Source organism: Pseudophryne corroboree, chromosome 7 (genome assembly GCF_028390025.1).
Source record: "Pseudophryne corroboree isolate aPseCor3 chromosome 7, aPseCor3.hap2, whole genome shotgun sequence".
NCBI lineage: Eukaryota > Metazoa > Chordata > Amphibia > Anura > Myobatrachidae > Pseudophryne > Pseudophryne corroboree.
In genome coordinates, this window is record NC_086450.1 from 66,632,730 (window position 1) to 66,921,087 (window position 288,358).

The window sequence follows — 288,358 nt, forward strand, 5'->3', positions numbered from 1 at the left end:
ATGCAGACGCTCACAACACTATACCTTTATGTTAAACCTTATACCGATGAAACACACAGAATACCTTAATGTGAGTACAGGGTGTAAATGCAACCTTGTGTAACCTGACTAACTACAAAGCTGATTGAGCGTCACCGACGCTCAAGTGAACACTTAACACTATAGTAAATACACTGATACTGGTTTAGGTTTCCAAAGCCTATTAACTGTATTATATCTAATATACTTGTAAAAGGGGATAACAGTACATATGATACGCTACAATATAACAGAGACCTCCTAACCACAGAACTAAACAATAAATACAATAAGACAATACTGCGCTGACCTAAATGAAATACAATACCATACTATAATACTATAAGGTATTTAAGAGAAAAGAGGAGAGAGAGAGATAGAGAGAGAGAGAGAGAGAAATTGGCTCGCAGAAAGACAATGATTATGGAGAGAACTTACGCACAAAGGGTATGATCGCCAGCGCCTCGATATCCAGCTCCCGATTATCAGCAGATAACCGTTGATGAGAGAGTGAGTTTGGATATGGTCGGCCTGCCTATTTATGCCCCACACACAATGCAATCTCCTAGTCCCTACAATCCCATTGTCCATTGGCCGAAGGAATTCGGCCCTGCATCATAACAAAAGGTCATAGGGTGATTCATACAGGTGGGCTGTGACGATTTCCAACAGCTCAGGTGGGTGGGAAACTGGGTTTCCCGCCGCATACCTGAGTATGTGTAAATCATAGAAATGGACATAAACTTCTTATGTCCATAACTATTCGCACGAGCGATTAATACGCTCCAAACCAACACCGGAATATTGCTAATTAAATACTCTTCCGATGGGTACCAAACACTGCAATATGATTCCTGTTAGACCCTTCATACGATGCAAAGAGGGATTCCTCAGCTCTGGGACATTGTACTTTAACCAAACTTACAGAAACTATCAAAGGGATCATGATCTATAAACTACATTAATTGTGAACATTTGTAACTAATGAGTCGCACGCTACGATCACATAAACTCTACCGTAAATGCGCATACTGCGCGTGCGAGTGCACGCTATTGCGGGTATGCGCTTCCACGGGAGAGCATACGCATGCGCAGCACGGACCAGTGTGCGGTGCAAATATGGCAACGTGCATTGAGACATTTTTCTGACTTTGACAGTCCACCCTTTGGCAGTCAATAATAACTGCCACAAAACATTTAAGGAGAAAAATGTAAGTCAGGGGTTAATTGATTTCCATGGTTGGGTAGGGGAGGAGAGAGGAGAAGGTGTGAAGAGGGTATGACCTAGTGAGAAAGCAGAAGCATGTGTGTATGAGTCCATGTTTGGAGGGTCATGTATCATCGTGCCGTACGTGTGGTAAATCAAGCTTCGAGGTATTGCGAAGTATACATTTGAATTCCTTCTTATCCTGTGGTACAGGTCTGTGGATGGGCTGTCAAACTTTACCGAGCTCATTTCGGCTGTAGTTGTAACAAAATGGGGATGCACATTTTAGTTGATGATACATGAATGGGGGAGGTATGTGGTTGCTGATATCTGTGCCTGAATTCCCTATCGTCTATGTGTGTCATTACCTGAGGGTTGTAGAGATGAAGATAGAGAACACTTATGGAAAATGCAATGGTATTCTATGTCAGGGAAATGTACATTTGTCGATTGAGGTCTTGATTGGTGTCGGTTGATTGGAGTCTTCTTCTTTGTGCTTTTGCTCATAAATCGTGAGTAAAGCAAACAACGTCCATGGATTTACAAAAAATGTTGGGCTAGCGTGATTTTGAAGTTCCTAGGGAAACTGGGGTACCCATGGCATTGTCCATCAAAATCTTGTATATCAGGTCGTCTGCTCTTCTTCTTTCCATCTTTCCGTTGTCGGCCCCTTGGCTCATCAAATCCTTCGTCTACGTGGGTCTTTGTACCTCGGAGGAAAACATAGAAATGGGTGAAAGACGGACCGTATACTCATTACATCATTACGTCATGGTTTCTAGCATTGGGTCATAAATCAAATCCAGGTTAATTACAGTTTCCTCACTCCTCAAGCTCATCACTTTCGTACTTTGTTTACACCTCATCAAAGCCTGCCCGCATCTAAATATCAATCCAAACGATATAACGACACCCAAAATACACAGTAGAAACTTTCCAACATCCATTATGACTCCTTGAGCCCACTCTCCCAAACCGGAGAACCAATTTCGCGGGTTCAACCATGACACCCAACCAGTCAGCTCATTACCTACAGCAGCAAGGGTGAGATTGTGTTTTCGACGAAATTCCCACTTTAATTGCAGAATATCATCCATCTTTTGGTCTATGACCTCTACCGGATCCTCGGTGCTATTGGTGATATACGTGCAACACTTTATGCCGTACTGTGTTGCCAATGTAACACAATATCCGCCTGTTACTGCTGTAAGATAATTAAGAACCATCCTATGCTGAACTAGTTCTGTTTTGTAAGCTTGAAGTTCTCTTCCAGTGTATCTAAACGTGTCATCATACATTTCAGTGATATTATCTAACAAATTGGCGAGTGCGGAAATGTATCTATAATTCATCACTCCTCGAGCGGTACGAGTGAAATCTAACGCTACCAGAACCTGAATCCCGGTGGATTCATGGATAAGATCAGAGGCCGGATGCTCTAACCTTTCTGACAGTTGTCTTTTAACTCGGTGTTCGTAATGGGTGTGAGTATAAGGAGCTTGGGCACCACGGTGTATGTCCTTCATTTTGTCATGTGTTACAGTCATCACTTCAGGCAATACTTTTCCAATATAACACAATCCTTCAGAGTTTGGGGCAAGCCACTTGTACGCCTTTCTCCCGCATATGAAATATGCATCATCGGGGAGAACATATGGGACGGAGAAGGACATGACCATGTTACAAACCTTCCAGGTGAAATCTCCTGACCCTAATTCTTCCATCTGCCTAATGCACGTATCGGTTTGTACGATATGTGCACAGTATCCTGGTGATACCTCTCCAACTCTAGTAATCCTATTTCCTAAGGTATATCGATACCGGAAAGATTTTCCTCTACTGGCTATGTGGCGTACGAGCTCTGTATCTGTAGGCATTCTATCTGCTCTGTGTGAAAAGGTCATGGTAAGGTTGCTCCATGACACTTCCCAATTTCCCGGTTTTCTGGGATTGGAGATGTTAAAACATATGAGGGACCTATCCACATGGTATTGGTGGAGCTTCAAACTAGGAGGGCTGGAGATGTTAAACCTCCGGTCCACCGGTCTCCCACCACTTAGCTCAAGTACCTCCCCTAACGTTAAAGGAAATGGTACTAGCCCTGATTTACTGTGACCCTGAGGTACTTGAGAGCATACCCAACAATCTGTTTGGTTTAACACGTTACCCACTAAGGAGTGATAGTCACTCAATGGATGCCGGTCTATATGGATATTAAAACTAGATTGGCATTTCTTTATGCATCCATCTTCAACCAGATTATCACAGAGCCTACAGATACAATTTTCCTCAGCTAACAATCCATCACAATTTCTTCTATCGGATCGTTTTCTGATACTCGCCTTTGCTTGTTGGATTGGTTGATCTTGGAAAACTACGCCTCCATCATCATAATCGGAACCCATTCCAGAACCTCTCTCGACCTCTATGGTACTCTCGCCGGAATAGACTGCTCTGGTCAACATCATGGTCAACATCAAAATCCGGATCACAGTCTCTTTGGGCAAGTCCATCTTTGAGGAGGAAATGGAGAAGATTGAGAAGGGGGAAACAGAAATTTTAAGGGAGAGGGGATGGGAAGTGGAGAAAACAATAAAAGGGAGAGGGGAGTCGACAGCTGCTTTCGGTCTTCAAGGCTCAGGTGCCGCCTCAGTCCTCCTGGAACAGACACTCTAGTGATACAACCTCTACCGTCTGTTCCTTATCACGGGACTTCTCTGGATCAGCAACCTTCTTGCAGTGGGATGAATGGACCCAAGTCTCTCTCTCAGCAACCTTCAATGCTGTGGTGCTAGTCAATAAGACCTGGTATGGTCCTTCCCATCTATCAATAAGACAACCTGAGCGTAGAAAATTTCGTATCATTACATAATCCCCAGGTTCAATGTCATGACAATTACTATCTGGTAAATCAGGAATCACCAACTTCAGATTATCATTTTGATTCCTCAACTGTTTACTCATGTTAATCAAGTACTTTACAGTTACTTCATTGTTACATTTCAAATCATCCTGAGGGTTAATCATGACATGCGGTTGTCGACCAAACAAGATTTCAAAAGGGGACAGATTAAGAGGGGACCTGGGAGTGGTTCTGATGCTATACAAAACAATGGGTAAAGCTTCTGGCCACGTCAATCCTGTCTCTGCCATTACTTTACTCAATTTATTTTTAATAGTGCTGTTCACTCTTTCGACCTTCGCACTCGCCTGTGGACGGTACGGAGTGTGCAGCTTGCTATCAATTCCCATCAACTTACACATTCCTTGGAAGACATCACCTGTAAAATGGGTACCCCTATCGCTTTCAATGATTCTAGGGATACCATATCTACATACAAATTCCTGCACAATTTTCTTAGCTGTAAACATAGCGGTATTTGTAGCTGCTGGAAAAGCTTCGACCCAATTTGAGAAAACATCTATACAGACAAGTACATACTTTAAATTTCTACATGGGGGCAATTGAATGAAGTCAATTTGTATTACTTGGAAAGGGCCGCCGGCAGGTGGGATATGGGATGGTTCTGTAGGTATTGCCTTTCCAATATTCTTTCTCAGACAGGTAAGGCATGACATTGCTCTTTTACTAGCATGAGAGGAGAATCCTGGGGCGCACCAGTATGCTCTTACCAATTTGCACATCCCCTCCTTGCCTAGATGAGTCAGCCCGTGAGCTGCTTCAGCCAGACACGGAAGGTATGCCCTGGGGGCCACTGGTTTACCATGTCCATCCGTCCAGAGCCCTGAGGACTCCTGGCCATATCCCTTTGCCTTCCAGACTGCTCTCTCCTGAGTGGAACACAAATTCTGCATTTCACACAACTTTCGTGTGTTGATGGTATTAAATACCATCAGTTGTGTGGTGTCTGTCCGTATGGGGGTAGCAGCTGCAAGCTTTGCAGCTTCGTCTGCTCGGCTGTTACCAAGGGATACTGGGTCTTGACTATATGTATGTGCTTTACATTTGATAACAGCCACTCTGTCGGGTTCCTGTATCGCTGTTAGAAGCCTTTTTATATGAGCTGCATGCGCTATCGGTGTGCCAGCTGCCGTCATGAAATTTCTGAGCCGCCATAGGGCTCCGAAATCATGGACTACCCCGAACGCGTATCTGGAATCGGTGTAGATATTGGCTGACTTTCCCTTAGCCAATTCACATGCTCTGGTTAGGGCGACCAGTTCAGCAACCTGGGCTGAGTGAGGTGGGCCTAGCGGTTCCGCTTCTATGGTGTCTTGGTCATCTACGACTGCGTATCCAGTACACAAGTCTCCCGAGTCTGACTGTCTGTGACAACTACCGTCCGTGTAGAACGTGAGTTCTGCATCTTCTAGTGGATTGTCACTGATGTCAGGCCTTGCGGTAAAATTTTGGGTCAAATATTCCATACAATCATGTGTATCTTCCTTTGCATTAAATCCTCCTTCCCCATCACTCTCACCTCCCACCCTTTGTGCCTGTCCAGGCACACCTGGGAGAAATGTTGCAGGGTTTAATGCACTGCATCTCCTTATGGTGATGTTTACGGGGGCCATTAATGCCAATTCCCATCTCGTAAACCTTGCTGATGAGACGTGTCTGGTTTAGGCAGAATTCAATAAGGCAGATACCGCATGCGGTGTATGGATTGTGAGGTTGTGGCCTAGCACGACATCTTCGCTTTTTGTCACTAGCAATGCTATCGCTGCAACGCTACGCAAGCATGTGGGGAGGGACCGCGCTACCGTATCTAGCTGAGCGCTGTAGTATGCAACTGGCCTGCTGGCATCACCGTGTTTTTGTGTTAGTACACCTGCTGCGCACCCAGCACTTTCTGTTCCGTATAGTTCAAAGGGTTTCCCATAGTCTGGCATACCTAGTGCAGGTGCCTGCGTTAGACACTGTTTGAGTCTCTCAAATGCTGTTTCAGATTCGTCTGTATGCGAAATCCGATCAGGTTTGTTTGAGGAGACCATTTCCTGCAAAGGTAGTGCCAATATGGAAAACCCTGGGATCCAATTACGGCAATACCCACACATTCCTAAAAACGTCCTGATCTGTTGCTGGGTTTGTGGCAGTGTCATGTCTCTAATGGCTTGGATTCTATCAGCGGTCAAGTGTCTCAGTCCTTGTGTTAGACAGTGTCCCAAATATTTTACCTTAGTCTGGCATAATTGCAACTTGTCTTTGGAAACCTTGTGACCTGTGTCTGAAAGATGAAACAGGAGCTGTTTCGTATCCTTCAGGGAAGCTTCCAGTGAATCTGAACACAGCAGTAAATCATCCACATACTGTATCAATACTGATCCACTTTCCGGTTGGAAAGACTGTAAACAATCATGCAAAGCCTGAGAAAATATACTTGGACTATCTATGAAACCTTGGGGTAACCGAGTCCACGTGTATTGGACTCCTCTGTATGTGAATGCAAACAAATATTGGCTGTCAGGGTGCAGAGGTACCGAAAAGAAAGCGGAGCAGAGGTCAATAACAGTGAAAAATTTGGCAGTGGGAGGAATTTGCATTAGGATGACAGCTGGATTAGGCACTACGGGGAACTGACTCTCAACTATTTTGTTAATCCCCCTTAGATCCTGCACTAGCCTGTAACCCCTCCCCCCACTCTTTTTAACAGGGAAAATGGGACTATTTGCTGTGCTGGACGTTCTTACTAGAATGCCCTGTTGTAGCAAGCGCTCTATTACGGGAAAAACTCCTAACTCCACCTCTGGCTTCAGAGGATACTGTGGGATTTTTGGAGCTATCCTACCATCTTTTACTTGTACTATTACTGGAGCTACGTTTGCCATTAATCCAGTGTCCTGTCCATCTTTTGTCCAAAGTGACTCTGGTATCTGAGATGTCATCTCTTCTACCTGGGATGGGTTCCTATTTGTCATCATGGTGTGTGACATTAATTTTGATGGGGAGTCTAACATGTCTCGTACTTCCTGAGCGTGATTCTCAGGGATGTCCAAGAATACACCTTCAGGAGTACAATAAATGACGCAACCCATTTTACATAGTAAGTCTCTTCCCAGGAGATTAGTTGGTGCAGATGCAGCCAGCAAAAAGGAATGCTTGGTATGCAAAGGCCCTATTGTAATCTCGGCTGGTTTGCTAACAGGGTAGTGCTGGACTACTCCTGTTACTCCCATGGCTGGAATTGTCCTACCAGTGGTTCTCATGCCCACTGTCGAATTTATCACTGACTTGGCCGCCCCTGTGTCTACAAGAAAGTTTAAAGTTTTACCAGCTACATTGATTGCAATTTCTGGTTCGTTTCCAAGACTAGCAATCAACTTAACTGGCTGCAGATTACAGGTATGGCCACACCCCTATTGGGTATGCTGACCTCCCTGAATCCCGCTGGCAGCAACTACTTGTGAAGGAGTTAGCTGGGAACTACCAGAGGCATGCCAGTCTCTGTTTGGGGGATATCTTTTTGTTTCCCCTGTATGTGGCTCAAAACTCCGCCTCTGTGGACCCTGCTCCCAATGTCGTGTGTTGTGTTGTTGTCTAGGGGGTTGAAAAGACCTTTGTACATTCTTTGTTCTACATTCTCGTGCAAAGTGTCCCGGTCTGTTACAAGAAAAACATGTTATTACACTTGCCTTACCCACAGGATTCGGTGGTACATACGCAGGCTGCCTTGTGGTCAGCGCCTGTATACTTACGGACATCAACTTATCACTTTGCGATTCCCTGTGCCTAGTGATGTTTCTGTCGTGATCAATAGCAGCCTCTCTCAAGCCGGACACTGACAGACCTCGCCAGCACGGTTGCGTGGTCTGAACCCTAGTCTTTAATGTTTCCTTTAAACCATCCATCAGTACAGATACTGCTACTTCCCGATGGTTTGGGTTGGTCTTAATGTCTTCTATACCAGTGTACTTTGCCATTTCTAATAGTGCCCGGTGAAAATATTCTGTTGCCGTTTCGGACTCCTTTTGCTTAATGGAAAATATTTTATTCCATTTAACAACGGCTGGGAAATACTCTTTTAGCTGTAAATTTATCCTTTTTACATTATCCTTGTTGTACACGTCTGTAAGCGGTACATCTTTATCCAATGCACAATCAGCTAAAAACTGAGTTGCATCAACATTGGAAGGTAAACAAGCTCTTAGCAGTATCTGCCAATCCTTGTTGTTGGGTTCTACCGTGTTACCTAAATCCCTGATGTATTTTTGGCTAGCAACTAAATCCTTCCTGGGGTCAGGAAATTCGGACACTATTGTTCTTAATTCCATTCTGGAAAATGGAGTGTACATGGCAATGTTCCTTATGGGAGTGGCTCCAGAGACATCTGTTTTTCCATTGGGGACTGCTATTACCCTTACAGGAGCAATTCTAACAGCCTCTTCCTGTGTAGATTCTACAGCTTGTTGTGGTACAATTGTTTCAGTGTAGTGCATGGTGCCGTACTTACCCGTTGACACGACCTCACCTATCCCTCCGCTAGGGGCTTTCACTAATCTCGTGGGTGTCGCTGTGCCTACTGTGGTCTCTGCTATGGTGGCTGCAAGAGAGAGAGCTGAAATTGTTGCTGAATCGTCTTCTTGATCACACTCCTGAGGAAGGTTCAAAACAGGGTACATCTTGCACGGGTTAATACTTGCATTAGTTATTTGGTTAACATCATTAACATTTACAGTGTTACTAAGAGTTTGTGTTTTACAACCCAGTGCGTTTCTCTCCGCAATCAACTTTTCTCCTGCAATGTATGGTGGGGGAGGAGCTGTGGCAATCAACTTCCTGACTGCCCCAGATCCTGCCGCCAGAGCCAAACCTCTCTGTATCTCACCTTCCTGGTGCCATAACTGTAAATAATCATGATGCTGAATTCGTCTCTTTGCTGATTTTACGAGACATATCCTCCTCCTTAAATTTTGTAACACTTCTGGACTGAAGCTACCTATTCTTGGGAATTTGTCCCTGTCTTGTACAGTCATTCTCTCCCATTCATCACATAAAGATTCGGTGTGAATTCCATATTTTTCACACATTACATATCGTGCCGACCCAACTGGTCGGTTCACAGAATCAACCTGAACCAGGGTTGATCGCCCCCTACCTGAGCAACTGGCCCCCATAGTCTGCAGGTGTTGCTTAGTCCTCCTTGGATCTCTGTATCAAGGTTTTCAGCAAGCCTTTTCAGACAACCAAATTACTCCACAGTAGGCCGGCGGTGGCGGTTTACCGAGTACCCCACTCACTCGCCCACCTCGACCAATACGACCTGATCACACCGACGTGGTGCTGGCGTACTCGATACAGGGCCCCTATGGAACCTTCAGTTTACTGGAACATATGAGGGTTACCCGCAGGACACTTACTCTTTCCAGTAAAGGTGGGGTTGTTAGATAGTTCCTGAGTGACCAGCGAACTTCCCTTCCAAAAATAAAAAATTACACAAATCACGTCAGAATGTACAAATAGCGTTTGTGACCACTTTACTCTAATGGTATTAGGTCAGATTACTAACTACTGCACACAATTACGTGTGGTCCAATCGTTCAGTACACGAGCACTACTTGTCATGTACTGAAAGACCAATGGAATCGATGTTTCCGGCCGCGATTCCTTCAGCAAGAGCTTATGGCCTATATGGGTTCTGCACCAACACCCCAGGCGTTGTGCCACTGGACTTTTATAGCGGACCTTTTTACCTTATGACCTCCTGGTCTTGTTACCTTTTGACCTCCTGGTCTTGTTACCTTTACCTTATGGTCCGCTATACTCTAATGCTCAAATATTATTTAACCAGGGATGCCTCCCTGGCCACCGTATATGTCACTTACACGTATGTCCCTTGACGAGTACCCGGCTTTCCTTTTGGTTCCACCTTAAAGTTATATAAACTTTTGTATACAAAACACACTCACTCAACACATGTACACTTTGTTTCTATATCTATTTCTGCGCAGAAATTGTCTTCAGGCCAAGAGTGTTACCAATTAGGAGCAGGATCTGTTAAACTAAATTTCAGATTTTCTAAAAACAGATTTGCGTTATTTACCGCTTCGCGTTATCTACCGCTGTGCGTTAATTATCGCCTTGCGCTAATTATCGCTTTGCGCTAATTCAACTTTTTCGTGACTTGAGCTACGTGAGCGTAACCGGACGCTACGTTGCGTAATGAACGCTGCGTGCGTCTGCCTTTGGATTGCGTACGCTAGTCTTTGTTAGCGACACGTGTACGCAATGCAAAGGATCCACCGTAACACAATATATTTTTATCAATGTAAATGATCCCTGATCATCTACCGCAATCCACACTGACTGCCTTGTATCTCAGACAAACCGTGTGTTTGTTCTATACTTTAACTATCACCTCTACTATGAAATAACAGCAAATCTCTTTTTAGCACTTTCTATCAACTATAAAATTTGGCAAACAGGAATAGTGATATACGAAAAAATGAAATACACAAGTGAAAAGAAATGCAGGTATGTATGCGTACGCAAGACAAAAGAAAAATAAACAGTTTTAAAAAAGACACAAGCGTTTTGTTCTTACTTCCGGTTACCGGGTTCCTTCAGCACTCTTTATCTAAGCGAAGCAGACGCTTATCCCGTCAGCAACTGCGAGACAACCTCCCACCCTTTTGCTGGGGGATAATGTCTGCTGATCTACCTAGTGCAGATGTGAAAAGGACCGGACGAGCCCGCAATTGACAATGCTAAATTCCTTTGTCGTATAAACAACCCTTTATGAAGCTAAGAACACTGTACGCTGTTTACTTAAGAAGTACCGTAATGGTACGCTAGTTGCGTAACGATCGCTCAGCCGTAGGCGAGACGCTCAGGCGTCACGTTCGCTCACGGCCCAGGGATCACAGGACACGTTATTGGTTATGTCTAGGGGAAAGATTCGCTGTAACGTAGCGTACGCTAGAGACCACGAGGAGGTCACCAGCGATGCAGACGCTCACAACACTATACCTTTATGTTAAACCTTATACCGATGAAACACACAGAATACCTTAATGTGAGTACAGGGTGTAAATGCAACCTTGTGTAACCTGACTAACTACAAAGCTGATTGAGCGTCACCGACGCTCAAGTGAACACTTAACACTATAGTAAATACACTGATACTGGTTTAGGTTTCCAAAGCCTATTAACTGTATTATATCTAATATACTTGTAAAAGGGGATAACAGTACATATGATACGCTACAATATAACAGAGACCTCCTAACCACAGAACTAAACAATAAATACAATAAGACAATACTACGCTGACCTAAATGAAATACAATACCATACTATAATACTATAAGGTATTTAAGAGAAAAGAGGAGAGAGAGAGATAGAGAGAGAGAGAGAGAGAAATTGGCTCGCAGAAAGACAATGATTATGGAGAGAACTTACGCACAAAGGGTATGATCGCCAGCGCCTCGATATCCAGCTCCCGATTATCAGCAGATAACCGTTGATGAGAGAGTGAGTTTGGATATGGTCGGCCTGCCTATTTATGCCCCACACACAATGCAATCTCCTAGTCCCTACAATCCCATTGTCCATTGGCCGAAGGAATTCGGCCCTGCATCATAACAAAAGGTCATAGGGTGATTCATACAGGTGGGCTGTGACGATTTCCAACAGCTCAGGTGGGTGGGAAACTGGGTTTCCCGCCGCATACCTGAGTATGTGTAAATCATAGAAATGGACATAAACTTCTTATGTCCATAACTATTCGCACGAGCGATTAATACGCTCCAAACCAACACCGGAATATTGCTAATTAAATACTCTTCCGATGGGTACCAAACACTGCAATATGATTCCTGTTAGACCCTTCATACGATGCAAAGAGGGATTCCTCAGCTCTGGGACATTGTACTTTAACCAAACTTACAGAAACTATCAAAGGGATCATGATCTATAAACTACATTAATTGTGAACATTTGTAACTAATGAGTCGCACGCTACGATCACATAAACTCTACCGTAAATGCGCATACTGCGCGTGCGAGTGCACGCTATTGCGGGTATGCGCTTCCACGGGAGAGCATACGCATGCGCAGCACGGACCAGTGTGCGGTGCAAATATGGCAACGTGCATTGAGACATTTTTCTGACTTTGACAGCATCTACAGCTATTGCCTGAGGGTCCCTTGACGTGGCGCAATACCTGTCGAGTTTTTCCCAACGGTTTATAATCATGTGGAAGACTTCTGGGTGAAGTCCTTACTCTCCCGGGTGGAGGTCGTGCTGAGGAAAACTGCTTCCCAGTTGTCCACTCCCGGAATGAAAACTGCTGACAGTGCTATCACATGGTTTTTCGCCCCGCGAAGAATCCTTGCAGCTTCTGCCATTGCCCTCCTGCTTCTTGTGGCACCCTGTCTGTTTACGTGGGTGACTGCCGTAATGTTGTCCGACTGGATCAACACCGGCTGACCTTGAAGCAGAGGTCTTGCTAAGCTTAGAGCATTGTAAATGGCCCTTAGCTTCAGGACATTTATGTGAAGTGATGTCTCCAGGCTTGACCATAAGCCCTGGATATTCCTTCCCTGTGTGACTGCTCCCCAGCCTCGCAGGCTGGCATCCGTGGCCACCAGGACCCAGTCCCGCATGCCGAATCTGCGGCCCTCTAGAAGATGAGCACTCTGCAACCACCACAGGAGGGATACCCATTGTCCCTGGTGACAGGGTTATCCGCTGAAGCATCTGAAGATGCGACCCGGACCATTTGTCCAGTAGGTTCCACTGGAAAGTCTTGCGTGGAATCTGCCGAATGGGATTGCTTCGTAGTAAGCCACCATTTTTACCCAGAACCCTTGTGCATTGATGCACTGAGACTTGGTTCGGTTTTTGGAGGTTCCTGACTAGCTCGGATAACTCCCTGGCTTTCTCCTCCGGGAGAAACACCTTCTTTCTGGACTGTGTCCAGGATCATCCCTAGGAACAGAAGACAAGTCGTCGGAACCAGCTGCGATTTTGGAATATTGAGAATCCAATCGTGCTGCCGCAACACTACCTGAGGTAGTGCTACACCGATCTCCAACTGTTCCCTGGATCTCACCCTTATCAGGGAATCGTCCAAGTAAAGGATAACTAAAATTCCCTTCCTTCGAAGGAATATCATCATTACGGTCATTACTTCAGTAAAGACCCGGGGTGCCGTGGACCATCCCTACGGCAGCGTCTGAACTGATAGTGACAGTTCTGTACCATAACCTGAGATACCCTTGGTGAGAAGGGTAAATTTTGACATGAAGGTAAGCATCCTTGATGTCCCGAGACATCATGTAGTCCCCTTCTTCCAGGTTTGCAATCACTGCTCTGAGTGACTCAATTTTGAATTTGAACCTCTGTATGTAAGTGTTCAAAGATTTTAGATTTTAGATTTTAAAATCGGTCTCACCGAGCCGTCTGGCTTCGGTACCACAATAGTGTGGAATAATACCCCGTTCCCTGTTGCAGGAGGGGTACCTTAATTATCACCTGCTGGGAATACAGCTTGTGAATGGCTTCCAAAACTGCCTCCCTGTCAGCGGGAGACGTCGGTAAAACAGACTTTTGGAAACGGCAAGGGGAATACGTCTCGAATTCCAATTTGTACCCCTGAAATATTACCTGAAGGATCCAGGGGTCTACTTGCGAGTGAGCCCACTGCGCACTGAAATTCATTGAGAACGGGCCCCCACCGTGCCTGAACTTGTAAAGCCCTAGCGTCATACTGAGAGCTTGGCAGAGGCGGAAAAGGGTTTCTGTTCCTGGGAACTGGCTGATCTCTGCAGCCATTTTCCTCTCCCTCTGTCACGAGCAGAAAAGAGGAACCCTTTTGTCCGCTTGCCAACCAGGACTGCGCCTGATAATACGGCGTCTTATTTTGAGAGGCGACCTGGGGTACATTCCCTTTTTTTTTAAGGCAATACTTCCAAATGCCGTTTGGAATCCGCATCACCTGACCACTTTACTGGTATAATTGGACAACGCACTTATACTTGATGCCAGTCGGCAAATATTCCGCTGTGCATCATGCATATATAGAAATGCATCTTTTAATTGCTCTATAGGCAATAATATACTGTCCTTATCTAGGATATCAAATTTCCAGTCAGGGAATCCGACCACGTCAACCCAGCACTGCACATCCAGGCTGAGGCGATTGCTGGTCGCAGTATAACACCAGTATGTGTGTAAATACATTTTAGGACACCCTCCTGCTTTCTATCAGCAGGATCCCTAAGGGCGGCCATCTCCAGAGAGGGTAGAGTCCTTGTTCTTACAAGCGTGTGAGCGCCTTATCCCCCCTAGGGGGTGTTTCCCAACGCACCCTAACCTCTGGCGGGAAAAGGTATACTGCCAATAACTTTTTAGAAATTATCAATTGTTATCGGGGGGAAACCCACGCATCATCACACACCTCATTTTATTTCTCAGATTCAGGAAAACTACAGGAAGTTTTTCCTCACCAAACATAATACCCCTTTTTTTGGTGGTATTTATATTATCAGAAGAGTGTAAACTTTTTCCATTGCCTCAATCATGCAATGTGTGGCCCTATTGGAAATCACGGTTGTCTCTTCACCGTCGACACAGGAGTCAGTATCCGTGTCGGCGTCTGTATCTGAGGTAACGGGCGCTTTAGAGCCCCTGTATGAGACATCTGGACATGCACAAGCTGAGTAGCCGGCTGTCTCATGTCAACCACTGTCTTTTATACAAAGCTGACACTGTCACGCAATTTCAACAGTACATCCACTCAGGTGTCGACCCCCCAGGGGGTGACAACACTATTACAGACACTCTACTCCGTCTCCTCATCATTTTTCTCCTTATACATGTCGACACAAACGTACCGACACACAGCACACACACAGGGAATGCTCTGATAGAGGACAGGACCCCACTAGCCCTTTGGGGAGACAGAGGGAGAGTTTGCCAGCACACACCAGAGCGCTATATATATACAGGGATAACCTTATATAAGTGTTTTTCCCTTTATAGCTGCTGTATTGTTTATACTGCGCCTAATTTGTGCCCCCCTCTCTTTTTTAACCCCTTTCTGTAGTGTAGTGACTGCAGGGGAGAGCCAGGGAGCTTCCCTCCAACTGAGCTGTGAGGGAAAATGGCGCCAGTGTGCTGAGGAGATAGGCTCCGCCCCTTTCTCGGCGTCCTTATCATCCGTTTTCTTGTATGTTTTGGCAGGGGTTAAATGCATCCATATAGCCCAGGAGTTATATGTGATGCATTTATTTTAGCCATAAAAGGTTTTCTATCGATTTATTGCGTCTCAGGGCGCTGCCCCCCCAGCGCCCTGCACCCTCAGTGACCGGAGTGTGAAGTGTGCTGAGAGCAATGGCGCACAGCTGCGGTGCTGTGCGCCTACCTTTATCTGAAGACAGGAAAGTCTTCTGCCGCCGATTTTTCCGGACCTCTTCGCTCTTCTGGCTCTGTAAGAGGGCCGGCGGCGCGGCTCCGGTGACCCATCCAGGCTGAACCTGTGATCGTCCCTCTGGAGCTAATGTCCAGTAGCCTAAGAAGCCCAATCCACTCTGCACGCAGGTGAGTTCGCTTCTTCTCCCCTTAGTCCCTCGATGCAGTGAGCCTGTTGCCAGCAGGTCTCACTGAAAATAATAAACCTAAACTAAAACTTTCACAAAGAGCTCAGGAGAGCCCCTAGTGTGCACCCTTCTCGTCGGGCACAGAAAATCTAACTGAGGCTTGGAGGAGGGTCATAGGGGGAGGAGCCAGTGCACACCAGGTGATCCTAAAGCTTTCTTTAGATGTGCCCTGTCTCCTGCGGAGCCGCTATTCCCCATGGTCCTTACGGAGTTCCCAGCATCCACTAGGACGTCAGAGAAAAGGGTTATAACAAATTTTGTGGGGGTCAAAAACGCCAATATTAGGCATTATTTATCACTGCTTCATACATTTCCTCCTATCTGCCAGGCTTGTAGCACCACTGCAGCAGCAGTGTCAGTGCATGTTCTCTGTCAGTGACTGACCTACTACAGCAGCCAGGAGGCGCAGTGCTATGGGAACGCACTGTCACACACACACTCATATATGATACCTCCAGTTAGGGTTGCGCGCCGCGCGCGCTTGCGCCCAGCACGTGGGGAGGGCGGGTCTTTACCCGCTCAATGAGAGTTCGGCGACTTACGTTGTAACCTATAAGCCGACAAGAAGGTGTGGCTACGAGCACGCCAGCCAGCAGGCGAGGGCGCGCTTGGTGGGAGTGTCAGCTCGCGTAGTGAATGAGTGACGTGTGGGGCTCTGCGTTCCGTCCTGTTACCAGGCAGATTCCTTACTCCCATCACACGCTCTCACACACCCGCTTTTCTTCTGCGCGCTCCCGGGCCGCTCCCAAGCGCGCTCCCGCAGCAGGCCGGTCCTGTGGGGATGGGAGCGGAGGTAGCAGCAGCAGGGAGAGTAGGAGAGGCCTGAGCGGCACCGGGCTGAGAGCAGCAGGCAGCACAGACTGAGGGACGGCCGGGCTTTGACACAGCGCGCATCGGGCACAGTGGTGGCTGTGAGCAGGGGGTATGCGGGGTGTGTGCCGGGAACGCTGGGGGAGAGCCGGCTGCCGCCGCCGCTGCTGTTAGGGCACCGGGATGGCGGAAAGAGGGGGGTATGCGATCCTGGAGGCTCTGCCCGTGGAGATCCGGGAGAGTCTTGCAGAGCTGGAGCTGGAGTTGTCCGAAGGTAAGCTGAGGAGAGGCTGGTGATGCAGCTATAAGTGTATATATCTATATATAGCTCACCTGTGTCTGTACAACTACAAGTCCCAGCGTGCTCTGATATCCTCTCTGTCTTGCAGGTCATGCTGGGACTTGTAGCTCTGCCAGGCAAAGCATTCCTGCATGTAATGTGACCATATGTCAGACGTGCACCAGTATGGACCCCACCATCCTATAATACAGCACCAGTATACAGACCCCACCGTCCTATACAGCACCAGTATGCAGACCCCACCGTCCTATACAGCACCAGTATGCAGACCCCACCGTCCTATACAGCACCAGTATGCAGACCCCACCGTCCTATACAGCACCAGTATGCAGACCCCACCGTCCTATACAGCACCAGTATGCAGACCCCACCGTCCTATACAGCACCAGTATGCAGACCCCACCGTCCTATACAGCACCAGTATGCAGACCCCACCGTCCTATACAGCACCAGTATGCAGACCCCACCGTCCTATACAGCACCAGTATGCAGACCCCACCGTCCTATACAGCACCAGTATGCAGACCCCACCGTCCTATACAGCACCAGTATGCAGACCCCACCGTCCTATACAGCACCAGTATGCAGACCCCACCGTCCTATACAGCACCAGTATGCAGACCCCACCGTCCTATACAGCACCAGTATGCAGACCCCACCGTCCTATACAGCACCAGTATGCAGACCCCACCGTCCTATACAGCACCAGTATGCAGACCCCACCGTCCTATACAGCACCAGTATGCAGACCCCACCGTCCTATACAGCACCAGTATGCAGACCCCACCGTCCTATACAGCACCAGTATGCAGACCCCACCGTCCTATACAGCACCAGTATGCAGACCCCACCGTCCTATACAGCACCAGTATGCAGACCCCACCGTCCTATACAGCACCAGTATGCAGACCCCACCGTCCTATACAGCACCAGTATGCAGACCCCACCGTCCTATACAGCACCAGTATGCAGACCCCACCGTCCTATACAGCACCAGTATGCAGACCCCACCGTCCTATACAGCACCAGTATGCAGACCCCACCGTCCTATACAGCACCAGTATGCAGACCCCACCGTCCTATACAGCACCAGTATGCAGACCCCACCGTCCTATACAGCACCAGTATGCAGACCCCACCGTCCTATACAGCACCAGTATGCAGACCCCACCGTCCTATACAGCACCAGTATGCAGACCCCACCGTCCTATACAGCACCAGTATGCAGACCCCACCGTCCTATACAGCACCAGTATGCAGACCCCACCGTCCTATACAGCACCAGTATGCAGACCCCACCGTCCTATACAGCACCAGTATGCAGACCCCACCGTCCTATACAGCACCAGTATGCAGACCCCACCGTCCTATACAGCACCAGTATGCAGACCCCACCGTCCTATACAGCACCAGTATGCAGACCCCACCGTCCTATACAGCACCAGTATGCAGACCCCACCGTCCTATACAGCACCAGTATGCAGACCCCACCGTCCTATACAGCACCAGTATGCAGACCCCACCGTCCTATACAGCACCAGTATGCAGACCCCACCGTCCTATACAGCACCAGTATGCAGACCCCACCGTCCTATACAGCACCAGTATGCAGACCCCACCGTCCTATACAGCACCAGTATGCAGACCCCACCGTCCTATACAGCACCAGTATGCAGACCCCACCGTCCTATACAGCACCAGTATGCAGACCCCACCGTCCTATACAGCACCAGTATGCAGACCCCACCGTCCTATACAGCACCAGTATGCAGACCCCACCGTCCTATACAGCACCAGTATGCAGACCCCACCGTCCTATACAGCACCAGTATGCAGACCCCACCGTCCTATACAGCACCAGTATGCAGACCCCACCGTCCTATACAGCACCAGTATGCAGACCCCACCGTCCTATACAGCACCAGTATGCAGACCCCACCGTCCTATACAGCACCAGTATGCAGACCCCACCGTCCTATACAGCACCAGTATGCAGACCCCACCGTCCTATACAGCACCAGTATGCAGACCCCACCGTCCTATACAGCACCAGTATGCAGACCCCACCGTCCTATACAGCACCAGTATGCAGACCCCACCGTCCTATACAGCACCAGTATGCAGACCCCACCGTCCTATACAGCACCAGTATGCAGACCCCACCGTCCTATACAGCACCAGTATGCAGACCCCACCGTCCTATACAGCACCAGTATGCAGACCCCACCGTCCTATACAGCACCAGTATGCAGACCCCACCGTCCTATACAGCACCAGTATGCAGACCCCACCGTCCTATACAGCACCAGTATGCAGACCCCACCGTCCTATACAGCACCAGTATGCAGACCCCACCGTCCTATACAGCACCAGTATGCAGACCCCACCGTCCTATACAGCACCAGTATGCAGACCCCACCGTCCTATACAGCACCAGTATGCAGACCCCACCGTCCTATACAGCACCAGTATGCAGACCCCACCGTCCTATACAGCACCAGTATGCAGACCCCACCGTCCTATACAGCACCAGTATGCAGACCCCACCGTCCTATACAGCACCAGTATGCAGACCCCACCGTCCTATACAGCACCAGTATGCAGACCCCACCGTCCTATACAGCACCAGTATGCAGACCCCACCGTCCTATACAGCACCAGTATGCAGACCCCACCGTCCTATACAGCACCAGTATGCAGACCCCACCGTCCTATACAGCACCAGTATGCAGACCCCACCGTCCTATACAGCACCAGTATGCAGACCCCACCGTCCTATACAGCACCAGTATGCAGACCCCACCGTCCTATACAGCACCAGTATGCAGACCCCACCGTCCTATACAGCACCAGTATGCAGACCCCACCGTCCTATACAGCACCAGTATGCAGACCCCACCGTCCTATACAGCACCAGTATGCAGACCCCACCGTCCTATACAGCACCAGTATGCAGACCCCACCGTCCTATACAGCACCAGTATGCAGACCCCACCGTCCTATACAGCACCAGTATGCAGACCCCACCGTCCTATACAGCACCAGTATGCAGACCCCACCGTCCTATACAGCACCAGTATGCAGACCCCACCGTCCTATACAGCACCAGTATGCAGACCCCACCGTCCTATACAGCACCAGTATGCAGACCCCACCGTCCTATACAGCACCAGTATGCAGACCCCACCGTCCTATACAGCACCAGTATGCAGACCCCACCGTCCTATACAGCACCAGTATGCAGACCCCACCGTCCTATACAGCACCAGTATGCAGACCCCACCGTCCTATACAGCACCAGTATGCAGACCCCACCGTCCTATACAGCACCAGTATGCAGACCCCACCGTCCTATACAGCACCAGTATGCAGACCCCACCGTCCTATACAGCACCAGTATGCAGACCCCACCGTCCTATACAGCACCAGTATGCAGACCCCACCGTCCTATACAGCACCAGTATGCAGACCCCACCGTCCTATACAGCACCAGTATGCAGACCCCACCGTCCTATACAGCACCAGTATGCAGACCCCACCGTCCTATACAGCACCAGTATGCAGACCCCACCGTCCCATACAGCACCAGTATGCAGACCCCACCGTCCCATACAGCACCAGTATGCAGACCCCACCGTCCCATACAGCACCAGTATGCAGACCCCACCGTCCCATACAGCACCAGTATGCAGACCCCACCGTCCCATACAGCACCAGTATGCAGACCCCACCGTCCCATACAGCACCAGTATGCAGACCCCACCGTCCCATACAGCACCAGTATGCAGACCCCACCGTCCCATACAGCACCAGTATGCAGACCCCACCGTCCCATACAGCACCAGTATGCAGACCCCACCGTCCCATACAGCACCAGTATGCAGACCCCACCGTCCCATACAGCACCAGTATGCAGACCCCACCGTCCCATACAGCACCAGTATGCAGACCCCACCGTCCCATACAGCATCAGTATACAGACATTTCTCTAACGTCCTAGTGGATGCTGGGGACTCCGTCAGGACCATGGGGAATAGCGGGCTCCGCAGGAGACAGGGCACATCTAAAAAAGCTTTTAGGTCACATGGTGCGTACTGGCTCCTCCCCCTATGACCCTCCTCCAAGCCTCAGTTAGGTTTTTGTGCCCGTCCGAGAGGGTCCAATCTAGGTGGCTCTCTTAAAGAGCTGTTTAGAAAAGTTTTTTTTTAGGTTTCAATCTCAGTGATTCCTGCTGGCAACAGGATCACTGCATCGAGGGACTTAGGGGAGAGATTTCCAACTCACCTGCGTGCAGGATGGATTGGAGTCTTAGGCTACTGGACACTTAGCTCCAGAGGGAGTCGGAACACAGGTCAGCCTGGGGTTCGTCCCGGAGCCGCGCCGCCGATCCCCCTTACAGACGCTGAAGAGACGGCAGAACGGAGGTCCGGAAAACAGGCGGCAGAAGACTCCACAGTCTTCATGAAGGTAGCGCACAGCACTGCAGCTGTGCGCCATTGTTGTCACACGGCTCACTGACTCAGTCACGGAGGATGCAGGGCGCTGCTGGGGGCGCCCTGGGCAGCAATATAATTACCTTTAGTGGCAAAATAAATACATCACATATACCCATTAAGGCTATATGTATGTATTTTGACCCAGGCCAGTTTCTTAAAAACCGGGAGAAAAATCCCGCCGAAAAAGGGGCGGAGCTTATTCTCCTCAGCACTCAGCGCCATTTTTCTGTTCAGCTCCGCTGGTGAGGAAGGCTCCCAGGACTCTCCCCTGCACTGCACTACAGAAACGGTAACAAAGAGAAGGGGGGCATAAATTGGCGATATTTATATATTAAGAGCGCATATATAGTAAACAACACCTTCTAGGGTTGTTTATATACATTTATAGCGCTTTTGGTGTGTGCTGGCAAACTCTCCCTCTGTCTCCCCAAAGGGCTAAGGGGTCCTGTCTTCGATTAGAGCATTCCCTGTGTGGCTGCTGTGTGTCGGTACGTGTGTGTCGACATGTATGAGGACGATGTTGGTGTGGAGGCAGAGCAATTGCCGATGATGGTAATGTCACCCCCTAGGGAGTCGACACCGGAATGGATGGCTTTAGTTATGGAATTACGTGATAATGTCAGCACACTACAAAAGTCAGTTGACGAAATAAGACGCCCGGCAAACCAGTTAGTACCGGTTCAGGCGTCTCAGACACCGTCAGGGGCTGTAAAACGTCCTTTACCTCAGTCAGTCGACACGGGTACCGACACAGATGAATCTAGTGTCGACGGTGAAGAAACAAACGTATTTTCCAATAGGGCCACACGTTATATGATCACGGCAATGAAGGAGGCGTTGCAGATCTCTGATACTGCTGGTACCTCAAAAAGGGGTATTATGTGGGGGGTGAAAAAACTACCTGTATTTTTCCCAGAATCAGAGGAATTGAATGATGTGTGTGATGAAGCGTGGGTTACCCCCGATAGAAAATTGCTAATTTCAAAGAAGTTATTGGCATTATACCCTTTCCCACCAGAGGTTAGGGCGCGCTGGGAAACACCCCCTAAGGTGGATAAGGCGCTCACACGTTTATCAAAGCAAGTGGCGTTGCCGTCTCCTGATACGGCCGCCCTCAAGGATCCAGCAGATAGGAGGCTGGAAACTACACTGAAGAGTATATACACACATACTGGTGTTATACTGCGACCGGCAATAGCCTCAGCCTGGATGTGCAGTGCTGGGGTAGTGTGGTTGGATTCTCTGACTGAAAATATTGAGACCCTGGATAGGGACAGTATTTTATTGACTCTAGAGCAATTAAAGGATGCTTTTCTTTATATGCGAGATGCTCAGAGGGATGTTTGTACTCTAGCATCAAGAGTAAGCGCGATGTCCATATCTGCCAGAAGAAGTTTATGGACGCGACAGTGGTCAGGTGATGCGGATTCCAAGAGGCATATGGAAGTATTGCCATATAAAGGAGAGGAATTGTTTGGGGTCGGTCTTTCGGACCTGGTGACCACGGCAACTGCCGGCAAATCCACCTTTTTACCTCAGACCCCTTCACAACAGAAAAAGACACCGTCTTTTCAGCCGCAGTCCTTTCGCTCCTATAAAAAGCGACCAAAAGGACAGTCTTATCTGCCGAGAGGCAGAGGAAAGGGTAAGAAAGGGCAGCACGCAGCCCCTGCCCAGGAACAGAAGCCCGCCCCGGCTTCTACAAAGCCATCAGCATGACGCTGGGGCTTTACAAGCGGACCCAGGAACGGTGGGGGGTCGACTCAAGATTTTCAGCAATCAATGGGCTCACTCACAAGTGGACCCGTGGGTCCTGCAGATAATATCTCAGGGTTACATGCTGGAGTTCGAAAGGTTTCCCCCTCGCCGGTTCCTAAAGTCTGCTTTACCAACGTCTCCCTCAGAAAGGACGTCGGTTTTGGAAGCCATTCACAAGCTGTATTCTCAGCAGGTGATAGTCAAGGTACCCCTCCTACAACAGGGAAAGGGGTATTATTCCACTCTATTTGTGGTACCGAAACCGGACGGTTCGGTAAGGCCTATTCTAAATCTGAAATCCTTGAACCTGTACATACAGAAATTCAAGTTCAAGATGGAGTCACTCAGGGCAGTGATAGCGAATCTGGAAGAAGGAGACTTCATGGTGTCCTTGGACATAAAAGATGCTTATCTACATGTCCCGATTTACCCCTCACACCAAGGGTATCTCAGGTTCGTGATACAAGACTGTCATTATCAGTTTCAAACGCTGCCGTTTGGTTTGTCCACGGCCCCTCGGGTCTTTACCAAGGTAATGACCGAAATGATGGTTCTTCTACGAAGAAAAGGCGTATTAATTATCCCTTACTTGGACGATCTCCTGATAAGGGCAAAGTCCAGAGAACAGCTGGAAGTCGGTGTGGCGCTAACACAAGTAGTGCTTCAGCAACACGGGTGGATTCTAAATCTTCCAAAATCTCAATTGACCCCGACAACGCATCTGCTGTTCCTGGGTATGATTCTGGACACGGTTCAGAAAAAGGTATTTCTCCCGGAAGAGAAAGCAAGGGAGTTATCCGAACTTGTCAGGAACCTCCTAAAACCAGGAACTGTGTCAGTACATCAATGCACAAGAGTCCTGGGAAAGATGGTGGCTTCGTACGAAGCGATTCCATTCGGCAGATTCCATGCACGGACATTTCAGTGGGATCTGCTGGACAAATGGTCCGGATCGCATCTGCACATGCATCAGCGGATAACACTGTCACCGAGAACAAGGTTGTCTCTCCTGTGGTGGTTGCAGACTGCCCATCTGTTAGTGGGCCGCAGATTCGGCATACAGGACTGGGTCCTGGTGACTACGGATGCCAGCCTACGAGGTTGGGGAGCAGTCACAAAGGGAAGAAACTTCCAGGGCGTGTGGTCAAACCTGGAGACGTCTCTTCACATAAATATACTGGAGCTAAGAGCGATCTACAATGCTCTAAGTCTGGCAAAACCGCTGCTTCAGGGTCAGCCGGTGTTGATCCAGTCCGACAACATCACGGCAGTCGCCCACGTAAACCGACAAGGCGGCACGAGAAGCAGGAGTGCAATGGCAGAAGCTGCAAGGATTCTGCGCTGGGCGGAGAATCATGTCATAGCACTGTCAGCAGTGTTCATCCCGGGAGTGGACAACTGGGAAGCAGATTTCCTCAGCAGACACGACCTTCACCCGGGAGAGTGGGGACTTCATCCAGAAGTTTTCCACATGATTGTGAACCGTTGGGAAAAACCAAAGGTGGACATGATGGCGTCTCGCCTCAACAAAAAATTGGACAGGTATTGCGCCAGGTCAAGAGACCCTCAGGCAATAGCTGTGGACGCTCTGGTAACACCGTGGGTGTACCAGTCAGTGTATGTGTTCCCTCCTCTGCCTCTCATACCAAAGGTACTGAGAATTATACGGAAAAGAGGAGTAAGAACGATACTGGTGGCTCCGGACTGGCCAAGAAGAACTTGGTATCCGGAACTTCAAGAGATGCTCACGGAGGATCCGTGGCCTCTACCTCTAAGAAGGGATCTGCTTCAGCAGGGACCTTGTATGTTCCAAGACTTACCGCGTCTGCGTTTGACGGCATGGCGGTTGAACGCCGGATTCTAAAAGGAAAGGGCATTCCAGAGGAAGTTATTCCTACCTTGATTAAGGCTAGAAAGGAAGTGACTGTACAACATTATCACCGCATTTGGCGAAAATATGTTGCGTGGTGTGAGGCCAAGAAGGCTCCAACGGAAGAATTTCAATTGGGTCGATTCTTACATTTCCTGCAAGCAGGATTGTCTATGGGCCTAAAATTGGGGTCCATTAAAGTTCAAATTTCGGCCTTATCAATTTTCTTCCAGAAGGAATTGGCGTCAGTGCCTGAAGTACAAACTTTTGTCAAAGGTGTACTACATATACAACCCCCAATAGTGCCTCCAGTGGCACCGTGGGATTTGAACGTGGTTCTAAATTTTCTCAAATCTCATTGGTTTGAGCCGTTAAAATCGGTAGAATTAAAATACCTTACATGGAAGGTAACCATGCTGTTGGCCCTGGCTTCTGCCAGGAGAGTTTCAGAGTTGGCAGCTTTGTCATACAAGAGCCCATATCTGATATTCCATTCGGACAGGGCAGAATTGAGGACACGTCCTCAATTTCTCCCTAAGGTGGTTTCGGCATTTCACTTAAACCAGCCTATTGTGGTGCCTGCGGCTACTAGCGACTTGGAGGACTCCAAGTTACTGGACGTTGTCAGAGCATTAAAAATATATATTTCAAGGACAGCTGGAGTCAGAAAAACTGACTCGTTGTTTACATTGTATGCACCCAACAAGATGGGTGCTCCTGCGTCTAAACAGACGATTGCACGTTGGATCTGTAGCACAATCCAACTTGCACATTCTGTGGCAGGCGTGCCACAGCCTAAATCTGTAAAGGCCCACTCCACAAGGAAGGTGGGCTCATCTTGGGCGGCTGCCCGAGGGGTCTCGGCATTACAATTTTGCCGAGCAGCTACGTGGTCAGGGGAGAACACGTTTGTAAAATTTTACAAATTTGATACTCTGGCTAAAGAGGACCTGGAGTTTTCTCATTCGGTGCTGCAGAGTCATCCGCACTCTCCCGCCCGTTTGGGAGCTTTGGTATAATCCCCATGGTCCTGACGGAGTCCCCAGCATCCACTAGGACGTTAGAGAAAATAAGAATTTACTTACCGATAATTCTATTTCTCATAGTCCGTAGTGGATGCTGGGCGCCCATCCCAAGTGCGGATTGTCTGCAATGCTTGTACATAGTTATTGTTACAAAATCGGGTTATTACTGTTGTTGTGAGCCATCTTTTCAGAGGCTACTTCGTTTTGTTATCATACTGTTAACTGGGTTCAGATCACAAGTTGTACGGTGTGATTGGTGTGGCTGGTATGAGTCTTACCCGGGATTCAAGATCCTTCCTTATTGTGTACGCTCGTCCGGGCACAGTACCTAACTGAGGCTTGGAGGAGGGTCATAGGGGGAGGAGCCAGTACGCACCATGTGACCTAAAAGCTTTTTTAGATGTGCCCTGTCTCCTGCGGAGCCCGCTATTCCCCATGGTCCTGACGGAGTCCCCAGCATCCACTACGGACTATGAGAAATAGAATTATCGGTAAGTAAATTCTTATTTTTTTATCCCATTCTATACAGTTATATACATATGATATAAATCCTCCAGCTGCAGTGCCCAGGCCTGGACTTCTCTGACATCTGTCACTCCATGTACCACTGGCCCAAAGATATCTGCATATGTCAAACTTTGCTTTATTGTATCCATCTCTCTCTGCTATAAGTTACACTGTTACCTGTCCACTGGTCTAACCTTGAAACATGCTACACTAGACATTTAAAGTGGTTTTACCCCCCCCAATAGTTTGTTTTTCTATGTGCTGGGGACATTATATTAATATTTGGCTATCCCCTCCCCTTGCTTAGTTCCCGCAATGGTGGGGTGAAGCTAGCATCCCAGATGGCACCACTACCTTACTACTTGCATGGTGTATACAGTATATTGCCCATCAAACAGTATACTGTATGGTAATGTTTAGTTCTGTCAGACCTTGTAGATTTATAGAGACCAGCTTCCAGGTAGTGACCCCCTCCCCCCATCTAGTGACGAAGGCAGGGTGATTGCAGCGCTGGTTGTGTAACATGGCTGCTGGAGATCGGGCCTCGCCATTAAGGTGTTTTATTGGTATGTGATAGGGTGAGTCTCCTACCATCAGCGTTGTGCAGACACTTGTGATGAATGAGCTCTCTCTCTATCACTACTAGACATGTGAGCTACTGTAATAATTACTGGTCTACTTCTGGCCCACAGATCTTGTACGTAAGATTGCTGTATTCTCTTTTTTTTTTTTGTCTTGGTATAATTGTCTTTATTCGCCGATATGCCACCGCGTGTTGCTACCTTTAGGGCTCATTGTGATGGCTGGTTTTGGAGTTTCTCATTTCATGTTCCAGGCAGTGGCACATGTAATCATATAATAGTGAGCAATTGATACTTCCCTCACGATTCTTCTGTCGTGGGACTTGGGGTCCATATATGGAAAAAAAAGGAATATTTCCAAAGATAGTGTAATACGTTCAGATTATCAAACAATTTTTTATTACAATCAAGCAGTAGAAAACATCAATAAAAACAGATATTTTTAAGATCAATGGTGTAGAATGGAGGTTTACCAGATTTTTGGTAGGGTAAGAGCCTTAAATAATGCCTTTAGGATGTATATCGCTGTGATAAACTTTGTAGAATTTACATCTCAATAAGGAATAGTAGAGGTGGGGATTTACCAGATTTCAATGCAGTATGGGCCTTTAGGATGTAATAATGAGGAGACACCGGCTCCGGAACCTGTCTCCACGGTCCAAAACCTCCGTCCATCTGGTAAGCCTTCCTCCAACAATAGCACTCCTGTCATACAATGCCGACGCATTTCAGGACCTCTCCCTTCCTCAAGGCAGTATGACAGGACTGAGAACGCTGCCCAAGGTGGGTCCTGATTGGCCACAGGTGCTGCGGGTTGACTGGGAGGTGTATGGCACCCAGCGCCTGAATCAGCAGCTAAAACTTTCCCCTCAGGTAAATCCGTGGTGCCAGCACGGCAGGATGCAGAAGCGTCCGCAGATTTCCCGCCCAATATGACCGTCTCCAGGAGGGACACAATGCTCTGCTCCTGGTCTTCCCTTTTGATTTATGATTCACCTAATTCATTGTGGTATTGGGGATACCTCTCTGACCAGTTTTGTTTGCTGCTTATCTATCTTGGCGCCCGGGCACTTTTCTGTTACTTCTGCTAGTGGCACATGTAAGTCTATAGGAAGACCAGACAGGGCCCCATTGTTTAGGATATGTAACGTGGAGCCGGACATATGCAAATAAACTTCTGCTGAAACTCTGGAGGTTACAGATTATTTATCCCTTTAGGGTGCGGACACACTAGGACGATGTTGCAAACGAAGTAGTGTCATCCGTGACGGAACCAGACAGCGGCAAGTGCACACATACTTGCTGGTGACTGGGGCTGCCATGCTGCATTTGACAGCATGGCTCTCATTTGTGATATCGCCCGTAGGTCCAACAAGCGATGTCGGAGATGACCCGCGGGAGTGCGCATCATGTGTTATATCGTCTGTCCAACCTGTAGCTCGCTAGCGCTTGTGAATCTACACGTCCCAGTATGCCCTGCCAAAGCTTTAGCACTCCCTAATAACACTGTAGCAGGGCATGCTGGGACTTGTAGTTCCATAACAGCAGGAGAGCCGCTGGTTGGCCAGGCCTGCATTAGACAATATCGGTCTGAGCTGGCCGATATCGGACGCGATATCGCTTAGTGTGTACGCACCCTTTATACCAGAGTTTCCCAAACTCCGCCATTACAGTCCAGGTGTTACTTGAGCACAGGTGACTTAATTAGTTCCTCAGTCAATTTGATTTAGCCATCCGGACTCAAGCATGGATATCCTTAAAACCTGGACTGTAATGGTGGCATTTGCGAAACACTGCTTTAAACTGTTTATACAGGGTGAGGCAAAAAACATCCCAGATTTTAAAGGTTAACAAAAAAGTGATGGGAAATGCTTTTCAGAATTGTAGTACTTAATCTAATAGTGCACGGAATACAGTTTATTTTCGATTGGTTCTGAATATATTATATCATCATTTCTTGGTATATAGCAGCCCTCAGTTCATTAATGGTTCTTGGTGGATGTGTGTAGACCTCGGCTCACAGATGGCCCCGCTGGAATTCCATGAAAATGCAGGAATTGTCCCGCCGAGTGATGCAAAACTTCAGAAATCGACTAGAAAAGTGCATCAAGAATGAAGATTGTCAGCCGGACGATACCATATTCAGAACCAATTCAAAATAAACTGTATTCCGTCAACCTCTAGATTATGAATAGCATTTGCTAACCTTTAACCTGGGAGTTGTTGTGTTTTTTTTTTTTTTTTCCTCACCATGTACAACGAATGGGTTTTATCCCCACTGTGTACTCCATGCTTCTGTAAGTCTAAAACTGTCTTTTAGGGGGGAATTAAAATGTTTGAAAAGTCGGTTGGGTGTCTGTTTTTTTTTTTAGCTGTCTATGAGATAGGAAAAAACCGACACCCAACTGACTTTTCAAACAATTGAATCTCCCCCTTAATATCCTATATGTACTTCGTACACTATAGGGAATGTTAATGCTGCATAAAGCAGTAACAATAAAGTAATAATACAAGTACTATTCATATGGCTTCCAATAAAATAGAGTTGGCTCAAAACGCACATCGGTACCATGCTAGGGATGGATATCGGAAGCCCACCATCGAATGAGGTCTGTGCTTCCGCCTTGTAAACTTCCTGTGCGGAGGTATCTAACCATCACATCAAAGGAATTGAATGCAAAATAAACACAGATAGTGTGATGGTGTGTGCATGCTGCTGAAGTTAGCTGTATTTAAAAATTGGATGCCATCAGTGCCGGCCTGCTCTGTTACCCTGTGTACATACACATGCTGTTTTACATACCGTTATCCCAGGTGGCCGATCACATTCCCATGACTTCCATCAACTGTTACTTTGTCCGTCTTCTCCTCTCTGTAGAGCTCAACAAACACTGGGTGTCTGGGGGTGACGTGGAAGTGGTCCACGGTGCCTAAGCCCTGGGGAGCACTGCGTGAATGAGGACACTTGTTCTCCGAGCACCCCTGCATCATGTTGCTTGTACATGGCAGCCTAGAGCTCTGTTATAAACACTGTTCTGACCGCCAACACTGGCTTCTCATGGATGCCCAGAATGCTGAGGCAATGGTCTGGCATTTTGGAGTGCCAAGGTCTGATCCAGCAGGTTCATGCTCCGCAGTGGCATGGAAGTAATCTGAGGGGGAACTGATGTGTGATGAATTCCCTTTCTGGTAAATGTTTGGACGCAGCAGTGGCTGAGGGGTTAATAATAAAGGGTGAGGGTGTTAATGACAGTATAGTAGGGAGTGTAAGTGATCGATACAGGGGATATTAATGACTGGGGTTTGGGGGGTTAAACAATGAAAGAGAGATATTGATAGTGAATTATGCAGAGGGGAGGATGGCGAGGGGGCAGTGCTGTATTGGAGTGGGTAGTCCTGATGCTTAGCAGACTGGTGAGTGGGTTTGTGGAGTGGAGAGCTGATTGGGGGGGGATTCAGGAGATGTGAGGACGAGCAATGAGGTGAGCATAGAGAAATGATATGATGTGAATGGAAAACAGTGATCTGTTTGCGATGGATCCGGTATGTGTTACCGGCAGACGCCGCAGGTTCTGTTCCCGCTCGGTTAGTGGCGTGGACCCACCAACCAAGTGGGAGAATAGAGCGCGTTCGGGATTTCCTCTGTCGACATTTCACCGGCTGTTGGGTTTCCGGCGTCGGTCTCCTGAATGCCGGGATCCCAACAGCCGGCATTTTAACTGCCTCCCGTTTGAGATCTGTGTGTATGTCTGCTAGTTATTAGTGTTTAATATGTGACTGCCAGGGACCACTTCCCCTGCACCAGTGTACAAGCAGGGAATTCTGTTCAACAGCATCAGTCTACATTAGTGATAAGCATCGGGGGCTGCACTGTGGGGCCCTATAACCTTCAAAGTGTCTTCCTAATAAGTTAGTCCATTTAATCAGTGAAAGAGATGCCCATTTGCAAAAACATCATTAAAAGATTGTTACAAAGTGTAACAAACATGTAACAAAGCAGCAAGGAGCTGGGGGGTGGCAAGTGAAGGCTGGGAGGTCTGCATGCAGCCCCAGTGGCGCCTGTGGCCGTGGCTGGTGTATGTCCTAGTGCGGCTTACAATATGTCCTGCACATACTTCATATGGATGTGTCCTCATACACTGGCACAAGGTCTTACGACTTAGCCGTGGAAAGGGCTCTGTCAATTAAAAGTTGCGTCATATTCGCCCCGTTGCAAACTGCAAAAAGCGACAAAAAAATTAACAACGTACACTGACCACTAGGGCTCAGGGTACTTGCTTATCTATATGCGACAAAGTTGTAAATCTGTGTGATCAGAGCGCAGTGGCTATTCCTCCCACTGCATTCCGTTATGCTTAATCTACTGCTGTGTACATTGGTATTTCTCGTTACACCCTAGTGCAGTGGTTTCCAAACTTTTTTGAATAACGGCGCCCTAGAATATCATAATTTCTCTATCGTCCTAGTGGATGCTGGGGTTCCTGAAAGGACCATGGGGGACAGCGGCTCCGCAGGAGACAGGGCACAAAAAGTAAAGCTTTTTCCGATCAGGTGGTGTGCACTGGCTCCTCCCCCCATGACCCTCCTCCAGACTCCAGTTAGATTTTTGTGCCCGGCCGAGAAGGGTGCAATCTAGGTGGCTCTCCTAAAGAGCTGCTTAGAGAAAGTTTAGCTAGGTTTTTTATTTTACAGTGATTCCTGCTGGCAACAGGATCACTGCAGCGAGGGACTGAGGGGAGAAGGAGTCAACTCACCTGCGTGCAGGATGGATTGGTTTCTTGGCTACTGGACATCAAGCTCCAGAGGGACGATCACAGGTACAGCCTGGATGGTCACCGGAGCCACGCCGCCGGCCCCCTTGCAGATGCTGAAATCAGAAGAGGTCCAGAATCGGCGGCTGAAGACTCCTGCAGTCTTCTAAAGGTAGCGCACAGCACTGCAGCTGTGCGCCATTTTCCTCTCAGCACACTTCACACGGCAGTCACTGAGGGTGCAGGGCGCTGGGAGGGGGGCGCCCTGGGAGGCAAATGAGTACCTATAAAGGCTAAAAATACCTCACATATAGCCCTAGAGGCTATATGGAGATATTTAACCCCTGCCTAATTTTTCTAAATAGCGGGAGACGAGCCTGCCGGAAAAGGGGCGGGGCCTATCTCCTCAGCACACGGCGCCATTTCCTCTCACAGCTCCGCTGGTCAGGACGGCTCCCAAGTCTCTCCCCTGCACTGCACTACAGAAACAGGGTAAAACAGAGAGGGGGGGGCACATTTATGGCGATATTTTGATATAACAAAGCAGCTATAAGGGAGCACTTATTATAAGGCTATCCCTGATATATATATAGCGCTTTTGGTGTGTGCTGGCAAACTCTCCCTCTGTCTCCCCAAAGGGCTAGTGGGTCCTGTCTTCGTTAGGAGCATTCCCTGTGTGTCTGCTGTGTGTCGGTACGTGTGTGTCGACATGTATGAGGACGATATTGGTGTGGAGGCGGAGCAATTGCCAAATATGAGGATGTCACCCCCTAGGGAGTCGACACCAGAATGGATGCCTTTATTTATGGAACTACGGGATAGTGTCAACACGCTAAAGCAGTCGTTTGACGACATGAGACGGCCGGACAATCAATTAGTGCCTGTCCAGGCGACTCAAACACCGTCAGGGGCTGTGAAACGCCCTTTGCCTCAGTCGGTCGACACAGACCCAGACACAGGCGATGACTCCAGTGGTGACGGTAACGAATCAACCGTATTTTCCAGTAGGGCCACACGTTATATGATTTTGGCAATGAAGGAGGCGTTACATTTAGCTGATACTACAGGTACCACTAAACAGGGTATTATGTGGGGTATGAAAAAACTACCTATAGTTTTTCCTGAATCAGAAGAACTAAATGACGTGTGTAATGAAGCGTGGGTTGCCCCTGATAAAAAGCTGATAATTTCAAAGAAATTATTGGCATTATACCCTTTCCCGCCAGAGGTTAGGGAGCGCTGGGAAACACCTCCTAGGGTGGACAAGGCGCTAACACGCTTATCTAAACAAGTGGCGTTACCCTCTCCTGAGACGGCCGCACTTAAAGATCCATCAGATAGGAGGATGGAAAATATCCAAAAAAGTATATACACACATGCAGGTGTTATACTACGACCAGCTGTAGCGACTGCCTGGATGGGCAGTGCGGGGGTAGTTTGGTCAGAATCCCTGATTGAAAATATTGATACCCTGGACAGGGACAATATTTTACTGTCGTTAGAACAAATAAAGGATGCATTTCTTTATATGCGTGATGCACAGAGGGATATATGCACACTGGCATCACGGGTAAGTGCTATGTCCATTTCGGCCAGAAGAGCTTTATGGACGCAACAGTGGACAGGCGATGCGGATTCAAAACGGCATATGGAAGTTTTGCCGTATAAAGGGGAGGAGTTATTTGGAGTCGGTCTATCAGATTTGGTGGCCACGGCTACAGCCGGGAAATCCACCTTTCTACCTCAAGTCACTCCCCAACAGAAAAAGGCACCGACTTTTCAACCGCAGCCCTTTCGTTCCTTTAAAAATAAGAGAGCAAAGGGCTATTCATATCTGCCACGAGGCAAAGGTCGAGGGAAGAGACAGCAACACGCAGCTCCTTCCCAGGATCAGAAGCCCTCCCCGGCTTCTACAAAAGCCTCAGCATGACGCTGGGGCTTCTCAAGCGGACTCGGGGACGGTGGGGGGTCGTCTCAAAAATTACAGCGCGCAGTGGGCTCACTCGCAAGTAGATCCCTGGATCCTGCAGATAATATCTCAGGGATACAGGTTGGAATTAGAGACAGATCCACCTCGCCGTTTCCTGAAGTCTGCTTTACCAACGTCCCCCTCCGAAAGGGAGACGGTTTTGGAAGCCATTCACAAGCTGTACTCTCAGCAGGTGATAGTCAAGGTACCTCTTCTGCAACAAGGGAAGGGGTATTATTCCACTCTTTTTGTGGTACCGAAGCCGGATGGCTCGGTAAGGCCTATTCTAAATCTGAAGTCCTTGAACCTGTACATAAAGAAGTTCAAGTTCAAAATGGAGTCACTCAGAGCAGTGATAGCGAACCTGGAAGAGGGGGACTTTATGGTATCCTTGGACATCAAGGATGCGTATCTCCACGTTCCAATTTACCCCTCACACCAGGGGTACCTCAGGTTCGTTGTACAAAACTGTCACTATCAGTTTCAGACGCTGCCGTTCGGATTGTCCACGGCACCTCGGATCTTTACAAAGGTAATGGCCGAGATGATGATTCTTCTTCGAAGAAAAGGCGTATTAATTATCCCATACTTGGACGATCTCCTAATAAGGGCGAGGTCCAGAGAACAGCTAGAGATGGGATTAGCACTGTCTCAAGAAGTGCTAAAACAGCACGGGTGGATTCTGAATATTCCAAAATCCCAGTTAATGCCGACAACTCGTCTGCTGTTCCTAGGGATGATTCTGGACACGGTTCAGAAAAAGGTTTTTCTCCCGGAGGAAAAAGCCAAGGACTTATCCGAGCTTGTCAGGAACCTCCTAAAACCAGGAAAGGTGTCTGTACATCAATGCACAAGAGTCCTGGGAAAAATGGTGGCTTCTTACGAAGCAATTCCATTCGGCAGATTCCACGCAAGAATTTTCCAAAGGGATCTGTTGAACAAATGGTCAGGGTCGCATCTTCAGATGCACCTGCGGATAACCCTGTCTCCAAGGACAAGGGTGTCTCTTCTGTGGTGGTTGCAGAGTGCTCATCTATTGGAGGGCCGCAGATTCGGCATACAGGATTGGATCCTGGTGACCACGGACGCCAGCCTGAGAGGCTGGGGAGCAGTCACACAAGGAAGAAACTTCCAGGGAGTATGGACGAGCCTGGAAACGTCTCTTCACATAAACATTCTGGATCTAAGAGCAATATACAATGCTCTAAGCCAGGCAGAACCTCTGCTTCAGGGAAAACCGGTGTTGATCCAGTCGGACAACATCACGGCAGTCGCCCATGTGAACAGACAGGGCGGCACAAGAAGCAGGAGTGCAATGGCAGAAGCTGCAAGGATTCTTCGCTGGGCAGAGAATCATGTGATAGCACTGTCAGCAGTGTTCATCCCGGGAGTGGACAACTGGGAAGCAGACTTCCTCAGCAGACACGATCTTCACCCGGGAGAGTGGGGACTTCATCCAGAAGTCTTCCACATGCTGGTAACCCGTTGGGAAAGACCAATGGTGGACATGATGGCGTCTCGCCTCAACAAAAAACTGGACAGGTATTGCGCCAGGTCAAGAGATCCGCAGGCAATAGCTGTGGACGCGCTGGTAACGCCTTGGGTGTACCAGTCGGTGTATGTGTTTCCTCCTCTGCCTCTCATACCAAAAGTATTGAGAATTATACGGCAAAGAGGCGTAAGAACGATACTAGTGGTTCCGGATTGGCCAAGAAGGACTTGGTACCCGGAACTTCAAGAGATGATCACGGAAGATCCGTGGCCTCTACCTCTAAGGAGGGACTTGCTTCAGCAGGGTCCCTGTCTGTTTCAAGACTTACCGCGGCTGCGTTTGACGGCATGGCGGTTGAACGCCGGATCCTAAAGGAAAAAGGCATGCCGGAAGAAGTCATTCCTACTTTGATTAAAGCAAGGAAGGAAGTAACCGTGCAACATTATCACCGAATTTGGCGAAAATATGTTGCGTGGTGCGAAGATCGGAGTGCTCCGACGGAGGAATTTCAACTGGGTCGATTCCTACATTTCCTGCAATCAGGATTGTCAATGGGTCTCAAATTGGGATCTATTAAGGTTCAAATTTCGGCCCTGTCGATTTTCTTTCAAAAAGAATTGGCTTCAGTCCCTGAAGTCCAGACCTTTGTTAAGGGAGTGCTGCATATACAGCCTCCTGTGGTGCCTCCAGTGGCACCGTGGGATCTCAATGTGGTTTTGGATTTCCTAAAATCTCATTGGTTTGAACCACTAAAAAAGGTGGATTTGAAATATCTCACATGGAAAGTGACCATGCTTCTAGCCCTGGCTTCTGCCAGGAGAGTGTCAGAATTGGCAGCTTTATCTTACAAAAGCCCATATCTGATTTTCCATTCGGACAGGGCAGAACTGCGGACTCGTCCGCATTTTCTCCCTAAGGTGGTGTCAGCATTTCATCTGAACCAGCCTATTGTGCCTGCGGCTACAAGTGACTTGGAGGACTCCAAGTTACTGGACGTTGTCAGAGCATTAAAAATATATATTGCAAGGACAGCTGGAGTCAGAAAATCTGACTCGTTGTTTATATTGTATGCACCCAACAAGATGGGTGCTCCGGCGTCTAAGCAGACGATTGCTCGTTGGATCTGTAGCACAATCCAACTTGCACATTCTGTGGCAGGCCTGCCACAGCCTAAATCTGTAAAGGCCCACTCCACAAGGAAGGTGGGCTCATCTTGGGCGGCTGCCCGAGGGGTCTCGGCATTACAACTTTGCCGAGCAGCTACGTGGTCAGGGGAGAACACGTTTGTAAAATTTTACAAATTTGATACTCTGGCTAAGGAGGACCTGGAGTTCTCTCATTCGGTGCTGCAGAGTCATCCGCACTCTCCCGCCCGTTTGGGAGCTTTGGTATAATCCCCATGGTCCTTTCAGGAACCCCAGCATCCACTAGGACGATAGAGAAAATAAGATTTTACTTACCGATAAATCTATTTCTCGGAGTCCGTAGTGGATGCTGGGCGCCCGTCCCAAGTGCGGATTATCTGCATAAATTGTACATAGTTATTGTTAACTAATTCGGGTTATTGTTGAAGGAAGCCATCTTTCAGAGGCTCCGCTGTTATCATACTGTTAACTGGGTTTAGATCACAAGTTGTACGGTGTGATTGGTGTGGCTGGTATGAGTCTTACCCGGGATTCAAAATCCTCCCTTATTGTGTACGCTCGTCCGGGCACGGTACCTAACTGGAGTCTGGAGGAGGGTCATGGGGGGAGGAGCCAGTGCACACCACCTGATCGGAAAAAGCTTTACTTTTTGTGCCCTGTCTCCTGCGGAGCCGCTGTCCCCCATGGTCCTTTCAGGAACCCCAGCATCCACTACGGACTCCGAGAAATAGATTTATCGGTAAGTAAAATCTTATTTTTTTTTCACGGCAACCCAAGGCCAAAAATTTCTTATTGAGAAATTTAGAAAGAAATATTACATTAAGTAGATTGCGTTTATATGTCATCCTTAGGGTCAGTTATGTGGTGAGGGACAAGATTTGCTTCTGTTTGGCCACATATTTTATGACTGGCAGCCACCAGCACTGGTTTTGCCTATTATATTGACCAGGAATAATTTGAATTGGTCCTGGACCACCAACCCAGGGCACCCCTGCAAGTGTCCCGAGGCACCCCAGGGAGCCACGGCACACAGTTTGGGAACCTCTGCCCTAGTGACTTAGGTACTTTAAGTGACTTAGTATGCAGCAATGATGTGAATAAGATGAAGTATTTATGCCCTTATTTACCAATGAGTGATGCATTTCACCAGCCAATCCGCTCCTAACTGTCAAACGCAACCTGTGATTTGTAAGTTAGGAGCTGATTGTCTGGTGAAATGTATCACTCATTGTTAAATAAGGGCATTAGTGACAAGTTGGCTGCCATAACCCTGTTGGATTATCACTGTCGCACCATATGGCGAAGAGATGCTACTTACATGAGGGCTTATCTGTACATGATTAGCGTGAATCCCAGTAACTGTCTAATCGGGAACATATTGGAGTAGAGTACACGTTAGATGCTATTCTGTACTGGATACAGTCCTAAAAGTAGTTGTGAAGTTCTCATATTCTATTTTAAGCTTCTAAAGCCTACAAGAAAGTAATGACTGTGTATTTGCCTTTCGATCATTTCAGGGCATTTAAAAAAATAAATAAAATCAAGAACTCTGATATTACAGGTGTCTTTTATAAGGAGTGTGAACTCCAAACGGTATCCGGACTCCAGGTCGACAACAAAAAGGTCGACACACCTTAGGTCGACGTCAATTGGTCGACACACCTTAGGTCGTCATGGACAAAGGGTCGACATGAGTTTTTCACAATTTTTTTCTTTTTTTGGAACCTTTTCATACTTAATGATCCAAGTGGACTACGATTGGAACGGTAATCTAAGCAGAGCGGAGCGAAGGCACCATGCCCGAAGCATGGCGAGCGAAGCGGTGCACTAATTGGGGTTCCCGGTCACTCTACGCAGAAAACGACACCAAAAAAACCATTAAAAAAACTCATGTCGACCTTTTTCCATGTCGACTTTGTTCATGTCGACCTTTTGTCCATGTCGACCTAAGGTGTGTCAACCTATTGGCCTTGACCTAATGTGTGTCGACCTTTTTGTTGTCGACCTGGAGTCCCAGACTCACTCCAAACAGCATCATCTATATATGTTTATGTGAAATTGGCAGGAGACAATTATACACTGCTGGTTACTAGCTGACTTTTGTAAAATCATCTGTTGCATCTGGACATGATAGAATACAATGGAAGATGCTGCCCAGCAGTTACAGAATGCATCTTGTGATCCATACCCCTCCTGGATCCAGCAGTTCTCTGCTTTATGCTCCAGCATGCTGTAGTCAGCAGTGTAAGGAAGTCATTTTAACATCTTTATGTATCGTCTAGCGAGATTTGTAAGGATCACTTTGTCTTGGTTAAGGGCGACCATGTAAGGTGGCATCACTAGCAATAGCTAATGCTGAATGTGGGCAGTCAACACTTGTAACGTGAGCCTAAATCTAATCTAACTCTTACCCTATGAATGCATATCGCCACATATGCTTTATCTGTGCATCTTTCATGGTATGTGAGCTTCTGACGTATTGCTTAGAGAAGACCAGTTACATAAATATACACCAATGCAGGAAAAGATGCACTATTTGTTCACTTAGTTTTGCGGAGTTAGTGCGACACCGGTAGTATTTTACAGCAGCTTGTAGTCACACATAATTGTTTGTGACGCCATAGAGCTACGTGCAAAAATGTGCAAATTCGTTCTGAGAGTGGGCCGCTAGGGGCGCATGATGCGGCGCTGCAACACAACTCGCACCCATTGTCTGCAGTTGGGTTCCTCCCTGTGTGCTTTAATCACAGGTTAAATACAGGAACAGCAACATCGTCATTATAAGACCTAGAAATCGAAATACTAAAGAATCAGAGCCGTAAGTAAATCTGGACATAAATTGTGCTTTTCCAATAAAACAATTCTGCTTATTCACATGATTTATTAAATAAGAATGCAGTATAGAGGGTTTGGAATGTTATGTTTAAATGTTGTTGTTTTTTTTACCTGGGTCCCTCTGTTATCTAATGTCATTCTTCTATAGGTTACCACTGCTTAGCTAAAAATAAAGGAACATGCTCCGAAACACTCTAGCACGCCAAGCACCACAATACGTGAGAAATAAGCAAGGATATAACATAAAGAGGTACAGAGCAAGCTAAAAGCACCAGTATTCTTGAAGAAATAGTGATACCATAGAACTGGTGACATCTATTATGTATTTGGTATCGCATGTTATTTAAGCCTCCGGTCTCCCCCTTGTGAACTTCCAAGTGAAGCCAATTGAATGGTCCTAGGGGATGATCACTGATAGTGCTGCTGTAGAATTGTAAGCTGTGCAGTCAGATTGTCTATACCAACAGTTAAAACACCAAAATGTAGACTGTTATGTTGTTGGCATAGTTAAAATGTCATCCTTAATGTCGACACCTGGAAAATAACGACATGGGCGGAATGTCAACATATGAAATGTTGACTTTGTCAAAATATCCCCTTTCTCTGACGTCCTAAGTGGATGCTGGGGACTCCGTCAGGACCATGGGGAATAGCGGCTCCGCAGGAGACAGGGCACAAAAGTAAAAGCTTTAGGATCAGGTGGTGTGCACTGGCTCCTCCCCCTATGACCCTCCTCCAAGCCTCAGTTAGATTTTTGTGCCCGGCCGAGAAGGGTGCAATCTAGGTGGCTCTCCTAAAGAGCTGCTTAGAGTAAAAGTTTTGTTAGGTTTTTTATTTTCAGTGAGTCCTGCTGGCAACAGGCTCACTGCAACGAGGGACTTAGGGGAGAGAAGTGAACTCACCTGCGTGCAGGATGGATTGGCTTCTTTGGCTACTGGACACCATTAGCTCCAGAGGGAGTCGGAACACAGGTCTCACCCTGGGGTTCGTCCCGGAGCCGCGCCGCCGACCCCCTTGCAGATGCCGAAAAGTGAAGAGGTCCAGAAACCGGCGGCAGAAGACTTTTCAGTCTTCATAAGGTAGCGCACAGCACTGCAGCTGTGCGCCATTGTTGTCAGCACACTTCATAGCAGCGGTCACTGAGGGTGCAGGGCGCTGGGGGGTGCGCCCTGGGCAGCAATGATAGTACCTTATTCTGGCTAAAAATACATCACATATAGCCCCTGGGGGCTATATGGATGTATTTAACCCCTGCCAGGTCTCAGAAAAACGGGAGAAGAAGCCCACCGAAAAGGGGGCGGGGCCTATTCTCCTCAGCACACAGCGCCATTTTCCCTCACAGAAATGCTGGTGGGAAGGCTCCCAGGCTCTCCCCTGCACTGCACTACAGAAACAGGGTTAAAACAGAGAGGGGGGGCACTTATTTGGCGATATGACTATATATATTAAAATGCTATAAGGGAAAAACACTTATATAAAGGTTGTCCCTGTATAATTATAGCGTTTTTGGTGTGTGCTGGCAAACTCTCCCTCTGTCTCCCCAAAGGGCTAGTGGGGTCCTGTCCTCTATCAGAGCATTCCCTGTGTGTGTGCTGTGTGTCGGTACGTGTGTGTCGACATGTATGAGGACGATGTTGGTGAGGAGGCGGAGCAATTGCCTGTAATGGTGATGTCACTCTCTAGGGAGTCGACACCGGAATGGATGGCTTATTTAAGGAATTACGTGATAATGTCAACACGCTGCAAGGTCGGTTGACGACATGAGACGGCCGGCAAACCAATTAGTACCTGTCCAGGCGTCTCAAACACCGTCAGGGGCGTTAAAACGTCCTTTTACCTCAGTCGGTCGACACAGACACGGACACTGACTCCAGTGTCGACGGTGAAGAAACAAACGTATTTTCCTTTAGGGCCACACGTTACTTGTTAAGGGCAATGAAGGAGATGTTACATATTTCTGATACTACAAGTACCACAAAAAAGGGTATTATGTGGAGTGTGAAAAAAACTACATGTGGTTTTTCCTGAATCAGATAAATTAAATGAAGTGTGTGATGATGCGTGGGTTTCCCCCGATAGAAAATTATTGGCGGTATACCCTTTCCCGCCAGAAGTTATGGCGCGTTGGGAAACACCCCTTAGGGTGGATAAGGCGCTCACACGCTTATCAAAACAAGTGGCGTTACCGTCTCCAGATACGGCCGCCCTCAAGGAGCCAACTGATAGGAGGCTGGAAAATATCCTAAAAAGTATATACACACATACTGGTGTTATACTGCGACCAGCGATCGCCTCAGCCTGGATGGGCAGCGCTGGGGTGGCTTGGTCGGATTCCCTGACTGGAAATATTGATACCCTTGACAGGGACAGTATTTTATTGACTATAGAGCATTTAAAGGATGCATTTCTATATATGCGAGATGCACAGAGGGATATTTGCACTCTGGCATCAAGAGTAAGTGCGATGTCCATATCTGCCAGAAGATGTTTATGGACACGACAGTGGTCAGGTGATGCAGATTCCAAACGGCACATGGAAGTATTGCCGTATAAAGGGGAGGAGTTATTTGGGGTCGGTCCATCGGACCTGGTGGCCACGGCAACAGCTGGAAAATCCACCTTTTTTACCCCAAGTCACATCTCAGCAGAAAAAGACATCGTCTTTTCAGCCTCAGTCCTTTCGTCCCCATAAGGGCAAGCGGGCAAAAGGCCAGTCATATCTGCCCAGGGATAGAGGTAAGGGAAGAAGACTGCAGCAGGCAGCCCATTCCCAGGAACAGAAGCCTTCCACCGCTTCTGCCAAGTCCTCAGCATGACGCTGGGGCCGTACAAACAGGTGCGGTGGGGGGTCGTCTCAAGAGTTTCAGCACGCAGTGGGCTCACTCGCAAGTGGACCCCTGGATCCTACAAGTAGTATCCCAGGGGTACAGATTGGAAATTCGAGACGTCTCCCCCTCGCAGGTTCCTGAAGTTTGCTTTACCAACGTCTCCCTCCGACAGGGAGGCAGTATTGGAAACAATTCACAAGCTGTATTCCCAGCAGGTGATAATCAAAGTACCCCTCCTACAACAAGGAAAGGGGTATTATTCCACACTATATTGTGGTACTGAAGCCAGACGGCTCGGTGAGACCTATTCTAAATCTGAAATATTTGAACACTTACATACAAAGGTTCAAATCAAGATGGAGTCACTCAGAGCAGTGATAGCGAACCAGGAAGAAGGGGACTATATGGTGTCCCTGGACATCAAGGATGCTTACTTCCATGTCCCAATTTGCCCTTCTCACCAAGGGTACCTCAGGTTCGTGGTACAAAACTGTCACTATCAGTTTCAGACGCTGCCGTTTGGATTGTCCACGGCACCCCGGGTCTTTACCAAGGTAATGGCCGAAATGATGATTCTTCTTCAAAGAAAAGGCGTCTTAATTATCCCTTACTTGGACGATCTCCTGATAAGGGCAAGGTCCAGAGAACAGTTGGAGGTCGGAGTAGCACTATCTCAAGTAGTTCTACGACAGCACGGGTGGATTCTAAATATTCCAAAATCGCAGCTGTCTCCGACGACACGTCTGCTGTTCCTAGGGATGATTCTGGACACAGTCCAGAAAAAGGTGTTTCTCCCGGAGGAGAAAGCCAGGGAGTTATCCGAGCTAGTCAGGAACCTCCTAAAACCAGGAAAAGTGTCAGTGCATCATTGCACAAGGGTCCTGGGAAAAATGGTGGCTAATTACGAAGCGATTCCATTCGGCAGATTTCACGCAAGAACTTTTCAGTGGGATCTGCTGGAAATATGGTCCGGATCGCATCTTCAGATGCATCAGCGGATAACCCTGTCTCCAAGGACAAGGGTGTCTCTTCTGTGGTGGCTGCAGAGTGCTCATCTACTAAAGGGCCACAGATTCGGCATTCAGGACTGGGTCCTGGTGACCACGGATGCCAGCCTGAAAGGCTGGGGAGCAGTCACACAAGGAAAAAATTTCCAGGGAGTGTGATCAAGTCTGGAGACTTCTCTACACATAAATATACTGGAGCTAAGAGCAATTTACAATGCTCTAAGCTTAGCAAGACCTCTGCTTCAAGGTCAGCCGGTATTGATCCAGTGGGACAACATCACGGCAGTCGCCCACGTAAACAGGCAGGGCGGCACAAGAAGCAGGAGGACAATGGCAGAAACTGCAAGGATTCTTCGCTGGGCGGAAAATCATGTGATAGCACTGTCAGCAGTGTTCATTCCGGGAGTGGACAACTGGGAAGCAGACTTCCTCAGCACGACCTCCACCCGGGAGAGTGGGGACTTCATCGGGAAGTCTTCCACATGATTGTGAACCGTTGGGAAAGACCAAAGGTGGACATGATGGCGTCCCGCCTGAACAAAAAACTGGACAGGTATTGCGCCAGGTCAAGAGACCCTCAGGCAATAGCTGTGGACGTTCTGGTAACACCGTGGGTGTACCAGTCGGTGTATGTGTTCCCTCCTCTGCTTCTCATACCTAAGGTACTGAGAATTATAAGACGTAGAGGAGTAAGAACTATACTCGTGGCTCCGGATTGGCCAAGAAGGACTTGGTACCCGGAACTTCAAGAGATGCTCACAGAGGACTCATGGCCTCTGCCGCTAAGAAGGGACTTGCTTCAGCAAGTACCATGTCTGTTCCAAGACTTACCGCGGCTGCGTTTGACGGCATGGCGGTTGAACGCCGGATCCTAAGGGAAAAAGGCATTCCGGAAGAGGTCATTCCTACCCTGGTCAAAGCCAGGAAGGAGGTGACCGCACAACATTATCACCACATGTGGCGAAAATATGTTGCGTGGTGTGAGGCCAGGAAGGCCCCACGAAGAAATTTCAACTCGGTCGATTCCTGCATTTCCTGCAAACAGGAGTGTCTATGGGCCTCAAATTGGGGTCCATTAAGGTTCAAATTTCGGCCCTGTCGATTTTCTTCCAGAAAGACTTGGCTTCAGTTCCTGAAGTTCAGAAGTTTGTCAAGGGAGTACTGCATATACAACCCCCTTTTGTGCCTCCAGTGGCACTGTGGGATCTCAACGTAGTTCTGGGATTCTTCAAATCACATTGGTTTAAACCGCTCAAATCTGTGGATTTGAAATATCTCACATGGAAAGTGACCATGATGTTGGCCCTGGCCTCGGCCAGGCGAGTGTCAGAATTGGCGGCATTGTCTCACAAAAGCCCATATCTGATTGTCCATTCGGACAGGGCAGAGCTGCGGACTCGTCCCCAGTTTCTCCCTAAGGTGGTGTCAGCGTTTCACCTGAACCAGCTTATTGTGGTACCTGCGGCTACTAGGGACTTGGAGGACTCCAAGTTGCTAGATGTTGTCAGGGCCCTGAAAATATAGGTTTCCAGGACGGCTGGAGTCAGGAAAACTGACTTGCTGTTATCCTGTATGCACCCAACAAACTGGGTGCTCTTGCTTCTAAGCAGACTATTGCTAGTTGGATGTGTAATACAATTCAGCTTGCACATTCTGTGGCAGGCCTGCCACAGCCAAAATATGTAAATGCCCATTCCACAAGGAAGGTGGGCTCATCTTGGGCGGCTGCCCGAGGGGTCTCGGCTTTACAACTTTGCCGAGCAGCTACTTGGTCAGGGGCAAACACGTTTGCTAAATTCTACAAATTTGATACCCTGGCTAAGGAGGACCTGGAGTTCTCTCATTCGGTGCTGCAGAGTCATCCGCACTCTCCCGCCCGTTTGGGAGCTTTGGTATAATCCCCATGGTCCTTTCAGGAACCCCAGCATCCACTAGGACGATAGAGAAAATAAGAATTTACTTACCGATAATTCTATTTCTCGGAGTCCGTAGTGGATGCTGGGCGCCCATCCCAAGTGCGGATTATCTGCAATACTTGTACATAGTTACAAAAATCGGGTTATTATTGTTGTGAGCCATCTTTTCAGAGGCTCCGCTGTTATCATACTGTTAACTGGGTTTAGATCACAAGTTGTACGGTGTGATTGGTGTGGCTGGTATGAGTCTTACCCGGGATTCAAAATTCCTCCCTTATTGTGTACGCTCGTCCGGGCACAGTACCTAACTGGCTTGGAGGAGGGTCATAGGGGGAGGAGCCAGTGCACACCACATGATCGGAAAGCTTTACTTTTGTGCCCTGTCTCCTGCGGAGCCGCTATTCCCCATGGTCCTTTCAGGAACCCCAGCATCCACTACGGACTCCGAGAAATAGAATTATCGGTAAGTAAATTCTTATTATTATTGTTGTGAGCCATCTTTTCAGAGGCTCCGCTGTTATCATGCTGTTAACTGGGTTCAGATCACAGTTTGTACAGTGTGATTGGTGTGGCTGGTATGAGTCTTACCCGGGATTCAAAATCCTTCCTTATTGTGTACGCTCGTCCGGGCACAGTATCCTAACTGAGGCTTGGAGGAGGGTCATAGGGGGAGGAGCCAGTGCACACCACCTGATCCTAAAGCTTTTACTTTTGTGCCCTGTCTCCTGCGGAGCCGCTATTCCCCATGGTCCTGACGGAGTCCCCAGCATCCACTACGGACTACGAGAAATAGAATTATCGGTAAGTAAATTCTTATTTTTTCACAGTTTAAATGTGTAGTCGGCAGGTTTGCTGTCCATACCGTTGATTTCAGGCACTTAGTGAGTCATTAACAATAATTGAAGATCTCCGCAGCCATCAATCAAATGAGAGTCTCAGGGAGGCAAGAATCCAAATCATTACTTTGCCTGTTCCTCCCAAAAGCTAATGTGTGACATGTAAAAACGTGATTGCTAGTATTTGGTATTGTTTCAGTGCAGCTTGGAAAATGAAAGCAAATGTGGCCAACACCGCTCCTTTCATGCTGCAAGGGGGCATCAGAACCACTAACTTGGATGCCACCTATTGGAGGACAACTCTTTGTTTTCACCTGATTGGGGCACAGTATGCAACTAGTTCTCAGAAATTGGTCAGCGGGAAAAATGATAAAATGTGGCTAAACGCCCACTTAATTGCTTGAATTGATCTCCGCTCCTTATCTTGCATAACATCTATAAATGTTTCACATTGTATTCACATACTTTCATTCCAGCTGCGGCTAACAGTGCAAGGTGGACACGCAGTAAGGGGGAACTCCCAACCCTGACCTGCAAGGTCTAAACCAGCCTTTGTCTGCTGAATGACTCTCTTCGCTACATGTCATTTAGGTTTTAGTCAAACACCCACACTACTCTCCTGGCACCTGCACCAACATGCCGACCTGTGTGCATTACAGCTAACTTGTGTGTGAACCCTATAATCCTTCTATTCTTCACTCGGGAAAGCATTTCTATTCTCATGTAACAATTTGTATTAACTTAAGTGCATTTCATGTCATCCGGTACAGAAGTTGGTTACTCACAAATGCTGGGGTGGGAAGGGGGTTGTGTGTGAATTATATACATCCTCTCAAACATTTAGCCAAACTTCAGTTTATGAAGTTCAAGAATGAATTTTCCAAAAATCTTATTTCTCTTATGTCCTAGAGGATACTGGGATCCACATTAGTACCATGGGGTATAGACGGGTCCACTAGGAGCCATGGGCACTTTAAGAATTTGATAGTGTGGGCTGGCTCCGCCCTCTATGCCCCTCCTACCAGACTCTGTTTAGAAAATGTGCCCGGAGGAGCCGGTCACGCTTAGGGAAGCTCCTGAAGAGTTTTCTATTTTGCTGTTTGTTGATTTCAGACAGCACTGTTTGGCAACAGCCTGTCTGTTTCATGGGACTTGAAGGGGGGGGGGACCAACATCCTTTAGAAATAATGGACCCGTACCCCGCTGACAGGACACTGGGCTCCTAAGGGTCCTATTCGCAAGCCCCACCACGGCGAGCGTACAGACCCGCAGCACGCCGCCACCCCTAACAGAGCCAGAAGACGGAAGAATGGTGAGTAGTAGACGGCCGGTGTCCTGGTTAGCGGGTCACCGGCTTCAATGGCGGCATAAAGGTATGGAGCGCAGTGCTGACATGCGGTGTGTGTCTCGCTGTGAGGATCGTGCTGAGCCACTAATGAAATACCCACACTGGCAAACTAGCTAACAGGGGTTCTAACCCACTGTTAAGCAACAAACATACCTCAGCCAGTATAAAAAAACCAGGAAGACGCGTGCCATTACCGGGGCGGGGCTTCACTATGAGCGGATCCAGCAGCTCACCAGCACCATCTGCAGCTCTACACAGACAGACTGGCAGGGAAGCGCAGTCCCTCCACAAGGACTCCAGCTTGCCTCAGCGGTACCAGGGGTCATAGCAAAGGGGGGGGGTGGGGGAGCAGTATTAGAATACTCAGCCTTTATTACAAATGCTTAGTTTACGACCCAGCTACAAGCTAATTAGATATAAGGGCGCTGTGGGGCTAGCTCCATCATACATTCTCTCCCTAGGGGGCTCTGTGTGGGTTAACTGTGCTTTTAACCTATTCATCACGGTTTGTGTGTGTTCTTTTTACATTTACTATGTCAAGGGAGTGTGTTTCATGCAGAGCAGAGTGTTTCTCTCAATCTGTGGGCTCACTGCTGTGTACTCTGGATAGTACACATTCTCAGGCTAGTGGATCTGAACCTGTATGGTTAGATTCATTAAAAGGGATGATTTCAAATAAATTATCCCAAAATGAGGAGACGCAGTCTGTTGATGACCTGATGAATAGAGATTCAGTGGTCATTCCGGCGTCTCAGACCCCTGCCATTTGTCCACAGAAGCGTACCCTAGCCCAAATCATGCAGGCTGATACCGATGATGATGATGTATCAGACCCAGAGGAGGGAGAGGTGGACTTGGTAGGGGGGAATGCTGCTTTGTCACAGGGAATACAGGCCCTGATAGAAGCTATTAGAGACGTCCTGCACATCCCTGATAAGGTATCAGAGGACGAGGAGGAATCTCTTATTGTAATGTGAAAAATAAATCCTCATCTACTTGACCTGCATCTAAAGAATTAAATTCCCTATTTGAAGGAACTTGGGTAAATCCTGACAAGAAGTTTCAGGTCCCAAAACGGTTACTCACATCCTTCCCGTTTCCTCAGGATGATAGGAAAAAATGGGAAAACCCACCGATAGTTGACGCATCGGTCTCCAGGCCGTCTCGTAAGATAGTTTTACCTGTTCCTGGGGCAGCTTCCTTGAAGGATGCTGCAGACCGCATGATTGAGACCACTCTCAAATCTCTGTACACAGCTGCGGGGGTGTCCCAGAGACCCACTATAGCTTGTGCATGGATCTCTAGGGCCATTGCAAAATGGTCAGGTAATCTAATTGACGGGTTAGATTCCTTATCCAGGGGGGGAGATAATTTTACTCCTACAACATATACAGGATTCTGCTAACTTTATGGTGGAGGCCATAAAGGATATTGGTTTACTCAATTCACGCAGCACTGCCATGGCAGTGTCAGCACGCAGGGGCTTATGGCTATGCCAGTGGACTGCGGACGTGGATTTCAGGAAAGGCGTGGAAAGCCTACCTTTCACAGGTAAAGCCCTTTTTGGAGAGGAACTGGATACATGGATATCCAAGGCTACGGCAGGTATGTCTACATACCTTCCTTCCGCAGCTCCCCCGGCTAGAAAATCCTACACTGCTCCAACTCTGCAGTCCTTTCGGATAGCGAAGTTTAAAATCAAAACCAAAGGTTCTTCTACGGCCTTTAAAGGCAATAGAGGTAAACCCAGAAACTGCAGGTTTACAGGAACAGAACCCCGGTGCTGCTTCCTCTATGCCTTCAGCTTGACGGTGGACTGCACTGCCTGGAAGACAGGCAGGAGCCCGTTTGAGACTCTTTAGTCGCATATGGGCAACGTCATGCCAGGATCCCTGGGTCAAAGATCTTATAGCCCAGGGCTACAGGCTGGAGTTTCGGAACTCCCACCTCACACTCTCTTCAAATCAGTCTTACCAGCTTCTAAAGAAGCAAGTATGACTTTACAGGAAGCAATTCTAAAACTGGTACAGATTCAGGTAATTTTTCCAGTTCCACTTCAGCTACAAGGTCAGGGTTATTATTCCAACCTGTTTGTAGTTTCGAAACCGGACGGTTCGGTAAGGCCCATTTTAAATATCAAGTCGTTGAAGCCGTACTTACGGGTGTTCAAGTTCAAGATGGAGTCTCTGAGAGTGGAGATGTCAGGTCTAGAGTAAGTGGAATTCTTGGTGTCTCTGGATATCAAGGATGCGTACCTTCATATTCCGATTAGGCTGCCTCATGAAGCTTATCTAAGATTTGCCTTAAAGGACTGTCACTACCAGTTCCAGGCCCTGCCATTTGACCTCTTTACGGCACTGAGGGTGTTCACCAAGGTAATGGCAGAGATGATGTATCTCCTCCGCAAACAGGGAGTGAACATAATACCATACCTGGGCGATCTGCTGATAAAAGCACCATCCAGGGAGAGGTTGTTAGACAACATTGCCCTCTCAACCAGACTGCTCCAGGATCACGGATGGATTCTGAACTTACCAAAATCTCATCTGGAACCAACACCGATGCTTCCGTTCCTCTGGATGATACTGTATACGGAGGCACAGAAGGTGTTCCTTCTGTTGGAAAAGGCATTGGTGATCCAGTCGATGGTTGGGATGTCCTAAGACAAACCCGGATATCGGTGCATCTATGCATTCGCCTTCTGGGGAAGATGGTGGCAGCTTACGAGGCACTGCAGTACGGAAGGTTTCACGCAAGGCCCTTCCAGCTGGATCTGTTGGACAAATGGTCCGGATCGCATCTTCACATGCACCAGAGGATCAGTCTGTCGCCAAAAACCAGGATTTCTCTTCTGTGGTGGCTTCAGACTTCTCACCTGACCGAAGGCCGGAGGTTCGGGATTCAGAATTGTATTCTGCTAACCAAAGACGCAAGCCTCAGAGGTTGGGGAGTAGCCACCCAGGGGGAACACTTCCAAGGAAGATGGTCAAGTCTGGAAGCCATTCTTCCAATCAACATTCTGGAACTAAGGGCCATATACAACGCCCTTCTACAGGCATCGCATCTTCTTCAAGATCAAGCCATTCGGGTTCAGTCGGACAATGTGACAGCAGTAACATACATAAACCGACAGGGCGGAATGAAGAGCAGAGCAGCAATGTCAGAGGTGACAAGGATTCTCCTCTGGGCAGAAAGACATGCTGTGGCGTTGTTCGCTATCTACATTCCGGGAGTAGATAACTGGGAAGCGGACTTCCTCAGCAAACACGACCTCCACCCAGGAGAGTAGGGCCTTCACCCGGAGGTGTTCTGGTGCTTGTCGCGTCGGTGGGTAATTCCACAAATTGACATGATGTCCTCTCGTCTCAACAAGAAGCTCAAACTGTATTGTTCCGGGTCGAGGGACCCACAACCAGTGGCGGTGGACGCTCTGGTGATTCCATGGGTCTACCAGATGGTGTACGTGTTTCCACCACTCCCATTGATCCCAAAGATTCTCAAAAGAATAAAAAGGGAAAAGGTTCAAGCAATTCTCATTGCTCCGGACTGGCCAAGGTGGGCCTGGTATGTGATCTACTGGAGATGCTCCTAGAGGACCCGTGGCCTCTACCTCTTCGCGAGGACCTTCTCCAACAGGGGCTGTTCGTCTATCAAGACTTACCACGGCTACGTTTGACGGCATGGAGGTTGAGCGTCAAATTCTAGCCCGGAAAGGGATCCCGGACAGGGTTATTCCAACCCTGATACAAGCCAGAAAGGGGGTAACGTCTAACATTACCACCGTATTTGAAAAAAAAAAAAAAAAGCTCTTGGTGTGAGAACAGGAAATTTCCTGCGGTGGAAATTCAGCTGGGACGTGTTCTCCTTTTTCTGCAGTCAGGTGTGGATGTGGGCCTACGTTTGGGCTCCATAAAAGTTCAGATTTTGGCCTTAACCATTTTCTTCCAGAAACAATTGGATTCTCTCCCTGAGATTCAGAAATTTTTATAGGGGGTTCTGCACATCCAACCGCCCTTTGTTCCGCCTACGGCACCTTGGGATCTCACCATGGTGTTGCAGTTCCTGCAATCGGAATGGTTTGAGCATTTACAGGACATAGACGTCAAGCTTCTTACGTGGAAGGCCGGTCTGCTATTGTCCTTGGCTTCTGCAAGGCGTGTGTCGGAGCAGGGGGCGTTGTCTCACAAAAGCCCCTATTTGATTTTTCATGAAGACGGGGCTGGACTCGTCAGCAATTTCTTCCAAAGGTGGTGACTGCGTTTCATATCAACCAACTTATTGTGGTTTCGGTGGTTACCGACACCTCTGCTACTTCAAAGTCCTTGGATGTGATGAGGGCTTTGAAGATCTATGTGAAGTGGACAGCTCGTCACAGAAAATCTGACTCTCTGTTCTCTATGATCCCAATAAAATTGGGTGTCCTGCTTCAAAGCAGACAATTGCACGCTGGATCAGGCTTACTATCCAGCATGCTTATTCCACGGCAGGTTTGCCGTGCCCAAAATCTGTACGTGCCCACTCTTCTAGGTCGGTGGGTTCTTCCTGGGCGGCTGCCCGGGGTATCTCTGCTTTACAGCTCTGCCGAGCAGCTACTTGGTCAGGATCGAACACGTTTGCTAAGTTCTACAAGTTCAATACTTTGGCCTCTTCAGTTTGGTCAATCAGTTCTGCAGGAACCTCAGCACTCTCCCACCCGGTTTGGGAGCTTTGGTACATCCCCATGGTACTAATGTGGACCCTAGTATCCTCTAGGACGTAAGAGAAAATAGGATTTTAATTACCTGCCGGTAAATACTTTTCTCGTAGTCCGTAGAGGATACTAGGCGTCCGCCCAGTGCTTCGTTTCTTCCTGCACTGTTACTTGGTTAAGTATTGTTGGTTCAGCGGTTGCTGTTCCTGGTTTAAAGCTTTGTTAGCTTGGCTTTCCATTAGTTTGTGTGTGCTGGTTCGGAATCTCACCACTATCCTTTTATATCCTTCTCTCAAAGTATGTCCGTCTCCTCGGGCACAGTTTCCTAGACTGAATCTGGTAGGAGGGGCATAGAGGGATGAGCCAGCCCACACTATCAAGTTCTTAAAGTGCCCATGTCTCCTAGTGGACCAGTCTATACCCCATGGTACTTATGTGGACCCCAGTATCCTCTACGGACTACTAGAAAAGGATTTTCCGGTAGGTAATAAAAATCCTATTTTTTGTTTCTGTGTGATATAACACTGTAGCTATTTTGAGTTGAAGAGGAGTTCCTTTCATCCAAATTCAACTGTTCCATTGGCTCCCACGAGTATCTGATAGTAGTGGATGTAAATGCTGTAGAAATATGGGGGCGCTTGCTGCTGTGTGCGATTCAAAAAACATCTTATCACAATTGTTATTTAAAAATATAGGTGCCTGGGGCCATCATACTGGAAGGAGTACTTCTCTAATAGGTAGGTTTTATTGTAGCCCAAGTCCTTTCCAGCCCTGTGTGAGCCTTTGTGAGAATCTCTGATTCCAGTGAATCAGTTTTTACTTGTGTTCTGAGGTTAGGGTTACGCTGCGTGGAGGGGGGTGGTGTGGGTTAGGGGTAGAGTTAAAATACCGGAATCAATCAAAATTCTGAACATCCGCATGCCACTGTCGGTTTTCTGTCTGACGGGATTATCTAATAACCGTATCTTATATAGCGCAGCATATTCTGCTGCACTTTAGAATTGGAACAACAGTAATAGAGCAAAACTGGGTAATACAGTCATAGAGGTAGGAAGGCCCTGCTCGCAAGCTTACAATCTATAGGGAAATAGGCATTGATACAAAAGTCAACCATACAAACAAAAAAAGAGGAAGTACTCTCTTGCTGCGCCTGTGTTTATCTGTAAACTAATCAGTCTCAAATAAGATAAACCTGGAACTGATGGTGTGGAAACACGTTCGCCACTATAAGGAGATATGCGAAACTCCTATAAAATTTAACCAGATGCAAAGAAATTAATAGAGGCGCTCATGCAATCCACACACCATGTTTTCACAGTTTCAAAAAGCAACTAAAGAATCAATTAAATAAATAAAGGGTATATATATTTTTATTTTTCACAATAATTGATAAAATACCTTCTAATATAGATAATTATTAATAATAACTCTCTGAATTACCACATGCATATGTTTATAGGTATATAAAATTACATAAATTGTCTAAGCTATAACCATTATTATGTATAGTATTCAAACTTCCACTGAACTAGACAATTTAAAAGTTCACAATGTAACAGTGTGTTACAGTCCTTTAGACACACTGTTGCTAAAATTTGGATATAGTTCCAGGATTATGCCATTAATCCATATTGAAGCTCAGGTCTTAAACGTGCAGCCACTGTGACATATCCTGGAACTATATCCAAATTTTAGCAACAGTGTGTCTAAAGGACACTAACACACTGTTACATTGTGAACTTTTAAATTATCTAGTTCAGTGGAAGTTTGAATACTATACATAATAATGGTTATAGCTTAGACAATTTATGTAATTTTATATACCTATAAACATATGCATGTGGTAATTTAGAGAGTTATTATTAATAATTATCTATATTAGAAGGTATTTTATCAACTATTGTGAAAAATAAAAATATATATCCCCTTTATTTATTTAATTCTTTGGTTGTTTTTTTGAAACTGTGAAAACATGGTGTGTGGATTGCATGAGCGCCTCTATTAATTTCTTTGCAATTGATACAAAAGGATAGGTGCTACCTATTGCATCGTTGTCAGTGGGCTCTATGATATGGGATTCTGATATTGCTGTAAGCACACAAAAAATATTTCAATTTTTTTTCTTTCTTTTTAATAGGTTCTGTGAAACAATGCAGTTAAGTCATTTGAAGCCAAACGTGTATGTAAATGCTTCAAACACGTCTTTACGTTTAGTGCATGCTTCCATTGAGATTAATGCAATAATAATTTTTTTTTCAACTACGCTGACAGGCCTCAGACGCATGTAAGAATCACAAATGTGCGCGGTACTTATGTAGAATTGTACACTAGGTGCACTGACGTGCCTAGCTTAGAGGTATAGGACTCCTGTCCTGTGTTGAGGATGGGATCCGGTCTCTAGGTCGACAGTATCTAGGTCGACCACTATTGATTGATGGGGTCTCTAGGTCGACATGTTCTAGGTCAAAAGGGCGATATCAGTTTTTCACGATTTTTCTCTAACGTCCTAGTGGATGCTGGGGACTCCGTAAGGACCATGGGGAATAGACGGGCTCCGCAGGAGACTGGGCACTCTAAGAAAGATTTAGTACTACTGGTGTGCACTGGCTCCTCCCTCTATGCCCCTCCTCTAGACCTCAGTTAGAATCTGTGCCCGGAAGGAGCTGGGTGCATTTTAGTGAGCTCTCCTGAGCTTGCTAATAAGAAACTATTTTAGTTAGGTTTTTTATTTTCAGAGAGCTTCTGCTGGCAACAGACTCTCTGCTACGTGGGACTGAGGGGAGAGAAGCAAACCTACTAACTGCGGCTAGGTTGCGCTTCTTAGGCTACTGGACACCATTAGCTCCAGAGGGATCGAACACAGGAACCTAACCTTGGTCATCCGTTCCCGGAGCCGCGCCGCCGTCCCCCTCGCAGAGCCAGAAGACAGAAGCCGGCGGGTTGAAGCAAGAAGACGTCAAAATCGGCGGCAGAAGACTCCTGTCTTCATATGAGGTAGCGCACAGCACTGCAGCTGTGCGCCATTGCGCCTACACACTCCGGTCACTGTAGGGTGCAGGGCGTAGGGGGGGGCGCCCTGGGCAGCAATTGATTACCTCCTGGCAAAAAAGCAGCATATATACAGCTGGGCACTGTAATATGCATGAGCCCCCGCCATTACTTTTACACAAAATCGCGGGACAGAAGCCTGCCGCTGAGGGGGCGGGGCCTTCTTCCTCAGCACTCACCAGCGCCATTTTCTCTCCACAGCTCCGCTGAGAGGAAGCTCCCTAGGCTCTCCCCTGCAGACTCACGGTAGAAAGAGGGTAAAAAGAGAGGGGGGGGGGCACATAAATTTAGCGCATTAATCATATATACAGCAGCTACTGGGTAAACACTAAGTTACTGTGTGATTCCTGGGTCATATAGCGCTGGGGTGTGTGCTGGCATACTCTCTCTCTGTCTCTCCAAAAGGCCTTGTGGGGGTCCTGTCCTCATATAGAGCATCCCCTGTGTGTGTGGTGTGTCGGTGCGCGTGTGTCGACATGTTTGACGATGAGGGCTATGTGGAGGCAGAGCAAGTGCAGATGAATGACGTGTCTCCGCCGACGGCGCCGACACCTGATTGGATGGATATGTGGAAGGTGTTAAATGATAATGTAAACTCCTTGCATAAAAGGTTGGATAAAGCTGATGCATTGGGACAGTCGGGGTCTCAGCCCATGCCTGATCCTACAGCGCAGAGGCCGTCAGGGTCTCAAACGCCCACTATCCAAAATTGTTGACACAGATATCGACACGGATTCTGACTCCAGTGTCGATGACGATGATGCAAAATTGCAGCCTAAAATGGCTAAAGCCATCCGCTACATGATTATAGCAATGAAGGATGTATTGCACATATCAGAGGTAAACCCTGTCCCTGACAAGAGGGTTTATATGTATGGGGAGAAAAAGCACGAGGTGACTTTTCCTCCTTCGCATGAGTTAAATGAGTTATGTGAAAAAGCGCGTGATTCCCCCCATAGGAAAGTGCTGATTTCCAAAAGGTTACTTATGGCGTACCCTTTCCCGCCAACGGACAGGATGCGCTGGGAATCCTCCCCTAGGGTAGACAAAGCTCTGACGCGCTTATCTAAGAGGGTGGCCCTGCCGTCACAGGATACGGCCTCCCTAAAGGATCCTGCCGATAGGAAGCAGGAAAGTATCCTGAAGTCTCTTTATACACATTCAGGTACTCTACTGAGGCCGGCTATTGCGTCGGCCTGGATGTGTAGTGCTGTAGCAGCATGGACAGATAATCTGTCTGAGGAACTGGATACCTTGGACAAGGATACTATTTTCTCTAACGTCCTAGTGGATGCTGGGGACTCCGTCAGGACCATGGGGAATAGCGGGCTCCGCAGGAGACAGGGCACATCTAAAAAAGCTTTTAGTTCACATGGTGCGTACTGGCTCCTCCCCCTATGACCCTCCTCCAAGCCTCAGTTAGGTTTTTGTGCCCGTCCGAGAGGGTGCAATCTAGGTGGCTCTCTTAAAGAGCTGTTTAGAAAAGTTTTTTTTTAGGTTTCAATCTCAGTGATTCCTGCTGGCAACAGGATCACTGCATCGAGGGACTTAGGGGAGAGATTTCCAACTCACCTGCGTGCAGGATGGATTGGAGTCTTAGGCTACTGGACACTTAGCTCCAGAGGGAGTCGGAACACAGGTCAGCCTGGGGTTCGTCCCGGAGCCGCGCCGCCGATCCCCCTTACAGACGCTGAAGAGACGGCAGAACGGAGGTCCGGAAAACAGGCGGCAGAAGACTCCACAGTCTTCATGAAGGTAGCGCACAGCACTGCAGCTGTGCGCCATTGTTGTCACACGGCTCACTGACTCAGTCACGGAGGGTGCAGGGCGCTGCTGGGGGCGCCCTGGGCAGCAATATAATTACCTTTAGTGGCAAAAGAAATACATCACATATACCCATTAAGGCTATATGTATGTATTTTGACCCAGGCCAGTTTCTTAAAAACCGGGAGAAAAATCCCGCCGAAAAAGGGGCGGAGCTTATTCTCCTCAGCACTCAGCGCCATTTTCCTGCTCAGCTCCGCTGGTGAGGAAGGCTCCCAGGACTCTCCCCTGCACTGCACTACAGAAACAGGGTAACAAAGAGAAGGGGGGCATAAATTGGCGATATTTATATATTAAGAGCGCATATATAGTAAACAACACCTTCTAGGGTTGTTTATATACATTTATAGCGCTTTTGGTGTGTGCTGGCAAACTCTCCCTCTGTCTCCCCAAAGGGCTAAGGGGTCCTGTCTTCGATTAGAGCATTCCCTGTGTGGCTGCTGTGTGTCGGTACGGGTGTGTCGACATGTATGAGGACGATGTTGGTGTGGAGGCAGAGCAATTGCCGATGATGGTAATGTCACCCCCTAGGGAGTCGACACCGGAATGGATGGCTTTAGTTATGGAATTACGTGATAATGTCAGCACACTACAAAAGTCAGTTGACGAAATGAGACGCCCGGCAAACCAGTTAGTACCGGTTCAGGCGTCTCAGACACCGTCAGGGGCTGTAAAACGTCCTTTACCTCAGTCAGTCGACACGGGTACCGACACAGATGAATCTAGTGTCGACGGTGAAGAAACAAACGTATTTTCCAATAGGGCCACACGTTATATGATCACGGCAATGAAGGAGGCGTTACAGATCTCTGATACTGCTGGTACCTCAAAAAGGGGTATTATGTGGGGGGTGAAAAAACTACCTGTATTTTTCCCAGAATCAGAGGAATTGAATGATGTGTGTGATGAAGCGTGGGTTACCCCCGATAGAAAATTGCTAATTTCAAAGAAGTTGTTGGCATTATACCCTTTCCCACCAGAGGTTAGGGCGCGCTGGGAAACACCCCCTAAGGTGGATAAGGCGCTCACACGTTTATCAAAGCAAGTGGCGTTGCCGTCTCCTGATACGGCCGCCCTCAAGGATCCAGCAGATAGGAGGCTGGAAACTACACTGAAGAGTATATACACACATACTGGTGTTATACTGCGACCGGCAATAGCCTCAGCCTGGATGTGCAGTGCTGGGGTAGTGTGGTTGGATTCTCTGACTGAAAATATTGAGACCCTGGATAGGGACAGTATTTTATTGACTCTAGAGCAATTAAAGGATGCTTTCCTTTATATGCGAGATGCTCAGAGGGATGTTTGTACTCTAGCATCAAGAGTAAGCGCGATGTCCATATCTGCCAGAAGAAGTTTATGGACGCGACAGTGGTCAGGTGATGCGGATTCCAAGAGGCATATGGAAGTATTGCCATATAAAGGAGAGGAATTGTTTGGGGTCGGTCTTTCGGACCTGGTGACCACGGCAACTGCCGGCAAGTCCACCTTTTTACCTCAGACCCCTTCACAACAGAAAAAGACACCGTCTTTTCAGCCGCAGTCCTTTCGCTCCTATAAAAAGCGACCAAAAGGACAGTCTTATCTGCCGAGAGGCAGAGGAAAGGGTAAGAAAGGGCAGCACGCAGCCCCTGCCCAGGAACAGAAGCCCGCCCCGGCTTCTACAAAGCCATCAGCATGACGCTGGGGCTTTACAAGCGGACCCAGGAACGGTGGGGGGTCGACTCAAGATTTTCAGCAATCAATGGGCTCACTCACAAGTGGACCCGTGGGTCCTGCAGATAATATCTCAGGGTTACATGCTGGAGTTCGAAAGGTTTCCCCCTCGCCGGTTCCTAAAGTCTGCTTTACCAACGTCTCCCTCAGAAAGGACGTCGGTTTTGGAAGCCATTCACAAGCTGTATTCTCAGCAGGTGATAGTCAAGGTACCCCTCCTACAACAGGGAAAGGGGTATTATTCCACTCTATTTGTGGTACCGAAACCGGACGGTTCGGTAAGGCCTATTCTAAATCTGAAATCCTTGAACCTGTACATACAGAAATTCAAGTTCAAGATGGAGTCACTCAGGGCAGTGATAGCGAATCTGGAAGAAGGAGACTTCATGGTGTCCTTGGACATAAAAGATGCTTATCTACATGTCCCGATTTACCCCTCACACCAAGGGTATCTCAGGTTCGTGATACAAGACTGTCATTATCAGTTTCAAACGCTGCCGTTTGGTTTGTCCACGGCCCCTCGGGTCTTTACCAAGGTAATGACCGAAATGATGGTTCTTCTACGAAGAAAAGGCGTATTAATTATCCCTTACTTGGACGATCTCCTGATAAGGGCAAAGTCCAGAGAACAGCTGGAAGTCGGTGTGGCGCTAACACAAGTAGTGCTTCAGCAACACGGGTGGATTCTAAATCTTCCAAAATCTCAATTGACCCCGACAACGCATCTGCTGTTCCTGGGTATGATTCTGGACACGGTTCAGAAAAAGGTATTTCTCCCGGAAGAGAAAGCAAGGGAGTTATCCGAACTTGTCAGGAACCTCCTAAAACCAGGAACGGTGTCAGTACATCAATGCACAAGAGTCCTGGGAAAGATGGTGGCTTCGTACGAAGCGATTCCATTCGGCAGATTCCATGCACGGACATTTCAGTGGGATCTGCTGGACAAATGGTCCGGATCGCATCTGCACATGCATCAGCGGATAACACTGTCACCGAGAACAAGGTTGTCTCTCCTGTGGTGGTTGCAGACTGCCCATCTGTTAGTGGGCCGCAGATTCGGCATACAGGACTGGGTCCTGGTGACTACGGATGCCAGCCTACGAGGTTGGGGAGCAGTCACAAAGGGAAGAAACTTCCAGGGCGTGTGGTCAAACCTGGAGACGTCTCTTCACATAAATATACTGGAGCTAAGAGCGATCTACAATGCTCTAAGTCTGGCAAAACCGCTGCTTCAGGGTCAGCCGGTGTTGATCCAGTCCGACAACATCACGGCAGTCGCCCACGTAAACCGACAAGGCGGCACGAGAAGCAGGAGTGCAATGGCAGAAGCTGCAAGGATTCTGCGCTGGGCGGAGAATCATGTCATAGCACTGTCAGCAGTGTTCATCCCGGGAATGGACAACTGGGAAGCAGATTTCCTCAGCAGACACGACCTTCACCCGGGAGAGTGGGGACTTCATCCAGAAGTTTTCCACATGATTGTGAACCGTTGGGAAAAACCAAAGGTGGACATGATGGCGTCTCGCCTCAACAAAAAATTGGACAGGTATTGCGCCAGGTCAAGAGACCCTCAGGCAATAGCTGTGGACGCTCTGGTAACACCGTGGGTGTACCAGTCAGTGTATGTGTTCCCTCCTCTGCCTCTCATACCAAAGGTACTGAGAATTATACGGAAAAGAGGAGTAAGAACGATACTGGTGGCTCCGGACTGGCCAAGAAGAACTTGGTATCCGGAACTTCAAGAGATGCTCACGGAGGATCCGTGGCCTCTACCTCTAAGAAGGGATCTGCTTCAGCAGGGACCTTGTATGTTCCAAGACTTACCGCGTCTGCGTTTGACGGCATGGCGGTTGAACGCCGGATTCTAAAAGAAAAGGGCATTCCAGAGGAAGTTATTCCTACCTTGATTAAGGCTAGAAAGGAAGTGACTGTACAACATTATCACCGCATTTGGCGAAAATATGTTGCGTGGTGTGAGGCCAAGAAGGCTCCAACGGAAGAATTTCAATTGGGTCGATTCTTACATTTCCTGCAAGCAGGATTGTCTATGGGCCTAAAATTGGGGTCCATTAAAGTTCAAATTTCGGCCTTATCAATTTTCTTCCAGAAGGAATTGGCGTCAGTGCCTGAAGTACAAACTTTTGTCAAAGGTGTACTACATATACAACCCCCAATAGTGCCTCCAGTGGCACCGTGGGATTTGAACGTGGTTCTAAATTTTCTCAAATCTCATTGGTTTGAGCCGTTAAAATCGGTAGAATTAAAATACCTTACATGGAAGGTAACCATGCTGTTGGCCCTGGCTTCTGCCAGGAGAGTTTCAGAGTTGGCAGCTTTGTCATACAAGAGCCCATATCTGATATTCCATTCGGACAGGGCAGAATTGAGGACACGTCCTCAATTTCTCCCTAAGGTGGTTTCGGCATTTCACTTAAACCAGCCTATTGTGGTGCCTGCGGCTACTAGCGACTTGGAGGACTCCAAGTTACTGGACGTTGTCAGAGCATTAAAAATATATATTTCAAGGACAGCTGGAGTCAGAAAAACTGACTCGTTGTTTACATTGTATGCACCCAACAAGATGGGTGCTCCTGCGTCTAAACAGACGATTGCACGTTGGATCTGTAGCACAATCCAACTTGCACATTCTGTGGCAGGCGTGCCACAGCCTAAATCTGTAAAGGCCCACTCCACAAGGAAGGTGGGCTCATCTTGGGCGGCTGCCCGAGGGGTCTCGGCATTACAACTTTGCCGAGCAGCTACGTGGTCAGGGGAGAACACGTTTGTAAAATTTTACAAATTTGATACTCTGGCTACAGAGGACCTGGAGTTTTCTCATTCGGTGCTGCAGAGTCATCCGCACTCTCCCGCCCGTTTGGGAGCTTTGGTATAATCCCCATGGTCCTGACAGAGTCCCCAGCATCCACTAGGACGTTAGAGAAAATAAGAATTTACTTACCGATAATTCTATTTCTCATAGTCCGTAGTGGATGCTGGGCGCCCATCCCAAGTGCGGATTGTCTGCAATGCTTGTACATAGTTATTGTTACAAAATCGGGTTATTACTGTTGTTGTGAGCCATCTTTTCAGAGGCTACTTCGTTTTGTTATCATACTGTTAACTGGGTTCAGATCACAAGTTGTACGGTGTGATTGGTGTGGCTGGTATGAGTCTTACCCGGGATTCAAGATCCTTCCTTATTGTGTACGCTCGTCCGGGCACAGTACCTAACTGAGGCTTGGAGGAGGGTCATAGGGGGAGGAGCCAGTACGCACCATGTGACCTAAAAGCTTTTTTAGATGTGCCCTGTCTCCTGCGGAGCCCGCTATTCCCCATGGTCCTGACGGAGTCCCCAGCATCCACTACGGACTATGAGAAATAGAATTATCGGTAAGTAAATTCTTATTTTACTGACCCTGGGGCATATAAAAGACGCTGTCCTATATATGAGGGATGCCCAGAGGGACATTTGCCTACTGGGCTCTAGAATAAATGCAATGTCAATTTCTGCCAGAAGGGTCCTGTGGACTCTGCAATGGACAGGTGATGCCGACTCCAAAAAGCACATGGAGGTTTTACCTTACAAGGGTGAGGAATTGTTTGGGGACGGTCTCTCTGACCTAGTTTCCACAGCTACGGCTGGGAAGTCAAATTTTTTGCCATATATTCCCTCACAGCCTAAGAAAGCACCGTATTATCAAATGCAGTCCTTTCGTTCACAAAGAAGCAAGAAAGTCAGAGGTGCATCCTTTCTTGCCAGAGGCAGGGGTAGAGGAAAAAAGCTGCACCATACAGCTAGTTCCCAGGAACAGAAGTCCTCCTCGGCTTCCGCTAAATCCACCGCATGACGCTGGGGCTTCACAGGTGGAGCCAGGAGCGGTGGGGGCGCGTCTCCGAAATTTCAGCCACCAGTGGGTTCGCTCACAGGTGGATCCCTGGGCTATACAGATCGTGTCTCAGGGATACAAGCTGGAATTCGAAGTGATGCCTCCTCACCGTTACCTCAAATCGGCCCTGCCAGCTTCCCCCATGGAAAGGGAAGTAGTATTAGCGGCAATTCACAAGTTATATCTCCAGCAGGTGGTGGTAAAGGTTCCCCTCCAACAGGGAAGGGGATACTATTCCACAATGTTTGTGGTACCGAAATGGACGGTTCGGTCAGACCCATATTGAATTTAAAGTCCCTGAACATTTATCTGAAAAGATTCAAGTTCAAAATGGAATCGCTCAGAGCGGTCATTGCAAGCCTGGAAGAGGGGGATTTTATGGTGTCTCTGGACATCAAGGATGCTTACTTGCATGTCCCCATTTATCCACCTCATCAGGAGTACCTCAGATTTGTGGTACAGGACTGTCATTACCAAATCCAGACGTTGCCGTTTGGGCTCTCCACGGCACCGAGAATATTTACCAAGGTAATGGCGGAAATGATGGTGATCCTGAGAAAGCAGGGAGTCGCAATTATCCCATACTTGGACGATCTCCTCATAAAGGCGAGGTCCAGAGAGCAGTTGCTGATCAGCGTAGCACACTCTCAGGAAGTGTTGCAGCAGCACGGCTGCATTCTGAATATCCCAAAGTCGCAGCTGATTCCTACGACGCGTCTGCCCTTTCTGGGCATGATTCTGGACACAGACCAGAAGAAGGTGTTTCTCCCGGCGGAGAAGGCTCGGGAGCTCGTGACTCTAGTCAGAGACCTCTTAAAACCAAAACAGGTGTCGGTTCATCACTGCACGCGAGTCCTGGGAAAGATGGTGGCATCATACGAAGCCATCCCCTTCGGCAGGTTCCATGCGAGGATCTTTCAGTGGGATCTGTTGGACAAGTGGTCCGGATCGCATCTTCAGATGCATCGGCTGATCACCCTGTCCCCGAGGGCCAGGGTGTCTCTTCTGTGGTGGCTGCAGAGTGCTCACCTTCTCGAGGGCCGCAGGTTTGGCATACAGGACTGGGTCCTGGTGACCACGGATGCGAGCCTCCGAGGATGGGGGGCAGTCACTCAGGGAAGAAACTTCCAAGGGTTGTGGTCAAGTCAGGAGACTTGTCTGCACATAAATATCCTGGAACTAAGGGCCATATACAACGCCCTGAGTCAAGCGGAGCCTCTGCTTCGAAACCAACCGGTGCTGATTCAGTCAGACAACATCACCGCAGTGGCTCATGTAAACCGCCAGGGTGGCACAAGAAGCAGAATGGCGATGGCGGAAGCCACCAGGATTCTTCGTTGGGCGGAGAATCACGTGCAAGCACTGTCAGCAGTGTTTATTCCGGGAGTGGACAACTGGGAGGCAGACTTCCTCAGCAGGCACGACCTCCACCCGGGAGAGTGGGTACTTCATCACGAAGTCTTCACTCAGATTACAAATCGATGGGAACTGCCACAGGTGGACATGATGGCATCCCGTCTCAACAAAAAGCTACAAAGGTATTGCGCCAGGTCAAGAGACCCTCAGGCGATAGCTGTGGACGCACTAGTAACACCGTGGGTGTTCCAGTCGGTCTATGTGTTTCCTCCTCTTCCTCTCATTCCCAAGGTGCTGAGAATCGTAAGAAAAAGAGGAGTGAGAACAATTCTCATTGTTCCGGATTGGCCAAGAAGGACTTGGTACCCGGAACTGCAAGAAATGCTCACAGAGGACCCTTGGCCTCTGCCTTTCAGACAGGACCTGTTGCAACAGGGGCCCTGTCTGTTCCAAGACTTACCGCGGCTGCGTTTGACGGCATGGCGGTTGAATGCAGAATCCTAGCGGAAAAAGGCATTCTGGATGAAGTTTTTCCTACGCTGATAAAGGCTAGGAAGGACGTGACAGCAAAACACTATCACCGTATATGGCGAAAATATGTTGCCTGGTGTGAGGCCAGGAAGGCCCCTACAGAGGAATTCCAGCTGGGCCGGTTCCTGCACTTCCTAAAGTCTGGAGTGACTATGGGCTTGAAGTTGGGGTCCATAAAGGTCCAGATTTCAGCCCTATCCATTTTCTTTCAAAAAGAACTGGCTTCTCTTCCTGAGGTTCAGACATTTGTTAAGGGAGTGCTGCATATACAGCCCCCTTTTGTGCCACCAGTGGCACCTTGGGATCTCAACGTGGTGTTGGGTTTCCTGAAATCCCACTGGTTTGAGCCACTTAAGACCGTGGAGCTAAAGTATCTCACGTGGAAGGTGGTCATGTTATTGGCCTTAGCTTCGGCTAGGCGTGTGTCAGAATTGGCGGCTTTGTCATGTAAAAGCCCCTATCTGGTTTTCCATATGGACAGGGCAGAATTACGGACTCGTCCGCAATTTCTGCCGAAGGTGATGTCATCTTTTCATTTGAACCAACATATTGTGGTGCCTGCGGCTACTCGTGACTTGGAGGATTCTAAGTTGCTGGATGTAGTCAGGGCTTTGAAGATCTATGTAGCCAGGACGGCTGGAGTCAGGAAAACTGACTCGCCGTTTATCCTGTATGCATCCAACAAGCTGGGTGCTCCTGCTTCAAAGCAAAACCATTGCTCGCTGGATCTGTAACACAATTCAGCAGGCTCATTCTGCGGCTGGATTGCCGCATCCAAAATCAGTGAAAGCCCATTCCACAAGGAAAGTGGGCTCTTCTTGGGCGGCTGCCCGAGGGGTCTCGGCATTACAGCTTTGCCGAGCAGCTACTTGGTCGGGTTCAAACACATTTGCTAAGTACTAAAAGTTTGATACCCTGGCTGAGGAGGACCTGGTGTTCTCTCATTTGGTGCTGCAGAGTCATCCGCACTCTCCTGCCCGTTTGGGAGCTTTGGTATAATCCCCATGGTCCTTACGGAGTCCCCAGCATCCACTAGGACGTTAGAGAAAATAAGATTTTACTCACCGGTAATTCTATTTCTCGTAGTCCGTAGTGGATGCTGGGCGCCCGTCCCAAGTGCGGACTTTCTGCAATACGTGTATATAGTTATTGCTTAATGAAGGGTTATGTTATGTTGGCATCCATTGTTGATGCTCTGTTGTTGTTCATACTGTTGACTGGGTAAGTTTATCACAAGTTATACGGTGTGATTGGTGTGGCTGATATGAGTCTTACCCTGGATTCCAAAATCCTTTCCTTGTAATGTCAGCTCTTCCGGGCACAGTTTCCTTAACTGAGGTCTGGAGGAGGAGCCAGTGCACACCAGTAGTACTAAATCTTTCTTAGAGTGCCCAGTCTCCTGCGGAGCCCGTCTATTCCCCATGGTCCTTACGGAGTCCCCAGCATCCACTACGGACTACGAGAAATAGAATTACCGGTGAGTAAAATCTTTTTTTTTTTTTTTTTTTTTAACCCTTTTCATACTTTACCATTCCAATTGTAGTCCATGTGGATCGTTATCTGCGAGGGGACACAGTGCACTAATTGGGGTTCACGGTCACTCTACGAAGAAAACGACACCAAAAAAACACAAACTCATGTCGACCTAGAGACCCTGTCGACCAATAGTAACTTCCATTCCACACCCATTGAGGATATGACATTATTTTAGAATAATACGCTAGGCGCACAGACGTGCCTAGCTTAGAGGTATAGGACTCTTGTCCTGCGATGAGGATATGATATTACATAGAATGTACGCTAGGTGTACAGACGTGCCTAGCTTAGAAGTATAGGACTCTTGTCCTGCGTTGAGGATATGACATTATATAGAATAATGCGCTAGGTGCACAGACGTGCCTAGCTTAGAGGTATAGGACTCTTGTCCTGCGTTGTGGATATGACATTATATAGAATGTACGCTAGGTGCACAGACGTGCCTAGCTTAGAGGTATAGGACTCTTGTCCTGCGTTGTGGATATGACATTATATAGAATGTACGCTAGGTGCACAGACGTGCCTAGCTTAGAGAAATATGACTCTTGTCCTGCGTTGTGGATATGACATTATATAGAATGTACGCTAGGTGCACAGACGTGCCTAGCTTAGAGGTATAGGACTCTTGTCCTGCGTTGTGGATATGACATTATATAGAATAATACGCTAGGTGCACAGACGTGCCTAGCTTAGAGGTATAGGACTCTTGTCCTGCGTTGTGGATATGACATTATATAGAATAATACGCTAGGTGCACAGACGTGCCTAGCTTAGAGATATAGGACTCTTGTCCTGCGTTGTGGATATGACATTATATAGAATGTACGCTAGGTGCACAGACGTGCCTAGCTTAGAGGTATAGGACTCTTGTCCTGCGTTGTGGATATGACATATAGAATAATGCGCTAGGTGCACAGACGTGTCTAGCTTAGAGGTATAGGACTCTTGTCCTGCGTTGTGGATATGACATTATATAGAATGTACGCTAGGTGCACAGACGTGCCTAGCTTAGAGATATAGGACTCTTGTCCTGCGTTGTGGATATGACATTATATAGAATGTACGCTAGGTGCACAGACGTGCCTAGCTTAGAGGTATAGGACTCTTGTCCTGCGTTGTGGATATGACATTATATAGAATGTACGCTAGGTGCACAGACGTGCCTAGCTTAGAGGTATAGGACTCTTGTCCTGCGTTGTGGATATGACATTATATAGAATAATGCGCTAGGTGCACAGACGTGTCTAGCTTAGAGGTATAGGACTCTTGTCCTGCGTTGTGGATATGACATTATATAGAATGTACGCTAGGTGCACAGACGTGCCTAGCTTAGAGGTATAGGACTCTTGTCCTGCGTTGTGGATATGACATTATATAGAATGTACGCTAGGTGCACAGACGTGCCTAGCTTAGAGGTATAGGACTCTTGTCCTGCGTTGTGGATATGACATTATATAGAATGTACGCTAGGTGCACAGACGTGCCTAGCTTAGAGGTATAGGACTCTTGTCCTGCGTTGTGGATATGACATTATATAGAATGTACGCTAGGTGCACAGACGTGCCTAGCTTAGAGGTATAGGACTCTTGTCCTGCGTTGTGGATATGACATTATATAGAATGTACGCTAGGTGCACAGACGTGCCTAGCTTAGAGGTATAGGACTCTTGTGCTGCAATGAGGATATGACATTATATAGAATGTACGCTAGGTGTACAGACGTGCCTAGCTTAGAGGTATAGGACTCTTGTCCTGCGTTGTGGATATGACATTATATAGAATGTACGCTAGGTGCACAGACGTGCCTAGCTTAGAGGTATAGGACTCTTGTGCTGCAATGAGGATATGACATTATATAGAATGTACGCTAGGTGTACAGACGTGCCTAGCTTAGAGATATGACTCTTGTCCTGCGTTGTGGATATGACATTATATAGAATGTACGCTAGGTGCACAGACGTGCCTAGCTTAGAGGTATATGACTCTTGTCCTGCGTTGTGGATATGAAGCTGTCCGTTGACTGTAAATATCCAGTAACAATTGACCTGTTTTTGATGAATGATGACATAAAAATGTTTTTTGTTTATAGCGTAGCCAGTGAAACGGTTAAAAATCCGTCCACATGAGAGAATGGACTGGATATCGCTCTCTGTCCGGCTTATTGTTGTTACAGGAAGAAACGGAGGAAAAGGACCCAGATGTTAAAGTGCTCATTGTGAGCGCAGTCAGGGTGACCTCTCTCTGCACTATGTGTCAGACCCCTCTTATGTCTCACTTCCAGCCCGAGGATGTAGTACTCAGAGCTTATACATGCCTGATAGGACAGGCTGCCTGCAGGTCCTAGCATCCATGGGGGGGACACTAAGTTTCCATTTGTGGACGCTGTGTTCCGAGTGCAAACATGTTTAACCAGATAACTATTTGATAAACCTACCGAAATCCTGATTTTATTTACAGGATATCTGTGGAAAATGAAATAACCAAAGTAACCGCTAAGAATGCTCACGGTGGTTTCCTTGGACCATTTTTGCTCATTTTGGATTTTCCTTTTAAATCCCTTTATTTGTACATAATGGCATGTAGTAAAGTATCCTTTCATTTTGATATGCAGTAAAGGGGTTTTCTTTGAGGTCTCTGCCCTGGCACTATTACTGTTTTGTGTAATGGAATCTCCTTTTAGCACATGAGGCGGAACTAGACTTGTACAGCAGGTGTGCAGTAACGCAGCAGCTGATTGGTCAGGTACTTTGGCCATCCAAGTGTGAGAAAAGAAAAGGTCACAGCTCCGCCTCCTCTCCTTTGGAGCTGAGTAAGGATTGCTATGACATTGGAGGCATTCTGGGAGTTGTAGTTGCACTTCTAAATTTCAAGTTACCTAATCTTTATTGATTTCTAAACATTACGTCCTTTTCATTGGGTAATTTAGTCCTTTAAATTCAACCCAAAACACGTTGTAGTAAATAGTAAAATGGATTTATATAGTGTGTATTTATTAAACTAACAAATAAAACAAATATGGTCGTTTTATGCTTTTTAAAGACTATTTACACCCCAATTATAGCTCTTTTTGGGTGGGGATTCAGTTCAGCAAGATGGAAATCGATGTGCCGTTCCATAGCGTCACATCACGCTTGCCGGCATCACAAGCTTTACCTCGCAGCCCTACCGTATATAAATATGTGCAGCCGGGCTTTGTGCCCATGAATTGTCTCCTTGGATGGATAGTGTTGTGAATTAATGAGGGCAGTGGAATCTGCGGAACATTGGGAGCTTTGTAGGAAGTTGCTTTAATCCTGGATATGTGTAACCTACATTGGAGGACCCAAGTGAAGCCCATTAATATGATGGCAGTGCCCATAACTGATGTAGGCCTCTGGGTGCGCAGGTGTACGTGGTCCATGGGCTGTTGGTGTGAATGAGAGTTTAGTTCCTATTCACAGCTTCATCCCATATTGCAGAGTGTAGTAGTGTGTAGCCGCTGCCATGTCAGAGGGAGATGGGTGTGGTGAGTGCTGGGGAGAAATGCACACTGTGTAATTGGAATGACGGAAGGGGCGTGCTCGCTGACCTAGTCTCCATATCAGAAGAAATATTTGTGGTTATTACACATGGGATGTTTCTCACATCCTAAGGAGGGTAATAAGATAAGCGTTGGGGAAAGTGAGTGAGGTGTTGTGTTGTAGAACTGGGGAAGTGTTATGTGAGACTTCCAGTAGCTGTGTTGGTAGAGCTCAGGGAAGAGTAGTAAAGTAGGATTCCTAGAATGTGCCTGTGTCATTACAGGAATGTATTATGCTTGTTGTCATTACTGCTGCATATGGTTTGCACACTGTAGTGCACAGCTGTACCTGATTTTATTTTCTATTTTTTTGAGGCACACTTTCCTGGGCCAGTTATACTTAGTCTAAATACTGATGCAAGGACAGAGGTGGGGAGGGGTGCAGTGCGGCACATGTCTGTGAAGGAGTGGGTGGGGTGCAGTGTGTGGTACATGCCGGGGGGGATGCAGTGCATGGTAGGTGCCTGTGAGGGGGGTGGGGTGGGGTGCAGTGAATAGTACATGCCTGTGAAGGGTTGGGTGGGGTGCAGTATGTGGTACATGCCTGCGGGGGGGGGGGATGCAGTGCATGGAAGCCCACTTGCCTATGGGGGGGGAGGGGTGCAGTGCGGCACATGTCTGTGAAGGAGTGCGTGGGGTGCAGTGTGTGGTACATGCCGGGGGGGATGCAGTGCATGGTAGGTGCCTGTGAGGGGGGTGGGGTGCAGTGAATAGTACATGCCTGTGAAGGGTTGGGTGGGGTGCAGTATGCGGTACATGCGTGCGGGGGGGGGATGCAGTGCATGGAAGCCCGCTTGCCTATGGGGGGGGGGGAGGGGTGCAGTGCGGCACATGTCTGTGAAGGAGTGGGTGGGGTGCAGTGTGTGGTACATGCCGGGGGGGATGCAGTGCATGGTAGGTGCCTGTGAGGGGGGTGGGGTGCAGTGAATAGTACATGCCTGTGAAGGGTTGGGTGGGGTGCAGTATGTGGTACATGCGTGCGGGGGGGGATGCAGTGCATGGAAGCCCGCTTGCCTATGGGGGGGGAGGGGTGCAGTGCGGCACATGTCTGTGAAGGAGTGCGTGGGGTGCAGTGTGTGGTACATGCCGGGGGGGATGCAGTGCATGGTAGGTGCCTGTGAGGGGGGTGGGGTAGGGTGCAGTGAATAGTACATGCCTGTGAAGGGTTGGGTGGGGTGCAGTATGCGGTACATGCGTGCGGGGGGGGGGTGCAGTGCATGGAAGCCCGCTTGCCTATGGGGGGGGGAGGGGTGCAGTGCGGTACATGTCTGTGAAGGAGTGGGTGGGGTGCAGTGTGTGGTACATGCCGGGGGGGATGCAGTGCATGGTAGGTGCCTGTGAGGGGGGTGGGGTAGGGTGCAGTGAATAGTACATGCCTGTGAAGGGTTGGGTGGGGTGCAGTATGTGGTACATGCCTGCGGGGGGGGGGGGGGGGTAATGCAGTGCATGGAAGCCCGCTTGCCTATGGGGGGGATGCAGTGCGTGGTAGGTGCCTGTAAGGGGGGTGCAGTGCATGGTAGTTGCCATTGAGGGGAGGTGCAGTGTGTGGTACATGTCTGTGAAGGGTTGGGTGGGGTGCAGTGTGTGGTACATGCCTGGGGGGGGGAGGGATGCAGTGCGTGGTAGGTGCCTGTGAGGGGTGGGTGGGGTGGAGTGCGTGGTGGGTGCCTGTAAGGGGGGTGCAGTGTGTGGTACATGTCTGGGTGGGAATGCAGTGCATTGTAGGTGCCTGTGAGGAGGGTGCAGTGCATGGTAGGTGCCTGCGAGAGAGTGGGAGGTGGTGTGTGGTACATGCCTGTGGGAGGTGGATGCAGTGCATGGTAGGTGTCTGTGAATGGGTGGTGCAGTGCATTGTACATGCCTGTGTGTAGAGGGACATGCAGTGACGCGCATCTATGCCGAGGGCGTGCAGTGCACAGTACACCTCTATAGAGGGAGCATGCAGTGCTGGTGTGCATCTGTGAGACAAATGGTACACAGTGTGCTTTTACTGTGCTATAGGTCTATGGGGGTCATTCTGAGTTGATTGCTCGCTAGCAGTTTTTAGCAGCCGTGCAAATGCTATGCCGCCGCCCACTACGAGTGTATTTTAGCTTAGCAGAAGTGGGAACGTTTTTATCACAGAGCACCTACAAAAAAAATTTGTGTCGTTTCAGAGTAGCTCAAAACCTACTCAGCGCTTGTGATCACTTCAGACTATTCAGTTCCGGATTTGACGTCACAAACCCGCCCAGCGTTCGCCCAGCCATGCCTGCGTTTTCCCTGGCACGCCTGCGTTTTTCCGAACACTCCCTGAAAACGGTCAGTTGCCACCCAGAAACGCCCACTTCATGTCAATCACTCTGCGGCAACCAGTGTGACTGAAATGCATCGCTAGACCCTGTGCAAAACTGCATCGTTCGTTGTGACCGTACGTCACGCTTGCGCATTGCGCTGCATATACAGAACTGCCATTTTTTAGCCTGATCGCTGCGCTGCGAACAAATGCAGCTAGCGATCAACTCGGAATGACCACCTATGACGATGTATAGGAAGAATGCTGTGTGTTTGTAGATTTACCAGTATGTGTCGTTTGCAGTGGTAAGATTAATCGGTACGTGCAGTGTACATTGACGAGATGGATTATTGGATTGCAGATTCACCTCCAGCATGACCTCTTCTGGAAATGCTCTGAAATATGCTTTTACTTATATTCCTAAAGCAGAATACTTTCATCTTTACCACTCTCTCGTTTTGTGTAGCTCCTTTTCTATTGAATGGACACTAAATTATGTCTGACTAATTCCTGAGAATGATTGTTTTTATAAATGAAATAAAGTGTAGTGAATAAAAAAAGACAATGGATATGAATTTCAGGACTACTATATACTGTACATGTAAAGAAATAAATAAGTATTTTCATTGCTTGCATGCAGTATATGTGCAAATTAAAGGGAAATAGATGTACACAATAAAAACAACCAATGCTTCCGGATATCTGTAAACTGGTCGCCAGGATCCCGGCCGGCAGCATACTGAAGACCACCCCTGTGAACATGTCAGATGTGCAAAATCCACAAAGAGATAAGTTATTGTGTATGTTAATCTACAAGCAAATGCACTGTGTGTATTGCTATAGATAGGGGGCCTGCCACAGAGATGTATGCAAATGACTTTGTGATTCTGAGACACCCACTGGAGGCGTCTGAGATCCACTTCTTGTACCAAGACACAATCATGGGCTGTGCAACTGTTGAAAACCAACCTTCTGAATAACCCTACGGCCACCCAGCATGGCTTCCGGAAGTGTGACATATGAATTGCGTACGGGAGCGCAGTCACAAGTTGTGGCATGCCTTCAAAATGGTCACAACACCTATGTTTAAGTCCCACCGAGTCCTTATATGTGTAGAGTTTGTATGTTCTCCATGTGTTTACTTGGGTTTCTGCCCACAAGCCAGGTTGTAGGTTAATTGGTTTCTGATAGACCAAATGAATTATTTTGTGTATGTGTGTGTGTGTCCTTGCTGCAGGGAATATAGGGGGTAATTCAGACCTGATTGTAGCAGCAAATTTGTTAGCAGTTGGGCAAAACCATGTACACTGTAGGTGGGGCAGATGTAACATGTGCAGAGTTAGATTTGGGTGGGTTATTTAGTTTCTGTGCAGGGTAAATACTGGCTGCTTTATTTTTCACTGCAATTTAGATTTCAGTTTAAACTCACCCCACCCAAATCTAACTCTCTGCACATGTTATATCTGCCCCCTCTCTGCAGTGCACATGGGGGTTATTCCGAGTTGTTCGCTCGCAAGCTGCTTTTAGCAGCTTTGCACACGCTAAGCCGCCGCCTACTGGGAGTGAATCTTAGCTTATCAAAATTGCGAACGAAAGATTAGCAGAATTGCGAATAGACACCTCTTAGCAGTTTCTGAGTAGCTCCACACTTACTCGGCATCTGCGATCAGTTCAGTGCTTGTCGTTCCTGGTTTGACGTCACAAACACACCCAGCGTTCGGCCAGACACTCCTCCGTTTCTCCAGCCACTCCCGCGTTTTTCCCAGAAACTGTAGCGTTTTTTCGCACACACCCATAAAACGGCCAGTTTCCGCCCAGAAACACCCACTTCCTGTCAATCACATTACGATCACCAGAACGAAGAAAAAACCTCGTAATGCCGAGAGTAAAATACCTAACTGCATAGCAAATTTACTTGGCGCAGTCGCACTGCGGACATTGCGCATGCGCATTAGCGACTAATCGCTCCGTTGCGAGAAAAAAATAACGAGCGAACAACTCGGAATGACCCCCATGGTTTTGCCCAACTGCTAACTAATTTGCTACTACGATCAGGTTTGAATTACCCCAATAGACTGTAAGCTCCACTGGGGCAGGGACTAATGTGAATGACTGACATATCCTCTGTGTGCCCTATATAATAAGGTTTAGTGTTCCTTGACATCCCTGTCCTAGGGCATTGGGTTATGTGACTGTACAAGTTGTAACAGTTCTCTTCTGTTGCTTTTTATTGTTACACATCTGTAATGAATGATGAGCACTTTGTGTGTAGTACCCGGAGCTAGGCGCCTGCTTCTCCATGTACCTGTCATCAGACTGAGAACCTGCCTGCTTCAGCTTGTGTTCCCCTTCAGCAGCCTGTGACCGCACTCTGATCACTGCGCAGTACAGACCAGTATGAAACACACAACACGTTAGTTACTAACAAAGTACATGTGGACAAGTACCAAAAGCAAGTAATCAAGCACTAGCTTTGTCAATTATCTTTCACTGGATCACCAATAAATGCAGACTGCTTCTGGTTAATGCGGATTTTTACTGTTTTAGTAATCACACCCTGGCGTATCCAAATGGCCATGTGACGTGTTCTGCAGAACCCCATTGGAAGTGCTATTGACTCCGCATAGAATCCTCCGTTTTAGGCTGGTTCCCAGTGTATTTAAAACAGAGTAGCCAAATTATCATGACCCCCAGGTGATACTCGGATATTTCACAGATAATGCTGACATAGCAGGACTGATTCAGCACTAGACGCAGTGATGAGGTTACACACATGGCTGATGTTTTAAGCTAACCTGTTATGTCTGTAAAGAGGGGAATGTGATTGCAGAAATTCTTCCTGTATAAAAAGCAGTAGGTGGAATAGTGAGTGGCACCTTGTATGTGAATCGGCCAGCCTGGAAATCTCTATCTCCTATATATTATGCCAAATCTGTGACTCTGTTCCTGGGCCTGTAACGCTGGTTGGGGTCACCTGCTTCTGGCCTGTGCCAGCACAACACTACCTACACGTAGGGAGGTGGATAGCGGCAGCAGTAGCAGCCACAGAATCCGGCCACCATCATCATAGGAAAACACCACTGGACGGACGCCCCACCGTGCACGGTAACACAATACACACCCACACCCCACCCCATACACCCCTCCCTTGGTTTCCCCGCAACACACAGCCACCCACACCCCAAATGACACCTGCACATCACACCATGGAACCCTCCTTCCGTAACACCCCGTCACCAGCTCCCACATCCAGCCACTGTCGAAACACACTGCCCGGGAGCCCACTGACACCTGCACCCCGAAACCCTGCCTCCACAACACCCCGTCCCCAGCTCCCACATCCAGCCACTGACGGGACACGCTGGACGGGAGCCCACCGACACCCGCACCACGGAACCCTCCCTCCGCGCCACCATGTCACCAGCTCACACATGTAGCCACTGACACGCTGGCCAGGAGCCGCCGGGACACACTGACCGGGAACAGACCAACACATTGCTGTACATGCGACGCACCATAACCCCGACAGCACGCCACACCTGCCTCTCTACCGGCGTTCGCTGTCCGCTGCCCCCAGACCCCACAAATGCATGCGTCTTTCCCAAAACCCCCGCCGGACAACGGACCGCAAACATCCCACAATGTCTGCACCCACCTCAGCCAAACACTCGCTTTCACCACACAAACACTGCTACCACTTCTACCTTACACACACTCGCCATCCACACTCCTAGCAGCACGCACGCACACTCCTCTTCCCTCCTCCCCCCCCCCCCTCACACAAAACACCTTACGCATCTTGGCTACACCACCACCCAACACCAACCACTACTGCCCCCATCACCCTCTCACCACTGGGGTAAAAAAAAAAACCACACACCCAACACTATATTTAACACACAAACCCACAACCACGCAGCCACCTGTCCAACACCCCCTCCACCACAGCACAACCTTTACCATCTGACTAATCCAGACACCTCCCCTCCCTTCCCCTGCACACACTACAAACCCCACAAAACACTCCACCACCCACCCACCCACCCATCCTATGTGCACCTCCTCCACCCATGCAAACTTGAAACCCCCTCCCCCATCCCCCTGCCACCCACAACTGCATCCCACACTGCACCTCCGCTCACCACCACGCAACAACATACAGTTGTGCTCATAAGTTAACATACCCTAGCAGAATTTGTGATTTTCTGGCCATTTGTCAGAGAATATGAATGATAACTCACAAACTTTTCTTTCACTCATGATTAGTGGTTGGGTGAAGCCATTTATTGTCAAACAACTGTGTTTACTCTTTTTAAATCATAATGACAACAGAAACTACCCAAATGACCCTGATCACAAGTTTACATACCCCAGTTCTTAATACCGTGGATTGCCCCCTTTAACATCAATGACAGCTTGAAGTCTTTTGTGGTAGTTGTGGATGAGGCTCTTTATTTTCTCAGATGGTAAAGCTGCCCATTCATCTTGGCAAAAAGCGTCCAGTTCCTGTAAATTCTTGGGTTGTCTTGCATGAACTGCACGTTTGAGATCTCCCCAGATTGGCTCAAAGATATTGAGGTCAGGAGCCGATAAAGGCTCCAAGGAGCCGAAACGCATCGGTGGTAGACCTTTGCTGCTGCCTACCCAGGACTCTGTGAGAGAGGGAGATTCCTGTTGCCGGGAAGTACCAGAAAAGATCCCTTAAACCACTTGTGAGAATTGGTGTGCATTAAACACCATTACCTGAGGTACGCTGCTAAGGTTATGTTTTTACACTGTCCTCAAAACTGTATTACACTATCGTTGCCTTTTCTGTTCTCTTATCTGAGATACCCAGAGTGAAATAGAGGGAGGAGAAATGTTTACAGTCGATTGCTTTGTAGGACATAGAAGAATTCTTAAGCTAGATTTGGTGATTAAGGACATTTTAATATGGACTCTCTGACTGCAACTGGGCCATTTTAAAACGGCTATTACAGCTATTGTTTGGATCACGGACATTTTATTGCATAGGGGTTTGCGCTGTATCTATATTTACTTTATTTCCTATACTCTGTGGTCCTGTAGGTGGGCTTTAGGATAGAGCTGCACTCCGTTTTAAAGCACCAAACTTTTTTTCATTCTGTACATCCTGCAAATATTGTTTGCGTTGATCCAAGTATGCAGATTTATTATCAAAGTTCATCTTGTTTTGGACAGTAAACCATATGTTAACAGTCTTACTTCTGAATATTTTAATAGTCTTGTAGCTAAATTTTGGTAATCTGTGTTAAATAGCTTTTCCATGGGCTGTCCTTGTGCATTTGCAGTACATGTTCTTATCTCTTCCCGATGGGTGTGGTTCGTTTTATCGACAGTGTCTAGGTCGACAATGTTTAGGTCGACCACTATAGGTCGACAGTCACTAGGTCGACATGGATGGAAGGTCGACAGGGTTTCTAGGTCGACAGGTCTAAAGGTTTTTTGTTTTTGTGTCGTTTTCTTCGTAAAGTGACCGGGATCCCAAATTAGTGCACCGCGTCCCCTCGCATGGCTCGCTTCGCTCGCCATGCTTCGGGCATGGTGCCTTCGCTCCGCTACCGCTTCGCTCGGCACACTTTACCGTTCCAATCGTACTCCACATGGATCGTTAAGTATGAAAAAATCCAGGAAAAAAATATATGTGAAAAACTCATGTCGACCTTTAGACCTGTCGACCTAGAAACCCTGTCGACCTTCCATCCATGTCGACCTAGTGACGACCTATAGTGGTCGACCTAAACATTGTCGACCTAGACACTGTCGATCTTCAGACCGGATCCCCTTCCCGATACCTGTCTGCGGACATGCTGACATGCTGCTTCCTATGTATTTCTCCTGCAGCTTTCTAAAGGCCCGTACACACTGGTCGATATATCGGCCGTTCTCTTGAACGGCCGATATATCACGGGTCCGTCGGCCAGTGTGTACGGCCGATACATCTGTGAGCTCCGTCGTTCACAGACGTATCGCATCGGCCGCGCAGCACAGCCGACGGCCAATATATCTACCGATATATTGGCGCGTCGCTGTGTGTGTACGGGGCGGTCGGCCGACCGCCCGTACACATGCTGCGGCGGCCGGCGGTGATTGACAGCTGAACTGGGCGGGTGTGTGTACACGCCCGCCCAGTTAATGACGTCAGTCCCCGACGGATCGGGCAGTGTGTATGCACAGCACACTGCCCGATCCGTCCATAGATATATCTGCAGATCAATTGATCTGCAGATATATCTATTAGTGTGTACCCACCTTAAGAACTGTCATTTGGCGGCACTTTCCGGGAACAGGACCCGTAATGGTTTCTTGCTGATGTAAGAAATCCTGGGGGTCCGTGAGTGCAGACAGAGTATGGAGTATACGTACACATTCTCCTCTGCTACACGGGATCAGGATTTATCACTGGGGGCCACTTTCACACCCAGAAGAAAATGTTGCCCTCGTATGTAAAACCAAGTGTCGGGACATTTGAGACCATTAATAATGTTCTAACATAAGCTTACGTGTGAGCTTGTTATTGTATGATATCCTGCTCTTAAGCATTTACGGGTTACTTTGTTGGACTTCTTAAATAGAAACCTTCATTGTAAACCTTTTAATACAGTTTTTTAAATGCCTTTTAAATGTGTTTTGATGCTGGTTAGTCAAAAAAGGGTGTGGATTATTAGAGCTACATTATAAGTTCTACAGTTTACACATTGACCCTAAATGGAATAGGTGGACAGTAGAAAAGGTCAACATGGTCAAATGGTTGACTCATTTTTTTTCTTCATTTTTTTTTTTTTTTGGGGGGGGGGGGGTGTTTTGTCACTTTTTTTTGACGCAAAAAAAGCTCCATTAGTGTAACGCCTCCCCCTCGCATGGCTCTATTTGCTCGGCAAGCTTTGGGCAAGGTGCCTCGCTCCGTTACCGCTGCACAGGTTACTATTCCCAGTTGTCATCCACGTGGATGGTAAAGTATGAAAAAATATATATGGTCGACCTATATACTGGTTGCTGTCTAAAATGAATAGAAGTATACCACACATACACTTCTGCAGTGTCAGAATTGGTGATGCCCTGTGAAATACAAGGGGTGCTGGGGAACGCTGCTTAGGTACATTGCTGAAGGGGGGGATATTAGAGCCAAGTCAATCAGCGCTCTGTTGTCTACACTGAGACGTTTGCATGGACTGTGTGAAAATAACTCCGGACATAAACAGTTTGTTTCAAATCTGTGAGAGAGGGTAGGAAATGTAATCCTGGTATATCCGTCACATTCCTGTGATGTTTGGCCTGACCAGGTTTTTACGTAGAGTTCAGGAGACCGGGATAATGTGTGATTTATGGGATTAGTGTACAACAAATGTGTGACAGGGATGGATGCAGTATTGCAGCTTTGCCTTGTACACAAATCCCTGTTTCCCATTACGACGCTATGTCTGGAGAACCTGGATGCTCTCTGTAGGGTGGAGTTTGTCCAGGAGCGTTGTGCCTTGTTTTATGAAGGGTGTAGTTAGCGTTACTGTTAATGCTACACACATTTATACAGTCCATGCACCCATAGCCTGTTTGGTCGCCGCCGAGGCACGATAATATAGTGACATTACAAGCCGATTCATTATGAAAGAATCGATAAACACTACAGTGCTCATGTAAAATGTATGTATGTGCGTGAGTATGTGGATATATATACATATATATATATATATATATATATATATATATATATATATATATATATATATATATATAGTTGTGCTCATAAGTTTACATACCCTAGCAGAATTTGTGATTTTTCTGGCCATTTGTCAGAGAATATGAATGATAACTCACAAACTTTTCTTTCACTCATGATTAGTGGTTGGGTGAAGCCATTTATTGTCAAACAACTGTGTTTTCTCTTTTTCTCTAATGTCCTAGTGGATGCTGGGGACTCCGTAAGGACCATGGGGAATAGACTGGCTCCGCAGGAGACAGGGCACTTTAAGAAAGAATTTGGATACTGGTGTGCTCTGGCTCCTCCCTCTATGTCCCTCCTCCAGACCCCAGTTTGAATTTGTGCCCGGACAAGCTGGGTGCTGTTCAGTGAGCTCTCCTGAGCTTGCTATAAGAAAGTATTTTGTTAGGTTTTTTATTTTCAGAGAGATCTGCTGGCAACAGGCTCTCTGCTACGTGGGACTGAGGGGAGAGAAGCAGCCCTACTCTTTGAAGATAGGTCCTGCTTCTTAGGCTACTGGACACCATTAGCTCCAGAGGGATCGTACACAGGATCTCACCCTTTGTCGTCCGATCCCGGAGCCGCGCCACCGTCCCCCTCGCAGAGCCGGAAGACACAAGCCAGGTGAAAGAAGCAAGAAGACTTCAAAATCGGCGGCAGAAGACTCCAGTCTTCACACTGAGGTAGCGTACAGCACTGCAGCTGTGCGCCATTGCTCCCACACTACACCCACATACTCCGGTCACTGTAGGGTGGAGGGCGCAGGGGGGGGGGGGCGCCCTGGGCAGCAATTAGGACCTCTTGGCAAAAGTTGGGCATAGATACAGTTGGGCACTGTATATATGCATGAGCCCCCGCCATTATATTGTACAGAAACGCGGGACAGAAGCCCGCCGCTGAGGGGGCAGGGCTTCTTCCTCAGCACTCACCAGCGCCTTTTTTTCTTCACCGCTCCGCTGAGAGGAAGCTCCCCGGGCTCTCCCCTGCAGATTCACGGTAGAAGAGGGTAAAAAGAGAGGGGGGGCACATAAATTAGGCGCAAAAACATAATATACAGCAGCTACTGGGTTAACACTAAGTTACTGTGTGATTCCTGGGTCATATAGCGCTGGGGTGTGTGCTGGCATACTCTCTCTCTGTCTCTCCAAAGGGCCTTGTGGGGGAACTGTCTTCAAAAAGAGCATCCCCTGTGTGTGTGTGTGTGTGTGTGTGTGTGTGGTGTGTCGGTACGCTTGTGTCGACATGTTTGACGAGGAAGGCTATGTGGAAGCAGAGCGGGAGCAAATGAATGTGGTGTCTCCGCCGACGGCGCAGACACCGGATTAGATGGATATGTGGAAGGTTTTAAATGATAATGTTAATTCCTTGCATAAAAGGTTGGATAAAGCTGAAACCTTAGGACAGTCGGGGTCTCAGCCCATGCCTGATCCTATGTCGCAGAGGCCGTCAGGGTCTCAGAAGCGCCCACTATCCCAAATTGTTGACACAGATACCGACACGGATTCTGACTCCAGTGTCGATTATGATGATGCAAAGTTACAGCCTAAATTGGCTAAAGCCATCCGTTATATGATTATAGCAATGAAGGAGGTGTTGCACATCAGAGGAAACCCCAGTCCCTGACAAGAGGGTTCATATGTATGGGGAAAAAAGGCAGGTGGTGACCTTTCCCCCTTCACATGAGCTAAAAGAGTTATTTGAAAAGGCTTGGGAATCTCCAGATAAAAAAACTGCAGATTTCCAAACGGATGCTTATGGCGTATCCTTTCCCGCCAACGGACAGGTTACGCTGGGAATCCTCCCCTAGGGTGGACAAAGCTCTAACACGCTTATCCAAGAGGGTAGCCCTGCCGTCACAGTATACGGCCACCCTAAAAGATGCTTCGGATAGAAAGCAAGAGGGTACCCTGAAGTCCATTTATACACATTCAGGTACCTTACTAAGGCCGGCAATTGCGTCGGCCTGGGTGTGTAGTGCTGTAGCAGCATGGACGGATACCTTATCTGAGGAACTTGATACCTTGGACAAGGATACTATATTGATGACCCTGGGGCATATAAAAGACGCTGTCCTATATATGAGAGATGCTCAAAGAGACATTAGCCTACTGGGCTCTAGAATAAATGCAATGTCAATTTCTGCCAGACGGGTCCTGTGGACTCTGCAATGGACAGGCGATGCCGACTCAAAAAGGCACATGGAGGTTTTACCTTACAAGGGTGAGGAATTGTTTGGGGAGGGTCTCTCGGACCTGGTCTCCACAGCTACTGCTGTAAAGTCCAAATTTTTTGCCTTATGTTCCCTCACAACCTAAGAAAGCATCGTATTACCAAATGCAGTCCTTTCGTTCACAAAAAGGCAAGAAAGTCCGAGGTGCGTCCTTTCTTGCCAGAGGCAGGGGCAGAGGAAAGAAGCTGCACAACACAGCTAGTTCCCAGGAACAGAAGTCCTCCCCGGCTTCCACTAAATCCACCGCATGACGCTGGGGCTCCACAGGCAGAGCTAGGCCCGGTGGGGGGGGCGCGTCTCCGAAATTTCAGCCACAAGTGGGTTCACTCCCAGGTGGATCCCTGGGCAATAGAGGTTGTGTCTTAGGGATACAAGCTGGAATTCGAGGAGATGCCCCCTCACGATACCTCAAATCGGCCCTGCCAGCTTCCCCCTTAGAGAGGGAAATAGTGTTAGCTGCAATTCACAAATTGTATCTTCAGCAGGTGGTGATCAAGGTTCCCCTCCTTCAACAAGGAAAGGGTTATTATTTTACCATGTTTGTGGTACCGAAACCGGACGGTTCGGTCAGACCCATGTTGAATTTAAAATCCCTGAACATATACCTGAAAAGGTTCAAGTTCAAGATTGAATCGCTCAGAGCGGTCATCGCAAGCCTGGAAGGGGGGGATTTTATGGTGTCTCTGGACATAAAGGATGCATACCTTCATGTCCCCATTTATCCACCTCATCAGGCGTACCTCAGATTTGTGGTACAGGATTGTCATTACCAATTCCAGACGTTGCCGTTTGGTCTCTCCACGGCACCGAGAATATTTACCAAGGTAATGGCGGAAATGATGGTGCTCCTGCGAAAGCAAGGGATCACAATTATCCCATACTTGGACAATCTCCTCATAAAGGCAAGGTCCAGAGAGCAGTTGCTGATCAGCGTAGCACGCTCTCGGGAAGTGTTACAACAGCACGGCTGGATTCTAAATATTCCAAAGTCGCAGTTGATTCCTACGACTCGTCTGCCCTTCATGGGCATGATTCTGGACACAGACCAGAAGAGGGTTTATCTCCCGATGGAGAAGGCTCAGGAGCTCATGACACTGGTCAGAGACCTATTAAAACCAAAACAGGTGTCTGTGCATCACTGCACGCAAGTCCTGGGAAAGATGGTGGCATCATACGAGGCCATTCCCTTCGGCAGGTTCCATGCGAGGACCTTTCAATGGGATCTGTTGGACAGGTGGTCCGGATCACATCTTCAGATGCATCGGCTGATCACCCTATCCCCCAGGGCCAGGGTGTCTCTCCTGTGGTGGCTGCAGAGTGCTCACCTTCTCGAGGGCCGCAGATTCGGCATTCAGGACTGGGTCCTGGTGACCACGGATGCAAGCCTCCGAAGGTGGGGGGCAGTCACACAGGGAAGAAATTTCCAAGGTCTGTGGTCAAGTCAGGAGACTTGCCTTCACATCAATATCCTGGAACTAAGGGCCATATACAATGCCCTACGTCAAGCGGAGACCCTGCTTCGCGACCAATCGGTTCTGATTCAGTCAGACAACATCACCGCAGTGGCTCATGTAAACCGCCAAGGCGGCACAAGGAGCAGTGTGGCGATGGCGGAAGCCACCAGAATTCTTCGCTGGGCGGAGAATCACGTAAGCGCACTGTTAGCAGTGTTCATTCTGGGTGTGGACAACTGGGAAGCAGACTTCCTCAGCAGGCACGACCTCCACCCGGGAGAGTGGGGACTTCATCAAGAAGTCTTCACGCAGATTGCAAGTCGGTGGGAACTGCCACAGGAGGACATGATGGCATCCCGCCTCAACAAAAAGCTACAGAGGTATTGCGCCAGGTCAAGAGACCCTCAGGCGATAGCTGTGGACGCACTAGTGACACCGTGGGTGTTCCAGTCGGTTTATGTATTTCCTCCTCTTCCTCTCATACCCAAGGTGCTGAGAATCATAAGAAAAAGAGGAGTGAGAACAATACTTATTATTCCGGATTGGCCAAGAAGGACTTGGTATCCAGATCTGCAAGAAATGCTCACAGAGGACCCATGGCCTCTGCCTCTAAGACAAGACTTGTTGCAACAGGGGCCCTGTCTGTTCCAAGACTTACCGCGGCTGCGTTTGACGGCATGGCGGTTGAACGCCGGATCCTAGCAGAAAAAGGTATTCCGGATGAGGTTATTCCTACACTGATGAAGGCTAGGAGGGATGTGACGGCTAAACATTATCACCGTATATGGCGAAAATATATTGCTTGGTGTGAGGCCAGGAATGCCCCCACGGAGGAATTCCGGCTGGGCCGTTTCCTTCACTTCCTACAGGCGGGAGTGACTTTGGGCCTAAAATTGGGTTCCATTAAGGTCCAGATTTAGGCCCTTTCTATTTTCTTTCAAAAAGAACTGGCTTCTCTGCCTGAAGTTCAGACGTTTGTAAAGGGAGTGCTGCATATTCAGCCCCCTTTTGTGCCTCCAGTGGCACCTTGGGATCTTAACGTGGTGTTGAGTTTCCTGAAGTCACACTGGTTTGAGCCACTTAAAACCGTGGAGTTAAAATTTCTCACGTGGAAGGTGGTCATGCTGTTAGCCTTGGCTTCAGCTAGGCGTGTGTCAGAATTAGCGGCTTTGTCACATAAAAGCCCCTATCTGGTTTTCCATATGGACAGGGCAGAATTGCGGACCCGTCCACAATTTCTGCCAAAAGTGGTGTCATCTTTTCATATGAACCAACCTATTGTGGTGCCTGTGGCTACTCGTGACTTGGGGGATTCCGAGTTACTAGATGTAGTCAGGGCTTTGAAGGTTTATGTAGCCAGAACGGCTAGAGTCAGGAAAACTGAATCACTGTTTATCCTGTATGCATCCAACAAGCTGGGTGCTCCTGCTTCAAAGCAAACTATTGCTCGCTGGATCTGTAACACGATTCAGCAGGCTCATTCTGCGGCTGGATTGCCGCTGCCAAAATCAGTAAAAGCCCACTCCACAAGGAAGGTGGGCTCTTCTTGGGCGGCTGCCCGAGGGGTCTCGGCATTACAGCTTTGCCGAGCAGCTACTTGGTCAGGTTCGAACACTTTTGCAAAGTTCTACAAGTTTGATACCCTGGCTGAGGAGGACCTTGTGTTTGCTCATTCGGTGCTGCAGAGTCATCCGCACTCTCCCGCCCGTTTGAGAGCTTTGGTATAATCCCGATGGTCCTTACGGAGTCCCCAGCATCCACTAGGACGTTAGAGAAAATAAGATTTTACTTACCGGTAAATTTATTTCTCGTAGTCCGTAGTGGATGCTGGGTGCCCGTCCCAAGTGCGGACTTCTTCTGCAATGCTTGTATATAGTTATTGCTTAAATAAGGGTTATGTTGGTTGCATCAGGGTTGATCTGATGCTCCGTTGTTGTTCATAATGTTAACTGGGTAAGTTTATCACAAGTTATACGGTGTGATTGGTGTGACTGGTATGAGTCTTGCCCTGGATTCCAAAAACCTTTCCTTGTACTGTCAGCTCTTCCGGGCACAGTTTCTCTAACTGAGGTCTGGAGGAGGGACATAGAGGGAGGAGCCAGAACACACCAGAATCCAAATTCTTTCTTAAAGTGCCCTGTCTCCTGCGGAGCCCGTCTATTCCCCATGGTCCTTACGGAGTCCCCAGCATCCACTACGGACTACGAGAAATAGATTTACCGGTAAGTAAAATCTTATTTTAAATCATAATGACAACAGAAACTACCCAAATGACCCTGATCAAAAGTTTACATACCCTGGAGATTTTGGCCTGGTAAAATGCACACAAATTGGTTTGAATGGCTACTAAAGGTAATCATCCTCACCTGTGATCTGTTTGCTTGTAATCAGTGTGTGTGTGTGTGTGTGTGTGTGTGTGTGTGTGTGTGTGTGTGTATGTGTATAAAAGGTCAGTGAGTTTCTGGACTCCTGAAAGACCCTTGCATCTTTCATCCAGTGCTGCACTGACTTGTCTGGATTCTGAGTCATGGGGAAAGCAAAAGAATTGTCAAACAATCTGCGGGAAAAGGTAATTGAACTGTATAAAACAGGAAAGGAATATAAAAAGATATCCGAGCAATTGAGAATGCCAATCAGCAGTGTTCAAACTCTAAGTAGTGGAAAATGAGGGATTCTGTAGAAACCAAATCACAGTCAGGTAGACCAACAAAAATTGCAGCCACAACTGCCAGGAAAATTGTTCGGGATGCAAAGAAAAATCCACAAATAACTTCAGCTGAAATACAGGACTCTCTGAAAAAAAGTGGTGTGGTTGTTTCAAGATGCACAATAAGGAGGCATTTGAAGAAAAATGGGCTGCATGGTCAAGTCGTCAGAAGAAAGCCATTACTACGCAAATGCCACAAAGCATCCCACTTACAATACTCCCAAACAGCACAGAGACAAGCCTCAAAACTTCTGGAACAAAATCATTTGGAGTGATGAGACTAAAATTTTACTTTTTGTCCACAACCATAAACGTTACATTTGGAGAGGAGTCAACAAGGCCTATGATGAAAGGTACATCATTCCTACTGTGAAACACGGAGGTGGATCGCTGATGTTTTGGGGATGTGTGAGCTACAAAGGCACTGGAAACTTAGTCAAAATTGATGGCAAGATGAATGCAGCATGTTATCAGAAAATACTAGAGGAAAATTTGTACTCAGCCTGTAAGCTGTGCATGGGACGTACTTGGAGTTCCAACATGACAATGATCCAAAACACAAGGCCAAGTCGACCTGTCATTGGCTACAGCAGAATAAAGTGAAGGTTCTGGAGTGGCCATCTCGGTCTCCTGATCTTAATATCATTGAGCCACTCTGGGGAGATCTCAGACGTGCAGTTCATGCAAGACAGCCCAAAAATTTACAGGAACTGGAGGCTTTTTGCCAAGAAGAATGGCCAGCTTTACCATCTGAGAAAATAAAGAGCCTCATCCACAACTTCCACAAAAGACTTCAAGCTGTCATTGATGTTAAAGGGGGCAATACACAATATTAAGAACTGGAGTATGTAAACTTTTGATCAGGGTCTTTTGGTTAGTTTCTGTTGTCATTATGATTTAAAAAGAGAAAACACAGTTGTTTGACAATAAATGGCTTCACCCAACCACTAACCATGAGTGAAAGAAAAGGTTGTGAGTTATCATTCATATTCTCTGACAAATGGCCAGAAAATCACAAATTCTGCTAGGGTATGTAAACTAACGAGCACAACTGTGTGTGTATGTGTGTATGTGTATGTATATGTATATGCAGCGCTGTCTGCTCCTTTCTCTGGTCTCTCAGGTGGGGACAGCCAATGTGAAAATTGAGATTGACAGGCCTAATTCCAAGACGATATCCGGTACTTACAAAATATCTACATATCCTTCGTTCTTACATGTGTCCTGAATTACTACACCATATGGCGCTTGTTCTTCTTCCCTACCTCCACATATATATATATATATATATATATATATATATATATATATATATATATATATATATATATATATATATATATATATATATATATATATATATATATATATATATATATATATATATATGGGTTGTGACTAACTAAGTCTCTTATCTATGTATGTAAAACCATTTTATTAAGGCTATTGGATTATTAATATTTGTCATAAATATTTGGTGTCTTTTACTGATTGGCCATTTGGCTTCCTTTTTCTGGGTGATTTTTTGGTGAGGGCATCTCTTACAGGAACACACACACCAAACCTGATTTCAATGTTCACATAAACTTCAGTATGTTTGATTTACTTGAAGAGTATACACCGAACTACGTATATTATGTATGTATGTATGTGTGTATATATATGTATATATATATATATATGTGTATATATATATATATATATATATATATATATATATATATATTTATTACAGTGTGTGTGTATATGTATATATATATGTATATGTATGTATATATATATATATATATATATATATATATATATATATATATATATATATATATATATAATGTGTAATCAGTAAACGAGTGATTTAGATTGAGCTGACCGCCACTTGATAAATACCATCTTAAAACCAAATATTTGAGAGAGGACATGTATGTATTAATGCACCCTTGATGGGAATGGCTGGGGCCGGGCACAGCAGAGGGCATTTGCCAAGTCTACTTTGAGCAGAGTAATGTCTGACTGCTGTAAATTTGATTAAGGACATTAAAAATGTGTTAGGAAGGCCCAGGCCAGCTGGGAGGTTCTCAGACTGATAGTGACAGCAGGAACACTAAAGGGGGGTACTGACGGGAGAGATGTGTGCTGAGCGATCTTAACACAGACCGCTCAGCACACATCTCTCCCCCCGCTCAGCACAACGCGATGTGCTGAGCGAGGGATACGGACGGACGGGGGTGCGCTCACTTCACACAACGGTGAAGTGAGCGACCCGCTAGATTGAGCCTGCAGGCTCAATCTAGCACCGGCGATAGCGATGTGCGGGGCCGCGCATCGCTATCACTGGGGGCATACACATGGCAGATCCGTCCTTAAAATCTAAGCCATCTGGTCAGATTGCTTAGATTTTGAACACTGATCTCTCCGTGTGTACTACTTCATTCAGCCAGGTTTTTCATAGTTTTGCCTTGTTAAGGGGGGTACACACTGAGAGATCGTTCTTCATTTCTAAGCAATCTGACTAGCACGGATCTCTCGGTGTGTATGCCCATAGCGATAGATATCGCCGGTTCTAGATCTGCATGCAGGCACAATCTAGCAGGTCGCTCACTTCACCGCTGTGTGATAAAGCGGTGATAAATGCAAGGTAATAACGCACCAGCCAATCAGCACCAATGTGTAAATTGACAGGAGATGATTGGCTGGTGGGTTATCACCTTGCACTTATCACTGCTGTATCACTTCTTTCTCTATCGTCCTAGTGGATGCTGGGGTTCCTGAAAGGACCATGGGGAATATCGGCTCCGCAGGAGACAGGGCACAAAAAGTAAAGCTTTACGATCAGGTGGTGTGCACTGGCTCCTCCCCCTATGACCCTCCTCCAAGCCTCAGTTAGATTTTTGTGCCCGGCCGAGAAGGGTGCAATCTAGGTGGCTCTCCTAAAGAGCTGCTTAGAAAAGTTTAGCTTAGGTTTTTTATTTTACAGTGAGTCCTGCTGGCAACAGGATCACTGCAACGAGGGACTTAGGGGAGAAGAAGTGAACTCACCTGCGTGCAGGATGGATTGGCTACTGGACATTAGCTCCAGAGGGACGATCACAGGTACAGCCTGGATGGTCACCGGAGCCTCGCCGCCGGCCCCCTTGCAGATGCTGAAACGAGAAGAGGTCCAGAATCGGCGGCAGAAGACTCCTCAGTCTTCTAAAGGTAGCGCACAGCACTGCAGCTGTGCGCCATTTTCCTCTCAGCACACTTCACACGGCAGTCACTGAGGGTGCAGGGCGCTGGGAGGGGGGCGCCCTGGGAGGCAAATGAAAACCTAATTTGGCTAAAAATACCTCACATATAGCCTCCGGGGGCTATATGGAGATATTTAACCCCTGCCAGAATCCACTAAAGAGCGGGAGACGAGGCCGCCGAAAAAGGGGCGGGGCCTATCTCCTCAGCACACAGCGCCATTTTCCTTACACAGCTCCGCTGGTCAGGACGGCTCCCAGGCTCTCCCCTGCACTGCACTACAGAAACAGGGTAAAAAAGAGAGGGGGGGGCAAAATTGTGGCAAAAATATATTATTAAAGCAGCTATACAGGGAGCACTTATTATAAGGCTATCCCTGTCATATATAGCGCTTTTGGTGTGTGCTGGCAAACTCTCCCTCTGTCTCCCCAAAGGGCTAGTGGGGTCCTGTCTTCGTTAAGAGCATTCCCTGTGTGTCTGCTGTGTGTCGGTACGTGTGTGTCGACATGTATGAGGACGATATTGGTGTAGAGGCGGAGCAATTGCCAAATATGGGGATGTCACCTCCTAGGGGGTCGACACCAGAATGGATGCCTTTATTTATGGAATTACGGGATAGTGTCAACACGCTAAAGCAGTCGTTTGACGACATGAGACGGCCGGACAATCAATTAGTGCCTGTCCAGGCGCCTCAAACACCGTCAGGAGCTGTAAAACGCCCTTTGCCTCAGTCGGTCGACACAGACCCAGACACAGGCACTGATTCTAGTGGTGACGGTGACGAATCAACCGTATTTTCCAGTAGGGACACACGTTATATGATTTTGGCAATGAAGGAGGCGTTACATATAGCTGATACTACAGGTACCACTAAACAGGGTATTATGTGGGGTGTGAAAAAACTACCTATAGTTTTTCCTGAATCAGAAGAATTAAATGAGGTGTGTGATGAAGCGTGGGTTGCCCCCGATAAAAAAATGCTAATTTCAAAGAAGTTATTGGCTTTATACCCTTTCCCGCCAGAGGTTAGGGCGCGCTGGGAAACACCTCCTAGGGTGGACAAGGCGCTCACACGCTTATCAAAACAAGTGGCGTTACCCTCTCCTGAGACGGCCGCACTTAAAGATCCAGCAGATAGGAGGATGGAAAATATCCAAAAAAGTATATACACACATACAGGTGTTATACTACGACCAGCTATAGCGACAGCCTGGATGTGCAGTGCTGGGGTAGCTTGGTCAGAGTCCCTGATTGAAAATATTGATACCCTGGATAGGGACAATGTTTTACTGTCTTTAGAGCAAATAAAGGATGCATTTCTTTATATGCGTGATGCACAGAGGGATATCTGCACACTGGCATCACGGGTAAGTGCTATGTCCATTTCGGCCAGAAGAAGTTTATGGACGCGACAGTGGTCAGGCGATGCGGACTCAAAACGGCATATGGAAGTTTTGCCGTATAAAGGGGAGGAGTTATTTGGAGTCGGTCTATCGGATTTGGTGGCCACGGCTACAGCCGGGAAATCCACCTTTTTACCTCAAGTCACTCCCCAACAGAAAAAGACACCGACTTTTCAACCGCAGCCCTTTCGTTCCTTTAAAAACAAGAGAGCAAAGGGATATTCATATCTGCCACGAGGCAGAGGAAGGGGGAAGAGACGGCAACAGGCAGCTCCTTCCCAGGAACAGAAGCCCTCCCCCGCTTCTACAAAAGCCTCAGCATGACGCTGGGGCTTCTCAAGCGGACTCGGGGGCGGTGGGGGGTCGTCTCAAGAATTTCAGCGCGCAGTGGGCTCACTCGCAGGTAGATCCCTGGATCCTGCAGATAATATCTCAGGGGTACAGGTTAGAACTAGAGACGAATCCACCTCGCCGTTTCCTGAAGTCTGCTTTACCAACGTCCCCCTCCGACAGGGTGACGGTCTTGGAAGCCATTCACAAGCTGTACTCTCAGCAGGTGATAGTCAAGGTACCTCTTTTACAACAAGGAAAGGGGTATTATTCCACTCTATTTGTGGTACCGAAGCCGGATGGCTCGGTAAGACCTATTCTAAATCTGAAGTCCTTGAACCTGTACATAAAGAAGTTCAAGTTCAAGATGGAGTCACTCAGAGCAGTGATAGCGAACCTAGAAGAAGGGGACTTTATGGTATCCTTGGACATCAAGGATGCGTATCTCCACGTTCCAATTTACCCCTCACACCAGGGGTACCTCAGGTTCGTCGTACAGAACTGTCACTATCAGTTTCAGACGCTGCCGTTCGGATTGTCCACGGCACCTCGGGTCTTTACCAAGGTAATGGCCGAGATGATGATTCTTCTTCGAAGAAAAGGCGTATTAATTATCCCATACTTGGACGATCTCCTAATAAGGGCAAGGTCCAGAGAACAGCTAGAGATGGGATTAGCACTGTCTCAAGAAGTGCTAAAACAGCACGGGTGGATTCTGAATATTCCAAAATCCCAGTTAATTCCGACAACACGTCTGTTGTTCCTAGGGATGATTCTGGACACGGTTCAGAAAAAGGTTTTTCTCCCGGAGGAAAAAGCCAAGGAGTTATCCGAGCTTGTCAGGAACCTCCTAAAACCAGGAAAGGTGTCTGTACATCAATGCACAAGAGTCCTGGGAAAAATGGTGGCTTCTTACGAAGCAATTCCATTCGGCAGATTCCACGCAAGAATTTTCCAGAGGGATCTGTTGGACAAATGGTCAGGGTCGCATCTTCAGATGCACCAGCGGATAACCCTGTCTCCAAGGACAAGGGTATCTCTTCTGTGGTGGTTACAGAGTGCTCATCTATTGGAGGGCCGCAGATTCGGCATACAGGATTGGATCCTGGTGACCACGGACGCCAGCCTGAGAGGCTGGGGAGCAGTCACACAAGGAAGAAACTTCCAGGGAGTGTGGACGAGCCTGGAAACGTCTCTTCACATAAACATTCTGGAACTAAGAGCAATCTACAATGCTCTAAGCCAGGCAGAACCTCTGCTTCAGGGAAAGCCGGTGTTGATCCAGTCGGACAACATCACGGCAGTCGCCCATGTGAACAGACAGGGCGGCACAAGAAGCAGGAGTGCAATGGCAGAAGCTGCAAGGATTCTTCGCTGGGCGGAAAATCATGTGATAGCACTGTCAGCAGTGTTCATCCCGGGAGTGGACAACTGGGAAGCAGACTTCCTCAGCAGACACGACCTTCACCCGGGAGAGTGGGGACTTCATCCAGAAGTTTTCCACATGCTGGTAACCCGTTGGGAAAGACCAATGGTGGACATGATGGCGTCTCGCCTCAACAAAAAACTGGACAGGTATTGCGCCAGGTCAAGAGATCCGCAGGCAATAGCTGTGGACGCGCTGGTAACGCCTTGGGTGTACCAGTCGGTATATGTGTTTCCTCCTCTGCCTCTCATACCAAAAGTATTGAGAATTATACGGCAAAGAGGCGTAAGAACGATACTAGTGGTTCCGGATTGGCCAAGAAGAACTTGGTACCCGGAACTTCAAGAGATGATCACGGAAGATCCGTGGCCTCTACCTCTGAGAAGGGACTTGCTTCAGCAGGGTCCCTGTCTGTTTCAAGACTTACCGCGGCTGCGTTTGACGGCATGGCGGTTGAACGCCGGATCCTAAAGGAAAAAGGCATGCCGGAAGAAGTCATTCCTACTTTGATTAAAGCACGGAAGGAAGTAACCGCGCAACATTATCACCGCATTTGGCGAAAATATGTTGCGTGGTGCGAGGATCGGAGTGCTCCGACGGAGGAATTTCAACTGGGTCGATTCCTACATTTCCTGCAATCAGGATTGTCTATGGGTCTCAAATTGGGATCTATTAAGGTTCAAATTTCGGCCCTGTCGATTTTCTTCCAGAAAGAGTTGGCTTCAGTTCCTGAAGTCCAGACTTTTGTTAAGGGAGTGCTGCATATACAGCCTCCTGTGGTGCCCCCAGTGGCACCGTGGGATCTCAATGTTGTTTTGGACTTTCTCAAATCTCATTGGTTTGAACCACTAAATAATGTGGATTTGAAATATCTCACATGGAAAGTGACCATGCTACTAGCCCTGGCTTCGGCCAGGAGAGTGTCAGAACTGGCAGCTTTATCTTACAAAAGCCCATATCTGATTTTCCTTTCGGACAGGGCAGAACTGCGGACTCGTCCGCATTTTCTCCCTAAGGTGGTGTCAGCATTTCATCTGAACCAGCCTATTGTAGTGCCTGCGGCTACAAGTGACTTGGAGGACTCCAAGTTACTGGATGTTGTCAGAGCATTGAAAATATATATTGCAAGGACAGCTGGAGTCAGAAAATCTGACTCGTTGTTTATATTGTATGCACCCAACAAGATGGGTGCTCCTGCGTCTAAGCAGACGATTGCTCGTTGGATCTGTAGCACAATCCAACTTGCACACTCTGTGGCAGGCCTGCCACAGCCTAAATCTGTAAAGGCCCACTCCACAAGGAAGGTGGGCTCATCTTGGGCGGCTGCCCGAGGGGTCTCGGCATTACAACTTTGCCGAGCAGCTACGTGGTCAGGGGAGAACACGTTTGTAAAATTTTACAAATTTGATACTCTGGCTAAGGAGGACCTGGAGTTCTCTCATTCGGTGCTGCAGAGTCATCCGCACTCTCCCGCCCGTTTGGGAGCTTTGGTATAATCCCCATGGTCCTTTCAGGAACCCCAGCATCCACTAGGACGATAGAGAAAATAAGAATTTACTTACCGATAATTCTATTTCTCGTAGTCCGTAGTGGATGCTGGGCGCCCATCCCAAGTGCGGATTATCTGCAATAATTGTACATAGTTATTGTTAACTAATTCGGGTTATTGTTGTAGGGAGCCATCTTTTAGAGGCTCTTCTGTTATCATACTGTTAACTGGGTTTATATCACAGGTTGTACGGTGTGATTGGTGTGGCTGGTATGAGTCTTACCCGGGATTCATAAATCCTTCCTTATTGTGTACGCTCGTCCGGGCACAGTACCTAACTGAGGCTTGGAGGAGGGTCATAGGGGGAGGAGCCAGTGCACACCACCTGATCGTAAAGCTTTACTTTTGTGCCCTGTCTCCTGCGGAGCCGCTATTCCCCATGGTCCTTTCAGGAACCCCAGCATCCACTACGGACTCCGAGAAATAGAATTATCGGTAAGTAAATTCTTATTTTATCCCTTCTCCAGGCTTAATACATTTGCCCCTATGTTATCTGCCCACCCAAACAAAATTCCACCAGGTTATGTAACTCAAGAAACCACTGTTTGGGTACACAGCGTCTGCAGCAAACCGATCATTTTTATGTTTCGTTATACAACCTCGCAGCAGGTCACACTCACAATTGTAAAAGAATCAGGAAATGTGAAAGACTTAATACATTTTTAAATTAGATCTTTTCTAAACCATCCTAAAGGATCTGCCTGTAATGTCATTTTGTTCCCATTGAACTGAATTGCTGTTTGCACCCCAGGCTCTCTCTTTGGCTGAGTGGTAATGCCTACAGTCTGCTGTACGCAGTAGGGGGATACTTATAGAGAACTCACTAATTGAGCCCCACGTGTGGTAAATTGTAAACTGACTGCACAGGCCACACAATTCTAGCTGAAAATGTTTGAAAACAGCTTTACAAGGTCACATACAGCTTCAGACATTGTGAAGGCAGACCTGTTATATTTATAGGGGAAATATGATTGAATTTGCTGGGTATGTGTCTTGTAAACGCCTCCTCTCTTTACTGATTAGCAGTTAATGGCGTTAAGTCAGGCTCATGATTATTGTAATGTTAATTAAGTACTGTCTGATAGTCTATCATCTTCCCATACATCTGCTCCTGTGTAAGGCCTGGCGAGTAGCTCCAGAGGGATTTAACACGATCGTACAGTCTGCTTGTCTCCGTCTAGTTCCTTGCACAGTGGTCAGATGTCCCTAATTTCTCGGAATAGTGCCAGATGCTGGGGAAGTATGTTTTGTCCCTGTTCTTTGTTTAATGTTACTATACTACGCTGTGCATTTTGTATTCGTGTTGTGCATTATTTAAAGTGCATAAAATAGAATAGTTATTGCATACTTCCCAACATTTTTGATTGAAGAGTCTGGACCCCCTCCGTGGGCCAAAGGCATGCCCATCTGAAAAGGGTGTGTGGCTTTGTCACCCATAGGCTGTGCCCCCTGGGTGTCAATATTTGGGGACGTGCCCACATTACTCCCCCCACCCCATTTCGTGTCACACTGTGGGCAAGCCCAGCACCCAGCAACTGCTGGACTGCCCCCAGCCTTCACTCTGCACTGAATGGATGCTTGCGACATACATTCACCACCTTTTCGGCACTGCTGCTCAGTCCCCGGACGGCCCGCGTGTACCCAGTGGGACTGTCCCGGAATAGCGGGACTGTTAGGAGGTATGGTTATTGGGAAGAATGTTTGTGTCCTGCTGGGATCCGGTCTCTAGGACGACAGTAACTACATTGACAATGTTTAGGTCGACCACTATTGGTCGACCGTAAACTAGGTCGACAGGGTTTCAAGGTCGACAGGTCAAAAGGATGACATGAGTTTTTCAATTTTTCTCTGACGTCCTAGTGGATGCTGGGGACTCCGTAAGGACCATGGGGAATAGACGGGCTCCGCAGGAGACTGGGCACTCTATAGAAAGATTTAGGACTATCTGGTGTGCACTGGCTCCTCCCCCTATGACCCTCCACCAAGCCTCAGTTAGATTTCTGTGCCCGGCTGAGCTGGATGCACACTAGGGGCTCTCCTGAGCTCCTAGAAGAAAGTATAGTTTAGGTTTTTTATTTTCAGTGAGACCTGCTGGCAACAGGCTCACTGCAACGAGGGACTAAGGGGAGAAGAAGCGAACCTACCTAAGTGGTGGTAGCTTGGGCTTCTTAGGCTACTGGACACCATTAGCTCCAGAGGGATCGAACACAGGACCCGACCTCGTCGTCCGTTCCCGGTGCCGCGCCGCCGTCCCCCTTACAGAGCCAGAAACAAGAAGGTGGTCCGGAAAATCGGCGGCTGAAGACTTCTGTCTTCTCCAAGGTAGCGCACAGCACTGCAGCTGTGCGCCATTGCTCCTCATGCACACCACACACTGCGGTCACTGATGGGTGCAGGGCGCTGGGGGGGGGGGCGCCCTGAGCAGCAATAGTAACACCTTGGCTGGCAAAACTAACACCATATATAGCCCCAGAGGCTATATAGGTGTATATTAACCCCTGCCAGAAACGATAAAATAGCGGGAGAAAGCCCGCCGAAAAAGGGGCGGAGCCAACTCCCTCAGCACACTGGCGCCATTTTTCCCTCACAGCTCCGCTGGAAGGAAGCTCCCTGGCTCTCCCCTGCAGTCCTGCACTACAGAAAGGGTAAAAAAGAGAGGGGGGGGGCACAATTTAGGCGCAGTATATATATATTATAGGCAGCTATAGGGGAAAACACTCTGTATAGTGATATCCCTGTGTTATATAGCGCCCTGGGGTGTGCTGGCATACTCTCCCTCTGTCTCCCCAAAGGGCTTTGTGGGGTCCTGTCCTCTGTAAGAGCATTCCCTGTGTGTCTGCTGTGTGTCGGTACTGCTGTGTCGACATGTATGATGAGGATAATGATGTGGAGGCGGAGCAAATGCCTGTGAATGTGATGTCACCCCCTGCGGGGTCGACACCAGTGTGGATGGACTTATGGAAGGAATTACGTGACAGTGTCAGCTCCTTACATAAAAGGTTTGACGACATAGGACAGCCGGCTACTCAGCTTGTGCCTGTCCAAGCGTCTCAAATGTCATCAGGGGCTATAAAACGCCCGCTACCTCAGATGACAGATACAGATGTCGACACGGATACCGACTCCAGTGTCGACGATGATGAGACGAGTGTACCCTCCAATAGATCCACCCGTTATATGATTGAGGCTATGAAAAATGTATTACACATTTCTGATGATACCCCAGGTACCACAAAAAAGGGTATTATGTTTGGTGAGAAAAAACTACCAGTAGTTTTTCCTGCATCTGACGAATTAAATGAGGTGTGTGAGGAAGCGTGGACTTCCCCAGATAAGAAATTGATCATTTCTAAACGGTTAATGGCTGCGTACCCTTTCCCGCCAGAGGATATGTCACGCTGGGAAACACCCCCTAGGGTAGATAAAGCGCTGACACGCTTATCAAAGAAGGTGGCACTACCGTCTCCGGATACGGCCGCCCTAAAAGAACCTGCTGATAGAAAGCTGGAAAGTACCCTAAAAGCTATATACACACACACTGGCATTATATTGAGACCCGCTATTGCATCAGCTTGGATGTGCAGTGCTGCTGCTGCGTGGTCAGACTCCCTGTCGGAAAACATTGATACCATGGATAGGGACAATATTTTGCTAACGATTGACCATATAAAAGACGCGGTCTTAAACATGCGTGATGCACAGAGGGATATTTGCCGGCTGGCATCAAAAATAAGCGCTATGTCCATTGCCGCCAGACGGGGGTTATGGACTAGGCAATGGTCAGGTGATGCCGACTCCAAGTGGCACATGGAAGTTTTACCCTATAAAGGGGTGGAACTTTTTGGGGAAGGTCTTTCAGACCTCGTTTCCACAGCTACTGCTGGGAAATCGACTTTTTTGCCACAGGCTACCCCACAGCAAAAGAAAGCACCGTATTATCAGGTACAGTCCTTTCGGCCCCAGAAAACTAAGCGGGCTAGAGGCTCATCCTTTCTGCCGAGGGGCAGAGGAAGGGGGAAAAAGCTGCAGCACACAGCTAGTTCCCAGGAGCAGAAGTCCTCCCCTGCGTCCGGTAAGTCCACAGCATGACGCTGGGGCTGCTCAGGCGGAATCGGGAACGGTGGGGGCACGTCTCAGGTTTTTCAGCACACAGTGGGCTCTCTCACAAGTGGATCCCTGGGTCCTTCAAGTAGTATCTCAGGGGTACAGGCTGGAATTCGAGACGTCTCCCCCCCCCCCGCCGTTTCCTAAAATCTGCCTTGTCGGCAACTCCCTCTGCCAGGGAGGCAGTGTTGGTGGCTATTCAAAAACTGTATTCGTAGAAAGTGATTGTCAAGGTACCCCTCCTTCAGCAAGGAAAGGGTTACTACTCCACAATGTTTGTGGTACCGAAACCGGACGGTTCGGTGAGACCCATCTTAAATTTAAAAGCCTTGAACACTTATATCAAAAGGTTCAAGTTCAAGATGGAATTGCTCAGGGTGGTTATTGCGAGCCTGGAGGAGGGGGATTACAAGGTATCCCTGGACATCAAGGATGCGTACCTGCATGTCCCCATTTACCCTCCGCACCAGGAGTACCTCAGATTTGTGGTACAGGACTGTCACTATCCGTTCCAGACGCTGCCGTTTGGGTTATCCACGGCACCGAGGGTCTATACCAAGGTAATGGCCGAAATGATGATACTCCTTCGCAAGAAGGGAGTTTTAATTATCCCGTACTTGGACTATCTCCTGATAAAGGCGAGGTCCAAAGAACAGTTGATAGTGGGGGTGGCACTTTCTCAGGAAGTGCTACAACAGCACGGCTGGATTCTAAACATTCCAAAGTCACAGCTAGTCCCGACAACACGTCTTCTGTTCCTGGGAATGATTCTGGACACAGACCAGAAAAGAGTGTTTCTTCCTTTGGAAAAAGCCGAGGAATTGTCATCTCTGGTCAGAGACATCCTAAAACCAGGAAAAGTGTTGGTACATCAATGCACACGAGTCCTGGGAAAAATGGTAGCTTCGTACGAAGCAATTCCATTCGGAAGGTTCCACGCAAGGACGTTCCAGTGGGACCTGTTGGACAAATGGTCCGGGTCCCATCTCCAGATGCAACAGCGGATAACCCTATCGGCCAGAACCAGGGTATCGCTGCTGTGGTGGCTGCAGAGGGCTCATCTACTAGAGGGCCGCAGATTTGGAATACAGGACTGGGTCCTGGTGACCACGGATGCCAGCCTTCGGGGCTGGGGGGCAGTCACACAGGGAAGAAATTTCCAAGGACTGTGGTCAAATCAGGAGATTTCTCTTCACATAAATATCCTGGAGCTAAGGGCCATTTACAATGCCCTAAGCCAGGCAAGACCCCTGCTTCAAATCCAGCCGGTACTGATCCAGTCAGACAACATCACGGCGGTCGCCCATGTAAACAGACAGGGCGGCACGAGAAGCAGGATGGCGATGGCAGAAGCCACAAGGATTCTCAGATGGGCAGAGAATCATGTGTTAGCACTGACGGCAGTGTTCATTCCGGGAGTGGACAACTGGGAAGCAGACTTCCTCAGCAGGCACGACCTCCACCCGGGAGAATGGGGACTTCATCCAGAAGTCTTCCAAATGCTGGTCAACCGGTGGGAAAAACCACAGGTAGACATGATGGCGTCCCGCCTCAACAAGAAGTTGAAAAGATATTGTGCCCGGTCAAGAGACCCTCAGGCGGTAGCGGTGGACGCTCTAGTGACACCATGGGTGTACCAGTCGGTTTATGTGTTTCCTCCTCTACCTCTCATACCCAAGGTACTGAGAATAATAAGAAGGTGAGGAGTGAAAACCATACTCGTGGTTCCGGATTGGCCAAGAAGAGCTTGGTAACCGGAACTTCAAGAGATGCTTACAGAGGACCCTTGGCCTCTGCCGCTCAGACAAGACCTGCTGCAGCAGGGACCCTGTCTGTTCCAAGACTTACCGCGGCTGCGTTTGATGGCATGGCGGTTGAACACCGGATCCTGAAGGAAAAGGGTATTCCGGAGGAAGTCATCCCTACCCTGATCAAAGCCAGGAAGGATGTCACCGCAAGACATTATCACTGCATTTGGCGAAAATATGTTGCTTGGTGTGAGGCCATGAAGGCCCCGACGGAGGAATTTCAACTGGGTCGATTCCTGCACTTCCTGCAAGCAGGGGTGACGTGGGGCCTCAAATTGGGGTCCATAAAGGTCCAGATTTCGGCTCTGTCGATTTTCTTCCAAAAAGAACTGGCTTCACTGCCTGAAGTTCAGACTTTTGTCAAAGGAGTACTGCATATTCAGCCTCCTTTTGTGCCCCCAGTGGCACCTTGGGATCTCAATGTGGTTTTGGCATTCCTGAAATCACATTGGTTCGAACCACTTAAGACTGTGGATTTAAAATATCTCACGTGGAAAGTGGTTATGCTGTTGGCCCTGGCGTCGGCCACGCGGGTTTCAGAATTGGTGGCTTTGTCTTGTAAAAGCCCTTATCTGATTTTCCATATGGATAGGGCAGAATTGAGGACTCGTCCTCAGTTTCTCCCAAAGGTGGTCTCAGCTTTTCACTTGAACCAACCTATTGTGGTGCCTGCGGCTACTAGGGACTTGGAGGATTCCAAGTTGCTGGACGTAGTCAGGGCCCTAAAAATTTATATTTCCAGGACGGCTGGAGTCAGAAAGACTGACTCGCTGTTTATCCTGTATGCACCCACCAAGCTGGGTGCTCCTGCTTCTAAGCAGTCTATTGCGCGCTGGATTTGTAGCATTATTCAGCTGGCGCATTCTGCGGTAGGCTTACCGCAGCCTAAATCTGTAAAAGCCCATTCCACACGGAAGGTGGGCTCATCTTGGGCGGCTGCCCGAGGGGTCTCGGCTTTTCAACTTTGCCGAGCAGCTACTTGGTCGGGGGCAAACACGTTTGCAAAATTCTACAAATTTGATACCCTGGCTGAGGAGGACCTGGAATTCTCTCATTCGGTGCTGCAGAGTCATCCGCACTCTCCCGCCCGTTTGGGAGCTTTGGTATAATCCCCATGGTCCTTACGGAGTCCCCAGCATCCACTAGGACGTCAGAGAAAATAAGAATTTACTCACCGGTAATTCTATTTCTCGTAGTCCGTAGTGGATGCTGGGCGCCCATCCCAAGTGCGGATTGTCTGCAATACCTGTACATAGTTATTGTTACAAATATCGGGTTTTGTTGTGAGCCATCTCTTCAGAGGCTCCATTTGTTATCATACTGTTAACCGGGGTTCCTATCACGTGTTATATGGTGTGATTGGTGTGGCTGGTATGAGTCTTACCCGGGATTCAAAAATCTTTCCTTATTGTGTCAGCTCTTCCGGGCACAGTTCCTAACTGAGGCTTGGAGGAGGGTCATAGGGGGAGGAGCCAGTGCACACCAGATAGTCCTAAATCTTTCTATAGAGTGCCCAGTCTCCTGCGGAGCCCGTCTATTCCCCATGGTCCTTACGGAGTCCCCAGCATCCACTACGGACTACGAGAAATAGAATTACCGGTGAGTAAATTCTTATTTTTTTTCCTTTTTTGAACTTTTTCATACTTAATGATCCACGCGGACTACGATTGGGAATAGTAACCTTGCCCAAAGGCGAGCCACGCTAGGGGACACGGTGCACTAATTGTGGTTCCCGGTCACTGTACGGAGAAAATGACACACAAAAAAAATTCAAAACGCATGTTGGCCTGTCGACCTAGTTACGGTCGACCCAAACATGGTCGACCTAGGCACTGTCAACCCTATGAACCACACCCGTCATGCTAGTGGTTGTTTTATGTCTGGCCTTTGAACTACAGTTTAATTACACACACACATTCAGCATTTTGTTGTGGATTCTCTTGTCTTCTGTGTTTTTTTAAAAAGATTCTGCAATGAGTTATTGCTATTTGTATCTGTCAAATACATAGCAGTGATGTGGCATAGCGCATCAGGCACCATCACCGTTAATGACTTGATACATGTAAACCTGCATTGTCTACTACTAAGCCATGTTGCTTTTTCTTGCAAAAGATCTTAATCGGTCATGTGCCGCCGATTGCTCGTGTCCTGGGCCGCCGATTGCTCGTGTCCTGGGCCGCCGATTGCTCGTGTCCTGGGCCGCCGATTGCTCGTGTCCTGGGCCGCCGATTGCTCGTGTCCCGGGCCGCCGATTGCTCGTGTCCTGGGCCGCCGATTGCATGTATCCTATGTCTGCGTTCTGTTATATCAACTATTTTGTTTTGCAACCTGATTATTTTGTCCTGTATTCCGGAGAATGTTATTTTATGCACTATCTATATACAGTATTAATTCCATACGGGTTTTTTTTTTTTACTGCGAAACCTATTTTTAGAAAACGACTGAACGTCAAAATATGGTTGAGGTATCAAAATAAAGGTCCTGCATGTAGGTGTGCCTGTCAAAGAAAAATGAGATTGGAGCAACTGTTCGGGCGTTACGTAGCTGCATAGTTCCCATGTAAAGTCTATGGGAGAAGTGTGTGCAAGCAGGGTTACATTTGTTGCTTGATAGACAGTTTTTTGTGAGAAGAATAAACTCCTATTTCGATGGGTTTCCAGTAGTATCTACTTTCCAATCCTCCTAGAAATGTATACAAATTAGATTTCAGTCCTGCACATGCTAATTCTCTGAGCTTGTCCTTACAGTAGCATTACGTTGTTTTCTTTCTAAAACCCTTTCAGGCCAGTTGCCCACTAGTGCTAAAATAAATAAAATGTTTGTACTATTTATTTTTTTTAATGTAGTAAAAGCTTGTAAACTGGTATTTCTCTGACGTCCTAAGTGGATGCTGGGGACTCCGTCAGGACCATGGGGAATAGCGGCTCCGCAGGAGACAGGGCACAAAACTAAAGCTTTAGGATCAGGTGGTGTGTACTGGCTCCTCCCCCTATGACCCTCCTCCAAGCCTCAGTTAGGTTTTTGTGCCCGTCCGAGCAGGGTGCAATCTAGGTGGCTCTCTTAAGGAGCTGCTTAGAAAAAGTTTTAGGTTTATTATTTTCAGTGAGTCCTGCTGGCAACAGGCTCACTGCATCGAGGGACTTAGGGGAGAGAAGTTCAACTCACCTGCGTGCAGGATGGATTGGCTTCTTAGGCTACTGGACACCATTAGCTCCAGAGGGAGTCGGAACACAGGTCTCACCCTGGGGTTCGTCCCGGAGCTGCGCCGCCGACCCCCCTTGCAGATGCTGAAGATTGAAGGTCCAGAAACCGGCGGCAGAAGGCTCTTCAGTCTTCTTGAAGGTTGCGCACAGCACTGCAGCTGTGCGCCATTGTTTGTCACACACTTCTCACCAACGGTCACGGAGGGTGCAGGGCGCTGCCTTGGGCGCCCTGGGCAGCAATGTAAATACCTTTTATGGCTAAAAAATACATCGCATATAGCCCTTGAGGCTATATGGATGTATTTAACCCCTGCCAGATATTACAAACTACGGGAGAAAAGCCCGCCGGAATAGGGGGCGGGGCTTATTCTCCTCAGCACACAGCGCCATTTTCCTGCTCAGCTCCGCTGTGAGGAAGGCTCCCAGGACTCTCCCCTGCACTGCACTACAGAAACAGGGTAAAACAGAGAGGGGGGGCACTTTTTATGGCGATATTTTATATATTTAAGCTGCTATAAGGATACAACACTTATATAAGGTTGTTCCCATATATATTATAGCGCTTGGGTGTGTGCTGGCAAACTCTCCCTCTGTCTCCCCAAAGGGCTAGTGGGGTCCTGTCTTCGATAAGAGCATTCCCTGTGTGTCTGCTGTGTGTCGGTACGTGTGTGTCGACATGTATGAGGACGATGTTGGTGTGGAGGCAGAGCAATTGCCGGTAATGGTGATGTCACCCCCCAGGGAGTCGACACCGGAATGGATGGCTTTGTTTATGGAATTACGTGATAATGTCAGCACATTACAAAAATCAGTTGACGACATGAGACGGCCGGAAAACCAGTTGGTACCTGCCCAGGCGTCTCAGACACCGTCAGGGGCTGTAAAACGCCCTTTACCTCAGTCGGTCGACACAGACCCAGACACGGACACTGAATCTAGTGTCGACGGTGAAGAAACAAACGTATTTTCAAGTAGAGCCACACGTTATATGATCACGGCAATGAAGGAGGCTTTGCATATCTCTGATACTGCAAGTACCACAAAAAGGGGTATTATGTGGGGGGTGAAAAAACTACCTGTAGTTTTTCCTGAATCAGAGGAATTGAATGATGTATGTGATGAAGCGTGGGTTAACCCAGATAGAAAAGTGTTAATTTCAAAAAAGTTATTGGCATTATACCCTTTCCCGCCAGAGGTTAGGGTGCGCTGGGAAACACCCCCTAGGGTGGATAAGGCGCTCACACGCTTATCAAAACAAGTGGCGTTACCGTCTCCTGATACGGCCGCCCTCAAGGATCCAGCTGATAGGAGGCTGGAAACTACCCTAAAGAGTATATACACACATACTGGTGTTATACTGCGACCAGCCATCGCCTCAGCCTGGATGTGCAGTGCTGGGGTGGTCTGGTAGGATTCCCTGACTGAAAATATTGATACCCTGGATAGGGACAGTATTTTATTGACTATAGAGCAATTAAAGGATGCTTTTCTTTATATGCGAGATGCTCAGAGGGATATTTGCACTCTGGCATCGAGAGTAAGTGCGATGTCCATATCTGCCAGAAGAAGTTTATGGACGCGACAGTGGTCAGGTGATGCGGATTCCAAACGACATATGGAAGTATTGCCGTATAAAGGGGAAGAATTATTTGGCGTAGGTCTATCGGATCTGGTGGCCACGGCAACTGCCGGAAAATCCACCTATTTACCTCAGACCCCCTCCCAACAGAAAAAGACACCGTCTTTTCAGCCGCAGTCCTTTCGGTCCTATAAGAACAAGAGGGCAAAATGACAGTCATATCTGCCCCGGGGCAGAGGAAGGGGTAAGAGAGGGCAGCAAGCAGCCCCTGCCCAGGAACAGAAGCCCTCCCAGGGTTCTGCAAAGCCCTCAGCATGACGCTGGGGCTGTACAAGCGGACTCAGGAGCGGTGGGGGGTCGACTAAGGAATTTCAGCGCACAGTGGGCTTGCTCACAGGTGGACCCTTGGATCCTGCAGGTAGTATCTCAGGGTTACAGGTTGGAATTCGAGAAGTCTCCCCCTCGCCGGTTCCTAAAGTCTGCTTTGCCAACGTCTCCCTCAGACAGGGCGACGGTATTGGAAGCCATTCACAAGCTGTTTTCTCAGCAGGTGATAGTCAAGGTACCCCTCCTACAACAGGGAAAGGGGTATTACTCCACGCTATATTGTGGTACCGAAGCCGGACGGCTCGGTAAGACCTATTCTAAATCTGAAATCTTTGAACCTGTACATACAAAAATTCAAGTTCAAGATGGAATCACTCAGAGCAGTGATAGCGAATCTGGAAGAAGGGGACTTTATGGTGTCCCTGGACATAAAGGATGCTTACCTGCATGTCCCAATTTGCCCTTCACATCAAGGGTACCTCAGGTTCGTGGTGCAAAACTGTCATTATCAGTTTCAGACGCTGCCGTTTGGATTGTCCACGGCACCTCGGGTCTTTACCAAGGTAATGGCCGAAATGATGATTCTTCTGCGAAGAAGAGGCGTATTAATTATCCCTTACTTGGACGATCTCCTGATAAGGGCAAGGTCCAGAGAACAGCTGGAGGACGGAGTAGCACTAACCCAAGTAGTGCTGCAACAACACGGGTGGATTCTGAATTTTCCAAAATCTCAGTTGACCCCGACAACACGTCTGCTGTTCCTGGGAATGATTCTGGACACGGTTCAGAAAAAGGTGTTTCTTCCGGAGGAGAAAGCCAAGGAGTTATCCGAACTTGTCAGGAACCTCCTAAAACCAGGAAAAGTGTCTGTGCATCAATGCACAAGAGTCCTGGGAAAGATGGTGGCTTCTTACGAAGCAATTCCATTCGGCAGATTCCACGCACGAACTTTTCAGTGGGATCTGCTGGACAAATGGTCCGGATCGCATCTGCAGATGCATCAGCGGATAACCTTATCGCCACGGACAAGGGTGTCTCTTCTGTGGTGGTTGCAGAGTGCTCATCTGTTAGAGGGCCGCAGATTCGGCATACAGGACTGGGTCCTGGTGACCACGGATGCCAGTCTGAGAGGCTGGGGAGCGGTCACACAGGGAAGAAACTTCCAGGGAGTATGGTCAAGCCTGGAGATGTCTCTTCATATAAATATACTGGAGCTAAGAGCAATTTACAATGCTCTAAGCCTGGCAAAACCCCTGCTTCAGGGTCAGCCGGTGTTGATCCAGTTGGACAACATCACGGCAGTCGCCCACGTAAACAGACAGGGCGGCACAAGAAGCAGGAGAGCAATGGCAGAAGCTGCAAGGATCCTTCGCTGGGCGGAAGATCATGTGATAGCACTGTCAGCAGTGTTCATTCCGGGAGTAGACAACTGGGAAGCAGACTTCCTCAGCAGACACAATCTACACCCGGGAGAGTGGGGACTTCATCCAGAAGTCTTCCACATGATTGTGAACCGTTGGGAAAAACCAAAGGTGGATATGATGGCGTCTCGCCTCAACAAAAAACTGGACAGGTATTGCGCCAGGTCAAGAGACCCTCAGGCAATAGCTGTGGACGCTCTGGTAACACCGTGGGTGTACCAGTCAGTGTATGTGTTTCCTCCTCTGCCTCTCATACCCAAAGTACTGAGAATTATACGGCAAAGGGGAGTAAGAACGATACTCGTGGCTCCGGATTGGCCAAGAAGAACTTGGTACCCGGAACTTCAGGAGATGCTCACGGAAAATCCGTGGCCTCTACCTCTAAGACGGGACCTGATTCAGCAGGGACCGTGTCTATTCCAAGACTTACCGCGGCTGCGTTTGACGGCATGGCGGTTGAACGCCGAATTCTAAAGGAAAAAGGCATTCCAGAAGAGGTCATTCCTACACTGGTTAAAGCCAGGAAGGAGGTGACTGCACAACATTATCACCGCATTTGGAGAAAATATGTTGCGTGGTGTGAGGCCAGGAAGGCCCCCACGGAGGAATTTCAACTGGGTCGATTCCTACATTTCCTGAAAACAGGATTGTCTATGGGCCTCAAATTGGGGTCCATTAAGGTTCAAATTTCGGCCCTGTCGATTTTCTTCCAGAAAGAATTGGCTTCAGTTCCTGAAGTCCAGACTTTTGTAAAAGGAGTACTACATATACAGCCCCCGGTTGTGCCCCCAGTGGCTCCGTGGGACCTGAATGTAGTTTTGGATTTTCTCAAATTCCATTGGTTTGAGCCACTCAAATCGGTGGATTTGAAATATCTTACATGGAAAGTAACCATGCTACTGGCCCTGGCTTCAGCCAGGAGAGTATCAGAATTGGCGGCTTTATCGTATAAGAGCCCATATCTGATTTTCCATTCGGACAGGGCAGAACTGCGGACGCGTCCTCAATTTCTGCCTAAGGTGGTGTCAGCGTTTCACCTGAACCAGCCTATTGTGGTGCCTGCGGCTACTAGCGATTTGGAAGATTCCAAGTTGCTGGACGTTGTCAGGGCATTGAAAATATACATTTCAAGGACGGCTGGAGTCAGAAAATCTGGCTCGCTGTTTATACTGTATGCACCCAATAAGCTGGGTGCTCCTGCTTCTAAGCAGACGATTGCTTGTTGGATTTGTGGCACAATTCAACTTGCACATTCTGTGGCAGGCCTGCCACAGCCTAAATCTGTCAAGGCCCATTCCACAAGGAAGGTGGGCTCATCCTGGGCGGCTGCCCGAGGGGTCTCGGCATTACAACTCTGCCGAGCAGCTACGTGGTCAGGGGAGAACACGTTTGTAAAATTCTACAAATTTGATACCCTGGCTAAAGAGGACCTGGAGTTCTCTCATTCGGTGCTGCAGAGTCATCCGCACTCTCCCGCCCGTTTGGGAGCTTTGGTATAATCCCCATGGTCCTGACGGAGTCCCCAGCATCCACTTAGGACGTCAGAGAAAATAAGATTTTACTTACCGATAAATCTATTTCTCGTAGTCCGTAGTGGATGCTGGGCGCCCATCCCAAGTGCGGATTGTCTGCAATACTTGTACATAGTTATTGTTACAAAAAAAACCGGGTTGTTATTTGTTGTGAGCCGTCTGTTCAGAGGCTCCTACGTTTGTCATACTGTTAACTGGGTTTAGATCACAAGTTATACGGTGTGATTGGTGTGGCTGGTATGAGTCTTACCCGGGATTCAATATCCTTCCTTATTGTGTACGCTCGTCCGGGCACAGTATCCTAACTGAGGCTTGGAGGAGGGTCATAGGGGGAGGAGCCAGTACACACCACCTGATCCTAAAGCTTTAGTTTTGTGCCCTGTCTCCTGCGGAGCCGCTATTCCCCATGGTCCTGACGGAGTCCCCAGCATCCACTACGGACTACGAGAAATAGATTTATCGGTAAGTAAAATCTTATTTTTAATGGCTGTAATGGCCTTATGGGATCAGTATGATATCGCGGCTGTCTGAAGCCAGGCAGTCAGGAGACCGACAGCTGGGATGCCGGTGGCGAGCGCAATGCGTCCCCTTACGGGCTCGCCACTTTTTGGGCCCAGTGTCGACCTTCAGTCGCCACAGGGTTATATTCCACCTCGGGTGGTGGCGTGGGCCACCACCCAAGTGGGGATTCCAGCCGGCGGTCAGGATTCCAACCGCCAGTATGTTTTTATATACAGATGTGTCCTTTTTACATCCTACCTGCAGTCGTGCTAAACAAGCCTTCAAGACGCATCATGCCGTGGCCGAACTCCGTAGCTCAGATCATCTTTTTTTTCTTCTTCTTTTTTTCCCTGTGAAAATGCGTCTGGCGCAAAGTAATACTATACAAGATGCACAGGCAGCTTCTGCTGATTGAAATGATATGCAGCATGCCTATATTCTGTGTGTGACTGCGACTGTATTTGCATACAAAATTCTGTGTTTCCGTGGAAAACACTGTAATGTGGCAGTTTCGGATACAGCTGCAGTTGCACACAGAATACAGGCATGCCGCATATCATTTTAATTGGCAGAGCTGCTCATGCATGATTATTGCATTACTTTGCAACTAAGATGCTTTTTCACAGCAAAAAAATAATCTTGCTGCTACAGAGTCACACGCCACTTACACGTTACACGACTTGTAGCGCACAGAGCTAAGATGTAAGAGGACACATCTGTAAATATATACAGTATGTGTGTGATTATTTGTATATATGTGTATGTATAAATATTGTGTGTATAATATATGTATGTGTATGAGAGGAGAGACACACAGCAGTCTAAAGGTCCATACACACTTAACGATATAATGAGCGACGTCGCTCATTTTCCCCCTCCTTGAGCGACGTCGCTCATTATATCGTTAAGTGTGTATGCCGCCAGCGACGACCGATGCGCGGCCCCGCGGGTCGGCAACGATCGTCGCTGTCGGTAGGGCATGCATGAAGGATGTGGACTGTCGTCCACGACCTTCATGCAGGGCTGGCGGGGGCGTGACGTCACTGAGCGATATGAGCGGTCATATCGCTCAGTGCGTACAGGCGGCCGCCGACCGGCCGGCCCGGGAGGGGGAGACTTTAAACGATGTCGCTCACAGAGCGACATCGTCTAATGTGTATGGGCCTTTAGTTCATCTTTGCTGCGACTAGCATGCCCGCACCAGTGATCCATAGGATTGCAAAATGTGCGCACACCCATGGCTGAATCGCACGCATCCGCAAATATTTGCCCCTGAGTTGTGCGTGCACATGGCAGAATAGTTGACAGAGGACACATCTGTGTGTATGATTGTATATATATGTATGTGTGTGTGTATAATATATATATATATATATATATATATATATATTAATGTGTGTGTATATAACACACACACACACACACACACACACACACACACACACACACACACACACACTATAGTAACATTACGTAGATGTTTTGATGTGCTCAGTCATGAGGGTTAAGGATAACACAGACTAATATGCATAAAGCACGTAAAGGGAAGGAGACTTGGGAGCACACGTATATACAGTGCACACATAAAGATATCCGATATGTGGAAGGAAAAGAGCACCTACTAGTGTAGCATATTAAAATTACGATATCTGTAAATGTGCTCAAAAAATGTTGTGGACCAAATTGAAATAATAGTCCCCTTATCTGTGTATATTGCTTCTGTTTGATTGGCCAAAGTAGCATTGAGAAGCAAGGGTTCCTCGCCATATGATATTATGTGGATAGAAGAAAATCAGCGTAATGTATTGCCACGTTAGAGTTTAATGTGCCCGAGCTTACGCCACATATTGTGCATGTTCAGATATATATGTAGCGTATGTAGGTTATAAGCTTATCTGTAATATCTTATGGTTCAGGTTGCTAGGCCCTTCCTGGAGAACGTCTTTCATCAGCCTAAGAGAAATGTACTTAATTCTACATCATACGGGATCAGTATAATATCCCGGCTGTCAGGAGGCCGATGCCGGGATCCCGACAGCCGGAAAACCAGTGGCGAACGCGGCGTGTTCCCTCACGGACACGCTGTGCTCGCCACACTTCGGGCCCGGTGGCTCAGGGTTATATTCCCTCTTGGGTGGTGGCGTGGACCACCACCCGCATGGGGATTTTGGCCGGTGGTCAGGGTTCTGGTGTTGGTCTCCTGACAGCCAGATCCTGACTGCCTCCCGTTACTTCTTTTGTCCAGTGTGACTTACTCAAGTGCTATAGATCTGCCACACCCACTGTGGCAGAGATACTGTGGGAAGGAACAGCATTAACAAAGTTTCAAAGTTAAGCTGGGTACACACTAGATGATATTCTCCATGAGCGATATCATGGAACGGATATCGTGGAACGTTTTCTCTTGACCTTCCCAGAGTCCCAGACAAACAATATTGAGCTCATACACTGAGCGATTTTTACACCCGACCAGTGATATACAGGAGTCATATGATGCTAGGGTTTTTCAGCTACTAGACAGGAATTTCATGGGGTCGTTCATTGTTCATAGCGTACACACTGGACAATCTGCACCTTATCGTTATCAACATAGCCAAAATTGACCTACATGTACAGACGACAGAAGACCTCGCTAGTGACCCGCGGGAGCGCGCATCTATAACAAAATAGTGCGTACACACTGGACAATATTACAAACGATATTGCTCAGAAGGGTAAAAAATGAGCAATAGCGTTTAAAATATCACCTTGTGTTCCCAGCTTAAAAGTTTATTAATGTGAGAAGTGTTTTATTACATACAGGTGCCCAACATCTGAATCTGTAGAGATCTGCTAAGGTCTATCCAGTCTCCAACACGCATGCACAGTGTGAGTTGGGTTGGGCGAGTTCCATGCGTCCAGTAGCTCAGACTGCTAGAGAAATGGGACATACCGAGCTGGAGACGAGGAGGACCTGCTGGCTGCTCCGGAAAATAGGTAAGTATGGGAGCGGTGGGAACAGACTCTGAAACTCCTGCTTTATCAGATCTTACTGAGTAGATACTGGCATCTGGTCTCTAGGTCGACAGCAAGTAGGTCGACAGGGACTCTAGGTCGCCATGTTGTTGGTCGGCATGACAAAAGGTCGACGTGAGTTTTTCACTTTTGAAATTTTTATTTTTTTTTCACTTTTTCATACTTTACAATCCACGTGGACTACAATTGGGAATGGTAACCAGTGCCAAGCGCAGCACCTTTCCCGAAGCATGGCGAGGGGACGCGGTGCACTCATTGGGGTTCGTGGTCACTGTGTGGAGAAAACAACACCAAAAAAGTGAAAAAAAACTTATGTCAACCTTTTGTCATGTCGACCTAGTACATGTTGATCTACAGTCCCTGCCGACCTAGAAACCATGTCGACCTTGCGTACCACACCCGTAGATCCTATTCCTGTGGCCAGCAGTTGTATATGGTCTTCGCTACTGCGCTAACTTACACTATGTATTACACAGCAACACAAGTCCACAGCATCATTCCGATAGTGTTAGCGCCGTCTCCTTTTATCAGTTGCTATAGCAACCTAGCTTCATGGCTTCTGAGCCATGACCTGCAGATAAGTGTGTGTACTCTGCAGCCGCCAAGGACACAGCGGTACTGTTTACCGCCACACGCTATTCTTTAGGCTGACCGTAAGTTGATTATGCAACTGGTATTATCCAGATTAAACTACTGCCTAATTAACAGTTTATGGAACCTGCTGGGGTGTTTATTAAAGTTTTCGGTTGAGCGTTTGGGGTAGAAACGGATGTCGCACGCAGGGGTCCGCAGCTGTGTATCCAAGTGACTGGTTAAGTATCCGCCGGAGATTTGCAGCAGGCCTCTGCCAGTTGTTTGGACCTTTGACTTATCACAGAGCTTTTGTCTGTCTCTGCACCTCTGGGCACCAATGGGGGAGGCTGCGAGCCCTGACCATAGTGCTAGCGCTTTGTATTTCAGGACAGTTGAACGTCTGGGAAGACGGATGGATAGTGCCCTTTCCCATGAATGGCAGTGATATCTTGTGGGCTGAGAATGGCCTGCTTCTTTCCATGAATAGGGATGGCTGTGCATGAATAGATAGCACTAGCTGTAGTCATTGTGCTGCAGGGGTTAGTCATGTCCCCAGGAGAAGTCATTGATGTGGGTTTGCAGTCTGTGCCTTCCCCAGGCTGTGCGTATAATGATCCGCCATACAGTCATCTTGGCCATTGCAATAGCAGTCTATCTCTCAGCACAGCTCACTCCCCCTTTGCTATCTGTATCTGTAGTAACATGGCGGTAATTATGCTAATTTGCGTTCTATCTGCTGCTGCCTTTTTCTATGATCTGGTAACTTCCCATGAGAGGCTCTGCTGTCTGCGTTCGGGGAGAGCAGCTGTTTTCCTACAGTCTCTCTGTGCTTGTGGGACAGTTAGAGACTGGAGGAACCAGGGTAATGCAAATGATGGGTTAATCTTGCTCCATGGGGTGGAGAGATGTTCCCTTGCTATTCTATTCAAAGAAGAACAAAGGGATGTGATCACTGCAAAGAGGACAGCATTCTGGGCTTGCCGCTTTGCTGAGCATTCTGAATTTGGTCCCTTCCTGACGGTTGGTGTTCAGATTGAGCCTGATGCACTGGGCATCACTCCCAGGCCCGGAGTATTGGCTCCCGGTCACACAGTTGCTCGGAAGCAAGTAACAGAAGGTGCTGAGCGGCGCAAAGCTTAGCGCACACTGGAGGTAAGTATGGCACACATACCCGGGACCGATAGCCTGACATAGATGTCTGCTGGACACACAAGCCTTAGCAGGCCTAGTTATTTCCAAGGCATTTAGCTTCTGGCTGCTGCAGGCAACTGTCAGTCTGTTCTGGAGTGACTGGTTCACATACAGGAAATCCCTCATTGGGCTTTGTGCCACCGGATCTGTAACTGACCATACTGAAACTGATTAGAGATGATGTGGAGATTAATGCAGACGGAATAGTCTTCTGTATTATAGCAGTTTGTAGCATAGGCTGATAAAGGTTTAGTGCGTTATAATGTGCTGTAGCGTTTCTGTAAAATAAGAAAAAATATGTATCTTGTAATACTTTGCATGCTTTGGATACATTTGTTACTAGAGGAATCTAGCTCCGGACCCCGTAAAAAAAAAATCAAACAAAAGAAAAGCCGTAACTTAGGTGTTGGCCTCCATGTTGGTTGTCTGCCGACTGCAATGCACAGACAAAAGGCTGCATAGTGCGGGCTAATCCTCCATAGTTCATGTTCCTTCTAACAGAATAATAGCCACTTCTACAGATATAGATGGAAGATCTATAGCCGGGGATTAGTGTTTGACCTCGCACTTGATGTTAATGTTTGTGTTCATTATAGTAACTGTTATTGTTATGTAGTAGCTTATTGAATAATTACTGTGTTCTTTTCCTCTTTGTGTGTAAATTGGAGTTTAATGCTTTTGTTCTGTTTTTGTAGAATCGCTGCGTAAAACACGTGTAGTGTTATCCAGTGTGAAAACAGTTATTAGTGTTTAAGGATTCTTATATTTTTATTATAACCTTTTGTATGAATCAGTGATGCATGTACCACTATAATACACCAGTGATGCTACTTCTCAGATCAACACAATGACACATTGGTCCTTGTGTGCGCGCACCGAATAGGCGTGTATAATAAGTATGTTTTACACTATAATATTCATCTGTTTTACCATAATGTCACATGCTTTCCCTCCATTCAGTCTTGGTAAGGAAACGCCCACTCCCTTTATCTTTTGCACACTTCCAGTTCTTACCAGCATCAGCTGATGCTCATCCCATCCTATGTTCACGCTGTGCGGAGAAATGCATATATATCTGGACATAATGCTCCCTATTCACTCTATGCTGATTGTCAGACCAACAGTCTCTGCTGAGGAATAGTGACATGAGCGCACCCTATACACTGGTACTCTCCCTGCTTACTGTCAGGATTGCACTCTATACACTGGGACTCTCCCTGCTTACTGTCAGGATTGCACCCTATACACTGGTACTCTCCCTGCTTACTGTCAGGAGTGCACTCTGTACACTGAGACTTTCCCTGCTTACTGTCAGGAGTGCACCATATACACTGGTACTCTCCCTGCTTACTGTCAGGAGTGCACCCTGTACACTGATACTCTCCCTGCTTACTGTCAGGATTGCACCCTATACACTGGTACTCTCCCTGCTTACTGTCAGGAGTGCACTCTATACACTGGGACTCTCCCTGCTTACTGTCAGGAGTGCACTCTATACACTGATACTCTCCCTGCTTACTGTCAGGATTGCACCCTATACACTGGTACTCTCCCTGCTTACTGTCAGGAGTGCACTCTATACACTGGTACTCTCCCTGCTTACTGTCAGGAGTGCACTCTATACACTGATACTCTCCCTGCTTACTGTCAGGAGTGCACCCTATACACTGGTACTCTCCCTGCTTACTGTCAGGAGTGCACTCTGTACACTGAGACTTTCCCTGTTTACTGTCAGGAGTGCACCATATACACTGGTACTCTCCCTGCTTACTGTCAGGAGTGCACCCTGTACACTGATACTCTCCCTGCTTACTGTCAGGATTGCACCCTATACACTGGTACTCTCCCTGCTTACTGTCAGGAGTGCACCCTATACACTGGTACTCTCCCTGCTTACTGTCAGGAGTGCACCCTATACACTGGTACTCTCCCTGCTTACTGTCAGGAGTGCACCCTATACACTGGTACTCTCCCTGCTTACTGTCAGGAGTGCACTCTATACACTGGGACTCTCCCTGCTTACTGTCAGGAGTGCACTCTGTACACTGGTACTCTCCCTGCTTACGGTCAGGAGTGCACTCTATACACTGGGACTCTCCCTGCTTACTGTCAGGAGTGTACTCTGTACACTGAGACTTTCCCTGCTTACGGTCAGGAGTGCACCCTATACACTGGTACTCTCCCTGCTTACTGTCAGGAGTGCACCCTATACACTGGTACTCTCCCTGCTTACTGTCAGGATTGCACCCTATACACTGGTACTCTCCCTGCTTACTGTCAGGATTGCACCCTATACACTGGTACTCTCCCTGCTTACTGTTAGGAGTGCACTCTGTACACTGGTACTCTCCCTGCTTACGGTCAGGAGTGCACTCTATGCACTGGGGCTCTCCCTGCTTACTGTCAGGATTGCACCCTATACCTTGGGACTCTCCCTGCTTACTGTCAGGATTGCACCCTACACACTGGGACTCTCCCTGCTTACTGTCAGGATTGCACCCTATACACTGGTACTCTCCCTGCTTACTGTCAGGAGTGCACTCTGTACACTGGTACTCTCCCTGCTTACAGTCAGGAGTGCACTCTGTACACTGGTACTCTCCCTGCTTACTGTTAGGATTGCACCCTATACACTGGGACTCTCCCTGCTTACGGTCAGGAGTGCACCCTATACACTGGTACTCTCCCTGCTTACTGTCAGGATTGCACCCTATACACTGGTACTCTCCCTGCTTACGGTCAGGAGTGCACTCTGTACACTGGTACTCTCCCTGCTTACTGTCAGGATTGCACCCTATACACTGGGACTCTCCCTGCTTACGGTCAGGAGTGCACTCTGTACACTGGTACTCTCCCTGCTTACTGTCAGGATTGCACCCTATACACTGGGACTCTCCCTGTTTACTGTCAGGAGTGCACTCTATACACTGGGACTCTCCCTGCTTACTGTCAGGATTGCACCCTATACACTGGGACTCTCCCTGCTTACTGTCAGGATTGCACCCTATACACTGGTACTCTCCCTGCTTACTGTCAGGAGTGCACTCTGTACACTGGTACTCTCCCTGCTTACTGTCAGGATTGCACCCTACACACTGGGACTCTCCCTGCTTACTGTCAGGAGTGCACTCTGTACACTGGGACTCTCTGCTTACTGTCAGGAGTGCACTCTGTACACTGGGACTCTCCCTGCTTACTGTCATGATTGCACCCTACACACTGGGGCTCTCCCTGCTTACTGTCAGGATTGCACCCTACACACTGGGACTCTCCCTGCTTACTGTCAGGAGTGCACTCTGTACACTGGGACTCTCCCTGCTTACTGTCAGGATTGCACCCTACACACTGGGACTCTCCCTGCTTACTGTCAGGAGTGCACGCTATACACTGGGACACATCTCCCAGAGATGTGTGCTGAGCGATCTAGCACAGAACGCTCTGCACACAGTGCGATGTGTGCTGAGCAAGGGAGGGGGGGGGGAGTTGGCAATGCCCAACCTGGAGCCGGCGTAAGCGACACGCGGGACCATGCATCGCTGTCGCCGGCACCCTACACACGGAGCGATGTGTGCTTAATTTCTACTCAATCTAGTCAGATTGCTTAGAAATTAAGCTGGCATTGCTGCTGTGTACCCCCCTTTAGGCTGTGGTTAGTGTTCTGATGGTAGAATAATGTTTTGTTGACATTATGGCCATGTCAACGTGTGTGTGTTTCGACATGTCGTATGTCCACATTCAGACAGTGTTGAAATTCTGAATGTCAACATTTTGTACCAGACCCTTTTCAAATGATCTTCCTACGGCTGGTTGTAGTCATGTGAAAGCACTTATCTTGTGGGCAGGTGGATCTGACTCTACGTCGCCTTCATCTGTGCAGGATGGATAATTTGAGAAGATACAAAAATCAAATTGCACAAGGCAGAATAAGGATAGTGATGGCCTTTAACCTTTTTCTCTAACGTCCTAGTGGATGCTGGGGACTCCGAAAGGACCATGGGGAATAGCGGCTCCGCAGGAGACTGGGCACAAAGTAAAAGCTTTAGGACTAGCTGGTGTGCACTGGCTCCTCCCCCTATGACCCTCCTCCAAGCCTCAGTTAGATTTTGTGCCCGAACGAGAAGGGTGCAATCTAGGTGGCTCTCCTGAGCTGCTTAGAGTAAAAGTTTAAATAGGTTTTTTATTTTCAGTGAGACCTGCTGGCAACAGGCTCACTGCATCGAGGGACTTAGGGGAGAGAAACGAACTCACCTGCGTGCAGAGTGGATTGGGTTTCTTAGGCTACTGGACATTAGCTCCAGAGGGACGATCACAGGCCCAGCCATGGATGGGTCCCGGAGCCGCGCCGCCGGCCCCCTTACAGATGCTGAAGCAAGAAGAGGTCCATAAATCGGCGGCAGAAGACTTTCCTGTCTTCATAAGGTAGCGCACAGCACTGCAGCTGTGCGCCATTGCTCTCAGCACACTTCACACTCCGGTCACTGAGGGTGCAGGACGCTGGGGGGGGGCGTCCTGGGAAGCAATGAATTTACCTTAGTTGGCGAAAAATACATCACATATAGCTCCTGGGCTATATGGATGTATTTAACCCCTGCCAGTTTTCCAGTAAAAAGCGGGAGAAGAGCCCGCCGTGAAGGGGGCGGGGCCTATCTCCTCAGCACACAGCGCCATTTTTCCCACACAGCTCCGCTGGTAGGAAGGCTCCCAGAATCTCCCCTGCATCCTGCAACTACAGAAACAGGGTAAAAAAGAGAGGGGGGCACTTATTTGGCAAAATAACAGATATAAGCAGCTATAAGGGATAGACACTTATTGTAAGGTTGTCCCTATACATATATAGCGCTCTGGTGTGTGCTGGCAAACTCTCCCTCTGTCTCCCCAAAGGGCTAAGTGGGTCCTGTCCTCTATCAGAGCATTCCCTGTGTGTGTGCTGGGTGTCGGTACGTGTGTGTCGACATGTATGAGGAGGAAAATGATGTGGAGGCGGAGCAGAGTGTCTGTAACAGTGATGTCACCCCCTAGGGGGTCGACACCTGAGTGGATGTACTGTTGAAAATTACGTGACAGTGTCAGCTCTATATAAAAAAACAGTGGTTGACATGAGACAGCCGGCTACTCAGCTTGTGCCTGTCCAGACGTCTCATAGGCCGTCAGGCAGATGGCAGATACAGACGCCGACACGGATACTGACTCCTGTGTCGACGGTGAAGAGACAACCGTGATTTCCAGTAGGGCCACACGTTACATGATTGAGACAATGGAAAATGTTTTATACATTTCTGATAATACGAGTACCACCAAAAAAAGGGGTATTATGTTCGGTGAGGGAAAAACTACCTGTAGTTTTCCTGAATCTGAGAAATAAAATGTGTGATGATGCGTGGGTTTCCCCCCGATAACAACTGATAATTTCTTAAAAAGTATTGGCTGCATACCCTTTCCCGCCAGAGGTTAGGATGCATTGGGAAACACCCCCTAGGGGGGATAAGGCGCTCACACGCTTGTAAGAACAAGGGCTCTACCCTCTCATGAGATGGCCGCCCTTAAGGATCCTGCTGATAGAAAGCAGGAGGGTATCCAAAAAAAGGTATTTACACACATACTGGTGTTATACTGCGACCAGCTATCGCCTCAGCCTGGAGGTGCAGTGCTGGGTTGGCATGGTCGGATTCCCTGACTGGAAATATTGATATCCAAGATAAGGATAGTATATTATTGCCTATAGAGCATTTAAAAGATGCATTTCTATATATGCATGATGCACAGCGGAATAATTGCCGACTGGCATCAGTGCGTTGTCCAATTCTACCAGTAAAATGGTCAGGTGATGCGGATTCCAAACGTCATTTGGAAGTATTGCCTTTAAAAGGGGACATTTGGGGTCGGTCTTTTAGACCTGGTGGCCACGGCAACAGCTGGGAAATCCACGTTTGTACCCCAGGTCGCCTCTCAAAATAAGACGCCGTATTATCAGGCGCAGTCCTTTGTTGGCAAGCGGACAAAAGGTTCCTCTTTTCTACTCGTGACAGAGGGAGAGGAAAAAGGCTGCAGAGATCAGCCAGTTCCCACGAACAGAAACCCTTTCCAGCCTCTGCCAAGCCCTCAGTATGACGCTAGGGCTTTACTAGCTCAGGCACGGTGGGGGCCCGTTCTCAATGAATTTCAGTGCGCAGTGGGCTCACTCGCAAGTAGACCCCTGGATCCTTCAGGTAATATCTCAGGGGTACATATTGGAATTCGAGACGTCTCCCCCTCGCCGTTTCCAAAAGTCGACTTTTACCGACGTCTCCCTCTGACAGGGAGGCAGTTTTGGAAGCCATTCACAAGCTGTATTCCCAGCAGGTGATAATCAAGGTACCCCTCCTGCAACAGGGAACGGGGTATTATTCCACACTATTGTGGTACCGAAGCCAGACGGCTCGGTGAGACCGATTCTAAAATCTTTGAACACTTACATACAGAGGTTCAAATTCAAGATTGAGTCACTCAGAGCAGTGATTGCGAACCTGGAAGAAGGGGACTACATGATGTCTCGGGACATCAAGGATGCTTACCTTCATGTCAAAATTTACCCTTCTCACCAAGGGTACCTCAGGTTTATGGTACAGAACTGTCACTATCAGTTCAGACGCTGCCGTAGGGATGGTCCACGGCACCCCGGGTCTTTACCAAGGTAGTGGCCGAAATGATGATGATCCTTCGAAGGAAGGGAATTTTAGTTATCCCTTACTTGGACGATTCCCTGATAAGGGTAAGATCCAGGGAACAGTTGGAGGTCGGTGTAGCACTATCTCAGATAGTGTTGCGGCAGCACGATTGGATTCTCAATATTCCAAAATCGCAGCTGGTTCCGTCGACGTGTCTTCTGTTCCTAGGGATGATCCTGGACACAGTCCAGAAAAAGGTGTTTCTCCCGGAGGAGAAAGCCAGGGAGTTATCCGAGCTAGTCAGGAACCTCCTCAAACCGAGCCAAGTCTCAGTGCATCAATGCACAAGGGTTCTGGGTAAAATGGGGGCTTCCTACGAAGCAATCCCATTCGGCAGATTCCACGCAAGAACTTTCCAGTGGGACCTGCTGGACAAATGGTCCGGGTCGCATCTTCAGATGCATCAGCGGATAACCCTGTCACCAAGGACAAGGGTGTCCCTCCTGTGGTGGTTGCAGAGTGCTCATCTTCTAGAGGGCCGCAGATTCGGCATTCAGGACTGGGTCCTGGTAACCACGGATGCCAGCCTGCGAGGCTGGGGAGCAGTCACACAGGGAAGGAATATCCAGGACTTATGGTCAAGCCTGGAGACATCACTTCACATAAATATCCTGAAGCTAAGGGACATTTACAATGCTCTAAGCTTAGCAAGACCTTTGCTTCAAGGACAGCCGGTGTTGATCCAGTCGGACAACATCACGGCAGTCACCCACGTAAACAGACAGGGTGGCACAAGAAGCAGAAGGGCAATGACAGAAGCTGCAAGGATTCTTCGCTGGGCGGAAAATCATGGGATAGCACTGTCGGCAGTATTCATTCCGGGAGTGGACAACTGGGAAGCAGACTTCCTCAGCACGACCTCCACCTGGGGAGAGTGGGGACTTCACCCAGAAGTCTTCCACAGGATTATAAACCGTTGGGAAAAACTCGACCGGTATTGCGCCAGGTCCAGGGACCCTCAGGCAATAGCTGTAGACGCTCTGGTAACACCGTGGGTGTACCAGTCAGGTTATGTGTTTCCTCCTCTGCCTCTCATACCCAAGGTACTGAGATTGATAAGATGGTGAGGAGTAAGCACTATATTCGTGGCTCCGGATTGGCCAAGAAGGACTTGGTAACCGGAACTTCAAGAGATGCTCACGGAGGATCCGTGGCCTCTACCTCTAAGAAGGGACCTGCTCCAGCAAGGACCCTGTCTGTTCCAAGACTTACCGCGGCTGCGTTTGACGGCATGGCGGTTGAACGCCGGATCCTGAAGGAAAAAGGGCATTCCGGATGAAGTCATCCCTATCCTGATCAAAGCCAGGAAGGATGTAACCGCAAAAACATTATCACCGCAATTGGCGAAAATATGTTGCGTGGTGCGAGGCCAGTAAGGCCCGACGGTGGAAATTCGACTGGGTCGATTCCTACGTTTCCTGCAAACAGGAGTGTCTATGGGCCTGAAATTGGGGTCAATTAAGGTTCAAATTTCGGCCCTGTCAATTTTCTTCCAAAAAGAACTAGCTTCAGTCCCTGAAGTTCAGACGTTTGTAAAAGGGGTACTGCATATACAGCCTCCTTTTGTGCCTCCAGTGGCACTTGGGATCTCAATGTAGTTTTTTTTTTGGATTCCAAAAGTCACATTGGTTTGAACCACTTAAATCGGTGGAGTTAAAATATCTCACATGGAAAGTGGTCATGCTGTTGGCCCTGGCCTGGGCCAGGTGCGTGTTAGAATTGGCGGCTTTATCCTGTAAAAGCCCTCATCTGATTTTCCATTCGGACAGGGCGGAATTGAGGACTTGTCCTCAGTTTCTCCCTATGGTGGTTTTCAGCGTTTCACCTGAATCAACCTATTGTGGTGCCTGCGGCTACTAGGGACTTGGAGGACTCCAAGTTGCTAGATGTTGTCAGGGCCCTGAAAATATATGTTTCCAGGACGGCTGGAGTCAGAAAATCTGACTCGCTGTTTATCCTGTATGCACCCAACAAGCTGGGTGCTCCTGCTTCTAAGCAGACGATTGCTCTTTGGATTTGTAGTACAATTCAGCTTGCACATTCTGTGGCAGGCCTGCCACAGCCAAAATCTGTAAAAGCCCATTCCACACGGAAAGTGGGCTCATCTTGGGCGGCTGCCCGAGGGGTCTCGGCTTTACAACTTTGCCGAGCAGCTACTTGGTCAGGGGCAAACACGTTTGCTAAATTCTACAAATTTGATACCCTGGCTAAGGAGGACCTGGAGTTCTCTCATTCGGTGCTGCAGAGTCATCCGCACTCTCCCGCCCGTTTGGGAGCTTTGGTATAATCCCCATGGTCCTTTCGGAGTCCCCAGCATCCACTAGGACGTTAGAGAAAATAAGAATTTACTTACCAATAATTCTATTTCTCATAGTCCGTAGTGGATGCTGGGCGCCCATCCCAAGTGCGGATTGTCTGCATTACTTGTACATAGTTATTGTTACAAAAATCGGGTTATTGTTGTTGTGAGCCATCTTTTCAGAGGCTCCTGCTGTTAACTGGGTTCAGATCACAAGTTGTACGGTGTGATTGGTGTGGCTGGTAATGAGTCTTACCCGGGATTCAAAATCCTTCCTTATTGTGTACGCTCGTCCGGGCACAGTATCCTAACTGAGACTTGGAGGAGGGTCATAGGGGGAGGAGCCAGTGCACACCAGCTAGTCCTAAAGCTTTTACTTTGTGCCCAGTCTCCTGCGGAGCCGCTATTCCCCATGGTCCTTTTGGAGTCCCCAGCATCCACTACGGACTATGAGAAATAGAATTATCGGTAAGTAAATTCTTATTTTTGTATGTGTAATATAAATATTAAGTAGCAAATGTTCAAATAATCTTATTTACCTAGCATCTGTTTGTTATGCTGGGCGAACGCGCTACAGTTATCTTGCCGATCCGCAGAGTGTATGTGACCGACCAACCCAAAAATTTGGATTGGTCGGGCTTGCAGATCATCCAGTATGCCCCTCCGATTCGATATTTTCAAAGTGTCATGCCGGCCGCATCAGGCAGTGTATGCCCTACCGCGTCCGACCGAAGGACATTCCCCTGTTCCTTCACATGGAAATGAACTGGGAAATGTCTCTTCCCTGGGGGCAGAGCACTGATATCAGGTGACATACACTGTGATATATCACGCAGTGTTTGTCCCTCATATCGGCAGGGTCAGATAAAATGCCTGTCGGTCGGACGGCATTTTATTTGACAATGTATGCCCAGCATAAGTAGTTAGTAAGTCAGCTTGCAGAGGTCACCATTCAGGACAGATGCCATAGTTTGCTGTATATTCTCCATAATCCCTTAAGATTTTCTCACAGTCCTCTCGTTAGTCGCTTTGAGACTTGATATCTCTCCCTACACAGTAGCTTAAGAAGTGTGGCCTTGTGGAAAGCGGAATGCAATGTGAATTGGAGTTGTGTATTACGTCATTCTGTGGGTGTGGCCAGATACAAAAACGGTCACCAATGTATCGAGGCGGACACAACTCCCAAACTTGATAGCCTGTGCATAGGGATAGTAAAAAAAAAACATGTCATGTGTATACATTCCCCTGTGCTAAGTGAACATTTGTGGTACAATCTTTGAAATGTGGTAATTGGTTGAAGGAGTAAAATGCACAATAAAATAAACTGAGAGACTGAGCAATAGACTTAAAATAAACATTCCCATTAACCACATGTTTCTCCTCATATTAATAATGCAAATGTTTTGAATTATGCAAATTGTTTCAGTTTAAGAATACAGACAATGTTCATGTGCCAATCCATCTGCGGTGCTGTGTGCCAGCCCGGGGTTACAGAGTGCCGCTTAATCCTTTTAGCAGTTACTGTGTGCGCTGGCAGGGCGCAGGTTTGTTGTCTGCCTGTTATGCTGACAGGCGTATGTTTACACTGGCACAGTGCTGAGAAAGCGACACTGGCACAGTCCTTACAGGAAAACTCTGAGCACGTTCTTTATATCCACTGGACTGTTGGTGCAGGGACAGCTGCTTATCTTCTGTTTGATTCCCAGTCTTGGAATCCTATTACAGGGCTTACTTTGGGTTTTATGCCGCCTGCTCGCCCCTATGCAGGGTCTCCGGAGATAAGCCGCCTTGTAATAAAGAGATTTTCAGTGCATTAAATTTACCTCCCATGAGGTCGGTCTGTTGCTGTCACACTGTGCTGTGCTTCTAGTTACTGTCTCGCTGCCTGGTATGAACTCCTGGCATGCTGATGGGATTTTCTTAGTCATTCTAGCTAGTTTAGGGTAATCCGCGCTGTGATCTGTTACAGCAGCACCAGGACCCCTCCTCAGCCATATACGAGCACGTAGATATAACGACATTTTATTTAAGTAGTATAATTGTGTGTGTATATACTGTATGTGTGTGTGTATATGTGTATATATATATATGTATATATGTATATATATATATATATGTGTATATGTATGTGTATATATATATATATATACATATATATATATGTGTGTGTGTATGTATATGTGTGTGTATATATATATATATATATATGAGAGAGAGATCTATATATAGCTAGGGATAATTCCAAGTTGATCGCAGCAGGATTTTTGTTAGCAATTGGGCAAAACCATGTGCACTGCAGGGGAGGCAGATATAACATGTGCAGAGAGAGTTAGATTTGGGTGGGGTGTGTTCAATCTGCAATCTAAATTGCAGTGTAAAAATAATGCAGCCAGTATTTACCCTGCACAGAAATAAAATAACCCACCCAAATCTAACTCTTTCTGCACATGTTCTATCTGCCTCCCCTGCAGTGCACATGGTTTTGCCCAATTGCTATCAAAAATCCTGCTGCGATCAACTTGGAATTACCCCCATAGCTGTGTGATTGGTTTCTAGTGTTTTTAATCAATTGCATGTTCTGTGTTGTATGAGCGTTCTCTCACAAACGATCTTGTGTTTTCTAGGAGATATAACCCAGAAGGGATATGAGAAGAAGAGGGCTAAGTTGCTGGCTCGCTACATTCCGCTCATACAAGGTACCTTATTAATGCACATGTATGAGATATGGGGTTAGTGTGATTGCACTGATGTATGTACACGTGCCCAGTGGTGAATTTAGGGATCAGAGCGTCCCAAGGTGCAACATTATTGGTTGTCCCCCATCACATCACCCTTCAGGATGGGACCGGTACTAATTCCTCCAGACTGCCAAATCAGCCCCAACCTCACCGCTCCCCCCCCCCACGATTCCACAATTTACTGACCATGTCCCCACCACCCCCTCCCCCACCGGCAGTCATGCAGGGCAGCATGCTGTGTCGCCCCCACCAGCAAGTGTCACCCCTAGGCATGTTCCTCACCACCACTGCATGGGACCCATATTTGTTCCTGTCTGTGTATATGTATCTGTGTGCGCCAAAGTGAATAATCAGTGGTGTGCGGAGGCGATTCCATCCTAAGATACATCTGTATGCGAGTGTGGCTGTGTGTGTGTTACTCCTGTATGCTGGTCTGTACTTGTGTTACTTTTGCTGCAGAGGCAGGCTCAGGATTTTAGTGGGGGGGTAATAAATATATAAAAAAAATTTAGAAGATGGGAAGTCTCATGGCATAAACGCAGGAATTTAACAAGTGCCATCTCCACCCCCCATTTCCCTCCTTTCATCTTATTGTTGAATAATTGTCAGTCTATATCCATATGTACGTATATACAGCCTCAATGGGCTCTGTCATCTGGCTATAAGTTGTACTTTGTGTGCTTTTGTGTGTTCTGTTTTTTTTTTTTTTTTTTTTTTTATTATAGTTTTTTTTTTTTTTTTTTGCAGAGGAAGTATATTGGGGTTTTTTTTTTTTAGTGTTTCTGCATTTTGAGGGCTTCTGAAATTATCTGGAATACATCCTGAACATGTCAGTGTTCTCGTTTAAAAGTTGTGACACTGGTCCACAGGGCAGCACCGAAAGTGCTCTGTTTCTCATATCCACAGTATACTGTGTAGTGATTTTCTGTACTACCTAAAGTATATAATAATCCTATACTTATTTCACCAACTTTGAAAGAGTGGATATGTAGACCTAAGGTGTGAAACGTGAAATTGAAGATAAATCATAATTCAGTGTCAAATATTTGCAAAATATTCTCTTTAGGAGCTACCTCAAATTGGTGTCTGACTAGGCCCATCAAAAGATGACCTGACTAAATAAGTGCTAAGAGCCCATTTTATAATTCAGGGTCTGTCTGTGAATCCAGTTGTAGGGTCCTACCATGTGACACAGGCCCAGTGGGGAATCCATTTGTAGGGGCCCACCATCCATACAGACCCACTAGGGCAGGGGTGTCCAACCTTTCACCTTCCCTGGGCCACATTAGAAGATGAAAATTTGTTTTGGGCCACAAATAAAATAAAATAACAGTAACGATACCTGATCATCCTAAAAAACCATAGAAAACATAGTTAACATATTAAACTTACTTGTAGCTGTGCCCCTGTAGCTGCGTCCCTTGTAGTTGTGCCCCTGTAGCTGCGCCCCTTGTAGCTGCGCCCCTTGTAGCTGCACCCCTTGTAGTTGTGCCCCTTGTAGTTGTGCCCCTTGTAGTTGTGCCCCTTGTAGTTGTGCCCCTGTAGCTGTGCCCCTGTAGCTGCCCCCTTGTACTGTGCCCCTTGTAGCTGCGTCCCTTGTAGCTGTGCCCTTGTAGCTGTGCCACTATAGCTGCCCCCTTGTAGCTGCCCCCTTGTAGTTGTGCCCCTTGTAGCTGTGCCCCTTGTACTGTGCCCCTTGTAGTTGTGCCCCTGTAGCTGCCCCCTTGTACTGTGCCCCTGTAGCTGCCCCCTTGTACTGTGCCCCTTGTAGCTGCCCCCTTGTACTGTGCCCCTTGTAGCTGCCCCCTTGTACTGTGCCCCTTGTAGCTGCCCCCTTGTACTGTGCCCCTTGTAGCTGCCCCCTTGTACTGTGCCCCTTGTAGCTGCCCCCTTGTAGCTGCCCCCTTGTACTGTGCCCCTTGTAGTTGTGCCCCTTGTAGCTGCCCCCTTGTAGTTGTGCCCCTTGTAGCTGCCACCTTGTACTGTGCCCCTTGTAGTTGTGCCCCTTGTAGTTGTGCCCCTTGTAGCTGCCACCTTGTAGTTGTGCCCCTTGTAGTTGTGCCCCTTGTAGTTGTGCCCCTGTAGCTGCCACCTTGTACTGTGCCCCTTGTAGTTGTGCCCCTTGTAGTTGTGCCCCTGTAGCTGCCCCCTTGTACTGTGCCCCTTGTAGTTGCGCCCCTTGTAGTTGTGCCCCTGTAGTTGTGCCCCTTGTACTGTGCCCTTGTAGCTGTGCCCTTGTAGCTGTGCCCTTGTAGCTGTGCCCTTGTAGATGTGCCCCTTGTAGCTGTGCCACTATAGCTGTGCCCCTTGTAGCTGCGTCCCTTGTAGTTGTGCCCCTGTAGCTGCGCCCCTTGTAGCTGTGCCCCTTGTAGTTGTGCCCCTGTAGCTGTGCCCCTTGTACTGTGCCCCTTCTAGTTGTGCCCCTTGTAGTTGTGGCCCTGTAGCTGCCCCCTTGTACTGTGCCCCTTGTAGCTGCCCCCTTGTACTGTGCCCCTTGTAGTTGTGGCCCTGTAGCTGCCCCCTTGTACTATGCCCCTTGTAGTTGTGGCCCTGTAGCTGCCCCCTTGTACTGTGCCCCTTGTAGTTGTGGCCCTGTAGCTGCCCCCTTGTACTGTGCCCCTTGTAGCTGCGCCCTTGTACTGTGCCCCTTGTAGCTGTAAAAAAAAACACACACACGCACAAACACATACTTACCGCTCCTGCAGCGCTGCCTCCGTCTCCGTCCGCCGCTCCACGTGTTCTTGTACAACCAACTTCTCCCCTGGGCTCCTCTACTCTCGCGCTGCTCAGTCACGTGTGCCGCTATGCAGCAGAGGAGGGCTACACTGTGACTGACAGCGGAGAGGGCGTGAGCTGGTGCTGGTCCCAGCAGCAGCAATCCAATCAGGATGTGCTGACAGCCTGCTGGGGCTGGCTCAGCCTCACATGTGGTGTCCGTACTCCGGTAAAAAAAAACCTCTGCTGCAGTGCTGCTCCTGGGCCGCATTACTAGCCGACTTGGGCCGCATGCGGCCCGCGGGCCGCGGGTTGGACAAGCCTGCACTAGGGAATCCAGTTTTAGGAGCCCATTAAGGAAAAGAAAAACTGGTGAATCTAGGTTTTTTTCCCTTAGCATAACGTGTTATGAAATTGATCGCATGGTGGCAAATAATAATAATAATAATCATTTTATTTATATAGCGCTCTTTCTCCAACAGGACTCAAGGCGCTGAACTGATTTTTATAATAGGTTGTGGATCAGTGATAATACAGTGATCCATCCTTATATCGCTCCTTAATCACCTCCATCTAAATTCTCAACACAAAAGGGACTTAAAATGTGTCCGATTAATGATCACCCTCCTTCTAATAGTTCCTTCATTAGGACGCCAGAATTGGGCTACACTATAAACTAACATTTCCAAGAGTGAGGGGTAACTGTATCTTATTTCTTATCGCACACTGTAAAGGTTAGAGCGCAGCCAGCTTGTCTGTTTCTTGGTCCGTTTTGTGTCCCGTCCAGTTTGCTGAGTGATTTCTGCTGAGCGCTGTGTCCTGGCCTGGGCATAAGAAACAAACGAATCCTTTTATACCCCTTTCACACTGCCAATGCCGGATCCTACCCGGGAATTGGAAACTGGTCCTTCCCGGGTGGGATCCGGCATTGGCAGCTGCTGCAGGCTTTCCCGACCCGGCAATATGCCGGGTGGGTTGCCATAGCAGCGGCGGGGGGTGTAGCCGGCGGCAGCGCTGGGAGATGAGCTCATCTCTGGATCGCATCGACCCGGGAGCCCGTTTACGCAGCCACTGACCCGGTATTCAACCCGGGTATAACACTGCTTTATACCCGGGTTCAATTGCCGGGTCAGGTGACCCGGGATTTAGGCTATGACACTTTCACACCGCACACCGACCCGTGTCGACCCGGCAATATGCCGGTTCGATACCGGGTTTTATACAGCTGCAGTAACCCAGGTTATTTTCTGGTCGTGGCTCTGTGTAAAAGGCTCTCATAAAAATAACCAGAGACCCAGGAATCCAACCTGGGTAGTGAGCAGGGTAGCAGAACTAGTCTCCCCCGTCCTTACTACATATCCTGCTAGATGAGAGGAGCTTATTCTTCTCAATGTTTAAAACAGTGGTGTCAAAATGGTTAAGGAACATATGCATAATATGTTGCTTCTTGTACACGCTTGTTCTATTTTGCGTGATACAAAGTGCCCACAGAACAAAGAGTAGGGTTCTCTCATTAAGTAACTCCCTTGTGTTCAGTACATCATGGTTAGTTGTGAGAAAAACATTCATTTTATATTTGAAATCCTGTTATTTCCTCCCAGGGGTAGATCCTTCACTGCAAACAGAGAGCAAACTCACGGGCTTGTCCCAAGTGACAACGACCACAAATAAGCAGCAAAGGTCCCGCTCCACCAGCTCACGGGATGAGAGATATCGATCTGGTTAGTGATCTCACACAGAAGATGTGGGACCTTTTGCATGCTTACGGCTTTGCCTGCTGAAAAACCTCTAATCCCCAAAACTTGGCATGTTTCCTATATAAATCATAAAGCACCTGGTTCAGGCTTACCCTGACTTCCCACTGGATCTTTGGAGGTGGCCATTTGTGACTTAAGTGGAAGACAATAAAGAAACTCTCTGACAAACCTCCTGTAATCAGGCACTCCTATAGGGCTAGCAGCTGGTGATCACGCACAGTACATAGCTTGTTGTCTGTGCTTGCTGTAATGTACATCCGCGTCTCCCCTGTGTCTGCATCCAACATTGCAATCTGTCATCACTTCTGTTACTATAGGGTAAGTGTATGAAGCAGTGATAAGAGTGGAGAAGTCGCCCATGGCAACTAATCAGCATTGAAGTAACATTTATAATTTGCATACTATACAGTCGTATAGAGCAGCTGATTGGTTGCCATGGGCAACTTCTCCACTGGCTCACTTCTCCACTCTTATCACTGCTTTATAAATTTATCCCTTAGAGGCTAGTGAGCCAGTAATACAAACACTGGCGTCTGAGTGGCCCTTTCAGACGATGTCTGCATTCTCTAACCTATAAAACCGACCGTACGCTGCTCATATCGTAAGTCTATACACATTAGTTTATTACATGTACACCAGTGTTGTTCAAACCTGGGGGTAGATGTACTAGTTTCTAAAACAGACAAGTGGTGGTGTTGCTCTTAGTAACCATTCAGTTTCTCTCTTTCATTATCCAGAATGCAATGGAGAAATGATAGCTAGAATCTGATTGGTTGATGTGGTCAACACCTAAACTTGTCTATTTTAGAAGCTTTATTACGTCTACCCCTTGATCCTTAATGCACCCTAGCAGCCCAGGTTTCAATGCTATCCATGTTTAAGCACGAGTTGCTTAATTAGCACCTCAGTCATTTTCATTAAACCATCTGTGCTTAAGCATGAATATCCTTAAAACTTGGACTGTTAGGGCACCAGGAGGACTGCATTTGTGAAACACTGATGTACATAGTTATTGCGGGATGTGGTCCGTTTATCTACAATCAAAATCCTGGCGGTGAAAATACCGACAAGGTCAAAATACTGACATTTTAAATGTGAACAGGTCAAAAAGTCAACATGAGTTTTTCATGATTTTTTCATTGACACCCACTTGTTCATACTTTACCATCCCAGTGGGCCTGGAGGGGGAATATAATAGTGTGCTGATGCGAGGGTACACTGCACACTTATACAGTGTCCATGTCGACATACACACACAAAAAAAACAATGAAAAACTTGTCGACCTCTTAAATGACGGTATTTTGACCTGTCGACATTTTAAATGTCTGTATTTTGACCTTGTTGGTATTTTGACCGTCGCTCAATTGTTGATTGTAGGTATTTCATACTAAACCCGTCCTTGCATCTCTTTCCTCACTCATGTTCATTATATCTCACCTCTGCTCTAGATAATACACCAGCTACTGTTACTATTTACTCTCCATTCTCAAATGTCTCCATCCGTAGACCAACTTCTTGTCTCATGTGCAGATGTTCACACAGAGGCTGTGCAAGCAGCGTTGGCCAAATACAAGGAACGGAAAATGCCCATGCCTTCTAAAAGACGCTCTGCCCTCGTCCAATCTTCTGTAGAGACCTACACCCCACCAGGTAACTATAGCATTGCCTGGATGAAGAATAAACCTCATTGTCTGCTTACTGATTTGTGTTGTCCTCCTGGGTGATGTTACCGGTGAAGGTTCTCTCCTTCATACAATACTGCACTTTTTTTCCCTATGTCTTAACAGACTGTCTGATTTTCCTTTTTGGTCCTTATGTATTCTGCAATGTGCAGCCAGCATTGTTACTTAGCTGTCATGGTTATTTTGCTCACAGACACCTCGTCAGCTTCGGAGGATGAGGGCTCATTGCTCCGTCAGGGACGCATCACATCCACGCCGCTTCAAGATCATTCCAGCGTAGAGCCCTGGATTAGCAGAGTAACCCAGGGCTCCTCCACCTCATCATCAGCATCCTCCACCTCATCCCACCCAGGAGCCAAGCCTGCTGCCTCCAACAGTTGCCCTGTCATCGCAGCTGCCACCATGTTGGCAGACCTCATGGCGCATGCCCAGATAGGTCAGTATCGGGGCATGTGCTGGCAATTCTTTACGAATAGAGTAGCACTGTAATATTGGCCAGGTAGACTTAAGGCAGACTGCCAACCTAGCAGGAGAAGTTGGTCAATGTCATGGCAGAGTGTTAAGGATTCTGGCATACGTAAAGGTTGTTGACATTGGACGTTTGTTTTCAAAGACATTTCCTGTTGGAAGGCGTACAGCCTTTATAGAAGTCATTGATGGCATTAACTAGCAGAGAAAAGTTTTAATTGCTAATATTATGTCACGGCAGTGACCAAGACAGAGGCGTTTGATAATTGGGTGACATCATAAGGTTTCAGACTATGATCAGTACCATGTGTCATTTCTTCATCCTGATAACCAGAGAGTCTTTCTGCGCCACCTGACGTGACTACCGGACTCCTAGGAAACTCCCATCATGAGCGTCCGCAGGTGGCATCTGTTCGTGGAGTGCCACGGGGGTTCAACAGCAGCATATTAGAAACAGCTGATGGTGCGTTAGTATTATTAAATGCTTTGAGTAGACATGCTAAAAATGAAATGTACACATCGGTCTTAATGCTCCACGTTCCTCCCGGGTAGGTGTGCCAGTCAACAGCAGAGTCTCTTCCAAAATTCAGCAACTTCTAAATACCCTAAAAAGGCCAAAGCGTCCACCGCTCAGAGAGTTCTTTTTGGATGATTTTGAAGAGCTTCTGGAAGGTAATAGTGGAGGACGTTGGTCTCTTATTTGGCGTGCTGTTTAGATCTTTGTTTTTGGGAATGAGTGCTTGCTCCTCATACTGAACTATTACCCTGTCACATTGTTTAGTCCAGCAGCCAGACCCCAACCAGCCAAAACCTGAAGGCACGGAGGTGGCATTGCTCAAAGGAGAACCTCTTGGCGTTGTGTCGAACTGGCCTCCTTCATTGCTGACTGCTCTACATCGTTGGGGGACCACTCAACCGAAAGCCCCTTGTCTTACTTCCTTGGACTCCACCGGGAAAGCATTGTACACACTCACCTATGGTATATAGCTCACTTGTTCTCTTCCTCTTTTTGCTTTTGCACAGATGACTATAAAAAGGCTTTGCTTTGTATTCGCTAGGTTTGAGTTTTGCCAAAATCTGCATGACTTTTGTTTCTTATATTGTGGTTTTCACGTCCAGGAACCAAAGTGCGAGATCGTTGACTGTATAAAGCACTTTTGTTTTTATTTTCAGATTAGGGTTCTGTACGTGGCTGAATCGTTTTTGTTAGATGATTTGTTTATCAGCCAGAATATGAAAAATAAAGTATTGTTATTACTACAAGTGAAGGCCCTAACCTGCACAGCCAAATCCTCCCACCCCACTCCCACCCCACAGCTGCATTCTTACCTGTTCCTGGCAGGTACTCCATCCTCTGTCCCATCGCTGGCAGAAGTGGGAGCACTTGGGACGAGCAGGTTGCTCCCGGGCCCCCACTGCAACACACATGTTATAGACTGGACAGACCATTATAGATTATGGTCTTATTTTTTTAATGGCCTTTAGGCCATGTCTTAGAGGTTGCTTATCACATTAAACTGCTGCAAATAACTTTCTTTTATATGCTAGAAGACATAATCCACACTTTATGTATCTGAAAATGGAAATGTCCCCAGAAGTGTGAAATTGGTCATATAAATGTACTTTCTCCAGAAAGACTATCTTGTTCTAGTTATTTCTGTTTTGTCAGCACTCTACCTTTTGCTAGTATGGGAAATTAAAGATGAAAGGCCACTGTTCGGCAATGAGAAAAGAAATACAGATATAGCAGGACCGTGTTACCTACTGCAGGTTTACGCTTCCTGCCATCAGCCTCACTGATGTCACTACCTTGCACGGTTATATTCAGTTAGTGGTTATAACCCCAAGCATGAATCCCTGATGGTGGTCTGGACCCCGCAGCTTCATGAACTGTAAGTAAAAGTCAGCGAGACAACTGCAAAATTGAGGGGGTACACGCGGGGAAACCCCACTGATTCCGCGCAGTAGTCCCTGCGGCGAAAAAAGGCTTTTTCATTTAATAGCCTGTCCCTGTGCCACAGAGATTTTAGCTGGCAATTCGCTCATTAAATATGCCCGAAAGGCTGTCCAACTTTTGCAGAGGTTTCTTAAGTTGACAATTATGATTTTATTTTAATTTAATGGAGACCAATGTTTTGGGGTGGTTGTTTTTTTTTTTCTCTATTAGGCAAATTATGGAGCCGGAGTGTTAAACTAGCATACACCCTCTTAAGCAAGCTGACCAGCAAGAATGAGTCTCTTCTTAAACCAGGAGACCGGGTAGGTAATATTCAGATGCCATGAAGGTGTCTGGCTTATACAGCAAGACCACTATAAAGGGTTTAGATCACCCCCAGGAGGGTTAGGGTCAGGAGTCAAATTGCCGCCTTTTACAGCAGTTGATGCAGCAGGTTCTTGAAGATTAAGAAGCTGGCACATTGAGTGTGGGATCATGCCATGGTCAGTTCACACCTACTCCAGACTCTCCAACATGACTCCTTCCACCAGGTACAAAATGCTCTGTCCCGGACTTCCCAATTAATTACCGATTGCAGTCACCTGTGTTTAAAAACAGTTTAACACAGGTGACTGCAATTAGGTGGGAAATGCCATGAGCAAAGCATTTTCTATCTGGTGGAAGTGGTCATATTAGTGGGTCTGCTGGTTATGTGCCAAGCACTTCTGCCTGGAGAACCGCAGTGTTTTCTGCAGCTAAACCCTGGCTCCTGGGCAGATCTGCTGAAGTTGTTCTTAGCCAGAAAATCACTGATCATAGAGGACAGTATCTTGTGCTCAGCTGCACAGTAGATGTTATGGAGTAGTGCTGTATCTTGGTTTCTGAAGACAGACTTTCTATGAATGTTATACGTTGTGTTTATATGAGGCAAGTGTTATCTTAGTTTAAGTTGCCCTTTAAGTACTGCAACTGTTTTGTCTAAAGCAAATGACCTTACATAGGCTGACCATATTATCCCTTTAACCTGGGACACTCATGAATTACACAGGTTCTGTGGCTGGCTGACTACAAGCCTGCATTTCAACTGGTTTTAAGCAGCCACAGAACCTGTGTAATTCATGAGTGTCCCAGGTTAAAGGGATAATATGGTCAGCCTACCTTACGTGGCTTTACAGAGCTCACAGTACACAGGGGAAGGGGGGCAAAAGAAGAGAAGTTGCCCATAGCAACCAATGTTAAATGCTAACTAGAATTTAATTGTTAGCTATGAGCAACTTGTACACTCTTTAAAAGGCTTGATCCCCCATAGTCTTACTTACAGAATGAAAATTACATGTCTATTATTTTGTAATTTTAAGAAAATAGGGACATTAGTTGTTTTGATAATAATAACCTGAACTGTAATGCACAAGACTATCTTTAGCGGTCAGTTTTACTGGAGACACTTTTATAAAACTAATATTGTGTTGTGTCTAAAGGTGGGTACACACTGACAGATATATCTGCCGATCAATTGATTGGTAGATTTATCTATGGACGGATCGGGCAGTGTGTTGAGCATACATACTGCCCGATCCGTCGGGGACTGATGTCATGAACTGGGCGGGCGTGTACACACGTCCGCCCAGTTCAGCTGTCAATCACCGCCGGCTGTCGCAGCATGTCAGCCGACCGCCCGTACACACACAGCGACGAACCAATATATCGGTAGCTATATTGGCCGTCGGCTGTGCAGCGGGGCCGACGCGATACGTCTGTGAACGACTGAGTTCACAGACGTATCAGCCATACACACCGGCCGACGGACCCGCAATATATCGGCCATTCAAGAGAATGCCCGCTATATCAGTCAGTGTGTACCCACCTTAAGGGACGTAGATCAGTCCACAGACAGGTTTATTACAGTATTAAAGTATGTTCTAAGTATTTATAATAACATGACCATTTTATCTACCATCCATTACATGTGCAGGTGGCTCTTGTGTTTCCCAATAATGACCCTGTGATGTTCATGGTGGCATTTTATGGGTGCCTCCTTTCAGACCTTATTCCCGTGCCCATTGAAGTACCCCTTACCAGAAAGGTAACTTATCCTGTCAGCTGTTTGGCATGAGTGTAATATGATGGGTATACCCAGTTTCTCACACTTTGCTTTTACGCAGGACGCAGGCAGCCAGCAGATCGGCTTCCTCCTGGGTAGTTGTGGGGTGTCGTTGGCACTTACAACAGATGCCTGCCAAAAAGGACTGCCAAAGGCTCAGACAGGAGAAGTGGTGACATTCAAAGGTGAAGATCCCCTGCTCACCCCACGGGAAGATACTCTTATTGCTTGTTTTGTGAGATAGGACAAACAGAAATAATAAAATAATCCTGTATGGTGGGTCCCGAGTCAGACGTGTAGTGAGAGACTGGCTGTCACTGCAGGGGACAGAGTGATGGGGTGACAGGAGCTGGTCGAAAGATGTTACTCTGTATATCTGCAATTAGTGACAGCAGTTATATAGATCTTATTTACTGGATATAGGCCCTGGGGTATCCGGTTTATAGACAGTGTCTAGTTAGACAGTCAATATATAGACACCACATGTTAGACAGACATTCGGTCGACAGGGTCAAAAGATCGATATAAAGACACTTTAAAAAAAAAATTTTTTGCATGTTTGTGGATTTCATACCTTCTCTGTCCATGTCGACATAGTTGGTTATAAACCTTGTGGCGAGCGGATGCCTTTCTACAATTGGGGGTCCCAGATGACAAAACTGTCCACACAAACCAAAAAAATGCAAAAGACATGGTGTCTACCCTTTTCGTGTCGACCTTTTGACCCTGTCGACATTTTCACCCTGTCGACCAAATGTCCGTCTTAACTCAGGGGTGGGTAACCTTCGGCCCTCCAGCTGTTCTTGAACTACACATACCAGCATGCCTTGCTACACTTTTGGTATTTGGTCATGCTAAAACTGTTGCAGGGCATGCTGGGATGTGTAGTTCAACAACAGCTGGAGGGCTGAAGGTTCCCCATCCCTGGTCTAACTAGACACCGTCTATCTATCAACCCATACCCGGCCCTGGTCCTGTGAGTTTGAACACTGCAAACTCTGCTTCTCCACCACAGGCCACATGTCCCAAATGTGACGCCACGATTTTCAGTTTTAGGGTCGTTCTGTGGGAAGGCGGAATTATGCCCATTTTTGTGGCCTATACCAAGAAACCATTTATATTTGTACCACTCAGCACACTAGGTTATGCAGAACGTGGTGGTGGTGAAATTCTACCACTCATTCACATACATAGCATCAACATATATAACCATTAAGTAAGTTGGGCATGTTCTCTTATTTTTTTAGGTTGGCCCCGGCTAGCATGGTTCGTTATAGATGGAAAGCACTTAATGAAGCCTCCCAAAGATTGGCATCCACATATCCGAGATGCCAGCAATGATCCAGCTTATATTGAGGTAAACCGTTTGAATAGGCGCTATAGGATATTTCCGTTGTATCGCTATAGCCTCACTTTGTGTATTGCTTTCCCGCAGTTGCTGGTGCAGGAAGTAGGGAGCACGGTTCCTGCAGTGCTACAGTTACATCACATTAACAAGCTCTTTACTCATGTTCCCTATAGCAACAGTGTCAGAGTATTACCCCTTAGGAAGAGGAGATGTGTGCAAACATGGCTAATATTCCAGTTTAGAGAAGAGGAGTTAAAAAAAAAAAAAAAAAAAGGCAAGGATATTAGGATATTTCACTTATACATTGTCATAATGTTTCAGATTGACAAGCTGTAGAAGCCAAGTATTGGATGCAAATGTGAATCCTCGTTTAAAGCAGCTCTCAAATTTTAGTACACATGGCCGGTAGAGGCTAGATCCCCCTCTCTCAGGATCTAGTGTGGTGGTCACAGATCTGCAGAACTTGAAGACCTGTTTTTTTTGGATTCCAGTTAAAATGCCGGCTGTCGGGATTCTGGCGTTCAGGATACCGACGCCGGAATCCCAGCTCACCAGGGCTACTGCCACTCGTGGGTGTCCACGACACCCATAGAGTGGGAATAGATCCTGTGGCGAGCGTAGCGAACCTGCAAGGATGATAGGTCGACATTCAGTAAGTCGACAACATATGTTCAACCTGGTCAAAAGGTTGATGGGTTCAAATGGTCGACACAAGTTGGTTTTGTTTTGTTTTTACATTTTTATATTAACTTCTTCATACACTACCACAGTGGTTTCCAAACTTTTTTTTAATCACGGCACCCTAGAATATCAGAATTTTTTTCACGGCACCCCTAGGCCAAAAATTTCTTATTGAGAAATTTAGAAAGAAATATTACATTAAGTAGATCGCGTTTATATGTCATCCTTAGGGTCAGTTGTGTGGTGAGGGACAAGATTTACTTCTGTTTGATCACATATTTTATGATTGGCAGCCACCAGCACTTGTTTTGCCTATTATATTGACCATGAATAATTTGAATTGGTCCTGGACCTCCAACCCAGGGCACCCCTGCAAGTGTCCCGAGGCACCCCAGGGAGCCACGGCACACAGTTTGGGAACCTCTGCACTACCAGTCACGTGGACCATGATTGGAAACGGTAACCTTGCGTGAAGCATGGTGAGAAAAGCAATAAACTAATTGGGGTTTCGTGTGCTGAAACGTAGAGTCTGACACCCAAAACCATAAAATCCGTGTGTTGATCTTTTTATGTGTCGACCATTTCTGTGCAGATCTTTTCACGTCGGCCTTGTGCATATCGACCATTTTGGCGTCTGTCTTTTTACTGCCGACCTTTTGAACCACACTGCGCGAGAGCCATAAGCCAGACAGCATCTGGAATGCATTAGTGCTGTTAAACAATAAAATATTGGAGCCAAGTAGCTTACACACACCTTGAAGATATAATACTATCTGCTTGAGATCTGGGGATTTCAGCTGTTTCCGTTAAATTTAGAAAAAATTCCCTTTTTTTTTTTCTATTTTCAACAATAGGATTTGGCAGGCGATCATATTATGTTGTGCTTATTTAACTTTAACTATGTTGTATCTGGCTGCAGAGAAGCTGGTAAGTTTAATAAAATAGTCCGGTTATCAGGCCCTCTAATGTAATTTGCTACATAGAGGGGTATATTCAATTGGCGTCTGATCCATTCCGACATGCATTTGTCAGGAATGGATTCGACAACCTGTGATTCGACAACCCCTATTCTATCCCATCTCAATTCAACTTTTTCAAGTCAAATTGAGATGAGGAACCCAGAGGAGGAGAGGGGGCAGGGGGAGACAGCCGCCGGCAGCCAGAGGAGATCAGCGCTGCAGAAGGATGTCACACAGCCGCCCGACCTCACAACCGCTTGCTGGAGCCGGGTGGAAGCTGCCGTGAGCGGCGCGGCTGTGTGACATCCTGCTGCGGCTCTCCCCCCTCTCCTCCTCTGGGTCCGTATCTCAGTCCGACAAAATCTTTTGATGTCGGACTGAGATGGTGGAAAAGGGGGCCAAAACCTTTCGGTTTTGGCCCCGTTTTCGACACAAGCACGTGGATCGCCAGCTATACAGCCGATCCACGTGCTTTTCAACAAGTCGAATTTCTCAACTTGTAGAAAATATTGAATAGGTTGGAACCCCTTCCGACCTAAAAAGTCGAAAACTGCCGTCTTTTCGACAGACGGCAGCTATCGACGTCAATTGAATATACCCCAGAGTATGTTAAGCAGTGTTTTATCCAGTGCTCTAGGCTATACCTGGCAGGCTTCCTCCAGTAGCACAGGAGTACAGATGTGACCTGTAAAGTAAACTGGACTTGGAACAAGCACTGTAGTCCAACATCCAGACTTGTACACCCATGTTGTCGGACTAAACTATGGTCACACCCGGCCTGCATTTTATGAAATGCATGATCTGGAGGAACATTGACCATGATAGCTTAGAGCACAGAATAAGCCTTTCATATTCGTTATTTCTCTATCGTCCTAGTGGATGCTGGGGTTCCTGAAAGGACCATGGGGAATAGCGGCTCCGCAGGAGACAGGGCACAAAAAGTAAAGCTTTAGGATCAGGTGGTGTGCACTGGCTCCTCCCCCTATGACCCTCCTCCAAGCCTCAGTTAGATTTTTGTGCCCGGCCGAGAAGGGTGCAATCTAGGTGGCTCTCCTAAAGAGCTGCTTAGAAAAGTTTAGCTTAGGTTTTTTATTTTACAGTGAGTCCTGCTGGCAACAGGATCACTGCAACGAGGGACTTAGGGGAGAAGAAGTGAACTCACCTGCGTGCAGGATGGATTGGCTTCTTTGGCTACTGGACATTAGCTCCAGAGGGACGATCACAGGTACAGCCTGGATGGTCACCGGAGCCTCGCCGCCGGCCCCCTTGCAGATGCTGAAACGAGAAGAGGTCCAGAATCGGCGGCAGAAGACTCCTCAGTCTTCTTAAGGTAGCGCACAGCACTGCAGCTGTGCGCCATTTCCTCTCAGCATACTTCACACGGCAGTCACTGAGGGTGCAGGGCGCTGGGAGGGGGGCGCCCTGGGAGGCAAATGAAAACCTTTTTTGGCTAAAAATACCTCACATATAGCCTCCGGGGGCTATATGGAGATATTTAACCCCTGCCAGAATCCATTAAAGAGCGGGAGACGAGCCCGCCGAAAAAGGGGCGGGGCCTATCTCCTCAGCACACAGCGCCATTTTCCCTCACAGAAAGGCTGGAGGGAAGGCTCCCAGGCTCTCCCCTGCACTGCACTACAGAAACAGGGTTAAAACAGAGAGGGGGGGGCACTAATTTGGCGTTAGAAATATATAAAAGATGCTATAAGGGAAAACACTTATATAAGGTTGTCCCTATATAATTATAGCGTTTTTGGTGTGTGCTGGCAAACTCTTCCTCTGTCTCTCCAAAGGGCTAGTGGGTCCTGTCCTCTATCAGAGCATTCCCTGTGTGTGTGCTGTGTGTCGGTACGTGTGTGTCGACATGTATGAGGACGATGTTGGTGAGGAGGCGGAGCAATTGCCTGTAATGGTGATGTCACTCTCTAGGGAGTCGACACCGGAATGGATGGCTTATTTAGGGAATTACGTGATAATGTCAACACGCTGCAAGGTCGGTTGACGACATGAGACGGCCGACAAACAATTAGTACCGGTCCAGACGTCTCAGAAACACCGTCAGGGGTTTTAAAACGCCCGTTTACTTTAGTCGGTCGACACAGACACGGACACTGAATCCAGTGTCGACGGTGAATAAACAAACGTATTCCTTATTAGGGCCACACGTTAAGGGCAATGAAGGAGGTGTTACATATTTCTGATACTACAAGTACCACAAAAGAGGGTATTATGTGGGATGTGAAAAAACTACCGTAGTTTTTCCTGAATCAGATAAATTAAATGAAGTGTGTGATGATGCGTGGGTTCCCCCCGATAGAAAATTATGGGCGGTATACCCTTTCCCGCCAGAAGTTAGGGCGCGTTGGGAAACACCCCTTAGGGTGGATAAGGCGCTCACACGCTTATCAAAACAAGTGGCGGTACCGTCTATAGATAGGGCCGTCCTCAAGGAGCCAGCTGACAGGAGGCTGGAAAATATCATAAAAAGTATATACACACATACTGGTGTTATACTGCGACCAGCGATCGCCTCAGCCTGGATGTGCAGAGCTGGGGTGGCTTGGTCGGATTCCCTGACTAAAAATATTGATACCCTTGACAGGGACAGTATTTTATTGACTATAGAGCATTTAAAGGATGCATTTTCTATATATGCGAGATGCACAGAGGGATATTTGCACTCTGGCATCAAGAGTAAGTGCGATGTCCATATCTGCCAGAAGATGTTTATGGACACGACAGTGGTCAGGTGATGCAGATTCCAAACGGCACAAAGGTGTATTGCCGTATAAAGGAAGAGGAGTTATTTGGGGTCGGTCCATCGGACCTGGTGGCCACGGCAACTGCTGGAAAATCCACCGTTTTTACCCTAAGTCACATCTCTGCAGAAAAAGACACCGTCTTTTCAGCCTCAGTCCTTTCGTCCCTATAAGAGTCATATCTGCCCAGGGATAGAGGAAAGGGAAGAAGACTGCAGCAGGCAGCCCATTTCCAGGAACAGAAGCGTTCCACCGCTTCTGCCAAGCTCTCAGCATGACGCTGGGACCGTACAGGACCCCTGGATCCTACATGTAGTATCCCAGGGGTACAGATTGGAATGTCGAGACGTTTCCCCTTCGCAGGCTCCTGAAGTCTGGTTTACCAAGGTCTCCCTCCGACAAGGAGGCAGTATGGGAAACAATTCACAAGCTGTATTCCCAGCAGGTGATAATCAAATTACCCCTCCTACAACAAGAAAAGGGGTATTATTCCACATTATATTGTGGTACTGAAGCCAGAAGGCTAGGTGAGACCTATTCTAAATCTAAAAAAATTTGAACACTTACAAAGGTTCAAATCAAGATGGAGTCACTCAGAGCAGTGATAACGAACCAGGAAGAAGGGGACTATATAGTGTCCCGAGACATCAGGGATGCTTACCTCCATGTCCAAAATTTGCCCTTCTCACTAAGGGTACCTCAGGTTCGTGGTACAGAACTGTCACTATCCGTTTCAGACGCTGCCGTTTGGATTGTCCACGGCACCCCAGGTCTTTACCAAGGTAATGGCCGAAATGATGATTCTTCTTCGAAGAAAAGGCGTCTTAATTATCCCTTACTTGGACGATCTCCTGATAAGGGCAAAGTCCAGGGAACAGTTGGAGGTCGGAGTAGCACTATCTCGGATACTGCTACAACAGCACGGGTGGATTCTAAATATTCCAAAATCGCAGCTGATCCCGACGACAAGTCTGCTGTGCCTAGGGATGATTCTGGACACAGTCCAGAAAAAGGTGTTTCTCCCGGAAGAGAAAGCCAGGGAGTTATCCGAGCTAGTCAGGAACCTCCTAAAATCAGTGCATCATTGCACAAGGGTCCTGGTAAAGATGGTGACTTCCTACGAAGCAATTCCATTCGGCAGATTTCACGCAAGAATTTTTCAGTGGGATCTGCTGGACAAATGGTCCGGATCGCATCTTCAGATGCATCAGCGGATAACCCTATATCCAAGGACAAGGGTGTCTCTCCTGTGGTGGTTACAGAGTGCTCATCTTCTAGAAGGCCGCAGATTCGGCATTCAGGATTGGATGCTGGTGACCACGGAGGCCAGCCCGAGAGGCTGGGGAGCAGTCACACAAGGAAAAAATTTCCAGGGAGTGTGATCAAGTCTGGAGACTTTTCTCCACATAAATATACTGGAGCTAAGGGTAAATTTATAATACTCTAAGCTTAGCAAGACCTCTGCTTCAAGGTCAGCCGGTATTGATCCAGTGGGAAAAACATCACGGCAGTCGCCCACGTAAATAGACAGGGCGACACAAGAAGCAGGAGGGCAATGGCAAAAACTGCAAGGACTTTTCGCTGGGCGGAAAATCATGTGATAGCACTGTCAGCAGTGTTTCATTCCGGGAATGGAAACTGGGAAGCAGACTTCCTCAGCAGGCACGACCTCCACCCGGCAGAGTGGAAACTTCATCGGGAAGTTTTCCACATGATTGTAAACCGTTGGGAAATACCAAAGGTGGACATGATGGCGTCCCGTCTGAACAAAAAACGGGACAGGTATTGCGCCAGGTTAAGAGACCCTCAGGCAATAGCTGTGGACGTTCTGGTAACACCATGGATGTACCAGTCGGTGTATGTGTTCCATCCTCTGCTTCTCATACCTAAGGTACTGAGACTTATAAGACGTAGAGGAGTAAGAACTATACTCATGGCTCCGGATTGGCCAAGAAGGACTTGGTACCTGGAACTTCAAGAGATGCTCACAGAGGACTTATGGCCTCTGCCGCTAAGAAGGGACTTGTTTCAGCAAGTACCATGTCTGTTCCAAGACTTACCGCAGCTGCGTTTGACGGCATGGCGGTGGAACGCCGGATCCTAAGGGAAAAAGGCATTCCGGAAGAGGTCATTCCTACCCTGGTCAAAGCCAGAAAGGAGGTGACCGCACAACATTATCACCACATGTGGCAAAAATATGTTCCGTGGTGTGAGGCCAGAAAGGCCCCACGAAGAAATTTCAACTCGGTCGATTCCTGCATTTCCTGCAAACAGGAGTGTCTATGGGCCTCAAATTGGGGTCCATTAAGGTTCAAATTTCGGCCCTGTCGATTTTCTTCCAGAAAGAAGTGGCTTCAGTTCCTGAAGTCCAGAAGTTTGTCAAGGGAGTATTGCATATACAACCCCCTTTTGTGCCTTCAGTGGCACTGTGGGATCTCAACGTAGTTCTGGGATTCCTCAAATCACATTGGTTTAAAACCAGTCAAATCTGTGGATTTGAAGCATCTCGCATGAAAAGTGACCATGCTCTTGGCCCTGGCCTGGACCAGGCGAGTGTCAAATTGGTGGTTTTTTTCTCAAAAAAGCCCATATCTGGTTGTCCATTTGGATAGGGCAGAGCTGCGGACTCGTCCCCAGTTCTCTCCCTAAGGTGGTGTCAGTGTTTCACCTGAACCAGCTTATTTTGGTGCCTTGCGCCTACTAGGGACTTGGAGGACTCCAGGTTGCTAGATGTTGTCAGGGCCCTGTAAATATAGGTTCCAGGACGGCTGGAGTCAGGAAAACTGACTTGCTGTTATCCTGTATGCACCCAACAAACTGGGTGCTCTTGCTTCTAAGCAGACTATTGCTAGTTGGATGTGTAATACAATTCAGCTTGCACATTCTGTGGCAGGCCTGCCACAGCCAAAATATGTAAATGCCCATTCCACAAGGAAGGTGGGCTTATCTTGGGCGGCTGCCCGAGGGGTCTTGGCTTTACAACTTTGCCGAGCGGCTATTTAGTCAGGGGCAAACACGTTGGTAAAATCCTACAAATTTGATACCCTGGCTAAGGAGGACCTGGAGTTCTCTCATTCGGTGCTGCAGAGTCATCCGCACTCTCCCGCCCGTTTGGGAGCTTTGGTATTATCCCCATGGTCCTTTCAGGAACCCCAGCATCCACTAGGACGATAGAGAAAATAAGAATTTACTTACCGATAATTCTATTTCTCGGAGTCCGTAGTGGATGCTGGGCGCCCATCCCAAGTGCGGATTATCTGCAATACTTGTACATAGTTACAAAAATCGGGTTATTATTGTTGTGAGCCATCTTTTCAGAGGCTCCGCTGTTATCATACTGTTAACTGGGTTCAGATCACAGGTTGTACAGTGTGATTGGTGTGGCTGGTATGAGTCTTACCCGGGATTCAAAATCCTTCCTTATTGTGTACGCTCGTCCGGGCACAGTATCCTAACTGAGGCTTGGAGGAGGGTCATAGGGGGAGGAGCCAGTGCACACCACCTGATCCTAAAGCTTTACTTTTTGTGCCCTGTCTCCTGCGGAGCCGCTATTCCCCATGGTCCTTTCAGGAACCCCAGCATCCACTACGGACTCCGAGAAATAGAATTATCGGTAAGTAAATTCTTATTTTTGTTTGTTTGTTTTGGATTTTATTTTTTGTTTTTGTTTCTTTTTGTTTTGTTTTTTTATGTTTAGTTGGTTTTCATTATTTTTTTGTTTTGTTTTTTTAGTTTTGTTTCAGTTTTTGTTTCATTTTTGTATGTCTTGCTTTCAAATAATTTGTGCCACCACTAAGCTTGCATCGGCATTCACCTCCTATCACTGCATTTCGGTCAGGAACGGATCTCTTTGTATAGATGATTGATCAATCTTAAGAAAATGTTTCAAATTATGAACAGGTTTCTGGTCTTTTATTTAATCATTAGGGGTTTGTTTTTTTTCTTATCTACAGTACAAAACCAGCAAAGAGGGCAGTACCATGGGGGTGACGGTGTCTGAGTGCGACATGCTGTCTCATTGTCACGCACTGACACAAGCATGCGGCTATTCAGAAGGTCAGTGTGAGAGGATGAGCCCACAGGGGGATTTCAGATTCTAGTGTACAGCTAGTGTAAGACGTAAAGTCCAGTGATTTTAGATCGGTCTTAAAAAATCTATATAGTAACTTCAAAGCTTTTTTTTTTTTTTTTTTTTTGTGTGTGGAAAAATCCTAATACAGTAACTAATTGGGTAATAGTGGTTTTCAACCAGTATGTCACTTCTAGTGTATGTGACATAGTGCTAGACTGAATACAAGTAACAGAAATTTAGTGGAGATTGCCCTACACTTCCTCTGTGGCGGTGATACTTTTCGGGCCCCTGTGTTGGGTGCTTTTATAGCTGCACAAATAACATTGCAAGATATTTAACTGTACAAAACTATACCTCCTAAAGGCAGTCGGTGCACCCCCACATCTCCATCTTGCTTTTTTGTTTTATTTAGAGCAGGGTTTCCTAAACTTTTTTCCTCACCGCCTCCTTACAGTCCAGGTTATTAGGATACCAAGCTTTCAGCACTGTGGGTCAAATCAAAATGACTGAGGCACCTGTACTCAAGCATGGATTTCTTTACATCCCGGAATGTTGGCCTCTTTAAACACCATGGGGGGCACATGTATTAAGCTCGGAGAATTGATAGAGTTGAAGGTGATAACACACCAGCCAGTCAGCTCCTGTCATTTTTCAAGCCCAGCCTGTAACTTGGCAGGAGTTGATTGGCTGGTAACTTCCACTTTATCACTTCTCTAGGCTTAATACATCTGCCCCCATGTCTGGTAAACGACGATTTAGAGTATATTCTAACCTAACTTATTCCCATCCAGCAAAGTGAAGTTCCCATGCCATAAACTCTCCCCAGCTTAGCAAAGAACGGTGCATGACAAGCCCATATATCTCCAGCTTTGCAGATGACCTGTGCTGTCCAGTGCTATTTTTGTAGAAAAATAGGTTCAGTAACTCCCGGGAGTGGGCAGCGGTGGGCGGAGCTGTGGGTAATGTGGGTGGAGCTACAGTGGGCAGTGCACCTTTGTAAGAATAAAGAATTTTCCACAAAGCACCAGCCAAAAAAGGGGTATGGCCTCGCTGCAAGGGGCATGGATTTGCAGAAAAAGACTACCATATACCCCAGTTTTGCAACCTACACGCCCAGACATTGGCCACCACAAGGGGAAAAAAAACCCTTGGGGGTTTGATGCTCGTTGCCAAGGCTTCCGCGTCACTGACAGATTCTAGAGGACAAGTATGACCTCTATCATCTGTCTCCTGCATTGCGTCGGTAATTTTGGAAAGGATTCCCTCATCCCCGTGACCCAACCACAAGACAAAAAAACCATACCGGTGCCAGTGGGAGGTTCCAGAACACCGTTCCTGATGACGCCATTTTTCAAAAGAGCTTCAGGAACGTTGTTCCAGATCATTACGCCACAAATGTAGCCCTGGGTGGGGCAGATAGCGTGGACGCGTTTCATATGGGCATCTTTCTCCTAGAAATCTTATCTGGTGGAAAAAGCTCCTTCCATAATTTGATGAAAATACCAGTGCAAACTTCAGGCGTAGAGACCCTTTCTACAGACTGAAGTCAAGCCTGTATCCCTTCAGGCATTCATGAGTGAAAGCTGAGACTGTGTGTGTAACTCTTCATAAAGGGATTGTTTTACTTTAAGCGTACACTGCTCTTTGGTCTGTTTCCTCATATTAGGCCTGCTTGACAGGCTCCATCATCATGGGCAGGTATGGTTAGTGGCCCACGGACAGCAAGGTCTCACTCACCAGGCGACCATTGTGTCCCACCCCCCAGGCTAGGATCAAGTGGTGATATATTAGCTGTGGAGAATCCTTGCTTAAGGGGACATCTCTATCTGCCCACTCCCATGTAGTTGACCAAAGCTTCTGTCTGCTACCGCTCTTCATACTCCACTGTGGTTTGGATCCGGAGTCCAGACCATATTTATTTATGTTTAAAAACACAAGTGGCTTCACTGCCTTTGTGGCTGCTGAACAATTATTCTCAGGCTAGCACTACAGGACTGTGGTGTGTTTCTGCCGGGGATCGCTGAGGCGCTGCATGGCGGATGCCGTGGAGGATCAGGACCCGCAACAGCCTGCCTCCAATGTACACTGTGAGGAGGAGGAGGAGCCAGCAGTAAGTAAGAAAGGCCCCTGCTGCTACTGCTGCATAGCCCAAGGAGCAAGCACCCCCGGGAACCGTGCATCTGCTGCCGCTTGTCACCCCACCCATCCCAAACATCCTTCCGTGCCAGAACCCGCCAACGGTTAATTACTAACAGGAAAAAAACATGACAGGCGCCAGCAGGAGGTTCCGGAACTCCAATCCTGATGACGGCATTTTTTTCAAAAGAGCTTCAGGAACGGCGTTTCCGACCGTTCCGCCACAAATATAGCCCTGGCTGTGTCACTGTGCATTAGGTCTTCTGTGTGTGTGTCCACCTACCACAGCTTTGCACCTTGTATCTAATGCAGCACCGTATTCTCTCACTAGGACTTCTCTCTCTCCTGCATAGATATAATGATAAATAGATCTGTTTGTGAAAGTTCCGAGTGGGCGGCCAAGGGAGGATGCAAACAGCAGTAACAGGGAGATAAGGAACCAAAATATGCTCAGTGAGCCAAAATAAAATGAGAATGCATTCAAGTTTGCATTAATTTGTATTCGGTGCTTGCATATTTCATTATTTCCATTTCAAATCGTTCACATAGCAAGTAATACTTACACCGCTTCTATTCTTGTTCTGCAGCGGAAACGTTGATTAATGTGTTGGACTTCAAGAGGGATGCTGGCCTGTGTCATGGCGTTCTTACGGTGAGTGGCCTCATGTACCCGCAGACCCCCGTAATATAGCTGCAGTAATGAATGCTCCCTGCTAATGCACATTTCTTGTTTCACAGAGTATCATGAACCGCATGCACGTGGTCAGCATTCCTTATGCTCTGATGAAAGTGAATCCACTCTCCTGGATACAGAAGGTCAATGTTTACAAAGGTGAGCTGTGCATCCGTACCAACTGTGCGAAAGGGATATGGATAAGAATGTGATTGATCTTTGTGTCCGTGCCTGTGACACTTCTGTGCGCGGATTCCTGCTTTTGTTACTATGGATTATTTCTGGTACTCCTTGTTCCTTTTATGCATTCAGCATTTTGTTTAACATACTAATTAGACCATTTAATAAAGAGGTAATAAAGTATAGAATACATTAATGTTACGGATTGTCCGTTGCAGGAGGAGCGGTTATAAGGTAAAACATATGAAATCAGAAGCCCTGAAACTGCATCTGTAATTGTGCTGTGATGTAGAAAGATGATTGCAGCCTCCTGCCTCCCAGGTGCACACCTGCAGATAAATTCCGCCAAACCCTTTTGACCGTTGCAGGAGAGCTCGATGCCGTTTATTGGCTAACACTCCTGCATACACACTTAGCAGGCCGATCAGCGGGATCAGTACGAGATCCCGGCGGTCAGGAGACCGATGCCGAGAGCCCGACATTATTGGCTAACAGTCAGTGTGTATCTAGTCAAATGTGTGACCTCAATGCGTTCAGGATGATACATTGCAAGCTTTCTCTATCGTCCTAGTGGATGCTGGGGTTCCTGAAAGGACCATGGGGAATAGCGGCTCCGCAGGAGACAGGGCACAAAAGTAAAGCTTTCCGATCAGGTGGTGTGCACTGGCTCCTCCCCCTATGACCCTCCTCCAAGCCAGTTAGATTTTTGTGCCCGGCCGAGAAGGGTGCAATCTAGGTGGCTCTCCTAAAGAGCTGCTTAGAAAAGTTTAGCTTAGGTTTTTTATTTTACAGTGAGTCCTGCTGGCAACAGGATCACTGCAACGAGGGACTTAGGGGAGAAGTGAACTCACCTGCGTGCAGGATGGATTGGCTTCTTGGCTACTGGACATCAGCTCCAGAGGGACGATCACAGGTACAGCCTGGATGGTCACCGGAGCCTTGCCGCCGGCCCCCTTGCAGATGCTGAAATAAGAAGAGGTCCAGAATCGGCGGCAGAAGACTCCTCAGTCTTCTAAAGGTAGCGCACAGCACTGCAGCTGTGCGCCATTTTCCTCTCAGCACACTTCACACGGCAGTCACTGAGGGTGCAGGGCGCTGGGAGGGGGGCGCCCTGGGAGGCAAATGAAAACCTATTTTGGCTAAAAATACCTCACATATAGCCTCCGGAGGCTATATGGAGATATTTAACCCCTGCCAGAATCCGTTAAGAGCGGGAGACGAGGCCGCCGAAAAAGGGGCGGGGCCTATCTCCTCAGCACACAGCGCCATTTTCCCTCACAGAAAGGCTGGAGGGAAGGCTCCCAGGCTCTCCCCTGCACTGCACTACAGAAACAGGGTTAAAACAGAGAGGGGGGGCACTAATTTGGCGTTAGAAATATATAAAAAAGATGCTATAAGGGAAAACACTTATATAAGGTTGTCCCTATATAATTATAGCGTTTTTGGTGTGTGCTGGCAAACTCTCCCTCTGTCTCTCCAAAGGGCTAGTGGGTCCTGTCCTCTATCAGAGCATTCCCTGTGTGTGTGCTGTGTGTCGGTACGTGTGTGTCGACATGTAGGAGGACGATGTTGGTGAGGAGGCGGAGCAATTGCCTGTAATGGTGATGTCACTCTCTAGGGAGTCGACACCGGAATGGATGGCTTATTTAGGGAATTACGTGATAATGTCAACACGCTGCAAGGTCGGTTGACGACATGAGACGGCCGACAAACAATTAGTACCGGTCCAGACGTCTCAAAAACACCGTCAGGGGTTTTAAAACGCCCGTTTACTTTAGTCGGTCGACACAGACACAGACAGGAACACTGAATCCAGTGTCGACGGTGAATAAACAAACGTATTCCTTATTAGGGCCACACGTTAAAGGCAATGAATGAGGTGTTACATATTTCTGATACTACAAGTACCACAAAAGAGGGTATTATGTGGGATGTGAAAAAACTACCGTAGTTTTTCCTGAATCAGATAAATTAAATAAAGTGTGTGATGATGCGTGGGTTCCCCCCGATAGAAAATTATGGGCGGTATACCCTTTCCCGCCAGAAGTTAGGGCGCGTTGGGAAACACCCCTTAGGGTGGATAAGGCGCTCACACGCTTATCAAAACAAGTGGCGGTACCGTCTATAGATAGGGCCGTCCTCAAGGACCAGCTGACAGGAGGCTGGAAAATATCATAAAAAGTATATACACACATACTGGTGTTATACTGCGACCAGCGATCGCCTCAGCCTGGATGTGCAGAGCTGGGGTGGCTTGGTCGGATTCCCTGACTAAAAATATTGATACCCTTGACAGGGACAGTATTTTATTGACTATAGAGCATTTAAAGGATGCATTTCTATATATGCGAGATGCACAGAGGGATATTTGCACTCTGGCATCAAGAGTAAATGCGATGTCCATAACTGCCAGAAGATGTTATGGACACGACAGGGGTCAGGTGATGCAGATTCCAAACGGCACAAAGGTGTATTGCCGTATAAAGGAAGACGAGTTATTTGGGGTCGGTCCATCGGACCTGGTGGCCACGGCAACTGCTGGAAAATCCACCGTTTTTACCCTAAGTCACATCTCTGCAGAAAAAGACACCGTCTTTTCAGCCTCAGTCCTTTCGTCCCTATAAGATCATATCTGCCCAGGGATAGAGGAAAGGGAAGAAGACTGCAGCAGGCAGCCCATTCCCAGGAACAGAAGCGTTCCACCGCTTCTGACAAGTTCTCAGCATGGCGCGGAGACCGTACAGGACCCCTGGATCCTACAAGTAGTATCCCAGGGGTACAGATTGGAATGTCGAGACGTTTCCCCTTCGCAGGCTCCTGAAGTCTGCTTTACCAAGGTCTCCCTCCGACAAGGAGGCAGTATGGGAAAAAATTCACAAGCTGTATTCCCAGCAGGTGATAATTAAATTACCCCTCCTACTACAAGAAAAGGGGTATTATTCCACACTATATTGTGGTACTGAAGCCAGAAGGCTAGGTGAGACTTATTCTAAATCTAAAAAATTTTTGAACACTTACAAAGGTTCAAATCAAGATGGAGTCACTCAGAGCAGTGATAACGAACAGGAAGAAGGGGACTATATAGTGTCCCGGGACATCAGGGATGCTTACCTCTATGTCCCAAATTTGCCCTTCTCACTAAGGGTACCTCAGGTTCGTGGTGCAGAACTGTCACTATCAGTTTCAGACGCTGCCGTTTGGATTGTCCACGGCACCCCGGGTCTTTACTAAGGTAATGGCCGAAATGATGATTCTTCTTCGAAGAAAAGGCGTCTTAATTATCCCTTACTTGGACGATCTCCTGATAAGGGCATAGTCCAGGGAACAGTTGGAGGTAGGAGTAGCACTATCTCGGATACTGCTACAACAGCACGGGTGGATTCTAAATATTCCAAAATCGCAGCTGATCCCGACGACACGTCTGCTGTGCCTAGGGATGATTCTGGACACAGTCCAGAAAAAGGTGTTTCTCCCGAAAGAGAAAGCCAGGGAGTTATCCGAGCTAGTCAGGAACCTCCTAAAAACAGTGCATCATTGCACAAGGGTCCTGGTAGAAAATGGTGGCTTCCTACGAAGCAATTCCATTCGGCAGATTTCACGCAAGAACTTTTCAGTGGGATCTGCTGGACAAATGGTCCGGATCGCATCTTCAGATGCATCAGCGGATAACCCTATATCCAAGGACAAGGGTGTCTCTCCTGTGGTGGTTATAGAGTGCTCATCTTCTAGAGGGCCGCAGATTCGGCATTCAGGATTGGATGCTGGTGACCACGGAGCCCAGCCCGAGAGGCTGGGGAGCAGTCACACAAGGAAAAAATTTCCAGGGAGTGTGATCAAGTCTGGAGACTTTTCTCCACATAAATATACTGGAGCTAAGGGTAAATTTATAATGCTCTAAGCTTAGCAAGACCTCTGCTTCAAGGTCAGCCGGTATTGATCCAGTGGGAAAAACATCACGGCAGTCGCCCACGTAAACAGACAGGGCGACACAAGAAGCAGGAGGGCAATGGCAAAAACTGCAAGGACTTTTCGCTGGGCGGAAAATCATGTGATAGCACTGTCAGCAGTGTTTCATCCCGGGAATGGAAACTGGGAAGCAGACTTCCTCAGCAGGCACGACCTCCACCCGGGAGAGTGGAAACTTCATCGGGAAGTTTTTTCCACATGATTGTAAACCGTTGGGAAATACCAAAGGTGGACATGATGGCGTCCCGTCTGAACAAAAAACGGGACAGGTATTGCGCCAGGTCAAGAGACCCTCAGGCAATAGCTGTGGACGTTCTGGTAACACCGTGGGTGTACCAGTCGGTGTATGTGTTCCCTCCTCTGCTTCTCATACCTAAGGTGCTGAGAATTATAAGACGTAGAGGAGTAAGAACTATACTCATGGCTCCGGATTGGCCAAGAAGGACTTGGTACCCGGAACTTCAAGAGATGTTTACAGAGGTCTTATGGCCTCTGCCGCTAAGAAGGGACTTGCTTCAGCAAGTACCATGTCTGTTCCAAGACTTACCGCAGCTGCGTTTGTTGGCATGGCGGTGGAACGCCGGATCCTAAGGGAAAAAGGCATTCCGGAGGAGGTCATTCCTACCCTGGTCAAAGCCAGAAAGGAGGTGACCGCACAACATTATCACCACATGTGGCGAAAATATGTTGCGTGGTGTGAGGCCAGGAAGGCCCCACAAAGAAATTTCAACTCGGTCGATTCCTGCATTTCCTGCAAACAGGAGTGTCTATGGGCCTCAAATTGGGGTCCATTAAGGTTCAAATTTCGGCCCTGTCAATTTTCTTCCAGAAAGAATTGGCTTCAGTTCCTGAAGTCCAGAACTTTGTCAAGGGAGTATTGCATATACAACCCTCTTTTGTGCCTCCAGTGGCACTGTGGGATCTCAACGTAGTTCTGGGATTCTTCAAATCACATTGGTTTAAAACCAGTCAAATCTGTGGATTTGAAGCATCTCACATGAAAAGTGACCATGTTCTTGGCCCTGGCCTGGACCAGGCGAGTGTCATATTGGTGGTTTTTTTCTCAAAAAAGCCCATATTTGTTTGTCCATTCGGACAGGGCGGAGCTGCGGACTCGTCCCCAGTTCTCTCCCAAAGGTGGTGTCAGTGTTTCACCTGAACCAGCTTATTGTGGTGCCTTGCACCTACTAGGGACTTGGAGGACTCCAAGTTGCTAGATGTTGTCAGGGCCCTGAAAATATAGGTTCTAGGACGGCTGGAGTCAGGAAAACTGACTTGCTGTTATCCTGTATGCACCCAACAAACTGGGTGCTCTTGCTTTTAAGCAGACTATTGCTAGTTGGATGTGTAATACAATTCAGCTTGCACATTCTGTGGCAGGCCTGCCACAGCCAAAATATGTAAATGCCCATTCCACAAGGAAGGTGGGCTCATCTTGGGCGGCTGCCCGAGGGGTCTCGGCTTTACAACTTTGCCGAGCGGTTATTTAGTCAGGGGCAAACACGTTTGTAAAATCCTACAAATTTGATACCCTGGCTAAGGAGGACCTGGAGTTCTCTCATTCGGTGCTGCAGAGTCATCCGCACTCTCCCGCCCGTTTGGGAGCTTTGGTATAATCCCCATTGTCCTTTCAGGAACCCCAGCATCCACTAGGACGATAGAGAAAATAAGAATTTACTTACCGATAATTCTATTTCTCGGAGTCCGTAGTGGATGCTGGGCGCCCATCCCAAGTGCGGATTATCTGCAATACTTGTACATAGTTACAAAAATCGGGTTATTATTGTTGTGAGCCATCTTTTCAGAGGCTCCGCTGTTATCATACTGTTAACTGGGTTTAGATCACAAGTTGTACGGTGTGACTGGTGTGGCTGGTATGAGTCTTACCCGGGATTCAAAATTCCTCCCTTATTGTGTACGCTCGTCCGGGCACAGTACCTAACTGGCTTGGAGGAGGGTCATAGGGGGAGGAGCCAGTGCACACCACCTGATCGGAAAGCTTTACTTTTGTGCCCTGTCTCCTGCGGAGCCGCTATTCCCCATGGTCCTTTCAGGAACCCCAGCATCCACTACGGACTCCGAGAAATAGAATTATCGGTAAGTAAATTCTTATTTTTTCTTTTGATGATGAATGACTTTGTCCTGGATATCGTTTGAACTTGGATTTCATCGCAAGTCTTTTGTGTTTCCTGCAGCCCGTGTAGCGCTGGTGAAATCCAGGGACATGCACTGGTCTCTCCTAGCACAGAGGGACCAGCGGGATGTGAGTCTCAGTTCCCTGCGGATGCTGATAGTTGCAGATGGAGCTAACCCATGTAAGAGAGAACGGGAGGGGCGCTACTTTGTCACTATTGCGTATATGGCAGCTGGAAACTGGTTGCAAAAAACTATTCTCCTTTACAGGGTCTATATCTTCATGCGATGCCTTCCTCAACGTCTTCCAGTCTAGAGGTCTGAGACCTGAAGTCATCTCTCCATGTGCCACCTCCTCCGAGGCCCTCACCGTATCCATGCGCAGGTCAGTTCATCTTCTGGCGTGTGTCTGTTTTCTCAACCACTCTCTCACTTTCTGCGCCATCTGTATGATTCTTCCTGTGCTCTGTCATCGTCTTCCTGTCCTCATCCTCCTATTGGCTTATTTAGGCCTCCAGATCTTGGTGGAGTTCCTCCCGGGAAAGTGGTGTTGTCAATGAATGGGCTGAGTTACGGGGTCATTCGAGCAGACACGGAGGAGAAGCTGTCTGTGCTCACTGTGCAGGATGTGGGGCAAGTCATGCCTGGAGGTAAGAGAGCAATGACTGAGATCGGCCTTATGCAGTAGCGAGTGTTCGGAGATTGTCCAGTATTGTACATGTTATGGTTCATAGCTCGGCGATTGGTAATACGTTCTCTTATATGGCTCTTTAGCGACCATGTGTGTGGTGAAGGCGGAGGGGGCCCCATATTTATGTAAGACAGATGAGATTGGAGAGCTATGTGTGTCCTCCAGCTCCACAGGGACTGCATATTTCGGCCTGCATGGAATTACCAAGAATGTCTTTGAGGTGAGCCAAGTGGTTAATACGTGTGACTGTACTATACTAGTATTTGGGACCAGTTGTTTGCCAGGTCGCTTGGTATTGTACAGAGATTTTTTTTCCCTTCTCTTGCCCTACACTCTCTCTCTCTTTCTCCCTTTTCCTCCTCTACATTCTTCCCCCATCTTCCAGTTTCCCTCTGTTTTATGACTATTCACATTACGGAGGAATGGGAAGTAGGGGACAGGCGAGGGGCTGTGGTGTCCGAGCAGCCAGTGAGGGAGGGTATCTCTACAGCTCTCTATTGCCTGCGGTTGTGCTAGATATACCTTACAGCATTATATAATAGCTACAGGGAAGCAGTTGGCTTTGTGAGCAGAACATGACTGTAGCTTGTGTTTCTCTATTCAGTCTATTCCATTAATTGCCAGCGGAGACCCTGTCTCTAGCCAGACCTTCACTAGAACTGGGCTGTTGGGCTTCATTGGACAAGTGAGTATACACAACTAAGATCTGTATTTTTGGGGAATAGTCACACTATTACTAAGACTAACTAATGTTACCTGTTCCCATAGTTACATGTTCTGTACTTGTGTCCCATTCTGTTTGTATACTGTGTGTGAGTATAGTCGTCTTTAATCCCAAAGGTCAGCACATAAATGTTTGATACAGGTCGCTTCGGATGTGTGTTCCTCTAGCTCCTTTTGTCTTTGGTTTGAACCTGGGTTACCCCTCTTGCAGGAGCGGTTGGTGTTTGTAGTGGGGAAGGTGGATGGTCAGATGACCGTAAGCGGGCGCAGGCACAGCTGCGACGACGTGGTGGCAACAGCCCTGGCTGTGGAACCAATGAAGTTTGTTTACAGAGGAAGGTAAGAAACTATTACAATGGCTGTCTGTTATGGATTAAGCGCCAATCTAGAGCGAGCAGTATGTGTGGGAGTAAATGCTTCAGCACCCTCTAATTTGATGGAACGTGAGATAATATTCAACTAAACATACAGGTTCGTTTGGTGTGTCCTACATTCTTATTGTATGGTTGGCTGTGTACACAGTGAGGAGGGCTTGAGCTGAGGCTTGTTGGGGATGGCAATCACTGAGTTTGGTGTCCTCTGAGAAGAAGACTTAGTCTGCAGGAAGGAGACATTTACCTGTTTTGGATGCTCTACTCTCTGTTAGGATAGCCGTGTTTTCAGTAAACGTGTTGCATGATGAGAGGATTGTGCTGGTAGCAGAACAGCGTCCGGACTCCTCAGAAGAAGACAGCTTCCAGTGGATGAGCAGAGTCCTGCAGGTAATACAGAGGCTTTCTCCCAGGACATTGGGCTGAGGATCCTGGACTCCTCTACTGATCAGTCACTTGCTATTAACACCAGTATTTGTCATTTATCCCCTTCCTATTCTCACAGGCAATAGACAGCATTCACCAGGTGGGAGTGTACTGCCTGGCACTGGTACCTGCCAACACTCTCCCCAAAGCACCTCTCGGTGGGATTCACATCTCTGAAACCAAGCAACACTTCCTGGAGGGTTCCCTGCATCCGTGTAATGTTCTCATGTGCCCACACACCTGCGTCACCAATCTGCCTAAACCACGACAGAAACAGCCAGGTGAATGACACGTCACTGGCCTAAAATGATTTCCTGTTCCTCACCTGTTGTTGGAATTTATAGATGGAGGGGTATATGTAATAGCCCATAAGTTGCAGGAAGCCCTGAGGTGTCTGCGATTTGAAACTGCAATTTTGGAAGGGTAAAACCAACCAGGTTTTTTTTTTTTTTTTATATAATTTTCACTTTAAATCTAACTGCTAAATTGTTGCCCTCCCAATTTACATGTATCCCCTGAAGTTGTCAACAGCGCTGGTATACAACGTATGCCGCAAAAGTACCATGTAAAGTATTTGTTTAGTTTGGCTGCTGCTTATGCAGTAAAAAAAATACATTATTATTGGTTTATTTATTTTTGATTTTTAAAGATGTGGGCCCAGCTTCTATGATTGTGGGAAACCTAGTGGCCGGAAAAAGAATTGCACAGGCTTGTGGGAGAGATGTCAGCCAGCTGGAAGACAATGACCAGGCAAGGAAGGTAAAGATGCATGTATAAGATCATGCTTACTTTGTCATTCTTCTATACACAAACTCAGTGTTCCCCTCCCGTGCTTCTACTTCCAGTTCTTGTATTTGGCTGATGTTCTACAGTGGAGGGCACAGACTACCCCAGACCATCTTCTGCTGCTCTTACTGAATTCCAAGGTGAGGGTCTTGATTTCACTGTAACTGTTCGTATCTTGATGTTAAGCGATAAGGCCGCCTACTTAATTGCACAGACTCTTTATATAGTAGCACACACTAACATTTATTTCCTTATAACTCTTGCCCTGGTAATTATGGGTAACCTGCATTCAGTTCAATTAGCTGTGGGCAGAATATTTACCAGGCTGTTCTGGAGGAACACCGTAAACTAATGCTATGATCAGATACAGTAAAGTGAAGCTTTTAACATGGCAGATTGAGTATTGATCCGAGCCTCAGGTTTGTATATGGTGTGGACGCTCAGAGAAATATGGCAGTATGTGCTGGGCAAATTCTGAATGATGTATATAGTTATTTTGTGGCAGTTATAGGGTGACTACCGTTCACTATTTAAGTATGTGTACATTTTTTCATATCCTTCAAAGCATTTTATATCCCTTCTTTAAGTAGGTGAAGTTACTTATATTTTATATATGTGCATTTCCCATAAGAGTTACTTTTACTTTGGAATGAATGACCCTGTATTGTGAGACTGCAGTTCTGATCATTTTACTCTTGGCCTCAATAGTTTGTCACTTTCCTCTGTGCTGCTGAACAGTAACCCTTATATTGCTATCCTCTGTGCAGGGCACAGTGTCCAGCTCCACATCCTGTTTGCAGTTGCACAAGCGAGCGGAACGTGTGGCTGCTGGATTGGTGGAAAAAGCTCGGCTCAGTGTTGGGGATCACGTGGCCCTTGTTTATCCTCCAGGTGAGAATCATGACGGCAACCGCAGTTAATTAAAAAAATATATGATCGGGGCGTTTACCAAGTTCTCTATGTACGAGACTTCAGCACTAGCTGGTACGGACTATGGGGTATATGCAATTCACGGCGAATCGCGGCAATTTTTCGCCGTTTTTTAATTCGACTTAATTCGACAGGTGAATTCCGGAAGGTGGCTGCCGGAATTCACCATATTCAATGAAAAACGGATTCGCCAGAACCGCGGGCGAAAATCGGCCGATTTGGCGGATTTTGCCGCGATTTTAAAAAACGGGAAAAACCCGGGAAAAAAAATGGCGTGGGGTCCCCCCCCTCCAAAGCATAACCAGCCTCGGGCTCTTCGAGCTGGTCCTGGTTCTAAAAATGCGGGGGAAAATTGGGCAGGGATCCCCCGTATTTTTAAAACCAGCACCGGGCTCTGCGCCTGGTGCTGGTGCCAAAAATACGGGGGACAAAAAGAGTAGGGGTCCCCCCGTATTTTTAACACCAGCATCGGGCTCCACTAGCTGGACAGATAATGCCACAGCCGGGGGTCTCTTTTATGCCGTGCCCTGCGGCCGTGGCATTAACTACCCAACTAGTCACCCCTGGCCGGGGTACCCTGGGGGAGTGGGGACCCCTACAATCAAGGGGTCCCCCCCCCAGCCACCCAAGGGCCAGGGGTGAAGCCCGATGCTGTCCCCCCCCCCATCCAATGGGCTGCGGATGGGGGGGCTGATAGCCTTTTGTGATAATAAAAAGATATTGTTTTTTCCAGTAGTACTACAAGTCCCAGCAAGCCTCCCCCGCAAGCTGGTACTTGGAGAACCACAAGTACCAGCATGCGGGAGAAACACGGGCCCGCTGGTACCTGTAGTACTACTGGAAAAAAAATACCCAAATAAAAACAGGACACACACACCGTGATAGTAAAACTTTATTACACACTACCGACACACACACACACACATACCTATGTTGACACGCCGACTGCCACGGTCTCCGACGATCCGAGGGTACCTGTGAAAAAATTATACTCACCTTCCAGCGTCCAGAGGTACATCCACGTCCAGAGATAATCCACGAACTTGTTAAAAAAACAAACCGTACACCCGCTCCATAGCGGACTGAAAGGGGTCCCATGCTGACACATCAGACCCCTTTCTCCCGAATGCCGGGACATCACGTGACTCCTGTCACTGAAGTCCCTTCAGCCAATCAGGAAGCGCTACTTCCGTGGCGCTCACCTGATTGGTTGTGCGCTGTCTGTGCTGTGACAGCGCATCGCAAAGCCGCTCCATTAGTTTCAATGGTGGGAACTTAGCGGCTAGCGGGGGGGTTACCCGCGGTCAGCCGCTGACCGGCGGGTGACCTCACCGCTAGCCGATAAGTTCCCACCATTGAATATAATGGAGCGGCTTTGCGATGCGCTGTCACAGCACAGACAGCGCACAGCCAATCAGGTGAGCGCAACGAAGTTGCGCTTCCTGATTGGCTTTAGAGACCTTTCTGTGACAGCTGTCACTGACAGGTCTCATTCGTGGAAAGGGGTCTCATGTGTCAGCATGGGACCCCTTTCAGTCCGGTGGTCGGGTATTTGCGATTTGTTATTTTGCCAAGTACGTGGATGTATCTCTGGACCATGGCTGAGGTGAGTATATTGAACTTTTCTTTTCAGGTATCCGTGGATTCTACTTGGAGAAGAGGACCGATGTCGGCGTGTGAACATAGGTATGTGTGTGTCGGCAGTGTGTAATAAAGTTTTACGGTCACGGTGTGTGTCCTGTTTTTATTTGAGTATTTTTTCCCCAGTAGTACTACAGGTACCAGCGGGCCCGTGTTTCTCCCGCATGCTGGTACTTGTGGTTCTCCAAGTACCAGCTTGCGGGGGAGGCTTGCTGGGACTTGTAGTACTGCTGGAAAAAACAATATCTTTTCATGATCACAAAAGGCTATCAGCCCCCCCATCCGCAACCCATTGGATGGGGGGGGACAGCCTCGGGCTTCACCCCTGGCCCTTGGGTGGCTGGGGGGGGGGGACCCCTTGATTGAAGGGGTCCCCACTCCCCCAGGGTACCCCGGCCAGGGGTGACTAGTTGGATATTTAATGCCACGGCCGCAGGGCACGGCATAAAAGTGACCCCCGGCTGTGGCATTATCTGTCCAGCTAGTGGAGCCCGATGCTGGTGTTAAAAATACGGGGGACCCCTACTCTTTTTGTCCCCCGTATTTTTGGCACCAGGCGCAGAGCCCGGTGCTGGTTTTAAAAATACGGGGGATCCCCTGTCAATTTTTTCCCCGCATTTTTAGAACCAGGACCAGCTCGAAGAGCCCGAGGCTGGTTATGCTTTGGAGGGGGGACCCCACGCCATTTTTTTTTAGGATTTTACCGTTCCAGCAATAAAAAAAAAAAAAAAAAAAATATTTTAAAAAATATATAAATATTTGTGCCTCCAAAAAAAAAGTACCTAATCCCTTCTAATATAAATAGATATGCTATTCCTAAAAAAAAAAACACCCAAAAAAACATGTTTAAAATTTTTTTTATTGTTTTCACCCTCCAAAGTGTGGCGGATTGAAAATGACGAATTTGCTGTCTAAAAGCACTGCTGTCGAATTTCCAAACTTGAATTGAATATGCTTTGGTCGAATTGCAGCACTTGTATCATTGCAGAAAAGTCGAATTTGCAAAAATTCGAATTTCAAAAAGTCGAATTTTGAAAGTCCGTTTTTTGGTCGGAAAGCACTGAATTGCATAGGCGAATTTTTTTTTTTGGGCGAAAATGACCCGAAATTCGACAATTTCGGGAATTCGACCGCAATTGCATATACCCCTATGGGTTTTATACATGTATTTATTTTCTACGTTTAGGTATTGACCTTATTGCCACATTTTTTGGCTGCCTCTATGCTGGATGTATTCCCATCACCGTGCGGCCTCCTCACCCTCAGAACCTCACAACTACCCTTCCCACCGTCAAGATGATTGTAGAGGTGAGTGCAGAATGGGTGCTTTGCTGATGATGTCATCTGCCTGATGCTTTTACTCTGAGAACAGTGATGTCGCTATTATAGCTGACCAAATATAATATAAGGGGACCTATTTATAAATGTAAGCTGGAATGATGGATGAAGTAATGCTGACATAAATAAAGAGTATAATTTACTTCTATACTTTGTCTTCTTTAGGTGGTAGCACATTTTTAATTTTGGCACTTTCATCAGGTTGCCGTCTCGTTACGGTATATCTCTGATAGTAACGGACACTATATATATATATATATATATATATATATATATATATATATATATATATATATATATATATATATATATATATATATATATATTAGACTATCCTGTATATGAGCGCTGTGAAATTGGCACATGGGTCATCTGTAACTCTCACTTCAAATGTTAAGTCCAGTGGGGGCAATGGCTATGAAAGCTACCGTACCATGTGTTTGGTTACCGTTTTGTGTGCATGGACAGATTTTAGTAAAATGTATAATACTCAGTCACTATTATTCTTCTATGTAGGTCAGCAAATCTGCTTGCATCTTGACTACACAAGCAATAATGCGTTTGCTCAAATCAAAAGAAGCTGCTGCTGCTGTAGACATCAAAACATGGCCAACAATTCTTGACACCGGTAAGAAGCTTAATCCTGGCCTTGTGACCATTGTATTCAGAGACGCTATGGTTCTGCGCTAATAGTGGTTGTTGCTTTGCTTTCCGCAGAAGACATGCCTAAGAAGAAGATCGCATGTGTGTTTAGGCCAACGTCACCAGACACTCTGGCCTATTTGGATTTCAGTGTGTCTACAACGGGGATCTTAGCTGGGGTGAAGGTGAGATGGTAACTCCTCCCGGTCATAATCTCTGTGTTTGTAGGGTGGGGTATCTGTGTGTTCATACTTGGGCCTACGTGCTCACAGACCCTATACACATTCATCTTCCATCCTCCACTTTACAGGTCATGTTTGTAACACACAAAATGTATAATGTTGAATTCTTCCCTTTTCCCTTCAGATGTCTCACTCAGCCTGCAGTGCCTTATGCCGGTCCATTAAGCTGCAATGCGAGCTGTACCCATCGCGTCAGATTGCCATCTGCCTAGACCCCTACTGTGGGTTAGGCTTTGCTCTTTGGTGCTTGTGCAGGTAAAATGTCCTCTTCCTTCTACTTTTTAAAGTCGTCCCCTTTACCTGATAAACTGTACTCGCTGCCTAAATGCAGTGGAGGCGTCCATTTTGTCAGCTGAACCAATTTTAATTTTCTTTCTCCTGTGATGCCCTTATTTCCTAATGAATTAATATGCTGAATGGTTCAGCTACAAAATGGCTTCCTATGTTGTGTGTGTATAGGTGTCATATACACTCCAAAGAGCCAGAATGTAGCTGTGAGCTGTGGCAGCTTTTCCAGTCAGCATTGCAATGGTTATTTATAGGATATCCCTCCTGTAAATGGAGCGGTGGATACAGTGCGTTTATAAGTAATTTCAGAGAGGACAGAGTTGCGCATGAGTAGCCATTGATGTGTGGTCATGTGAACGATACAGATTAAGGTGCGCATGAGTGGCCATTGATGTGTGGCCATATGAATGATACAGATTAAGGTGCGCGTGAGTAGCCATTGATGTGTGGTCATATGAATGATACAGATTAAGGTGCGCGTGAGTGGCCATTGATGTGTGGTCATATGAACGATACAGATTAAGGTGCGCATGAGTAGCCATTGATGTGTGGTCATATGAACGATACAGATAAAGGTGCGCATGAGTGGCCATTGATGTGTGGTCATACGAACGATACAGATAAAGGTGCGCGTGAGTAGCCATTGATGTGTGGTCATATGAACGATACAGATTAAGGTGCGCATGAGTGGCCATTGATGTGTGGTCATATGAACGATACAGATTAAGGTGCGCATGAGTAGCCATTTATGTGTGGTCATATGAACGATACAGATTAAGGTGCGCATGAGTAGCCATTGATGTGTGGTCATATGAACGATACAGATATAGGTGCGCGTGAGTAGCCATTGATGTGTGGTCATATGAACGATACAGATTAAGGTGCGCATGAGTGGCCATTGATGTGTGGTCATATGAACGATACAGATTAAGGTGCGCATGAGTGGCCATTGATGTGTGGTCATATGAACAATACAGATTAAGGTGCGCATGTGTGGCCATATGAACAATACAGAAACATCTCTAGTGTATAGATGAGACGGCTGAGATGTCTGATGTTGTTATAAAGCTGGTGTGGATATATCTTACATTTGGGATCGGTCAGATAGAAATGTTCCCCAGCCAAAGACCATTTTATGAATTATTTTCAGTATGTTACGCAGCCTCCATTTACTTTTTGTCCTCATTTAATATGTTCTCTCTCCGACAGTATTTACTCTGGGCACCAATCCATCCTTGTGCCACCACTAGAGCTAGAGACTAATGCGTCTCTGTGGCTGAGTGCCGTCAGTCAGTACAAAGTCCGAGTTACGTTTTGCTCCTATTCGGTCATGGAGATGTGTACTAGAGGCCTGGGCACACAGACGGGCACCCTTAAGGTATCTCCTTGTTGTGTTGCCTTGCTTCTTGTCTGTTTATTTACCCACTTCTGGTTTTTGTTCCCTTGTTTCATTCCTAACCCTGTGTTTTATAGACTTCCCCCTACCCCCCAACCCTTCCTCCCTTCCCATTCTGCTTTCTGTCTGTCATGTGCTCCGTTCCTTTCCCAATCCCTATACTCACTCCCTGATCCCTTCCTTCCCTTCACCAGTCACGGGGTGTGAATCTGTCCTGTGTACGTACGTGCATGGTGGTAGCAGAGGAGCGGCCACGCATCTCACTGACTCAGTCCTTCTCAAAGTTGTTCAAGGATCTGGGACTGTCTACCAGAGCGGTTAGCACCACGTTCGGCTGCCGTGTCAACGTGGCCATCTGTTTACAGGTGAGGGTGTCCTGCCGGGACTATATGTACCATTCTGCTGAATTTGGTGAGGCCTGTGTGGAGCTTATCATCTTACTACATGTTCCCAAGGCAGTGTGGAGCCGGTCATGTTGTGACATTTGTGTGTGCAGATGAGTCTCTCACCTCTGATTGCTGTCGCGGTCTCACCTCTGATTACTCCCGCTATCGCTGTCTTACCGTTTCGTCTCTCACTTTTCTTTGTGGTTCCTCTTTCAGCCCAACAGACTGGGCAAGCTTGCTGATCAGGTATGGTGTCTGCATGTATGTGCGCTGACCTGCTGACCGTGCTTTGCTCTGGCTCCGCTGGGCAGTGCAGTATAGGTGTGTGTGTGTCAGCCCTGTAGCTGCAGGGGTGGGGGCTCATTTCAAGAATGGGCATAACTCCTAAACCTTATTGCCAGTTACTTATTTAGTGCACACATATTCCGCAGCGCTTTATGGGGTCAGTCATGTCGGTCCCTGCACAAGTGGAACTTGCACTATGTATTCCCTACCACATGGACACACGTACATTAGGTTTGGACACGCGTACATTAGGTTGTTGTTTTTTTTATATTTACAGAATCCGATTAAAATACCCGCATATTTTTGAATTGTTATGAAACCCACACAAGCATGGGGAGGACATACAAACTCCACACACATAAGGCCTTTGTGGGAGTTGAACCCGAGACCTCAGCCCTGTGAGGCGCAGTAATATTGTTAACCACTACACCAGCCGTGCTGGTGCTTGTAGTTGATTTTTGTAAGCAGAGCATATGAATAAAGAGGGTGCAATTAATTTGCCGGTGGTCAAGATGCCAACGCCAGAATCCCAATATCCAACAATGCCGACAGCCCGAATCCTGGCGCATAGCGACTATTCCCACTCGTGGGTGTCCACGACACCTGAGTGAGAATAGAGCCTGTTGCGAGCCACTCTCAGCACTCGCCCTGCTGCCGGCGTTCTGGCGGGCGGGATGCCGCTGCCGGAATCTTGACAGCCGGCATCCCGCCCCCTGGTAAATAGTATGTAATCCTGAATAAGTGCCTAAGAGTTCTGGCATTTGTATGTAATGGGAGCGTCGGGTTAGCAGGGAAAGGCAGAGGACCAGGCATCATGCGCTTTTATAGAGTGTCTGTGCTGCTTCTCACCTGCATGGCAGCTCCTGCTCCTATTCATGTTTATCTGTTTCTCTCTTTTATCAGCTGAAAATCAATAATTGCCTCTGGTACTTTATAGGGCACTGCCGGTCCTGACCCAACCACGGTCTTTGTAGACATGCGTGCGCTGCGCCATGACAGGTATAGTCCACTGCCCCAACCACTTGTTGTATGTGCTGCTTTTGGGGGTTTTCTTTCCCCTTCTCTAATGGGGTGTGGTTCATCAAATCGACAGTATCTAGGTCGACAATGTTTAGGTCGACCACTGTAGGTCGACATGGATGGAAGGTCGACAGGGTTTCTAGGTCGACATGTGCTAGGTCGACAGGTCTAAAGGTCGACATGAGGATTTGTATATATTTTTTGGTGTCGTTTTCTTCGTCATGCTTCGGGCATTGTGCCTTCGCTTCGCTCGGCACAGATTACCGTTCCAATCGTAGTCCACGTGGATCGTTAAGTATGAAAAAATTCAAAAAAAGAAAAAAAAATGTAAAAAACTCACGTCGACCTAGAAACCCTGTCGACCTTCCATCCATGTCGACCTAGTGACTGTCGACCTAGATACTGTCGATCTTCAGACCGGATCCCCTCTAATGATATCTGTTCTCTTAAGAGTGCGCCTGGTGGAGAGAGGTTCCCCGCACAGTCTGCCACTGATGGAGTCCGGAAAGGTGAGATCGCTTTCAGTGTGGCTTAATAGTATTATTATTACATTTTATTTATTGATAAGGTGCCACAAGTGTTTTGCAGCGCCGTACATATAACACACATTAGAACAATACAGGGTATACAGAACTTAACATCACAGAAAACTAAAACAGAACACAGGTAACAATTAGCACCACAGTTCTCAGTACACACTGCTTCCTGACATCTCGGCTGTAAAGGAGTAATCGGCATACTACTGGGGGTGGTCCGCCATTGGAAGAGATGAACAGTCACAGGCGAGAGGAGATGCGGGTATAGACAGTCGCTGAGTGGGAGAGAGCTCTAATTGAAGTGCAAGAGAAAGAGGGCTGTGAGAACAGGAGGGAAGAGGGACCTGCCCCAAGGAGCTTGCAATCTAGGGGAAGAGGGAGATAGACAGGTGACATGAGGTACAAGCTAGGGGAAGGTGGCCTGGTGTCATGAAGTAAGCGAGGCAGAGATGGCCATGGCATGAGGATGAGAGTGTGGCCTCAAGACTGGGCTATGTGGAAGGGTAGGCTTTCATGAACAGGCGAGTTTTCAGTGCCCGTTTGAAGCTTTACAAGGTCGGGGAGAGTCTAATAGAGAAAAGTAGCGTGTTCCAGTGCAGAGGGGCAGCGCAGGAAAAATCTTGGATTCACACATGGGATGTAGTGATTAGGGTAGACTGTAATATTGCAGATGCTATTATGGAGACTGCGCAGCAAGTTCTGAGCCGCATGCGTTGTCTTGCCTTAGGAGCTGTCCGTTTCCAGGGCCGAAGTCTCTTTTAAAAAAAAAAAAAAAAAAATTGTTTTAATTAATTTAATAGATTCTTCCCGGTGTGAAAGTCATTATCGCGCACACAGAGACCAAAGGACCCCTTGGCGACTCTCATTTGGGAGAGGTAAGCTGGACGGTTGTCTTTTTAACTATAGATAGTGAAATCATAAAGGAGTAATTTGTTTTCCTCAAACACGTCTTCACCAGGTTTGGGTTAGCAGTCCGCACAATGCAAATGGTTACTACACTGTGTATGGGGAAGAGGCTCTGCACGCCGACCACTTCAACGCGCGGCTCAGCTTTGGAGACACACAGACTGTTTGGGCACGTACGGGATACCTTGGCTTTCTCCGCAGAACTGAGCTGACTGATGCCAGTGGAGGTAAGAGACTTGTCGGAGAGTTTGGTTGTTCGGAGGAACATGTAAAGACAAATGTCATTGCTATTAACAATGAACCTTTCACAGAGAGGCATGATGCATTGTATGTGGTCGGATCCCTTGACGAGACCTTGGAGTTACGGGGCATGAGATACCATCCGATCGACATAGAAACCTCAGTCATTCGCTCTCACAAGAACATTGCTGAATGGTAAGTTTAGGACTAGGGGCGGTTACACTTGTAGGAAAGAAATGTGTCGGTTCTATTCCTCTAATTTATTTATTTTTCTTTCCGGTCCCCCTCCCCCCCCTCCCTCCTCAGTGCGGTTTTCACCTGGACAAACCTTCTGGTGGTCGTCTTGGAACTAGACGGGCTGGAGCAGGAGGCCCTTGACCTTGTAGCCCTAGTGACAAACGTAGTCCTGGAGGAACATTATCTCATTGTGGGAGTTGTCGTCATTGTAGACCCCGGAGTTATTCCCATCAACTCTCGAGGAGAGAAGCAACGGATGCATCTACGGGATGGATTTCTTGCCGATCAGCTCGATCCTATATATGTTGCATATAATATGTGAAATTAGGACAAATTGCTTATTGCCTTACACGATCATGCACTTGGGGGGGCCTGGGAAATGGATTGCAGCTGAGGGAGGAGACTACGTATTACTTCCATTCATCAAGGTGCTGGATTGCTGCTGTCTTCCTTCTCAGGTGATGAGTCTTCCCACCACCACCCGATTGTGCTTCTAGTCATAGACGAAGGAAGACGTCTTGTTGCCAAGAATGTAGAGCAGAATGTGACTAGCGACCTGTAACCTCTTACTGTGACCGTGGATGTAGCTTCCTTCACACTCACTCCAAGTGACTGGTTCTCTTTCTGTGCAACGTACACCCTGCCTCCTTACAGAGCTCAAACTCATGCAATAATGTGAACCTCTGGATCTACTGAATCATCTGAGCACAGATTTATTAGAATTATTTTTTATCTATATAGCTAAAGGAGGTGATTGCACCCTCTGCCGGACTTGTCCAAAGCGTGAATGTTCACCAGCCGTTAATGAGCTGCTACTTCACTTCTCCTCATCATTGAACTGAATGTAATTATGTACAGAAACTGTATAATTTATTAAGTGCATCAGCCCGCAGGACGCCCTCATTGCTTCCGAAGCAAGAGGGACAGAACCACTTAAATTTTAACACTGTAGTTTTTTTATAGCAAAAAAATATATATATATAAAAAAAAAAAACAACAACTCCATTAAGCACTACAAAGCCTGACAGTTACCTGTGATATTACAATTGGATAAAAAGCACATTAAACATTTTAAAAATGTCTGTGGTACATTTGGTTGTGCTGCCAGTCTTTAGCCCGGTGTTATATGCTTTATTATTTCATTAAAGGCACATACAGGTCCTCATACACCTGGCGTCTATACGCTGCAACTGAGATGCTCCGAGACTCAGTGTACCGTATTTTTCTACAACTATTGCCTCTTATGCGCATTGCAGCCACTCGGTGTACTACAGATACTGAGCTGCCACTGTAACTGCACAGGAATTAATTTTGCACAGGTATAGAGTTGCAAGTGAAGCAACATAACTTGGCGTGAGCAAAAGCAGCCGCCGCTGGAATCAGACTCGGGCAGATTTATTAAGCCTGGTGAAGTGATAAAGCAGAAGGTGATAACGCATCAGCCAATCAGCTCCTAACTGCCATGTTACAGGCTGGGTTTGAAAAATGACAGGAGCTGACTGGCTGGTGTGTTATCACCTTCCGCTTTATCACTTCACCAGGCTTAATAAATCTGCCCCTGAGTCGCACATCAAATTATCAGTGCAATGTTTCACTCCCACTTTTAATTATGCAAATAAGATGCATATTTTGAGCGAGAAAGACACTTGGTGCAGCAGAGAAGTCTGGGACATGGCACGCCAAGAGGGGATGTTTGGCGCGACTCGAACAGCAGTGTGTGAAGACACATTTGCAGTCACCCTGTGGATTTCCAGCCTGCTGTGGAACCACAACTCCTGGAATTCTGGAGAGTGAAAGCCACTAGCACCAGGCAATGCTTATGGGATTCAGCTGCATCATCTACTAATGTTATTGCACAGCTGCATGTGTGCATCTTGCAGAAGCTTGTGCCATATCAGTGCAGTTATTCCTTTATCTCCATATTGAGAATTCCTTGCAGCCAACCTGCCAACAATAGAAACATAGTGTGACTTCACTGACCAATATCTGACCAAGCCCTGTGTTCATATTGCCCTATGCAGCTGTCAGGGGCATACTCACACTGGGCGATGCTGCAAGTGCTGTACTGGTAATAGACCAGCTCAGCGTAACGGACAAGTGACGTCTCCAGGTAGGATTCCTGCAGAATACCGCGGAGCCAGTTATCCAGTCTCCTCTGTGAACTTGCAGGGGCTGGTCCAGCAGGAAGAGGGTGTGCTTCCAGTGTGTAAGCCTGCAGAGATCAAGGTGTATAATAAGATGAGTGAAGGATAAAGGTAAATGGGATAGACAGTGGGCAAGTGATTGGTATGAGTTGGGATGGTGACGCTTTTCTAAGTATAAGACTTTATGAAGAGGTAACGCTCTTTTATATGTGGTATGCGTCTACACAGAAGGACCAGCATTTAGAGTTCTTGTATATTTCATGTCCGATATTTAAAGATCTCTTTAATAAGTTAAATTACCTACTCGGTTTTTCTCAACGTACCATGACATAAAAGTAGACTGGTAGAAAGGTGTATATGGTTCCCAGGGCCATCTCGGCTACCGCTGTATTATGTAGGGCTGATGTAGAAGTGCCCACATTACCATCCAACGCTTGGACAAACTGTTGTGACTGCCAGCTTGTTAAAGCTGCATGATCTGCACACACCACTCCAAGTGAAGGGCTATGGATGCCACCTGACCAGAGTCTAGCGTAGGGACTGCCCCGCCTAATCTAGCTTTGATTATGGACCACAGATTAAGAACCAATTTTGGTTTCCAAAAAGATCAGCATTTTCTCCTTTTTCCTATCTGGGGCACACTGGACCATGGGGTTGTCAGATGGTCTGAAGGAGCTGGACTAAATAGTCTAGTATAACTTTAAGAGACAGAAGGGTCTATTTACTAAGCCTTTGATGGCGATAAAGTGGACACAGATAAAGTACCAGCCAATCATCTTTTCTCTAACGTCCTAGTGGATGCTGGGAACTCCGAAAGGACCATGGGGAATAGCGGCTCCGCAGGAGACTGGGCACAACTAAAAGAAAGCTTTTAGACTACCTGGTGTGCACTGGCTCCTCCCACTATGACCCTCCTCCAAGCCTCAGTTAGATTTCTGTGCCCGGCCGAGCTGGATGCACACTAGGGGCTCTCCTGAGCTCCTAGAAAGAAAGTTTATTTTAGGTTTTTTATTTTACAGTGAGACCTGCTGGCAACAGGCTCACTGCATCGAGGGACTAAGGGGAGAAGAAGCGAACCTACCTGCTTGCAGCTAGCTTGGGCTTCTTAGGCTACTGGACACCATTAGCTCCAGAGGGATCGACCGCATGGAACTGGCCTTGGTGTTCGTTCCCGGAGCCGCGCCGCCGTCCCCCTTACAGAGCCAGAAGCAAGAAGAGGTCCGGAAAATCGGCGGCAGAAGACATCAGTCTTCACCAAGGTAGCGCACAGCACTGCAGCTGTGCGCCATTGCTCCTCATGCACACTTCACACTCCGGTCACGGAGGGTGCAGGGCGCTGAGGGGGGGGCGCCCTGTGCAGCAATAAAAACATCTTGGCTGGCAAATATATCACAATATATAGCCCCAGAGGCTATATATGTGATAAATACCCCTGCCAGAATCCATAAAAAAGCGGGAGAAAAGTCCGCGAAAAAGGGGCGGAGCTATCTCCCTCAGCACACTGGCGCCATTTTCTCTTCACAGTGCACCTGGAAGACAGCTCCCCAGGCTCTCCCCTGTAGTTTGCAGGCTCAAAGGGTTAAAAAGAGAGGGGGGGGGGGACTAAATTTAGGCGCAATATTGTATATACAAGCAGCTATTGGGAAAAATTCACTCAATATAGTGTTAATCCCTAAATTATATAGCGCTCTGGTGTGTGCTGGCATACTCTCTCTCTGTCTCCCCAAAGGGCTGTGTGGGGTCCTGTCCTCAGTCAGAGCATTCCCTGTGTGTGCGGTGTGTCGGTACGGCTGTGTCGACACGTTTGATGAGGAGGCTTATGTGATGGCAGAGCAGATGCCGATAAATGTGATGTCGCCCCCTGTGGGGCCGACACCAGAGTGGATGGATAGGTGGAAGGTATAAACAGACAGTGTCAACTCCTTACATAAAAGGCTGGATGACGTAACAGCTATGGGACAGCCGGCTTCTCAGCCTGCGCCTGCCCAGGCGTCTCAAAGGCCATCAGGGGCTCAAAAACGCCCGTTCCCTCAGATGGCAGACACAGATGTCGACACGGAGTCTGACTCCAGTGTCGATGAGGTTGAGACATATACACAATCCACTAGGAACATCCGTTACATGATCCCGGCAATAAAAAATGTGTTACACATTTCTGACATTAACCCAAGTACCACTAAAAAAAAAAAAGGGTTTTATGATAAGAAACTGGTAATTTCTAAAAAGTTACTGATGGCGTACCCTTTCCCGCCAGAGGATAAGTTACGCTGGGAGATATCCCCTAGGGTGGATAAGGCGCTCACACGTTTGTCAAAAAAGGTGGCACTGCCGTCTTAGGATACGGCCACTTTGAAGGTACCTGCTGATAAAAAGCAGGAGGCTATCCTGAAGTCTGTATTTACACACTCAGGTACTAGACTGAGACCTGCAGATAGTGCTGCTGCAGCGTGGTCTGTAACCCTGTCAAACAGGGATACTCTTTTGCGAACATAAGACGTCGTCTTATATATGAGGGATGCACAGAGGGATATTTTGCCGGCTGGCATCCAGAATTAATGCAATGTCCATTCTGTCAGGAGGGTATTAGAGACCCGACACTGGACAGGTGATGCTGACTTTAAAAGGCACATAGAGCCTTATAAGGGTGAGGAATTGTTTGGGGATGGTCTCTGGGACCTCGTATCCACAGCAACAGCTGGGAAGAAAAATTTTTTACCTCAGGTTTCCTCACAGCCTAAGAAAGCACTGTATTATCAGGTACAGTCCTTTCGGCTTCAGAAAAGCAAGCGGGTAAAAGGCGCTTCCTTTCTGCACAGATACAAGGGAAGAGGGAAAAAGCTGCACCAGTCAGCCAGTTCCCAGAATCAAAATTCTTCCCCCGCTTCCTCTGAGTCCACTGCATGACGCGGGGGCTCCACAGGCGTAGCCAGGTACGGTGGGGGGCCGCCTCAAAAATTTCAGCGATCAGTGGGCTCGCTCACAGGTGGATCCCTGGATCTTTCAAGTAGTATCTCAGGGGTACAAGCTGGAATTCGAGGCGTCTCCCCCCCGCCGTTTCCTCAAATCTGCCTTGCCGACAACTCCCTCAGGCAGGGAGGCTATGCTAGAGGCAATTCACAAGCTGTATTCCCAGCAGGTGATAGTCAAAGTACCCCTACTTCAACAAGGACGGGGTTACTATTCCACACTGGTTGTGGTACCGAAACCGGACGGTTCGGTGAGACCCATTTTAAATTTGAAATCCTTGAACACATACATAAAAAAATTCAAGTTCAAGATGGAATCGCTCAGGGCGGTTATTGCAAGCCTGGAGGAGGGGGATTACATGGTATCCCTGGACATCAAGGATGTCCCCATTTACCATCCTCACCAGGAGTCCCTCAGATTTGTGGTACAGGATTGCCATTACCAATTCCAAACACTGCCGTTTGGACTGTCCACGGCACCGAGGGTCTTTACCAAGGTAATGGCAGAAATGATGATACTCCTTCGAAAAAAGGGAGTTTTAATTATCCCGTACTTGGACGATCTCCTTATAAAGGCGAGGTCCAAGGGGAGCAGTTGTTGGTCGGAGTAGCACTATCTCGGGAAGTGCTACAACAGCTCGGATGGATTCTATACATTCCAAAGTCACAGCTGGTTCCTACCACACGCCTGCTGTTCCTGGGGATGGTTCTGGATACAGAACAGAAAAAAGTTTTCTCCCGCAGGAGAAAGCCAAGGAGCTGTCATCTCTAGTCAGAGACCTCCTGAAACCAAAACAGGTATCGGTGCATCACTGCACACGAGTCCTGGGAAAAATGGTAGCTTCTTACGAAGCAAAATTCCATTCGGCAGGTTCCATGCAAGAACCTTTCAGTGGGACCTCTTGGACAAGTGGTCGGGATCGCATCTTCAGATGCATCGGCTGATAACCCTGTCTCCAAGGACCAGGGTATCTCTACTGTGGTGGCTGCAGAGTGCTCATCTTCAAGAGGGCCGCAGATTCGGCATACAGGACTGGGTCCTGGTAACCACGGATGCCAGCCTTCGAGGCTGGGGGGCAGTCACACAGGGAAGAAATTTCCAAGGACTTTGGTCAAGTCAGGAGTCGTCCCTACACATAAATATTCTGGAACTGAGGGCCATTTACAATGCCCTAAGTTTGGCAAGGCCTCTGCTTCAACACCAGCCGGTACTGATCCAATCAGACAACATCACGGCAGTCGCCCATGTAAACCGACAGGGCGGCACAAGAAGCAGGATGGCGATGGCAGAAGCCACAAGGATTCTCCGATGGGCGGAAAATCACGTCTTAGCACTGTCAGCAGTGTTCATTCCGGGAGTGGACAACTGGGAAGCAGATTTCCTCAGCGGACACGACCTACACCCGGGAGAGTGGGAACTTCATCCAGAAGTCTGCCAACTGTTGGTAAACCGTTGGGAAAGGCCACAGGTGGACATGATGGCGTCCCGCCTAAACAAAAAACTAGATATTGCGCCAGGTCAAGGGACTCTCAGGCAATAGCTGTGGACGCTCTAGTGACACCGTGGGTGTACCAGTCGGTTTATGTATTCCCTCCTCTGCCTCTAATACCAAAGGTACTGAGAATAATAAGAAAACGAGGCGTAAGAACGATACTCGTGGTTCCGGATGGACCAAGAAGAGCTTGGTACCCTGAACTTCAAGAAATAATATCAGAGGACCCATGGCCTCTACCGCTCAGACAGGATCTGCTACAGCAGGGGCCCTGTCTGTTCAAAGACTTACCGCGGCTGCGTTTGACGGCATGGCGGTTGAATTCCGGATCCTAAGGGAAAAGGGCATTCCGGAGGAAGTCATTCCTACGCTGATAAAAGCCAGGAAAGAAGTAACCGCAAACCATTATCACCGTATTTGGCGAAAATATGTTGCGTGGTGTGAGGCCAGGAAGGCCCCAACAGAGGAATTTCAGCTGGGTCGTTTTCTGCACTTCCTACAGTCAGGAGTGACTATGGGCCTAAACTTGGGTTCCATTAAGGTCCAGATTTCGGCTCTGTCGATTTTATTCCAGAAAGAACTGGCTTCACTGCCTGGAGTTCGGACATTTGTAAAGGGAGTGCTACATATTCAGCCCCCTTTTGTGCCTCCTGTGGCACCTTGGGATCTCAACGTGGTGTTGAGTTTCCTAAAATCACATTGGTTTGAGCCACTTAAAACTGTGGATTTGAAATATCTCACGTGGAAAGTGGTCATGTTATTGGCCTTGGCTTCGGCCAGGCGTGTGTCAGAATGGGCGGCCTTGTCAGGTAAAAGTCCTTATCTGATTTTCCATATGGATAGGGCAGAATTGAGGACTCGTCCCCAGTTTCTCCCTAAGGTGGTATCAGCTTTTCACTTGAACCAACCTATTGTAGTGCCAGCGGCTACTAGGGACTTGGAAGATTCCAAGTTACTGGACGTAGTCAGGGCCTTAAAAAATTATATTTCCAGGACGGCTGGAGTCGGGAAAACTGACTCGCTTTTTATCCTGTAGGCACCCAACAAAATAGGTGCTCCTGCTTCTAAGCAGACTATTGCTCGCTGGATTTGTAGCACAATTCAGCTGGAGCATTCTGCGGCTGGATTGCCGCATCCTAAATCAGTAAAAGCCCATTCCACGAGGAAAGTGGGCTCACCTTGGGCGGCTGCCCGAGGGGTCTCGGCTTTACAACTTTGCCGAGCAGCAACTTGGTCAGGGGCAAACACGTTTGCTAAATTCTACAAATTTGATACCCTGGCTGAGGAGGACCTGGAGTTCTCTCATTCGGTGCTGCAGAGTCATCCGCACTCTCCCGCCCGTTTGGGAGCTTTGGTATAATCCCCATGGTCCTTTCGGGGTTCCCAGCATCCACTTAGGACGTCCGAGAAAATAAGATTTTACTCACCGGTAAATCTATTTCTCGTAGTCCGTAGTGGATGCTGGGCGCCCATCCCAAGTGCGGATTGTCTGCAATACTTGTATATAGTTATTGTTAACTAAAGGGTTATTGTTATGAGCCATCTGTTGAGAGGCTCAGTTATGTTTCATACTGTTAACTGGGTATAATATCACGAGTTATACGGTGTGATTGGTGTGGCTGGTATGAGTCTTACCCGGGATTCAACATCCTTCCTTATTGTGTCAGCTCTTCCGGGCACAGTATCCTTACTGAAGTCTGGAGGAGGGTCATAGTGGGAGGAGCCAGTGCACACCAGGTAGTCTAAAAGCTTTCTTTTAGTTGTGCCCAGTCTCCTGCGGAGCCGCTATTCCCCATGGTCCTTTCGGAGTTCCCAGCATCCACTACGGACTACGAGAAATAGATTTACCGGTGAGTAAAATCTTATTATAACTGTCATTTTTCAAATACAGTTTGTGACACAACAGTTAGGAGCTGTTTGACTGGTACTTTATCTCCATTCAAGGCTTAGTAAATAGACCCCAGAGCTCCTCCCCTCTGCTACCCCTGGTTATCAGTGTGAATTACTTGCCCATGGGAGCTGGGTTGTATTGCCTTATGCTCCATATCTTGTTGGTTGGTTATGCTGGTTTGCACATTGCACAAGTTGTACTGATAACCAGGGGTTGCAGAGAGGAGGAGCTCCGTCTTAGACTAACTTTAAGTGCCAGCTCCTTCGAGCCCCCTTACAATTTATGGTCCAGTGTCTCCCAGATGGCATCAGAAAAAAGGATTTAATGGTAAGTACAGAAATACTGGGGGAGTTTGACAGATATTAGTGTAACATAGTACAATATTTTATTTCTGCTTCGGGGTACACTGGGCTCCACAAGTCTGGACAATGGGGTGTAGAGTAGGATCTTGATCCGAGGCACCAACAGGCTCAAAGCTTTGACTGTTCCCAGAATGCACAGCGCCGCCTCCTATATCACCCCGCCTCCCAGCACAGGAGCTCAGTTTGTCAGTTGGTGCTGCAGTAAGCAGGCACTTAACAGAGGGGCTGCTCCAAGCAGCCCTGAGAAAAGCTTTTCTCTGACGTCCTAGTGGATGCTGGGGACTCCATAAGGACCATGGGGAATAGACGGCTCTGCAGGAGACTGGGCACATCTAAGAAAGATTTAGGACTATCTGGTGTGCACTGGCTCATCCCCCTATGACCCTCCTCCAAGCCTCAGTTAGATTTCTGTGCCCGGCTGAGCTGGATGCACACTAGGGGCTCTCCTGAGCACCTAGAAGAAAGTATAGTTTAGGTTTTTTATTTTCAGTGAGACCTGCTGGCAACAGGCTCACTGCAACGAGGGACTAAGGGGAGAAGAAGCGAACCTACCTAAGTGGTGGTAGCTTGGGCTTCTTAGGCTACTGGACACCATTAGCTCCAGAGGGATCGAACACAGGACCCGACCTCGTCGTCCGTTCCCGGAGCTGCGCCGCCGTCCCCCTTACAGAGCCAGAAACAAGAAGGTGGTCCGGAAAATCGGCGGCTGAAGACTTCTGTCTTCTCCAAGGTAGCGCACAGCACTGCAGCTGTGCGCCATTGCTCCTCATGCACACCACACACTGCGGTCACTGATGGGTGCAGGGCGCTGGGGGGGGCGCCCTGAGCAGCAATAATAACACCTTGGATGGCAAAACTAACACCATATATAGCCCCAGAGGCTATATAGGTGTATATTAACCCCTGCCAGAAACGATAAAATAGCGGGAGAAAGCCCGCCGAAAAAGGGGCAGAGCCAACTCCCTCAGCACACTGGCGCCATTATTCCCTCACAGCTTCGCTGGAAGGAAGCTCCCTGGCTCTCCCCTACAGTCCTGCACTACAGAAAGGGTAAAAAAGAGAGGGGGGGGGCACAATTTAGGTGCAGTATATATATTATAGGCAGCTATAGGGGAAAACACTCTGTATAGTGATATCCCTGTGTTATATAGCGCCCTGGTGTGTGCTGGCATACTCTCCCTCTGTCTTCCCAAAGGGCTTTGTGGGGTCCTGTCCTCTGTAAGAGCATTCTCTGTGTGTCTGCTGTGTGTCGGTACTGCTGTGTCGACATGTATGATGAGGATAATGATGTGGAGGCGGAGCAAATGCCTGTGAATGTGATGTCACCCCCTGCGGGGTCGACACCAGTGTGGATGGACTTATGGAAGGAATTACGTGATAGTGTCAGCTCCTTACATAAAAGGTTTGACGACATAGGACAGCCGGCTACTCAGCTTGTGCCTGTCCAAGCATCTCAAATGTCATCAGGGGCTATAAAACGCCCGCTACCTCAGATGACAGATACAGATGTCGACACGGATACCGACTCCAGTGTCGACGATGATGAGACGAGTGTACCCTCCAATGGATCCACCGGTTGTATGATTGAGGCTATGAAAAATGTTTTACACATTTCTGATGATACCCCAGGTACCACAAAAAAGGGTATTATGTTTGGTGAGAAAAAACTACCAGTAGTTTTTCCTGCATCTGACGAATTAAATGAGGTGTGTGAGGAAGCGTGGACTTCCCCAGATAAGAAATTGATCATTTCTAAACGGTTAATGGCTGCGTACCCTTTCCCGCCAGAGGATAGGTCACGCTGGGAAACACCCCCTAGGGTAGATAAAGCATTGACACGCTTATCAAAGAAGGTGGCACTACCGTCTCCGGATACGGCCGCCCTAAAAGAACCTGCTGATAGAAAGCTGGAAAGTACCCTAAAAGCTATATACACACACACTGGCATTATATTGAGACCCGCTATTGCATCAGCTTGGATGTGCAGTGCTGCTGCTGCGTGGTCAGACTCCCTGTCGGAAAACATTGATACCATGGATAGGGACAATATTTTGCTAACGATTGACCATATAAAAGACGCGGTCTTACACATGCGTGATGCACAGAGGGATATTTGCCGGCTGGCATAAAAAATAAGCGCTATGTCCATTGCCGCCAGACGGGGGTTATGGACTAGGCAATGGTCAGGTGATGCCGACTCCAAGCGGCACATGGAAGTTTTACCCTATAAAGGGGCGGAACTTTTTGGGGAAGGTCTTTCAGACCTCGTTTCCACAGCTACTGCTGGGAAATCGACTTTTTTGCCACAGGCTACCCCACAGCAAAAGAAAGCACCGTATTATCAGGTACAGTCCTTTCGGCCCCAGAAAAATAAGCGGGCTAGAGGCTCATCCTTTCTGCCGAGGGGCAGAGGAAGGGGGGAAAAGCTGCAGCACACAGCTAGTTCCCAGGAGCAGAAGTCCTCCCCTGCGTCCGGTAAGTCCACAGCATGACGCTGGGGCTGCTCAGGCGGAATCGGGAACGGTGGGGGCACGTCTCAGGTTTTTCAGCACACAGTGGGCTCTCTCACAAGTGGATCCCTGGGTCCTTCAAGTAGTATCTCAGGGGTACAGGCTGGAATTCGAGACGTCTCCCCCCCCCCCGCCGTTTCCTAAAATCTGCCTTGCCGGCAACTCCCTCTGCCAGGGAGGCAGTGTTGGTGGCTATTCAAAAACTGTATTCACAGAAAGTGATCGTCAAGGTACCCCTCCTTCAGCAAGGAAAGGGTTACTACTCCACAATGTTTGTGGTACCGAAACCGGACGGTTCGGTGAGACCCATCTTTAAATTTAAAAACCTTGAACACTTATATCAAAAGGTTCAAGTTCAAGATGGAATCGCTCAGGGCGGTTATTGCGAGCCTGGAGGAGGGGGATTACATGGTATCCCTGGACATCAAGGATGCGTACCTGCATGTCCCCATTTACCCTCCGCACCAGGAGTACCTCAGATTTGTGGTACAGGACTGTCACTATCAGTTCCAGACGCTGCCGTTCGGGTTATCCACGGCACCGAGGGTCTTTACCAAGGTAATGGCCGAAATGATGATGCTCCTTTGCAAGAAGGGAGTTTTAATTATCCCGTACTTGGACGATCTCCTGATAAAGGCGAGGTCCAAAGAACAGTTGATAGTGGGGGTGGCACTTTCTCAGGAAGTGCTACAACAGCACGGCTGGATTCTAAACATTCCAAAGTCACAGCTGGTCCCGACGACACGTCTTCTGTTCCTGGGAATGATTCTGGACAACAGACCAGAAAAGAGTGTTTCTTCCACTGGAAAAAGCCGAGGAATTGTCATCTCTGGTCAGAGACATTCTAAAACCAGGAAAAGTGTCGGTACATCAATGCACACGAGTCCTGGGAAAAATGGTAGCTTCGTACGAAGCAATTCCATTCGGAAGGTTCCACGCAAGGACGTTCCAGTGGGACCTGTTGGACAAATGGTCCGGGTCCCATCTCCAGATGCAACAGCGGATAACCCTATCGGCCAGAACCAGGGTGTCGCTGCTGTGGTGGCTGCAGAGGGCTCATCTACTAGAGGGCCGCAGATTCGGAATACAGGACTGGGTCCTGGTGACCACGGATGCCAGCCTTCGGGGCTGGGGGGCAGTCACAAAGGGAAGAAATTTCCAAGGACTGTGGTCAAATCAGGAGATTTCTCTTCACATAAATATCCTGGAGCTAAGGGCCATTTACAATGCCCTAAGCCAGGCAAGACCCCTGCTTCAAAACCAGCCGGTACTGATCCAGTCAGACAACATCACGGCGGTCGCCCATGTAAACAGACAGGGCGGCACGAGAAGCAGGATGGCGATGGCAGAAGCCACAAGGATTCTCAGATGGGCAGAGAATCATGTGTTAGCACTGACGGCAGTGTTCATTCCGGGAGTGGACAACTGGGAAGCAGACTTCCTCAGCAGGCACGACCTCCACCCGGGAGAATGGGGACTTCATCCAGAAGTCTTCCAAATGCTGGTCAACCGGTGGGAAAAACCACAGGTAGACATGATGGCGTCCCGCCTCAACAAGAAGTTGAAAAGATTTTGCGCCCGGTCAAGAGACCCTCAGGCGATAGCGGTGGACGCTCTAGTGACACCATGGGTGTACCAGTCGGTTTATGTGTTTCCTCCTCTACCTCTCATACCCAAGGTACTGAGAATAATAAGAAGGCGAGGAGTGAAAACCATACTCGTGGTTCCGGATTGGCCAAGAAGAGCTTGGTACCCGGAACTTCAAGAGATGCTTACAGAGGACCCTTGGCCTCTGCCGCTCAGACAAGACCTGCTGCAGCAGGGACCCTGTCTGTTCCAAGACTTACCGCGGCTGCGTTTGACGGCATGGCGGTTGAACACCGGATCCTGAAGGAAAAGGGTATTCCGGAGGAAGTCATCCCTACCCTGATCAAAGCCAGGAAGGATGTCACCGCAAGACATCACCGCATTTGGCGAAAATATGTTGCTTGGTGTGAGGCCATGAAGGCCCCGACGGAGGAATTTCAACTGGGTCGATTCCTGCACTTCCTGCAAGCAGGGGTGACGTTGGGCCTCAAATTGGGGTCCATAAAGGTCCAGATTTCGGCTCTGTCGATTTTCTTCCAAAAAGAACTGGCTTCTCTGCCCGAAGTTCAGACATTTGTCAAAGGAGTACTGCATGTTCAGCCTCCTTTTGTGCCCCCAGTGGCACCTTGGGATCTCAATGTGGTTTTGGCATTCCTGAAATCACATTGGTTCGAACCACTTAAGACTGTGGATTTAAAATATCTCACGTGAAAAGTGGTCATGCTGTTGGCCTTGGCGTCGGCCAGGCGGGTTTCAGAATTGGCGGCTTTGTCTTGTAAAAGCCCTTATCTGATTTTCCATATGGATAGGGCAGAATTGAGGACTCGTCCTCAGTTTCTCCCAAAGGTGGTCTCAGCTTTTCACTTGAACCAACCTATTGTGGTGCCTGCGGCTACTAGGGACTTGGAGGATTCCAAGTTGCTGGACGTAGTCAGGGCCCTAAAAATTTATATTTCCAGGACGGCTGGAGTCAGAAAGACTGACTCGCTGTTTATCCTGTATGCACCCACCAAGCTGGGTGCTCCTGCTTCTAAGCAGTCTATTGCGCGCTGGATTTGTAGCACTATTCAGCTGGCGCATTCTGCGGTAGGCTTACCGCAGCCTAAATCTGTAAAAGCCCATTCCACACTGAAGGTGGGCTCATCTTGGGCGGCTGCCCGAGGGGTCTCGGCTTTACAACTTTGCCGAGCAGCTACTTGGTCGGGGGCGAACACGTTTGCAAAATTCTACAAATTTGATACCCTGGCTGAGGAGGACCTGGAATTCTCTAATTCGGTGCTGCAGAGTCATCCGCACTCTCCCGCCCGTTTGGGAGCTGTGGTATAATCCCCATGGTCCTTACGGAGTCCCCAGCATCCACTAGGACGTCAGAGAAAATAAGATTTTACTCACCGGTAAATCTATTTCTCGTAGTCCGTAGTGGATGCTGGGCGCCCATCCCAAGTGCGGATTGTCTGCAATACCTGTACATAGTTATTGTTATAAAAAGCGTTTATTGTGTCAGCTCTTCTGGGCACAGTTCCTAACTGAGGCTTGGAGGAGGGTCATAGGGGGAGGAGCCAGTGCACACCAGATAGTCCTAAATCTTTCTTAGATGTGCCCAGTCTCCTGCGGAGCCGTCTATTCCCCATGGTCCTTACGGAGTCCCCAGCATCCACTATGGACTACGAGAAATAGATTTACCGGTAAGTAAAATCTTATTTTTATGAGGTAAAAAGTGAAGACTTCAAGGGCAGCAGCGGTGGTAAATGTCTTGTGACAATCACTGCTGCAGCTCCAGCTCTCCCCAGCGGCGCTGTACACTCCCGAGCCCTGGTTGCCGGGTACCTACAGCGCAGGCTCCGGTTTTCTTCATGTTAGACACACACGACTGGGGCTTTCCAGGATCGCGTGGCCGCGCTTCGGGAGGTGGTAAGTGGGACCCTGTCTTTATCGCGATCCGGTGCGGTCAGTGGATACAGGCGATCCCACTAGATCACCAGGGCATGGGCACAGGTCAGGTTTTCTCTTAAAACCGATTTTAATATCGCCCACAGTACCCGGTGGTTTTGCCAGCAAGGGGGATGAGGCTTAGACCTGAAGCCCCTCCCCCAGGGCGCCATTTCCAGCAAGTGTTCCCGCCCTGGAGCTGTATCTCTGTCTTTTCCTCACTACCTGTCAGTGTCTGCGGCGCCATTACTCCTCAGCTCACTGTTCCTGGGACTGCTTGGGCAAATCCTCCTATGTAAAGCCGCCTGGTTGTCAGCGCTGTGCCTTTACATGACACTTAAGTATTCTACCTGCCTTTTTAGTCAGTGTTAGTAAGAAAGAGTGCATTTAGTCAGGGTTTTATAGTACAATTACCCTGTGATATACATCCAGTTCTTACTGTGTAGTGTTATATCTACTGTTATATAGCTGTGTAAGCTAGTCCAGTGCAGTATTATTGTCTGTAATAACCTCTGCATTGTACAAACTGTGACTATTTGTGTGTGCATTGATAGCTGAGTGGTGTCCATCTCGTGTCTTTCACTTAATTTGCTATCCCTATAGTCTATAACCTGAGGGGGCTTGGTGCGTCAGGTGTTATCTAATATAGGATTTTCACAAAGATATACTGTATTACGTATTTTTCTCTGTGATTTAGTCACCATATCTCTCCTTTATCTCTGCTGGTGCTGCCTACACTGCGCAGGGGTTTGGGTTTAGGGATATAGTGCTGCTAATAATTGTACTGTGTTACCTCATACTGCAAGTTATATCATGTCTACTTCTGAGGGTAACGGTTCTGGGGCTGAACACACTGCTGGTGTTGCTGAAGCCACAGGCACATATGGGGTGAATATAGCAGCTGTGGGCTCTGGTTCTGGGGGCTCCTTGCCCCCCAGTGGGACTGTGGCAACGGAGGCACATACTGACCCTCCGTGGGCCGCTTTTTCCACGCTTCTGCATACGCTAGTTCATAAACTAACACCCCCTATGGGACCCCCAATGCCGGTACAACCGTATGCGGTCCCTGCAGCTAACCCGCCGTGGGCGGACGATTTATCTGCTCAATTAAAGAAGTTGAACTAGTCCCTAACTACTAAAAAGTCTGACCATCGCTCGCCTAAGTCCAAGAGGTCCTCTAAGCGAGCGCTCGTCTCCTCACAATCCACTGCTGTCACTGACACCTCGTCTGATGAAGACAGCACATACACTGACCCCACAGGTTCTGACTCCGATACGGCAGATGGGGAGGGTAGTTCACATGTGGATGTTCCTGATCTTTTGGAGGCTATTAAGTTAATTCTGCAGATTACGGATGATCCCGAGCCATCCGTTCCTCCTAAGAAACCAGATAGGTTCAAGCGTCAGAAGGTGATTAAACAAGTTTTACCTCACTCTGACCACCTAGTGGATATACGTCAGGAACCCTGGCAAAGCCCGGGTACGAAGTTTGTGCCTCAAAAGAAGATGCTGGCTCGCTATCCCCTTGCGCCAGAGCTGTCTAAGAATTGGGAAACGCCTGCTCCAGTAGACTCACATGTGGCTAGGATGGTGGTTTCCTCAGCTCTACCTGTCACTACCGTCGCGTCTCTAAAGCCTACGGATAAACGTGTCGAGGGTTGTCTAAAAGCGATTTACACCCTCACGGGTGCTGCACAAAGGCCCGCTATTGCAGCTACATGGGCGGCAGAGGCTATTGAAGCATGGGCCTTGGAGTTAGAAGCTGAAATCTCCTCTGACCATGCTAGACAATGCTTGTCATATACTGTCACAGCTTCTCGCTATATTAAAGAGGCGGCTTCTGATGCCGGTATCCTAGCAGCCAAGGCCTCCATTACGTCAGTCCTGACTCGCAGGATATTATGGCTGAGATCCTGGTCTGTGGATCCGGACTCTAGAAAAACCCTGGAGGTACTCCCTTTCAAGGGGGATATTCTGTTTGGGGAGGACTTAAATAAGATAGTGGCTGACTTGGCTACTGCCAAAACTGCCTGTCTGCCTAATACACTCCTTCTGTGTCGAAGGCCAAAGGCACGTCCTTTCGCCCCTTTCGTCCTTCAGGTAAAGCAAAAGGTCAGGCGTACCATAGGCAGGCCCGCACTTCCAAACCCGGTAAGCCGAAGCCCAAAAGAGCCTGGGCTGCCCGTCAGCCAGCAGCCAAGACCGATAAGCCTGCCGCATGATGGGGCGGGCCTCCCCCTGGGGGATCCCAAGGTGGGGGGCCGGCTTCTACGGTATACCCAGGAATGGTTGAAGACCACTTCAGATGCCTGGGTATGGGAAGTCATCACTCAAGGTTACGCCATAGCCTTCAAAAACCGACCCCCTCATCGATTTTGCCAGACAGACGTCCCGTCGGACCAGACAAAGCCAAACACTCTGCATTTGGTGGTACAGACCCTCCTGGATACAGGAGTCGTAGTACAGGTGCCTCTTGCTCAGAGGGCCCGGGGGTACTATTCTCTGCTGTTTCTAGTCCCGAAATCGAATGGGTCCTCCCGGCCCATTCTCAACCTCAAGGCACTGAACAAGTTTGTGAAGGTTTCCAAGTTCCGTATGGAAACCCTTCGCTCTATAGTTCTGGCCTTGGAACCTGGGGACTACATGGTCTCCCTGGACATACAGGATGCTTACCTGCATATTCCTATAGCAGTGTCACAACAATACCTGAGGGTCGCTATTGGCAACCTCCATTACCAGTTTCGGGCGTTACCAAAGTTATGGCGGTGATGACGGTGGTACTCCGCCGTCAAGGGGTCAGGATACTGCCGTGTCTGGACGACTTGTTAATCCTGGCAAATTCCCCAGATCTTCTCCTGCGTCATCTGGATGTGACGGTCCGGTTTCTACAAGCCCACGGGTGGCTCATCAACTGGAAGAAATCCTCCCTGGTCCCTGCTCAGAGCATGGTGCATCTGGGAGCGCTGTTGGACACTCACAACCAGAGGTTGTTCTGGTCTCAGGAGAAAGTCCTGAAACTTCAGAACAGGATTCGTTGCTTCCTTTCTCGTCCGCAAGTGTCGATACATTCGGCAATGCAGGTGCTGGGCCTCATGGTCTCAGCATTCGACATGGTGGAGTATGCTCAATTCCATTCTCGCCCCCTCCAGAAGCTGATTCTAGCCAAGTGGGACGGCCTGCCTCACCGGATCAGGTCTCAAATGATCTCTTTGACTCCGGAGGTCCGTCTGTCGCTGCTCTGGTGGCTCCAGGACCGACAATTGTGCAGAGGCCGTCCCTTCTGGATATCCAACTGGGTCCTGTTGACGACAGATGCCAGTCTAAGAGGTTGGGGCGCTGTGCTGGAGCAACACTCCTTGCAGGGTCGGTGGAATCACTCCTCTCGATCAACATTCTGGAATTGCGGGCGGTCTTCAATGCGTTCAACCTAGCCCAGCATTTGATTCAGAACCGTCCAGTTCAAGTACAGTCGGACAACGCCACCACAGTGGCTTACATAAATCATCAAGGCGGCACTCGAAGCCGTTTGGCAATGAAGGAAGCCTCACGGATTCAACGTTGGGCAGAATGCCATCTACCGGCAATATCGGCAATATTCATTCCGGGAGTCCTGAATTGGGAAGTGGACTTTCTCAGTCGTCAGGACGTGCATGCCAGCGAGTGGGGCCTCCATCCAGAAGTGTTTCAACTCCTCGTGGAAAGGTGGGGTCTTCCAGATGTGGATCTGATGGCGTCTCGACACAATCACAAGGTTCCGGTCTTCGGAGCAAGGACAAGGGATCCTCAAGCAGCATTCGTGGATGCGCTGGCAGTGCCGTGGAGGTTTCGGCTGCCGTACGTGTTCCCTCCGGTGTCACTCCTGCCCAGGGTAATTCGGAAGTTCAAGCAAGAAAAAGGAAATCTGCTTCTCATAGCTCTGGCGTGGCCCAGACAGCACTGGTTCTCAGACCTGCAAGGCCTATCGTCAGAGCGTCCACTTCTACTTCCACAACGTCCAGACCTCCTCGTTCAGGGCCCCGTGTCTACCAGGACCTAGCCCGGCTGTCTTTGACGGCGTGGCTCTTGAAGCTTCCGTCTTAAGAGCTAAGGGTTTTAGGCCTGCGTCTGGCCTCCCTCAAGGTTCATATTTCGGTGTGGTTTCAGAGAAAAATTGCGACTTTACCTGATGTTCATACTTTCACTCGGGGTGTGTTGCGTATCCAACCTCCCTATGTCCCGCCTGTGGCTCCTTGGGACGTGTCGGTGGTTTGGAGGCGTTGCAGGAGCCTCCATTTGAACCTCTTGGTTCAGCTGACCTTAAGTGGCTTTCCCTTAAGGTGGTGTTCTTGCTGGCTATTGCCTCTGCTAGAAGAGTGTCGGATTTGGGTGCCTTGTCTTGTAGTTCCCCATATCTGATTTTTCACCATGACCGGGCGGTTCTTAGGACTCGTCCTGGATATTTACCTAAGGTGGTTTCTTCGTTCCACCTTAATCAGGAGATTGTGGTTCCAGCTTTTGTCTCTCCTGATTTGTCTCCCAAAGAGTGGTCTTTGGATGTGGTACGGGCTCTCCGTATCTATGTGAAGAGAACTGCTTCTATTCGAAAGTCTGATTCTCTCTTTGTTTTGTTTGGATTTCACAAACGTGGCTGGCCTGCTCACAAGCAGACCCTGGCCAGATGGATTAGAATGGTGATTGCGCATGCTTATGTGAAGGCTGGTCTGTCGGCTCCTGTTCACATTACGGCCTATTCTACTCGGTCTGTTGGACCTTCTTGGGCGGCCCAACGTGGTGCGACCCTTGACCAATTGTGCAAGGCGGCTACGTGGTCCTCCGGGAACACGTTCATAAGGTTCTATGCCTTCGATACTGCCGCTTCTCAGGATGCTTCCTTTGGACGCCGGGTTCTTGTGCTCGCTACAGTGTGTCCCCTCTCATAAGGAACTGCTTTAGGACATCCCCATTGTCCAGACTTGTGGAGCCCAGTGTACCCCGCAGCAGAAAACGAGTTTTATGGTAAGAACTTACCCTTGTTAAGGGGGACCTCTACCACCACTTTCTGGAGAAAAAGTTTGTGAATTGCCTCCACCACTATCGCCCTTTCCATGGGGGAAGCTGGTAAGGCCGATTTCAGGAAACGGTGAGGGGGCATCACCTCGAATTCCAGCTTGTATCCCTGAGACACAATTTGTATAGCCCAAGGATCCACCTGTGAGCGAACCCACTGGTGGCTGAAATGTCGGAGACGCGCGCCCACCGCTCCTGGCTCCGCCTGTGGAGCCCCAGCCTCATGCGGTGGACTTAGTGGAAGCGGGGGAAGACTTTTGTTCCTGGGAACTAGCTGCGTGGTGCAGCTTTTTTCCTCTACTCCTACCTCTGGCAAGAAAGGACGCACCTCTGACCTTCTTGCTCCTCTGAGAACGAAAGGACTGCATTTGGTAATACGGTGCTTTCTTAGGTTGTGGAGGGACATAAGGCAAGAAATTTGACTTCCCAGCCGTAGCTGTGGAAACGAGGTCTGAGAGACCGTCCCCAAACAATTCCTCACCCTTATAAGGTAAAACCTCCATGTGTTTTTTAGAGTCGGTATCCCCTGTCCATGGCCGAGTCCACAGGACCCTTCTGGCAGAAATGGACATAGCGTTAACTCTAGAGCCCAGCAGGCAAATGTCCCTCTGGGCATCCCGCATATATAGGACCGCGTCCTTGATATGTGCCAGGGTCAGTAGAACAGTGTCCCTGTCCAGGGTATCTAACTCCTCAGACAGAGAATCCGTCCATGCAGCAACTGCACTACACATCCAGGCCGAAGCAATTGCTGGCCTCAGCAGTGTGCCAGAATGTGTATAAACTGACTTCAGGATAGCTTTCTATCAGCAGGATCCTTTAGGGCGGCCGTAACCGGAGATGGCAGGGCCACCTTTTTAGACAAGCGTGTCAATGCCTTGTCTACCCTAGGGGAGGATTCCCAGCGTAACCTGTCCGTTGGCGGGAAAGGATACGCCATGAGTAATCTCTTGGAAACTATCACCTTCCTGTCAGGGGAATCCCATGCTTTTTCACATAATTCATGGGAAGGGGGAAAAGTCACTTCATGCTTTTTCTCCCCATACATACAAATCCTCTTGTCAGGGACAGGATTTTCCTCAGAAATGTGTAATACATCCTTCATAGCTACAATCATGTAGTGGATGGCTTTAGTCATTTTAGGCTGCAACTTTGCCTCATCGTCATTGACACTGGAGTCAGACTCCGTGTCGACATCTGTGTCAACTATCTGGGATAGTGTGCGCTTTTGGGACCCTGAGGGCCTCTGTGCTGCAGGAGCAGGCATGGGTTGAGACCCTGCCTGTCCCCCGGTTACAGTTTTATCCAACCTGTTATGCAAGGAGTTTACATTATCATTTAACACCTTCCACATATCCATCCAATCAGGTGTTGGCACCGTCGGCGGCGACACCACACTCAGCTGCACTTGTTCTGCCTCCACGTATCCTTCCTCATCAAACATGTCGACACAGGCGTACCGACACACAGCACACACACAGGGAATGCTCTGACTGAGGACAGGACCCCACAAAAGGCTTTTGGGGAGACAGAGAGAGAGAGTATGCCAGCACACACCCCAGCGCTATATAACCCAGGGATTACACAGTACCTTAGTGTTTACCCTGTAGCTGCTGTTAATATATGTATATATACTGCGCCTAAATTTATGTGCCCCCCCTCTCTTTTTTACCCTCTAATGCACCTGAATACTGCAGGGGAGAGCCTGGGGAGCGTCCTTCCAGCGGAGCTGTGAAGAGAAAATGGCGCTGGTGTGCTGAGGAAGAAGGCCCCGCCCCCTCAGCGGCGGGCTTCTGTCCCGCTTAAATGTATAAAAAATGGCGGGGGCTCTGGCATATATACAGTCCCAGACTGTATATATGTCTCTTTTTGCCAAAAAAGGTATTTAATTGCTGCCCAGGGTGCCCCCCCCTGCGCCCTGCACCCTACAGTGACCGGAGTGTGCGGTGTGCTGTGGGAGCAATGGCGCACAGCTGCAGTGCTGTGCGCTACCTTAAGTGAAGACAGGAGTCTTCAGCCGCCGATTTCGATGTCTTCATGCTTCTGCTGCTTCTGTTCTTCTGGCTCTGCGAGCGGGACGGCGGCGCGGCTCCGGGAACGGACGACAAGGTCAGGTCCTGTGTTCGATCCCTCTGGAGCTAATGGTGTCCAGTAGCCTAAGAAGCGCTACCTAGCTGCCGTGAGTAGGTTTGCTTCTCTCCCCTCAGTCCCTCGTAGCAGAGAGTCTGTTGCCAGCAGAAGCTCTCTGAAAACAAAAAACCTAACAAAATACTTTCTTATCTAGCAAGCTCAGGAGAGCCCACTAGGAGCACCCAGCTCGGCCGGGCACAGATTCTAACTGAGGTCTGGAGGAGGAGCATAGAGGGAGGAGCCAGTGCACACCAGATAGTACTTAATCTTTCTTTAGAGTGCCTAGTCTCCTGCGGAGCCCGCTATTCCCCATGGTCCTTACGGAGTCCCCAGCATCCACTAGGACGTTAGAGAAAAACAGTACTCATTGTGTTGTTTAGGATCTCCTTTCAGAGAGATGCAGTTCCCTTCAATAGGGAACTTTGTTTCTCTAATAATATGCAGCCTTGTCCCCCTTTTAGTTAGGTTGACGCAGCCATCCTACATATAATTTGAGATTTTTTTGTCAGGAGCTCAGTGCTCCACATGCTGTACCTCCAGCAAAATTTTTCAAACTGGGGAAGGAGGGATGTGAAGGGGGAGGAGCCGGCTGTGCAGACAATGCTAATTTTTAGATTGTGCCACACCTCCGATTGCAAGCTTCACATCCCTACTGTATAAGACTCCAGTGTCCCCTAGTGGATGAAAGAGAAAGTGTCAATTACAATAGAATATAATCCTGTAATAAAAATTCAGCAAAGAAGCGCTTCTTACCTCTAATTCTGCAACCTTCAGTGTCCTCATATCCACCCTCAGCAGGACCTGGGGCTGAGACAGACAGTCCTCTGGCTGTAGCACATAATCCGGCTTTGGTTTGGACAGAAACTCTTGTATGGCCACAGGCCTGTGGTGGAGGAAAGATCAGAAGATCACCATCAGCCGCCACTGTGTGAAAATAAATATCTGGTTATACGCTGCCCTAGAGTAGCATCTCTATTTAAATAGTTTCCCAAATACTAGATTACCTTTTCTTTAGCAAGCAGTATTATACGGTCTTTTTTGCCGACTTTGTTACTCCTTCCTTCCTTTGGGAGGGGGCTGCCCAGTCATCGCATAGGCGGCGCGGTGGCCGCATCAAAGGTGAGCTGTGGGGGGAGGTGTCACGATCGTGTTATGTCTATAGTGGGAGTACGATGACACGATTCAGCACTAATCACATCAGGCGCCGCTGGATTGCCCACTTGTGCTCTGTAAGTGGGCGGCTGGGAGGGCTTGCGGGAGACTTGACTGCCTTTCCAGCCAGCCCAGATTGCCACCCGGTTTTTGGGAGAGTATGCAAGTTTGTATAAAGTATGTTCTAGAAGTGTGCCAGTTGAGAAGTTGCCCATGGCAACCAACATTTACCAAGTGCAGTCTACAAAATTATATGTGGCAGCTGATTGGTTGCCATGGGCAACTTCTCCACTGGCTCACTGCTTCATACATCTGAGACCTCTACTTTGAGCGACTGTAGATGATGTAATACCGCCTGCTGGGTCTTTAGACGCCATCATTGGTCACAGAATCCAAACTTGCACTAGCCCTATAGTAGATATATATTATGGAGTATGTCCTCCTGTGTGACTGTGCATCTGTCTACGCAAACACTTCAGCCGCACTCCCATGACATATGTATAAGACGGACCATCCCCGTGCATCTGTATAGCCCCTGCCGAGCACTGTTCTTATTCTGATACTGTGCATCTCAATGGCAGCAGAGCCTTTGTGCATTATCCACCATGTAACGCATGTGCCATAGATGTATACGCATGCAGAGTAGCGATATATCACTGAACTCTGTGAATGTCGGCATTAACTGCGTCTATGAATCCGGACAAATATCTGCTTTTATCAGTACATTTAATCATTACTGTTGTCTGAAGGAGGAGGTGATCCATGTGGTTGGACGGATAATACTAACTTTAATATACTGAAGTCCAGCCCATAGGGCGAGTCCCAGAAGAGGACTTTGGCGGTATATTCTTTATCTGCACTGCAAGGCACCAGGTGAATACAGGCGGTGCTCGGTCACATCACCCCATCCGCCTTCAGCCAGAGGTCACGTGCTAGGAGCACGGATTCCAACATAAACTCAAACTGCAGATAGGAGACAGAATTCCAGATAAGAGAACACAGAGAAACCTGGGGGTAAATTTACTAAGATGGGAGTTCTATTTAAGATGGGATGTTGCCCATAGCAACCAATCAGATTCTACTTCTCATTTATCTAGCACCTTCTAGAAGATAGTACATGGAATCTAATTGGTTGCTATGGGCAACATCCTATCTTAAATAGAACTCCCATCTTAGTAAATTTACCCCCTTGTGGGTACGTCACAGATGCCTGAAACACTGATAAGATCATCTCTAAGACAGAGATGGGTGGAGAGACCCCCTGTGTGTCTTCCCTCTCCTCTCCTCACCGAACAGGTTAGAGGCATATTAGGTTCCACTGAGTGTTACAAGAATCACTTGCCGGGGAGAAGATGAATGTGACAGCGAGAAAATACACGAGCAATAACAAAACAAAATGATGATCAGCAGACAAGTCCCCATCCACTCAGACACAAGGACATCAACCTCTGCAGGTAAATCCAGGTATTTTGCTCGCTGACGCAGAACCTGCACTTTGCCTGAGAATCCATTTGCTTCAACTAATTTACGGGTCTGCTCAGCGATGTCACTTGCCTCTACCGCGTACACCTGTGACCGGCAAATCCTGATGTCATTCACACACAAACCATGTCCGGCAGCCACAAGCTGCTCAGGCAACTCAGCGCACTATATAATAATGCCCTCACGCCCCACTACAGGTACTTAGCGTCTTTCATGTTATCTGAGGGTGATCCAGAAAGTAAAAAACGTTTAGCTGTAATTAAAAAAATATATTGGTTTATTTCATATTCGGTATGATATACCAATGGACAGGAGGATGCCGGCGGTCATAATACTCACAGCAGCATCCCAACCATCAAAATCCCGAAAGCCCCCCAGAAAGTACCACAACCCTCCCCTGCCCCCTATCCTAACCCTCCCGTGTGGATGCCTAACCCACTCCGGTGGTGCCTGGCCCTAACCTTCCCCGCTGCCTAAACCTAACCCTCCCCGCTTGCTGCCTAACCCTAACCTCCCCTTGTATGTGCCTAACCCCCACCATCTCCCCACCATCCCTGGTAGGTAACCATCCCCTTCCCGTCCCTGCACCCTAACCCCCCTTCTAATGCTTAAACCTAACCTCTCAACATCCCCGTGGCAGGACGCGAGCACATCCAGCTAACAGAACGTTCGGCATTCCAGGCGTCTGTATTTTGATGCCGGGATCCCGGGTTCTGCTGGGATTGTGATGCCGGCATTATGCCGCCGTTCGGGATTACGGTGTTGGCATTTTGACCACCGGCATTTTAACTACATCCCGTTTATTTCCCCTCATAATCACCTCCTTCATTTAAGCATTTATCTAATCTCACGGGCCTTAGAATCCCCTTGTTGTACTTGGCTGCCTCCAGTCCAATTCAGTAAACGGAGCTTAGTGAAAATCGCTTGGAGCAAGGTTCCTACCACCCAAACTGGGACTAGTGATGGGCGTCCCAGTCGGCCTTCGTCATGTACGTTTCGTCATCCATTTTGAACATTTCACTCCACTTTCTCACATCCCTATACCCCTGCTTTAATTGACAATAAATTTAGACTCTTTATTCATGGTCGGAGCAATTTTGTATTTCAGGGGTCATTTTAATAACACACAACAGCACCAAAAACAACCATAGCAGCACGCCACTCACAGAGCAATTAGAGAACAGATTATGAAGGCTGCCCGGCTAAGAATTGGGGAGCGTGAATGACCTGTGCAACGGAAATGCGCAAACGGTCATTACCTTCTGGATTACCCTCGTTTTATACAACTGTCAGGGTTGTATTTAAATCCATCCTAAACAGCAATAGGCAAAGCGATGTCGACAACAAACATAATATGCAGCAATTAGTTCAATCCACACCGGACAAAATCCATCTCTGACCATCTGACGACGGAACATCTCCAGAGTAGTCAATTATTTGTGGGTTTAGATAAAAAAACAAAAAAAAACTCCTGTACTGTTATAAAATACTTACGACCTCAGGCTGCGCCAACTTCACGCAGAAAAAGCTTATAATCCCGGTCCCACAACCCAGGTCCAGGATACGCTTCCCTTTCAGGGCTGGACTATTCTGCTTTATGACATCTCTGTAAGCCTGTGTGCGAGGGGCGTCAGACAACATCTCCAAATGCAGCTTCTATGGGGAGGAGATGACAAGTGAAAGGTCTGCTCAGTGTCCATGTAGGAAGCGAGAACGCGGGACTCACCAGTGACTTGTAGCTCCCATAATATTCAGCATCCTGCCATGGGTCATCCACGTCTGCGTCATCCGCATTATCAGCCACTCCGCGCAGGTGTCTGGACGGCACATACCCACAGTCACCATCGTGTGCAACCCACCAGCAATCTGCTGTCGCTGCTGTAAGTAGCAGAACCTTGTCCCCCCGACACAGGCTCAGCTGGAAGGAGAAAATAGAAACCTCCAAGAAAAGGATTTATATAGAATATAGCAAATGCTGAAAAGTAGAATATGCTGTACATTACACAACCAGAAGATCAATGCCCCAAGCCTCCGGCGTTCCGATAAGTATTTCCCCACTAATCCTTATCCCTAACCAAAACCTCCCCCTGCAGCCTGAAGGTGCCCATACACTAGTGCAATTTTGCCCGATTTCATCCGATTCCGACATTTTGGGGCGATAAATCAGATGAAAACGGGCAAATCGCATGTGTTTTACCTCCGATCCGATGCGCGGTTCTGTGAGCATCAGATCGGAGGCGGAGATCGCAAGTACTGCACTATAGATATATCGAATCCTGCAGGCATGGCTGGGATTGCATACGATACATCATATGGAAAAGGACCACATACGATGTATCGTATGCGATCCTGCCGGGCGGTTCAAGGGAAATCTTACGCGTCTTCTCCCTCGGAGAAGTCGCATAAGTGAATGCCATCTTAACCCTCACCCTTCCACCCCCAGCCTAACCCTGATGACAACATTATGACAATGACATCTCACCTATTGACACTGTAAGAATGTTGACACGTCTGTCAACATTATTGACATCATAACGGTCAATATTGTGTTGTTGACATTAAGAATGTCAAAATTGTCAATGTCCACCTTTCGCGTCTATCCCAGCTGACACTGTCCAACATCTTCAAAATTGTGTCTTTATATGACAGCCTCTGTGTGTTCCTGCTTGAGATATACGTGAATGAGAGGGATAGGTAGGTGTAGTAAATTGACTGTGATTCATTGTGCAATCAATTCTTATATGTATGTTACATTGGAGGGAGCGGGAGCAGGCTGGGGAAAAGGAGGCAAACTGGTATATTGCCCTCTAAGCCCTCCGGTGCTGCCTGATTATTCTCACCACATCGTAATAAAGACATGCAGTCAGGATACTGACGCCGGACCCTGATCCTATTCTGAATGCCAACACCGGCATCCAGAATGGTTAGGTTTAGGCTTGGGGGCGGTTAGGGTTAGGCTGCGTCCTGGGGGTTAGGGTTAGGCTGCAGGTAGAGAGGGTGGGGGTTGGGGAGAGAGGGGAACACCCCTTACACCTGTCGGCTTCTGAAACATCAGAATCCCAGCGTCGTTATTACAACCGACGGGATCCCATGCGCCGGCAAGTCATATTGATCCCGTAATAACGGCTTTGCTTACAAAGACTGGATCCCAACAGAACATGCTTGGCATTACATTACAGAATTATGTATGGGTCTAACGCCGGGTACATCGGTTCAGGCTGCGGCCGATATTGACCATACGATCTGGCCGGAGGCATGAACCTGCTATATAGTCAATATTGGCCTGCCTGCACACTCTATTTTTCCTTGTGACGGCGATCCTGCGGGACTGCGCATCAGCATCGCAAGGTGTTTCCACGCGGTGCAATATGCACTATGTTTTCTACCGATATGAACTGTATAGTCCATATCGGTAGTTAATATCGCTCCGTGTGTTGACCTCTTTAGAGGTATAAAGCTGTAAGAGCTCAAATGTCACAGGGGCTACGGACATGAAATATCCAGGTGTATATAGGGGAGGCAGTCAAATGACCGCCTGTCGGGATCCCAGCGGTAAGGTTACCGACGTCGGAATCCTGACACCAGCTGAAATACTGGCGGTCGGAGTCCTTACCGCCAGCTGGTTACCCCTCTTGGGTGGTGGTCCAAGCCACCACCCGGAGGGGAATAGAAACCTGTGGCGACCGAAGCGTGGCAAGCGCAGGAGAAACGCTACGCTCGCCGCCGGGCTCCTGGCGTCTGTCTACTGAGCGCCGGGATCTCGTACTGATCCCGTATATAGCTCTATATGTTATCAGCTTCGGGTGATTAAATAGACAGTTACATTACAGAAAATCTGGAGTAAAACCTGGAGTCTCATACAGGCCGCAGGCTGACGCATTCTGCACCAGTGCCATGTGAGAGGGCATAAGGTTTGTGGAACAGTACGGCCCCTACCTGTATGCTGGATACTGTGAAGTCCAGCATTTCTTGTTGTGATGTGCACAATTGTTTTCCATTACAATTTTTATTAGAGCGATATAAGACCAATATTATATCCAAATCAGAATATCTGAGGATTATAGCTTCCTTCCCACTGAATCTCTCACATGGGTAATATAAAAGGTCCTGAGATCAAGTGATCAGTGTGATTTCGGCGAGGTCGCTGCTAAATTGGAAGCAGCAATCAGTAATCCCCCTTTCACACTGCACAAATAACCCGGTATCAACCCGGCATATTGCCGGGTCGACACAGGTCGGCGTGCGGTGTGAAAGCGACATAGTCGAAATCCCGTGTCGTCTGTCTCGGTAATTCAACCTGGGAATAAAGCAGTGTTATTCCCAGGTTGAATACCGAGTCAGTAGCAGGGTAAACGGGCTCCAGAGTCAATGCGACCCGGGACCAGTTCACTAAAACAGGGAGAGGCGGCGCGGAGATGATCTTATCTCCCAGCGCCACTTCCACCTCCGCCCCCCGCCATTATGGCAGCCCACCCGGTATATTGCGGGTTGGGGAAGCTAGCAGTAGCGTCCAATGTCAGATCCCACCCGGGGAGGACACGTTTCCAATTCCCGGGTGGGATCCGGCATTGGCGGTGTGAAAGGGGTATTATAAGGCTGGTTTTGCTTTTGTAACTGGTTGGTTGCGCTTTATATTTAGCAATAAACTCGACCAAATCACGCTAGTTTCTTAATTTCAGAACCTATGACCAAACCTCCATGGTGTTATACAAATAGGCTGACCATACTAGCCCTTTAACCTGGGACAGTCATGGATTACACAGGTTCTGTGGCTGGCTGACTTCAAGTCTGCAGTTCACCTGGTTTAAATCAGCCACAGAACCTGTGTAATTCATGAGTGTCCCAGTTTAAAGGGCTAGTATGGTCAGCCTAATACCATACTTGCCTACCTGACCCTCTCCATGAGGGAGAAAATGCTCTGTTCCTGGACTTTCCTGGTAATGTATGATTGCCATCACCTGTGGTGAGCTAGTTAATTGATAAGAAAGGTGTTTCACCACAGGTGATGGCAATCATACATTACTCGGAAAGTCCAGGAACAGAGCATTTTCTCCCTCATGGAGAGGGTCAGGTAGGCAAGTATGCCTAATACAAAGGAGATAAATGTAATCAAATAAGTGATCACTGACAAAAGTAACAACATATAAAACATTACTGGCTCCTTATGTGTGGTTGACTCCTGAATAGGACTGTTTGCAGGTCATTATCCAGACATTACACCAAATACATGGATCTCGGTCCTCAATGCACATGAACAGTTCTGGCTTTAGTGATATCCACGTTTTAGCGCAGATGGTTAAATCAAAACAAGTGAGGAGCTAATTAGATCACCTGTACTCAAGCTATCCTTAAAATGTGGACAGTTAGTGTACCTTGAGCAGAGGTGCCGAGAGGGGGAAGAGCAGGTACTATTTTCCCGGGCTCAGGCCTGATGAAGGGGCCCAGCATTGAGAAAACATTTATCAAGTGCAGTCTAGAAAATGATAAGTAGCAGCTGATTGATTGCCATGGGCAACTTCCCCGCTCTTCTCCCTGCTTCATAAATAGACCCTTTAGTGCGTGGCCACAGTATTCAGATACCACATCGCCACCAGTGAGGGTTCCTTAATGTGTGACCCGGTATTAAATGCAAAAAATATATTTATCATATCTTCTCCATCAATGACCCTTGAAAATGTGAAATAAATAACCCCCGTCACATACCCACCATACCTGCGTGTCATCTGCTGCCTCATAGTCACACACCATCACAAACTCATTGTGACTGCAGTTCTCATACGGATAATCCCCACTCCAGTCCTTTGTGCCACAGGCTGCGTCAGGAGATTGCTCAGAAGACTCCCCAGCTCTGCAGTCACTTAGGCCACCAATTCCTTCTACACGTCCAGTTGGGCCAACATCTGCTTCCATCACATTGCATCCAAACTGCATTGCTTGGCGTTCAGGGGACTCATTGTCCTCTGTACTTACTCCAAAACCAAGCAGAGGTCTGCTGTTATTTGTCACTGGGCATCCAGCAAGACCATTGCCCATCTCCCCTTCCTCATAAGCACCTTGATCCTTTTCTATCTTGTTTGCTCTACACTCAGCAGGGTTACCCTCTCTGCCAGCAGCACAAGCCCTGCCCTCATCTACTGCTCCATAACCCACTGGCTCCATCTCCTTCATGCTACAGTCAGCTGGATTCCTGCCTTGGCACTCACAGCCAGCTTTGTGTATTTCTATAGATCTTTCTCTGTGGCGGGTCACATTTCCATCAATCTCCCTTACTACATGACCTAGCGGTTCCAGATCCATCTTATTGGCCCTGCAGCCCTTTATAATCCCTGTCTCTCTAGAGCTACCTTGAGGCCAACTACTTATGTCTATTGCCTCTTCTCTGTGTCCAGAAGGAGCCCTGTCCTTACATACTCTACATCATTAGACTTACATACTCTTCCTCCTTTATGACTGCTCAGTTCCCTGGCTGGGACGGATATTTAACAATTCTACTACAGATTATATTATTCTGACTAGGTCATATATCCCTAATAACCTCCCTGGTTCTAGAACAGCTCAATGTTCCCCTTTCTATACTAGCTCCCTCCCTGCCAGTGTCCCGCGTCCTAGATCAGCTACATGACAGTGCCCCCCACATTCTAGATCAGCTATATCCCTGTGTGCCGTTCTAGATCAGCATCATGCAAGTGGCCCACGTTCTAGATAAGCACCAGGTCAATGCCCCAAATTCTATATAAGTGCCATCCTGGTGTGTCAAGTTTTAGATATGCTCCATGCCAGCGTCACACATACTAGATCAGCGCCATGCCAATGTTCCACATTCTAGATAATCGATATTGCAGTGTAACTCGGTTTAGATCACCATCCCAGTGCAATGCGTTCTAGATCCACACCATGTCAGTGCCTGATGTTCTAGATCAGCTTCATGTCAGTGCTCTTTGTTCTACAGTCAATGGCTGTTGTTCTAGATCAGCTTCATTTCCGTGTCCTTTGTTCTAGAAAGAGTCGGTGTCCATTGTTCTAGAATCTAGATCAACTCCATGCCAATGTCACACGTTCTTGATTAGCACCATGACAATGTCATATGTTCTAGATCAGCTAAATGACCATGATCTACGTTCTACATCAGTGTATTGGAGAGCATCCAGCTAATGTCCCGGTTCCATGTCAGTCCCATGCTAATGTCCTCAGTTCCAGCTTTTAGAACAGTCTCATGTTAATGCCCAAGGTTCCGGGACAGTCCCATGCTAATGCCCCCGGCTGCAGGGAGCCGCCTCTGGTCTCTGCACTCAGCTGGTCACAGAGGTGGTGACAGCCGCGGGCGGGCCCGTTACACTATGCTGCGACTTTGTGACGATTGTGAGTCCTACACCTGTCACTATGTCACCCTCGCTGGGGAGGCCCCTGTTCTGGCTACATAGTATACACCCAGCCGCACTTAGGGTGTGTACACACGGTGAGATCCTTGCTATGTTCGATTTTTACTTGCGATTTCCCTTGAACTCCCCGGAGCCCAGATAGGACAGATTTTGACTAACTTTTCTTGAGATATGGACTATGTGTGCTTACGATTTTGGCTTATGTGAGATTTTGGCTTATGTGAGATGTCATTGACATGTGAGATGAACTAGATAGTACACCGATCTAGCAAGGATTGACTTGCCTGCACAGTCTATCTTTTCTTGCGATGCCGACCTGGCGGGGCCGCGCATCGGGATCGCAAGGTAAAGGTGTGTACACACGGTGAGATTTTTTCTTGAGATTTTAACTATATAGTCAAAATCGCAAGAAAAGTTAGTGCAAATCGCAAGGTGAAAGTAACCTTGCGATCCCGATGCGCGGCCCCGCCAGGTCGGCATCGCAAGAAAAGATAGACTGTGCAGGCAAGTCAATCCTTGCTAGATCGGTGTACTATCTAGTTCATCTCACATGTCAATGACATCTCACATAAGCCAAAATCTCACATAAGCCAAAATCGTAAGCACACATAGTCCATATCTCAAGAAAAGTTAGTCAAAATCTGTCCTATCTGGGCTCCGGGGAGTTCAAGGGAAATCGCAAGTAAAAATCGAACATAGCAAGGATCTCACCGTGTGTACACACCCTTACTTTCACCTTGCGATTTGCACTAACTTTTCTTGCGATTTTGACTATATAGTTAAAATCTCAAGAAAAAAATCTCACCGTGTGTACACACCTTTACAGAGAAATGATCGCAGCAAGTAGTTTTAAAAGTAACAAAGTATCCTCGGACTTGTAGTTTGTATTACACGCGTAAATGCGCCTGCGCAGGCTCCACCCGGCCAGGGATGACCCTGATGTCTGCAGAGCAGAAACAGAAAGCCTGAGCAGCTGAGAAGGTTCCTATACTTACAGCTCACGGGTGTCAGAGACTGGGGCTCGTCTCCAGGTTATTGCAATTGTTACTAGTTGTAGCTTCCTGAGCCAAAGTTTTAGAGATGGTTACGGACAGTTCTTACATAGACCGCCAGGTGGCAGCGTTACATAGTGAGAAGAAACTCACTTATACGAAGAAGACTTCAACAACACTGACATCTAGTGGCCAGTCGGAATACAGCAGGCGATAAACTTGTGTTGCATACTGTACTGGACAGTGTTTTCCTTCATGCACTCTCTATCCTTTGACACAGCAAGAAAAAGGGGGAGAAGGGCTGCAGCAGTTACCCATAAACCTCCTGTTAACGCGTAGTTGATTACTTAAGTCTTTATCTATATAAACAGAGGTTGGTGCAGTCTGTCTGGTTAAGTAGCGTACGTGAGAAGGTAAATAAACGTGAAAACCGGATCAAGGGGCCTATTTATCAAGCCCGTTCTTCATAAAACTATGCAAAGGCAGCAAATTCTGCCTAATTTGATGTATTCCTACTATGTACTAATTGCCCAATGCAGGAGATTTCATAAATATCTTTAGACTGCTCCTTATCATTGCAGACCGCAGTCCCCATTATTATCAGACTATGCATGTGCTGCACCATCATACCTCCCAACATGACCCTCTCCATGAGGGACAGAATGCTCTGCTCCTGGACTTTTCTCTTAATTTATGATTGCCAGCACCTGTGCTGAAACACCTTTCTTATCAATTAACCTGTTCAAAACAAGTGCCGGCAATCATACATTAAAAGTCCAGAAGCAGAGCACTATGTCCCTCCTGGAGAGGGTAATGTTGGGAGGTATGCACCATGCACACACAACTTTCTTTATGTGAGGCCGGATCACTCTGCCCGTGAAATGGGAGTTTCTGCGCGGGTTAATGTGTGGATACGCGGAACTGTTCTGTTTCATGGAAGTGTCATAGGAGCACTGTGGACATAGAGCCAAAGAGGAGGGGCACCTCTTTCAGACAGAACTTTTTCACACATGGGTGGGTGCAAATACTAATGATGGTAATGGCTGTGACCAGGATAATGAAGCTGATGGGTGTAAGTGCTGTGGATGCCCATTAGGTGTTGAGCAGAAATCCACCCAAAGTTTCAGCGGCGCGGCAAATACTTTGCACGAATTTAGCCACTTTACGTAGATAAACCTGTTTATTCTAGGTGCGGGGTGCTGATCAGTGAGGAGGGCAGTGTTATTCTGGGGCATGAAGGGTCTATTGGCGGGATGCAGTGGTAGGGGCCTATGCTTAAGGGGTGTGGCCAGTTATCATGGGGTGAGACCAGCCTGGACAGTCATTAGAGACTATGGGGTAGATGTATCGTGCCGCTATAGCGCTTCCTGCTTCACCTCTGTACTGAGGTGAAGCAATGGCGACAAGATGTATGAACAGATGAGGAGTGAAAACTCCCCCCTCCAACAGGGCTGTTGCCCAAGGGCCCCAGGAGTATAAGGGCCCTAGTCTGATAGCTGAGGGTCCCCTTTTTCCAGGGGTACCAGATTTTTGAAAATCAGCCCTGGGGAACTGGAGACATCCGACTTCAAATCAGTGGTCCCCATCTGAGCCTGTTAATTGCTCTTCCCAGAAAGATATCTAAAAAATTTCGAGTTTTTCTGAGGGTATACCCTAAAATCTGGGACTCTCCCCTTTTGGTTGACACTGGCAGCTTATCTCTACTATGCCCAGAACCAGAGATATCAGCCTTCCAGCTCCACACTCCTGGTATGCACTTTTATATACAGTATTCGTTGGTGGATTGCTCTAGCTCCTGAACTCTGATCCCCAAGTCCCCAGGGCCAGTACCTCCTGAAAGGTGGGACTTTCTAGTTTGTTATCTAATTTAAATTTATTTCCAGGAACTGGAGATATCTGCAGTCAAGCAAGCTGCCCTCCCACCTGAAAATGATGACTATTAAGTTCACTCCCCCATCCACCCCTCTTCTGCGTATTAAACACCCCCCTGCCACTCTGGAAGTCATGTACTGGGGCCTCTTCATTCAGCCCACTGCCCCCTTCTACACCCTAATATCAGAGTGCTGCACCTCTCTACACCCCAATATCAGAGTGCTGCACCTCTCTACACCCCAATATCAGAGTGCATCACCTCTCTTTTCCCCCAAATCAAAGGGCTGAACCTCTCTATACCCCCAAATCAGAGTGCTGCACCTCTCTACACCCCAATATCAGAGTGCTGCACCTCTCTACACCCCAATATCAGAGTGCAGCACCTCTCTTTTCCCCCAAATCAAAGGGCTGAACCTCTCTATACCCCCAAATCAGAGTGCTGCACCTCTCTACACCACAATATCAGAGTGCTGCACCTCTCTATACCCCAATAACAGAGTGCTGCATCTCTCTATACCCCCAAATCAGAGGGCTGATTTGGGGGTGTAGAGAGGTGCAGCACTCTGATATTAGGGTGTAGAGAGAAGCAGCACTCCGATTTGGGGTATGGAGAGGTGCAGCACTCTGATACTGGGGTGTAGAGAGGTGCAGCACTATGGTATTAGGGTGTAGGGAGGTGCAGAACTCCGCATTAGGGTATCGAGAGTTGCAGCACTCTGATACTGAGGTGTAGAGAGGTGCAGCGCTCTGATATTAGGGTGTAGAGAGGTGCAGCACTCCGATTTGGGGTATGGAGAGGTGCAGCACTCTGATACTGGGGTGTAGAGAGGTGCAGCACTCTGGTATTAGGGTGTAGAGAGGTGCAGCACTCTGATATTAGGGTGTAGAAAGGGCCAGCACTCCGAATTAGGGTATAGAGAGGTGCAGCACTCTGAAACTGGGGTGTAGAGAGGTGCAGCACTCTGATACTAGGGTGTAGAGAGGTGCAGCACTCTGATATTAGGGTGTAGAGAGGTGCAGCACTCTGATATTAGGGTGTAGAGAGGTGCAGCACTCCAAATTGGGGTATAGAGAGGTGCAATGCACAATTAATTAATGTATGTTTTGTTTTTTATTTTAATGTGGGAGCCAATGAAAGTATTAATTATGGATATCGTTGGATTGGGGGGAAGGGGGGTGCTCCAAGTATTTTCGCGTATGGTGCTAGTAGACATGGGGCTGGCCCTAGTTATTACCCAGTCTTGTTTATTTACAGTTCTGTAGCTGTTTTGTTCCAAGTTGGGAAGAGCAATGGAATATAAAGTGCAATGGAATATAAAGTGCAATGGAATATAAAGTGCAATGGAATATAAAGTGCAATGGAATATGCTGGCTCTATATAGGCAAATGAAATAAATGCTCTCTACTCATTGAATGACTACAGAACCAACCATCCGTCCCCCTTCATCTGACCTGTGGGCCAGCCCAGCATCACTGGTTCACTTTTCCCTGACCTGGGGACTCGGAGGACGTCCGGCACTAAAGAGCGGAGCTCATAGATAGAACATGAACCTGAACCCAAATAACTAAACATCTATTTCAGAATCTACTCCGTTGTGTGAATGTGACACATGCGGATACGGGTTGGGGCTGATATGCTGGCGGTCGGGATCCCGGAGATCAGCATACCGACCCCTGGATCCCAGCCACCAGAATGCCGAGGGGAGCGGGCGCAACGGAGCCTCTCGCTGCGCTCGCCACAAGTTCTATTCCCACTCTATGGGTGTCGTGGACAACCACGAGTGAGATTTGCCCCTGCTAGCCAGTATTCCGGCTGGCGGCATTGTCAGTGCTCGGGATACTGGCATCAGTATCATGACCGCCAGGATCCCGACCGCCGGTATATCAACTGCATCTCGTGGAGACCTTACAGTGACTTTAATTAGTCTATAACGTTGTATTTTCCTGCATGGGATCTGCCGTCATGATAGTTGTTAAAGTAGCTGAAGATGCAAAGGAGTAAGAGGCACGAGGAGCAAAGAAATAATATAATGTAAATGCTCTGCTCTTAGTTCTTGGTTTATGTTTTCTGATGGGATGTATGAATGTATAAGAGGTCTGCTATAGAACACATAAAGGCCGGGTACCAGTTGATCTTAAATTACACATGTCATGTTTAAATACAGAAAGGAGGATCACAAATTATTTGTGATCTAAAGTGTGATGATTACCTGCGGAATAATCACCAATAATGTTTTCAAGTGATTATATATATATATATATATATATATATATATAATCATTTTGTATTCTTTCAGCCTGACATGCAATGTCCTGCATTTAACCTCCATCCATCCAGGCTAGGGGAGATCTGCAGACCATAAAGTTTGAGATGACATGTGCCTGACATGACCATTGTAAAGGGGGATTACATTTCTACATAAAAAACAGATATTTGCAAGATCTGGATATTGAGGGCTGATAAGGCCAATTTGTTTGTTATGTAAACAGACCAGGGAAGTGTGTCCAAATGTCCTGATTGGAATACAGGAATCCTATTTCCTGGCTAATGTCATAAACCTCACTTTCTTTGAAAGATTCATACAGTACACCTTTGGGGCTACACCCCTTACCTCCCACTTGGCTATTGCCAAGCACCAAGTATGTAAAACTAGTGTATGTGTAGTGTCCAGCAGGGAAGTAGTTAAAAATCCCAAGGGAGGTGCCGGATGAAGCTGTTGACTATATCTGTCTCCCTCATGAAAACAGAAGGTGTGATCTCTTGGGGACTCAACAATATGTTGGAGATGACCTGAGTTATTCTGTGAAATCCCCCACAGTGGAAATACCTAAAGTTTGTTTGCGTAAGTGAATTAGGGTTTCTGTATTTTTTATTTATTTTCATTTATTTAGATTGCTGTATTCTGTGTGTTTTTAAAATATTCTTAGTAATCTTTGTAACCTTTTTGTAACTAAAGCTCTGAAGTATTCTTGAAATTAAAATTCTAATTTTAGTTTTGATTCTGTTGTTCTTATGAACTCAAGGCCCGTGTGGCTCACGTCTACCTATTTTTTTAAGTATTGCAGTGTGTGTGCCAGGCAAAGCTAAAGACACCTGCAACAGCCATATAACGTTGAAAAGTCTTTGCTGGTGGCAGCTGAAGGTATTTAAGTAATCCTGTGTGTCAAAAGTGACCCCGCACGTCGCGTGTGGCAATTCTCAAATTGGCGTATTTGTGGAATTGGCCGGCAGTGTCGTCACAACACAGTATATGGATTTCACAGAAATAAGGCAATGTACAGTGAGAAACTTCTAAATGTTTTGGTGAGAGGTGCATCAAACCTTGGAGAAAGAGCTAAAGTGGATGGAGAACCAGCCAATCAGTTCCTAACTGCCATGTCACAGGCTGTGTTTGAAAAATGACAGGTTCAGGTTGTTTGGTACTTTATCTCCATCCACTTTATCTCTCTCCAAGGCTTAGGGGGACAATTACTAAGCAGCGATAAGAGCGGAGAAGTGGCCCCATCAACCAATCAGCAGTTCTGTATAATTTTATAGTATGCAAATTATAGATGTTACTTCAGTGCTGATTGGTTGCCATGGGCAACTTCTCCACTTGCTCACTTCTCCACTCTTATCACTGCATAGTAAATGTCCCCCTTAGTACATAAATCTCACAGTCTTTGAACTGACAGTTAGAAGCTCCTTGGTTGCTTTGGGCTGGTTCGGTATGAAATCCCAACTGTCACACATAGCTGTCACATACAGCTGTCACATACAACTGGGACATACAATGTAGATAGATAAAGTAAATATTTTAATTACAGATAGGGATTCAATTTACAAAGCCGTTGCATGTTAGAACACTACTGGGCTTATTTATCAATGATTGATACATTTCACTGTGAGTGATAAATTGCGCCAGCCAATCAGCTCCTAACTGTAATTTTTCAAACCCATGGCAACTATGGCAGTTAGGAGGTGATTGGCTGGTGCAAGTTATCACTCACAGTGAAATGTATCACTCATTGACAAATGAGCCCTTATATTAAAGGGCCAATCATATTAAATACAAAATGGGTCTGGTTTTATATTCAATATTATTGCCCTTATAACTCCATCAGCTGGATCCACCGAAGGTGCGGCAGCTTTGTAAATTTACAATCTAAACTCTGGTTCAGTATTACAGTCGTGAGATATCAAGACAAAGAAGAAAGGGTAACAGACTCAGAAGTGTAAGAAGCAGACAGAGAACTTCAGTTCCAGGTTATTAAACAGATATAGGGGTCTATTTACTAAGCCTTGGATGGAGATAAAGGGCATGGAGATAAAGTACCAGCCAATCAGCTCCTACCTGCCATGTTACAGGCTGTGCTTGAAAAACTACAGTTAGGAGCTGGTTGGTTGGGACTTTTTCTCTGTGCACTTTGGGCCTAATTCAGTAAGGATTGCAAATTCGGCCAATTAGCAGAATTTACAATCCTTCCGTTTGCATGCTGGGGGCCGCCCATCGCAGCCTCCCCCCCCCCCCCCCCTTCAATAAGCAGAAATTGCGATAGCAACACAATTTCTGCTTGTTAGCAGAAATTAAGGATGCCTACTGCTGGCGTAGCTTAGCTGCACTTGCAGGAGGCCCGCCGACATTTTTCCGATCACAGCAGCTGCGTGTGATGTCACGGAGCCACCACGATCACGCCCCCGTCATGCCCACAATTTGCTCGTCGCCGCCCCCGCAATGCTTCATCTCTGCCTTGAAAACAGAGCGTTGCTACCCCCCCATCCCCCGCCCTGTGGCCGTCTCTGCCTGGTTGACAGGCAGAGGCGATTGTATTTTCTGTGCCCCCCCCCCCCCCCCACCCACCCACAGAAAATGCCATTGCATGCGCCCACATCTTTTTCGGATTTTTGGCGGTTGGATCGCGATCTGCGATCCAATCTGAATTAGGCCCTTTATCTCCATCCAAGGCTTGGTAAATAGACTCCTTAAACTAGTAAATGTGAGAAATTTGAAATAAGAAGAAACAGACAAAACCACTGCTCACTGACATCTACCAGACAGGAATGTGGCTACTCAAAGTGGCCTCTGCCGGCCTCAGCTACAGAAAATGTCCAAAACACAGCGCAGAAGGGGGCGGAGCACTGCTACAGGACAGATGCGTCAGGAGTGCAGATTGATCGCATATATAAGCATATAGGATTGCACGGCTTGGGGATGGAATTCCGGCGGCCCAGAGGTCAATATACCGACATCAGAATGCTGGCAGCTGCACTCGCCAGAGGTCCTATTCCCACTCTATGGGTGTCGTGGACACCCACGAGTGGGAATAGCCCTGGCGCAGCTGTTGACATTCTCCGCGGTTGGGATCCTGGCCGCCGGGATATTAGCTACATCCCGAATGCACACTGCATGTATAGATAACACAAAGCAGGTTATATGTGTTTTCATTTGCTTTAAAAATGCCATCACAGAGTACATTATAAATGCCAGCCTTGTATAGGTTAGGTGAAAATCTTTTTTTTTTTTTTTTTTTGCCAGTAGAAAAAAATGTATACAATAATTTGTGGTATTATCAGACAAGAGATATGTGTAGAGAATAAAAAAGTGCTTCAAAGATAAGTGTTACAGTGATAGGACATATAGATATGCAATCAGATATGGTATCATAGACCAATAAACAAAGCTCACCCCTCTTCTTTTTAAGTACATCTCAGTGGGGGAGATTTATCAAACTTGGAGAGAGTAAGTAGCAGCTAATCAGGTCTTGTCATATTTCAAACACAGACTGTAAAATGACAGCTGGAAACTGATTGGTTGGTACTCTATCTCCACTTTATCTTTCTCCAAGCTTTGATACATCTTCCCCAGTATGTTGGGGAAAAAAACGTTATCCTGTTTTTATTTTCTCTGAGTGAATGACAATAATAGACTTCCACGGGTTTTTTCTTCTTCACCTAGTGAAGTGCAAATGACGGAGAATAAATATATTTTCTTTTGATAAATGGCATTGTAGAGTCTCTGCTCCCAGTGTTGCTGCTAACTGTACCATTAATTTTGGGAACACATCCCACTTCCTTGGCACCTGGGGCCCTTTTTGCGATTTCTTTCTGCAGTTACTATGGCCCCAACCACGGTGACGGCTACAGTCAGTGTGATCACCAACACGGTCACTGTTTCTGCTACACAGAGCCGAGTGTCCAGCGAGGTAAGGGGCTTACCCCTTAGTGCAGGAGGGTCTGCACAACGCAAGTCTTCGCCATCTTGTAGGCTGATTCTCTGCAAACTGGCCAACTTTCCAAACACACGCTGCAGATCACAGTCACATTCCCAGGGATTGTAGGACAGCAAGAGGAGCGTCCCAGGTGCTGGCAGGCCGCTCAGAGTTTGGAAGCGCAGGTGGCGCAGTTTGTTGTGCTGTAGATTGAGTAAGATGAGGGAATGGAGAGGTGCGAGGACACCAGAAGGCAGGTCCTGGATCTGGTTTCCCGACAAGTCCAGGAACTCAAGTCTTTGCAGCACTGAAAAGTCATCGTTCCTCAGACTTTGCAGCACGTTGTTCTGCAGCTGGAGACGGCGGACCTGGGTAAGGGACCTAAAAGCTCCAGGTTGCAACTTGGAAATGAGGTTTCCTTGTAGGTCCATCTGTTCCAGACTATGCAAGTGTTGGAAGCTGTGTTTTGGAATAGTGTGCAACAGATTGTGAGCAAGGAAAAGATGAGTGAGGGAATCAAGACCCAAAGAGAAACTGCTGCTGAGATTTCCTATCTTGTTCCCTTTCAGGTCCAGGATTTCTAGGCTCTGCAAGCCCCTCCAAGATCCGTCTCCCACTTCCAAGATGGCATTCTGTGCCAGGAGTATAGTGCGGAGCCTCCAGAGGTTATGGAGGGGAGGGAGAACATACAAGGAGCAGCCGGAGAGGTCCAAGAACTCAGTTACCAGAGGAGGAAAGATCAGAATGGTGGACAGGTTTGTCCCTGAGCAGTTTACAAAGAGAGACTTGGCGTCACAAAGGCAGAGAGATGGGCAAAGCGAGAGGGAGGAGAGAGCTGGTAGAGTGGGCAAGACTAGTATCAGGTAGGACCACAGCCATGGTAAGATGAGATGGGCAGGTGATGGCAACATCAGGGAAGGGAGATGCATCCTGATCCTGCAATGACAATGTCCCATACTGTAACTCACATGTACAATGTATATACTGGGGCTGGTACATCTATATATATTGGGGCTGATTCTGAGTGAAACGCGCAGAGCTACCTGCGACTCATGTGCAGGAACCGGTTTTCAGTGCATGCGCAGTCTGTGTCGTTATGTTCAGTTATGCAGAAGCTACTTATGGGGATAACGCCACACACGTATATAATAATTCAGATTGACAATGAAGCTCACTGATTTCATGGAAGACACACAGCTTGGAAAGATATTTACAATAAACTCCGATATATTTTCTACCAAACTATAAGGGTTTTCTGCAAGGTTTGATACGGGTGTGGCTCATCGGGTTGACAGTAACTGGGTTGACAATCATTAGGTCGACCACTATTGGTCGACAGTGACTAGGTAGGTCAGTGATGGCTAACCTTGACACTCCAGCTGTTTTTGAACTACACATCCCAGCATGCCCTGCATCAGTTTTAGCATGGCCAAATAGCAAAACTGATGCGGGCATGCTGGGATGTGTAGTTTAACAACAGCTGGAGTGTCAAGGTTAGCCATCAGAGGTAGGTCGACACGTGAAATTTACATGGTCATTAGGTCAACATGAGTTTTTGAGGTTACTGTTCCCAATCGTATTCCACATGGATTGTAAAGTATGAAAAAGTTCAAACAAATTAGAAAAATGTGAAAAACCTCTGTCGACCATTTCATGCGCCGACCTAGTGACCATGTCAAACTAATGAATGTCGATTAATAGTGTTCGACCTAATGAAAGTCGACCTAAATATTGTCGACCTAAAGACCGGATACCGTTTGATACATCTCCTCGTGAACACAGCTCTGCCAATGACGTGGGATATATTGTCAAACACTTTATGCCTCATTACGTCCAACCTTTTCTGCCGACATCCTCTGTTACTGCTATCTATAATCTCTACACAAATGTGCACTATCAAATATAAATGTGTTCGCCCCATACTTGCCTACCTGACCCTCTCCATGAGGGAGAAAATGCTCTGTTCCTGGACTTTCCTGGTAATGTATGATTGCCATCACCTGTGGTGAAACACCTTTCTTCTCAATTAACTAGCTCACCACAGGTGATGGTGATCATACATTACCAGGAAAGTCCAGGAACAGAGCATTTTCTCCCTCATGGAGGGGGTCAGGTAGGCAAGTATGGTTTGCCCCCCCCCCCCCCCCCCCTCATTACACTGCCACACGCATTGCACCACCAGCTTTGGAAAGTGCTCTATCCCTGCAATTAGACGAAGACGCACTGCAAATAGTTACGTTTCTGAGATGAGAGTGTTAGTTGTGCGATGCAGGTGTATGTGTATTGCAGAGTGGGAGAACTTACCTTCATCTGGAGGGGTACTACTGCAGTGTCTCTGTGTCTGGCTGGAGACTACATCTGGATGAGGCGGGTCAGGAGGTCAGAGCTATTGTACCCCCGGAGAGGTGTTGATGTGTGTGTAAGACAAGATGCAGACACTGAGAGCTTGTGATATACACCCACAGGAGCTGCACGCTTCAGATACACTGTCAGCTGTAGTGTCACTCAATACTGCTGTGTGTGTGCACCGTTCACTGCAACCCTGTCAGGCCAGGTGCTATCAGTAGTATTCATTACTCTGTTGTCATACAGTTTCCTCATGCTGACTAGGTGTACTAAGTGGTTTAATAAAAACAAACAGAAAAAAAAACAACGAGTTACAGTACTTGTAGTTACATCATTATTTTCATTAATTATTGAGTAGGAATTAACAATTTAGTGTACTTTGATTGGGTAAGTTAGTTTCTGTAGACAAAAAAAATATATTTTTTATTGTAGTCATGTTAAAGTATAGTCCATGCTTGCCTACCTGACCCTCTCCATGAGGGAGAAAATGCTCTGTTCCTGGACTTTCCTGGTAATGTATGATTGCCATCACCTGTGGTCAAACCCCTTTCTTATCAATTAACTAGCTCACCACAGGTGATGGCAATCATACATTACCAGGAAAGTCCAGGAACAGAGCGTTTTCTCCCTCATGGAGAGGGTCAGGTAGGCAAGTAGGAAGTATACTTGCTGCATGCATACAGGGCTGAATGGGTTGGGATCGATATGCCGATGATTGGGATGCCGGTGGTCCGAGTAGCGACCGCGGCATCCCGATTGTGAAAATCCCGACAGGGACAAGGTAAGTATACATACATTCCCCCAAAGCCCCCCTAACCCTCCTTTCCCGCAGCCTAAACCTAACCGACCCCTCCCCTGCGCAGCCTAACCCTATCCCTCCCTGGGGGTGCCTAAACTCCCCCCCCATCATTCCCAAAGCATAACCCTAACCCTCCTCCCGCAGCCTAAATCTAACCTTGTCGGGATCCTAGCCGGATCCCCGCTGAACTTATATTACCATATCCTTCCTGCCTAGCTCTGATTGGGTGATAGGCTGAACATTGGTTCTCCAACAAAATGGCAGCCATCACTGTAAGTAGGTGATGGATACCCTTTGTAATATGCCTCTCTGTAATGTTTTTTAGAGCCAGGTGGTGTTACTTTATAAATAATTAATTCATAATCTTGATGACTGTATAGTCACAGAAACATGTAGACAATTATAGCAAATACTAATACATAGCTTTGAGAGTGATAAAGTGGAGAGACATAAATTGCCAGCCAATCAGCTCCGCACTGTCATTTTTCAAACACAGCCTGTAACATGGAAGTTAGGAGCTGATTGGCTGGTGCTTTATCTCTCTCCACGTTATCTCTCCCCCCATGATTAGATAAATCTTCCCCGCAGTTTTAAAGATGCAATGCCAAAGAGAGACAGCTGACATTATCTCAGAGGTAGTTTTGGCTAAAGCATCCAAAACCAAGGGCATTGGCGAGGGGTAACCCTTGGCAATGGTGCCACAAGGTGGCACTTGAGGATGTTTAGAGTGGCACCCTCAGGGTCAGTCCCAGTGGCGTATCTATAATGTGTGCAGTGCACACCGCACATGCTGCACCCAGTTTTCAGTACTCACCTGTCTGGAATCCAGCGATGCTACGGCAGCCCTGTAAAATCACTGAGTCTTGCGCACGCACAGCAGGGGGGATTTTCCAATAGTCCTGCGAATGCGCAGTAGACTCTATCACCACTCTAAAGTCTACTAGTGCCCGGTGCCGTGACACTGACTACACTGCCAGGCTATTAGTGAGAGAGAGTAGGGGGCCCCCTCTGCTCAAGCAGGCTGCTCCTCTCCTCAACTCCCTGCACTTTCAAAAGAGACCATTGTAGAGCACTATGGTGGTCATTCCGAGTTGTTCGCTCGCTGCTATTTTAAGCAGAATTTCTAATAGGCTAAAATCCGGCAGTTCTGCGCATGCGTATGCACAGCAGGGCGCACGCGCTAAGCAATTTTACACAAAACTATGCTATTTTACTCACGGGCGAACGAAGCTTTTCAATCGCTCTGCTGATCGTAGTGTGATTGACAGGAAGTGGGTGTTTCTGGGCGGAAACTGGCCGTTTTCAGGGAGTGTGCTAAAAAACGCAGGCGTGCCAGGTAAAAACGCAGGAGTGGCTGGCCGAACGCAGGGCGTGTTTGTGACGTCAAACCAGGAACTAAACGGACTGAGGTGATCGCAATCTAGGAGTAGGTCTGGAACTACTCAGAAACTGTGAGGAAATACTTAATAGCAGAATTGCTAATCTTTCGTTAGCAATTCTGCTATGCTAAGATACACTCCCAGAGGGTGGCGGCCTAGCGTGTGCAATGCTGCTAAAAGTAGCTAGCGAGCGAACAACTCGGAATGAGGGCCTATATCCTTTCCAAACCAGGAACTCAAGCGTGGCCTGCATTCCCAGCGAAGCCTGGGCCTCAGGTGAGTGAACCCTGCCACAGTAAGTCCTGCTCAAAGTCGAATAACAATGTACTGAAATATGTCTGCATTCCCAGACTACATATTACCAAAGCGCCATTTATTACTTTTGAAAAAGTGTCTATGGATCTGAGCTTCTGGAGAATATACCAGGAGATACTGTATATATACGCTTCAATAACATTACACTCAGGGTTCTATGGGGGTCATTCCGAGTTGATCGCTCGCTGACAATTTTCGCAGAGCAGCGATCAGGTGAAAAAATGGCATTTCTGCGCATGTGTATGCCCCGCAATGCGCACATGCGACGTATGGGTACAAAGCCCGTTGTGGTTGTACTCAGGTTCTAGCGAAGTTTTCCTTCGCACTGACGGCCGCAAGAAGATTGACAGGAAGTGGGCATTACTGGGTGTCAACTGACCGTTTTCAGGGAGTGTTTGCAAAAACGCAGGTGTGTCTGAAAAAACGCAGGTATGGCTGGGTGTTCGCTGGGCATGTATGACGTCAAATCCGGACACGAATAGGCTGAAGTGATCGCAAGCGCTGAGTAGGTTCAGAGCTCCTCTGAAACTGCACAAACTGTTTTTGCAGAGCTCGGCTGCACAAGCGTTCGCACTTCTGCTAAGCTAAAATACACTCCCCAGTGGGCGGCGGCATAGCATTTGCACGGCTGCTAAACTTAGCTAGCGAGCAATCAACTCGGAATGTCCCCCTATGTTCAATCGTTTCGCACGCAGGTCAGTTTTGCAGATGTATCTTGCATTCTTGGGGGTCATTCCGAGTTGATCGCTGACTAGCTACTTTTTGCAGCGCTGCGATCAGATAGTCGCCGCCTATAGGGGAGTGTACTTTCGCTTTGCAAGTGTGCGAACGCCTGTGCAGCCGAGTTCTGCAAAAACATTTTGTGCAGTTTCTGTGTAGCTCTGAACTTACTCAGCCGCTGCGATCACTTCAGCCTGTCTGGGACCGGAATTGACGTCAGACACCGCCCTGGAAATGCTTGGACACGCCTGCGTTTTCCCAAACACTCCCAGGAAACGGTCAGTTGACACCCATAAACATAGAAACATAGAATTTGTCGGCAGATAAGAACCACTTGGCCCATCTAGTCTGCCCTTTTTTTTTTTTTATATTATTTTTATCTCTAACCTTATTTGATCCTTATTTCTTTGTAAGGATATCCTTATGTCTATCCCATGCATGTTTAAATTGCTCTACTGTCTTAGCCTCTACCACCTCTGATGGGAGGCTATTCCACTTGTCCACTACCCTTTCTGTGAAATAATTTTTCCGCAAATTTCCCCTGAACCTCCCCCCCTCCAGTCTCAGTGCATGTCCTCGTGTCCTATTGCTTCTCTTCATTTGGAGAATGTTTCCCTCCTGGACTTTGTTAAAACCCTTGATATATTTGAAAGTTTCTATCATGTCCCCCCTTTCCCTTCTCTGCTCCAAACTATACATATTGAGATTTCTTAGTCTTTCTGGGTATGTTTTGTGATGTAGGCCATGCACCATTTTAGTTGCCCTCCTTTGTACAGTTTCTAATGTATTAATATCCTTTTGAAGATATGGCCTCCAGAACTGAATACAGTATTCTAGATGAGGCCGTACCAATGACCTATACAGTGGCATTATTACTTCTTTCTTTCTGCTGCTGATTCCTCTCCCAATGCAGCCAAGCATCTGACTAGCCTTCCTCATTGCCTTGTTACATTGCTTACCTGCCTTTAAGTCATCTGAAATAGTGACTCCTAGATCCCTTTCCTCCTCAGTAGTTTCCAGTATAGTGCCATTAATACTGTATTTAGCTTTAGGATTTTTGAGACCCAAGTGCATGATTTTGCATTTTTTGGCATTAAACTGTAATTGCCAGACTCTTGACCATTCCTCTAATCTACCTAGATCCTCAATCATTTGTTTTACCCCACCTGGTGTGTCTACCCTGTTGCATACCTTTGTGTCATCTGCAAAAAGGCATACTTTCCCTTTAATGCCATTTGCAATGTCACCAATAAAGATATTAAAAAGCACTGGTCCAAGTACAGATCCCTGGGGTACTCCACTGGTAACATTTCCCTCCTGTGAATGCACTCCATTTACCACAACTCTCTGTTTTCTATCCTTCAACCAAGATCTTATCCATTCAATAATCCTAATATCCAATCCCAAACTTTCAAGTTTATTTAGCAGTCTGCGATGTGGAACTGTGTCAAAAGCCTTACTAAAGTCTAGATAAGCTATATCCATGGCTCCACCTTTATCCATCACTTTAGTCACACAATCAAAAAAGTCAATAAGATTTGTTTGACATGATCTCCCCCCAGTGAATCCATGCTGTTTGGGATCCAGTAAATTGCCGGATTTGAGATAATCTACAACTCTTTCTTTTAAGAGTGTTTCCATCAATTTCCCTACTACTGATGTAAGACTCACTGGTCTGTAGTTGTTTGCCTCTTCCTTGCTTCCACTTTTGTGCAGTGGGACTACGTTTGCTCTTTTCCAGTCCCCTGGAATTACTCCTGTAGCTAATGACTGGTTGAATAATTCTGTCAATGGTGCTACCAGCACCTCTTTAAGTTCTTTTAGTATCCTTGGATGTATCCCATCTGGCCCCATAGATTTGTCCACTTTCAGCTTTGAGAGTTCTGTTAGGACCTTCTCCTCTGTAAATGTACTTGTTTCATTTTCCTGAATATCCCTGCAACTTAACTGTGGCCCCTTCCCCTCTCTTTCAGTAGTAAATACTGAGCAAAAATAATCATTAAGATGATCTGCTATTAAATTGTCTTCTTCAACAAGACTCCCAGTGTCCGTCTTTAGTTTTATAATTCCGCCTTTTGTTTTTCTCCTTTCGCTTATATACCTAAAAAAAGTTTTGCCTCCTTTACCCACTGACTGGGCCATTTTCTCCTCAGCTTGTGCCTTTGCACATCTGATTACCTTCTTTGTCTCCTTCTGTCTAACAAGATATATCTTTTTGTCTTCATTATTTTGTGTCTGCTTATATTTCCTAAAAGCCATCTTTTTTGCTCTCACAATATTTGCTACTTCTTTTGCAAACCACACTGGCTTCCTTTTCCTTGTGTTTTTCCTAACAGTTTTGATACAAAGGCCTGTTGCCTTCAATATTGCACATTTTAATGTTTCCCACCTCTCCTGCACTGTTTCCAAGTTCCTCCACTCTGTCAAAGAATCGCTTACACATTTTCCCATCCCTACAAAATCAGCCTTCCTAAAATCCAACACCTTTGTTTTTGTATGGGACGAGTCAGTCTCTGTCTTAATGCTGAACCATACTGCTTGATGATCACTGGATCCCAGGTTTTCACCCACTTTTACGTCCGATAATCTGTCTCCATTTGTAAGTATTAAGTCTAATATTGCGTCTTTCCGAGTGGGCTCCCTCACCAATTGGTGGAGGGATGCTCCCTGAAGGGAATTTAAAATGTTCCTACTTCTAGTGGAACTAGCAACAGACACCTCCCAGTTTACATCAGGAAGATTAAAGTCTCCCATGATTATTACCTCTCCTTTTAATGCCATTTTAGTTATGTCCTGCAATAGGTTCTTGTCAAGTTCCTCTTCCTGACCTGGTGGCCTGTATATCACGCCAATACGAATAATCAACTTTTCCCCTGTTTCTATGGTCACCCAAAGGGCCTCAGTTTTTTCTTCAATACTTTGTATTAATGTAGTATTTATGGCATTTTTTTTTTAAACTTTTCTTTTTATTGAAGCAATAAAAGTGAAGTACAACAAGTACATGTGTGTGATTATGAATCTGTTAAACACAAAAATAGAGTACATCAGAGAGCTCAATACAATATGTGTTGAAAGAATAAATCAAACATTGTAAATATTATACATGTAATATATTATATAGATGAGAAGTGGAGATAAAGTAAATATATGTGTAGTAAGAGGAGTCAGAGACCACGGAAATGCAATCAATCTTATCAAATAGTGATAGGAGGGTCCCGAAGAAAGACACGAGTTTCATACCATATGGTATCACGGAAGCATTTAATAATAGTTTCTTTAGTGGATATAGGAAGAACCTCAATGAAACTCTCCCAAGTGGCAAAAAAAATTTTCAGTACGGGATTCTTTTTGGAGAGAGGCCTCCAACCAATCCATGTGACAAATAAAAAATAGTTTATCTGTAAACATATCTAAAGTTGGTATTGAACTTTGTATCCACATTTGTAGGATCGATTTACGGGCTGCAGATGATATTGCCAATAATAATTTCTTAACCGGTTTGGGTACTCGAATATTTGGTGGTATTAGACCAAATATTGCCCACTCCGGCGTATGGGGAATATAATTTAATAAGTGTTGAGAGGCAAAGCGCCATACCATTAGCCAAAATTGCCTTAAGGAAGGACATGCCCAAAAGCAGTGGTAAAGGTCAGCGGATTGATGTCCACATTTAGGGCAACAAGGATTGTCCAAAAGGCCCATTATATGACCCCTGTACGGCGAAATATAAGATCGATGAAAAATATTAAGATACATCTCTGCATACTTAGCCGCTGGGAATGTGGCAATCGAGGTCTGTAACATTTTTAACAAAGTGTCTACCGTAAGGGATGGGAAATGTTCCAACCATTTAGCAATACCAGTTTTAAGGGATGAGTGTTCCAGTGAGGTTCTAAGATAATTATAATAAGAGGAAATAGCCCCTTTAGATAGAGGCGACTTTAACAACATGTCATCCAGAGGGTTGCCCCAATCGTTCGCCGGGATTAGTTTCGAAATCTGGGTAGCATAATGTTGAGCTTGTAAAAATATAAGGTTGTGAGGACCAAGAAATGTAAATTTAGTCACTGCATCTGAGTATGAAAGCGGTTTATGAGTTTTATAATTAATCAGTTGGCCTACTCTATAAAGTCCTTCTAAGTTCCATACATAGAATGGGTGAGCAGCATTACCATGTTGGAAATTTGGATTCAGTAAAAAGGGTAGGTGTATGGAGACGTTTTGGTGAATTTTATATTTATGTCGCAAGAGCAGCCAAACTTTTCTAGTGGTAAGAAGGAGAGGGTTGTTGGTCAGATCTAAAGGTAGTTCTGTATCTTTAGTGTGCAAAAAGGCTGCCAATGATAGTGTAGGGATGAACTGTTGTTCCAAGGATGTGTCAATATATGTTTGCTCGTGATGCAACCAGTCCTTAATATAACGGACATGGGCAGCATAATTGTATGTTAGAATGTCAGGAAAATTAATTCCTCCGTTAGATTTGGGCTGACACAACTTTATTAATCCAATGCGTGCCCGTTTATTATTCCAAATAAATTTTCTAAAAAGGGAGGTTAACTGCAGCAAATCGTTTCGGGACAATAATATAGGAAGAACCTGTAATGGGTATAATATTTTAGGAAAATAAATCATACGAAGTATGTTAGCTCTACCTAAAAAAGACAATTGGAGATGGCTCAACCCCTCGATCTCCGTTTTAATCTGCAATATTGTTTTTTGAATATTAATGTTATATAAATTAGATATGTTCTTGGGAAGGAGAATACCCAGATACGGAAGTCTCGTTTTTGCCCATTTCAAAGATAATTGTTCAGCCCATTTTGGACGATGAAATCCTTTTTTTAAATAAAAAGCTTGTGATTTTTCAAAATTAACAAGAAAACCAGAGGTAGAGCCTATCCTATCAATCAGGTCCAAAAGAGGTCGTAGGGAGCTTTTAGGATTTGATATATGGATGAGGACATCATCAGCAAAAGCTGTGATTTTTATTTCAGAGGTTCCTACACGTATACCTTGTAATACAGGCCAAGAATCTATGATCCTGAGCAAGGGATCCAGTGATAAATTAAATAGTATTGGGGAAAGAGGGCATCCCTGGCGAGTACCTCGGGACATTACTATCGGATCAGTTCTTGTACCATTAATCAGAAGGGATGTAGTAGGAGAGTTATAAAAAAAAGTTATTAAATTAATAGAGTGAGGGCCAAAATCTCTAGCTAAAAGAATATTAAATAGAAAGGGCCACGATACCGTGTCGAATGCTTTTTGAGCATCAAGGCTCAAAAGCATATTGGGAACAATAGGATCGGTGTTTGCCGCTACTATGGAAGCTATGGCCGTACGGATGCCTTTAACCGAATGTCGGCCACGCGTGAATCCCAGTTGATGTGACGTAAATAGGGTAGAGGAGAATGATTGTAATCTAGTAGAAAATATTTTCGAAAGAATTTTAAAATCCACATTATGATTTAACAGGGTAATGGGGCGGTAAGATCCAAGCACTGTTAGATCTCTATCTGGCTTTGGGATTAGAGTGGTGAATGCATTATTAAAAGAAGGGTAAACTGGACAAGATTTGTGTATATTACGATAAAGTTCCAGTAAAGCAGGAGTTATGTCCAGTTTTAAAAGCTTAAAGTATTCGCCAGATAGGCCATCTGGACCTGGTGCTTTGCAAGTGTGTAGAGAGGATATTGCCAAGCTAATTTCTTCTTCTGTTATGTCAGAGTCTAAAAGTTCCCTTTGTTTGTTTGTCAAAGTAGGCAATTTAGCTTCTTGAATGATTTCTTCTAAGGAGTCTGAGACCAAAGGGTCCGCCGAATATAGTTTACTATAATATTCATGAAAGGCCCTTGAAATATCAGAGGTCCGCGTTAGGGGGGAGGTGGTATCATTTTTTATTGAGACTATGTGATTTTTTCGTTTATGTGTTTTGGTTAAAGAGGCCAATAAGCGTCCCGGTTGCGTACCCCATCGGTAATATCTGTTTTTTGTAAAGTCTATGCGTAATTGTGCTTGGGCCAACAAGAAATTCTCTAGTAAAGCTTTGGCTTGAGTATATGTAGAGAATTTTTCCTCTGAAGGGTTATCAACATACAGAGAGAAGGAATTTTGCAAAGCCTTATATAGGATGTCATACTGTTTTTTCCGTGATTTATTGCGTTGGGAGACATATGAGATGATATGACCTCTCATTACCGATTTGGATGCCTCCCAAAATAAGATAGGGGTATCCCAGTGGCCAATATTGTTATCTACTTAATCCAGCCAGTGAGTTTTTAAATAATCACGGAAATGTTCAGAGTGAAAAAGGTATGTTGGAAATTTCCATGAACGATGTAAGGGACCCATAATCGGCAGTTTAAATGAGAACTCAATAGGTGCATGATCGGAAATTACTATTTCCGCTATGTTGGCAGAAGATACCTCCGTTATCAAACTATTAGCGACCAGAAAATAATCTATTTGAGAAACTGAGTGATGAACGCCTGAATGAAAAGTGAAAGTTTTATCCGATGGGTGGAATAGTCTCCAAACTTCAGTTAGTTGTAATTTCAACATGAATGTATTAAGAGCTGTCCAAGAAGGGGAGTGTAAAGAATGGGGTATAGGAGGCTTGTCTAACATTGGGTCCTTAACTGTATTAAAGTCTCCTCCAATAATGAGGGAAAAAGTTTCACGTTGTTGCAATAAGAGAACAATGTGATTTAAAAATTCTGACACCCTGACGTTTGGAGCATATATATTCAAAATTGGATATGGGGTATCGCCAATCTTGACATCAATTAGAATATATCTCCCATTGGGATCTAGAACTGTGTCTAAGATAGTGTATGAAAGTCGACGTGCAAATAGAACGGCAACACCTCTGGTCTTTTTAGTATAAGAGGCCGAGAAACAGTCACTAATCCAATTAGCCCTAAGAGATGATCCATCTCCAATCCTCCAGTGTGTTTCCTGTAGGAAACTAATATCTGGATCAAGTCGGTGTAAATGTGTGAGCACTTTTTTACGCTTGATAGGAGAGTTAAGTCCTCCAGTATTCCATGAGACACAACTAAGTGATGCACAGGGAGACGAGTATGGTAAAGATTGTACACTATGGGGCATTATCCAATCCCAATTTTGGTCCAAAGATTAATTTTAGGTTTCAAATCCCAATAGGGGGCCCCCCATCCCAGCAAGTGGAGGGCAACCCCCTGGACGACACCATGATCTCCAGACCCCACACCACACACATGGCAATGTACAAGAAAAAGAACAATTTGCGTATGATCACTACTCCGAATGTACAATATATAAAGAAAAAATTAGTAAAGGTATGCTTCAATATCGTTTTCCAATTTTTCTCAAACCATAAACATTCTTGGTGGACCTCGGAGGGATCACCGAGGTCAACCTGAGATGTTTTCATAATATGTAGAATGAACAAATAAAATAAACATAGTTGTGGAAACATGAACTGTGTTACAACAAAAATAAAATAAAAAGAATAATCACTTTAGGGGGGAACAATGTACTAAATGAGGTGTAGTATTATTGCAGCAAGGATAAGTTGTCAAGTAGTCAACATTAAAAAAAAAAAATCAAGGACTGTACATATCAACTTTTCCCAAGAAATTCCCGAATCAGATATCTACTATATAGGTGTCTGTGTAATCGCCTGAGCCATATCCATACCTCCTCCCATGCTGAACAGTAAACATTTAGCAAAAGCATAACCATAAATTGCTAAGGGGAAGATGAACAGTAAAACACAGCATCTAAATGTTAGGGGAGATTACATGGAGAGTATGTGTTGGGATCGTATCAAGTCACCTCATCTATTGGGCGATTTCGTGGAAGAGGGTGCTGGTGAGCTCAATGATATGGGAGAAGATAAAAAATGTTTACGAGCATCATCAGGGTCATCAAATGTCATAGTACGTCCATTATCCGTGACTCTCAGTTTGTCAGGGTAAAGGAGCGCAAATCTTTTTTGTGATTCCACTAAAAATTTACAAACCGGGGAAAAAGCTTTTCGCTTTTGGGTCACCGCCAGTGAAAAATCTTGAAATATTAAAATACGATGTTCATCAATGAACAATTGGCCTTGTCTTTTATATGATCTCAAGATCAGTTCTTTGGTTCTATAATCAAAATACTGGGCTACCACAGGTCTTGGGCGGGTGGTGGCGTCCTCCCTCTCTATCCCTATTCTATGCGCCCGTTCAATCTGAGGGAATTCTATTGTGTCAGAGATGTGTAATGCTCGAGTTAGTTTGGACGACAAAAAATTCCCCAGTGCTGATGGTTTTACATGTTCGGGAATGCCAATAAATCGCAAATTGTTTCTACGATTCCTATTTTCAAGGTCATCCAACTTTTCTTGGAGTTCCCTGATCATAGTAATGGAAGAATCAGCCGAGGATTGTACGGCCAGGGCCGAATCTTCAATGTCACTCACCCTCTGTTCTAATTCTGATATTCTTGAGGTATTAGAAGCTAATTCACGTAAGGTGGATTGGAACGAATCTTTAAATTCGTCCATTTTTTTATCAATGTGTGGCATAAGTACAGATAAAATTTTCCGAGCAGTTTGGGAGATGGGAGCTAGGGAATCCAGTTGCAAGACTGGATCAGGGACCTCAGCCGTTGGGTCTGAGTGTTGTGAGTCTTGGGAAGACGATCCACCCTGTTTGTTAGATTTTGTTTTACCCATAGTATTTGGAGTGTTTCTGAGCGTAAATCTGGTTTGAGAATGAGAAGTCAAAAATGTCTCCATTAATTAGTTAAATCAGACAATGTAAGTCTAATAGATGCGAGTAGAACTCACCAGCAGGGTATCACTAGAAGATCAAATACATTTTCAGAAATAGGGTACAATCCCCCTAAAGGATATATTCAAAAAAATAAAATAAAAAAGGTCACATTATAATTGTTGAGTAAAGCTATCCTGAATGAAGAATATCTAAAATCGTCTAATGAAAAACACAATTTCTTCAGTAGATCATACAAATATAATTTCCTAGAAGGTAGGCGTTTGTAATATAACAGCAAGGGCAAGCGACCTACTAAAATTGATTAAATCAATAATGGGGAGGAGGGGTGGGGGAGAGAGAAGGGAATAAATAAAAAAAAAAATAAAAAAAAAATACACACTCAGTGACAAATCAGATTACCAGATATCACCAGTAAAAGTGTGAGATTATTTGATGAAATTAAGGCAATTCAACAAAACAACCCCCAGATGGCGTCTGTAGCCAATATGTGTGCACAGCAAATCCTATGTCCTGAAATGTACACATCAAAGCAGTGAATATAGATGATTCAGTGTTGATGGTAAGGGAAGGAAATATACAAGGAAAGAAAGATATAAAGGAGAGAGTAGAAATTAATATAGATGCTTAATATAAAAGGTGAGTGACATGCATAATTAGAATCCCATATATGTTTGTTAAAGGCAACCTGGGTATGCACTGAACATTCAATTTTGAGAAGACCACAATAAATCACTGTAGGTGACTTGCATTCAGGAGATGATCAGTAGGCTCATCTGAAGTCAGCAGTAATGTGGACAGTCAACTTATAGTGCGCACTCCGGGAACACAGATGGTAGGCTAATTCAACGGGACCCCTATGTGCACGTCAGTATTATATGGAGTCTTCAATTCCACTCAGCCACAGCGTTTCCCCTAGTTAGTGGCCCCAATGGGCACCGCAAAGCCAGTCGTCGGGTGTATAGAGCCGACAGCCAGGGGGAGACAAGAAAGGCAGCCTGAGTGTTCGCGGCTGTAGTCAGTCCACCCAAGCGAGGACACAAGGCAGCCAGGCGCACGACACCCGTCGGTCCGGATACAGCCGCGGTATGTGAGCGGGTCACGAGCACCCCGTCAGCGAGTGGCCAGCACCCCGCTCAAAGCAATCCCCTCCTCAGCACAGTACCTGTAAATCGCGGGGAGGCACAGTCAGCGCCGCCGTCTCAGCGAAGTTATCCCCACTCCGCAGCGGCAAGAGGAGATCCGACCAGGACGAGACGCAGGGGGAGCTCCGTCCCACAGCAGCCGACGGTCCCGCCACAAGCCAGGTGATCCGAGCGGGGCGGCCTCGTCCTCAGTCACAGCGGACAAGCAGCCACGGCCAGCCGGGTCAAGGAGGACATCTCCGCGTCGCTCCGGGACGGCCAATAGAAGCGGCAATCACCAAGGTAAGGCAGCCAGGTGGGAGGGCAGCAGACATAGGAAACTCCAGTCGTCACCACGCGGCGGCCCGATCACGGGCCTGACTCCGGGGAAGAAGGCCTCCCGTCACTCCACCCCGCCAAGTCGGGTATTTTTGGATTCCAGCCGCACTCAGGGAGCGATTCCAATATAGTAAACTGTGCCAGCTAGTTTAGAAATGAGTGGATGGCGACAGATGGAGCGGGTTTGAGCGGAGCTCTGTTAAAACGTGGCCATCTTGGATGCGCCACCCACCGGAAGTCCTTATGGCATTTTTTACATACATTGCTACCCCTCCTCCGATTTTTCCAATTCTGTCCTTCCTAAATAAAGTATATCCCGGTATAGCTATGTCCCAGTCATGATTTTCATTGTACCATGACTCTGTAATTGCCACAATGTCTAGATCATCCCTTGTCATTATTGCAGTTAGTTCTGGGATTTTATTTCCTAAGCTCCTAGCATTTGCACACATAGCTTTTAGAGTTTTGTTTGTGCTTTTTCTGTTCCTAGCTATTTTCTTCTCTCTGCCTATTTTTATTTGGTTTTGATCTGAATTATCTTCTGTTGCTGTGGATATGCTTCCTATTCCCTTTGCCTGCAGAAACAATACCTCTGTGTTGGGGGAGCAGATTTCTTTATTCCAGTTTGGTTCACTGCCCCCCTTTGTTAGTTTAAATAGTTCTTGATGAAGCATCCAAACTGTTCAGTTAGTATTCTTGTTCCCCTTGAAGATGAGTGCAGGCCGTCACTTTTGTATAAGCTCCTATCTTGCCAGATGGTGTGACTGTGGCCTATAAATCCAAATCTCTCCTCATTGCACCATGTCCTTAGCCAAACATTGAAGTTTCTGATGCAATGAGTTCTGTCTTCCCCTCTGTGTACTGGTAATACTTCTGAAAAAGATACAGTGGTTGCCACCTGCTTCAGAGCAGTCCCTAACTTCCTAAATTCATCTTTTACAGCCATGAGTTCAGCATTTGCCAGGTCATTTGTCCCTGTCAACGCCCTCTTCCTGTCAATCTCCTTGCGATCGGCTGTGCGAATGGATTCTTCGTTAAATCCATCGCTCAGCAATGATTCGCTTTGTACCCGAACGACGCGCCTGTGCATTGCGGTGCATGCGCAGTAGTGACCTGATCGCTGCGCTGCTAAAAACGGCAGCGTGTGAACAGGTCGGAATGACCCCCTTATCTCCCCGCATGCTCCATAGCCGGGCGTATACATATATGGGGCGGCTCCGAGTTGTATGCATCTCTGCGTAATCCTCATTTGTGGCTGAATGGCGTGTAGACAGAATTGCGGGCTGTGCGTACACAGAGATCTGTCTGATTGTAGATGGGTCTCATAACCTGATGCAAGCACACGCTGATAATAAACCGGCTATTGCGTAGATATATACAACTAGGCTTATAGCGAGATGCACACTGAATTCCCTGCATAATAAGTGTAGTTGCAGCCAATTGCATGCAACTCTGAACGCCACATAAATCTTTTGGTGTCCAACTGGTGTTATGATGACAGGGCACAAAAGTGACCCTCAAGACACCGCAACAGTCCAGGTTTTAAGGATATCCCTACTTGTGCAAGGATATCCTTAGATTGTTGGAGTGCCTGGAGGAACGCGTTTTGGAAACCATTCTGGCTTAAGGGGTAGATTTACTACGGCTTCTAAAACAAACAAGTGCTGGTGTTGCCCATAGCAACCAATCAGATTCTATCAATTTCTACAATGCTGTAGAGAAATGATAGCTACAATCTGATTGGGCAACACCATCACTTTTCATTTTTAGAAATTTTAGTAAATTTGCCCTTAAGTCTTTTGTTAACATTTGCATAAATCAATTCATACAAAATGTGTATTAGATGGAGAACCTTTTTTCTCATTTGTGTTAGAATTGTAATTATTCATGTCATTATTTATCTAATTAGACCCCACATTATCTGTGCCTTGTTATATGGAGCATTGGGACCGTCATACATGTCTTTACAGAGGTAGCAAACCATAAGGGCAGGGAAGATGGAAGGGAGCACCAAAGAGCCCTCTTTGCTGGGATATACCAATAAGCAGGGTTATATACCTCCCAACTGTCCCTATTTTCGTGGGACTGTCATGTATTTTTGGGACTGTCCCGCAGTCCTACCCGCAGGCTGCAGTGTCCCGCGATGGAGGGGCAATTGAAGGCGATGAATAAACGCTGTGCACATGCGTACAGCATCTATTCACGGGAGACAGAGTGACTGGGGGCATGCCAGCACTGTTGCCATTCTAATGCATTACCATTATTCATCTGGTACATTATCATGCATGCACTAACAGCATACCTCCCAACAACCCCGATTTTCGCGGGACAGTCCCGTTTTTTGGGGACTGTCCCGCTGTCCCACCCGCGGGCCGCAGTGTCCCGCGGTGGGTGGGAGCAGTTGGGAGGCTCTGTCTCTCGCTGCCCTGCTTAGCAGAGCAGCGTTGAATAGACGCTGTGCGCATGTGCACAGCGTCTATTCACTAGAGTCAGAGGGAGAGGGGGCATGCCAGCGGCTCACAGAGCGCTGGGCATGCCCCCTCAGTGACGAAAACGGGTCCTCCGTGAAGCCACGCCCCCTTTTCTTAGACCACACCCCTTTTTCTGGAGCGCACGCGGCTTCGCCGCGCATGTGTCCCTCTTTAGAGAAACAAAAAGTTGGGAGGTATGACTAACAGTGTTTACTACAGTATACATATTTATCGAGGGTCCCAGACCATGCACTCTCTAATGGTTAGCCAAGCCTCTGTGACAGCTTGCCACGTCCCCTCTGGAGGCTGGCCACACCCCTAAGCATGGGCCCCTACCACACTGCATTCCCCCTGTGGGCCCTTCATGCCCCAGTCCGATACAGCAGAAATAAGTAACATACAGATTTATATAACCTGTCATCTGGGTAACCCATCTACTGTATACAGTGTGTAGTGGACCTGTAACACAAATGCTGCTTATTGATCTCTTGCACTTAATTTTACGTGAATATAAATGCATAGTTTAAATTAATATGTATTGCGCTATATACATTACTGGTAGTAATAATAATAATAATAATAATAATAATAGATTAGCGTAAAGATAGGTTGTTACCTGCCACAGTTTTAGCATGCTGCTTCAGCAAAACTGTGGCAGAGTATGCTGGGATTTGCAGTTCCACAGCAGCTGAATTGCAGCACTTTACATACCCCTCCCCTGTATTAGACACAATGGGCCTAATTCCAAGTTGATCGCAGCAGCAAATTTGTTAGCAGTTGGGCAAAACCATGTGCACTGCAGGGGGGGCAGATATAACATGTGCAGAGAGAGTTAGATTTGGGTGTGGTGTGTTCAAACTGAAATCTAAATTGCAGTGTAATAATAAAGCAGCCAGTATTTACCCTGCACAGAAACAAAATAACCCACCCAAATCTAACTGTCTCTGCAAATGTTATATCTGCCCCCCCTGCAGTGCACATGGTTTTGCCCAATTGCTAACAAACTTGCTGTTGCGATCAACTCAGAATTACCCCCAGTGAATGAATGAATGCAGTACACGTGTTGGCTTCCTGTGACTGGAGAAACGGAGGGCTAGGGCATATCTTGCGGAATACAGGCTGGGCACAGAAATCAGCTTTGTATTGCATTTATTTGCAAAAATTACATATTGGGGAAATGGAAAAAACACTGTGAGTCTGCTGCTCAGACATGTTTCAGGAGAAAAACAAACCTTGCAGTAAATGTATACCCAAATTAATATCGTTTATCTTCTGTCAGTTCTGAGAGTGATCAGTGAGTCAGTTTGACAGTAAACCGGTCTATTACTAATAAGAGATGACTTTGAGAGCAACTGACACCCTGTATGAATTATTTAGGCAGCTACAGATGATGCTTCTGTCCCAGGACTCCATCTTCAAGTTACCAACTGCATGAAGTCTAGATGCAGCTAATGTCTGTGATAGCAGATGAATATGAAGCTGGTAATCCCATATGTGTTAGGTGAAGAGGCCTCAGTTAGACTACATGAACAGGAAATTAATAGAGGCAGCACTGTCCGTATTAAATGGCTGCAGTCAGTCTTAGCAGAATAGGGAATGCATTTTTTAATGACAACCAAATGGGATAGATGTATCTGGCCATCTGGATGGGTGATTACAGTGCAGTGTGTGTGAAACAGAAATATCGGTATATGTAGGCACTGTACTTGTGCCCATGGCCGTAATTACCGTAGTTGCAAGGGGTGCATCCACTATGGGGCCCAGGCCTGGCGGGGGGGGGGGGGCATATTCGCTATAAAAAGTTACATACGTTTTTCACCATTGTGTGGCACTTAGGGGAACTTACAAATTTTTGCTGTGGGGCCCACAAATATAAGTATCCCAGGTGCAATGGGTGCTGTTGCTATGTGGCCCAGACCTGAGAGGGGCCATCTTCCCTGTCAGTTACATGAGTACACATGCTTTTCACCATTGTGTGCTACATGAGGGCCCTAACAAACTTTTGCTATCGTGCCTACAAACATCTAGTTACGCGACTGCTTGTGCCGCTTGCAAATCAGTAATTCAAGGTGACCATTTCCCCACCCCATTACTGGCAAAACCTTGTCAATCCCAAATTACTATTGCTGTACATCTCATTGGTTAAACTGTTTATCAGAGCTATAAAATAGATGTACACTACCCAAACATTATTCTAAATTTTATATATATATATATATATATATTTCTCATTCCCATTAGTCCCTGAGAAAACAATGCTAACCACTGTGCCACTATGCTGTCTAGCATCCATAGGTCCTATGAAAAACACTGGTTCCCTGGCATTTCCTTGTATTGACAATCATACTACTTTATTTAACATTATGGCCCTAAATTGTTCGCTCGCTAGCTGCTTTTAGCAGCATTGCACACGCTAGGCCGCCACCCTCTGGGAGTGTATCTTATCTTAGCAGAATAGCGAACGAAAGATTAGCAGAATTGCTACTAAATAATTCCTTGCAGTTTCTGAGTAGCTCCAGACCTACTCCTAGACTGCGATCAGCTCAGTCCGTTTACTTCCTGGTTTGATATCACAAACACGCCCTGCATTCGGCCAGCCACTCCCCCGTTTCTCCCGCCACTCCTGCGTTTTTACCTGGCACGCCTGCGTTTTTTAGCACACTCCCTGAAAACGGCCAGTTTCCGCACAGAAACACCCACTTCCTGTCAATCACACTACGATCACTCGAGCGATGAAAAAACGTAGCTCGAGCTTGTGTAAATCTAACAAGTTTTGTGTTAAATTTCTTAGCGCTTATGCATTTTCCAACTAATCGCTGCGTTGCGAAAAACGGCAACGAGCGAACAACTGGGAATGACCACCTATATGATGAACACAGGTGCCTGTAGGTTTCCGCGCTTGTCACAATACACACTGTTTTGTATTATAAGATTATGTTTGCCCCCATAGGTCCTAATATTTTGTGCAATTTGTAGTGTTTTATATCTCAGAGCCAATATATGCGGGCCTACATTTACTGAATTCTTACTGGTTATTTATAGATTTTTTTTTATATATATAATTTTACATTTTTAATGGGAAGCTCGAAATATCAGAAAATGTGTTATCAAAGGCTTGTTTATGTAATGCAATTTGTGATAGACTATAGACTGGTCATTAAGGTTGAAATAATGAGGAAAATTAACACATAGAAGGTGGAGGTTCCACAAACGACATACAACTCTGCCTATGGGAAGATATACACATTATTTTCTCTGTGCACAAAGGGTCTAATTCATGTTTGTACACAATGGCGACTATCACGCAATGGCGACTATCACGCAATGGAGCGATTATCGGTTGGCTGTGCATGTGCTGCGATTGCAATGCGCCAAGGTGCCGCTACGATCACGCTCGTACTGAGGATTCCATCACAAAGTGATTGACAGGAAGTGACCGTTAGGAGGTGTTAACAGGGAGTGGTTGGAAAAATGCAGGCGTGTCATGGCGGTTTTCAGGACGTGTAGCTGCCGTCAACTGCGAGCTCCTACGTACAAGAACATGGCATCTGTGCCGCTATTGCTGTGTCCAGTCTGCATAGCCATAAGGAAATCCTTATCTCCAATGTTCCTCATTCTTGTGTGTGGGCTGTGATTGTGTACTCAGTTGCAAATGAGTTTGCCATGGCGCCGGCGGGCATCTCTTATCATTCCCGGGGCGGAAGTTTCATTAGCCAACGAAATCACAATTGCATTTGCATACTAACACAAAATTAGGCCCACGGTTCATGAGAAACATGCGCCGGATTTTCAACCAGCTCTACTCCAACCAGTTCTGTCCTGTTTGTTTGTCTCTGTAGCAATGGAGTGATTTTCACTATGAGTATATTTATTGGGTTTTTATAAGTGGAGATGTTTCGTAGATACACGGAAACTACATTTATTAATTATGTCCCATTTACCCAGAATCGTGAGAATTTTTAATCCAAATCAACGTATGACTTTGAAAGTAAAAAACTTTAGTTAGCGTTTAGTGCAGCAGGAAAGAAAACCATCTACTGGGATGGTTGGACATTACACCTCCACAAATACCCCTATTTTTGACCAAACTCAACTGTATATTCAGGATGGACTGGCTAGAAACGCTTTTACAAAAAGAAAAGAGAGTGGAACGTTTTTTTTTCTTGATATGGGAGTCATACAATGACACCTTACCACTTTCCACCAGAAAGCAGATTCATCATAGTTTAAAAAACATTACATGACAGAATGGCAGTGGATGAACCACCCATTATTATATTCTGAAAAGTTAGTTGTGTATCTCCCAGGGTCTGGGAGATACACAACTCCAGGGAAGATTTGAGTTTGATCACTTGTATTTCCACTGTATTGTTTTCTATATACATCAATGCATAACAACATAAGTGTAGACTGACACAAGGCTTGTGAACTAAGGGGTGCATGTACTAAGCAGTGATAAAAGTCAGAGCCGTAACTAGGGGGGGGCTAAGGGGTCACGTGCCCCGGGCGCAAGACTTCAGGGGGCGCGGCAAACGCTACCAGGCTCCTATGACCGCTGCTCCTTCACTCCCACCCCCTGCGATTGCCTCCCGCAACCGCGTATGCTGACCCGCCGCTGCTCGGTGTCCTCTGCACTCCCGCCCAGCAGCACCTCCTGCCTCCCGCGTCCTCACAGCCTACTGGATAATAGATGCGGCACAGAGCCCTGGCAGCGGCTGTGCGCGCATCGTCGCCTGTTGCCCCTGACAGGCACGCTGGCCTCAGTGCATGGAGACAAAGGACCAGACTCCATTCTCAACTGACTACTCCAGTGGTGAGTGGAGGTGATATTTATATATTCTTAGTTATTTATTTCCTGTGTGTGTGTGTGTGTGTGTGTATATATATAGATATATATCTATATATATATATATCTATATATATATATATATATATACACACACACACACGTGTTAATGAAGGGTACTATTGTGCAGTGTAATAAGATTAAGGGTGCACTACTGTGCGGCGTAGTTTTGTAATTATTTTTTTGTTCATTTCTTTATTTTATTGTGTGTGTGTGGGGGCGGAGGGGGGGCGTTAATTACTGCCTTGCCCCGGGTGCCGAAAATCCTAGTTTCGGCCCTGTAAAAGTGGAGAAGTGAGCCAGTTGAGAAATTTACCATGGCAACCAATCAGCTGCTCCGTACAATTGTATAGTATGCAAATTAGAAATGTTAAATCAATGCTGATTGGTTGCCATGGGCTACTTCTCCACTGGCTCACTTCTCCACTTTTATCACTGCTTAGTACATGTCCCCCTTAGGATCCTATTCAGTAAGGATTGATAATTCTGCTTCTGCTGTCCGCAACCCACTCACTGTGATCACGCTGAAATTGCGGCGTGATCGCAATTTCAGAGAGATCGCAGAAATTATGGAAGCCTCCTGCCGGCACAGCCTGGCTGCGACGGCAGGAAGCGATCCGCCGCCATCTATTTGATTGGAGCGGCTGCGTGTGACCGTCCCAATAATGCCACCAACATTCCCCCTGTTCGCGCCTACACGCCCCCACAACGCTCATCACTGATTTGGAAACGGAGCATTGCCGCTCCGCAAAACGCCTCTGTTTGTCAATCAGGCAGAGGCGTTCGTAATGACTGCGGGTCGCCCGCAGTAAATGCGAGCGCATGTGCAGGACAGGCCCTGTGCATGCGTCCGTGTGATGATTACAAAAATTCCGGTTGGATCGCAATTTGCAATCCAGCCTGAATTAGCCCATAAAGCTTTATTTTCGCTGCATTCATCTTTGATCAGGAAATCATGATAATGACATGTTTTGATGTCCATACAATATTTGTACCTTGACTGCATTTTTTTTCCTTTTTGTATTGTTCTTTTATGATGCCTCAATAAACAATAGTAAAAAAAAAAGAAAGAAGTGGAGATGTTGCCCATAGGAACCAATCAGATTATAGCTATTATCTTGTAGAAGGTGCTAGATAAATGATAGGTTGGCGGCGGATCGCCCAGTGTGTAGGGCCCTTTACACTTCGATGGTTCTTCCCTCTTTTACACAATATAGTTTTAACTTTTAAGGCACCAAATGCATGCAATTTATCCAAGTGGTGACTATTATATTCCTATTTATATAGATACACTGTTTCATTTAGATTGATCATTGATCATAATTATGCAATCATAGATGTGGTTGTCAGTACAAAAACATAATATAAACAATCATCAACAATACAATCATAAAGAGAATACTGATAAGAAAGGAGATAGGAAAACAGAGAAAGTGAAAATAGGGAAAAGTGAAAGAGAAGAAGGGGAGTAGGGAGCATGCAATATCACTTACAGGGTATCAGACAATGAGGAGGCTAGACGGGCTTGATAATCAGGTGTAGTTTTAAAGGCCAACCAATTATATCAAGTAGCGGTAGAATTAGATGAGGGTGATTTAATAAAGGACGATAAGAATAGTGATCAAGCTTCTGAAACCAACGAGAGATAGGAGGGCATGAGGTGGTTCTCCAATAGCAGGGTATTATTGCTTTTGCGGCATTCATCAAATGTCGAAGAAGCGAGGTCTTATAAACTGAGATAGGTAACTCCGTCAGGTTAAACAACCAGAATTCAGGCGTGTTGGGTAGAGTAAGGCCAGTAATTTTTTAACAAACGTCACGTATTGTTAGCCAAAAACTCTTTAAGACCGGACAACCCCACCATATGTGAACAGGAGTGCCCAATCCCTGATTGCACCGCCAGCATGTAGAAGGTATGTTGGGATGTATCTGGTGTACCTGCAATGGGCATCTATACCAACGGGCTAAAAGTTTGTATTGAGTAGCTGACACTTGAAGGGAAGAGGAGCTAGCAAAGGTGTGATTAAAAATACAGGACCACTGATCTTCTGTCAAGTCAATATGTAATTTGCCATGCCAAGACATATGAGGGAGGACCAGCATTCATGTCAGTGAGACACAAACGATACAACTGTGAGATTAAATGTCTAGGAGGATTAGCAGCCAGGCAAAAAGATTCAAATTTAGTGGGGGTGCATGACAAAGCGTGTTTCCCAGAAGAGTAAATGAAGTGCCTAGCCTGCAAGTAAAACCAAAAGGAATTAGACGGAAGGTCATATTTCCGCTGAAGATCTTCAAAGGAGCTAATGCCAGAATTCGTAACTAAGTGGCAAATACGAGCAGTGGTGGGATTCAGCCGGTTCGCACCGGTTCCGCAGAACCGATACCTAATGTTATGTATGGTTCTGAGAACCGTTTGCTAATGAGCGCCACCAGGGCTAGTGGCGGAGCCCTCTGTCATAGCCCGCACACTCGCCAGCATAGACCGGTGACTGCAACAGGGCCGAGCGTCTCTGTTTGTGTACCACTGCAGAGTTCACTGCGCCCGGCTCTGGCCTGCTGACTCCTCCTCTCTGTAGTGTCCTGAGTCCTGACATGCGCAGTAAGCATGTCAGAACACTGAGAGAGGGTGGGCCGAGCGCGGAGGAACTCTGCAGTGCTACAGAGACGCTCGGCCCTGTTGCGGTCTGTGCAGGTGGGTGGGTGTGCGGGCGGCAGCTCAGGCTAAGCAGGGGTGACAGAGGGCTCCGCCACTGGTTCCGGAATGCCCGTTCCTATCAGGCACCATTTTTTCGGGAGCAGAGCGCAGCGGAGCGGTCACTCACCCACCACCAGCGTGCAGTTGCATCGAGGAGTCAAGTGCAGGCCCTGTCCTGGGGCAGAATGACTGGCTGGGGGTATGTATGCAGTCCCTCTTTTTCCCCTCTGGTAGTCCCACTTTCTCCCCTCCACTTGTCTCACTTCTCCCACCCTCCTCCCTCTACTAGTCCCACTTTCCCCCCTTCTGATAGTCCCGCTCCCCCCCCCCCCGATAGTCCCACTTTAACATTAATATTTTAAAACTGTTGCTTATAACATAATCTAGTTTTGTGTACCTCTTTTATTGTTTTTATTTGAGTATTAAATACATGAATTATTAATCTACCTTTCGGTATATCTTTTGATATACTTAAATTGGTCATTAGGACATAGAACCTGTTGTTAATTTATTTGAATCCCACCACTGAATACGAGATATAACCGCATTCGACCAGGAGGGCAATCTAAATGGCAGCATACCTGGGGGGAAATCAGGGTTATAAAACAAGGGTGTAGATAAAGGAATTCCAGATTTAAAATCCGAAAGATTGTTATATTTTTGCCAGCATTGAAGCGTAGGACTCAGAGTGGGGTGAGTGAGGCAAGGACACTTAGACATCCACGGGAGGACGCTTGACAAAGCAGGAGCTGCGTGATCCACAATCAGCAGCCACTGTTTCATAACAAGAGGTCTGGACATCTCAATAATCCTAGCAAGATGAGTGGCATGATAGTACGCGAGGAAGTAGGGCAACTGAAGGCAGCCTCGAGCTTGGCTTCAAATTAGAGTGTCTCGAGATATGCGGGGTCCAAGTGATCCCCAAATAAATCTACCTACCATGCTCTGCAAGTCTCTAAAGAAGGAAGAAGGTATAGTAATCAGTAGAGATTGGAGTAAGTATAAAACCTTGGGGAGCATACTCATTTTGATAACGTTCAATCTACCCAACCAGGACAGCTTCAGTAAGGACCAATTTTGAAAGTCGCCCCTAAATTACTTCAGGAGGGGAAGGAAATTAAGTTGAAAAAAGGGAATCAGTATTAGGAGACAATAGGATCCCTAAGTATTTTAGCCAAATCGGATTCCAGAGGAAAGGGAACGAGCCTTTAAGACTATTCAACATAGAGGGGGGCACCGAGATATTCATTGCTACAGTCATTTATTCTAAAATCAGAGACATGACTACATCTGTTGAATTCATGCGTAAGGGCAGGGGAGAGAGGTCACCGGAGCAGTTACAGTGGCAAGAAAATCGTCGGCAAATAAAGCCAGCTTATATTCAGAGCCGCCAAGCTATAGACCTTTAATATTACCACGTGAACGGTTCGCTCTTGTCACTGCCTCCATGCATATAACAAAAATAAGGGGAGAGAGAGGGCATCCCTGACGTGTACCATTCCGAATCACAAATGGGTCCAATAAAGCCCCATTAACACGTACTCGTGTGGAGAGATTATTATATAAAGCAAGTATCCTGTGCAAGCAATACGGCCCTAGTCCTAAACGACGAAAAAGACCTTCCATGAACTGCCAGTTAATCCTATCGAAGGCCTTCTCCGCGTCTGTAGATAAAAGAATCATAGTCTCGCCATTACGTACGGCGTGATGGATAAGGTCAATAATTTTTGAGGTATTATCTTTGGCCTCCCTTCCCCTCACAAATCCTACCTGGTCCCCATGGATCAAAGTCGGCAAGAGCTGATTCAACCTATTAGCTAGCATTTTAGCATAAAGTTTAATGTCATTAGTAAGGAGATAGATCGATAACTGGAGCAGTGCATAGGGTCCTTCCCCTCTTTAAGGATTATAGAAAATAGGATTTTAATTCCCTACCGGTAAATCCTTTTCTCGTAGTCCGTAGAGGATGCAGAGCACCCGCCCAGTGCTTCGTGATCCTGCTATTTTCTCTTACGTCCTAGAGGATGCTGGGGTCCACATTAGTATCATGGGGATGTACCAAAGCTCCCAGAATGGGAGGGAGAGCGCAGAGGCTCCTGCAGAACTGATTGACCAAACTTCAGGTCCTCAGAGGCCAAAGTATCGAACTTGTAAAACTTTGCAAATGTGTTCGACCCAGACCGAGTAGCTGCTCGGCAAAGCAGTAAAGCCAAGACACCCCAGGCAGCCGCCCAGGAAGACCCCACCTTACGAGTAGAGTGGGCTTTAACAGATGTAGGATACGGCAAACCTGCCGTAGAATACGCATGCTGGATAGTGAACCTGATCCAGCGAGAGATCGTCTGCTTAGAAGCAGGACACCCAAGTTTCTTGGGATCATACAGGAGAAACAGAGTCCGATTTTCTGTGACGAGCAGTCCTCTTCACATAGATTTTCAGAGCCCTTACAACATCCAAGGACTTTGATTAAATTGAGGAGTCAGTAGCAACTGGCACCACAATAGGTTGGTTGATATGAAATGCCGACACAACCTTCGGAAGGAACTGCTGACGTGTCCGGAGCTCAGCCCTATCTCATGGAAGCTCAAGTAGGGGCTCTTACAAGACAAAGCACCCAACTCCGACACACGTCTAGCAGAAGCTAAGGCCAACAAAGCGACAGCCTTCCACTTGAGAAACTTAACCTCAACCTCCGGCAGAGGTTCGAACCAATCCGATTGGAGGAACTGTAACACCATGTTAAGATCCCAGGGTGCCGTACGCGGCACAAAGGGAGGCTGGATGTGCAGTACCCCTTTCAAGAAAGTCTGAACCTCAGGAAGGAAAGTCAAGTGTTTCTGGAAGAAAATAGATAGGGCCGAAATGTGGACCTTTACGGATCCCAACCTCAGGCCCATATCCACACCTGCTTGTAGGAAGAGGAGAAACCGTGCCAGTTGAAACTCCACCATAGGAAACTTCTTGGACTCACACCAAGATACATACTTTTACCAAATGCGATGGTAATGTTTAGACGTTACTCCTTTCCTAGCCTCTGGTAGGAATAACTTTGTTCGGAATGCCCCTCCGAACTAAGATCTGGCGTACAACCTCCATGCCGTCAAATGTAGCCGCAGTAAGTCTTGATAAGCGAACGGCCACTGCTGCAGCAGGTCCTCCTGAAGAGGAAGATGCCTTGGCCCTTCCAGCAGTAGATCCAGAAGATCTACATACCAAGCCCTTCTTGGCCAGTCCAGAGCAATGAGGATTGCCTGAACTCTTGTTCTCCTTATGAGCTTCAGAACCCTTGGAATTAGTGGAAGTGGAGGAAACACATACACCGACTGGAACACCCACGAAGTTACCAGGGCGTCCACTGCCACTGCTTGCGACCCGCAATACCTTGAGCAATACCTCCAAAGTTTGTTGTTGAGGCGGGAGGCCATCATGTCTATTTGAGGAACCCCCCAAAAGACTTGTCACCTCTGTGAACACCTCGGGGTGGGGTCCCCACTCTCCTGGATGGAGGTTATGTCTGCTGAGGAAGTCCGCTTCCCAGTTATCCACTCCCGGAATGAAAATTGACGACAGTGCCAACGCGTGCTTTTCGACCCAAAGGATGATTCTTGATACCGCTGACATTGCAGCTCTGCTCTTTGTTCTGCCTTGTCAGTTTATGTAGGCCACCGTCGTTACATTGTCTGACTGCACTTGAATGGGTCGATCTCGCAGAAGATGAGCCGCATGGAGAAGACCGTTGTATACGGCTCTTAGTTCCAGAATGTTTATTGGAAGACTGGATTCCAGGCTTGACCACCTTCCTTCGAAGGTTTCCCCTAGAGTGACTGCACCCCAGTCCCTGAGACTTGCATCCATGGTTAGAAGTATCCAGTCCTGAATCCAGAACCTGCGGCCCTCCAGAAGGTGAGGCATTTGTAGCCACCAGAGGAGTGAAATCCTTGCTTTCGGAGATGTATCCTCAGGTGCATATGTAGATGAGAACCCGACAACTTGTCTAGGAGATCCAATTGGAAGGATCGAGCATGAAACCTTCCGAACTGCAGAGCCTCGTAAGAGGCAACCATCTTCCCCAGAAGACGAATGCACTGATGAATCGATACCCGGGCAGGCTTCATGACATCCTGGACCATTTATTGTATAACCAACGTCTTCTCCACCGGTAGAAACACCCTGTGCATTTCCGTGTCGAGGATCATCCCCAGGAAAGGCAATCTCCTTGTCGGCTCCAAATGTGACTTTGGAAGGTTCAGAATCCAACCATGGACCCTGAGCAGATGAGTTGTGAGAGCAATGGACTGCAACAGCTTCTCCCTGGACGACGCCTTTATCAGCAGATCGTCCAGGTATGGAATTATGTTCACTCCCTGTCTGCGGAGGAGAACCATAATCTCTGCCAGTTCTTGAAACTCCAGTCTGTACCCCTGGGACACAATATCCTGTACCCAGGGATCCAGGCCTGATGACACCCAGACGTGGCTGAAACGTCTGAGTCTCGCCCTCACCAGCCCGTCCTCCAGGCTGTGTGGTCCACCGTCATGCTGAGGATTTTGAGGTACCAGAAGCAGGTTTCTGGTCCTGGGAGCCTGCAGGTGCAGGCTTTTTGGATTTTGCCCAACCACGTCTAAAGAAGGTGGTAGGAGGCTTGGACTTTTTTGTCTTAGCGTTCCGAAAGGACTGCGATGCAGATGAAGAAAAGGGTTTCTTTGTAGAAGGCGTAGCTGAGGGAAGAAAGGGTGACTTACCCGCGGTTGCCGTGGAAATCCACGCATCCAATGGAGCCTGACCTGTGTAGGGTAGGTCCTCCACACTTCTCCTGGATTCCGCGTCTGCAGACCATTGGCGTAGCCAGAGTTCCTGCGAGCTGAGACAGACATGGAAGATATCCTTGCAGTCAGCGTACCCAGGTCCTTCATGGATTCCACCATGAACCCTGCAGAATCCTGTATATTACGTAAAAATAATTAAATGTCACTTCTATCCATTGAATCCAAATCCTCAAGTAACGTGCCTGACCACTTTACTATAGCTATAGAGATCCATGCGCAGGCAATAGTAGGCCTAAGCGTCACCACTGAAGCAATGTATATGGATTTGAGCATAGTGTCAATCTCATGATCAGCCGGTTCTTTTAACGCAATAGATCCAGGGACAGGAAAATCACCTTTTTTGACAGTCTGGAAACAGATGCGTCAACTATGGGTGGGTTTTCCCATTTTTTCCTATCTTCCTCAGGGAAGGGAAAAGCAACCAGAACCCTTTTTGGAATCTGGAATTTTTTCTCCGGGTTTTCCCAGGATTTTTCAAATAAAGCATTTAATTCTTTAGACGCAGGGAAGGTTAGCGAGGTTTTCTTATTGTCTGTGAAGTAAGCCTCCTCAACCTGCTCAGGTGTTGTGTCAGTAATATTTAACACATCTCTAATGGCTTCAATCATTAGCCGTACCCCTTTTACAAGGGAAGCTGCCCCCCTCAGCACATCCGCATCCCCGTCTGCCGTGTCAGAGTCGGTATCCGTGTCATCTTGCATAATCTGGGCAAGTGCACGGTTCTGTGGGTATATGCTAGGGAGTTTTGAAGGGATAGGAACAGACAGAGGTGTAGCTAGGGTTTTTGGAGCCCAGGGCAAGATGGAAAGTGGCGCCCCCCCCAAAAAAAAAAAAAAACACAGCAAAAGAAGCATGTGCGCGCGCCGAAAAAATGGGCGTGGCCACACACCAGAAGGGGTTCGGCCACTGAAAATGGCCCACAGTGCCAGTTACATTGCCCCACAGTGCCAGATACAATGCCCCACAGTGCCGGATACATGCCCCACCATGCCAGATACATGCCCCACAGTGCCAGATACATTGCCCCACAGTGCCAGTTACATTGCCAGATACATTGCCCCACAGTGCCAGTTACATTGCCCCACTGTGCCAGATACATGCCCCACTGTGCCAGATACATTGCCCCACTGTGACAGTTACATTGCCAGATACATTGCCCCACAGTGCCGCCAGTTACATTGCCCCACTGTGCCAGTTACATTGCCAGATACATTGCCCCACAGTGCCAGTTACATTGCTACACTGTGCCAGTTACATTGCCAGATACATTGCCCCACTGTGCCAGATACATGCCCCACTGTGCCAGTTACATTGCCCCACAGTGCCAGATACATTGCCCCCACAGTGCCAGTGTAACCCCTCCCCTAATATTTTAATATAAGATCTGTAATTATCTCGATAAGGGGTGGTTACTTATCTCTGTGCCTCCACCCGGGCTTGCCTGGGTAAGCCTTTTATTTTTTTAGTGATGAAATTGCAAATCAGTCTGTCTCATGAATGTATATGTATGTGCACAATCCATACAATATTATACCTGTTCTTCTGTTTGCTTTCCAGGATCTCCGGATGGAATTTTTCAAATCACATTACATATGGTAAGTATAAGTAAATGTATTTATTCTTTCACATAAGTGTTTAAAGAGTTAAAAGCAAACACATTTCACCAGCATAGTAAAACACATCACTTTTACAATCCTGTCTCACTAATCCCCCCTTTAGAAACCTATACAGGTTATTTGCATGCAATACAAAAAATTACCTTTGTTAAGCAACACCGTTAGGTGTTAGAGTGACCCGGGTACTCTCTATAAGATAGTGCACTATTAGGGCCCATAAAAACTCATAAAAGAAACAATAAATGATTCTAAATATTTAACATCACACTTTAGTAATAATATTCTCCTTTCCTTTTGCAGTCTGTGGGAGAAATGTATGTATCTATACAGAATGCTACTGTAACACTTGCTGTCTAATATATTATAATATATTGCCACTTATGTTTCTCTTTTGTCGGCTAAGTAAAAAGTATATTTTCCTCAGGTGTAGCTTGCATCAGAAAAAACGACTTCCTTATTTGCCATACAAGTAATAAAAGTGTGGTTGTAGCTGTACAATTCTATACTGAACTCCCTGGGTAACTTGGAAATACTTATTTCTGGCAGCTGTATTCCTTTAGCAGGCTATATGTTGTAGTATTTCATGGCCATATTTGTCCTCTATCCTGGTGTGGTGCAGCTTAAATGTAAACTGTCTCTTTGGCAAGGAGAAGTCTTGGTTAAAGGCACTAAATGAAATATACTGTGGATCTCAGTTAATTTAAACACTCCAGCTTTTAAACTGACAGTCTCTTCGCAATTAACATACAGTGTGGCTGGGTTTTGGTCAATAAACTCTTCAATGTGAATAACGTAGAGCTATCTCTTTACTATTTATTAACTGACTTGGCTTTTATCCACTTTACATACACTGTAGCTGTGATATACCGTATATACTCGAGTATAAGCCGACTTTTTCAGCACTTTTTTTTGTGCTGAAAAAGCCACCTCGGCTTATACTCGAGTCAGTGACAGGCAGAGGCAGAGCAGTGTGAAGGAGGGACACGAAGCGCACAGCGCGCGGCTCTCCTGTGTCCCTCCTGCATCTCCGGCGGCAGCAGCGGCGGTTCTATTACAGGAAGTACCCGTTCGTGACCTCTGATCACGAACCGGCACTTCCTTTAATAGACCTGCCGCGGCCGCCGAAGATGCAGGAGGGACACAGGAGAGGCGCGTGCTGTGCGCTTCGTGTCCCTCCAGAAGACAGCGCGGGATCGACGGAGGGGTAAGTAACAACACTGTGGGGCATACCTGGCACTTGGGGAGGGAGCATATCTGGCAGCATGAGGGGGTATATGTGGCAGCATGAGGGGACGTATCTGGCAGCATGAGGTGACATATCTGGCAGCATGAGGGGACATATCTGGCAGCATGAGGGGGCATATGTGGCATCATGAGGGGACATATCTGGCAGCATGAGGGGGCATATCTGGCAGCATGAGGGGACATATCTGGCAGCATGAGGGGGCATATCTGGCAGCATGAGGGGACATATCTGGCAGCATGAGGGGGCATATCTGGCAGCATGAGGGGACATATCTGGCAGCATGAGGGGGCATATCTGGCAGCATGAGGGGGCATATGTGGCATCATGAGGGGGCATATGTGGCAGCATGAGGGGACATATCTGGCAGCATGAGGGGACATATCTGGCAGCATGAGGGGGCATATCTGGCAGCATGAGGGGGCATATGTGGCAGCATGAGGGGCATATGTGGCAGCATGAGGGTCATATGTGGCAGCATGAGGGACATATGTGGCAGCATGAGGGCATATCTGGCACATCAGGCACTGTGGGGGCATATCTGGCAGTGTGGGGGCATATCTGGCAGTGTGGGGCATATCTGGCAGTGTGGGGGCATATCTGTCACTGTGGGGGCATATCTGTCACTGTGGGGGCATATCTGGCAGTATGAGGGCATATCTGGCACTGAGGGCTGTGTACGGCTAGAGCTGCATTTCCCACCCTAGGCTTATACTCGAGTCAATAAGTTTTCCCAGGTTTTTGTGGTAGAATTAGGTGCCTCGGCTTATATTCGGGTCGACTTATACTCGAGTATATACGGTAGGTTTCTGTCCCTAATAATCCTCTGGACTGCTTAACGATGCCTTTTTCCTCTGCTTAAACATTGCTTTATTTGCTGACAACTGACAACACCATAGTTATTTGCGCATATTAATATAATCTGTTCCACTCCAGTGACAACTAAAGCTATATTGCTGCTGGTATATGGTGTAGGTAGTGGATTAAATGCACCAACACCTCCGCTCACTGATGCTGCAGTATAAACTCCCCGACTCTCCTTCTCTGAACAACTGACAGCTCTTTCCTATGGCTTCAGGAATACATGTGGCACAATTAGATTAAAACGCTGTGAGTTAGCACATAGGCTTGAATGGCATGCTATTAGTAGTTCTTTTTGGTATTTATTCAATGTCCCTGAATATTCAGATCCTGCATAACTTTTTGTTCTTCAAGATATAGTTAACAGCTGCAGGAGACTACATGACTACTTTCCACTCATATAGCAATAAAATGTCTCTTACTCTCCTTCCCACTTTTAGTAATGCAAAGTATAGTTCACCCTGTGCACATTATATACTGTATATGTTCTCTGCTTAATTAATGCTGCCTAGCACTGTTGTTCATATCCTTTGTATAAGAGTTACTGGATATATGATAGTTAATTATACTTCGATGTGCTAGGGTAGGGTGTTAGTGAGGTGCATGATAATTTTCACTCACGCTTCAGTTGTACTGCTGTTGAACTGACTGCTCCCCCGACTCCTGCTAGATAAGTGTTGCGCTCTCTCTGCCAGTGCATACGTCAGCTTCAAGCCACTCTGTATTCTTGTGAGGAGAGACACATCTAGCGTCAGCGTTGCTATGGCGCTGGTCGGCTTCACCTGCCTCTTCCGGTCTCAGCACCCGCGTTGCTATGGCACTGACCGGAGCTTCCCTCAGCCTCTTCCGTCGCTGCTCCCGGCCCCAGCAGGCCACTGCAGGCACCCCGCCAGACCACACCGTCCTCTCCTGCCGCCCGGACGACCCGGTGAGGCACAGCAGCGGCGCAGCAACTCCGCGATCTCCACTTCCTCTCTGCTGCCGCGTCCGGAAGGCAGCTGGCAGGTACCCTTGACTCCGCTACCCGCTTCTCCGGCCGCCTTGTTTTGGCCGCGCTCTCTGTTGCCCTTTGCCGGCTGCGCTCCCTAGGCTCTCTGGCCGCCGCTCAGCTCTTATCGGCGCCAGAGGCTCAGGTGCTAGCACTCCAAAGGGGGATCAGCAGACTGGCTCCCCTCCAGTGAGGAGCTTTATTTATACTAATCTAAACTCACGGCTCGTGCCCCCCTCTTCCCGCCTAAGCCACGAGCTATACCCCCCCCCCGGTCAGTAGCGCTCGTGGCATTCTGGATCATTCTGTCAGAGCTGTTATTGTCTGACAGAATGATTACTGACAGCATTTAATGAGTCCATATAGCCTCTCCCTCTCTATATTTTATGCTACGTTAATACAAGCTGGATTGTTAAAAACTCCTGCACTCATAATAAATAAATTACAAATATTTAACCCCTTCAATCCATCTATACACATATATTTACATATCCATACATACATAATCAAATATATATATATATATATATATATATATATATATATATACATATACATCCATTAACACCATATTTCTCCTTTTAATATAACTTGCATTAAATATATACATAAATATATATATATATATACCTCAGAAATATAACATTTCACATATTAATAATTCAATAATTATATTACACTCTCCCCTTGGTGATTCATTTCAAATAATCCTTAAGCAAATGGATCACCATCTTTAATTTAATTAACTCTAAGCTTGTATTAGTAAGTATCCATAGTAAGGCCATACATCTACCATATTGGGATGTATTATTCTGGGTACAATGCTAGGTGTTCCCAACTCATCATAAGTAAGCATGGATGGGGGTTTACATACCCTTTTTGGTTTATCCCATACTTGCTCCCTCTCTATTTCGCTATAAGGATATGAAAACCTATCAGATTCATCTGATACTCTTGGACTTTCAGTATTACAATAGTCCAGATTTCCTTCCCATGGATAGTTATTATTAGACTTTTGGATATTACCTTCCACATGTTCGAGGGGACCCTCAGTAACATGGTCATCATTAAATTTACCAAAGCCCAAACATTCATCCTTATAATAATACCCTTGTATCTCTGGTTCATCATCTAGGTCATTTATCATACTTAGTTCATTAAGTATTTCATCTCTACTTCTTGTTCTTTCATTAGTTATACTGGTAATATCGTTTAGTTCAAGCCCTTCTAACCGAACTTCTTTCCCTATAGGTAATAGATGCTGCCTATGATATGTCAGTATCCTGTTTTCTCCTGACTCAGGCTTGATCTTATATACAGGTAAGTTTGAAAATTCCTCAACAATCACAAAAGGATTTTCCCTCCACCTATTTGTAATTTTAAACTTTCTAGGTGTCCCTAGGTGTCTCAGTAGAACTCGATCCCCTGGAACTAACTCATGGTCACGTATTCTCCTGTCATATCTGGTCTTATTTTTTAATCCCAATTTCCTGGCTGCACATTCAGCAATATCATAAGCCTCCTGTAATTCCTCCCGCAATTTCTTTATGTATTTTATGTGGGAGATAGCAGGTTTGTCACTAGTGGATATCCCCATACACACATCTATGGGAAGCCTGGCTTCACGACCAAACATTAAATAGTAGGGGGAATACCCTGTGGCTTCATTTTGGGTACAATTATATGCATGAACTAACCGGTCAGTATGCCTTTTCCAGTACTTTTTATCAAAGGGGTTCAATGTTCCCAACATATCCAACAAGGTTCTGTTGAACCTCTCAGGTTGAGGGTCACCTTGAGGATGATAGGGAGTTGTCCTAGATTTAGTTATTCCACAGGTTACACAAAGCTCCTTTATTAGTTTTTTTTTTATAAAGTAATTTTTATTCAGCAGTCTGGAGATTAAGGTACATACATTGCAGAGCATAATCATGTCTCAAGCATTACATCTATTCAAAATATGTCAAGTCGCGTTTTACACATATCTTACATCAAAAAAGTATCAATACATTTTCAGTATAGATGTATACTAGGATTTCCTAATGCTCTAACCTTCATGACTTACAAAATCCGCACCCATCTATATTAGTCCTCATTTATTTTTTATATTTAAACCCGTAATCTAAACTATAGAAAAATAACAAACAACCAAAGAAAAAGGCAAGGGAGGCAAATTAAGGAGTATTTTGATTCAGGGCTCCACTAGTCATACACGTGTGTGAGCATGTGGGCTCACAGGGCCCAACCGTCATCGTCTCAGTACACTTCAGTCATAGTAATTTATTGACATGCTTGCACTTTAGTGTCTACTATATTTGGGGAACAGGATGAGAGTGGGGGGAATCTAGCCATGGAGACCAAACTTTTTCAAACTTAGCTGATGCGTTTTGCTTCATGTAAACATATCTCTCCTTAATTATAGTGTCATTAATTAAGGCCTTAAGTGCAGATATTAACGGTCCTTTAGGGGCCATCCACACTCTTGCAATGCAAACCTTAGCCAAGGCACATACATTTAGAGCATAGAGACCCATTGAACCAGACTCAGGAGCAAGGCACCCCATTCCCAATATACAGAATTGTGGGGTAAGCAGTCCGCCAGGCACCCCCGTACTCTCCAGAATTGACCCGACCCCCGACCAGAACACCCCCAACCTCGGACAGTCCCACACTAAATGCCAGTATGTTCCCACCGCCCCCCCACACTTAGGACAGAGAGGAGATCTGCCTGTGCCAAACGTAGCCAGTCTAGCTGGAGTCATATAAGTTCTGTGTAAAATGAAGAATTGAATCTGTTGATATCTAAGGGACTTAGTAACCTTAGCAGGGTATTCTAAAGCGAGGACCCAATCCTCCTCATTTATTGGACCCAGATCCTCCTCCCACTTTCCACGGAGACGCGTCAAGGGGTCCGCATGGAGCTTGGTGAGAAGATATCCATACGCAAGTGAGACCATCTTAGCCTGACCCAAAGTGGTCACAAATGTCTTGATGGGAAATGGGAGGATTCGCGGGGGTGATTCAGCAAATTGGGTCTGGAGGGCATGACGAAGCTGGAGGTATCTGAAGAAGTAGGAATTGGGTAGGTCAAACTCATCCCTCAGCTGTTGAAAGGATTTTAATGTAGTATCTAGATAAAGTTGAGAGACAGAGATCACCGATCTAGGAGCCCACACCTCCCGCCCCTCAAGCGCATGCAATTCAGGGAGCCAGTCAGAGTACCACAGGGGAGTATCCGGGTCTAGGTCGTCATATCTCAGGAGGTCTCTCAGGGCCCTCCAAATCTTTAGGGCCTGAAAAATGATAGGGGGAAGAAACCTAGCTATGCTCCCACTCAGTAGCACCTGCATAGGAGAGAGGTAGGGAAAGTAACAACGGATAAACTCACAATGTAGAGAGTCGGTCTCAGAGTTTTGTGCCCATATAGTGATATGAGTCAGCTGAGCAGCGAAGTAATATATCTGAAAGTTAGGTAGAGCCAGGCCACCGTCAGATCTCTGTCTGGTAAGAGTATTTAACTGTATCCTAGGTCTTTTATTAGCCCAGATCAGTGAGGACAGAACGCTATTCAATTTTCTAAAGAATGTTGGATAGATATATACCGGGGATTGAAGAATAATATATAGGAGTTTAGGCAGTATAATCATTTTAATGAGATTAACCCTGCCAGAGACCGTTAGTGGAAGCTTACACCAAGTCTTAGATTTGCCCATGACCCACTGCATGGTCGGATCCAGATTCAGGGGGAGAAAATCAGAAGGGTCATTAGTTATTTGGATTCCAAGGTACTTAAACTGTACCGTCCAACACAGTGGTAGGGGGATTTTGGAAACAGTAGGAGGGGGGCCTATGACTGGCATAATGTATGATTTAGGCCAGTTAATTCTAAGGCCCGAGTGATCTCCAAATCTTTCTATCACACGCAGCAGGATGGGCATTGACCTGGTGTAATCCTGCAAAAACAGCAACATGTCATCGGCATAAAGAGCTATCCTATCCTCACGTGATCCTGTACATATTCCCACAATATCCGGGTGTGATCTAATCAAGCATGCCAGGGGCTCTATGGCCAAGGCAAACAGCGTAGGGGACAGGGGGCAACCCTGTCTAGTACCTCGGGTCAACTGAAAAGATGGGGATACATAACCGTTCACCAAGATCCTGGCACTCGGATGTTGATACAGTAGTTTAATCCATTTTATATAATTGGGTCCAAATCCCATACGAGCCAACACCTCCCACAAATAAGCCCACTCAATGCTGTCAAAGGCCTTGGCCGCGTCCAGCGAGACCACAGCCGAGTCAGAAGGGAGTCCGTGTGGGAGCTGTAAAATGGTATGCAATCTACGTAAATTAATAGACGTGGACTTTCCTGGCATGAAGCCAGTCTGATCCGGGTGAATGAGGGAGGTTATCACTGTGTTAAGCCGTATTGCCAGTATCTTTGCCAGGATCTTGGCGTCGGTGGGAATCAGGGATATCGGTCTATAGGAGTCCAGAGATTTGGGGTCTTTACCGGGTTTTGGGATCACTATTATAACTGCCTCTGACATGGAGGGGGGGAGATCGTTTCTGGCAAATATATCTAAATATAGGGCATGCAGCTTGGGGCCAAAAAAAATCAATATGATTCTTATATACCTCGGAGGGAATTCCGTCGCATCCCGGAGCCTTGCCATTAGGGGACATACCAATGGCCGCAGTCACCTCCTCGAGCGTTAAAGGTGCCTCCAGCAACTCGCAGGCCTCAGAGGAGAGTGCAGGTAGCGGGACACCCCCCATGTAGCGTGAAAGATCAGAAGTAGAGCGCTGCAACTGAGAATTATAAACCTCAGAGAAGTAAGATCGGAATAACAGCGCAATGTCCGGTGTGGTGTCGACAAAGGAGCCATCCGCTCCGGACATCTGGGTGATCGTGGTCCCAGGGCGATCGTAATGTATAAGGCGGGCCAGAAGGCCCCCCGTCCTATCAGCCTGCATATATATATTAGTAGCTTTGAAAAGAAGGGAGCGAGAGTTTCTATCAGACAGGTGGGCCAACCAGACTGACTGAGCCACCAGCCATCGTGTCTTTGTCGCAGGGGCGTTGTCAGATAAATATTGGGACTCTAGGTCTCTAGCATCTTTTTCAAGGGCCTGTTCTCTCTCCCTAGAGGCCATTTTATGAGCCGCTATCCGTCCAATATATGAGCCTCTCAAGAACGCCTTAAACGAGTCCCAAACTACTGTACCCGGGGCAGACCCTATATTGTCGCCAAAGAACCCCTCCCATTGAGTCTCCAAGTCACCGCAGTCCCCCAGCTGGGTCAGCCAGGAGGGGTGCAATTTCCAATAGGAGTGCCCCCTCTGACTTTCCACAGCAAGAGTCATCATCAGAGGAGAGTGATCAGAGACCCCTCGAGCCTCGTAGTGGACGTCAATTATCCTAGGGACGAGGGTGGGGGACACCAGCATCAGGTCAATTCTGGAGAAGGAGCCATGAGTACTGGAGAAGCAGGAGAACTGACGAACCGCAGGATGACGAAGTCGCCATACATCTACCCATTGCAAACTATTTAAAAAATCCGCAAACTTGGTAGGACCGCCTCCCGCCAGCGCAGCCGGTGGGGAGTGCCATCGGTCCATAGACAGATCCAGGACATTATTAAAATCCCCCAAGCATATCACTGGGGTATTAGGGGAGGGGGCTATGAAGGACGCAGCTTGTTGCAGCACATTGTATGAGAAAGGAGGGGGGACATACACTGCTAATATGTAATAGGGCTGGGAGTTCAGCTTGCACTCTATAAATACATATCTTCCATACGGGTCAGTTTTAATCGATATCAACTCGAATTGCACTGTCTTCTTAATCAAAACTGAGACCCCCCTAGAAAAGGAGGAGTGGGAGGCATGATATGCCCAGCCCACCCAGGCCCGTCGTAAGGACAGTAACCTCTGTCCCTCCAAGTGGGTCTCACTGAGGCATGCAATATCCGGGTCATATTTCTTAATCATATTTAGTATCAAAGAGCGTTTGATGTTGTTATTCAGACCTCGAACATTCCATGCCAGAATTTTCAGATTAATCATGACCCCCTATAAACTCTATACACCTCCCGGATGGACCTCTCCCAAAATACATTTTGAGTATAAGCATTATCAATACCCATAAAACATGACGTATATGAGCCCTGCGTTGTAAGCCACAGCATCTAAATATGAAACATCCTTGCCTCCGTAAATACTTGAATAAGAAAAATAACAAACTAAAGAAAAAAATAAAACCCCAAAAATAGTAAAAGGAAACGCAACTAGCAGCTTCCCAAATAACCATTCCCTCCCCGTATACCACCCCCAACTTCGGCATACTTATATCCCGAACAATCAGCTAGCTACCAAGCGCTAGGAAGGCTAGATTCTTAACTGAACCTCCAACCCTTCTCTAGCCAACGCCGCTTGGCCGTACAAGTCTTGAGCCACCAGTGCAAAGAGAGGGGGCTCCCCGAACCATGATCAAGCCTCCGGTGGATCAAACCCCGGGCTGTTTTCGTAGGAGATCACTCCGGAGCCAGTTGCCGAGCACCCGGTGCATATCTGTCCAGCCACTGGGCCGCCTCTCTGGGGGAGTTGAAAAACTTGGTCTCCCCATCCGCCACAACTCGGAGCCTTGAGGGAAACAGCATAGAGTATGAAATGTTGAGGTCTCGCAGCCGTCTTTTGATGGGCATAAACTGGGCACGGTCCTTCTGGACGTCAGCGGCAAAGTCCGGGAAGGCCGAAACCCTAACTCCATTGCGGATCAGCGGGCCCTTCGTGCGACCTAAACGGAGAACCGAGTCACGGTCTTTATAGTGCAGGAATTTAGCGATGAAGGTGCGAGGAGGGGCACCTGGGGGTAAAGGCCGAGATGGTATCCTATGTGCACGCTCCACCGTAAAATGGGCCGTAAAGGACTCAGCGCCATATAGTTCTTTAAGCCAGGATTCGAGGAATTCCTCCGGCTGCGGACCCTCTTCTTTTTCAGGCAGGCCTACGAATCTGACGTTGTTCCTACGCAGCCGTCCCTCCATGTCTAGGAGCTTGGTTTGAAGTGAGGAGACCTGCTGGGTCACCCCGGATACAGATTGCTTAAGGGGACCACATAAATCTTCCAGGTTGGAGACCCGTGTCTCCGCCTCACCCACTCTCTCTCGGATACGCTGTACATCTTGGCGGAGCAAGGAGAGATCGCACTGCACCTTTTCCATCTTATCGGAGAGACGCTGTTCACTGCCGGCTATAGCCTCCAGCACTTGTTGAATAGACGGGGCCCCCACCACTTCCGGGGAATCAACCGCTGTCTCAGGAGGGAAGGTCGAGTGTGTTGGAGAGGCTTCTTGAGAAGGAGCCGGTGCAGCCCTAGGGTTGGGTTGCCTGGTAAATTTTTCAAGTTTGGCCGCGGCCGCACTCCGGCCGCCCCCCACCATGCTGAGCAGGAGCAGTCACACACTTCCCAGATTAAGGCTATAGTATAGGGTTGTGGCTAGATGACGGACGCAGCCAGGCCGCGTATAATCAGTGGCGGGAATCAGCCGCGTACAGTCAATATGTCAGAATAGTAAAAGAGGATGATGGTACGTAGTACACTGTGAGAAATTGGTGCAGCACAGCAGTGTAGGCAGATCTGATTTAAGTGCAGTTCCAGTATGTTATATTGGAAGGGCAGTGCACAATAAATAGCTGAGTTTGTCTCCAGTCTCAGGTAGGTATTAGCATAGTCATTAGGAGAGTAGTAGTAGAAGAAATCAGTGTGCATTAAAGGATCCTGTCAGGAATGGGAGAGAGCAGCATGCAGAAAGGTCTCAGAATGCAGGGACAGTTCGCAGGGCATATGAGAATATGTGAATCCCATCAGGTGATTTTACATGTGACCATGCGTGGGCAGCAGCCTATAATCAGCTTCTAAGATGGCCGCCGTGCCTCTTCCCCTTCCCCAGGAGTACCTTAATCTTTTCCAGCTACCAGGGCCCCAGATCACGGCCCGACAGGCAGAGGAGATGTTATCCCCTGTTTCCAGACTCTCAGCGGCTTCCGGCAGCAGCAGCAACCCGCCGTTCGAGCTGCGGGCGACTCGCGGTCCGGGTCGCCGAAAATCGAGGCCGGGGATCCGGAGGAGGTGCAGGCCGCAGGGCTGGAAGTCGGGAAATGCCGCTCCACGAGTCCCGGAGAGTGCGCGATGAGGTGCCCGCCGGTGCCCACAGCCTGTGGTGATAGATTCCGGCCGGGCAGAGACACCAGAGGGGGTCAGGATTGATTGCAGGAGTTAATGGCCGGGGAGCTCCCGAACTCTGCTGCCTACTCCTCAGCCGTCGTAGCCACGCCCCTCCTTTATTAGTTTACTTTCAAATTCCCTGCCTTGGTCAGAGTGAAGTCTGTTTGGAAAACCATAGTGGACAAAAAATTTGGTCCATAATGTGTTTGCCACTGTTGATGCCTTTTGATTTGGTGTACAATACGCCTGGGCGTATCTGGTGAAATGATCAGTTATCACCAATATGTGGCATTTCTTCCCTGGTTCTACTTCTAGTGTCAAAAAATCCATGCATATCAAATCCATAGGCCCACTACTTTTAAAATTTACCAAAGGGGCAATCTGTTTAATTACAGTTTTTCGAACTATACAATTTCCACAGTTCCTACAATAGGCCTCTACTTCTTCCCTCATTCCAGGCCAATAAAACCTATCCGATATTAGCTTAAAGGTTTTGTCATACCCTAAATGGCCATGGTCATTGTGCAAAGCTTTCATTACTGTATTCCTATGCTTTTTAGGCAGTACTAACTGTTTCCTTTCACCTCCTTCAGGTTTCTTAGTTACACGATATAATAACCCATCTGTTAGAAATAACTTGTTCCTCTGTCGTTCCAATAACTTGGCTCCCTTGGTAACTAGTGGGGGCTTAGGATTCCAACTCTGTTTCATTTTTTTAATTACATCTCTTATATCTGGATCCTGGTTTTGATCATTCTGTATCTGGCCTCTACGGAGTCTTGGCATCCCCTCTAGCTCTAAATTACTCAGCCAACAATATGATAATGGGAGAGCTTTAGAAGTGGCTCCCAAAGGACTCAACATTTCTCCTGGCATCATTTCTCCAATTTGTATTTGATGACATATCCCTTTCACATCTTCCATAGGCACTTCAATCCATTTTTCTTTAACATCATTACTGCCTTGGTTGGGGATCCTAGACAATGAGTCAGCATCAATGTTATTAATTCCAGGTCTATATTTCAGAGAGAAATTATACAAGGCCAATGCTGCAAGCCACCTGTGTCCAGTAGCATCGAGTTTTGCTGTTGTTTGTATATAAGTTAAGGGGTTATTGTCAGTGTGTACCTCAAAAGGTACACCATACAAATAGTCATGGAATTTTTCTACCACACACCACTTTAAAGCCAAAAATTCCAACTTATGGGTAGGATAGTTCCTTACACTAATAGATAGGCCCCGGCTCGTAAAAGACACAGGTTTCAGTTCACCTTGGTGCTTCTGATATAATACCCCTCCTATTCCCTCTAATGAAGCATCTATGTGAAGTACATATGGAAGGGTTGGATCAGCATATGCTAGGACTGGAGCACCGGTCAGTTTTTCTTTTAAAGCTTGAAAAGCCATTTCACATTTAAGATCCCATCGATTTCCAAATGGTTCACTTGGTCTGAACCATTGGTTGGATATTGTTTTAGTGGTTTTCTTTTTATTATTTGGGGGATACCCTCTAGTTAAGTCAGTGAGAGGCTTTGAAATTTTAGAATAGTTTGGGACAAAACGGCGGTAATAACCACAGAAACCTAAAAAAGATCTAAGCTCTTTCAATTTAGTTGGACAGGGCCAATTTTTCACTGCATCAACTTTGGCAGGGTCAGTTGACACCCCTTCCCTGCCTACAATGTGTCCCAGGTATTTCACAGAGGACCTACACAGCTGGCATTTATCGATGGATAGCTTTAATCCTCCCTCTATTAATCTATCCAACACTTTTAATAGACGGGAGTTATGTTCGGCTAGGGAATTTCCAAAAACAATAATATCATCTAGGTAGACAATAACTTCTCTGTAATTCATGTCTCCTATAATTTTCTCCATAGTCCTTTGAAAAGTAGCAGGAGCTCCCTTTATACCTTGCGGCATCTTCAAAAATTCAAAGAATCCCAATGGGCAGATAAATGCTGTTTTTTCTCTGTCTTCTGGGCACATAGGGATCTGATAAAATCCATTTCTTAGGTCGAGTACAGAAAACCACCTGCTCCCTTGTAAGCAATCTAATGCCTCGTCAATCCTAGGAACTGTGTACTGGTCTGGTACGGTTCGAGAATTCAGTGTCCTATAATCTACACACATACGGATCTTTCCATTTTTTTTTTTTTTTGCTATTACAATAGGAGAGGCATATGGGCTACGGGACTCTATAATGATTTGGTTCTCCAGTAATCCCTTTAGATGTAACCGAACGTCTTCAAAATCTGCAGGTGCAATCCTACGGGAGCGCTCTCTAAAAGGACTTGTATCATTCAGCTTTATGCCATGCTCTACTCCTTTTGCTTCTCCTAAGTCCCATTCTCCTGTTGAGAACGCTTGTTTCCTATTTTCTAATTCCTTAATTAAAGAGATCTTATCTTCTAACATGTCACTTTCCTGAAAACAAACATCAAATTCATTTCCGCTTTCACTAAGATTTATTTCTGGTTGCACCAGCAAGGTATGTCCTACATCCATAATTCGTCCCTGTTCATTCTGGCACCAATTAGATAGTACGTGGTATAACTGAGTGTTAGTCCCCACAATCACAGGGGGTCCATTTCTTTCTCCCTGAATTTCAGGACATATAAGAGCAATAAAAGGTACTTCTAAAGGATCTTCAGGGGTTTTCCTATCAAACTTAAGAGTTACTTGTACATAACCCAAGTACGGATATCTTTCGACACTTAATACCCAGATAACTAGCCCACTGAGTGGTTGTATGGGTACATCTGATATATGATCATCATACCATGTTTCAAAAATTATGGACACCTGGGATCCACTATCTAAAAGTACCTTACAATTATTCCCATTAATAGATGCAGGAACTATGGGGGCAGGCCCCAATAAACCCTCTGGCACTTTCCCATTCCACCAGGAATTCCCCATGGCACAGTAGCTGACTTCTAGGGGGACTGTGAGGGGTTCACAGCCCTCCCCTGTTCGTTTCCCTGCCCCATAGCATTTCCTCTATGTGCGGTGTAATTAGTTACAGGAGTTCTTAAAGATGATTCGTCAGTATTAGTATTACATTCAAAGGCTCTGTGTCCCATTCTACCACATCTAAAACATCCTCTTCCCCTATTATTGTAAGAGTTTCCTCTTCCTATGCCTCGATCAGATGAATTGTTATTTCTCTTCTGAGAAGGGTTTCCAGAGTTTCTGCTACTTTGAGAGGCTATAAATTGCTCTATTTTCTTATTTTGTTCCTCTATCATTTTAACTATCTTATCTTCAAAAGGATTTACTTCTATAGAGGGTTGAACGACTTTAACCTTTTTTTATAGTTTTTTCTCTCATTTCGATTAATACTTCTTCTTGCTTTATTTCTTTTAATAGTTCATTAAAAGTAGGAATAGGTTCCCTTGTTCCAGAGCATCTAATTTTCTGGGCTACAGAATCAGTTGTCAGTGCTCCCCTCAGTAACTGTTTCATTCTGCTTCTGTCTACTTCGTCCCGGGTGATTCCACCCTTTTCTACTATCTTGTATAAAAGTTTGTCCAATCTTATTAGGTATGCACTTAACTTTTCTCCAGGTTCCTGGAACGTATGATGCAACCTAGATGTTAAATCCCCTACATCTTCTAATGTACCATAGGCATAATCTAGATCCTCAAAATACATCTCAAGAGTAGCTTGTGGATTACTTCATCTAGCTGCCTGTATTATTCCCATGGCAGGCCCTCTTAGGCTTTCAACCACTCTTTGCCTTTTTATTTTATCAGGGCATTGCCATTCCTCAGCTTGCTGAACAGCAGCTTCCTTCCAGGACTCGTACGTTTCTTCACCTAGTGGTACAGGCACTATCCCCGAAAATATTCGTAATCTCCTATAGCTCCCTTCATAGTGCCAGCGTTCTAACTGGGTAACCACTCTATCTACCATTGTCTCAAACTGTGACCCATCTACGTTTTCACCATTTCCTTGTGTATTACTATGTGCATTTTCCCTTTCAGGGGTATCCCTGGAAGTGGATATGTGTGCATTACTAGCTTCCTCATCTTTCCTCTTAGGCCAAATAATATACCACCGCCTGCCAATTTCCTCATTTACCATTATCATCATTGGTATCATACATGGATCTAACTCCCTTTCAGCTTCTATTAATATAGCTATTTCCTCTCTCCATTTATCCACAATTTTAGGTCTTTTAACCCCATATAATTTGTCTATAATTGTTCTAATGACTTCTTCATCTGAAAATTCAGAGAAATTTCCTCCTATTGCTAAACATTTTTTAGGATTTTTCTCCTTTTGCATACACCAAGTGTATATATCCTCTCCTGTTAAATTCTCCATCCTTACTAACTCGTAATCTCAGCAGTGCCTCCAAAATGTAACCCCTCCCCTAATATTTTAATATAAGATCTGTAATTATCTCGATAAGGGGTGGTTACTTATCTCTGTGCCTCCACCCAAGCTAATTATTTTGGGCTTGCCTGGGTAAGCCTTTTATTTTTTTAGTGATGAAATTGCAAATCAGTCTGTCTCATGAATGTATATGTATGTGCACAATCCATACAATATTATACCTGTTCTTCTGTTTGCTTTCCAGGATCTCCGGATGGAATTTTTCAAATCACATTACATATGGTAAGTATAAGTAAATGTATTTATTCTTTCACATAAGTGTTTAAAGAGTTAAAAGCAAACACATTTCACCAGCATAGTAAAACACATCACTTTTACAATCCTGTCTCACTAATCCCCCCTTTAGAAACCTATACAGGTTATTTGCAAGCAATACAAAAAATTACCTTTGTTAAGCAACACCGTTAGGTGTTAGAGTGACCCGGGTACTCTCTATAAGATAGTGCACTATTAGGGCCCATAAAAACTCATAAAAGAAACAATAAATGATTCTAAATATTTAACATCACACTTTAGTAATAATATTCTCCTTTCCTTTTGCAGTCTGTGGGAGAAATGTATGTATCTATACAGAATGCTACTGTAACACTTGCTGTCTAATATATTATAATATATTGCCACTTATGTTTCTCTTTTGTCGGCTAAGTAAAAAGTATATTTTCCTCAGGTGTAGCTTGCATCAGAAAAAACTACTTCCTTATTTGCCATACAAGTAATAAAAGTGTGGTTGTAGCTGTACAATTCTATACTGAACTCCCTGGGTAACTTGGAAATACTTATTTCTGGCAGCTGTATTCCTTTAGCAGGCTATATGTTGTAGTATTTCATGGCCATATTTGTCCTCTATCCTGGTGTGGTGCAGCTTAAATGTAAACTGTCTCTTTGGCAAGGAGAAGTCTTGGTTAAAGGCACTAAATGAAATATACTGTGGATCTCAGTTAATTTAAACACTCCAGCTTTTAAACTGACAGTCTCTTCGCAATTAACATACAGTGTGGCTGGGTTTTGGTCAATAAACTCTTCAATGTGAATAACGTAGAGCTATCTCTTTACTATTTATTAACTGACTTGGCTTTTATCCACTTTACATACACTGTAGCTGTGATATAGGTTTCTGTCCCTAATAATCCTCTGGACTGCTTAACGATGCCTCTTTCCTCTGCTTAAACATTGCTTTATTTGCTGACAACTGACAACACCATAGTTATTTGCGCATATTAATATAATCTGTTCCACTCCAGTGACAACTAAAGCTATATTGCTGCTGGTATATGGTGTAGGTAGTGGATTAAATGCACCAACACCTCCGCTCACTGATGCTGCAGTATAAACTCCCCGACTCTCCTTCTCTGAACAACTGACAGCTCTTTCCTATGGCTTCAGGAATACATGTGGCACAATTAGATTAAAACGCTGTGAGTTAGCACATAGGCTTGAATGGCATGCTATTAGTAGTTCTTTTTGGTATTTATTCAATGTCCCTGAATATTCAGATCCTGCATAACTTTTTGTTCTTCAAGATATAGTTAACAGCTGCAGGAGACTACATGACTACTTTCCACTCATATAGCAATAAAATGTCTCTTACTCTCCTTCCCACTTTTAGTAATGCAAAGTATAGTTCACCCTGTGCACATTATATACTGTATATGTTCTCTGCTTAATTAATGCTGCCTAGCACTGTTGTTCATATCCTTTGTATAAGAGTTACTGGATATATGATAGTTAATTATACTTCGATGTGCTAGGGTAGGGTGTTAGTGAGGTGCATGATAATTTTCACTCACGCTTCAGTTGTACTGCTGTTGAACTGACTGCTCCCCCGACTCCTGCTAGATAAGTGTTGCGCTCTCTCTGCCAGTGCATACGTCAGCTTCAAGCCACTCTGTATTCTTGTGAGGAGAGACACATCTAGCGTCAGCGTTGCTATGGCGCTGGTCGGCTTCACCTGCCTCTTCCGGTCTCAGCACCCGCGTTGCTATGGCGCTGACCGGAGCTTCCCTCAGCCTCTTCCGTCGCTGCTCCCGGCCCCAGCAGGCCACTGCAGGCACCCCGCCAGACCACACCGTCCTCTCCTGCCGCCCGGACGACCCGGTGAGGCACAGCAGCGGCGCAGCAACTCCGCGATCTCCGCTTCCTCTCTGCTGCCGCGTCCGGAAGGCAGCTGGCAGGTACCCTTGACTCCGCTCCCCGCTTCTCCGGCCGCCTTGTTTTGGCCGCGCTCTCTGTTGCCCTTTGCCGGCTGCGCTCCCTAGGCTCTCTGGCCGCCGCTCAGCTCTTATCGGCGCCAGAGGCTCAGGTGCTAGCACTCCAAAGGGGGATCAGCAGACTGGCTCCCCTCCAGTGAGGAGCTTTATTTATACTAATCTAAACTCACGGCTCATGGCCCCCTCTTCCCGCCTAAGCCACGAGCTATACCCCCCGGTCAGTAGCGCTCGTGAGGCGCTCGTGGCATTCTGGATCATTCTGTCAGAGCTGTTATTGTCTGACAGAATGATTACTGACAGCATTTAATGAGTCCATATAGCCTCTCCCTCTCTATATTTTATGCTACGTTAATACAAGCTGGATTGATAAAAACTCCTGCACTCATAATAAATAAATTACAAATATTTAACCCCTTCAATCCATCTATACACATATATTTACATATCCATACATACATAATCAAATATATATATATATATATATATATATATATATATATATATATATATATATACATCCATTAACACCACATTTCTCCTTTTAATATAACTTGCATTAAATATATAAATATATATATATATATATATATATATATACCTCAGAAATATAACATTTCACATATTAATAATTCAATAATTATATTACAATTATATGCCAGATACATTGCCCCACAGTGCCAGTTACATTGCCCCACTGTGCCAGATACATGCCCCACTGTGCCAGTTACATTGCCCCACAGTGCCAGATACATTGCCCCACAGTGCCAGTTACATTGCCCCACAGTGCCAGATACATTGCCCCACTGTGCCAGATACATGCCCCACTGTGCCAGATACATGCCCCACAGTGCCAGATACATGCCCCACAGTGCCAGATACATTGCCCCATTGTGCCAGATACATTGCCCCACTGTGCCAGATACATTGCCCCACAGTGCCAGTTACATGCCCCACCGTGCCAGATACATTGCCCCACAGTGCCAGTTACATGCCCCACTGTGCCAGATACATTGCCCCACTGTGCCAGATACATTGCTCCACTGTGCCACATACATTGCCCCACAGTGCCAGTTACATTGCCCCACTGTGCCACATACATTGCCCCACTGTGCCATATACATTGCCCCCCCCTGTGCCAGATACATTGCCCCACTGTGCTCCCCCGAGTCGTCCAAATCCCCCCCCCCGTCACTCACCGCCTGTTGTGTCTGTGAGGGGAGGAGAGCGCAGCGCCTCTCCTTCCCCTCACCGCTCCAGGTCTCCGGCGGCTGTGTGGCGCCGGTTCGCCAGCCAATCAGAGCTTGCGGACCGGCAGCCAATCATGAGCCGGTCCGCAAGCTCTGATTGGCTAACGCCGGAGACCGGACACACGCAGCGCTGCTAGTGCTGGCGGCGGTGAGGGGAGGGAGAGACGATGCGCTCTCCTCCCCTCACATTTCGGCGTGATGGGGCCGAGTGGGGCATGATGCCCTGGCCGCAGTTGGTGCCCCCCTCTCCTGGGCCTGCCAAGGCGCCCAGGGCAGGTGCCCCACTCGCCCTACCCTTGTTACGCCTCTGGGAACAGAACATGACCAAACTGCCATAGACTTCTTTAAAACCTGAGTTTCAGTCTCAGTATGAGCTACCCTAGTAGAGATTTGAGAGATCATACCCTTAATAGAGGATAACCACTCAGGCTCATTAATAGGGATCTGAGACATTACATTCCTGTGTACATGGAATGGATTCCTCCTGAGAGGAAATGTCCTCTGCAGAATAAGACACAGAGTCCCTAGACATGGCTATGTGAGACAACAACACCCACACCCACACAGGAAAATAAATGTCAGACACAGTTTCCCAAAAAGACTGCCACAGAGAAACACAGAGAATGGAGCCTACCCACACACAGCGCTTCCCAAGGTAGATATAATAGAACTACCTGGCGCTTACTGTGTACTTTAATAGACTACACAGTATTTACACAACCTCACCCAACTTCTACAACCCCCTGGTACCGCACAGGATAGCTGGAGTTGCTTGGAGGGACAGCTCTCCCTGTCAGCGTCTCTGTACAGGATCTGCAGGCAGGAAAATGGCGCTGAACGCTGCTGGGTCCGCTCTGAGGAGAAGCTCTGCCCCTGAACATGGCGCTGCTTCCTGCTCTCCACTTCTTTATACTGGCTGAGGAATTGTGCTGGCAGTGTTACCTAGGTCCCTGACAGCCTTGGTGCCAGTGTAGGGTATATGCGCTGGCTCAGGGCGCTCCTCACAGCGCCGCACTATGTACCGCTGAGCCTCCGGGCACTCCCACCCTGTTGCCGCCATCTTCACACCGGCTCCCCGCTTGCTATGGGGTCGGTGACTCACTCGCCACCGGAATCTTCTGACTCTGTTAGGGGGTAGCGGCATTGCTGCGGGAGTGAGCGGTCGCCTGGGGCGGCTAACGATCATCACCCTCAGGAACTCAGTATCCTGTCAGCGGAGATAGTGGCTCGGACCCCGCAGGGCAGACACTACTCCCCCCCCTAAGTCCCACGAAGCAGGGAGGCTGTTGCCAGCAGCCTCCCTGTGCCTAAAATCTAATAAAAATAGGATTTTAGTTACCTACCGGTAAATCCTTTTCTCGTAGTCCGTAGAGGATGCTGGGGTCCACATTAGTACCATGGGGTATAGACGGGTCCACCAGGAGCCATGGGCACTTTAAGAGTTTGAGAGTGTGGGCTGGCTCCTCCCTCTATGCCCCTCCCAGCAGACTCAGTCTGGAAACTGTGCCCAAGGAGATGACATACTTCGAGAGAAGGATTATACACAGATAATGGTGAGATTCATACCAGCTCACACATACAAGGCATGTCAAGTCAACTAGCTTGAACTACTCAGCAACAGCTGAAACATTACTCACCAAGTAACAATGCAGTACTCAACTAAAACAAAGTTGTACTGAACCAAATAACATTTACAGGAGAACGAAGCGCTGGGCGGGCGCCCAGCATCCTCTACGGACTACGAGAAAAGGATTTACCGGTAGGTAACTAAAATCCTATTTTCTCTTGCGTCCTAGAGGATGCTGGGGTCCACATTAGTACCATGGGGATGATCATCAGAGGCCAAAGTATGGAACTTGTAAAACTTTGCAAACGTGTTCGACCCAGACCAAGTTGCAGCTCAGCAAAGTTGCACTGCCGAGACACCCCGGGCAGCTGCCCAGGAAGACCCCACCTTACGAGTAGAGTGGGCCTTAACAGATTTTGGACACGGCAGCCCTGCCGTAGAATAAGCGTGCTGGATAGTGAACCTAATCCAGCGAGAAATAGTCTGCTTAGAAGCAGGACACCCAATTTTCTTGGGATCATAGAGGACAAACAGAGAGTCCGACTTTCTGTAACGAGAAGTTCTCTTCACATATATCTTCAGAGCCCTTATGACATCCAAGGACTTTGATGTAATTGAGGAGTCAGTAGCCACTGGCACCACAATAGGTTGGTTGATATGAAATGCCGACACAACCTTCAGAAGAAACTGCTGATGAGTCCGAAGCTCAGCTCTATCTTCATGGAAGATCAAGTAAGGGCTTTTACAGGATAAAGCCCCCAGCTCAGACACGCGTCTAGCAGAAGCCAAGGCCAACAAAGTGACCGCCTTCCATGTAAGAAATTTGTTCTCTATCTCCCGTAGAGGTTCAAACCTATCCGACTGGAGGAACTGCAACACCACGTTAAGGTCCCAAGGCGTCGTAGGCGGTACAAAGGGAGGTTGGATGTGCAGAACTCCCTTCAAAAAGGTCTGAACCTCAGAGAGGGCAGCCAATTGTTTCTGAAAAAAAAAAATGGATAGGGCTGAAATCTGGACCTTCACAGAACCCAAACTCAGGCCCATATCCACTCCTGCTTGCAGGAAGAGGACGAAACGTCCCAGTTGAAACTCCACCTAGGAAACTTCTTGGACTCACACCAAGAGAAATATTTCTTCCAAATACGATTGTAATGTTTAGACGTTACCCCTTTCCTAGCCTGTATGAGGGTAGAAATAACCTTCTTTGGAATGCCCTTCCGAGCAAGAATCAGGCGCTCAACTTCCATGCCGTCAAACGTAGCCATGGTAAGTCTTTATAAGCGAACGGCCCATGCTGCAGCAGGTCCTCCCGAAGAGGAAGAGGCCTCGGCTCTTCTTGCAGTAGATTCAGAAGTTCCGCGTACCAAGCTCTTCTTGGCTGGCCAGTCTGGGGCAATGAGGATCGCTTGAACCCTTGTTCTCCTTATAAGTTTTAGGATTCTTGGAATGAGAGGAAGTGGAGGAAACACGTACACTGACTGGAACACCCACAGAGACACCAGGGCGTCCACAGCCACTGCCTACGGGTCCCTCGACCTGGAACAATACCTCAGAAGATTCTTGTTGAGACGAGGGGCCATCATGTCTATTTGGGGTAAGCCCCAAAGATCCGTTATGTGCTTGAACACGTCTGGATGGAGTCCCCACTCTCGTGGATGGAGATCGTGTCTGCTGAGGATGTCTGCTTCCCAGTTGTCTACTCCCGGGAATGAAGATGGCTGACAGCGCTAACGCGTGCTTTTCTGTCCAGAGGAGTATTCTTGTCACCTTTGACATTGCCGCTCTGCTCTTCGTTCCACCTTGTCGGTTTATGTAAGCCACTGTTGTTATGTTGTCCGACTGCACTTGAATGGTCTGAATTCTCAGAAGAGGGGCCGCCTGAAGAAGACCGTTGTAGACGGCTCTTAGTTCCAGGATGTGTATGGCCAGGCTGGCTTCCAGGCTTGACCACCATCCTTGGAAGGTTACTCCTTGAGTGACTGCTCCCCAGCGCCGAAGGCTCGCATCCGTGGTTAGAAGGACCCAGCCCTGAATCCTGAACCTGCGTTCCTCCAGAAGGTGAGGCAATTGGAGTCACCGGAGGAGTGAAATCCTGGCCTTTGGCGACAGACGAATTCTCTGGTGCATGTGGAGGTGAGATCCCGACCACTTGTCCAGGAGATCCAGTTGGAAGGTCCGAGCATGGAACCTCCCGTACTGGAGAGCCTCGTAGGAGGCCACCATCTTTACCAATTGGCGAATACATTGATGAACCGACACCCGGGTTGGCTTCAGGACATCCCGGACCATGGCTTGTATCACCAACGCCTTTCCTGCAGAAGAAACACCCTCTGCACTTCCGTATCCAGGATCATTCCCAGAAATTACAACCTCTGGGTTGGTTCCAAATGTGACTTTGGAAGGTTCAGAAACCAACCGTGACTCTGGAGCAGTCGCGTTGTGAGAACAATGGACTGCCGCAGCCTCTCCTTGGACGGTGCCTTTATCAGCAGGTCGTCCAGATATGGAATGATGTTCACACCCTGCTTGCGGAGGAGAATCATCATTTCCACCATCACCTTGGTTAACACCCTTGGTGCTGTGGAGAGGCCGAATGGCAGTGCCTGGAACTGGAAATGACAGTCCAGCAATGAGAAGCGGAGATAAGCCTGATGCGGCAGCCAGATTGGAATGTGGAGGTACGTATCCTTGATATCCAGGGATACCAGGAATTCCCCTTCTTCCAGACCTGATATCACCGTCCTGAGAGACTCCATCTTGAACTTGAATTCCTTTAGAAAGGGGTTCAATGATTTTAGGTTCAGAATGGGCCTGACCGAACCATCCGGTTTTGGTACCACGAAAAGGTTCGAATAGTAACCATTGTTCAGCATGTGAGGTGGTACTGGCACAATGACCTGTGCCTCTACCAGCTTTTGGACAGCGTCTTGTAGTACAGTGCTGTCCTCCAACAGAGTTGGCAAGCCTGACTTGAAAAAGCGATGAGGAGGGAGACTTAAATTCCAGCCTGTATCCCTGAGACACAACATCTACCACCCAGGGATCCAGGCCGGACGATACCCAGACATGACTGAAGTGTCTGAGTCTCGCTCCCACTGGCCCGACCACCGGGGCATGCAGTCCACCGTCATGTGGAGGACTTTGGCGTACCCGAAGCAGGCTTTTGTTCCTGGGAACTGGCAGCGGCAGGTTTCTTGGACTTAACCCGACCTCCCCTAAAGAAGGTATTGGAAGTTCTGGTCTTTCTAGGCTTGTTAGGCCGAAAGGACTGCGTTGCAGATGAAGAGAAAATTTCTTCGGAGCAGGTGCTGCTGAGGAAAGAAACGGAGACTTACCCGCTGTAGCAGTGGATATCCACGCATCTAGAGCTTCCCCAAAGAGAGCCTGACCTGTATAGGTTAGGGACTCCACACTTCCTCTAAATTCCGCGTCGGCCGACCACTGGCGTAGCCACAGTCCCCGATTATCTGAAACAGACATGGAACATATTACCGCAGGCAGATGTGTAGCTAGGCGCCATAGTGCCCGGAGCAAGGGCATGTTTTGGTGCCCCCCTCCCCTATACTGAATACTGAATTGGGGGCCTAGCCAACACGTGGTGGCATGTTACATTTGAAAAGAAACAATATTTAAAAATCCTAAATTAGTGACAAGGGTGGTTGTAGACCTTGTGGAGCTCATGGTAATCTGATAATCTCACAATGTCTCAATTAAAATAATGCCCCAAGTGTGACCCCCCACAGACCCAAACCCCCCCTAAACTCTCTATGAAAATACTGCATCAAAATTGCCCCCCCCCACACACCTCACATACACACTATTTCATAGTTCCCAATGCCTTAACCCTAGAATTGATATCCAGACCTGATAATCCCACTATGCTTCAATGAAAATAATATCCCAGAATTTCCTGAGAGGCAAAGAGAGGTGCTGCAACATCAATGTAGAGAGAAGTGCTGCAGCAGCCGGGGCAGAGAGATGGCACAGCAGCCTGGGCAGGACAGAAGTAACCCTGCTGCACAGCTACAAGCAGACAGTGAGACATATAAAGAGGGTGGGCAGAGCTCCGGCATGTGCCGGCTGTCAGTGTCTCCTGCTGTCGCCTCTGGCCTGCCCTGTTCCCTACCTAGTCTCCGAGTCAGTGTGTGCCCCCTGCTACTCTTGTTCTGTGGCTGCCAGTACAGTGGCCCATGGGAAGAGTGTGGGGGTGGGCGGCAGCCCGCCCTCTAACTTTTCCAGCGCCCGGAGCTCGTGCTCCACTGGAACCACCCTCACTACACCCCTGCCCGCAGCCATGGAACCCAGGCCTTTCATGGATTCTACCATAAAACCTGCAGAATCATGTATGTTGTGTAAATACAATGCAACGTCATCCCTATCCATCGTATCCAAATCCTCAAGTAAGGTAGCCGACCACTTTACTATTACCTTTGCAATCCATGCAGTAGCAATAGAGGGACGTAATATGGCCCCTGAAGCAGGATACATTGATTTAAGCGTGTTATCAATTTTCCTTTCAGCCGGCTCCTTTAAGGCGGTAGATCCTGGAACAGGTAAAACCACCTTCTTTGAGAGTCTGGACACAGAGGCGACAATTATCGGCGGGTTTTCCCATTTTTTTCCTATCCTCCTCAGGGAAAGGAAATGCCACCTGGACCCTTTTAGGGATCTGGAATTTTTTCTCAGGGTTTTCTCATGCTTTTTCAAATATAGCATTCAATTCCTTTGATGCAGGGAAGATTAGCGAGGCTTTTTTATTTTCAGTGAAAAAAGCCTCCTCAACCTGCTCAGGTGTAGTATCATTAACATACATCCCTGATAGCCTCTATCAACAATTGCACCCCCTTTGCAAGAGATGCGGACCCCCGCAACACATCCCCATCACCATCTGTAGTGTCAGAATCAGTATCCGTGTCGTCTTGTGTGACATGTACAAGCGCACATTTGTGGGGGTATATAACGGGGCGACCTGAGGTACCAGAACCACGCCATACTGCCATAGAGCAATACCTCTGTAATTACTTGCGTTGCAACCCTGTCAAAAATAAGATTTTAAACCTACCGGTAAATCTTTTTCTCCTAGTCCGTAGAGGATGCTGGGGACTCCGTAAGGACCATGGGGTAGAGACGGCTCCTCTATGCCCCTCCTCCAGACCTCAGTTAGGACTGTGCCCAGAGGAGACTGACAGTACGAGGAACGGATTTTTGTTAATCTAAGGGCGAGATACATACCAGCCCACACCATACACACCGTACAACATGGTATATACTAAACCAGTTAACAGCATGAACAACAGCATCAGCCCGAGACTGATCTCAACTGTAACATAACCCTTATGTAAGCAAGAACTATATACAAGCCTTGCAGAATCTTTCCGCACTGGGACAGGCGCCCAGCATCCTCTACGGACTAGGAGAAAAAGATTTACCGGTAGGTTTAAAATCTTATTTTCTCTTACGTCCTAGAGGATGCTGGGGACTCTGTAAGGACCATGGGGATTATACCAAAGCTCCAAACCGGGCGGGAGAGTGTGGATGACTCTGCAGCATTGATTGAGCAAACATGAGGTCCTCATCAGCCAGGGTATCAAACTTGTAGAATCTTGCAAAAGTGTTTGAACCAGACCAAGTAGCAGCTCGGCAAAGCTGTAATGCCAAGACGCCTCGGGCAGCCGCCCAAGAAGAGCCCACCTTCCTAGTGGAGTGGGCCTTTTCCGAATTTTGAAACCGGCAATCCAGCCTTAGAATGAGCCTGCGGAATCGTGTTACAGATCCAGCGGGCAATAGTCTGTTTAGACGCAGGAGCGCCAACCTTGTTGGCTGCATACAGGACAAACAGTGCTTCTGTTTTCCTAACCCTAGCCGTTCTGGCGATAGAAATCTTTAAAGCCCTGACTACATCAAGGGACTTGGAATCCTCCAAGGCACCACAATAGGTTTGTTCATATGAAAAGACGAAACCACCTTAGGCAGAAAATGAGGACGAGTCCTCAACTCTGCTTTATCCGCATGGAAAATCAGATAGGGGCTCTCGTAAGACAAAGCCGCCAAGTCGGACACCCGCCTTGCAGATGTCAAGGCCAATACCATGACCACTTTCCAAGTGAGAAACTTCAATTCAACTGTTTGAAGAGGTTCAAATCAGTGTGATTAAAGGAACTGTAACACCACGTTAAGGTCCCACGGTGCCACTGGAGGCACAAAAGGAGGTTGGATGAGCCACACTCCCCTTACAAAAGTCTGGACTTCTGGGAGAGAAGACAATTCCTTGTGAAAGAATATAGATAACCCGATATCTGCACCTTAATGGAGCCTAACTTCAGGCCCATATCCACACCTGCCTGCAGAAAATGGCGAAAACTACCCAGCTGAGAATCATCCTTAGGGCATTCTTGGCTTCACACCAAGACACATATTTTCTCCCGATACAGTGATAGTGTTTCGCCGTTACCTCCTTCCTAGCTGTAATAAGAATAGGGACAACTTAATCTGGAATACCTTTCCTAGCTAGGATTTGGTGTTCAACCGCCATGCCGTCAAACGTAACCGCGGTAAGTCTTGGAACACACAGGGCCCCTGTAGTAACAGGTCCTCCCTGAGAGGAAGAGGTCACGGATCTTCTGTGATCATTTCCTGAAGATCTGAGCTCCAGGCCCTTCGAGGCCAATCTGGAACAACGAGTATTGGTGGTCATTTCGAGTTGTTCGCTCGGTAATTTTCTTCGCATCGCAGCGATTTTCCGCTATTTGCGCATGCGCAATGTTCGCACTGCGACTGCGCCAAGTAAATTTGCTATGAAGATTGGTATTTTACTCACGGCATTACAAGTTTTTTTCTTCGTTCTGGAGATCGGAGTGTGATTGACAGGAAGTGGGTGTTTCTGGGCGGAAACTGGCCGTTTTATGGGAGTGTTTGAAAAAACGCTACCGTTTCTGGGAAAAACGCGTGAGTGTCTGGAGAAACTGAGGAGTGTCTGGGCGAACGCTGGGTGTGTTTGTGACGTCAAACCAGGAATGACAAGCACTGAACTGATCGCACTGGAAGAGTAAGTCTGGAGCTACTCAGAAACTGCACAGAGAAGTCTTTTCGCAATATTGCGAATCTTTCGTTCGCATTTTTGCTAAGCTAAGATTCACTCCCAGTAGGCGGCGGCTTAGAATGTGCAAATCTGCTAAAAGCAGCTTGCGAGCGAACAACTCGGAATGACCACCATTGTCTGCACTCTTGTTCGTCTTATGATTCTCAATATCCTTGAGATGCAAGGAAGTGGAGGGAACAGAGAGACCGACTGAAACACCCACGGTGTCACCAGGGCGTCCACTGCCACTGCCTGAGGGTCCCTTGACCCGGAACAATACGTCCGAAGCTTTCTGTTGAGGTGTGACGCCATCATGTCTATTTGAGGAAGTCCCCAACGACTTGTCACCTCTGCAAAGACTTCTTGATGAATTCCCCACTCTCCTGGATGGAGATCGTGTCTGCTGAGGAAGACTGCTTCCCAGATGTCTACTCCCGGAATGAAGACCACTGACAGAGCGCTTACATGATTTTCCGCCCAGCGCAGAATCCTGGTGGCTTCTGCCATTGCTGCTCTGCTTCATGTCCCGCCCTGGCGGTTTACATGCACCCCGGCTGTGACGTCTGACTGTAACAGAACAGGTAGGTTGCGAAGAAGATTCTCCGCCTGTCGGAGGCCGTTGTATATGGCCCTTAATTCCAGTATATTGACGTGTAGACAAACCTCCTGGCTTGACCATATTCCCTGAAAATTGTTTCCCTGTGTGACTGCTCCCCATCCTCGGAGGCTCGCGTCCGTGGTCACCAGAACCCAATCTTGAATGCCGAACCTGCGACCCTCTAGAAGGGGAGTACTCTAGAGCCACCACAGGAGAGAGAGAGAGAGAGAGAACGAGAGACCCTGGCCCTGGGAAACAGGGTATCTTCCGATGTATCCGCAGATGGGACCCTGACCACTTGTCCAGAAGGTCCCACTGAAAAGTCCTTGCATGGAACCTGCTGAATGGAATGGCCTCATAGGCCGCCACCATCTTTCCCAATACTCTAGTGCATTGATGAACTGACACTCTGTTTGGCTTTAACAGGTCTTTGATCATGTTCTGGAGTTCCTGGGCTTTTTCCACCGGGAGAAAAACCCCTTTGTTTTCCCGTATCCAGAATCATGCCCAAAAAAGACAGCCGAGTTGTCGGAACCAGCTGCGACTTAGGTAGGCTTAGAATCCAGCTGTGCTGTTGTAGCACTCTCAGGGAGAGAGACACGGTTTCTAATAACTGTTCCCTTGAACTCGCATATATCAGGAGATCGTCCAAGTATGTGATACTTGTGACCCCTTGCTTGCGCAGGAGCACCATCATTTCCGCCATTACCTTGGTGAAATTCTCGGGGCCGTGGAAAGCCCAAACGGCAACGTCTGAAACTGGTAATGACAATCCTGTACAGCGAATCTTAGGTACGCCCGATGAGGAGGATATATGGGGACATGAAGGTATGCATCCTTTATGTCTAGTGACACCATAAAATCCCCCCCTTTCCAGGCTGGATATCCTTGCCTTGAGAGATTCCATCTTGAGTTTGAACCTCTTTAAAATAAGAATTTACTTACCGATAATTCTATATCTCGTAGTCCGTAGTGGATGCTGGGGACTCCGTAAGGACCATGGGGAATAGCGGCTCCGCAGGAGACTGGGCACAAAAGTAAAGCTTTAGGACTACCTAGTGTGCACTGGCTCCTCCCCCTATGACCCCCCTCCAAGCCTCAGTTAGGATACTGTGCCCGGACGAGCGTACACAATAAGGAAGGATTTTGAATCCCGGGTAAGACTCATACCAGCCACACCGATCACACCGTATAACTTGTGATCTAAACCCAGTTAACAGCATGATAACAGAGGAGCCTCTAGAAAAGACGGCTCACTACAGCAATAACCCGATTTTTGGTAACAATAACTATGTACCAGTATTGCAGACAATCCGCACTTGGGATGGGCGCCCAGCATCCACTACGGACTACGAGAAATAGAATTATCGGTAAGTAAATTCTTATTTTCTCTGACGTCCTAGTGGATGCTGGGGACTCCGTAAGGACCATGGGGATTATACCAAAGCTCCCAAACGGGCGGGAGAGTGCGGATGACTCTGCAGCACCAATTGAGAGAACTCCAGGTCCTCCTCAGCCAGGGTATCAAATTTGTAGAATTTTACAAACGTATTTGCTCCTGACCAAGTAGCTGCTCGGCAAAGTTGTAAAGCCGAGACCCCTCGGGCAGCCGCCCAAGATGAGCCCACCTTCCTTGTGGAGTGGGCATTTACAGATTTTTGGCTGTGGCAGGCCTGCCACAGAATGTGCAAGCTGAATTGTACTACAAATCCAACGAGCAATAGTCTGCTTAGAAGCAGGAGCACCCAGCTTGTTGGGTGCATACAGGATAAACAGCGAGTCAGATTTTCTGACTCCAGCCGTCCTGGAAACATATATTTTCAGGGCCCTGACAACGTCTAGCAACTTGGAGTCCTCCAAGTCCCTAGTAGCCGCAGGCACCACAATAGGTTGGTTCAGGTGAAACGCTGAAACCACCTTAGGGAGAAACTGAGGACGAGTCCTCAATTCCGCCCAGTCCGAATGGAAAATCAGATAAGGGCTTTTACAGGATAAAGCCGCCAATTCTGACACGCGCCTGGCCCAGGCCAGGGCCAACAGCATGACCACTTTCCATGTGAGATATTTTAACTCCACAGATTTAAGTGGTTCAAACCAATGTGACTTTTGGAACCCAAAAACTACATTGAGATCCCAAGGTGCCACTGGAGGCACAAAAGGAGGCTGTATATACAGTACCCCTTTTACAAACGTCTGAACTTCAGGGACTGAAGCTAGTTCTTTTTGGAAGAAAATTGACAGGGCCGAAATTTGAACCTTAATGGACCCCAATTTCAGGCCCATAGACACTCCTGTTTACAGGAAATGTAGGAATCGACCCAGTTGAAATTCCTCCGTCGGGCCTTACTGGCCTCGCACCACGCAACATATTTTCGCCAAATGCGGTGATAATGTTTTGCGGTTACATCCTTCCTGGCTTTGATCAGGATAGGGATGACTTCATCCGGAATGCCTTTTTCCTTCAGGATCCGGCGTTCAACCGCCATGCCGTCAAACGCAGCCGCGGTAAGTCTTGGAACAGACAGGGTCCTTGCTGGAGCAGGTCCCTTCTTAGAGGTAGAGGCCACGGATCCTCCGTGAGCATCTCTTGAAGTTCCGGTTACCAAGTCCTTCTTGGCCAATCCGGAGCCACGAATATAGTGCTTACTCCTCTCCATCTTATAATTCTCAGTACCTTGGGTATGAGAGGCAGAGGAGGGAACACATACACTGACTGGTACACCCACGGTGTTACCAGAGCGTCTACAGCTATTGCCTGAGGGTCCCTTGACCTGGCGCAATACCTGTCGAGTTTTCCCCAACGGTTTATAATCATGTGGAAGACTTCTGGGTGAAGTCCCCACTCTCCCGGGTGGAGGTCGTGTCTGCTGAGGAAGTCTGCTTCCCAGTTGTCCACTCCCGGAATGAATACTGCTGACAGTGCTATCACATGATTTTCTGCCCAGCGAAGAATCCTTGCAGCTTCTGCCATTGCCCTCCTGCTTCTTGTGCCACCCTGTCTGTTTACGTGGGTGACTGCCGTGATGTTGTCCGACTGGATCAACACCGGCTGACCTTGAAGCAGAGGTCTTGCTAAGCTTAGAGCATTGTAAATGGCCCTTAGCTTCAGGATATTTATGTGAAGTGATGTCTCCAGGCTTGACCATAAGCCCTGGAAATTCCTTCCCTGTGTGACTGCTCCCCAGCCTCGCAGGCTGGCATCCGTGGTCACCAGGACCCAGTCCTGAATGCCGAATCTGCGGCCCTCTAGAAGATGAGCACTCTGCAACCACCACAGGAGGGACACCCTTGTCCTTGGTGACAGGGTTATCCGCTGATGCATCTGAAGATGCGACCCGGACCATTTGTCCAGCAGGTCCCACTGGAAAGTTCTTTCGTGGAATCTGCCGAATGGAATTGCTTCGTAGGAAGCCACCATTTTTCCCAGAACCCTTGTGCATTGATGCACTGAGACTTGGCTCGGTTTTAGGAGGTTCCTGACTAGCTCGGATAACTCCCTGGCTTTCTCCTCCGGGAGAAACACCTTTTTCTGGACTGTGTCCAGGATCATCCCTAGGAACAGAAGACGAGTCGTCGGAACCAGCTGCGATTTTGGAATATTGAGAATTCAACCGTGCTGCCGCAACACTACCTGAGATAGTGCTACACCGACCTCCAACTGTTCTCTGGATCTTACCCTTATCAGGAGATCGTCCAAGTAAGGGATAACTAAAACTCCCTTCCTTCGAAGGAGTATCATCATTTCGGCCATTACCTTGGTAAAGACCCGGGGTGCCGTGGACCATCCAAACGGCAGCGTCTGAAACTGATAGTGACAGTTCTGTACCACAAACCTGAGGTACCCTTGGTGAGAAGGGTAAATTGGGACATGAAGGTAAGCATCCTTGATGTCCAGAGACACCATGTAGTCCCCTTCTTCCAGGTTCGCAATCACTGCTCTGAGTGACTCCATCTTGAATTTGAACTTCTGTATGTAAGTGTTCAAAGATTTTAGATTTAAAATCGGTCTCACCGAGTCGTCCGGCTTCGGTACCACAACAGTGTGGAATAATACCCCTTTCCCTGTTGCAGGAGGGGTACCTTGATTATCACCTGCTGGGAATACAGCTTGTGAATGGCTTCCAAAACTGCCTCCCTGTCGGAGGGAGACGTCGGTAAAGCCGACTTTTGGAAACGGCGAGGGGGAGACGTCTCGAATTCCAATTTGTACCCCTGAGATACCACCTGAAGGATCCAGGGGTCTACTTGCGAGTGAGCCCACTGCGCGCTGAAATTCTTGAGACGGGCCCCCACCGTGCCTGAGTCCGCTTGTAAAGCCCCAGCGTCATGCTGAGGGCTTGGCAGAGGCGGGAGAGGGCTTCTGTTCCTGGGAACTGGCTGATTTCTGCAGCCTTTTTCCTCTCCCTCTGTCACGGGGCAGAAATGAGGAACCTTTTGCCCGCTTGCCCTTATGGGAACGAAAGGACTGCGCCTGATAATACGGCGTCTTCTTATGTTGAGAGGCGACCTGGGGTAAAAACGTGGATTTCCCAGCTGTTGCCGTGGCCACCAGGTCTGAAAGACCTACCCCAAATAACTCCTCCCCCTTATAAGGCAATACTTCCATATGCCGTTTGGAATCCGCATCACCTGACCACTGTCGTGTCCATAACCCTCTTCTGGCAGAAATGGACAACGCACTTACTCTTGATGCCAGTCGGCAAATATTCCGCTGTGCATCACGCATATATAGAAATGCATCTTTTAAATGCTCTATAGGCAATAATATACTGTCCCTATCTAGGGTATCAATATTTTCAGTCAGGGAATCCAACCACGCCAACCCAGCACTGCACATCCAGGCTGAGGCGATTGCTGGTCGCAGTATAACACCAGTATGTGTGTAAATACATTTTAGGATACCCTCCTGCTTTCTATCAGCAGGATCCTTAAGGGCGGCCATCTCAGGAGAGGGTAGAGCCCTTGTTTTTACAAGCGTGTGAGCGCTTTATCCACCCTAGGGGGTGTTTCCCAACGCACCCTAACCTCTGGCGGGAAAGGATATAATGCCAATAACTTTTTATCGGGGGAAACCCACGCTTCATCACACACCTCATTTAATTTCTCAGATTCAGGAAAACTACAGGTAGTTTTTCCTCACCGAACATAATACCCCTTTTGGTGGTACTCGTATTATCAGAAATGTGTAAAACATTTTTCATTGCCTCAATCATGCAACGTGTGGCCCTACTGGAAGTCACATTTGTCTCTTCACCGTCGACACTGGAGTCAGTATCCGTGTCGGCGTCTGTATCTGCCATCTGAGGTAACGGGCGCTATGAGACGTCTGGACAGGCACAAGCTGAGTAGCCGGCTGTCTCATGTCAACCACTATCTTTTGTAAAGAGCTGACACTGTTAATTTCTTCCAACAGTTCACCCACTCAGGTGTCGACCCCCTAGGGGGTGACATCCCTATTACAGGCAATTTGCTCCGCCTCCACATCATTTTCCTCCTCATACATGTCGACACAAACGTACCGACACACAGCACACACACAGGGAATGCTCTGATAGAGGACAGGACCCCACTAGCCCTTTGGGGAGACAGAGGGAGAGTTTGCCTGCACACACCAGAGCGCTATATATATACAGGGATAACCTTATATAAGTGTTTTTCCCCTTATAGCTGCTGTATTGTTAATACTGCGCCTAATTAGTGCCCCCCTCTCTTTTTTTAACCCTTTCTGTAGTGTAGTGACTGCAGGGGAGAGCCAGGGAGCTTCCCTCCAACGGAGCTGTGAGGGAAAATGGCGCCAGTGTGCTGAGGAGATAGGCTCCGCCCCTTTTTCGCGGACTTTTCTCCTACTTTTTTATGGATTCTGGCAGGGGTTAAAATTCATCCATATAGCCCTGGGGGCTATATGTGATGTATTTTCGCCAGCCAAGGTGTTTTTATTGCTGCTCAGGGCGCCCCCCCCCTAGCGCCCTGCACCCTCAGTGACCGAAGTGTGCTGAGGAGCAATGGCGCACAGCTGCAGTGCTGTGCGCTACCTTGGTGAAGACAGGATGTCTTCTGCCGCCGATTTTCCGGACCTCTTCTTGCTTCTGGCTCTGTAAGGGGGCCGGCGGCGCGGCTCTGGGACCGGACTCCATGGCTGGGCCTGTGTTCGATCCCTCTGGAGCTAATGGTGTCCAGTAGCCTAAGAAGCCCAATCCACTCTGCACGCAGGTGAGTTCGCTTCTTCTCCCCTTAGTCCCTCGATGCAGTGAGCCTGTTGCCAGCAGGTCTCACTGAAAATAAAAAACCTAAAACTAACTTTTCACTAAGCAGCTCAGGAGAGCCACCTAGTGTGCACCCTTCTCGTTCGGGCACAAAAATCTAACTGAGGCTTGGAGGGGGGTCATAGGGGGAGGAGCCAGTGCACACCAGGTAGTCCTAAAGCTTTACTTTTGTGCCCAGTCTCCTGCGGAGCCGCTATTCCCCATGGTCCTTACGGAGTCCCCAGCATCCACTAGGACGTCAGAGAAAATAGGTTTAGGGATTATAGATTCAGAATTGGTCTGACCGAGCCATCCGGCTTTGGGACCACAATTAGGGTTGAATAAAACCCTTTTCCCTGTTGCACGAGGGGAACCATGATAATCACTTGCTGTTGACACAACTTTAGTATGGCAGCCAATACTATTTTCCTCTCCGGGGAAGTAGCTGGCAAGGCCGATTTGAAAATAGGTGTGGAAGCACCTCTTTGATGGATTTGGTAGAGGCCGGGGAGGACATTATTCCTGTGAACTAGCCGTAGCCGGTGTTCTTTTCCCTCTACCTCTGGCGAGGAAAGAAGCCACGCCCCTTACTGTACTTACGCGACCGAAAGGACTGCATCTGTTATTAGGGTGTTTCCTTTTGCTGTGGGGGAACGTAAGCCAAAAAAGACGACTTACCTGCGGTAGCTGTGAAAACCAGGTCCGCGAGGCTCTCCCCAAATAAAACTTCACCCTTGCAAGGTAAAGCCTCCATATGACTTCTTTGAGCAAGCATCACCTGTCCGCACTGAGAACCTACTAGCAGAACCTGCCATGGCATTAGCTCTTGAACCCAAAAGCCCAATATCTCTTGCAGCCTCTCTCATATATAGTGCTGCGTCCTTGATGTGACCTAAGGTCAACACCATACTATCTTTATCCAGGGTGTCAATGTCATAAGACAAGTTATCAGCCCAAGCTGTAATTGCGCTACCTACCCCTGCCGACGCTACTGCAGGTCTAAATAGGGCTCCCGTAGTCGCATAAATTGATTTTAAGGTAGATTCTTGCCTATGATCCGCAGGATCCTATAGAGCCGCCGTATCAGGGGACGGTAATGCTACCTTTTTGGACCAGCGCTTTAACGCCTTGTCCAGCGTGGGCGAGGATTGCCACCGTAACCTGTCCTTTGAGGGGAAAGGATACGCCATAATAATTCCCTTGGGAACCTGCAGTCTAATGTCAGGAGTCTCCCAAGCTTTTTTTAACTAAAACGATCAGCTCATGAGATGAGTTAGTTTACTTTCCTTTAAACATGCCAACCCTCGTGTCAGGGACAGAGGAATCCTCTGTGATATGCAAAACATTGTTTTATTGCAATAATCGTATACTGAATACTTTCGCGACCCATGGGTGCAACCTTGCATCATCCTAGTCGACACTGGAGTCGGAATCCGTGTCGGTATCAGTGTCTGCTAACTGGGTAAAGGGACGTTTATGTGACCCTGAAGGGTTCTGGGACACAGTAAAAGCCATGGGTTAATTCCCTGCTTGTCTTTGGACTCTGCTTTGTCCAATCTGTAATAAAGCAACATTAGCATTCAAAACATTCCACATGTCCACCCAATCAGGTGTCGGCTGTGCCGACGGAGACACCACCACCATCTGTTCTGCATCCTCCCTAGACGAGCCTTCCGCTTCAGACATGTCGACACACACGTACTGACACCCCCACACACACTGGGATAAATAAATATGGGGACTGACCCACAATAAGGCCCTTTGGAGAGACAGAGAGAGAGAATGCCAGCACACACCCAGCGCCACAATATACTGAAACCAAGGTCCCAGCCTAATTAGCGCTTTATATATATATAAATAGATGTACAATCTGCACCAAATAAATGTGCCCCCCCCCTCGTTTTTGCCCGTTATTGTTCAGCAGGGGAGAGTCCGGGAGCACTTCTCTGCAGCATGCTGTGGAGAAAATGGCGCTGGTTAATGCTGGAGGATCAAGCCCCGCCCCCTCGACGGCGGGCTTCGGTCCCGCTCAATTTCTTTATACTGGCGGGGATTTTATACTATACTGCCTCCGCAGTATATGAGACCTGTGCCAGTGCTGTTTTTGAGGTAAAAATTAAGATCTATATGTTGAAGAAAAGACACTGATTTTTTTTCAGGATTTGTTTGTGTATTGTGTTTTACAAGAGGTTCCATATACTGTAGGGGGCCACAGAAACCTTATTTAAAATGCATGTAGCCATAGGGATCATTGTGCCTTATAATCAATGTAGAGAAATGGCATTGATGATCCCATTTGAATGTATTTATCTCTGATTTCTTTTTCCCCCCAAGAATGTAATAGATACAATGGGGATAAGGTGCAATCAGGGAGATTGCTGGACTATTCAGGGAGTGAGTGTAAGGATTTAACCCTTTTTGTGCCCCCTCGATATGATGACCTCTTTGGTACCAGTGAGAGTAAGACTTAACGTGATATGGAATACACGAGTCAATGGTTAAGAATTACTCTGGTTTATTATAAGGTTAACAATGGTTTATAAAGACGACGTACATGGGTGTAACTGACATGTGTTACACTCTTATTGGCTCGTTAGTAGTTACTAGGCAGAAGACAGAGATAGTACATCAGGCGGATTTCCATATATGGGTTTTCTGCAAACGTCTCAAACCTCTAAGAAAGTTGGTAACACAGGATATTTGGTAACACACAGAAGAAGAAATAACAGGTTTGATCTGGTATGGAACTGTCCTTGAAGATAGAGACACAAACAAGCCTTGTATTGTATGAACAGATAAGGGTATCCTGTAGAGAGTGCGTACGTATCTATTCAAGCACATAACAGTTCATATAGCATGTTTAACCCTTCAATCCCCTCTTAGAATCATATATTTATATAACATGATTCTTTTCATGGAGCTTTTTATTACTATATTCAGTTAGGTATTGCTTATAGGCTGCAGGGGAATTAGGAGGGATTGTAAGGACGGCTTCATACATAAGCGAGTTTTCAATACCTTTTGTGGCGACTTTTCTGCAGCAGGGTATAATGCAAAAGAAAACAACACAAAAAATTGCTATCACAATCAATATGTAGATTCCTAGTTGAACAAGACCCTGTTTCCAATTTTCAAACCAACCAAAGTATTGGCTCCATGGGTTATCAATACCTGAATTCTTTTTTTAGCTCTATGGATAAATCATCTAGTTTTTTTATGGCTAGGGTAACTTTACCATTTGGCCCTGTGTTGTCAGGGATAAAGGTACAACATCCTTCTACCTGTTTTATATAGACACAAACTCCACCCTTTTCAGCCAGTATCATGTCTAAGGCCATACGGTTTTGGAATGTCATTTGGGAGGTGGCTTCTAATTGTTCAGCTATACCTTTGAGTGCAACTTTGGTATCATTGATGAATCTCTGTTGGTTATAGTAGATATAATTGATCCATGCAACATTTTTATTGGCAGTTATTATAGGGATTAAAGATTCAAATCCTGCAGCTACTTCATCTCTAGCTTTGAATTCGTCTGGCACCCCTCTTGGGACCCCAATTGTGTCAATATAAACATGTGGATTGAAGCTACCTATTGGGGTTTCCCTTTTTCTTCTATGTGTGGGAGCAGTGTTTGAGGTAGGGGAACCTTCATTAGTTGGGAGTATATGTAATGGCATAATTATTTTAGCTAAGGCACATTGACCTTTCCATGGGATATCTAATCTAGTTCTGAGTTTTAAATCTCTGCAGATATAATAAATGTCCCCTAGGGACTTGGTTTGATTAGCTAGGGTGGTGTTACGTGTTTCTGAGCAGTATCCAGGAGGAAAATTTTTAAAATCCTTGCCAGAGTGTCTAGTGGAGTTGTAGCAGGTGTAGTTACCTGGGTATATGGTTATTGTGTTACCAGGGTTGGGGTTTTTTGAGAGTATGGGGTATTCCTTTTTCCACATTTCACATTGGCTGTCATTGGTTTTTGGTGCCGTTGTAAAGGCTGAAAAAACAACTTTCCTGCTCTAGGGGTATATTAAGGGGCACTGTGCCTAGGTGAGGCCTAGATCTGCCACAAACATAGCAGTTACTTTTATTATGTTTATTGGCGCTATATTTCATCCATTCTAACCAGAAATTGATGTCAGAGAAACCAGTTTCAATAGCTAGGATGTCTTCAAAGGTGGGATTGTTAATGGCTATCATATCCTTGAAGGTAGCTATATGAGGCCTTAGGGGTTTACCTTGGGGGATAGCCTTAGACTGATACGCTGGATTGTTAAACATGTCCCATAAATGAAAGCTTTGCCTTTCGCTATAGTATCCTGTTCCCCACCATATTCCAACTACATAGGTACCATTATCTGCTCTGCTGGGGCGTTCTATGTTTAATCTGAACCTATATGCACTTAGGCCCTCGTCCATCTTAAAGATAGACATTCTAGAGAGTAGAGGTATTCCACCAGGTTGGCTCCATCTATTTAAGGCATCTGATGGTCTGTACCCCCAGTCAATTCCTGTGTTCCACCCCACGGCTCCCCAATGATCACAGTTCTTTCCCCAATTCTTGCTGGTAACACAAACATAAACAATTTCTGTTCCTATACCTAATCTATTTGCTCTAATTTTCCACATATAGTTTGAAAGAAAATCTTTATATTCTACAGTATATGTGGCCACATGAGTGCTGGATGAATTATACCATAGGAAGGTTTGTCCATTTGTTTGTGTAATATCTACTTCAGTTCTGGATATGGGTGTCTGATAGGCAAGTATAAGTAGGGTAATCAGAGTCCATATTTGAGTAGAATTCTGAGTTTGTTTTGTCAGCAAAAGGGTCCTCTTCTCCATGTTGGAGGTCAGGGCTGTCTGCCCCCGTTAGTACCTCTCTGGAATCTCCCTCACGGTCTGGTCTGGGTACCTTCTTTACTCGGGATGCATGGATCCAGGTGGGCCCCTCCTCAGTAAGGACAGCTGTTCTGGTTACCGCAGCAACTTCTGTCTCTGGACCGTAGGTGAAGTCTCCTGGACTCTTATTCCTTGGGAGCACCTTCACAACGACTCTGTCTCCAACCTGGAAAGGGTGTGTTGATTCCTGTGGGTTAGAAGGATTTTTACAAACAACCTTGTGTTCAATTTCATCTAGTTTCGTTATAAGGGACCTAACGTACTCTTCCCTTATAAGTTCTAAATCACCTTCCTGTACTATTAGTGGTTTCTTAGCCCAGGGTGTGGGGAAGGGTCTTCCCATGAGTATTTCAAAAGGTGAATAACCTAGGGTTTTCTGGGGAGTTATTCTGATTTCTGCTAGTATGATAGGGAGGGCTTACTTGAGGTATACATGATTTCCCCTCTTTGCAGATTAATCCTGTTTTAGGATTCTTCTGCATTATTGGAAACAACCAATCAGCTAAATCTTTGGGGGAGGCAGAAACTTGGAGTTCAGTAAATAGATACTGATCATCTATCATGGGTGGGGTTATGACGGCCATGGCTTGGTATGCGGAGTCATTTGGTCTAGCACAAGAGCCGTCAACAGAAACATGGTCAGAGCCAGGAACAGGTATGGGGGACATGTCCAGTCTGGGAGATGTCTCAGTCTCTATGGTCAGACAGCAGTCATGGTCGTCGGGCAAGTCATCTTGGGGACCTTTAAGGCCAAGAAGAGCGTTTAGAATAGGGGCAGGACCTGAAGTTGTATTAGCATACTTGATGGTGAGGGAGGGATTTCCCAGCAATTGTACTTCATAGCCACTAAGGCGTTGGGCAGACATGTGTTGTGTATGTAATCCTTTAAGAATGGCCAAAACATCATGGGTTGTGTGAAGTACAGTGGTGTGTCCTAGGGTGAGTGTAGTTGCCATTTCAGCTACCATTGCACAGGCCGCTAGTGCCCGAAGACAGGCAGGCATACCTTGGACCGACACAGGCATTACTTTGGAGAAGAATGCCACGGGGCGCAGCTTGCCTCCATGAAATTGAGTCGGTACCCCCGCCATGGTTTTACAGTTGTCCCTTGAAACGGTAGTAGTTTGGGAGGCCCAGTGCCGGACTTTTTACCAACATACATTTTAGACTTTCATATGCAGTTAACATTTCTTGTGACCATTGAATCCGTTTAGGTTTGTCATTGAGAGTGGCTTGTCTCAAGATATTGTCACAGTAGGAACAATCAGATATCCACTGTCTGCAATAATTAATCATGCCCAGAAAGGATAGCATTTCCTTCTGAGTAGTTGGTGTGACCAGGCCCAGTACAGACTGAATGCGTTGTGGACTGATTTTCCTTTCTCCCTTTGTAAGTACAAAACCTAGATAATCGACATGCTTTTTACACCATTGCATTTTTGTTTTAGACACATTCACAGAGCCAGTTTAACAGTGATATACCATCCTCTCGGCAGGCCTCCTCCGTTTGACTACAGAGAAGCAGATCATCTGCATACTGTAGCAGGACAGAACCATAGGGGGGGTGCCAGGGAGCCAATGTGGCTTGGAGCACGATGCTATACACAACAGGTGAATAACCCTGTGGTAATCTGCACCATGTTAACTGCTTGCCCTCAAAAGAAAAGGCAAAAAGTAATTGTGTCAGAGGGTCCACTGGTATGCTGAAAAATGCATTTTTTAAATCAATTACTGAGAAAAATGCAGCGTGTACAGGGATGGCTGAGATGAGTGAGTTTACATCAGGTACAATAGGTGCAATGGGAACAATTAGCTGATTAATTGCCCTAAGATCTTGTACAAACCTTATAGTCCCATCTGATTTAGCTACAGGGTTAACTGGTGTGCAGTATGGGGATACTACATGTTTGAGAATTCCTTGCTTTAGGAATTGTTGTACCATGGGTCTAAGACCCTCTATCTTTTCTTGTGACAAAGGGTACTGTTTGTGGTACACTGGCTGTGAGTCTGGTTTTGAGTGTGGCCTTGTATGGTGTGCAAGATATCAGTCCTGTGTCGAAGGGACCTTCTGCCCACACAAGGGGGTCTATTGTATCTAGTTCAGTGGTCTCAGTGAGCACGGGGAAGTGTGGTGAGGTTATGTCCATACCCCTACCAGTAGGGGTGATGGTTATCTGTAGTTCAGTAAGGAGGTCTCCTCCCAGCAAGTTAACTGGACAGTCAGGTATGACAGTGAATGAGTGAGTCCCCATGTAATGTCCCCGTGGTGTGTCGATAGGTACAGTGGAGTAAGCTTTTGTGGGTATCCCATTGATTCTCATTGAAGGAGCGGACTTTCTCAGGGGCCCATGGTACTGGTCCCTGCACAGAACACTGGTGGTGGCCCCGCTGTCAATCAGGAATGGGACACTTGTTCCATTGACACCTTGATTGATCATTGGGGGTTCCTTCCAGTGTTCTGTGAGCTGCATGAAAGTCGGGACACCCTCCTCCGGGCCCCGTCAGCGGGGCTGTCCCTACCAGTCAATCTGGAACCTTGGGGGGTCCCTGGGAACGTTGCTAAGGGGGGCAGATTCAGTTGATGGCTGCCTAGGTTTGTTAAGGGGGTAGGGGCAGTCCCTAGCCCAGTGTCCATCCTTGCCACAGTTAAAGCAGGATGTATGTCGTCTGTTTGGAGGTGCAGGGGGACCCCTATTATGTGGGGTGTCCCGCTGGGGGCGAGGGTTCCTGTGTTGCCTCCGGAGGTTCTGAAAACTGTGGGTCAGTACGTTTTGAGTAGTCTTTTTAATGTCAAAACAGCCTGCTGCTTCCTTCTCATATAAATGTTTACTGAATTCCTCAATGTTGTCTGAGGTCCAACTAGAAACACTTTGTTTTACTGTCAAGGTCACAGAAGGCAGCAGGTTGTTTATAAATGTGGAAATAAGTAAGCTGTCAGTATTTACTTAGGGTGAGACCTGCTTCCTCTGACCAGCATTTTTTTAAATCTCTTCCAGAATTCAGTCACATTCTCACTAGGTTTCTGTTTGCAAGCTACTGCTAGGGACGAGCGGGTTTTAAACACTGCGTCCAGATGTTCACTCAGTTCATCCCACTAAATTGTCTAGCCAGGGGTTAACAAAGTAGTAATTTGTAGGGGAGACACGAGCAACATATTCCTTGCAGGTCTCTCCCGGGAGGGGAGGGGGGTATTCAGTCTCTTTACTCTGATCTGATCCCATATTACCAATAAGTAACTAACGTGTCTAAACTGAATTAATAACAATCTTTATCATAAAAAAAAACATAGATTGTTCCAAACACAGTGTCATATAGTGCGTGTACACTTACCACCCACGCAATATATTTCTAAAAGAATTCACAAATAACAGGGAGGGGGAACAATAGTCTATGTATGCATTCAGCTGATCTGATCATAGATCATTGGTAACATGTGGGAGTGCATATTCTCTACACAAACTACCGGGAACAGAAAACAACAACAGTACAACTTGTGATACCAAATGTACGTACACTTACCACCCGTACAATTAATATCTCTGCAATCGTGGACAATGTTATTTGTTACAAATCAACTTTCAAATGTACTTAAAATCACTGTAAACAACAATGTCCTCTGAGACTCAGCGTCCGTGCACTTACCACCCGTTCACTGAGTGTCCTTAATAGAAAAATTACAATATGAGTACTTATAAGACAGACATACAAATATTTAGGTGATCAAATCGAGGAGGCGTTGTTATTTGGACCCCTGGTCCATCTATGGTATCCCGGATACCTGTTTATGACGCCTTAAATACGTGGACCCCTGGTCCTTCTATGGTATCCCTGATACCTGTTTGTGGACCCCTGGTCCTTCTATGGTATCCCTGATACCTGTTTATGGCGCCTTAAAAAAAAAAAAAATCCTTTACATAAAACTACGTAACATTAAGTCCCGGACTTAAATATTACCTTGTCACGTGTTCCTGGAACACGGAGTGAGTTCAGATCCAGTAGATGGTCGCAATCCCTTAGCGGACAAGACAGACAACAAAATTCTCTATCTTACCGATCAGGGGACGATCGGCTGGATCCCGGACTGAGTCCCCAGCTGTAAGGATTTAACCCTTTTTGTGCCCCCTCGATATGATGACCTCTTTGGTACCAGTGAGAGTAAGACTTAACGTGATATGGAATACACGAGTCAATGGTTAAGAATTACTCTGGTTTATTATAAGGTTAACAATGGTTTATAAAGACGACGTACATGGGTGTAACTGACATGTGTTACACTCTTATTGGCTCGTTAGTAGTTACTAGGCAGAAGACAGAGATAGTACATCAGGCGGATTTCCATATATGGGTTTTCTGCAAACGTCTCAAACCTCTAAGAAAGTTGGTAACACAGGATATTTGGTAACACACAGAAGAAGAAATAATAAGATTTTACTTACCGATAAATCTATTTCTCGGAGTCCGTAGTGGATGCTGGGGTTCCTGAAAGGACCATGGGGAATAGCGGCTCCGCAGGAGACAGGGCACAAAAAGTAAAGCTTTTTCCGATCAGGTGGTGTGCACTGGCTCCTCCCCCTATGACCCTCCTCCAGACTCCAGTTAGGTACTGTGCCCGGACGAGCGTACACAATAAGGGAGGATTTTGAATCCCGGGTAAGACTCATACCAGCCACACCAATCACACCGTACAACTTGTGATCTAAAACCCAGTTAACAGTATGATAACAGCGGAGCCTCTGAAAGATGGCTTCCTACAACAATAACCCGAATAAGTTAACAATAACTATGTACAATTTATGCAGATAATCCGCACTTGGGATGGGCGCCCAGCATCCACTACGGACTCCGAGAAATAGATTTATCGGTAAGTAAAATCTTATTTTCTCTATCGTCCTAGTGGATGCTGGGGTTCCTGAAAGGACCATGGGGATTATACCAAAGCTCCCAAACGGGCGGGAGAGTGCGGATGACTCTGCAGCACCGAATGAGAGAACTCCAGGTCCTCCTTAGCCAGAGTATCAAATTTGTAAAATTTTACAAACGTGTTCTCCCCTGACCACGTAGCTGCTCGGCAAAGTTGTAATGCCGAGACCCCTCGGGCAGCCGCCCAAGATGAGCCCACCTTCCTTGTGGAGTGGGCCTTTACAGATTTAGGCTGTGGCAGGCCTGCCACAGAATGTGCCAGTTGGATTGTGCTACAGATCCAACGAGCAATCGTCTGCTTAGACGCAGGAGCACCCATCTTGTTGGGTGCATACAATATAAACAACGAGTCAGATTTTCTGACTCCAGCTGTTCTTGCAATATATATTTTTAATGCTCTGACAACGTCCAGTAACTTGGAGTCCTCCAAGTCACTTGTAGCCGCAGGCACTACAATAGGCTGGTTCAGATGAAATGCTGACACCACCTTAGGGAGAAAATGCGGACGAGTCCGCAGTTCTGCCCTGTCCGAATGGAAAATCAGATATGGGCTTTTGTAAGATAAAGCTGCCAATTCTGACACTCTCCTGGCAGAAGCCAGGGCTAGAAGCATGGTCACTTTCCAAGTGAGATATTTCAAATCCACCTTATTTAGTGGTTCAAACCAATGAGATTTTAGAAAATCCAAAACTACATTGAGATCCCACGGTGCCACTGGAGGCACCACAGGAGGCTGTATATGCAGCACTCCCTTCACAAAGGTCTGGACTTCAGGGACTGAAGCCAATTCTTTTTGAAAGAAAATCGACAGGGCCGAAATTTGAACCTTAATAGATCCCAATTTGAGACCCATAGACAATCCTGATTGCAGGAAATGTAGGAATCGACCCAGTTGAAATTCCTCCGTCGGAGCACTCCGATCTTCGCACCACGCAACATATTTTCGCCAAATTCGGTGATAATGTTGCACGGTTACTTCTTTCCTTGCTTTAATCAAAGTAGGAATGACTTCTTCCGGCATGCCTTTTTCCATTAGGATCCGGCGTTCAACCGCCATGCCGTCAAACGCAGCCGCGGTAAGTCTTGAAACAGACAGGGACCCTGCTGAAGCAAGTCCCTCCTTAGAGGTAGAGGCCACGGATCTTCCGTGATCATCTCTTGAAGTTCCGGGTACCAAGTCCTTCTTGGCCAATCCGGAACCACTAGTATCGTTCTTACGCCTCTTTGCCGTATAATTCTCAATACTTTTGGTATGAGAGGCAGAGGAGGAAACACATACACCGACTGGTACACCCAAGGCGTTACCAGCGCGTCCACAGCTATTGCCTGCGGATCTCTTGACCTGGCGCAATACCTGTCCAGTTTTTTGTTGAGGCGAGACGCCATCATGTCCACCATTGGTCTTTCCCAACGGGTTACCAGCATGTGGAAGACTTCTGGATGAAGTCCCCACTCTCCCGGGTGAAGATCGTGTCTGCTGAGGAAGTCTGCTTCCCAGTTGTCCACTCCCGGGATGAACACTGCTGATAGCGCTATCACATGATTCTCTGCCCAGCGAAGAATCCTTGCAGCTTCTGCCATTGCACTCCTGCTTCTTGTGCCGCCCTGTCTGTTCACATGGGCGACTGCCGTGATGTTGTCCGACTGGATCAACACCGGTTTTCCCTGAAGCAGAGGTTCTGCCTGGCTTAGAGCATTGTATATTGCTCTTAGTTCCAGAATGTTTATGTGAAGAGACGTTTCCAGGCTCGTCCATACTCCCTGGAAGTTTCTTCCTTGTGTGACTGCTCCCCAGCCTCTCAGGCTGGCGTCCGTGGTCACCAGGATCCAATCCTGTATGCCGAATCTGCGGCCCTCCAATAGATGAGGACTCTGCAACCACCACAGAAGAGACACCCTTGTCCTTGGAGACAGGGTTATCCGTAGGTGCATCTGAAGATGCGACCCTGACCATTTGTCCAACAGATCCCTTTGGAAAATTCTTGCGTGGAATCTGCCGAATGGAATTGCTTCGTAAGAAGCTACCATTTTTCCCAGGACTCTTGTGCATTGATGTACAGACACCTTTCCTGGTTTTAGGAGGTTCCTGACAAGCTCGGATAACTCCTTGGCTTTTTCCTCCGGGAGAAAAACCTTTTTCTGAACCGTGTCCAGAATCATCCCTAGGAACAGCAGACGAGTTGTCGGCATTAACTGGGATTTTGGAATATTCAGAATCCACCCGTGCTGTTTTAGCACTTCTTGAGACAGTGCTAATCCCATCTCTAGCTGTTCTCTGGACCTCGCCCTTATTAGGAGATCGTCCAAGTATGGGATAATTAATACGCCTTTTCTTCGAAGAAGAATCATCATCTCGGCCATTACCTTTGTAAAGATCCGAGGTGCCGTGGACAATCCGAACGGCAGCGTCTGAAACTGATAGTGACAGTTTTGTACAACGAACCTGAGGTACCCCTGGTGTGAGGGGTAAATTGGAACGTGGAGATACGCATCCTTGATGTCCAAGGATACCATAAAGTCCCCCTCTTCCAGGTTCGCTATCACTGCTCTGAGTGACTCCATTTTGAACTTGAACTTCTTTATGTACAGGTTCAAGGACTTCAGATTTAGAATAGGCCTTACCGAGCCATCCGGCTTCGGTACCACAAAAAGAGTGGAATAATACCCCTTCCCTTGTTGTAGAAGAGGTACCTTGACTATCACCTGCTGAGAGTACAGCTTGTGAATGGCTTCCAAAACCGTCTCCCTTTCGGAGGGGGACGTTGGTAAAGCAGACTTCAGGAAACGGCGAGGTGGATCCGTCTCTAATTCCAACCTGTACCCTTGAGATATTATCTGCAGGATCCAGGGATCTACCTGCGAGTGAGCCCACTGCGCGCTGTAATTTTTGAGACGACCGCCCACCATCCCCGAGTCCGCTTGAGGAGCCCCAGCGTCATGCTGAGGCTTTTGTAGAAGCCGGGGAGGGCTTCTGTTCCTGGGAAGGAGCTGCGTGTTGCTGTCTCTTCCCTCGACCTTTGCCTCGTGGCAGATATGAATAGCCCTTTGCTCTCTTATTTTTAAAGGAACGAAAGGGCTGCGGTTGAAAGTCGGTGCCTTTTTCTGTGGGGGAGTGACTTGAGGTAGAAAGGTGGATTT

The 288,358-nt window shown here is 47.2% G+C and overlaps 3 protein-coding genes across 9 annotated transcripts; 1 reads left to right on the top strand and 2 right to left on the bottom strand.

Moving 5' to 3' along the window:
• Positions 1 to 16,382: 16,382 nt before the first annotated feature.
• On the top strand, positions 16,383 to 168,451 carry DIP2A (disco interacting protein 2 homolog A). 7 transcript variants are annotated; one of them, XM_063933257.1, is made up of 39 exons: positions 16,383 to 16,872; positions 124,607 to 124,678; positions 129,037 to 129,156; positions 130,700 to 130,843; positions 131,069 to 131,311; positions 131,678 to 131,806; positions 131,896 to 132,015; positions 132,125 to 132,322; positions 133,511 to 133,602; positions 135,252 to 135,362; positions 135,442 to 135,565; positions 136,628 to 136,737; positions 145,081 to 145,183; positions 147,923 to 147,987; positions 148,074 to 148,167; positions 154,350 to 154,469; positions 154,558 to 154,672; positions 154,798 to 154,937; positions 155,062 to 155,198; positions 155,583 to 155,663; positions 155,913 to 156,040; positions 156,348 to 156,462; positions 156,578 to 156,779; positions 157,148 to 157,257; positions 157,344 to 157,424; positions 158,052 to 158,175; positions 161,042 to 161,163; positions 161,710 to 161,821; positions 161,911 to 162,020; positions 162,202 to 162,332; positions 163,575 to 163,743; positions 163,956 to 164,126; positions 164,364 to 164,393; positions 165,370 to 165,431; positions 165,904 to 165,961; positions 166,789 to 166,863; positions 166,947 to 167,121; positions 167,206 to 167,329; positions 167,441 to 168,451. In XM_063933257.1, the coding sequence occupies exons 1-39, from the start codon at positions 16,782 to 16,784 to the stop codon at positions 167,691 to 167,693; spliced, it is 4,761 nt and encodes a 1,586-aa protein (XP_063789327.1). In that variant the 5' UTR covers positions 16,383 to 16,781; the 3' UTR covers positions 167,694 to 168,451. The 7 variants fall into 7 exon arrangements, with proteins under 7 accessions (XP_063789327.1, XP_063789331.1, XP_063789328.1 ...); XM_063933261.1 differs by having other exon boundaries at positions 164,046 to 164,126; XM_063933258.1 differs by having other exon boundaries at positions 16,384 to 16,872; positions 130,724 to 130,843.
• Positions 168,452 to 168,911: 460 nt separating this feature from the next.
• PRMT2 (protein arginine methyltransferase 2) lies at positions 168,912 to 198,360 on the bottom strand. The gene is given in 8 exon segments (XM_063932552.1): positions 168,912 to 169,315; positions 169,412 to 169,583; positions 190,183 to 190,312; positions 191,369 to 191,545; positions 191,987 to 192,150; positions 193,558 to 193,719; positions 193,790 to 193,981; positions 197,776 to 198,360. Coding segments are annotated over 8 exon segments (1,623 nt in total). The 3' UTR covers positions 168,912 to 169,274.
• Positions 198,361 to 208,332: 9,972 nt separating this feature from the next.
• Positions 208,333 to 210,994, bottom strand: LOC134944009 (slit homolog 1 protein-like). The gene is made up of 2 exons (XM_063932553.1): positions 210,800 to 210,994; positions 208,333 to 209,431 (listed from the first exon to the last, which is right to left on the bottom strand). Exon 2 carries the CDS (start codon positions 209,422 to 209,424, stop codon positions 208,333 to 208,335), a length of 1,092 nt encoding a protein of 363 aa, XP_063788623.1. The 5' UTR covers positions 209,425 to 209,431; positions 210,800 to 210,994.
• Between the last annotated feature and the right edge of the window lie 77,364 nt (positions 210,995 to 288,358).

What these genes read in the sequence shown, in the direction of transcription:
- DIP2A (XM_063933257.1), top strand. Translation starts at nt 16,782, where the DNA reads ATGGCGGAAAGAGGGGGGTATGCGATCCTGGAGGCTCTGCCCGTGGAG. An exon ending in AGAGACCTACACCCCACCAG is followed by an intron (nt 130,844 to 131,068) that starts GTAACTATAGCA and finishes TTTTGCTCACAG; the next exon opens with ACACCTCGTCAGCTTCGGAG. An exon ending in TGTTGGGCTTCATTGGACAA is followed by an intron (nt 155,664 to 155,912) that starts GTGAGTATACAC and finishes CCCCTCTTGCAG; the next exon opens with GAGCGGTTGGTGTTTGTAGT.
- LOC134944009 (XM_063932553.1), bottom strand. Translation starts at nt 209,424, where the DNA reads ATGCATCTCCCTTCCCTGATGTTGCCATCACCTGCCCATCTCATCTTA.